We start from the raw sequence: 288,358 nt of genomic DNA, 5'->3' as shown, positions 1-288,358 counted from the left end.
GTACTGGGTGGAGCCCGGCTAGTGATGGCTATTTAACAGTCTGATTGACATAAAAGCCGTTTTTAAGTCTCTCAGTCCCAGCTTTGATGCACCTGTACCGACCTCAACTTCTGGATGATAGCGGGGTGAACAGGCCGGAGCTCGGGTGGTTGATGTCCTTGATGATCTTTTTGGCCTTCCTGTGACATCGGGTGCTGTAGGTGTCCTGGAGGGCAGGCAGTGTGCCCCTGGTGAAGCGTTGTGCAGACCGCACCACAATCTGGAGAGCATTGCGGTTGCGGGCGGTGCAGTTGCCGTACCAGGCGGTGATACAGCCCAACACGATACTCTCAATGGTGCATCTGTAAAAGTTTGTGAGGGTCTTAGTGGCCAAGTCAAATTTCTTCACCCTCCTGAGGTTGAAGAGGCGCTGTTGCGCCTTCTTCATTACACTGTCTGTGTGGGTGGACCATTTCAGATTGTCAGTGATGTGTACGCCGAGGAACTTGAAGCTTTCCACCTTCTCCATTGCGGCCCCGTCGATGTGGATAGAGGGATGCTCCCTCTGCTGTCTCCTGAAGTCCACGATCAGCTCCTTTGTTTTGTTGACGTTGAGGGAGAGGTTATTTTCCTGGCACCACTCTGCCATGGCCTTAACCTCCTCCCTGTCGGCTGTCTCGTCATTGTTGGTAATCAGGCCTACTACTGTTGTGTCGTCTGCAAACTTGATGATTGAGTTGGAGGCGTGCGTGGCCACACAGTCATGGGTGAACAGGGAGTACAGGAGGGGGCTGAGTATGCACCCTTGCGGGGCCGCTGTGTTGAGGATCAGCATAGTGGAGGGGATGTTTCCTATCTTCACCACCTGGGGGCAGCCCATCAGGAAGTCCAGGACCCAGTTGCACAGGGTGGGGTTCAGACCCAGGGCCCTGAACTTAATGATGAGCTTGGAAGGTACTATGGTGTTGAAGGCTGAGCTGTAGTCAATGAACAGCATTCTTACATAGGTATTCTTCTTGTTCAGATGGGATAGGGCAGTGGGCAGTGCGATGCCGATTGCATCGTCTGTGGATCTATTGGGGCAGTATGCAAATTTAAGTGGGTCTAGGGGATCCGGTAAGTTGGAGGTGATATGATCCTTAACTAGCCTCTCACTTCATGATGACAGAAGTGAGTGCTATGGGGCAATTTAGTTCAGTTACCTTTGCTTTCTTGGGTACAGGAACAATGGTGGACATCTTGAAGCAAGTGGGTACAGCAGACTGGGATAGGGAGAGATTGAATATGTCCGTAAACACTCCAGCCAGCTGGACTGCGCATGCTCTGAGGACGCGGCTAGGGATGCTGTCTGGGCTGGCAGCCTTGCGAGGGTTAACACGCTTAAATGTCTTACTCACGTTAGCCACGGAGAACGAGAGCCCACAATCCTCGGGAGCGGCCTGCGTCGGTGGCACAGTGTTATCCTCAAAGCGGGCGAAGAAGGTGTTTAGCTTGTCCAGTAGCAAGATGTCGGTGTCCGCAACATGACAGGTTTTACCTTTGTAGTCACTGATTTCTGGAGTCCCTGCTACATACGTCTCGTGTCTGAGCCGTTGAATTGCAACTCCACTTCTGTACTGACGTTTTGCCTGTTTGATTGCCTTATGGAGGGCATAACTGCATTGTTTGTATTCAACCATATTAAATGCGATGGTTCACGCTTTTAGCTTTGTGCAAATGCTGCCATCGACCCACATTTGGTCTGGGTAGGTTTTAATAGTCAGTGGGAACAATATCCCCTATACACTCCCTGATGAACTCAGTCAGATCATTGCAATTCCCCTGACACACACAGTGAATTGACTGCAAATGTATCTTTCAGTATTGTGCTCAAAGGTGAACAAGGTTCAGCTATATCACCAATGCGGTTTAGTTCTTTTACAACCAGACTCAGAAGGTTAACTCTCTACCAGTGAAAGGTCTCAATATAAAGAAATATATAATTTTTTTAATAAAATGTTTCGGTCAGTCTTTCTACAGAGGATGAACAGAAAAAGTCTGTGCCCGAACTCAGATACGCTGTTTGTTTGACAGCATGGCACATAACACGATGACCAGTAGACAATAAAACCCATAGAAAAACAATAATGATTAGTTCCAAATAATCATAGGAAATGTGAAGAGCATCGAGCATCAGGTTAGTGAATGTACATGTTATAGCAACATTATCTACACAACATATACTGTGGATTCACAAAAAGTATCATACCACCATAATTCTCATCATAGAACATACTGGAAAATAAGGTTGTATGTGGTATTGTGAGATGCGGATGCTGAGCTTTTCATTGACTACCTTCAATTTGAACTGACTTTAAAACTATCACATCTGAAACGAAGCGGACATATAGTGCATTCAGAAAGTATTCAGGCCCTTTGACTTTTTCCACATTATGTTACCTTACGCCGTATTCTAAAATGTATTAAATTGTTTTTTTCACCATCAATCAACACACAATACCCCATAATGTCAAAGCAAAAACTGTTTTTTAGGAGAAAATGGAAATATCACATTTACATAAGTATTCAGAACCTATACACAGTACTTTGTTGAAGCATCTTTGGTAGTGATTACAGCCTTGATTCTTCTTGGGTTTGTGGCTGCAAGCTTGGCACACCTGTATTTGGGGAGTTTCTCCCATTCTTCTCTGCAGATCTTCTCAAGGTCTGTCAGGTTGGATGGGGAGCATCGCTGCACAGCTATTTTCAGGTCTCTACAGAGATGTTAGATCGGGTTCAAATCCGGCCTCCGGCTGGGCCACTCAAGGATATTCAGAGACTTGTCCCTAAGCCACTCTTGTGTTGTCTTGGTTGTGTGCTTAGGGTCGTTGTCCTGTTGAAAGGTAACCGTCGCCCCAGTCTGAGGTCCTGAGCGCTCTGGAACAGGTTTTCATCAAGGATCTCTCTGTACTTTGCTCCGATCATCTTTCACTCGATCCTGAATAGTCTCCCAGTCCCTGCCGCGTAAAAACATCCCCACAGCATGATGCTGCCACCACCATGCTTCACCGTAGGGATCGTGCCAGGTTTCCTCCAGACGTGATGCTTGGCATTCAGGCCAAAGTGTTCAATATCGGTTTAATCAGACCAGAGAGTCTTGTTTTTCATGGTCTGAGTCCTTTAGGTACCTTTTGGCAAACTCCAAATGGGCGTTCATGTGCCTTTTACTGAGAATTGGCGTCCGTCTGGCCACTCTACCATAAAGGCCGTATTGGTGGAGTGCTGCAGAGATGGTTGTCCATCTGGAAGGTTCTCCCATCTTCACAGAGGAACTCTGGAGCTCTGTCAGATTGACAATCGGGTTCTTGGTCACCTCCTTGACCAAGGCCCTTCTTCCATGATTGCTCAGTTTGGCTGGGCAGCCAGCTCTAGGAAGAGTCTTGGTGGTTCCAAACTTCTTCCATTTAAGAATGATGGAGGCCACTGTGTTCTTGGGGACCTTCAATGGTGCGCTGCAGAAATGTTTTGGGAGCCTTCCCCAGATCTGTGCCTTGACACAATCTTGTCTCGGAGCTCTACGGACAATTCCTTCAACCTCATTGCTTGGTTTTTGCTCTGACATCCACTGTCAACTGTGGGACCTTATATAGACAGGTGTGTGCCTTTCCAAATCATGTCCATTCAATAGAATTTACCACAGGTGGACTCTAATCAAGTTGTAGAAACATCTCAAGGATGATCAATGGAAAGAGGATGCACCTGAACTAAATTTCGAGTCTCATAGCAAAGGGTCTGAATACTTATGTAAATAAGGTATTTCTGTTTTGAAATTTGGAAACATTTCTAAAAACCTGTTTTCACTTTGACATTATGGGATATTGTATGTAGATTGATTAGTAAAAAATATAATTTAATACATTTTGGAATAAGACTGTAACGTAACAAAATGTGGAAGAAGGCAATGGGTCTGAATAATTTCCGAATGCACTGTATACACACCCGGTTTCTTATAACACCATGACAAATCACGTTACAGGACCAGTAGGTCCTGATGCAATCAAACCTTCAATAAAACACAAGCTCTTTCTGTCTAGGAGTTCTCACACTAAGGTCAGATGTCTTGCTTTACTACTCTAAGGCAAAAAATACTCAAATGAATAAGTACTCAATTGGATTTCTGATTTATGTTTTACACCCCTAATCCCACATCTGTCAGGGTTCACACATATGGATGGCGACACAGTGAAAATGTCAGTTAGCTTAGCCATGGGGAGTGGTGAAGGGAGGAGCCATGGGGAGTGGTGAAGGGAGGAGCCATGGGGAGTGGTGAAGGGAGGAGCCATGGGGAGGCTCTTATTATATAAAAATGGCGACTGTGAACTGGCTAAGCTACATAATCAGGCAAACACGAGCCAAAAGCAGCATGCTGTGCTTGTAAAATAAGTCATTTTTCAGTATTGCTTCGGGGATAGAAGAGAGAAGAACTGTATCAATGAAATACTGTCTGTAAACATATCTGTTTGTCAAATGTCTTCCACTAAGAAATGCATAGGTCACATTTTTGAGAAATGGCCTACTAAAGTACACTCTTGAATAAAAACAGCCTAATCTAATAAAGTAGAATGTTATAACTTGAATGAAAGAGGGCAATTGTTTATACTTTTTGACTGGAGACTGTGCTTAGGTTTGTCCTTGGATTGAAGGGACCATGGAAATGGCCTCTGAAAAATCCATCTGTCTGATCTCACAAACTTTGTTTAGCAACATAACTGGTAGGGTGAAAACACATTGCTCAACTTCCGGATGTCTTCTCTCATCACAAGTGACTTTAATTTGCACATTTAGAGATTCTGATTATCACCAAGACAACATAATAATCAAATCCAATAATCACAAAGTGCGATATTCTCATTGTTGTCAATGTGAAGACATTGGTCTTCTGTTCTCCTTCCTAAATGCATTAGAATTAAGTTGTTTACACTTGACTCTTACCTACGACTTCTGCAATCAGAATACGAAGATAGCATTGAAAAGTTGCTTTCTGGTCTGATTGTGTTCAGATCTGGCTGACCAATTCAGGAGGTGGTCAGGGATGCATTGTGTGTGTGAGGATTTCTCCCCAGTCTGGACTCAATCAGGCTACCGAAAGTGCATACAATGGGCAATGTCATCAGCGCTCTAGAAAACTTGTGTTTTGGGACCGACATGCAACTTTTCATTATAACGTTGGAGGAAATACGTTCCTAGCGTGTGAGGAACGTGTTTGCTGGCCTCATAAATGCTAGCCAGCTAGCTAATATTTTGAAAAACTATTTTTTGTTTGGCTAGAGTTATGCTAACCAGTTTGCGATCCCTTTAGCGTTGCTTGCTAGCTTGATGGCTAGCTACAGAGCAGGGGCGGAAATCCCGGGGGGGACACGACCCCCCCATCCTGGGAAAAATATGATTTGTCCCCCCCAATATATCACTGAAACATAACTATGTAATTTAAATAATATTAATAATACGCAATGAAAGCAATTGTGCTGATTATAGACACTTAATAGCGCGTTTTTAAGTTTCAAAAGATTGCGACCCCCCCACCCTTTTCCTCACAATGGTTTGATCCACCGGCAAGGTAACAGAGGGGTCGTAGCCACCGTTTGTAGAATGCATACTGGCATTTGAATACAGTGCGGAAAAGGGAATCTGGACCCACTGTGGATACGGTAGACGCGTGGCGCGTTCGTCAATCCCATGATCAAAACTTGAATACTAAAGCTGCATGAACTGTCAAATCTAGACACGGCCTTAAACACCTAAGAGCAGTCTATTTTATTTAATCTTGCAACAATCAGGAGAAGTGGAAGGTTTGACCCCAGGTTCAGAAGAGAGGGCTGTGCAGTGATGAAGCTTACTCAATAAGCACACTGAGCCTAAAGGACTGTCATCTTCCATCCAAACACAAATTATTCTAGCTGCTGCTTTGCTGTCAATCTCAGCAGACCTCAAAGTAAACATGCTATAGCTAAAATTCTGAATTTAATTACCACATCACTACACACATATCATATTTTGAAACGGATAATGCAAAGTCTGAATAATGTCTACGACAGTGACTTAAAAAAAAAAAAATGGCCTGCACTCTATTGGATTTTCAGTGCTTTAGATGGGACTTTATAAAGTTATTAGATTGAGTTATTAGAAGTCCTAGCTCATTTCATTGTATTGTCTTTAAAGGATTTATCCTCCTCTGTCTAGCTGTGGTAATCATTGCTTTTACTCACCTCTCTTATTGTGTTGGAATGGTTCTCTTCCCACACTCTGGCATTTACGATTATCTAGTCTGTGCCTCCTTCGTTATGAAGACTATTGAATTCATATGGGTAAAGCCTGGGTTAATGCACTCATCATGAAACACTCTACTCACTGAAACATGAAGTCCTTTGAAAAGCATGACCAAAACAAAGTACCTTTAAAAACACAGACAGTTACATAAGCACTTGGCCATGTTTGGAACCTTACTAAAATAGGTTGTACTTTTGAGAGCACCCAAGCTGGACTGGACAGTGGAGCTAGTACAAGGCCATTTCTACATAATAACTTCAGAACCTGAAGAAGCACTAGGTGCAAAGTGAAGTGAATGGAAGCAGGTGACTCACTGCTCATTGGATTCAGACAGGATTCTTCCACTGTCCAATCTTATCTCAACTACCCTCCATTCTCTCCCTTGCCTAAAATACAAGCAAACCGATCTGTAATGATGCATAACTTCAAACTTTAAAAATAGGGATAAAGAGTGGTTATGTTGATTCTTGTCTCCTCCTATAACTGTGGTTGTTCCATGTTTCATGAGCTAAAATATAAGATCCCAGAAATGTTCCATATATGCACAAAAAAAACATTATTTAAGGTTATTTCTCTCAAATTTTGTGCACAAATGTGTTTACATCCCTGTGAGTGAACATTTCCCATTTGCCAAGATAATCCATCCATCCACCTGACAGGTGTGGCATATGAATAAGCTGATTAAACTGACTGATCATTACATAGGTGCAACTTGTGCTGGGGACAATTAAAGGCCACTCTAAATGTGCAGTTTTGTCACTCAACACAATTCCACAGATGTCTCACGTTTTGAGGGAGCGTGCAATTGGCATGCTGACTGCAGGAATGTCCACCAGAGCTGTTGCCAGAGAGTTGAATGTTAATTTCCCAAACATAAGCCACCTCCAACATAATTTTAGAGAATTTGGCAGGATGTCCAACTGGCCTCACAACCAGACCGCGTGTATGGGGTCGTGTGGGGGAACGGTTTGCTGATGTCAACGTTGTGAACAGAGGGCCCTATGGTGGCGGTATAGGGCGGTGGGTTATGATATGGGCAGGAATAAGCTACGGACAACGAACACAATTGCATTTTATCGATGACAATTTGAATGCACAGATATAATGTGACGAGATCCTGAGGCCCATTGTCGTGCCATTCATCTGCTGTCATCACCTCATGTTTTAACATGATAATGCATGGCCCCATGTCGCAAGGATCTGTACACAATCCCTGGAGGCTGAAAATGTCCCAGTTCTTCCATGGCCTTCATACTCACAAGACATGTCACCCATTGAGCATGTTTGGGATGCTCTGGATCGACATGTACGACAGCGCATTCCAGTTCCCGACAATATCCAGCAACTTCACACAGACATTGAACAGGAGTGGGACAACATTCCACAAGACACAATCAACAGCCTCATCAACTCTATGCGAAGGAGATGTGTTGTGTTGCATGAGGCAAATGGTGGTTACACTAGACACAGACTGGTTTTCTGATACACTAGACACTGACTGGTTTTCTAATGCACACCCCAACATTCTTTTAAAGATATCTGTGACCAACAGATGCACATCTCTATTCCCAGTCATGTGAAATCCATAGATTAGGGTCTACTGTGTTTATTTCAATAGACTGATTTCCTTATATGAACTGTAACTCAGTAAAATCTTTGAAATTGTTGCGTTTATATTTTGGTTCAGTTCATGATCAGGTCATGTGCAGCTGCACTCCAAATTGATGATTACTTGTGTGCAGCCAGCTGTGGGCAGAATTTAAACTAACCCAAGCTTAATTTATGTTGTGATGCAATCACAACCACAAGTCTCACAAAATAACCTATTTATAATTTGCAGTAAATTTTGACAGTGGAATAAATGTTTCTTACTGATATCGATGCTGTTTTCTAAATGAGAAGTTGGTTTTTAGGGGCAATTTCTGTTTAACATAAAGTTTACACTTGTTCATGTGAGGTCTTAGTTGAGTTTGGAGTGGGCTGACTGTACCTCCGACTACACTTACTTGATACTTGTTAAAATGTCCATTCTTTAATGATTTCCTTGTACCTATGTTTGTCCTGTGTAACTGCGAGATTTTATTTGGGTGCGGTACAGTCTTCTGGGCTCATCGCGCTAGAACCCCGTATGGAACATATCCATGTGACCACATATTACAGGGATCTAAACTAAAGCTAGTGAGATGACGTCCATGAAGGGAATGGGAGGGTAGCCAACAATTTGGCAGATCCATAGAGGTGTAGCCCAGATGTTTATATTGCGCTTGCCGCCAATACGTAATCAGGCGCAGTTATTTATTGGATGCATCTCATGACATGTAGTTTGTCCAATCCATTAGAGGCCAAAAATGCCCCAATATACCCCGGCAAAGACTTACAATTGCAAACCTCATACAATGTTATTAGAATGTCTAGTGGTTGCCAACCAAAAGCATTACACAATTCCCTCTGGCAACACATCAAGCCCTGAAACCTCACCGAAGTGATACAGCCAGGGCTATTCAATTTTGATTGTAAACTAAGAAATTAAATATGAATCCATGAAAAACGTGCCTGGACTCATCCTTTTAGCCGACTGTCTACGCAACGCAAAAGTTGTCTGTTTAGACTCTCCATTATAAAAACGTATATTTCCTATGCTTTCAGATGGGGAAAAATGCACAAAGCTACAAATATTTTATGACTTCCGAAAACAGCTGTGAAATTGGCAGTCGATAGAGCTACAAGTACAACATTCGAACAGGTTATTTGCCTTCCCATTCATTCTAACTGAAAAGACAGTTTTGAAAGAAACAATTATAATACAATTTTACCTAATGATAATGGCTGTCTCTCCATTTTTTCTTCGATTCCTTAAAAAACAAAGTGTTCTTTGGTAACGTTCATGTTCATCGAATAATTTCCTTGTTGTGATTGAGAGGAGGTGGAAAGAGAGCCTGGCGGATATACTGTATGAGAGATTGACTGTCTGCTGAGTTTCACGGAGTCATTCAGGTTTGTTCACCACAAGGGGACCACAAGAGTCAGTGTATTTGGCAATTTAAGCATATGAATAATTTACTGCCAACACATTGTTCATATAACCAAATGTAATAGGCATACAATAGTGCCCATGGACAAGTTATTAATTATTATATTTAAACATTATTTGTAATTCAAGATTCAATATAATTCACTTTTTGTAATTGTCTTGTGTGCATTAGACCTTCCCTATGAACAAGCAACGGAGTGTAGCCTATAGAAAATGCAGGTAAAAACATAAGCTTCCCACTGGGCACAGACGTCAGTTCAACGTCTAGTTTTGATTTACATTTGGTTGAGTTAACAATTAACGTGAATTCAAGGTGAAATCATAAAAAAATGTCACCATGTCATTGTATTTAGGTAAAATAAAAATAAAACTATTAAATGCCCTTATGTTGATGACTTTTTGCAAATTCAATCAGTTTTCCATGTTGATTCAACGTCATCATATAGATGTTTTTTTGTTGTTGGTTGAAATGACGTGAACAACTTTGATTCAACCTGTTTTGCCCAGTTGTTTCTGATTTTAAAAGGAGCTTATAATTCTTAGTCATTAGTTTATATGTTCAATTCATGACTCCCCTGTGAGCAATCTCTCTCATGTTTAAACAATTTCTCATATTTTCTCAGTCTGCACTCCAATGCCATTGGGACCAAAGAGTGAAATGAACACATGTCACGTAATACCAGACATTTAGCAGTAGGCTATACTGGTATGGAAAGACGTTTTAACATATATTCATTGAATTTTGTAAATAAATAATTGTATTTTGTATATCAATAATAGAAACATGTATATCAAGAATTTGAATTGCTGATATACATTTTTATTATCGATATCAATATTTAGAATTTTGATATGATCATTACATTTTTGATATAAAAAATGTATGATAATGACCTTCATGGGGTCGGGATTGCATTTGCATGTTCCTTCATACAGTTACTAGTGAAAGTTCAAACACCCCTTTAATTAACAGTCTTCACATTTTGCTGCCTTAAAATGAAATGAAAAAAGGGATAAAATAAGATTTTTACCTATAGATCTACACAACTTCCTCCTCTTTTTCAAAAAGAAAGAAAAATTATAGAAATGTGTTCTAATTAATAAGAAAATGTATTAATTGCGTAAGTCTTCACACCCCAGAGTTAATACTTGGTGGAAGCACCTTTGGCAGCCATTACAGCTGTGAATCATTTTGAATAAGATTATACTAACCTTGCACAACTCTTAGGGAAACATATCCATTGTTTTGTCAAAATTACTCAAGCTCAATACATTTGTTTTGGAATAATTGATGGACTACAGTATTCAATGCTTGTCACTGATTTTCAAGCAGATTTAGGTCAGGACTGAGACTATTAGACCATTCAGGAACACTCAAAACCTCTTGGAAAGCCATTCTGGAGTAACTTTGGCTTTACAATTTGTGTAATTGTTCCGCTGAAAAATAAAACAAACAGAGCTAGGTTTTCAGAATACTTTTAACCTGACCTTTGCTCCTTTCATATTTATTTTGATCCTAACATACTCCTCAGTCCCTGCCGGTAACAGTCATATCCATAACATGAGGCTGCCACCATAATACTCATCTTATTCAAAATTATTCACACCTGTAATGGCTGCCAATGCTGCTTCCACCTAGTTCCCCTATCCTCTTCATGCTGTATACAAATGACTGCATCTGCAGGCACCCCAACAACTACGTGGTTACGTTTTTGGACAAGGTTCTGACACCAACGGTTACAAGGCAGAGATTGAAGGATTCGTCAGATGGTGTGATGAACTGTATAAACTGTATAAACATTATCATTTACCCCTGTCAATAAAACTGCTTAACATCAGGGCAGACATAGCGACGGCAATAATGGACTGGAGCCTGGCCTGTGGGACTTCATCATGTGGATCTGCCACTTAGTCACAGCCTTGCCTGAAATGTTTACATTTTAGGAGACACTTTTATCTAGAGTGACTTACAGGAGCAATTAGGGTTAAGTGCCTTGCTCAAGGGCACATTCACAGATCTTTTTACCTAGCCGTCTCTGGGATTTGAACCATCAACTTTTCAGTTATTTGCCCAACACTCTTAACCGCTGGGTTACCTGCCGCCTGACGTGAACTTATTGACCTTTTGTGTGGATAGGGAGGGGGGTGCATGATGGGGTATTATTCTTAATTGACTCTATGTATTTATGAATTTGTGCAGAAGCAGCAGCACTCTTTATTGTCCATGTCAAATTTCTCTTCCGGCACAATAGAGTACAGTGCATTCGGAAAGTACTCAGACCCCTTGACTTTTTCCCCATTTTGTTACATTACAGCCTTACTCTAAAATGAATTCAATAGTTTTTTCCCCCTCATCATTTCACACACCTTACCCCATAATGACATAGCAAAATCAGGTCTTTAGAATCTCATTTACACAAGTATTCACACCATTTACTCAAAACTTTATTGAAGCAACTTTGGCAGCGATTACAGCCTCAATTCTTCTTGGGTATGACGCTACAAGCATGGCACACCTGTATTTGGGGAGTTTCTCCCATTCTTCTCTTCAGATCCTCTCAAGCTCTGTCAGGTTGGATGGAGGGCTATTTTCAGGTCTCTCCAGAGATGTTAGATCAGATTCAAGTCTGGACTCTGGCTGTGCCACTCAATGACATTCAGAGACTTATCCCGAAGCCACTCCTGCATTGTTTTGGTTGTGTGCTTGGGATCATTGTCCTGTTGGAAGGTGAACCTTCGACTCAGTCTGAGGTCCTGAGTGCTCTGGAGCAGGTTTTCATCAAGGATCTCTCTGTACTTTGCGCCGTTCATCTTTCCTTCGATCCTGACTAGTCTCCCAGTCTCTGCCGCTGAAAAACTGATGCTGCCACTACCATGCTTCACAGTAGGGATGGTGCCAGGTTTCCTCCAGACGTGACACTTGGCATTCAGGCCAAAGAGTTCAATCTTGGTTTTATCAGACCAGAGAATCTTTTTTCTCATGGTCGGAGAGTCCTTTAGGGGCCTTTTGGCAAACTCCAAGCAGACTATCATGTGCCTTTTACTGACGGGGGGCTTCCCTCTGACCACTTTACCATAAAGACCTAATTGGTGAAGTGCTGCAGAGATGGTTGTCCTTCTGGAAGGTTCTCCCATCTCCACAGAGGAACGTTGGAGCTCTGTCAGAGTGACCATCGGGTTATTGGTTACCTCCCTGACCAAGACCCTTCTCCTTCGATTGCTCAGTTTGGCTGGGCAGCCAGCTCTAGGAAGAGTCTTGGTGGTTCCAAACATCTTCCATTTAAGAATGATGGAGGCCACTGCGTTCTTGGAGTCCTTCAATGCTGCAGAAATGTTTTGGGAGCCTTCCCCAGATCTGTGCCTCGACACAATCCTGTCTTGGAATTCTACGGACAATTCCTTCGACCTCATTGCTTGGTTTTTGTTCTGACATGCACTGTCAACTGTGGGACCTTATATGGACTGGTGTGTGCCTTTCATGTCCAATCAATTGAATTTACCACAGGTGGACTCCAATGAAGTTGTAGAAACATCAAGGATGATCAATGGAAACAGGATGCACCTGAGCTCAATTTCGAGTCTCATAGCTAAATACTTATGTAAATAAGGTATCTGTCAACTGTGGGACCTTATATAGACAGGTGTGTTCCTTTCCAAATAATGTCTAATCAATTGGAACTTGGCCACAGGAAAATGTTTGGTAAGCAACTCCAGTGTAGATTTGGCCTTGTTTAAGTTCATTGTCCTGCTGAAAGGTGAATTAATCTCCCAGAGTATGGTGGAAAGCAGACTGAACCAGGTTTTCCTCTAGGATTTTGCCTGTGCTTAGCTCAATTTCGTTTCTTTTTATCCTGAAAAACTCCCCAGTCCTTAACGATTACAAGCATACCCATAACATGATGCAGCCACCACTATGCTTGAAGATATGGAGAGTGTTACTCAGTAATGTGTTGCATTGGTTTTGCCCCAAACATAACATTTTGTATTCAGGACATTTACTGAATTGCTTTGCCACATGTTTTGCAGTATTACTTTAGTGCATTGTTGCAAACAGGATGCATGTTTTGGAATATTTGTATTCTGTACAGGCTTCCTTCTTTTCACTCTGTCAATTAGGTTAGTATTGTGGAGTAACTACAATGTTGTTATCCATCCTCAGTTTTCTCCTATCACAGCAATTAAACTCTGTAAATGTTTTAAAGTCACCATTGGCCTCATGGTGTAATCCCTGAGCGGTTTCCTTCCTCTCTGGCAAAATAATTGGTAACGATGCCTGTATCTTTGTTGTGACTGGGTGTATTGATACACCATCTGTCACGTCCTGACCCTTGTAAGAGGTCATTTTCCATAGTAGAGTGGTCAGGGCGTGACAGGTGTTTTTTTTGGGTGGTTTTGGAGTTTCTATGTGGGGGTTTTCTAGATTTCTATGTTTTTGTTTTCTATGTTTTGGCCAGGTATGGTTTCCAATCAGAGGCAGCTGTCTATCGTTGTCTCTGATTGGAAGCCATACTTAGGCAGCCTGTTTTTCATGTGTGGGTGTGGGTAGTTGTTTTCCGTTTTGGCATGTGTCCTGACGGAACTGTTGTCGGTTGTTTGGTTGAAGTGTATTCATTAAAGAGTTAATATGAGCACCATACACGCTGCACCTTGGTCTCCTTTAGACAGCCCTTGTGACACCATCCAAAGTGTAATTAATAACTTCACCATGCTCAAAGGGATATTCAATGTCTGCTTATTTTTTTTAATCATTTACCAATAGGAGCCCTGCTTTGTGAGGCATTGGTCTTTGTGGTTGAATCCCAAGGATGAACCAGACTTGTGGATGTCTACAATTTTTTTTCCTGAGGTCTTGGCTGATTTCTTTTGATTTTCCCATGATGTCAAGCAAAGAGGCACTGAGTTTGAAGGCAGGCCTTGAAATACATCCACAGATACACCTCCAATTGACTCAAATGATATCAATTAGCCTATCAGAAGCTTCTAAAGCCATGACATCATTTTCTGGAATTTTCCAAGCTGTTTAAAGGCACAGTCAACTTAGTGTATGTAAACTTCTGACCCACTGGAATTGTGATACAGTGAGTTATAAGTGAAATAATCTGTCTGTAAACAATTGTTGGAAAAATTACTTGTGTCATGTATAAGGTAGATGTCCTAACCGACTTGCCAAAACTATAGTTTGTTAACAAGAAATTTGTGGAGTGGTTGAAAAACGAGTTTCAATGACTCCAACCTAAGTGTATGTAAACTTCCGACTTCAACTGTACGTATCAGTCATTGCATGCACTAATTTCAACCTGATTTGGTTCTTTTTAAATGACATCGGTCTAGACTAACCCAGTAATATGTTAACATTCAATCAGGAGATTAAGAGTTGAATCCCTTGGTGGGTTGCGCTCAGCCCTCTCTCTTTCTTTTCCCTGGATAAACACACAGTTTCGTTTTTCAAGACCAATTAATCCGGGTCACAGCACCAAGTGTTAGCAGTTGATGTTATTCTTAAATAATACAGACCCCAAAGCAAATCAGGGGGAGGTAAATAGGTTTATTCAAAGAGGACAAATCATAGATGTTATGCTGAAAGGTAGATGGTCCATCTCCCCTGTCCTCAGTGATTCTCTCCTCATTGATTCTCTCCACAGAACAAAGGACAGGATGTAGTTTTGTAACCCAACCCTAGCCTGTGCGTGACCAATTAGAATTTCTTGCAATAAAACTGGGCCAATTGCCAAATAACAGGTATCCTATTTCAGGCTCACTATATAAACAATTTGGACCAATGAGAACTTGCCATGTACAGTTGAAGTCGGATGTTTACATACACCTTAGCCAAATACATTTCAACTCAGTTTTCACAATTCCTGACATTTAATCCTGGTAAAGATTCCCTGTTTTAGGTCAGTTCGGATCACCACTTAATTTTAAGAATGTGAAATGTCAGAATAAAAGTACAGAGAATGATTTATTTCAGCTTGTATTTCTTTCATCACATTCCCAGTGGGTCAGAAGTTAATATGCACTCAATTAGTATTTGGTAGCATTGCCTTTAAATTGATTACCTTGGGTCAAACGTTTCGGGTAGCCTTCTACAAGCTTCCCACAATAAGTTGGGTGAATTATGGCCCATTCCTCCTGACAGAGCTGGTGTAACTGAGTCAGGTTGCTCACACACGCTTTTTCAGTTCTGCCCACAAATTTTCTAAAGGATTGAGGTCAGGGCTTTGTGATGGCCAAGGATGAACCAGACTTGTGGATGTCTACAATTTTGTTTTCTGAGGTCTTGGCTGATTTATTTAGATTTTCCCATGATGTCAAGCAAAGAGGCATTGAGTTTGAAGGTAGGTCTTGAAATACATTCACAGGTACACCTCCAATTGACTCAAATGATGTCAATTAGCCTATCAGAAGCTTGTAAAGGCATGACATCATTTTCTGGAATTTTCCAAGCACAGTCAACTTAGTGTATGTAAACTTCTGACCCACTGGAATTGTGATACATTGAATTATAAGGGAAATAATCTGTCTGTAAACAATTGTTGGAAAAATTACTTGTGTCATGCACAAAGTAGATGTCCTAACCGACTTGCCAAAATTATAGTTTGTTAACAAGAAATTTGTGGAGTGGTTGAAAAACGAGTTTTAATGACTCCAACCTAAGTGTATGTAAACTTCCGACTTCAACTGTAGCTATGAGTCCCGGACTGAACACCTGCATTGACTCTCCGGACCTTAGCGCACATGCACTCACTCACGCACGCACACACCCACACAGACATTCACTCATCCACACACACACACATCACAACTGCTGCTACCAGACTCTTATTTTTATTGCTAAATACTGCACAATTTAAACAATTATCGTTGTTGCCTGACATTGCTCGTCCATATATTTATATATTCTTACTTCCATTCCTTTACTTAGATTTGTGTGTATTGGGTATATGTTATGAAATTGTTAGATATTACTTATTAGATATTACTGCAGTGTTGGAGCTAGAAACACAAGCATTTCACTACACCCGCAATAACATCTGCTAGACACGTGTATGTGACCAATACAATTTGATTTGATTTTTCGAGAAGGAACCTGTAAGTAAGCATTTCGTTGGATGGTGTATACTATTTGTATCCTGTACGTACGACTAATAAAATGTGAAACTAATTTAAACTAAAACTAAATACAACGATAAGTTTATAACATTAGTGTGCACCAGTTATGTTTGCTTATATTATCCTTTAAACTACTAATACTACTTTGAATGTTGTAACTATCAACTGTCCCATTAACAATCACCCATATTAACAAACATATTTGATTTCAAATGTCACAATGCTCTAGAAGTGCCCTATAGGATTAAACTACTGTTACCTACTCTGTTCATCCTTTTTTGCTGATCTGGCATAAGGTTTTATCTATACAACATGAATAATTTCCTTGTTTGAAGAAAGGAAGGGTGGGTGGGATGATGGATGTTCGAGGACACCATCCAGCAGAGGGTGCTATAACTCTTTCTTTAAAATTGCCGAACTACTGTAGTTGGACTTTTCTCAAATGAAATCTTAGTATATACAAAGATGATCTATATATAGATAATATTTTGCCTTTCCTCTCTGATATATGTCAGTACCTAACCACTGTATCTAACCATTCTGTCGTTTGTGTGTCTGTTCTAAATGTGTGCCGTTTCCCTTATTTTCTCAGAGTGACCTGAGATAGGAGATTGCAGAGGCAGAGCCTTGTAGATATGTCTCTGGGCCAGAGCCCTCGTCTATGTACTTAGTTTGAGGAGTTAGCAAGGTAACTTTGGTCAGCTCTGAGTCAGTGGCATAGGCGGAAATCTTTTGATGGCAGGGCCAGCTAAAATGTAGGTGGGCCAAAATTGTTCTATCTGTGATACTACTCTAGAAATTAGGAAATTCATAACACTCTGCGCTTGAGATTCTTGACCAATCATGTTCACGTTATCATGCTGCATCACACGGTTGGCAAGGTGGCTGTTTGCGATATCACACCCACATCAAACCACACCCCCAAAACAGCTCTCAGTCATGGGTTCTTTACATTTCTTAATGAGCAAGCTAAAAAGCCAGGCCAAATCAGTGAGTTCTTTAACCTGTTAGTGATCCCTTCCCGCACCAATCCCGTTAGCGGGATCGATTTGACAACATCCAGTGAAATTGCAGAGCGCCAAATTCAAACTACAGAAATTTCAATATTCAAGATTCACTAAAATATAAGTGTAATACATTAAAATAAAGCTTAACTTCTTGTTAATCCAGCCGCAGTGTCAGATTTCAAAAAGGCTTTACGGCGAAAGCAGACCATGCGATTATCTGAGGACAGCACACCGCATACAAACACATGAAAATAATTTTCAACCAGGCAGGTGGCGACACAAAAGTCAGAAATAACGATATAATAAATGCCTTACCTTTGAAGATCTTCTTCTGTTGGCACACCAAAATGTCCCAGAAACATCACAAATGGTCCTTTTGTTCGGTAATGTCCTTCTTTATATTCCCAAAATGTCCATTTATTTGGCGCATTTGATTCAGAAATACACCGGTTCCAACTCGCCCAACGTGACTACAAAGTATCTAATAAGTTACCTGTAAACTTGGTCCAAACATTTCAAACAACGTTCCTAATCCAACCTCAGGTATCCTAAAATGTAAATAATTGATCAAATTTAAGACGGGATAAACTGTTTTCAATACCGGATAAAAACAACGTGAAGCGCGTTCCAGTTCACGCCACCAAACAGTAGAATCCATCTGGAGTGACACTTACAAAGAACAGCCGTACTTCTTCATTTCTCAAAAGAAAAACATCAACCAATTTCTAAAGACTGTTGACATCTAGTGGAAGCCATAGGAACTGCAACCAGGTTCCTATTAAATAGGGCTTTCAATAGAAAACCAATTGAAATACTATGACCTCAATTTCCTTCCCCCTGGATGGTTTGTCCTTGGGGTTTCGCCTGCCAAATCAGTTCTGTTATACTCACAGACATTATTTTAACAGTTTTATAAATGTTAGTGTGTTTTCTATCCAAATCTACCAATTATATGTATATCTTAGCTTCTGGGCCTGAGTAACAGGCAGTTTACTTTGGGCACGCTTTTCATCCGGACATGAAAATACTGCCCCCTATCCCTAAGAACTAGTCAACTGGGTGGGGATTCCTATGGGTTGGGGGTGATCAGCCAATGATCAGAGCATTGTCTTCTTCTTCAAGCATTTTACTGACCTTGTGGATGTGACAAATAAAACTTGAAATAAGGTGCTATGGTTTGTAAATGGCTTTAAGCTATATCACCACTATCTTGTGGCTACAATAAATTAATGACACACAATATTTGGTTCAAGACTCCAGCACTGCAGGTGGCACTAAACCACCAATATTCACTTTACACTTTTTTAAAACACAAAATAATAAGAAAATTGACTACTTTAAAGTTCAGATAGCCTCAATGGCGCTGCCACTGAAGTTTATATGAACTATAGACAGCATCCAAGATGGACGCCCGTTGTTTTCAACGTAATCTACTCACGTTAACATACACCGTTTCGTGGTTGTGCCATCTTTCTATATTCGGTTTTACTGGGATACCTACGCCTACGCATTGGCACTCAGTGCACACTGGACAGACAGCAGTATTGCGTGAACATGCTCCTGGAACTCTGCCAAGCATGTGGACAGCTAAACAAACCAACGGGGACTTACCCTGGCTAGAAGGGCTCATGACATCAGAGCATGCTAACAAAATGCTTACTTACTGTCCTCCCGAGTGGTGCAGCGGTCTCAGACACTGCATCACAGTGTTAGAGGCGTTACTACAGACCCGAGTTCATTCCCGGGCTGTGCCACAACCAGCCGTGGCTGGCAGTTCCATAGGAAGGTGCACAGTTGTCCGGGTTAGGGGAGGGTTTGACCAGTGGGGCTTTACTTGACTTATCGTGTTCTCGCGACTCCTTGTGGCGGGCCGGGTGCATGCAGGCTGACCACAGTCGCCAGTTGAATGGTGTTTCCTCCGACACATTGGTGCGGCTGGCTTCCGGGTTAAGCTGACGGGTGTTAAGGAAGACGCATGACTCCACCTTCGCCTCTCCCGAGCCCGTTGCAGCGATGAGACAAGATTGAAAAAATTGGAGAGAAAATAATTACATTTTAAAAATGCTTAGTTGAAGATATAATTTAAAGAAATAAGAAGAAAATGGAAATAGTGAAACAGTGAATAACGAATAACAATAAAGAGTAAAAATAACATGGCTATTTATAAGGAGTAGAAAATAACATGGCTATATATAGTACCAGTACTGAGTCGATGTGCAGGGTTACGAGGTAATTGAGGTAGCTATGTACTGTACATATAGGTAGGGGTAAAGTGACTAGCAGTAGTGTGTGTGTGTGTGTGTGTTGGGGTGTCATTGTAAGTATGTTTGAGTGTGCAGAGTCAGTGCAAGAGAGTTAGTCCAAAAAAGGGTCATTGCAGGTATTCCGGGTAGCCATTTGATTATCTATCTAGCAGTCTTGTTTAGAAGTCATATGGCTTGGGGGTAGAAGTTGTTCAGGGTCCTGTTGGTTCCAGAGTTGGTGCATTGGTACCGCTTGCCATGTGGTAGCAGAGAGAACAGTCTGTGGCTTGGGTGGCTGGAGTCTTTGAAAAAATGTTGGTCCTTTCTCTGACACCGCCTGGTATAGAGGTCCTGGATGGTAGGAAGCTCAGCCCAGTACATACGCACTATATTCTGTAGCGCCTTGCAGTTCGATGCCAAGCAGTTCCATACCAAGCGGGGATGCAGCCAGTCAAGATGCTCTTGATGGTGCAGCTGAATAACTTTTTGAGGATCTGAGGGCCCATGCCAAATCTTTTCAGCCTGCAACGTTGTTTTAGAGAATTTGGCAGTGCGTCCAACCGGCCTCACAAGCGCAGACCACGTGTAACCACGCCAGCCCAAGGCTTCCACATCCGGGACAGCTGAGGAAACTGAGGAGTATTTCTGTCTGTAATAAAGCCCATTTGTGGGGAAAAACTCATTCTGATTTGCTAGGCCTGCTCCCTAGTGGGTGGGAATGGCTCCCAAGTGGGTGGGTCTATGCCCTCCCAGGCCCACCTATGGCTGCGCCCCTTCCCAGTCATGTGAAATCCATAGATTAGGGCCTTCATTAGGGCCTAATGAATTCATTTTAATTGACTGATTTCCTTATATGAATTGTAACTCAGTAAAATTGTAGAAATTGTTGTGTTTATATTTTTGCTAAGTATAAATGAAACCACTGATGGAAGTGATCACCTCCTGCACTGTAATTGTTCTCCACCACCTAGCTCATGCAGCAATACTGCTCAGTGAACAAAGGAATGTTTGTGGAGGGAAAGAGGGGTCAAGCAGTTATGCTAATTTTCACCATCTACATGGGAGGTGTGAATTGCAGGTTATTACCATGTGCCATGTGCTCAGGTAGAAGCCATTAGCCTAGCCATTAACCCAAACAAAGTAAACCATGTTTCAAAGTTGATGCCGCATTTATGTCATGTAGGAGTGTTCACATGCTCGGGGCTCGGAAGAAATGCAAGAACCATTCTCACCATTAACAGCCAAAATCGCGACATTGTTTTTTGCCCTTTTCAGTGGTGCGTGACGTCAGATTTCCGCATGTGGGAAAGATCAGGGTCCAGAGATCATACCCGAGTTTCCTGGTTGTAATTACGAGTTGGAGGGGCATTCACATGCATTTTTCCTAATAGGAAGGTCATACTTGATGTGAACATGATGTGAACGTGGCATGATGCATGTGCATTAGGTATACTTATGTAGATGAGTCAACTTATTTGAATTACATTTTCATATGATTTAATACATGTTATTAACAAAGTGTGCTCCATTTGAGGTAGAAATTGAAAGTAAACATTATTACAAGGAAAAAAACTTTCAGGCCTAATCATTTTGAGACTACAGGAAATAGGTTGACTGCTATGTTAATTTAACAACTGCAGTCATGGCTGCTTGGATTGTCAACAGCCTTGTGGCTATTGTAGTCTTTTGACTGTGGGCCGGCTAAGAAGTATTGGTGTCTCTGAGGGGTCTTTGGCCTGGTTTGCTAACTACTTCTCTCAAAGAGTGCAGTGTATAAAGTCAGAACATCTGCTGTCTAAGCCACTGCCTGTCACCAAGGGTGTACCCCAAGGCTCGATCCTAGGCCCCACTCTCTTCTCAAGTTACATCAACAACATAGCCCAGGCAATTGGATGCTCTCTCATCCATTTATATGCAGATGATACAGTCTTATACTCAACTGGCCCCTCCCCGGATTTTGTGTTAAACGCTCTCCAACAAAGCTTTCTTAGTGTCCAACAAGCTTTCTCTGCACTTAACCTTGTTCGGAACACCTCCAAAACAAAGGTCATGTGGTTTGGTAAGAAGAATGCCCCTCTCCCCACAGGTGTGATTACTACCTCTGAGGGTTTAGAGCTTGAGGTAGTCACCTCATACAAGTACTTGGGTGTATGGCTAGACGGTACATTGGGCTTCTCTCAGCACATATCAAAGCTACAGGCTAAAGTTAAATCTAGACTTGGTTTCCTCTATCGTAATCGTTCCTCTTTCACCCCAGCTGCCAAACTAACCCTGATTCAGATGACCTTGCTAGATTATGGAGATGTAATTTATAGATCGGCAGGTAAGAATGCTCTCGAGTGGCTAGATGTTCTTTACCATTCAGCCACAGATTTGCCACCAATGCTCCTTATAGGACACATCACTGCACTCTATACTCTTCTGTAAACTGGTCATCTCTGTATACCCGTCGCAAGACCCACTGGTTGTTGCTTATTTATAAAACCCTCTTAGGCCTCACTCCCCCCCATCTGAGATATCTACTGCAGCCCTCATCCTCCACACACAACACCTGTTCTGCCAGTCACATTCTGTTAAAGGTCCCCAAAGCACACACACCCCTGGGTCACTCGTCTTTTCAGTTCGCTGCAGCTAGCAACTGGAACGAGCTGAAAAAAACACTCAAACTGGACAGTTTTATCTCAATCTCTTCATTCAAAGACTCAATCATGGACGCTCTTACTGACAGTTGTGGCTGTTTCGCGTGATGTATTGTTGTCTCTACCTTCTTTCCCTTTGTGCTGTTGTCTGTGCCCAATAATGTTTGTACCATGTTGTGTTGCTGCCATGTTGTGTTGCTACCATGTTATTGTCATGTTGTGTTGCTACCATGCTATGTTGTCGTCTCACGTCTCTCTTTATGTAGTGTTGTGCTGAATCTGTTGTCATGATGTGTGTTTTGTCCTATATTTTTATTTAATTTATTTTTATTTTTAATCCCAGCCCCCATCCCCGCAGAAGGTATTTTTCCTTTTGGTGGGCCGTCATTGTAAATAATAATTTGTTCTTAAGTGACTTGCCTAATGAAATAATGGTTGAATAAAAAAATACAAAATAAAACACTATAAACGGCGACCATTTCTGAAGTTTCCAGACTGGGAATGCAAAGGAACACGGCCATTAATCGTCACTAGTTATCACAGCCACACATTCATAAATGGCTAAACTCCGCCTGTTTCTACAATTTATTTTCTTAAACTCTGATTTTAAACCTACTCCGTACCTTAATAACACTGCTAACCTTTGCCTAATCCTAACCTTACTTTAAGACTAAAAAGCGAAATAAATTATATATTGCCAATTTCTATTTTGTGTTTGCAGTAACTAGTGACGCAACCCCTCTGGACTCCACCCACTGAGGACGGCTCCAGCAAAGATTTGTAAAACTAAACCTGTGGCTCCAGTCTTGTTTTGTGAAGTCACGTTTTCACCTCCCGCGAGTTTACACGTCACCTGTTTCCTGTTGTTATTTTGTCAATGGTGGACAGTCTAACTTACTCGTAAATGTCGGGGAATATCAACACTGTAACCAGGAAAAGACAACCTGGAAGGAGGTTAGCTACTTATTAATAGAAGCTAAAACCAAACTCTCCAAGCCTGTGGCATTGACAAGAGGCGGCAGCTAATTAGCTTAATAGCTGGCAAAAATCTGACAGTAGGCTAGCTACTGTAGCAGCGGCCTTTTTGGTCGGTTTTGGAAAAGTTGCCTGATTTTATGTCCATCATCATGAAATTACCATCATCACGAGCTATGGACATCTAGTTTGGCGTCACCCGGACCGGTATGTAGCCACGATTGGCATATTTTAGAAGTTGTACAAAATTACCTCTAAACGAAGCCCTAAACTATCGTTAGCGTTCTAACTACAACGTTAACTAATATTACGCCACTTCCTAGCGAACATTGCGTTAGTAAAGTTTGATAGTTAGCTAACTGTGTTAGCTTGGTGTCACTGTTTTAGCTTGGTGTCACTGTTTTAGCTTGGTGTCACTGTTTTAGCTTGGTGTCACTGTTTTAGCTTGGTGACACTGTTTTAGCTTGGTGTCACTGTTTTAGCTAGTAACGGGGGTTGTTGGCTTGCTAATGTTATTCAGCCCATAGCCCACAGCACAATCATCCCCATAGTTACCGAAGAGTTATGATTACATATAAAATGTTCTATACTATATGTGATGTAAATCCCCGATTGGCAAATAATTAGTTAGGTAACGTTAACTAGTTAGCAATCTTACAAAATAGTTAACGTTAACTTACGTTAGTTAGCTACAATTAGTAAACTAGCTAGGCTAACTAACAATTCACTTAGATGACTAATAATGTGATGTAGTTGTTGAGCGGCTTCATTGCAAGTATATTGTATGTTTTTAATATTCAATAAAAAACTGGATAGTAAGCTTTTCTAGATTAGTTAAAAATTCTCACCTCTCCTTTGCAGTGACAATGAGAACGACTTGCAGCCGACCGATGTTGTGCTTCAAACTGTAATACGCGACAGTTTCTGTGAATAATTATTCGCCAAATGTATCGTGGAGTTGGGTTTAATCGCCTACTAGCTAACTAACCAAGTTGCTTTAACTTTGTTGGGCGCCACACCTCAGCTGTTCTGCCTTTGTTGAAAAATATTTGGAAGATTTATACTAGTAACTGTTTATGACTATGTATTTTATAATGTAACGTTAATAACACTGAAGCTGTAGATTGTAGCTGTCATTTTACACTTAGTTTTGACAAATTGATACATTTCAAGCCTTTATTTTTGCCTGCACTATCTGATAATTTGCTATGTCTGTAGTGAACATTGATCTCCAGTGGGACATATTTTCCAGTACATGTTGTTTTAGACCTCATGTTTTATTGAACACACTGATTTGTGGCTATCACTGGGTTTGCAGCCAGACTGTCAAAAGTGGTTGCTGTGAGTAGATGGGCTGTAGGCTGGATCTTGAATATTAAAACACCATTTGAAATAGTCATCCATGTCAGCCTGAGCTGTTGTTTATCACATAGAGAGCCTATTAAACCTAATTATGTCGTTTGTTATGGGTAAACTGCAGTGACATGAGAGGAATGCATGGAGTGTGAAATATGAGATTCCAGAAGGCCCTGTTTTTTTCAAAGAACGCATAGCTAGATACATGGACATCAGAAATCCCGATATGCCCTCAGATGAACCATCACAGGCAAAGCGTCAATAAAGGACTAAGATTGAATCCTAGTACACCGGCTCTGACGCTCGTCGGATGTGACAGGGCTTGCAAAGTATTACGGACTACAAAGGGAAAACCTGCCGCAAAGTGCCCAGTGACGCGAGACTACCAGACAAGCTAAATGCCTTTTTGCTCACTTCGTGGCAAGCAACACTGCAGCATGCATGAGAGCACCACAGTTCCGGACTACTGTGTGATCATACTTTCCGTAGCCGATGTGAGTAAGACCTTTTAAACAGATTCAACATTCACAAAGCTGCAGAGCCAGACGGATTACCAGGACGTGTACTCAAATCATGCGCGGACCAACTGGCAAGTGTTTTCACTGACATTTTCAACCTCTCCCAAATCGAGTCTGTAATACCTACATGTTTCAAGCAGACCACCATAGTCCCTGTGCCCAAGAAAGCGAAGGTAACCTGCCTCAATAACTACCGCCCTGTAGCATTCACATCGGTAGCCATGAAGTGCTTCGAGGCTGGTCGTGGCTCACATCAACACCATCCCGGAAACCCTGGACCCACTCCAATTCGCATACCGTCCCAACAGATCCACAGATGACATAATCTCAATCTCATTCCACACTGCCCTTTTCCACCTGGACAAAATGAACCCCTATGTGAGAATGCTGTTCATTGACTACAGCTCAGCGTTCAACACCATTGTGCCCACAAAGCTCATCACTAAGCTAAGGACCCTGGGACTAAACACCTCCCTCTGCAACTGGATCCTGGACTTCTTGACAGGCCGCCCCCAGGTGGTAAGGGTACGCAACATCTGCCATGCTGATCCTCAACACTGGGGCCCCTCAGGTGTGCGTGCTTAGTCCCCTCCTGTACTCCCTGTTCACCCACGACTGCGTGGCCAAGCACGACTCCAACATCATCAAGTTTGCTGACGACACAAGTGTTAGGCTTAACTGAGCCTTGTGGCTCAGTTGGTAGAGCATGGTTTTGCAACGCCAGGGTTGTGGGTTCGATTCCCACGGGGGACCAGTACGGAGAAAAAAATGTATGAAATGTATGCATTCACTACTGTAAGTCGCTCTGGATAAGAGCGTCTGCTAAATGACTAAAATGTCATGTAAAAAATGAGACGGCCTACAGGGAGGAGGACGCAGGACAACAACCTCTCCCTCAACGTGAGCAAGTCAAAGGAGAGGGGGCTGAACAGGCCCCCATTAACATTGACGTGGCTGTAGTGGAGCGGGTCGAGAGCTTCAAGTTCCTTGGTGTCCACATCACCAACAAACTAACATGGTCCAAGCACACCAAGACAGTCGTGAAGAGGGCACGACAACACCTTTTCCCCTTCAGGAGACTGAAAAGTTTTAGCATAGGTCCCTAGATACTCAAAAAGTTCTACAGCTGCATCATCGAGAGCATCCTGACCGGTTACATCACTGCCTGGTATGGCAACTGTTCGGGTTTCGACCGTGAGGCGCTACAGAGGGTAGTGCATACGACCCAGTACATCACTGGGGCCAAGCTTCCTGCCATACAGGACATATATACTATACGGCGTCAGAAGGCTTAAAAAATTGTCAGACTCCAGTCACCCAAGTCATAGACTGTTCTCTCTGCTACCACATGGCAAGCAGTAACGGAGCGCCAAGTCTAGTTCCAAAAAGCTCCTTAACAGCTTCTACCCCCAAGCCATAAGACTGCTGAACAATTAATCAAATGGCCACTTGTACTATTTACATTGACACCCCCTCCTTTGTTTTAACTCTGCTGCTACTCGCAGTTTATGTGCATAGTCACTTTATCCCTACCTAGATGTACTAATGACCTCGACTAACCTGTACCACCACACATTGACTCGTTACTGGTCTTCCCTGTATATACCCTCGTTATTGTTATTTTATTTGTTACTTTTTAATTACATTTTTTACTTCTTGAATTGCGTTGTTAGTTAAGGGCTTGTAAGTAAGCATTTCACAGTAAGGTCTGCACCTGTTGTATTCAGCGCATGTGACATACAATTGTGATTTGATTCATTTAAGCACATTTCAACATTGGAGGGAAATGCGTTGGTTCTACTGTCACCCTACTTGAAGAGTTTTTTATTTTATTTTTTTCACCAAAAATGTGAAATAATACACCCAAAGCCAAGTCATCTTCTTTCTTATGTTCCTATCTCGTCATAAGGAAACCTTGTTAGGTATTTGCTGTAGAACCGGTTGGAATGGAAATAGAACAGCTCTTTAAATGGAAGTGCAACAGCTCTTGAGTCAGCAGTCTGTCATTAATGATACATTGGCTATTTATTTCCTTCATACATCCATACGTATATATAATCAATCCTGTTTTGAACCTCTGCAGATGCTGGGTAAGAGGTTCTTGTCCCAGACACTTAGATGTTTTTGCCTGCCTGCAAGTAGCATTAATGCAGTGTTTGCCTTCAATGTGTGTCTGCTCAGGTGGTTCGTACTCTGTTTTCCTGGATAGATGGCAGCATAAAAGTACTGCTGCTGACCTTAGATTCCTATTTCTCACATACAGTGCCTTCGGAAAGTATTCAGACCCCTTGACTTTTTCCACATTTTGTTACAGCCTTACTCTAAAATGTATTTAAATTATTTTCCCCCTCAATTTACACCCAATACCCCATAATGACAAAGCAAAAACATTTTTTTTTTATATGTGCAATTATTATATTTACATAAGTATTCAGACCCTTTACTCAGTACTTTGTTGAAGTACCTTTGGCAGCGATTACAGCCTTGAGTCTTGGATATGACGCTACAAGCTTGGCACACCTGTACTTGGGGAGTTTCTCCCATTTGTTCTCTGCAGATCCTCTCAAGCTCTGTCAGGTTGGATGGGGAGTGTTGCTGCACAGCTATTTTCAGGTCTCTCCAGAGATGTACGATCGGGTTCAAGTCCGGGATCTGGCTGGGCCACTCAAGGACATTCAGAGACTTGTCCCAAAGCCACTCCTGCTTTGTCTTGGCTGTGTGCTTAGGGTCGTTGTCCTGTTGGAAGGTGAACCTTCTCCCCAGTCTGTGGTCTTGAGTGCTCTGGAGCATGTTTTCATCAAGGATCTTTCTGTACTTTGCTCCGTTCATCTTTCCCTCAAGCCTGACTAGTCTCCCAGTCCCTGCCACTGAAAAACATCCCCACAGCATGATGCTGCCACCACCATGCTTCACCGTAGGTATGGTGCCAAGTTTCCTCCAGACGTGATGCTTGGCATTCAGGCCAGAGAGTTCAATTTTGGTTTCATCAGACCAGAGAATCTTGTTTCTCATGGTTGGAGAGGCCTTTAGGTGCCTTTTGGCAAACTCCAAGCAGGCTGTTGGGCTTTTTTCTGAAGAGTGGCTTCAGTCTGGCCAATTTACCATAAAGGCCTGATTGGTGGAGTGCTGCAGAGATGGTTGTCCTTCTGGAAGGTTCTCCCATCTCCACAGAGGAACTCTGGAGCTCTGTCAGAGTAACCATCGGGTTCTTGGTCACCTCCCTGACCAAGACCCTTCTCCTCCGATTGCTCAGTTTGGCTGGGCGGCCAGCTCTAGGAAGAGTCTTGGTGGTTCCAAACATCTTCCATTTAAGAATGATGGTGGCCACTGTGTTCTTGGGGACCTTCAATGCTGCAGACATTTTCTTTGGTCCCCTTCTCCAGATCTGTGCCTCGACCCAATCCTGTCTTGAAATTCTACGGACAATTCCTTCGACCTCATGGCTTGGTTTTTGCTCTGACATGCACTGTCAACTCTACAACGTTTATATAGACAGGTGTGTGACTTTCCAAATCATGTCCAATCAATTGAATTTACCACAGGTGGACTCCAATCAAGTTTTAGTTGCATCTCAAGGATGATCAATGGGAACAGGATGCACCTGAGCTCAATTTTGAGGCTCATTGCAAAGGTTCTGAATACTTATGTAAATAAGGTATTTCTCTTTTAGATTGCTATTTTTTTTTTAATTTAGTCAATTTTAGGATAAGGCTGTAACGTGGTCTGAATACTTTCCCAAAGGTACTGTACAGTCACTCTGAACTTTAGCAATTTTTCTTTTTTCTAACTTCATTATGTCTTCTATTATTCTAATGGAAGGTGAACAGGAGTGATGTGGAGCTCCAAGCGGAATGAGCCATCCCTGACTGCCTCGGCGCAGACTACTGGGCAGGACAACAGGAGAGGTCAGCTTCTTAATGTCTCTGATGCAATTTTTTTTCATTGAACCTTTATTTAACTAGGCAAGTAAAGTTAAGAACAAATTCTTATTTACAATGACGACCTACACCGGCCAAACCCGGACGACGCTGGGCCAATTGTGCGCTGCCCTATGGGACTCCCAATCACGGCCAGTTGTGATACAGCCTGGATTTGAACCAGGGTGTCTGTAGTGACGCCTCAAGCACTGAGATGCAGTGCCTTAGACCGGCTGCGCCACTCGGGAGCCCATTCTTCTATTAGCATTCTTCTATCAGTGGCAACATTCTGTCTGTCACACTGAAGGAAGAAGGACGTGGGAAAGCTCTTCATGTTACCTCAAATGTGTCTATGGGGCTGCAAAGGCTTTGTTTACCTTTTTGTTTTTGGTGGGGGTTTTTCTTTTTTTTTTCTTTTTTTAATGCCTTTCTCCCCTCAGAGCTGTCAGCTGCATGGAAAAGTCTGAATCAGACCAAAGCTGCTGTAAGTAAACCCATATTAACAATGTTGTCTCATGGTTTCACAGTTTTTCTATTTTTGTAGACTCACCACTTAATGCAATGACACATGGGCTGTGGTATTTGAAGTGTCTGTCTGGGCTCTTCCTTGAGTTTTTGTTCTGCATTCTTTGTCTGAGTCAGGCGCTTTTGTTTTCCTTGCAATTGCAGCACATTGAGAACCGCCAGGAGGTTTCTCCTGGCTCTGGAGTTCTGCCGGATTCCGTCATGGATACAAAGAAAAGCTCTGGGGGCGCCACCAGGAAAGTGAGCCGCAGAGGTGAGGCGCACAATGGTATATCTCATCCTTGTAAGCCATGGTTACTATTTACAGAACAAGGTTCTCAAACTGGACTTAGCAGCAGGCATCGTCATTACTTTGCGTTGTTTTGCATTGCAAGGTTACAAGGAATTCTAACCATATCTCCTGACTCAGATGGGCGGCGCACAGAGGACTGCTCTCAGGCAGGCGGAACCTCCAAGTCCAGAAGGAGGAGTCATCGGAGCCCAGACAAGAGTTCCCGCAGCCCCCTGAGGAACACCACACAGGACAGCAACGTCTACAGGAACAACTGTGTTGAGTTTAAAGAGCCTCTGACCTCTTATCGGTATGCACTGTTAATGAGATGTAAAAACATTTGAAGTGTATTTCTACCATGTTTACTAATGTATGCTGAGGTTGTGTGACGATACAGTGCAAAAGGTTGTGTTTTTAGTCCCTGACTGTAATCCTATAAGTCCTGCAGTCAGAGATGATTGTTAAGTTGCTACTTTTACAGCCACATGTACATGTGTAGGTCTTTGCACATAAGGCTGCCATTCAAAGCCATGTGATCTTGACACATCCCATTCAAATAGCCTGAATGCTTAAGTGACCCCCCCCCCCCCCCCCCCCCCCCCCCCAGGGAAGCAACCCCAACACCCCCCCTGACCTCCTCCCAGCTGGAGGCCCACAGTCTGCAGTCGGAGGTTGCCACCCCCCCTCCCCCGGACTCCTGTCTCAGCCAGCTGGTCTACCAGAGCGACACGCGAGACCAGCAGACTCGTGGAGACCTGGACAGCACACACTCGTCTGCTCTGGACAGCACTGTGGTGCGCTACCTCAACCACCGTCCCATGCTGGAAGCCCTGCGGCCGCGAGGCCATGCTGCTACAGCCAGAAACGCTAACAAGGAGGGGGGCCCGGAGGACAGGCCCAAAGCACACACCCTGGAGGGCCTGGCCCCACCCCCAGCAGAGACTGTTTCCTCAAGCCCTGGTTCGGCCTCCCAGAGGCTGGAGAACCTGAGGCGGAGGAAGCCTGACGACAAGCTGGAGAAGCTGAAGGAGACGATCCGCAGACAGAGAGAGCACCTGGAGGCTGCTGACAGAGATGGGCTGCTGGAGCAGCCTGTGGGCATCAGTGGAGCTGTGGAGACCACCACCATATCCACGGCTAAGATACGCAAAGTGGCAGCCGCACCTCCGGCACCTATATACAAAGGTAAAGCCCACTGGATAGAGAAAGTTGGTCTCCAGTTGCACTGGATGTAAAAATCAGATTTACATCATTCCTTCAAACCAAATCTTATGTAACACAGTCATTTGTTCTTATCAGGTTTCAACAGGAGTGAGACCAAGATCTGCACTCCTGATGGTAAAGTGTGGCGAGAGATCTACAGAGACCTGTCTCGCCAGCTGTCAGGTGAGCACTGAGTGGTAGATGACCAATCAAAGGACACACCCTATGCTATTAGCTATGCTTACATAATGGCCCCTGTAGTTAACAGGTGTTATTGATAGTTGTGGAGAGTGACTAAAAGGACTGTGGAGATGAACTGCCAGCTCATCACCGCTCAATAGAATCAATGGGCTGTTGTCGTCTCAGTGGATGTACAATGGAAAAGGGCATCAGGTGGACATTGTAGTCCAGGGCTGCTCAAGTACTATTTGAGAACATCTGATCACACACATTTCATGGTGGCACAGGTCTGAATGGTTCTTGTCGTTTATTGGCATAATAACAAACCCCCACCTCGCAACCCATGCGATCCCTTGTTCACACCTTTTGTTGGCGGAGAATTTTTAGCAGTTTTAATGCTCATTTCCTGCAATTGTACACATTTTCCCATTCATTACGTGTTTCTATGATACAGGGTCAAAGCTTCCCCAAAATAACTTGGTCGCTGTAGTAGAACATTTATTTTGATTGGCGATAGCCTGATTTTAAATGTGTCATGTAAACAAGATTATTAGGGAAATCGTGAACATTTAAATCAAGCTATTATATTAATCTGCTATTCACAATAATAGTATTATTGTGTGCATACTCAGTGCTGGCCATGTTCCACTTGGTCAGTCACCGGGGTCGTCTCGTAAACACCAGCCACACTACACTATAATGGCAACAGAAATTCTGAATTCTACTTAACGTAGTGGTACTTAATCGTCAGACCTAGACCCTGTCACGCTGAATGACCCAAGACGTCCTGACAATCGTTTACGACCTAAGGATTTGCCTACAACGTGAACATTTTGTCTGGTACGACAAAATCGTGGCAAAAGATGGCTAAAATCGTAGTCTGCAAAGTCTTTAAGTGTTTTTCTTTTCGAGCCACCTGTCCAATCTTTGGGATGGAAAAAAGCTTTGTTTTACTTGAATGACTAAAACCGGATATAAAGTATGTAGAAAAGATGATGGACCTATATAATTTTTGAGAACTAACAATTCTGAGAACTGAATTCGAGAGGATTTATTTGGTTTGAGCATAAGAACACCGCATTAGCCATGGCAAAATGCATACGATTGCAGGAAATTAACTTTAAAACTGCAAAATCTTCTCAGCTCTAATGCACAATATGTGGAATCACAGGAAATTTGCTTTAAAATTGCTACATTTTCTCTCAGCTCCATGGAGAAATCTGTGGAATTGTAAGAAATTGGCAAAAAAAGAAAAAATTCTCTACATCGCCAAGATGGAGGGCTCTAAAATATTATTGTCCAGGGCCATTCAGATTAGCTGACCAGACCTATTGCCACGCCCAATACCTAAGCTCCCAGTTTGATCCGGGAATTATTTTTTTTATCAATCAATCTATCTATCAATTAATCTAATCTAATCCGTTTTCAAGCTCCTGTGCTTAAATGCTGCTCTGCCATTCAAACTGCCCTGGAAAAGAGATGGCATAAAATACGCTCCAGTATTTTCAGAAAGACTAAGAGCTATTTTACCTATCCCAGTCAACTGGTTCCTTTAAGAAATAAAGCAACTGTCCTATTTCGGACAAGAATGATTTTGAAAGAAAACATTTCCACCAAAGAAATGAGTGTCCTCTAAATGTAGGTTAACTTGATGAATGCGGTGAGGTTTTTGCTGCAGCAGATTTTCCAGGCATTTTGCCACAACCGCAGCACTGCTCGCTTCCCTACCGTTTTGTACGACTGTTTGAAGAAAAAAAAGAAGTATTTTCTTTGTCCTCCCTGGCTCTCTGCTGATTCCTGGGCTTCCTCACAGGTTTTGATGCCAAAGTTCTATGCTTCCTCCTCTTACACTGATACAGTCCACCAGCTTCATATTCAATTGCTTTGTTTTGCATTCAGATGTTTTTCAGGAAGCTACAAACTTTTTAGAAATTTGATAGTTCTGTTATTTTTCCCTCTTGTGTTCAAACTGTCATATCCTTTATCCCCGTCTTAGAGAGCACCAAGCCCCAGCAGCGGCCCACAGAGAAGGCTAAGGAAAGGAAGCCGTCCAAGCCTGTGAGGAAAATCCATAAATCAGCTTCTGTTCCCGACCCGGAAACCAAGCTAGGTTGGATCTCTTTTCATTTCTCCCCGTCTCTCGCTTTTGATTTGTCTCTCGTGCTTACTTATCCTGGGTCTATGCGTTCAATAGAAGATGTGAAAGCTCCTCCAATATTGTGTGTGTAGGTGATAATTCATCACAAAGCCAAGGGGTCTTTCACAAACAGGGGGAATCTCCTCATTTGTTATGGTTCATCAGTTACAGTACAGCATGCACACTGAACCTGAGCAGGTGTATCACAGTGAATACATCTGGCAGGCCTGTACCACATAAGGCCTTAACTGTGTGCAATTAAACAGGCCTGTTTGTCAGTGGCACCATTTAAGTCACTTATCCACAAAGAAATGTCCAGAATGTATCGCATGCTGATTGCAAGCAAGCCGCAGTGTAGATGCACACTGTAGTTGGAATGCAGATGCGGCGCAGTTCTGCTGGGCTGGGCATACCAGCTCTCTGACAGCCACCCTGTACTGGGCCCATACCAGCTCTCTGACAGCCACCCTGTACTGGGCCCATACCAGCTCTCTGACAGCCACCCTGTACTGGGCCCATACCAGCCTCCCTCCCTCTTTCTTTGCCCCTCTCTCACTCGCTCTCGCTGTTCTTCCCAGTGCAGTGGAAAGTGAGATGAGTGTGGTATAGCGTAGTCTTACCCTGTCATCCCGCTGCTGGACTTCTGCTCCCAGCCCGCTCACCAAAAATAGCCCCCTGAAATCTATGATCAAGTTCAGCTCCTTTACCAAACAGGAACAGCTGCTTTCCTAACGTCAGCCCCTGCTTTGTAGAGCAAATCAGTAGGCTATATTGTTCAAAGTAATGGAAGAATTGAGAAATGGTAATGTTCCATTTGTTCAAAATGAATCCAGCAACTCTGTGCTTTGTGTTAGATCCCTTGAGTTCACTGCAGTGCTGACATCTTTTTATGAAGAAAGTTGTATTATTTTCAGCGTTGGTTTAGCAGATGGTGCATAATTGACCCATACTCATTACATTTGCATAATGCAGCTCTAAAATAATTTCTCTCCAAAGACTTCATAGTAGAGCGAGACGACATCATTATGTCTCTTTTGTGCACATGAGTATCACTTCAGTAAAACAGCATTAGGTTTTATTTGATACATTTTCAAGGGGCAATAAGCTGTTGCAACATCAATTTTTGCACTTAGAAATGAATTATATGTACCAATTAAATCTTGAAGGATATAACTTAGAAATGCCTCATGAGTTCAACTGTTGTACCCCATCATAACCAAAATAGAAGCTAGTTTTACTCCAATGTTTGTAACTATGTAAATGTAAACAAACACTGTATAGCCTCAAAACATAGTTAACTGTAATTTTGATATCATGGATGGTCAGTCCTTGTATCCATAGCTCTGTCTATTACTGAGTGGCAAAAATGTCAGGTATATCCCTCCAGCTTTTTACCAAAACCGAGGCGGGTTGACCACTTTGTTTCAATTAAGGATTCTAAGTTGTAAGTCTTTGCTTTCTGATAAACAATCCTGCCATAAGTCATTACTGCTGAACTCTACACCGATCATGACCTTTCTGTGTGTTTTTGTGGTGTGCTCCCTGTTGCTGCAGTGATCAGCACCACGTCATGGCGGGAGGGCCAGAAGCTGGTGAAGATGGTACTGGGCCCCGCTCCACGTCTGCCTCAAGAGCAAAGGCCAGAGCCCACAGACAGACTGGCCAGGACAGGTGGGTTGGGAAACATACAGTGCCTTCGGAAAGTATTCAGACCCCTTGACTTTTTCTACATTTTGTTAAGTTACAGCCTTATTCTAAAATGGATTAAAAAAATAATCCTCAGCAATCTACACATTATCCCATAATGACAAAGCGAAAACAGGTTTTTAGAAATTATTGCATATTTATTAAACATAAACGGATACCTTATTTACGTAAGTATTCAGACCCTTTGCTATGAGATTCAAAATTAAGCTCAGGTGCATCCTGTTTCCATTGATCATCCTTGAGATGTTTCTACAAAGTACTGAGTAATGGGTCTGAATACTTAGGTAAATGTGATAGTTCAGTTTATTTTTAAATGTGCAAAATTGTCTAAACCTGTTTTTGCTTTGTCATTATGGGGTATTGTGTGTAGATTGATGGGGAAACCCCCCCCCCCCTAATTTAATCAGTTTTAGAGTAAGGCTGTAACGTAACAAAGTGGAAAAGGTCAAGGGGTCTGAATACTTTCTGAAGGCACTATCTACTACCCTCACCCATCTCTGCTCTACTTGGCCTTCTCTCCTCTATCCCTCTCACCCCCTCCACTAAATCACACAGTAATGTGTACGGCTACATGCACACAATAATGAGATTCTTGTGGATAGTCAGATTCATATAATAGTTTGATTAAAACGTTTACATGCTATGCAAGAAGAACGATTCCCCTAATAATCATGTTTACATGGACACCTAATTGCACTCTCATAAATGCAGAAAATTGCATTCATGTTACGGTATATGTGGTGTTCGTGTTTTTTTTGTTTATTGCATGTTAAAAGGCGTACAGTGCACGGCTAAAGGAATATCAATAAATAAAGAGTTTGTCGTCTCTTCTAGCACAGGCAGTCTCCCTACATTAGCCAACTTTGGCTGTCAGTGACCGGAATGAATTAAGATTGACTAGCTGTTTCTGACTGACTGCGCAATTCAGCATGGTCTGGTTTCCATGGGTTGTGCTGGTGGTAGACTCGTATCTGGGGGGTGAAGCATGAAGCTGCTTAAAGGGCTGTACTGCCAGTCTGTCTTTTTTTACTGATATATTCATTTCTGCATTGTTGGGATTAGACTTTGCAAGAAAGGCATTTCACTGTACTTCTGCAAGTGACATTAAAACTTGAACTCCAGACAGAACGTTTACTTAAATAATTGTAGATGTCTTATCTGGATATAGCTACTAGGGCTGTCAAACCATTACAAACATTTATCAATTTAATCGCATGGTTTTCTGTTGTTGACTGCGATTAATCTCAAATTTATTGAAGATGTTTCAATTAAAACACACAACATTGGGTTGTAGGAATAATATATTTTGATTATAGGGGACGAAAATGCAAAATAAACTATTTAAGACGATTGAATAATAACAGATCAGTCAAGTCTTGAGTTGATGTAAAATATCATACAGCTATTAGATCTAGCCTACTTCTTATCCATGTTCTTCAACATGAACTAGTTACAAGCTGCTACTACAACAATTGGGATAATTCTTTTGACCTGAGGACTATTAACAAAAAACATAGCTAAATGGAATGGCTGTCCTGTTCTGTTTTTAAAATCGGAGTTTAATCTAGAGGCATTCTGCCATTACATTCTAAACATTCTCGTTTGGCTAACTAGCTAACGTTAGCATAACAAGCTAGCTACTTCTGTGCAAATTAAGTGTCTGTTGTTATTTAAAGAAACGCCTGAGAAAGTGTACGGTTGAACTTTTTTTCTTTCAGAATTGTTGCTCAAAGCTGCGCGTATAGTTGTTTTAGCACTACAAGAGAGGCAGACCGCTCTGCTGCTGCTGTTGGTAGCAGCTGTTAGTAGACCAACAGCACAGAGTGTTGCGCTTAAAGGGTCTGTGAGGAAACGGACTTGGCTGACAAAAATGAAATGCGTAGCAAAGATTGCCGTTTAATTGTAACGCTTTAACTCTGACAGCCCTAATAGCTACCACGATTGTTCCCCTAATCATGCACACAAAACACATGTTCCTTTCAATTCACAATAACATTTAGTCACAAATCAATACAATACCCCTTGTGTCTTTTATACATCTTTTCCAGCATCCCATCCTCGGTCAAATTCGGACCCCTGTCCGGAGCTGAATTGTCGGTCCAGACCCAGCAGCTCAGAGAGACCCTGCAGCCGGGACAGGACCACCCAGCCCACCCCAGACACTTTCTCTGCAGGCCCAGCTGAGGACAGGGCCCTCAACTCAGACGTCCTGTCTGTAGACATCCAGGGCATCCTGGACGACCTGCAGCTGGAGCACAGAGCAGAGGAGCGAGCTCCAGTGGAGCCCAGGACAAGTTCAGTGTCCGGGGCCAGAACCACAGCATGGACGGCTGGTTGCTCATCCTTACGGGGCTCCCGCAGTGCCAGCCCCGCCAAGCGCAACAAGCCAGAGCCATCAGAACCAGGGCCCAAAAAGAGGCACTATGACGCCGACTCAGTGCGCCAGTACATCACCCGGCAACAAGAGGAGCGTAAGAGACGTCTAGTGGAGGAGCGAAGGGCCCAGAGGGAGGAGGCGGAGAGCAGGAGCCAACGTCTTCAGGAGCTATACAGGAAACAGAGAGCGGGGGTAGCCAATAAGGGCCCTGCGGTACTGGAGAGTCCAGTACAGAAACGCCTGCAGGAGACCTACACCAAACTACTACTGGAACAGGCTGAGTTAGAACAGGAGCCTCTGCCTGACCAGACTCAGCCAGCCTCTACCACAGTCATCCACCAGGTAAAGGCATCTTTAGTTGTAATGGGGATGAAGCCCTCACTGTCCCCTTACTCACATGACAAGCTTTAGTGAAAATGTGGGTATAGAGCATGGTATGTATGACGTGTCAAATGCATATTTATAGCTGCCCTTGTTACATTAAGAGCCAATATGTGAAATGATGACATGTAGAATTACGCTCAGTATAACTCTGGACATATAATGCTATTGCTCATATTTCATGTAGTCAAGTGGCCTGTAGGAAATGACTCATCCTGTGGTGAGTTAAACTAGCTGTGAGTTATTTGTGGTGTGTGTTCTCCTTTAGCAGAGGTCCTTGTACCAGCCATCCGGGGAGTCGGACAAGGAGAACAAGAGGCAGGAGAGACCCCAGAGTGCCTCCTCTAGCAGTGACCTGTCTCTATCTGAGCTACAGCCTCCTCCACTCTCCAGGTCAGCACACACCTCACTCAAACACTAATCACAGCTTATACAGTGCCTTCAGAAAGTATTCAGACCCCTGGACTTTTTCCACATTTTGTTAGGTTACAGCCTTATTCTAAAATGTATTTAAATTGTTTTTTTCCTCATCAATCTACACACAATACCTCACCATGACAAAGCAAAAACAGGTTTAGCAAATTTATTACGAATATAAAACTGAAATCACATTTACGTAAGTATTCAGACCCTTTACTCAGTACTTTGTTGAAGCACCTTTGGCAGCGAATACAGCCTTGAGTCTTCTTGGGTATGATGCTACAAGCTTGGCACACCTGTATTTGTGGAGTTTCTCCCATTGTTCTCTGCATATCCTCTCAAGCTCTGTCAGGTTGGATTGGGTTCAAGTCCGGGCTCTGGCTGGGCCACTCCTGCGTTGTCTTTGCTGTGTGCTTAGGGTTTTTGTCCTAGAAGGTGAACCTTCATCCCAGTCTGAGGTCCTGAGCTCTATGGAGCAGGTTTTCATCAAGGATCTCTCTGTACTTTGCTCTGTTCATCTTTTCCTTGATCCTGAGAAGTCTCTCAGTCCCTGCTGCTGAAAAACATCCCCACAGCATGATGCTGCCACCACAATTCATCACCGTAGGTATGGTGCCAGGTTTCCTCCAGGCCAAATAGTTCAATCTTGGTTTCGTCAGACCAGAGATTCTTCTTTCTCATGGTCTGAGAGTCCTTTAGGTTCCTTTTGGCAAACTCCAAACGGGTTCTTGGTCACCTCCCTGACCAAGGCCTTTCTCCCCGATTGCTCAGTTTGCCCGGGCGGCCAGCTCTAGGAAGAGTCTTGGTGGTTCCAAACTTCTTCCATATATGAATGATGGAGGCCATTGTGTTCTTGAGGACCTTCAATGCTGCAGACATTTTTGGTACCCTTACCCATATCTGTACCTCTACATAATCCTGTCTCTGAGCTCTACAGACAATTCCTTCGACCTCATGGCTTGGTTTTTGCTCTGACATGCACTGTCAACTGTGGGACCTTATATAGACAGGTGTGTGCCTTTCCAAATCATGTCCAATCAATTGAATTTACCACAGGTGGACTCCAATCAAGTTTTAGTTGCATCTCAAGGATGATCAATGGGAACCTAATGCACCTGACCTCAATTTCGTGTCTCAAAGCAAAGGGTCTGAATACTTACATAAATAAGGTATTTCTGTTTTTTCTGTTTAATAAATATTCAAACGTTTCTAAAAACCTGTTTTCGTTTTGTCGTTATGGGGTATTATGTGTGGATTGCTGAGGATTTTGTTTTATTTAATCAATTTTAGAATAAGCCTGTAACGTAACAAAATGTGGAAAGAGTCAAGGGTCTGAATACTTTCCGAAGGCACTGTATGTTACCTTTTTCATTAGCACTGGCTAGTGTAGAGGACCAAAGCATAGAGCCATATTGCCTCCTCATAGCGAAGGAACAGAGCCAATAAGGATTCTTTAGTTTCTGAACGGTCTGTTTTCACGGGTTTCCATTGCAGCATTTCAGAACATAGTGCAGTATTTTATTTGTTTGTTTAACCTTTATTTTATCAGGGAGTCCTACTGAGACCAAGGTCTCTTTTACAGATGAGCCCTGAATTACAGAAAATACACACATCTAAATATACATTCGGAAAGAAAAACATGGCCATTAAAAACTAACACATTCATCAAGTTCCTCAATCAACTTTCTGAATTACCCTAGAGGCACCAGAACATCAAATTTTAAGAACATTTTGAAGATCGTTCCGCAAATAAGGTGCAAGAGAACTAATTTCCCTAGTATGCTCGGTGAACCATAAAATAGGGTACTTCTAGTGATAGTTTAGATGCAACAGTAACTTCAGATACTGTAAATATCTGTCTGGTCCTCACATAGGGTAAACATTATGGTATGTAACTGTCATCTGCATATGTTCATAAACTCATGCGTTGCTATGCAGTTCTTGGAATCTTGTTGAGTTGATCCTCGGCCCTGAACAATTTTTGCTTATACAATGAACACAAAGGTGGTTCTCAGAAAGTCCTATTTAGACTGTACAAGTCACATATTTTAATGGCTTCATGCATATTTAGGTGTCTTAAACCTTTGGCATAGTATCCTATGCACAATGTTGCTCTGTACTAAAAGTATTTTATGGGTCCATAATACTAAAGAACTTTGTAAATCCCCAAAACAATATTTTGAGTGTTTCTGAGCCCTTTGTTTAAAAAATTGTGTATTTGAATACTAATCCTCCACTCTCTCTCCTTTAGGAATGAGCTGGGACTGGGAGTTCCATCGTGGCTGCAGCCAGACCGTCTGAGTCCTGCAGTCAGACCCTCCAGTGCTCTGGCTCCCCCCACAGACAAGCTTTTCTCCCTGGGCCTGGAAACGGGAGGGGGCTCTGGGGTGAGGGGAACCAGGCCTCAGCACTCCACTCTCACAGGAGCAGCTAACAAGACCAAGATGAACCGCATTGAGGTCATGAAAGCCACAGCCGCATCACTGTCTACCCACATAGAGAGTGAAGCGCGGAAACTGGCCGGCGCAGGGATCAACTATGGCTGTGCTAGGGACATGGATCTTACCGGTCTGACCCATCTTCAGCCTCAAGACGACGGCTGCTGGGCCAAGCCTGTGAGCCCATTGGTCAGAGAGAGCGCTGATGCTGCTGACGAGCTGTCCCTGAGAATCCAGAGGCTCCTGAGTGCTGGCCAGAGCACATACAACGGAGCTCTCCCAGGGGTGGGCAACCTGCACAGCTTCAGGGAACAGAGAGGCGGGGCCTCTGCTTCAGGCAGCAGGCCCCACACATCCCCAGGCCTCGGCTCCCATAAGATGCCGGAGGAGCACCCTGAGGTACCGGGGAAGACCAAGCGCCATGACTCCAGCGGTGACTCCATCAGTGAGGGCCCACTGCTGAGCGAGGGCAGCCTGTCGGAGGGCAACGAGAGCCCCCGCACGCCCATAAAGAGGGTCCCCAAACCAGCAGAGCGTCTCGGGTCACTGGACTTCTGTGCGGGCCAGAGGGAGGGCTTCCAGCCCATCTCTCACTTCCAGAGAGCGGCAGAGAAGTACCCAGCCCTCAGCACCCTCCCCTTCTCTCAGACACGGGACCGCAGCCGAGGCCCATGGGAGGAACTGACCAAGGGAAGTCCTCATAGCGTCATCAACATCTTCACGAAGAACCACCTGCACAACCACACCAAGGGTTAGCCAAAACATATACACACCCAACCCTATCCATAGAAGTGTTTTGAATGAAGAACGAATGTTTAACCCATCGTCTGTTCCTCTGGCTTCTCCCTGCAGTTGGAGGAGAGGAGCGAGCAGACAGGAGCTCCCCTGCTGTGCGTTGTGGCCTGTCTGCAGCCAGCTCGGCGGATGTGGCACCAGTGTATGAGGATGACTTTGTGTCGTCCCGTAGCAGCGGTGGCGGGAGCAGCCTGTCTAAGAAAGGATACAACGGATGCAGGTAAAGTGGTTTGTACACTGTTACATGACTGGGTGTTGCTTTCTGAATACCTCTCATGCAATTAAAACATTTGAAAATCCTGTAAAAATGACGGGAACCCGACCACAAGGTGGCACTGTCGTCACATGGCTGGCTAGGAGTTCACCTCAACAGATGTGAGTTGTTGTTTTAGTAGTCTGTGGTGGTATGATGCACATGATGTGGGTCTTAAACCATCTTTTATCTCGACGTCTCATTGCAGCATCACCAGTGGGAACAGTCAATATGACGAGTTGATGAGTCGCAGGTCCCCTTATGACACCCGGACTATAGACCTGCCATCCCATCACTCCTCAGGCTCCACTCCAGTATCGTCACCTCACTCAAAGGGCTCAGTGAAAAAGGGTGAGACTCTCCCCACAAAATAAAAGAACCACTTCCCCTGAAATCATGCAGCCAAGTGACAGTTTCTTACTAGTGTAAGTGTCTCCCATCTCTTTAGGCGCTGCTTCAGACAAGAGTGATGCCACTCTGGTGGAGGAGCAGAGGAGCCCCTGCTCTCCGGGGTCGGAGAGCCTGTCTAGAGACTCAAGACGAGGAGGCTCAGCCTCTGAGAGAAGCTCCATCCACAGCCTGGTGAAGAGCGTGTACACTGACAGTACACTAGGGGGCGCCTCGGGCTACTTACACTGCAGGTAAGGCATTCCAGCCCAGACCACTTCTGAGGGGCCCAGGGGAATTCCCAAGAGCTTGAATATCCTCCTTGACCTTCAGTGATTACTGGTATTTCCTTCCTTCCTGAGCTTCTTGGTTGTCTTACAATCTCTGAGCACATTTGTGTGGGGATATTATTGCAGGCATATGGGCACAATGCCTCTTTCAATTACATGAGTTTCTGGTCTATTTGTTTCACTGTACAGTCTCACTTCAGGTATGCGACACAATTTCCTTGTTAGCCAGCAGCATACCACCCTGCATCCACTGCTGGCTTGCCTCTGAAGCTAAGCAGGGGTGGTCCTGGGCGGTCCCTGGGTGGGAGACCAGATGCTGCTGGAGCGGTGTTTGCGGGCCAGTAGGAGGGCCTCTGGACAAAAAACAAATATCCCAATGCCCTAGAGCAGTGATTGGGGGCATTGCCCTGTGTAGGGTGCTGTCTTTCGGTTTGGACATTAAATGGATGTCCTGATTCTCTGTGGTCACGAAAGATCCCATGGCACTTATCATAAGAGTAGTGGTGTTAACCCCGGTGTCCTGGCTAAATTCCAAATCTGACCCCACCATCATAGCCACCTAATTATCCCCAGCCTCCAATTGGTTCATTCATCCCCCCTTTCCCCTGTAAATATTCCCCAGGTCGTTGCTGTTCTCAGTCAACTTGCCTGGTAAAATAAGGGTAAAATAAATACATTATTAAGTGGTCCCTGGCTTCCAAAGACCACCACTCATAATATTTACACATTTCAAGTGACTGGAGAGAATATTGGAGTAAACTTGGACACCACATCAGCCACAGTGTTCTCTCTACAGGGTCTCTTTGCCAACATTAAGATGCATCTCACTCTGTCAGGCCTGAGCAGCAAATTAATGGGGTCTTTTCAGTTCAGTTCCCAATATAATGGGGGGCCCATTATATACACTGAGTGTACAAAACATTATGAACACTTTCCATGACAGACTGACCAGGTGAAGGCAGTGATCCCTTATTGATGTCACTTGTTAAATCTACTTTAATCAGTGTCGATAAAGGGGAGTAGACAGGTTAAAGAGTTTTTTTTTTTAGCCTTGAGACAATTGAGATATGGATGGTATGTGTGCCATTCAGAGGGTGAATGGCCAAGACAAAAGAAATCCAACTGCCTTTGAACGGGTTATGGTAGTAGGTGCCAGACTCACTGGTTTGTCAAGAACTGCAACGCTTCTGGGTTTTTCTTACTCGACAGTTTCCCGCACATATCAAGAATGGCCCACCACCCAAAGGACATCAAGCCAACTTGACACAACTGTGGGAAGCATTGGAGACAACATGGGACAGCATCACTGTGGAACACATTCAACACCTTGTAGAGTCCATGTCTCAAATAATTGAGTCTGTTTTGAGGGCCAAAGGGGGGTGCAACTCAATATTAGGAAGGTGTTCCTAATGTTTTGTACACAATTATATTTATTTTTGTGAATGGATTTAGTCATACCCAATGCATTTTATCAAAATTCACTACATCACCAAAAGTATATGGACACACCCCTTCAAATTAATGGATTCGGCTATTTCAGCCAAACCCATTGCTGACAAGTGTGTAAAATCGAGCACACAGCCATGCAATCGCCATAGACAAACGTTGGCAGTAGAATGTCCTTACTGAAGAGCTCGGTGATTTTCAACGTGGCACCGTCATAGGATGCCACCTTTCCAACAAGTCCGTTCGGCGAATTACTGCCCTGCTAGAGCTGCCTCTGTCAACAAGTTTTTGGCTTCATGCTTCTTCTTCGCCATCAAATACATACATTTTTTTATTCAGTCGGAAACACGTATACAATATAATATGGCTGTGGTTTTCATGACTGATAATGCAAATTTGAGGCTCATTCTTAGCCTACATAAGAAGGAATCCTGAAGTAAAATTGACGCGCCAATTGCACATCGTATGGCCCTAGCTAACTCAACACTCTAGAATGCTTATTTTGCTGTGGCTATAGATCTGGGCATCGAGGCTAAGAGCTAATGATTCAAATGTGTTTAGGAAGTCTAGTGCAGAGTGCCAGGGAAAAATAGTATTTTGGCTGTTGCTCTGGTTGTGGCTGAAGGGTCTACAGCAGCCTGCCTCATAGCAGCCTGCCTCATGGCAGCCTAACACTGACTCTTTTGTTTGGGCAGCGAGGTTGTTAAATCTCCTCACTGCAAAATGGGCATGTTGCCAGAGAGTTTTTTTCCTCCTTCTCCTGGGACATTTGAGCCTCCCCAATGGTGTTTATTGTTTTTTTTTTTTGCCCAGGTGGTAGATTCTCTCCATACCTTTCTGTCTGCTTGATGTGATAGCGATTACATTCAGGATCACATCCTTAATGCTGCAGTTGTTCTCTGGTAAGGTAAAACCCTGTGTACAATGGCAGTTGGAGCAGGAGAGATGCACTGCTGTCTACCATACTGTTTCTAGATGGGAAGCAGAAGCACATTATACTGTATCATCATGATTAGATGACTTTGCCCATTTTTGTTTGGCTCAAAGCAGCACAATATGTTAATTGAAAGTTATTTTCTTCACCTACTGTAGGTCTTAGGATTGCTTTCCTGGGGCCCCCTTTTCTTAATTCTGTTAGTTCCTGGTTCTCCATTTCACCTTGTTAATTTAGTGTTCTGGCAGTATAGCACACATACCTGAACTGAATCAAAGTTGTTAATGTTCCATGTGTTATGTTTAACGTATACTATACGGCCCGGGCCCATTCAATCCGGTCCGCAGTGGGTTTGAGTGTTAAAAAAAAAAAGATATATATCACACACACACACACACACACACACACACACACACACACACACACACACACACACACACACACACACACTGAGTATATAAAACATTAGGAACACCTGCTCTTTCCATTACAGACAGACCAGGTGAAAGCTATGATCCCTTATTGACGTCACTTGTTTAAAAACGATGTCAACTGACATTGAAATGACCAAAACCTAATCAAAACTGTGTAGGAATGATAATGAACTTATATTTTATAGTCTCGTCACTCTGTCCAGCTTGTTAAGTCTTCGAATGCCAGACAGTCAGGGAGCATCGGAAATTCTAAAAGCGATGGATGTGGGACTATATTTAGCAAATTTTGACGGCGACGAAATAATATAGGACATTTTAAGCTCGGCCCTCCGGACCTTGGTTAAGACTGAATGAAACCCGCGGGGTAAAATATGTTTGACACCCTTGGTTTAAAGTATAATCCCAAACCCCTCCCCCACCACTTTTTCAAACGATAATCCAGCCTTCTTTAAATTGACAGTTACAAATGGGAGTTTGTACGTTTTCAGAAAGCATGCATATGAATCAATTGTTTATTTTTCCTTCCCTTGGTTCCAGTTTGGGCTTGGACAGTAAGAAGTACCCCAGAAGCCCTAGCCCGTCTCCAGCTGGCTCTCCGACAGACTCTAGTTCTCCTCGTGTGTCTCCAGGCAGCGCCTCCCTAGCCGGGGCAGACATCCTTGGACTTGGGTCCGGCTGCCCTCACTCCTCAGCCCGCCCCAGCTCCTCCTCATCCCTGTCCGCTACACTGGGGGGCAGAGCAGAGCCCACGGCTGCAGGTATACCACCTAGAAACACCCGCTCAGTCGTTTTGATACATACTCTATTGCATATCTACAACTTCCTTTGTTTCTATCCGTCTCTCTGTTGTCCAGGTGAGCTCCACTACACCCCAGGGGTGTTGCAGCAGCATATGTCTGCAGAGCTCCACTACCTGGAGTCTATAGAGGAGTCTGTGCGCCAGCTGGGCGACGTGGAGCAGTTAAGGGGCGTGTCTCTGGCGCAGCAGGAAAGTGTCTCGCTTGCCCAGATACTCAAGGTGAGGGAGGCCCAACCCACCAGTCAGAGCACCTGAGAGTGCTCACTTATATATATGAATGCTTAGTATAGGCACTACTCCACTCTTGAAATGTTAGCTATTGGCATGTAGTCATGTTCTGGTGGTTTTCATTCACCTTTTTCCATAGGTCCTGACCTTTGACCTCTAACCTTTTCAGGCGCAGCAGCAGCGGCACGAGCGTGACCTTCATGAGTTGAAGGTGAAGGCAGAGCAGGAGGCGCTGGAGACCCAATGGCAGCTGGAGGAGACAAGGCAAAAAGCAGCCAGGGTACTGCACACAGCACTGGCATTTAGAACGGGCTACTCTGCAGAATCCACATACTTCTCACCTAGAGTTAGAACCATGCACCAACTTGGTAGATTGTTGATCCTCTCGAGGGTGGCTTCATATTTGCCAACCCCTTGAATATTTATAGAACTCAGTCTAACTTCACTGCATGTGGTGTGAGAAAGGTATTTTACTAGACGTGTGTAGGCTGTAGTGTGGTTCAGTAACAGAACTGTGTGTGTGTCGTTGCAGGCTCACGTGGAGCTGCAGGAGGACATGGCTCAGACCCAGCAGCAGTCTCTGGGAGGCATGCAGGAGGCCACCGCTAAGATGATCAGCCAACCGGCCGAGTCTGTACGCTACACGGCCGTAGCTGCCCACCAGTTCAAAGAGGTCCGAACACTCTCGCTCTCCCTCTCCACTCTTGTCCCTACAGCCAGTCACTGAGCTTGGTTTGTTTCCTCACTGTTGCATGTATTTGCAAATGTCAGACTCTTGCTTCTCGACACAGTTTCTTTCAGTTGATATATTGCTGACTTAGTTGCTCTCTCCTCAGATGACGGAGCTGGCCTGTTCTCAGATCGGTGACCCTGCTGCTGCTCCCATCAGCACCCTGTTTGACCAGCAGAGGCAGCATCACCAGAGCTTCATGGGTGAGATGTCTGCTGCCAAGAACAGGACCGAGGAGCCCTTCTCCCTGGACAGCCGCTCCGACTCCACCCCCTCCAGGAGACCCAACATCAGGTACTGGAATTCACACAGTGGCGTGCCGCACAGACCCCGGGAGATGTTTCTCCTTGTCAGCATAATTGGTTTGGTCAGGTTAAACTTTATAGGCATTGCTAGATAAGCAATTTGTTTTCTCCCTCCCCTGTCCTCTCTGCGTTGTACCCCCCCAGTGGTGGAGAAAGCAGCCACCGGAGTCCCTCCCTGGCCTCCTCTGAGAAGAGACAGAGGAGGAAGGTGGAGACGGGTAACAGCTCAGTGGTGGAGGCAGTGGCCCATACAGCAGTTGAAGACTCCATCCCCAGTGACAGTGTTCAGTCCCTACTGGATGAGAAAGGTGAGGCCAGGGGTTCATAGCACTCATTGTGGGATTGGAAGGGAGCCGTTATCACAAACAGGCAATGCATAATAATCGTTTACGATGCATAAATAGCCTGAAGTTTCTTAGAAAGAGAAAACAATGTTCCTCTCCCCAACAATCTGTCCCCATACAGACAGCGCCTCAGTGGCTACAGAGTACTCTCTGAAGTTTGACGAGTCCATGACGGAGGATGAAATTGAGGAGCGTTCGTTCCGCTCGCTGCTGCCCTCCGAGTCTCACCGGCGTGGAGTGTTGGAGAAGAAGAGAGTTCCTCACGAGGAGTCAGATGAGGATCCCAGTCAGGAGAACCCCACAGCACAGGACAGCTCCAAGGTTAGTTTGCCACCTCATCTCAATAACTGTAATGCTGGCAAAGTAGCAAGACTACTCAAATATATAATGACTGGCTGAAATCTTAGCACTTATCCAAAAGCTTAAATGTACTAGTTTACTTTGGGAGGTTTCTCCTTAAAGTAACCAGCGCATAATGCTTATCCACATTTAGCCCGATTTTGACCGCAGTAATGGTGAAATTATAGCTTCTCTCTAATATGTTGGCAGCAGCATCTGTCTTAGCTCTTAATGTCAAGCCACAGTGGTAGCCCCCTGCCTCTCTGAAGGGTTCAGTATGCGGGATTGTGCCTAGCCATACTGACGCCTGGAAAGGGCTCCACTGGCCATGGCATCAGAAAGACTGGGAAAGCCTGCTCAATTCATTACTACCCTGGGCACAATAAACGTTCTGTGTGCCCCGGCCCCACTTAACTGGGTTCTGGGTGATTCCCTGCCTGGCTGTATCGTTCCCTCCTCGACCCATACCTGGTCCCTTCAAACACAACAGGTGGAGGAGAGGTTAAGGTTGTGGCGCGGCTAGGAGAGGTTGTGGCGCGGCTAGGAGGGGTTGTGGCGCGGCTAGGAGGGGTTGTGGCGCGGCTAGGAGGGGTTGTGGCGCGGCTAGGAGGGGTTGTGGTGCGGCTAGGAGGGGTTGTGGCGCGGCTAGGAGGGGTTGTGGCGCGGCTAGGAGAGGTTGTGGTCACACCTGGCTGCCACATGTAGGGATGATCTTGTACATACCTTGGCCTTCATTGGCCCCAGGTGTTTTGACAGCGCTTTGGATAGACTTTGGCATTTACAACACTGATTCTATATCGCAACCACCAAGGCCAGCAGCCTCTCCCTCGCCTCAATTTGTTTGCCAGCTGGAGGGAGCATGTAACCAGTGGCCAGAGTGATCTTCCATCTACCACTGTTTGCTCTCTGTGTGTGCCTGGTTTCCTGACTGATAAGGCTTTGTGATGTGTTAGTGACTCTTTGTCCCCGCTCCGCTCCCGGCAGCAGGACGGCAGCATGCCCTTCTCCAGCGGACAGGACAGCTTCTCCAGGTTCACCATGGACATGGTGCGTCAGTACATGAAGGAGGAGGAGGTGCGCGCCCACCACCAGAGCTCCCTGCTGCGCCTGCGACAGAAGGCCCTTAAGGAGAAGACCAAGGCCGAGCTCGCTTGGCTGGAGCATCAGAAAAGGCACTTGTTTACTTTTATTAGGATCCATGTTTTCTGAATTAATATTGTCTCATTCCCCGCTAATGCCAAAGTTCTTTTGGTTTTCCATCATACGAAAACGTGCGATTGATATTCATGCAGAACACATTGACCAAAACTATGAATCTAGTTTTGGTTAATGTGTTCTGTTGAATTTCTTTCGCATGAGGCACTTCTGTCCTCATTTTGCATTCGTGTTCTCACTGATTCTCCTTTCTGATGTCATAGGCGCCTCAGAGACAAGGGTGAGGATGACAGGATGCCACCCATCAGAAAGAAGCAGAGAGGCCTACTGATGAAACTCCAACAGGAACAGGTAACTAACCAACAAAATCTCTGCCCATCTCACCTGCTCCCATCACTGCCCATCTGTAATGCTGAGTGACCATGACCTTTGACCCTGTCGGTGTCTGTGTGTGTGTTTGTCCAGGCGGAGATCAAGCGTCTGCAGGAGGCCAACAGGGCAGCCAGGAAGGAGAGGCAGCTGCTGCTCAAACAGCAGGAGGAGATAGAGAGGATGAGATACACCACCCTCAAGCTGAAGGAGCGCCTCAAGTGTGCCGGCACCGGTGACACCCCACCGGTCAGTACTACCACCTTCTTACGTCATATTCATATCTGGGAATGTCTTATTTATGGACATATTGAGCTAATCCTCAGAAAGAGAGGCTTTGTGTTATGCATATGTCTAAAATAATACTGCATGGTTCCATTAAGATTTAAAATGGTCTTGCGCTCTTCTTCATTTCTGGTGTGTGTGTGTGTGTGTGTGTGTGTGACCATCTATGTCCTACAGGAGACTCCAGTGTCGGAGCACGTCGAAGGGGCAACATCCCCCAGTGCTGCGATGACTGACGGGGACGTGCGCAGCGCCTCTCCCCTCTCAGTGTCTGGCAGTGAGACCAGCAGCATCATGCAGAAGCTCAAGAAGATGCGCTCTCACATGGATAAGAAGTAATTTAAACTTCAATTAACCTATTAACTATACTGTCCAAATTTCTAATGACAACTAAAATGTCTTATTGGAAGTTTTTGTCATGGGCTCTTTTTTCTCTACTTCAGGGCTTATAACAGGATTCACTAAGATGGACACAATTTATACCAACTTTTAAACAGCTGAAATTACCATATTTGATAGCTTTATCTTTATGGGTGTGATTGTTAACTTGTCTTGGACTGACGATCTAACAAAACCATATTGGGCATATCAATCATTAAGACTGTTTGCTTTGTTAATCACAATGAATTATGTACCAGCTTCAGAGCTTCTGTTATTGAAAATCATTTGATAGAAGTTGCTGTTGCCTTGTGAAAGTGAGGGATTGGCATGACTAGAAACCGTCATTCTTCTGTGGTGTGGATATGAATATAAGCATGATCCACGTCCTCTATAGATCAGGGATCATCAACTAGATTCAGCCGCGGGCAGATTGTTTTCGTTTGCGCAGAATTTTTTTTTTTGGGGGGGGGGGGGGGGGGCATATAAAACCACCTCGTGAACCGCCAGTTGGGGAAGCCTGCTATACATGCATGTTAGTTGTTCAGACTGCATCTTCTCCGATCTCTGTACTCATTCCAAAATGTACGATATGAACCAGAGCAAATATGTAGTGTAAAATGCCTGTCTGGTGTCTCATACAAGCAGCGAGGGCAGGTTTTAGTCTTTTAACAATGTGGTCATGTGACTAGAGGGGGACTCTCACGATGGTTGAACAGCCAGACCTGCACACCGACTGACCTCATTCTTATGCTTGTACATTCTGCAGTACAGGTCCTAACAAACGTTCAGTTGTTGTGGTGTTTAAGGATTTGTAACTTTCGTTCAGTAGCAACGTGATCAGTACTAATTGTAGGCCGAGAGCGAATGATTCTTTAAATTGAATAATCTACCAAAAAAACATCAATTGAATGTACCCAATATCACAGCTTAAAGTGGGAGGTCACTGTCAATTTGAGCCTAGACTTTATTTTTTGTAGGGAACTAACAAGCTCCTTGGAGCTACGCCTCTGTCTGCTTGCTTGCATTGGTCTTCTAACAACCTGCCATTTCAAAATGTTAACACTGTCTCTTTTAATAATGCTCTAGTGTTGTTGTTGTGGATCATAGTGAAGGTTAATGTGTGATTTAGCCAGTGTTTTAGTTTAGTAAAGCCTAAATCAAGTTTTAGTTACCAGTACTTAAACACGAACAATTATCACCCACCACTACATTTGCAACTCTTTGCTAAAATAATCTAATCTCGCAAATTCCTCCACCCAGTGCATTTAATTAAGGAGAAGCATTATGTCTTCTGAGGTGCAACATGAGACAAAGGCCTCCCTCTTAACCTTTTAGGATTATAATTTATCAGTCACGCCTAGCTCTTCTCTGGCACCGCCGCACACATTCACACATGGCTGCACATTCCTACACACCTGCTCTTTATTGGAGTCCAGCTCCAAAGACGAACATGCACATCTTGCCATGCCCTGGCTAACTCCTGATGAAAAGGGCTGAATTTTAATACCCCTTTAAGCTCTGCCACCAACACAAAACCCTGGCAGATTAACTACATCACTTCTCTTTGAATGAACCCATGAAACATCCAGTGCAATAAAGCACATGCTTAATCACTATTCTCTCTCTATGTGGCTGTTTTGTCATTCTCCAACTCATATTTTGTGGGTTTTTTCCTGTGTCGTGTCATTGCTTTGTTTGGTTGTAAACACTGCTCTCCTGTTCACTACTGCTTCTCTCCGTTTATGGCCCACCACTGGGCATCTTGCAGTTTCTGCTTCCCCTACCTCCAGCTGTTTATCTACATCCAGTTGGTCAGGTACAGTGCTGCTCTCGCCTCTCACTGCTGCCTATCCTTCTCTGCCCTCTGTCCCAAGGGCCATGCTTATGTTCAGCTCCCGCCTCCCCATTTCCTTATTTTTCCAGGAAGTGTGATCTGAAAGCTTGAATAACACCCAATGCCATCCTGTTGGCAACACAAACCAGTCATCAGGCATTGCATGTACGTTCACTACCGTATGCATGAAGGGGCACAGAAATTCAACAACAAGTGAAAAAACTAGGCATTTTTGCCAGTAATGATATGACCTCACTTTGGTCTGCTAAGGTCAAAGGTCATATTCCTTTTAATACAGTTGGCCTGATTTGAACGAGACTCTCATTGAACAGCGAGAGCTCTCCGATCTCTGTGGTGTTGCTTTGAGGTGCTCATTTAACTCTCATTCAGAGTGACTGAATCAGGATCTGCATGACTTTCTCATATTCATGCCACTCACTACTTTTGTTGAAGAAAAGTCCATAAGAGTAAATTATAAGATATTAGGCTACACACCGTCCATGAAAAAGAGGCAGTGCCTTTGGCCGGTGCTTTAGCTGTGATACAGGGTTTTAAATCTGTTCAATGAGCCCAGTAAATCTTCACTGACGTTCCTGATTGGGTAACTGTTGCTTGTGATGGGCTAATGAGTATGTATTGCAAGTGGGCTTAATAGAATTGGGAGCACAGTCTAACCCAAAGCCGTACTAGTGCGCGAAAGAGAGACAAGCAAACACAGTACTGTCTGGCACTTCTACTAATTATAGTCAACATGCAAAATAGCTGATTAACTTGCAGTGCATAAGGAACCAGTTCTTTTCAATGTACATTATAAATCAAAGCAATGGAGAAACAATTTTGAAAGTATTTTCTCTCAGCAGTATACATGGGAAATGCATTTTGACTCTTGTGTTGTGTAGAATTCATGTCGAAGTTACACCCATAGACATTTTGACCTATATTCTGCAATGTGGTTTTTTTTTAACCCTTGGTGGTCTTTGACTGATGTTTTGAGGGGTGTCCTACAGTGATGTTAAGCCCTGGGGTCAAACCAACTGATTGAACCTGACTACTACACTTTGTGCCTGTTTTATCCATTTTGATCAAATGTTTGTACTCTGTTGTTGGGGGAAGAGTTTGGATGACTTGTGCACTATGGTGTCAAAATGAAACCATGTCTGTTGAGGTAAGCATGGTTCGGATGGTTTGTGTGTGTGGACCATCCCGGAGGTTTTGCGTTTGCAGGGAAGATGGGCAGGGGGTGGTTGGGTTGACTGGTTGGACTGCTGATGACTCCACTAGCTTCTGCGACGTTGCAATCATTTCACTGCTTCTCACACCAACAGCACCTACCATTCTTTGTGCTTTCTCTCCCTTCCTCCTGTCCTCCCCACCACCAGGTTCCTGACCAAGCGGGAGCAGGGTCTGATGCATCGGCGGAGGCACGCGGAGGAGCTGCTGGAGTGGAAGCAGAGGCTGGATGCTGAGGAGGCTGAGGTGAGGCGGATGGAGAAGCAGGCCCTGGCTGCCTGGGACAGAGAGCGTCCTAGAGACGGAGACCAGAGGTCAGATCACAGAGACTGCTCCAACGCCGGCCCCAATGCCAGCTCCGGTCAGCACGACCCTGAGGGAAAAACTGACAGAGGTGAGAGACCACTGTTGACAGACACTGAGCTATAGGCCTATTGTATGAGATGAAATAAGCACATGCTGTAGTATGCAGTAGTTTCTGTTTATTGCCTGTTATCAGGTATGAGTTTGCTTGCCTTGTGTCGTATACTTTTTATGAGTGAGAGAACATCGTACAGCTAGCTGTATATCCATGTTTGAGGCTGCAGGTGTATTCATCTGCTCTTGCCCCTTGACCTTTGTGTATGTCTCTCCTCAGACTCTCTGAGTGAGGGTGACTGCTCCCCAGTAGTGACTGGCTCCAGCGTGCACACAGAGCTGTCTGGGTCCCAGCAGCCAGACATCCCCTCCACTGATCAGCCTGGCTCTGTCTCTGAGCTGCCCTCCACCCAGCACAGCCCCTCCATCTACACCCAGGACTTAGACTCCCCCTCTGCGAGCAAGAGAGTAAGGCCCTGTGCATGTTGTGATGTCATGTTATCTTTTACTACAGTAGAAATACATTGATTACATTTGTTTATGAACCCTTCAATAAGAATAGATCATTTTATTGTCGTCTCCCCCCCCCTTGCTCACAGAGGGGGAGTCTAAGTCCTGAGTGTAGATGGAGGGGCTGTGCAGGGATTTTTATGAGTTAACAGAATCTGTCAACGAGCATGCTCCAAGTATTATCCCTCCTGAGAACAAAGTGAGACTTGGTTAGCGCTCTTCCCATCAAATTTAATTTGTGACGTGCGCCGAATACAACAAGTGTACACTTTACCGTGAAGTGCTTACTTACGATGCCCTTTCCCAACAATGCAGTAAGAAAATTAACAAATAGATAAAAAGAAAATAGTAACACAATAAAATATAAGCCGTATCGGTAATGAATCAGTGTGCTGGAGTACGAGGTAATTGGAGTGATAGATTGAGGGGAATTGTAGGTTTGGTTAGGTGATTGAAGTACTATGTACATGTGGGTAGGGGGTGAAAAGGAAAAAATCCCTGTCGCCATTTAATGAACTGTTGAGCAGTCTTATGGCTCGGGGGTAGAAGCTGTTCAGGAGCCTTTTGGTCCCAGATTTGGCGCTGTGGTAACACTTGTCGTGCAGTAACAGAGAGAACAGACTGACTTGGTTGGCTGGAGTCTGATTATTTTTAGGGCTTTCGTCTGACCGCCTGGTTAAGAGGTCCTAGATGACAGAGAGCTCGGCTTCAGTGATGTACTGGGCCGCACGTACTACCCTCTGTAGCGCAATACGGTCGGATGCCGAGCACTTGACATAACAAGCGGTAACGCAGCCAGTCAAGATGCTCTCAATAGTGCAGCTGTAGAACTTTTTGAGGATCTGGGGGCTCGTGCCAAATCTTTTCAGCCTCCAGAGGGGGACGAGGCTTTACGCAGCTCAGTGAATGTAGGCCTTTGTCCAGGGTCCAGACTCAGTTGCTTCTTTCAGGGAATTGTCACTTTCCTTGTGCAAAGTTCATGTGTTTCTTGATTGTTATTTGAGTGTGACATTGAGTATTATTAATTAACTGCCCTATTGGGTAAAGAAGAAAACACTTTAAAAAATCACTTCTTTCATTCACTCCTGTGAGCTCATTTTATGGAGCTAGATGTCACTATAGTTATTTGGGGTTATTTAAATCGTCTCAGGAATTTAGAAGCCACATGCAAATGGGATGTAAGCAGAAACACTCAAGTCTAAATGTCATAGAAAGGCATCTGTGCATGTACCATTAGAGACACTTCCCGTTTGAGTGTGTTTGTTTTTGTGTGTGTGTGTGAGTTTTGGTGTGTCTTGGTTAGTTAGTTAGTTAGTTTGTGGCATGCTGTTGTGGTGAATGTGAGACTGTCCTGAATTCCCCTTGGGCCCTATCCTTTTCCTCTGTTGTACAGTCTCCTTCACCAAAAGCCAGCCTCAGCATTAACACACACCCAGAGGGCAGCAGCAGCAAGATGCAGCTCTGCTCCTCCTCCAGGACCTCCAGCCACAACCCCAAGGCCGCTGACACTCCCTCTAGCACACACACAGGTGAGTTGGTCCCCTCTCTGGAGCAGTAGGGCCTCCAAAACGGGACATCATTTTTATTTCCTGTTAGAGCTGTTGAAAAGCAGAGTCGAAAGAGGACTGACTGCAGGCATAATGTGATGCCGTAAGAAAAGGATTATGCGTGCAGTTCCCTGACACTCAACCTGCTTAGTTGTGTTATGGGAGTATGGAAGCTTCCCAGCCGTCACTGAGCTACAGTCATAGTCTTTAAACTGTCGTTGCTGGTTCTGTTGTGCTATTATAGTGGACATTTCAATCATCAGATTTTATCACTAACATGTGCATGCATTTTTGGAGTAGCCTATGAATGTCCGTATGGACAAACCGCAAATAAATAAATATTTACTCCCCTTTCTGAGAATTTGAGTACAGTAGTTCTAAGTTGGATTACTTTATACTAATCAGTCTGGCATGGATTTAGCATTCTAACCATACTTATTGTGTCACACAGAGCCGATGTCGGATCAGAGCGACATCGAGAGCCGTATCCGTGCCCTCAAAGAGGAGCTGCGCAAACGCAAGTCTGTGGTGTACCAGCTGAAGAAGGAGCAGAAGAAGAGGCACAAAGAGCGTCTGAAAGCCCAGGAGGCCAGCCTACTGAAGCAGCTGGAGGTCAGTGTATGTCAGAATCCTCGCCTGCCCTGCTCCATTCAATGAGCAATAACAAGAACAGTGACTTACTTTGGGCTTTGTTTCTTTCCTTATGTCTAGTCCTACAATGACTTCATTGAGAAGACCGAGACTGAGTTGAATAAGGAACCGGACTCAACACCTGCTGCCAAGCCTCAGATCAAGGCCCCCACCTCAGCCACAGAGAAGCCCAAGATTAAACCGCCACCTCCTTACAGGTACACTAGCGCACTAACTATGTGTATGTTGCACAAACTGATGAATTGGTCCATCTTCATCTAAACATGTTTTTTTCCTCTCCAGACCTGAAACCGGCATAAACTGGAAGGTTGTCTCTGACTCAGAGAAAGCTGAGAAGACACTTCCACATTCTCCAGTTGAACGAGGTGGGTTGTGCATGTCAAGAAGTGTATATTTCTCCACGTTGACATTTGTGCCCATACTGTGATGATAACACAAGTTGTTCCATGTTTTGTTGTCAGATGACCTCACAACATCTGGGCTCAGTAAATATTCAGCATGGTATGAGGAGTCCTCAGACGAGGACCCCCCTACTGTCACCCCAACTCCAGTGTATGGGAGTCCAGAGCACACCAACGGTCTGAGGGGCCTGCTGTCCCCCGAGCCTCTCCCCAGGCAGCCCTCTGAGGGGGCACTCCCCCTGAGGGAGCCAGCCAGGCCACAGGCTACTGACTCTGGGGATGAGCGTGTCGTCTCTAGCCACCGGTCAGAGGTCATGGAGGAGCTGGACTCTGTGAAGTCTGAAGGATCTGAGCACACTCAGTCACGCTCTGAAGACCGTCACTTTGACCATCTACTCAAACTTGACCTAGGGCACAGCCCAGCTTCCCAGCAGCACCATTCTCTGTCAGAACATGTTTCCTCAGAGAAAGGAGAACAAGGGATTTCCCTGATAAGCAGTCTTGATGTTGATGAGAAATCTGCTAAGTCACCATCCCCCATCAAAGAGCGATCCTACACCCCTGAGTCTGATGTCTTGTCATCAAAGGGTGACTTTTCAGCCAAGGGTAAGGATGCCTCTCCTCCTTCAGCTGATGGTTATCATGAAGACTTTGAATTCTCAGTGGAGTCGTCACTCAGGGAGGACAACCAAGGCTCCAAACCTACCTCACCATCCCACCAAGAGACCAGAGAGGCTTCCCACAGCAGGTCACCCTTCTGCAGTAGTGAGGAGGAGATCGGTAAGGAGCTGAGTGGAAGATCTGGAGCTACTGGTGGCAGTCCTCGCTCTGAAAGACTTCTTGACCTGCAGAGCCAAACCAAGGATTCCCAGGTCATTAGTTCAAACCGCTCCCCAACTATCTCCCCTTCCCAGACCCCACCTTCACCAGCACTGGATGAAATGCCTAACTTCACCATTGGAGACAGGGTTTTAGTGAGCAACGTCCAGCCTGGTACGCTTAGATTCAAGGGCCACGCCAGCTTTGCCAACGGCTTCTGGGCTGGAGTGGAGCTGGACAAGTCTGAAGGAAGCAACAATGGCACCTACGATGGGGTGGTGTACTTTGAGTGTGAGGACGACCATGGCATCTTCGCTCCTCCGGACAAGATCTCCCGTATGCCAGAGAAGTTTGAGATCGACGTGGACACCACAGAGGACGAGGACTCGTTCCTTGACGACCAATCTGAAAACGAGCCAAAGAAATGCAACTTTGAGGAGAAAATGCATGAAAGCAGTCTGCAAAATAAAAGAGGGGGTGTATCTCAGAGTTATCGTTCTGGAGACAACGGACCTACTGATGTGAATGATGATTCAGCTGAACACCAGACAAACTTGATAAACTTACATGAGTTCAAAGAGGGAGAATATTCAATGTCCAATGAAAGAACCAAGACCATCATTCTGGACTTTGAAGATGTACCTACCAGTCTCTTCATCACTGACATAGACCGTAAGATAACTCTTGATGAGACCTCTACCATCATTGAGAGCAATGGCCTAGATGCCCATCAGAAATCTACTCCAGAGCAGACCGTGGGGAAAGACACCCTCAGTGCTTTTGCAGATAAGCTCCTCAACAACTTCATGAAAGACGCTGTGAAGCAATTCGCACAGATCAAAAAGGCCAAAGAAGAGAAGATATCAGCTCTTAATCAAATGAAAGATGACCTTTTTAATGAAGAGGGTAGGGAAACGGTCTCCCAAGCTCACGTTGTGGCACAGAGAGATGGTCTGCCCTTCTTCCTAGATGGAGACCAAGAGGAGCAAGTGTCGTCTCCAGAACTCTGTAACCGGCCGGTGAGTTTTGATCCCATTTTAAGACCGTTATAGAGTAAATGTTCGAAGTGTTTAAACATACAGTATTTTCTTCAGATAATGTGATAACCTGCAATCACATCATGTGTAATGCATTTCATTTATAAATGATGATATTTTCAGCTAAAGTACTTCAAAGAGCTGATTTGTCTTAGTAAATGATTAAACAGAACTGATGACATTGCTGTAGGGGAATGGAGCAATAATTGAGCTTAGCAGCACTGCTGATAACCATCCAGAGTTGATTTGACCTCAAAATACCCTTTTTGTGGATTTGTTTGAGTCCAAAGGTCAAACAACAACTTTGACCAACATGCAACTACGCTGAGTGTATAAAACATTATGAAAACCTGTACTTTCCATGACAGACTGACCAGGTGAATCCTGGTGAATGCTATAATCCATTGTTGATGTCACTTGTTAAATGTAGATGAAGGGGAGGATATGGGTTAAAGAAGTATTTTTATGCCTTTAGATAATTGAGACATGGATTGTGTATGTGTGCCATTCAGAGGGTGGCTGGGCAAGATAAAATATTGAAGTGCCTTTGAAAGGGGGTATGATAGTAGGTAGCAGGCGCACTGGTTTGTATCAAGAACTGCAACCCTGCTGGGTTTTTCGCGCTCAACAGTTTCCCGTGTGTATCAAGAATGGTCCACCACCCAAAGGACATCCAGCCAACTTGACACAACTGTGGGAAGCATTGGAGTCGACATGGGCCAGTATCCCTGTGGGACACATTGTAGAGTCCATGCCCTGATGAATTGAGGCTGTTCTGAAGGCAAAAGGTTGTGCAACTCAGTATTAGGAAGGTGTTCTTAATGTTTTGTACACTCTGTGTATATCCAATTGAATTTGGTGCTCTGTTTTCTTCTGTTCTGTAAATATTTATGTCAGTAGAATTAAAAACTTTCTTAGATTTTCTTAGGGTTTTCACTTAGTGACTCTTGTCCTTACTCTGTATCCATAGGAGAGTCCAGTGTTGGGGGCTAGTGGTCAGGAAGAGTTGACCAAGCGTCTGGCTGAGCTGGAGTTGAACCGGGAGCTGCTGGATGAACTAGGGGATGAGCAGGACTGGTTCGATGAGGACTATGGCCTCAGCTCCCGTAGAGAGCAGCAAAAACGGAAACAACAGCAGGAGGAGGGGCTGTCAGTAAGCTTGGCTGACCAGGTGAAGACCCCACCCAGACCAGAGCTGCCCCGGCAGCCCAAGCTCCCTGAGCAGCCTGCCATGGTGGTGCCCCACTCCGCCCCGAAGGTGGAGAAGCTGGTCGACACTGCCACCCAGGAGATCTGGAACCAATGTAAACTGGGCCAGGGCACACAGACCCTCACTGGGCTTCCAGTCCCTAAGCCTTCAGAGGAGTTCCTGGGATGCGATGGCAAGGGCAAGGATCGAGAAAGTCAATGTGTTCGCAGCTACAGACAGGTAAGGACACATTGAAAAGAGATGACCCATTTCATGTATTGAAATGTATCCACTGACATTTGCTTACTATCTGCAGGCTGTATATGACTTAACATGGGAGATCATCCAGGAGATCTTTGCGGAGGATCCTAACGCCCATCAGCCTCAGTGGGTCAAGCCTCGACGCATGAACTCCTCCTACTTCCATAGAGTAAAGAGCCCTGGCGACATCACCAGAGTTCAGGTGTGTATGTGAAACCGACGTCAGTGTGCTGCTAACAGTATAGCTTCCTCCACTGTCCCTGTTCCATACCAGGCTCAAACGAGTGATGTTCTGCTCGCAACACACATGTGACCGCCCTCCTTGACAACATACCAAGCAATTGAGCTATAGGAAAAGCTCTATATCGATGGCTCCATTGGCAACATTTCAAGCTAGCTGTGGAGTGAGCTTACGCCACATTCTTAACTCTTGTTACATATGCCATGCTTATGGTGCCATCTAAAGTAAATTCTCGTCTTCCAGGCGTTCATCACCACAGAGGTGTTGAAACTGTATAGCCTGAAGAAAGACCTGAACCAGAAAAGAGATTGGCAGAAGATGCTGAAATTCGGAAGGAAAAAACGGGATCGAGTAGATCATATTCTGGTAAGAGCATTAAACAGTGAAGCTTTAGGAGTGACTCGTTCTGAATTCAAGAGGTCCTTTTATTTTATGAATTACCCAACTAATGTAAATTGTATTTTCTAGTAGTGAGATGTCTTGTGTGCATTTTCAGGTCCAGGAGCTTCATGAGGAAGAGTCTCAGTGGGTGAACTATGATGAGGATGAGCTCTATGTCAAGATGCAGTTGGCTGACGGTATCTTTGATGCGTTGATAAAAGACACAGCAGAAGTTCTCACACAAATTCAGGAGAAGAGATTGAAAAGAGCCCTTTCCTGAGCTTTTAAGCCTCCATTGTAAACCCATCTTCCACCAGACAGTCCCTCCCACAGCCAACGTGCCAATGATCTCCAGATGCCTTCATTTCAGTCAAACTGGTACCCCTTTGCAACACAGCTTTGGACTAGCTAATTGTGGATCTACCACGTCTTACACCAAACATCTTTGATCCAGCCTTCAACCAACACGTAAAGCCTCCCATGCTGGCTCCCCTGTTCATGTCCAGTCAAAGATGGAGTGGATCTCGTTTCCCATTAAATCCATCAATGCTGCTAAATTGACTGTTCCATGGCTCATGAACTCAAGACAGTATTGAGGAGCATTCTGGGTCATCTAATAACAGGTGAAGATGAGAAGATTATATATAAAGTGTGGAAGTCATTGGGGTTATCAGATTGTATAAAAATGAAATATTTTGCCTTTTGTATTGTGCTATTTATTGTATGGAAATTATTTGATTATGGTTTTGTTGTTGAAAGCAAACTTGCTGTTAACAGGTTTCAAAACAAAGATTATTTGAGCATTTTGTAAAAGAATGATGAAATAACAAAGCACAAAAAGAAATGTGAATGTAGAAATGGCAATACATTGTATAGGGAGTGAGTGAAAAATAAATTAAAATCTACCTTTTTGTATTTAATATTTAAGAATCCAAATATTAGTAATTGATGGGTTTAAACACTGTCCTTTTTCTTCCATATTTTTGCCTAGTAACTAGTGTATTGGCAATGAAAACAGATGCCTAGAGGTTCTACCTGGTTAGATTGGAAACCAGCCTGTCACGCTGGATTCAAGCCTTAAAATTAGCCTTTTACCTGATTCGGTTAAAGTGCCTCTTTTTGTTCTGTATGATTATGAATTGCCGCACTCAAAAGCAACAACACAATTTACAGGCCTTAGTTGATGTCTCTACTCTTATGTACCTCCTTTCTTTGAATGATATTTACATATACAGTACATACCTTTTCATAAATACCTAAAGGAAAAGTATATTTCCAACTGGGTTAAACTTCAGTCTCTGCCTTGTTCAGTGTCTACCTAAGTATAGTTCTAACCAGAGAACACCTTTTTGAAATCCCCCATTTGCCTTTTGCTCACAGACTGTCAGTATTGCATTTCTAATGGTTCTAAGGTAGCATGACTCAAATGCCATTTATAGTAGGTAAATATAGTATGTCACTGATGATGCACTTCTGATTTACTGCAATGGAACCTAGTGTTCTCTCCATTCGTCACGTACACAATGGCTTTAGCAGCATGGTAGCAAGTGTGAGTCATTGATTAATTTGTGTGGGTGCAAGCATTCAACAACAATGTCCAAGGGCTTATTCTGTCCTCTCATCAGTAGATACTTTAGTCCAAGAATGCTGGGATGTACAAATGAATTTACCATGCACAGCGATGCTTGTCAATTGTAATTTTGGTTAGACAAGTGACCTTAATGGTGGGAATGAAAGTAGTTTCCATGCCAATTTGCATTTTACAACCACTGTTATTTTACCAGAAGGAGTGAATAAACTGTTAACCGTCTATTATGAATTTGCATTTTACCACCGCTGTTATTTTACCAGAAGGAGTAGATAAACTGTCTATTGTGAGACGTTGGATTTTACATTACCCTTTGATACCCAGTTCTCCATGATATGCCTAATTTTGTGTGGAATGAGAAAATAGTGATGTGATTTAATACCTAGTAAATTAATTTCCACAAGGCTGTATTGCAACACCTTCCCCTAGAATGGTGAGACAAATCTGAATTGATTGTACCTGTGGAGAAATATGAATTGATTGTAGCTGGTGGATGTAATGTCCCATTTATAAATATGCAGTATTTGTTGGTTGGGTACATTGTTTTATGTTTGGATCATACAAGCCAGCTTCGTAGTCTTGTGGAAAAACATTGAGTTGCAATGTAACCAATACGCCTCCAGACAGTTTTCAGACTGCTATCTGTAGTAGGTTTGTGTTGGCCCTTGCTGTAAAGATGGGTATTTTAACTCCAAAGCAAAAATGTATATTATGCAACAATGGTTTGATAATGAAATTGAGTACACTAGAGATCTTTTTGCATCTTTTAAAGTGAATATTTAGAATGTACTACTGTCAGGGATGCAGGTACACTAGACTTGTAAATTGTTTTATGGGGTGTAAATATACTAGAACAGTTCCCTGTTGGATCTGACTCACTGAACCTGGAAGATTTTTGTAAAATAAACATTGTTCACATTGCAGATATGTATATAGTATACATATATTTTAACTAAATTGAACTTTGAAATTGTAAATAAAGCTTTATTTCCAAATATTAAATGTCTGCTATAACCTGCAAAAATCATGCCCAGCACAGTGCCTCAAGTATGTTTGGCCAAATGTGGTTTTCCTTTTCATTTTTTTTGCCTTATTATTTTTCCCAATTTGAGTGATTTGCATAAGTGTATTATTATAAACAAAACTGCAGGACATCCTCACTGTGTCCTGTTACACCCTGAGTTATACCCCACACGTTATCACAATGCTGACTCTTCACCTCAGCCTTTGATTGTCATTATTTTGTGGAAGTAGAATATGACAAGCATTAATATACAGGAAAGCTCATACATTGAAAATGTAACCCATACAATTTACTTTTATAAAACTGTTCAGAACCAAAATATAACTCAATATTACTGAGTTACAGTGTATATAAGGAGATCAGTCAATTGAAATAAATTCATGTTAAATCTAATCTATAGATTTAACATGATTGGGCAGGGGTGTGGGCCTGGGAGGGCTTAGACCCACCCACGGGGAGCCAGGCCCAGCCAATTAGAATGAGTTTTTTTTCCCCCACAAATGGGCTTTGTTACAGACAGAAATACTCCTCAGCATCCCCTCCCCCCAGACGATCCCGCAGGTGAAGAAGCCAGATGTGGAAGTCCTGGGCTGGTGTGGTTACACGTGGTCTGCTGTTGTACGGGCGGTTGGACGTACTACAAAATTATCTAAAATGCCGTTGGAGGTGGCTTATGGTAGAGAAATGAACATTACATTCTCTGGCAACTACTATGGTGAACATTCCTGCAGTCAGCATGCCAATTGCACGCTCCCTCAAAACTTGAGACATCTGTGGCATTGGGTTGTGTGACAAAACGGCAAGTTTAAGTGGCCTTTTATTATCCCCAGCACAAGGTGCACCTGTGTAATGATCATGCTGTTTAATCAGCTTCTTGAAATGCCAAACCTGTCCGGTGGATATTGGCAAAGGAGAAATGCTCACCAACAGGGATGTAAACAAATTTGTGCACAACATTTGAGAGAAATAAACTTTTTGTGCGAATGGAACATTTCTGTGATCTTGGGTTACAAATTGGTTTGTTCAAATCCTGGATTGGAAAAAACTGCCTGATATGTCAAGTCACGTGATAAAGACAGATGCAGCTGGTAGTGGTTGATTGGCCAGACAGTATGGAATAGCCACAAAGTAAATATTTAACAAGAGGGTTATTCTTGATAGAAAACAGAACTAGCAAGTCAGGCTGTATCAGCTATCTGAACATGATGTGGGAGGTTACAAATGAATACATTGTATCAAATATAGGCCAATGGATGTACTTTGGACGCCACAATTCTTGGGGACGTTACAATGTATATCTACTGTCTGTTGGCATCCTCCAAAATCAGGATGCTGATTAAAATAAATTGCGTTCCATAATCGAGGTTCAAGAACAACTATAGTCAATGGAATTACTCTGTCTTACTTTATGAATTTAGCAAAATGACTATGATTTAGCCCTGCTTCGGCTGGCGGCGAGAGGTTGGGGGAGGGAGTTGGACGAGTGACAAAAGTGAAAAGTTTATCACTTTCTTATACAGTGGTTGCCTTTGAGTTGCTGGCTGTCAGAAAGAAAACACTCGAAGATGGCGCGGCGCTGCTGCCGTGCCACGTCTCGGTTTACAGGGGAAATACATACACATTTGAGAGAGTCATTCATATCGACGATTGTCATATTTGTGTGTTTAACTTTTCCTTTTACCACCGAAGCTGGCTTGTACACCGCTTCTGATCAGATAGTAATCTTATCCCCGGATAATGTGGACAGCGTTTTGGTCAATTCCACCGCCGCACTGGTGGTTGAGTTTTATGCCTCTTGGTGCGGGCATTGTATTGCATTTTCTCCCGAATGGAAACGTCTCGCAAGAGATATTAAAGGTTGGTATGCATTTTAACGTAATAAACATTTTCAATGTAAATTTAACGGGTTGTTAGTAAACCAATCATAATTGACTGGTCGTGGTGTGCATGGGTTAAAACAATACATATGTTCTTGCCATGTGTATCCCTAAATTTGTCTTCATTTTGCATGTTTTGTTGTATGCCCATCGAACTTCAGTGCAAATTGAGGCAGTGTGCAGTAACCAGTTCAAAAATAGAATAATTGATTAGTAGACTTAAAATTAATTATATACTTTTTTAAAAATAAAGTAATTGTTTTAATTTACTCCTGTATTCCACTTTAACATGTAAAAAAGCTATGTGATTCTGACTGGTGAATTGAGAACACACCTTGTTGTTTCCCACAGTACAGACAGTTTCTCAGCCCCCCCTTCCCCCTTCCAGAAAGCAACCTCTACATGTGATTATTGGAGCATATGATGTGATTTAGGAGTTCACATTCTGTCCATGTTTCATTGCTACTCTTGTTCAAACACCATCCTTTGGAATCTCAAATGAGAATACGATCTGACATTTCAGGCCTCGGTCTATAAGCAGGATCCAGTTAACTATAACAGGAAAAGAATTCCATACAATTAGTTTGAAATTGACATAGTTTCCTATTGGCAGCAGGCCCGAACACAGAAAGGTTTTAAGGCCTCAGATCTAGAGAGGGCATGACCCACCAGCCTCAGGCCTGCTTTCAAACTGACTGTACAGAATACTTGTAAATGCTTAAGAGCAGTAATAATAAGAGGGATATTTGCTACAAAGATCAAAAGCTGTTTTGACTTTTGAATTCCTGCATATAACCCTTACTGTGTAGAGTAATGCACTTTTGGTGCATTGACTTTGACACTAATTATCTCTCTCCCCAGAGTGGAAACCTGCTGTGGATTTAGCTGCCATAGACTGTGCTAATGAAGATAATAGGCCGATTTGTTCCCGTTTTGGTGTCAAGGGGTACCCAACACTGAAGGTACTTCAACTGTAATATTCCACAAGCCTTGTGGATTTTCAGTCTTACCTCACCGGAACATGTATCCAATGTTTAGAAATGAACCGTATCTCACAATGACCGTGAGTCATTATCAGCTATTTTTACTCTGAAACTTTTCCATATATAAACTCATAACCCCTAACAGTGTTACATTTCAGTCGTGTTACATTTCAGTCAGCAATGCACTCACTTTAGATTAGTCAGCAATAAGTCTGTTATTTTTCTCCATTTCTGTCATCCGGTGAAAGTCAAATGAAAGAGATCATTTGTCTGAATGAATGAGAGAGCTGCAACATCTGCAGTTGATTTAAAGTATGAAGGGGTTGTGGGGGAAGGGGTGTCCCCAGTTCCTCCCAGTGGTCAACATGCGGCCACCTGTCATCTGATCCTCTCTCTCTCTCCCTCTGACAGTTCTTCCACGCTTACTCCAAACCTGACTCCAAGGGACAAGGTTTCAGAGGTAATGCAAATGTTCCGATAATTCCTAGGGCAGATGGTGATGATATGAATGGTTAGTATGAGAAGTTAAAACAAACAATGTTCCGATAATTCCTAGGGCAGATGGTGATGATATGAATGGTTAGTATGAGAAGTTAAAACAAACAATGTTCCGATAATTCCTAGGGCAGATGGTGATGATATGAATGGTTAGTATGAGAAGTTAAAACAAACAATGTGATCCATATCCTCTTATTAATCCTGTGTACCTGAATGCTCCCAGAGGGTCCTCGTGATGTGAGGGGCTTACGCCATAAGATCATTGAGAAGATGGAGACCCATGAGGAGCCTTGGCCCCCTGCCTGCCCCCCTCTGGAGACCGCTAGGTGAGGCAGCCTCTTCTGATCATGTCAAACACCCCCGGAGCTCACACATACAGACAGTACCGGTCTCCAGCAGCTGAATCGCGAGATCCAAGTAGCTAGCAGACCACCTATGAGTAGCTCGCCAAACAATTCTAAAAGTAGATGCACATGTTCCACTGCACGCTGTCATAAATATATCTCACAAGTATCAGACACAGTAAACTCCCAGCTACTACCTAATCCACGCAACACTGGCATTATATGCCAATTTATGCCACCCAAAATGCGTACCGGCATCTATTTCAATCGGCACAGTCAAGCACTGACTACTGGTTACACACAAAGTGATAGACAAATGCCCACACCACACAGCACAAAATGGGCAACATTGCTGGAAATGTATTGGCAGTTATTGTGTTAGATTTGGTAGTGTATTGGCTTAAAAAGCCAAATCTAACACAATAACTGCCAATACATTTCCAGCAATATTGCCCATTTTGTGCTGTGTGGTGTGGGCGTTTGTCTATCACTTTGTGTGTAACCAGTAGTCAGTGCTTGACTGTGCCGATTGAAATAGATGCCGGTACCCATTTTGGGTGCAGGTAGTGTTTATATTCAGGTGCAGGAGCTCCACAATACTTCTTAGCTAATATTCTATAAGAGGAACAGGAGCTCAAGCAGTAGAACATTTGAGGTGCCGGTACTCAGCTCCCAAGAGGTCCTGCCCAAGTCAAGCACTTATCGTGAAATGTGAGTTTAAACGATGGTTTGGAGCAAATCTGTGCCATAAATCCTAAAAGGTTAGCGTTTGAAACAATGGCCAGGTAAACAAAACCAAAGCATAGATACCTTGTCCATAGACTGCTTACAGGGTAAGGAAACCAACATGTCATTTGGGAGAAATATCCCTTTAAGGGCCTATCCCATGTGTCATTTGTGTTACGTGTCAATGCCCAGATTGTGCTGCTGTTCACTTCATAGTCTTAATAGAAATGTACTCGATGTTTCAAACGTCAGCTTTTATGGAAATGTTGTGGTCACTCTGTAGAATGTGTTATTCTCTTCTCTCAACAGCAAAGCAGAGATTGACAACTTCTTTGAGACTAACGGTGTGGAACACCTGGCCTTGATCTTTGAGACCTCTAACTCATATGTGGGCAGAGAGGTAAGAATTTATTATCATCAGTCAAGCTACATGAGGGAAATGGATTAGAAAAAATCCTGGGGGTGATCAAATAGAAAATGTTTTTAATAGACATGTTTACCATGTATAAAGCTACACAGTGGAGGTGTCATAATACCCATAAAGCCTAGCGGTCAAACAGGGAAATGGTTCCAATCATTTTTCCCATAGGGGATTTTAGAAACACTTAAAATAAGGGCTGTGTTTGGTAACACTTTACACTTTACTTTACATAACTTGTCATAACCTGTTATAATATGATCATAACACTGTCATGACATATATTTAGACCTGTTGTGACATATTACCTTATTTTATGGCTGGTGATGACACCTACGTAAGGGTGAAATGCCACAAAACCTAGCACACAAGGCAAAACATTCCATTACACTATAGCCTACGTGTCAACAGTATGTTTGTTATATCATTTTTTTTATTAACCATGTTATCATTGTAACATGAAATGGTTAATCCAGAGGATTTTTACCTTTGCCTCGATTCGGCAGTCCCGTCCAGATCATCATGGCATTTCTTGACCTTTATAATAGCCACATTAGCAGCTAATTAGCATTTCATTTTTGTGGGGTAAATACAGACAAATATATTGCTAAAAGTCACCGTGTCCTAGAGAGATTTACATGGTTATCAAAACGTCACTCCAGGGTAAGCCTACACGAAGCACAGCCCTTATTTTAAGTGCTTCTAAAATCCCCTATGGGATAAATGAATAGTGGAAAACAATTGGAACCATTTCCCTCTTTGACCGCTAGGGTTTATGTGTGTTATGACTCATACTGTGGTGCTCTATAGTACCATGCAAACAATATGTTGAATGTGGGACTGTATCAACAAGAGTGTGTCACTATGTCAACAGTGTACTGGCATGTTTAGTACAACCAGTTGTAAACAACATACAGACAGTGGATCATTACTGTGTTGGTTTGTTCTTCCTCAACAGGTGACTCTGGACCTACTGCAGTATGAGAACATAGCCGTGCGGAGGGTCCTGAGGACTGAGGAAGCCCTGGTGGCTAAACTGTGTGTGACTGACTTCCCATCCTGTTACCTGTACTATCCTAGTGGGAACTTCACCAGGCTCCATGTGTGAGTGGCTGTTTGAATACCATCACAATATATGACAGAACTGCAGATCACTTTAGCCATCTTCAGTCTGGATACTAATGTACCAACTCGTCAAGTGTTTTTCTTCTTCTTCAGTTTTCACGGTTCAATAGGCAACAATCTTGTTGCGAAAGGCTTTATTTCAGTTGTGTTATCCACAGCTACGATAGGATGTCTTTTAACATCTGGCCTCTTAATGGGATCATGGAATTAAAATAAGTCATTATTCAATATCATAGTACTTTGTATGATGATTGCTCACCCCGTGAATTAATCTGCGTTTTCTTTCGCTTTGTTTTGCTTATTTCAATAACTTGGCACGCAAGAGGAGTCTTTTTAGTTGACAAATGCAAAAAGGAAATTATTTATTGCTAATTTATTTATTCCCCCTCCTCTTCCCGAGCATACAGAGGGGTTTTTAATTTCTTGCATGAAAACAATGGCGTTCTTTTCCTGCGGTTCACCTGCCAAGCCACCCCAGCCTCGCCTCTCGCTGCGACAGATGGTCGCCCATCACAGCTGAATGCGCGATTGATCCAGGAGGGGTGGGGAAATGCAGTCGCACATCCGTCATGCGTGTGCCTCTCCCAGGTGAACGCAGCCCCTCCTCTCTTCGACGCGCCTCTGTGCTCTGGGGAACCCACTCTGTGCTCTGGGGTGGGCTGGACGAGCTCAGGCCTGGAGCAGCATCTTCCTCCTGCTCTCATGTGCTCTGGGGGGTTGGCTGGCTGATGGGGACAGTGGGAGGGGTAGCAGTGTTTTTGTTCCATTGCCAGGGTTAGTGGAGAGGGAAATTATCAGCTATGGTATCTCAGCACCATCTGTTCAGCAGAGGAGAGAGGAGGCCATAAGGACTTAGTGAGGGGACCAGGGGCCCACCTGTGGCTCCAGTTCCACACTCTACTGTGGTCTGATGAGGGCAGGCCCTGGCAGAGGCAACCACTTGTATCCTATTCCTAGACAGAGAAGCTAAAAAAGCGTATTCTTCCACTGTAGCTAGAATATACTGTGAGGTTTGTGTTCTAGTGGGAAGATTTTTCACCTGTTTCCATGGTTAAAATCATCCTGTTGCTGAATGCCAGTTCAATGGAAATGCATCAGTCCTAGATGTGAAACTATCTGCTTGGCTGTCTTCCAGACAAAATGAGGCCCGGACCTTCTACACCTACGCCCTGCAGAGGCTTCCTGGGGTACTGCGGGCCGGAAATCCACCACCAGTGACCTCTGACCTCTTGAAAAACACAACAGAGGACCAATGGAGACCGTTCAACAGGTAAACCACTTTAACTCAACAAAGCTGTAAAAAAGTTCCTATTTTGGAGGGGGGGGGGGGGGGGGGTATAAGCCTTACCAATGTAACCCCAGTGATTCCATGACAAAAATGTTAAATTCTGTGTGTCAGGTCTGGTGTGTATATGGCAGACCTGGAGTCTACTCTGCACTACTCTCTGCGCTTGGAGCTGGCAGCTCACCCTGTCATCAAAGGAGAGGCTCTGAGTGCTCTACAGCGTTACATCTCAGTACTGGCCAAGGTGATTGGGCAGGTCTACTCACCCCCTGAGACAAACCCTACCCATACTGAACACTAACCTCACATACATTCATCCTCTGTTCGTATCGAACACCCTGAGGAAAGGGCTGTGTAGTAAGGGTGACACGCCACTAGAGGGAGAGTGAGACAGTGTCGGATATCAGTTGGGAAATGCACATTTTTCTGCATGATTTAGCTGTACAGTTCTAAAATGTAACTTCGCTTTGAAAAATATAGCTGAAAATATGGTCCCTAATGCATCATGATAATTAACAATTGCTCTCTTAGTACTTAGATATATACAATATTAATAATGGTACAACTATGTAAAAACTACAATGTTACATATTTATTACAGAAGAAGACGTTCACAATTATTTGGGCACAGTAGGAATGACACCTTCAATGTCAAACCCATATTTGGAGGCCATTGACTTGACAGGACCCAAAAGGCTGTCTTGGGTATCATTTAAATACTTAATTTGCTTCCCTGGTGACTAGAGCGTGCCAATACCCCCTACTCATTTTTTTTGTATGCAGACGTACCGTGATTAGGATTTCTTTGGACTGTGTCCCCTCCTCTCCTCCCATCTCTTCCTTTCCCGGCGCGTAGCCTACCCAGAAGTGTGCCAGGGATCCTTTTGATTAGGCCCAGGATGATGGTATGTCACAACAAACTAAGATCCTTAACTTCTAGAGTGACTGTAATTGGATCATCCTGAGAATGAGTAACTGTGTACAGAACCTACAGCTGGTGTCACACCGATGACACACCTTGACACACTCCGTTGTCAATAGAATCTGTGGTGTGCTGTGCAGTGCTGCACCCACATCAGTGCATCTCCGTCCCAGACAGGATGTAAACAAGTTATATTTTCCTGCACCGTTATATTACTAGATTTACTGTCTTATCAACCAGAATCCGGATTTATGAATCCTTATATGTATATGAGGATAAAAAAAAAGTGGATCTGGGACGCATGAGAGCATTACAAAGAGGTTCTCGGATTACCGTTTCTATCCTGCTTTCTTGAAAGAAGCCTCCAGCAGTGATGGAGGGAGGGCCAGGGAATTAGGGGAACTTGAGCCCAAATCTTGCTGTCCTCCATCCCAAATCCAGCTGTCCTCCATCGCTCTCCTGTGGTGCCTGCCTCAGTGTGCCCATGCAAAGATTAGCAGTTATCGGAGGTGCATGGTGGTGGAATGTGGCTGTGGCAGCTGCTTGACATCAATGATACTGTATAGGTAGCCCACCAACTCCACAGTAGAACACAGGTCTTTGTTTGTCAGGCTTTGGCTGGGCTGTGGGTATGACACTTAGGTCCACTCGGCTGCTGCCACAGTGGGAGCAGGGGAGCAGTTAGGCAGATTTTACTCAGTGGCATGTATATTGGTCCCGGAGGTCAAATGAGGCAGGATTAAAAGGGCTTCCCCGGGCCAGGCCGACAGATGCATTCTCTTTTGAACGTCTCTCAGAGGAGACTGCGGTTTCTCAAGTGCTGATACTAATCGGATTTAAGATGACATATTGCCGTGGTGAAGTGAATTGTCATGGTCCTCCGAGAGACGGGGGAGGGGGTGTGTAAGGTGGGGGCTCTGATAGTGGTTGGGGGTACACTACCAGAGAAATCCTTCATAATGGGGATACTGTATACTGTAGCGTTGGTTCATCACACTTGATATGTTCATGAAACTTCTGCCCATCAGTGACCTCTGCCAATACATCAGACAATGTACTACTGATTTCCAAGCCAAATATGTTGGCCTTTGCTTATGATTCGGGAAATAGACACACAGGTGGAAAGCCAAACATGCTAAACGTTTAGCTCTGGTGAGCAAAGCGCATTAGTATCTCCATCCCCAATTTCCTCCCTCTTAGATTCAAATGTGTGTTAATGAGCTTTTCACCCTGGTTAATGCCCAGTAGTCCCCAGACCTGGGCGTCTGTGCCGGATGGTCGCTAAACCAATTGTCGTCCTCAGTAGCAGCAGCAGCCGGGGGACCTCCTTTTGAATCTTGTTAAAACCCCACCTGTAGTACGTGATTGGGTATCTGTGTCTGTGAATACCCAAACACCATATTTTTGGTTGAATGTCTAAGATTAAGGGGAGCAAATCAAAGCCTGTGTGGGGCGCAGGGGTTAAGTACATCTCCAGGAGCCTTTTTAAGTGGGCCTGGTGTAATGGAGATCCAGTTAGAGTGATGAATAGAATCCTGCGCCAGGCACCCAAACGCTGCTGAACAGATGGCCAGGGCAAATTGAAAAGACTCTGCAGCACAAATCAAAAAAGGTGCACTTCTGGGATGCTGGCACCCCGGCCGGGCTGGGCCGGGCCCCTGCCTCTGTGTCTCACTGATGGGTTTATGCCCCTGTGCCGCCCAAGGAAGCAAAAGGTCAGCACTGGCCCACTTTCAGGTCCACCATATTAACACTGCTGGATGTTACTACACTGACTGTTTCTTTCCTCGTGTGCTTTATGCAACTGTGGGCGTGTGTGTACATGTGATTTCATTGTTATATACTGTCTCCTCATAAGTAGTCACTTTTTCATGACTCAATGCCAGAAAATGCTAATGAACTTAAATGGTCCTTCGTGACTGAGACATCTTACCTCTGTTTTGAATGGGATGAGGTTGCCATGACCACCTGCTGTTTATTTGGTCGTAACTCAGCCGTTAGGGTGAAATCCAGCCCAACCTGTAGGATCTAGTCTTCACAGTATAATAGTGTGTCCTCCAGGGTGGCCGTTTTAGGAGTTCTTTAAGGATAGGAAGTGACTTTACACCTCCATTCAGCTGACAGTCTTCTGTCACCACCGTCTGAAACACAAGGCACTGGGATTTCCTCCCTGCCTTCCATAGTGGCCCACTGTTGGTTGCAGTGTCATTTCTACACACGCCATGTTGTCTTGACAACTTCAGAGGTTAGAGAATGGAAACGAACAGTACGAGAGACAATCCTGAAAAATTCAACAGTGACTTTATTACACGTTAAGAACTGCAAAAGCAGTTTTAGGTTCAACTTCGACCCTCAGACAGATGACATAACAGATGGATTTGGAACTCCTAGTGATAATAACCTATTACCACATGGTCAAAAATATGCTGTTGAAGAGTCTATTGTATTAAATGTGAGGAGAGTTAATGATGATGTTTAACTGTAATGTTGTCTTGGGCAGTACTTCCCTGGTCGACCTGTGGTGAGGAACCTGCTGAAGTCAGTGGACACGTGGCTGAAGGGTCAGAACGACACAGAGCTCTCTTACAGCTCTCTGAGGGACGCCCTGGACAACACAGCAGAGGTGAGGGGTCAACCCAAAGCCACCAGCCAATCAGACAAGCTTGAGGCAGAACCACCCACCATATTGTCAATGAGCCAGAGTTTTTATAATAATTACTGAAATATTACAGGCATACTGCACACAGGGAATTAGGTTTATGTAATGCTGTATATTCAGATATGTTTTGATATGAATCTTTGCTCACAGTCTTAACTGGAAAATGTATGTGAAGTTGTCTTTGGATGAAAGCTTGCATGCCTATAGGTTCACAAATTGGACCAGTCACTTAGTGGCATCATTAGCTTTTAGCAGCCAAATCAATGAATCAATGAGGAGGTATGAACCAGCTCCCCTAAGGAAATGGACTGATGTCTAACAGTATATGCACACTGAATCTTTACTATTGACTTCAGAGTAATTCTGTCAATCATAGACTCAGCAATCCTGGCCAGTGGCAGGGACTATGTCAGGAGAAATATGCTGTTGGAACAAACCACGTTTAACCAGTGTTTCCTCCTTCTGACCTGAATACACTCTCTCCATTGAAGCAATCCATTACCTGGAATTGACATGATATGGAATGAGAATAGTAAGGCACAGAATGCTCTACCACTTAACATGGTCCCGTGGTCCCGTGTGGCTCAGTTGGTAGAGCATGGTGTTTGCAACGCCAGGGTTGTGGGTTTGATTCCCACGGGGGACCAGTACGGAGAAAAAATTATGAAATGTACGCATTCACTACTGTAAGTCGCTCTGGATAAGAGCGTCTGCTAAATAACTAAAATGTAAAAATGTAACATGAAATGTTGCAGTAAAGTAGATTGCAGATGAATTCTCCTCCATGTACATGCTAATCTTGTTGTTTACATGAATGTAACCAACCTCTAAGAATCCTCAGATACATCTGTTTTCCATGTAACCTGCTCTGTGAGAAGAGTGATCAATGGGGCCATATCTTGAGCAGTGTTTTAAGTGTCAATACATGTTTGTGTGTGATCAGGTCCCCGATGCTGCTCTGCCTGATGGGGTGAGGTGGGTAGGCTGCCAGGGCTCTAAGCCCCACTTCAGAAGGTATCCCTGTGGCATGTGGATCCTTTTCCATGTCCTCACTGTACAGGCCGAGGAAGCTGCTGGCAAAGGTAGAAAGAAACTCACTAAGCAACGGCTGTTTATGTCTTTATCATCACACTATCAGTAAACTGTTAATTCAGTATGAATGTTCCTGGGACAATGGTAATAAGTGAGAAAGTGTTGCTAGATTCTAAAACAAACCCTCCTGCCTTGTTAGCCCGTTGCTTTGGCCTGTAGAGCCCATCGTCGGGTAGGAAATTGGCCAGAAGTCAGCAGCCATCCAGTCTTGGAGGAGTGGGTGTGCCCAGGCGATGAACCATGACACAAGTGTTTCCAGTCTGTTAGAACTCCTATGGCTCTCTGGGGACAAATCCTCATAGTGCATTGAGCCAGTCAGAAGCGTGTGCAGCATTTACACAGAGGCTGCTGCTTTCAATGCAGGGATATGGGGCAGCTAGCGGATGGTAGCAGGGAGGGGGGGGCGACTGGGGACAAGTGCTTTGTAAACAAATTTGCCTGGAATGTTTAGTGGAATGTTTTGCATTCACCTGATGTGACCTCACACACTTGCACAAGGACAACATTTAGACTCACACACACACACACAAGTACGTTCAGTGTTAAATTCCATTAGTAGCCTATACAAAGCATTGTTATTTTTTTGGTTTTGTTATTAGGTTTGTTTTCTTGACACACCACCAGCTGAAACAGTCCCTAATTATGGGTGGGTAAAAAGGGATTTCTTTAGATTAGTGGTTAGAAAAAGAGGCAGCTGACCAGCACTCCTCTCCTGGAGGGGTTAATCCCAGGGCTTATGGGTAGGGGAGGAGGGTTCACATAACCTGCAGATGGGCCACCAGGGGACCAGGGGTGTCCATCTGGCCCCCCGCGGATGGACCTCTGGATTAGAGCTCCACCACGGCTCATCTTTGAGCAAAATAAGGCTTTACTTTAGCAGGGCATGAAACACAACAACCTGCATCAACAATATCTGCACTGGTACTGTGCTGTTACTGACAGTGACATCTGCAGACTTGGTTGTTCTCACAGCATGTTGACTAAATACTGTTATTCATGGTACATCACAGCACCGTAAGAATGCAAAGGAGACTGTTTGTATGGCCTTGTTGCCCTGTTATTAACCACCCATGGTTTAATACTGGAAAAGCCCTCACTCCATTGTAAAAAATGTTTTTACCTTTAAGCCTACACCTTTAATAACAACGGGCAACAAAATGTAAGGGAGCGTTGCAACTTTTTTAGTGTGCCAAACCAATAGCCCATACTAAATGTATATGAAAAAAACTATATACAGACATTGGTTGCTGCGATTTTATAATGTACAATATTAGACTACTTTTCAATAGTACACATCATGCTGAAGTGCATAACAAGTATGGTTTATCTTGTTGATGACGTCATCGTTCTTCTCCCCAGATCCCCAGGAGGTGCTACAGGCAATGAGGTCCTACGTCCACAGTTTTTTTGGATGTCGGCCGTGTGCCACCCACTTTGAGAACATGGTCAAGGATAGCATGTCCCATGTGGGGACGCTGTCCACAGCCATGCTGTGGCTCTGGTCCAGCCATAACCACGTCAACAACAGACTGGCAGGTAAGGACACATGACAAATGTTACTGTTACTTCCATAGAGGATGATTGATCAGCTGTCTATAAGACTGAACCTCCAACACATACATCATATGCTAATTATAATCAGTATAGAATATGCATATAATATCATATTAATATATGAAATATCTAGAAGAAAAATAGAAACGTCTCCCTTAGTGGTCACCATTGTCCATACAGGAGATAAATGTGGCCCTCACAGGCCAGTAGGCCCTCTCCTACTTTCCCCCCTAGAGGATCTCTTTCAGCCTCTCACTCCTTTACACAGGTCTCTCCTTTACAGAAGGACCACACCTTACTTTTTTGGTGGATTCCTCCCCCAAGTGTCCCGACCCTGCTCCTTGCCCCTAAATCCCTATAATACCCCCGGAGATCCTCTGGGCAGACACCAGCTGTCCCCCCTCGCTTCTCTCCCCTGTCTCTTCCTCCACTGAGATTAGCCCTCCTTCCAGGAGACTGAGATTCCCTGCCCCAGCCTGTCTTCAGCTCATTACAGGTCAGCCGTAAATACTCAATCTGTGCGCTTAACAGTAGTGCTAAAGACTACAGTCTTGTTTGTTCAATTTTGGCAATTATTTGTTTCTATCCTTTGGCAATGTTTTAATGTCAAATGTTTTATCCATTCATATTTTGTGAAGATGGTCAAGCCCATCTGTGGTACTTAACGTTTTGACGTCTGTGTCATTTTAATGAGGGCTATATGGCTGCTGCGTTGGCCTCCCTCTGTTTGGGCCATCATTTGAGTTTATTAGGCACAAGCCTGTCATTACCACCTCACTTTGTTTAGTCACTTTTCTCTATGGTGGTGGGGGTGGCTCCCCCATCCTCAATCTCCTGGACAGCCTGTGTCCTGAATAACAGGGTGCATCCCCTTCTGGGCCTGTCCCTGGTCCCCAGACACTCCTCCCTATTAGGACTAACTGTCTGTCCCTCCCCAGAGAGTCATATCCTCCGCTTGACAACTGATATGGCAACAATCTCCCAGAACGGGGACCACCAGCCCAGGAGGAGCCCAGAGGCCCCGCCTCAATTCCCAAGATGCTTGTGACAGCTGGTGGCACACGCCATGTCACCGGCATCACGCCTCCCTCTGTTTTGTAATCCCTCACCAGGGTGGTTCAAGTTGTGGGGTTTTGGGGGCAAGTACCTTAGGGTGTGGGGTGGGCTGAGCTGTGGGGGGAGGGGAGGGGGCAGGACTGTTGGTAGCAATGTGTAGCAGTACCTCTGTCGGCCCACCCCCCTCAGTGACCCCTCACGCCTCTGCTTCGCATCCCAGTCTTCCCCAGGGGGAACATCCTCCCCTCCTCCTCCCTAAAGTGGGGCTCTTTAGCAGCTCCCCCCATCGTCCTTTCAGAGGCAGCCATGCATGAAGTAGGCCCAATTTGTAAAGCAGCAACACAATTAATTTAGCTGGCACAAAAGGTCCCCGAGCCAAGCCCGGCGCAACCGCAGACCTGTCCTGTTGTCAACAGGGTGAGATAGAGACTCATGTCTAAAGACGACAGAGCCACGGGCCTGCCAGGGCTCGGAGATGCTGTATGGAGGATATCACAGTAGTGCTGCTGGAGACTGGAGCAGCTCTATAGGGCGGCAGGTAGCCTAGTGGTTAAGAGCGTTGGGCCAGTAACCGAAAGATTGCTGGTTCGAATCTCGGAGCCGACTAGGTGAAAAATCAAAAGTCCTGTTAGTTACTCTGGATAAGAGCGTGTGCTGAATGACTCACTACTGTAAGTTACTCTGGATAAGAGCGTGTGCTGAATGACTCACTACTGTAAGTTACTCTGGATAAGAGCGTGTGCTGAATGACTCACTACTGTACGTTACTCTGGATAAGAGCGTGTGCTGAATGACTCACTACTGTACGTTACTCTGGATAAGAGCGTGTGCTGAATGACTCATTACTGTACATTACTCTGGATAAGAGTGTGTGCTAAATGACTCACTACTGTACATTACTCTGGATAAGAGTGTGTGCTAAATGACTCACTACTGTACATTACTCTGGATAAGAGTGTGTGCTAAATGCTTGAAATGTACTGTGTGCTTCAGAGCATCACTATGCTGATCTACCAGTCCGTCTACACTGCCACTGCTCCTTTATGTCCTGTAGTGTAGATCTCCACATTCACAATTAGTGGCGAAGAAGCTAGTTTAAACAGTATTTATTTATACTCTTGAGTATTTATTCAGCGCTATGAATGACATTTCCTAACAAGCCTTTGTTACAGTATCAGTATTGGTACTATTGCTAAAGTCACCTCTGAAAATGATAGGCAAGGTGATGAGAGTAGACACATCAGAGGCATGTCATCACAAGGGGACGGGATATGAAAGCTGTCACGCTGGTAGAATGTATAGAAAGGGGCCCAATCCCAGCAGGACAGGGTAAAATTGATGTATCTTTTATGTAAAGTGCTGTATGCAGATTACATGCACACATGCATATGACTGAGATGAATCTGGGGGAGAGACGATAGATGTAAATTGACCGCCCTGTAAAATGACAGAACTGCTGCAGCTTTGACTTTCCTTCCGCATGGGCGTCGCCAAGCAATTTATTAGCAGATGCCTCCATTTGGGGGGCTAAAGAAAACATGTAAAGCAAAACAATTGTAATTCATTAAAAGGAGAGCTCCCCTCTGGAGGTGCCCGCTTTCATATTCAATTTAGCGATTGGGCCATCTTCAAAGGGGTGTGGAGGTAAGGGGTTGGGGGTCTGGGAGAGGTTCGGGGGGAGGGGGAGCTGTCCGCATGGACCACATCTATTATCTGGCCTCTGGGACATCCCAGAAGCCCATTGATCATTGTTAGACCGTGTCACACTGTCACATACTCACACACCTAGACATCACACACACACTGCACTTACTGCTTATTATGAGCCATGTGGGGGAATGGATCTAATGTATTCAAGCAGCAACACAGATTCTGCATACAAAAATATGTATTGGTATCAGTTTGGTTTTATTGTGGGCGATCCAGTATGTCATCATTGTGTCCTTATATGGAACCAATCTGTTTTACCTAATACATTTCAATTTCCACCGAAACAGTTTGCCCTCTCTACATGACTGGGTTATCTGTAATATCATCTCAGATGAGTAATCACACACACCCATCCTAACTGTCATATTCCTTCTGACCAGGTGCTCTGAGTGAGGATCCCCATTTCCCTAAGATCCAGTGGCCGTCCCCAGAGCTGTGTCCCAGCTGCCATGGGGTTAAGAATGGAGAACACACCTGGAACCAGGAAGAGCTGCTCACCTTTCTCCGATCCCACTTCTCCTCTGAACACCTCCTCTCTGACTACCTGGAGAAGGAGGCCCAGCTCTTCAGCAGGCAGAAGGAGAGCCTGGTTGCCAGGCAGCAGGAGCAGGAGGCCAAGAGAGGAGTAGAGAGGAAGGCCAGGGAGGCCTTGGTCGAACCACCTCCAGGCCAGGAAGAGGAGGAGGAGGAGGAGGAAGAAGATGAGGAAGAGGCTCAAGAAGAGCCAGCAGCAGCAGCAGAAGAGGAGATGGATCAGAGGGCAAGAGGAGAGCAGCAGGGGGGTAAGACCTCTGAACCCCCCACCTGGGTAAAGCCCGAGGCAGACGTGTTCCACCAGTCCCAGCGCAGGCCCAGCATTGTGGGGCTGAAGCTCAGGCCACCCCAGGAGGAGATTGTGGACCTGGACTCCTTCGTCAACCAGCACTACAAAGCCAAGGCCCTCCGCGCTGCAGCCGCAGGGTCCTCCCGCGTCAAACGCAGGACCCTGCAGAGGCAGGAGGAGCTGCAGCCTGGAGCCGGTCTGGAAAAGGGGCCAGGGCTGGGGCTGGGGGTGCAGCCCGTGGAGCCGGAGGACTTGTTGGGGCAGCGCAACACTCTGCAGAAGAGAATCCTGACGGGCCAGTACACTGGGTCAGAAGAGGAGGGGGCTCTGGAGATGTACCCCCACCCTAACAAGAGGCGCTGGATGTCCTTCCTGAGCGTGGGCTTCTCCAGACTGGACATCAGCCTGTGTGTGCTCCTCTACTTCTTGTCCTCCATGTGTCTGCTGGCCATGTACCTCTTCTTCAAGAACCGTCTGCGGCTGCGCCGGGCCAAGGTGGCTCTGCCCTGAGTTAATTCTGCCTGTGGCTGCACCGGGCCAAGGTGGCTCTGCCCTGAGTTAACTCTGCCTTGCTGTGCTACTGTAGATTTACCCATACATGTGACAGTGATGCTGTGGTCAGTTCTTAAACCATCCAAGTGAAGGATCCGTAATGTTCCGCATTAATGGATCACTTTGTGGTGCATGCTTCCGGGATAATAATTTATGACGATTTATGCATTTTATTTGTGCCTTTTTTGACCACTTGTAAAGGATTAATTAAAACTCGAGGAAATTAATGTGATTTTGATGATTTTGTTTTTAATATTTATTGTAATTTTTAGGCTATGTCTAAAGCCATATTATAAATGAATTCATGTGAAAAGGAATCACTATATAGTTTTAATATAAAAGACAAAGCTCTTTCTCTTACTGTTACTTCCAGCTGTGTACTCTAACAACTATAGAGAACCATTTTATATTCTTAGAATGAAATCAATCTTCTATTCAAAAATGTGATTTTTACAATGAGAAATGTGCCTCGAATGAAATTTTGGATTAACAGTGCCTGAAAGATGATTATCCATATTAATTTTAGCATTAAGCAAGTGAATGTTTCCAAATAAACAAAGATGCCATATGATAACAAATACATAGTCTGTGGTCAGAATTGTAGTGCTCAGTGTTCACACTATAGAATTAGAGCTAATTCTATGGTTCACACACATTCCGTTCCACAGTGGTCTATGTTGACTGACTATGCTATGCTATTGTCTGATTGGCTAGGACATCTTACATGTCCCAATTAGCTTTACACAATAGAGTTTAGACATTAATTAAATGTTTTGGAGCAGCACCAGTTAACAGGATACAAAATAAGGAGGATAGAGGGCTTTGGCTGGTGCCCATTACATAAAACTTACTGGTCTCAATCAACTGGAGATAGTGTTTTGTTTTGCTTATCTCAATCAATAAAATTATTTTTGTTAAAATTGTGCATTGTCACGATTGGTCACTTGTTGACTTTGATAGTTTTCCTTGGGGCAGGGGACACTGTTACAGTGTATATTCTAACTGCTGTTCTGGGGTTCTACATCTATAGATGAATGGAAACCACATGTACATTTATCATCAATATCCAAAGTACCTGAGATGTCAGATTATGCTTTCTCTGTCCCTCTACATTTTACCACTTGATGTTTTGCATCAGTTCAAATGAATAACATTGAGATGTTTTGTTTTTCGTAAGGTGGCGGGGTAAGGAGTGGTGGTTGTGGGGGTGGCTGTAGGTTAAAGGAAAAAGCCTGTTGCCATCTGGTCTGTTGCTCTAGCTAAATCCTAACAATTTCATTGGGATTATAGCAAGTGAGTAATCCAGCTTTCCTTTGGACTGTAGGAGATTACCGTGAGGATTAGCTCCCACCCGATAATAAACTTTATTAAAACGCAATCGGCTTTCAGGGTCTCTTCCTTCACACTTGGAAGTGAGCTCCGTTGGGGGTGTTTTTTCAATCGTGGGGGGGGGGGTGGATGTGGAGGCCGGATGGGTACCTTGGGGGATAGGACAGTTTTGATGTGGTCCAGGTTACAAGCTCATTTGAAGGACACTAACGCTTGATCTTGAGCTTTGTGTTTTCCTGGAACATTGAACTAAATCGATCCCATGTCGCTGCCCCCTCTACACCAAGCCCTCCCTGTCTCCTGGCTTTCACATTGGCAGAACAGGGCATGGTGGCAGCAGTAACAGTAGCCAGCAGTATGGTGGTGGAGCTCTCAATTCTCCACAAAAACACAACATGATTAATGGCCCTACATTAAAGGAGTGGAGCACCAAGCCTGAGCAGCTGTGATCTCGGACTAAATCAAACCTTTCAGAATTGTGAATTAAGCCAAATGACAGTTTATGATCTGTAGAATGGACTGAGGAAAGCATAGTTTGTCATGGTGAAATTACTGCAAGGTTTAGACGTTTTACTGATTGCCTCCGATGTATCATCTATAAAACTCATTCCGGAGAGGTTTATCTCTCTGATCGAGTGCTCTTTCTTTGGCTCGTCAAACTGTAATAAGAACGATGACATACACAAACTTGTAAACAGTACTTATTTACTTGCTTTGGTCCAACTTACCTACTTATCCTTCTCAATTGACTTGTTTATTTGTTTACATGCATTGCTATTGGATTGTGAGCAGTAAAGGTGCTTTTGACCCATTCCCTGCTGCTCATGGCAACCCTCCGGTGCTCTAAGCCCTGAAGCCCAGGGTATTATGTGGGTTGAGACTAATGCAAGTTAATGAGGAAGTTGGCTGCAGTGCAATATACGTCTTTGGCTTTGCCAATATGGGAGGTGAAAAGTGTGCACTGAGGACAAGGGTTTCTAATCCAATCGTAGACTCTCAGTCATCCACTTGATATCCCTGCTCATGAATTGAGATGACACAGGGACACTCTTCTACAACTTTAACATCTTTTAGAAACTGAGAAATCCTTGCTCATTGCACTGATCCTAAAATGTGGAGAGACTCAGGCAGGGAGGTCTGTGTCTGTAGTTGCCTGGCTACCCAAACTTGGTCTGGCCAAATGCCACGCCACTCCCACGGACGTTAGATTTCTTCTCCGCAATGTAGCCTCTGCCGAGTCCCCAACTACCGGATGGTCCAGTTTTTAGAGGAAATGGAAAAATAATGACTTCTGCTTAACTCCATCTTAACTCCTCCTCCACATTTACTGGATTGGTTGAACAGTGCAGAAGAGAACCTCCCCCTGAAAAAAATGTTATTCTCATGAAGACCAATATGTAGGGGATCTAGTTTCAGGAGTTTATTTTGCGCCTGCTGCGATAGGTAACCACAATGAGTCTGAATCTGAGTGCCTCCCTGACAATTTCTAGAACTCAAACACCTTCTAACCATTCTGATTGGCCCCAGAGACAGATGAGTTGGGCCAGAGCCAGTACACACGTGGTGGGTAAAGCGGCTTTACATTTTTTGGGGGCATTGGCTTTGATACTCTGATTGGTTAGAGATCATCCAATCGCCGATGACTTTGCTTTGTACAACACCCATCATTATGACGTCACCACAAACGACTTCAATGATGGCAGTTTCAGACTGACGTATGTAGTGAACGATAGAGCAGTGGAAGAATTCCGTTTGAGTCGTCAGGCAATGACTATAGCGCTATACTAGAATTTAATATGTAATGTTATGGAAGCTCGAAACTCAAGGGCAAAAAAAAATCACCTTGCTGCTCTGTATGGTGTCTTCCATAAATTGGACAATGCACAGTTTTATTGTCAGCCTTTCCTGTATTCACAGCCTGCATGTTTACTACCAATGTGTTGATATTAAAATGAAGGACAGGTTTGATGCATTTTCTGTCATCTCTATCTGACCTTAACAATACTATGAGGCTGTTCCCCTATAGTGCTCCAGCATGTGGAAATAGTGAATCATTTAAAATGGAGAGAAAAAAAGAGGTTCGTACAGTTGAAGTGGGAAGTTTACATACACTTAGGTTGGAGTCATTAAAACTCATTTTTCAACCACTCCACACATTTCTTGTTAACAAACTATAGTTTTGGCAAGTCGGTTAGGACATCTACTTTGTGCATGACAAGTAATTTTTCCAACAATTGTTTACAGACAGATTATTTCACTTATAATTCACTGTATCACAATTCCAGTGGGTCAGAAGTTTACATATACTAAGTTGACTGTGCATTTAAACAGCTTGGAAAATTCCAGAAAATGATGTCATGGCTTTAGAAGCTTCTGATAGGCTAATTGACATCATTTGAGTCAATTGGAGGTGTACCTGTGGATGTATTTCAAGGCCTACCTTCAAACTCAGTGTCTCTTTGTATGACATCATGGGAAAATCAGCCAAGAGCTCAGAAAAAAAATTGTAGACATCCACAAATCTGGTTCATCCTTGGGAGCAATTTCCAAACGCCTGAAGGTACCTCATTCATCTATACAAACAATATTACGCAAGTATAAACACCATGGGACCACGCAGCCGTCATACCGCTCAGGAAGGAGACATGTTCTGTCTCCTAGAGATGAACGTACTTTGGTGCGAAAAGTGCAAATCAATCCCAGAACAACAGCAAAGGACCTTGTGAAGATGCTGGAGGAAACAGGTACAAAAGTATCTATATCCACAGTAAAACGAGTCATATATCAACATAACCTGAAAGGCCGCTCAGCAAGGAAGAAGCCACTGCTCCAAAACCTCCATAAAAAAGCCAGACTACGGTTTGCAACTGCACATGGGGACAAATATTGTACTTTTTGGAGAAATGTCCCCTGGTCGGATGAAACAAAAATATAACTTTTTGGCCATAATGACCATTTTTATGTTTGGAGGAAAAAGGGGGATGCTTGCAAGATGAAGAACACCATCCCAACCGTGAAGCACGGGGGTGGCAGCATCATGTTGTGGGGGTGCTTCACAAAATAGATGGCACCACGAGGTAGGAAATTATGTTGATATATTGAAGCAACATCTCAAGACATCAGTCAGGAAGTTAAAGCGTGGTGGCAAATGGGATCTTCCAAATGGACAATGACCCCAAGCATACTTCCAACGTTGTGGCAAAATGGCTTAAGTACAACCATGTCAAGGTATTGGAGTGGCCATCACAAAGCCCTGACCTCAATCCCATAGAAAATGTGTGGGCAGAACTCAAATAGTGTGTGCGAGCAAGGAGGCCTTCAAACTTGACTCAGTTACACCAGCTCTGTCAGGAGGAATGGGCCAAAATTCACCCAACTTATTGCGGGATGCTTGTGGAAGGCTACCCGAAACGTTTGACCCAAGTTAAACAATTTAAAGGCAATGCTAGCAAATACTAGTTGAGTGTCTGTAAACTTCTGACCCACTGGGAATGTGATGAAAGAAATAAAAGCTGAAATAAATCATTCTCTCTACTATTATTCTGACATTTCACATTCTTAAAATAAAGTGGTGATCCTAACTGACCTTGGACAGGGAATTTTTACTAGGATTAAATGTCAGTAATTGTTAAAAAACTGAGTTTAAATCTATTTGGCTAAGGTGTATGTAAACTTCTGACTTCAATTGTATATGATACCCTCATCACATCTCATTCACCCCGTTTTTACATTTGCCCCTAAAATAGGAGTCAAACAGGGTCAGATTCATCTACTTTTACTGCTGTGGCGCCACCCCCTCCTCTTGGACCCATCTCTCATCTCATCTTCACCATCCCATCCCCACCATGGCCACCAGATCATCCCAGGAGCAGGCATAGCAGAGGATACATACCTCCATGAGAGTACAGAAGATATCACAGATATCGCTATAGCAGTCAAAATAGTGTACCCATGCATACTTGGGAGGATGGACTATACATACACAGCAGAATCCATTTGACAATAATTCCACTTGTTCTTCACGTGAATATTATTGAGTGTAATTATTCAGTCATGCATGATAGTTGTTTGAAGATGTGTAGATAGATACTTTATACCTGCATGCCTATATCTCAGTCCACAGCCCTCTGACTGCAGTTCTACTGTTTGCACTCAGACCTTCAACTCTCCCGTGACTGTTATTTATGGGGCTGCTGGTCGGTGTGTCGTTTTTCTTAACCCAGGGGAGCAGGTTGATTGGCAGAATAGAAGCAGGGAATATGTTTTTTTTGCTGTACAGGTCTACTTGTGTTTAGCCAGAGAAGACAATGTTAGGTGCTGTTGCTTTATATTTCTCAGTCCATCTCCAGTGTACCTTTGTGTGCTGCTGTTTGATAAAGGAGTGGGCTGGGTTGGGGGGAGTGGAGTGGAGTGGAGTGGAGTGGAGGAACAATTGATCAATACATTTCAGAATCTAATCAGGCCCTGATACTGTTCTCTACTTTTTGGAGTTTAAATAGGGACCATGCCAACTTCAAAGAACAGAAAGTTTCGTAACCCTCAGTGTCTGCCTAACATTGGGTACATGGATGATAAACCTGGACAAATTCCCGGATGTGTCAATCACATCGGTTTAATAATGCACTCAAACACCCATGCCTTGTCACTCATCAGGGAATATTTTCTGTTTCCCAAGTATTCCCGCGTTTATTACAAGGTGTACTGTAGATCATCAGTGTCAAGGCTACGTGTTCTCATTTGTCAACAAGGAAATTCTGATTATCCTATAGCATTTAAACAAAATATAAGCCTTTTTAATGTTTTCAAATTAAACGTCATATTACATTTTTAAAACGCGTCATCAGACATTACAACACAGATGATCAGTTATTGTATGAGGACTTCTTGTTATGCATAGAACCATACATAGCCTACCTCTTGTTGTGGTCTAATAATAACGACTAAACTAGTTGATTACATTAGCCTACAGATAACGAAATCAAATGGAAAATATAACTTACTAAGCAACAGAATAGTAGTCAATCAGATCGCTGTGGAATACAGCTCGTTTGTTCGAACAATCTCTTCTACTAATTACCTAAATGGACAGGACCTGTCAGGAGACAACTATTCCCTAATAGAATTTGCTCACAAGTGCAATTAAATGTTCTCCCTGCCCTCGCCTGAGGTCCCCTATCTTTCTCTGTGTCTTTTTCTGACAAAGAAATGGAGAGCGCGTTCTGACATGATGCCTCGGCCATGGTGGTTCTCTATTTATGTTTCTATTTTTAGTGAAACGGAAGAAAAAAAAGATTGGAGCAAAATGCTACTGCTTTCTCCTCGTGCTTACAGAAGAACCTAGCTGGAGTAAACAAGAAGAGAGAAAGCCCCACCCTGCCCCGCTTCCGCCAGGTTGAGCGCTGATCAGAAGGAGTGGTGCTGAAATGAACATGACGCCTGAAATCCACCTGAGTAGGTATGTTTGAATGACGTTGTACGTGTTTTGTCAAAACGATGGGCAGTAGTGATGCTCCTTGTAGTTATTATGCCTATTAATTAAAGGGAAAATCCACTCCAAAACGATATTTTTTCATTAGGCCACAGTTGAAACTGCCCCAAAATGTTTTGCATGTCACAGCAGTCAAGTTTTCAAGATATTGGACTTTCAAGAAGCAAAGTGTCACCCGCCACATCATTTCCGCTTTAAATGTAGGAAGTTCATTCATTAAATGTGATGTTCAAACCTGTACCTATAGTCAGTGTTGTATGTGTCTCGGTCCACATATTGAGTGTATCGGTCTTGTCTCGGATACATTTGTACTCGGTCTTGACTAGGTCTCAGACAGTGAGGCTTCGTAATTTCTTCCCGAGACCAGCCGAGACCAGCGGAGTAAAACTCGAATAATTATCAGCTTCCATTCAGTCAGCGCAAAAGAAAAACGATTCGCCAAGCCAAATATATACGCTCCTTTCTTGAAAAAAATTCTTAACAGCCTTTATATCTGGTATAGACATGTTTGCGCAGTGGCGAATTTATAGGCCTTCAGTGTCACAGATTTGTGATTCTGAAAGGACAGCAACCACTCATGTAGGAGAGTGCACTTTTTGTAAAACACAAAGGGCCAGTGGTGTAGTGTATACGCAGGTATAAATCGTATACCCACTTTTTTTTTCTTCAGTAGGCATTGCGTATACTCACTTCTTAATCCCTACGGATGCGTATCAAAGTAGTGTAGTGGGGGTATAGGATTCAACAATTATGTAGTACAATAGAGAAATCATGAAAAGTAGCCTACACAATCGCAAAGCAAATTAAATATATTCGCATGTGCTCTGAACACAGCCTAGTTTCAGCGGAATATCACCTGCAGGCAGCAAGAGTGTGCGGCTCTCAACTGGTTTTGGCATGGAGCAGCTCACAGATGAATGACTTCAGCAGCGGTAGGGTAGGAAAGACGTTTCAATTTATGATATCTACCAGTAAATGTTATATAAGGCAACAATGGGTATGCAAACCAGGTGTTGAAAAGGTTTAGTCCAAAGTGTTGGTTAATAGGCTATTTGTGATATGCAATTGTCATCATGTGCTGTTTCCCTCAGGGGTGTAGACATGGATGGGCCTGGGTGGACAAAGGCCCACCCACTGGGGAGCCAGGCCCTGACAGCCAACCCAGTCAGATTGATGTGGTTTAAGCATTGTTGTGGACTTAGACCATCAAATCTTTGTATTTTTCTATATCAACAAAAAGTGTGGGCCTCCCGAGTGGCGCAGTGGTCTAAGGCACTGCATCGCTACAGATCCGGGCTCGATCCCGGGCTGTGTTGCAGCTGACCCCAACAGGGAGACTCATGAAGTGGCGCACAATTGGCCCAGTGTCGTCCGGGTTAGGGGAGGGTTTGGCCGGCCGGGTTGTCCTTCTCCCATTGCTCTCTAGCGACTCCTGTGGCGGGCCGGGCACATGCACGCTGACACGATCGCCAGTTGTACAGTGTTTCCTCCAACACATTGGTGCAGCAGGCTTCCGGTTTAAGCGAGCAATATGTCAAGAAACAGTGCAGGGTTGTGTTTTGGGGAGGACGCATGGCTCTCGACCTTCACCTCTCCCGAGTCCGTATGGGAGTTGCAGCGATGGTACAAGACTGTAACTACCAATTGGACATTGGGGAGAAAAAGGGGTAAAAAGTTTTAAAAAATAATAATAATGTGGCTTTGAGAGTGAAAATCTAAAAAATCCAGTGGGACAGATACCCCAAAGTAAAAATACTTGAAAGTACTACTTAATGGGTATACTCTATTTTTGCCATAAAGTTCCCAAATGGCCCACCCAGTTCCCAAAGGGCCCACCCAGTGAAGGAAAGGCACCCTGTGAAATACTTTCAAGTAATTTTACTTAAGTACTTTACACCACTGAAAAAATCTATCTCTACTTAAGTAGTACTTTCAAGTATTTTTACTTAAGTACTTTACACCACTGAAAAAATCTATTGGAAAATGTAGGATTTTTCACACAGGGTGCCTTTCCTTCACTGGGTGGGCCATTTGGGAACTTTATGGCAAAAATAGAGTATACCCATTAAGTAGTACTTTCAAGTATTTTTACTTAAGTACTTTACACCACTGAAAAAATCTATTGGAAAATATAGGATTTTTCACACAGGGTGCCTTTCCTTCACTGGGTGGGCCATTTGGGAACTTTATGGCAAAAATAGAGTATACCCATTTCTCCAGGCACTACTACACCACTGCATTGGGCTGATGGAAAGACAGCAGTCACACAGCATGATGTTAAAGGATATGCAGTCCATAAACTCAGACATAATACGCCAGTAGGTCACAATCATAAGAATACAAAAACAAAACCATTAAACATTTCCCAATCGAAATTTACAAGTATTACTTCCCATTGCAAAAAACCTTTAACGTTTAGCACACAAAGTAACCAGTGACCTAAAGTTTAAAGTGGAACTGACAGCATTTTAAACTACTTTGCAGATATGAAGGAAACAGACAATCATAATATCCGTCAAATGCAGTTCAATGCATGATGAATTTAATTTACCAATACATTTCCTGGTAGTCCCAACAATATTACTATCAGGTTGTAAATCACAGCTGTCCTGGTACATTGTTTGCTGCCTCCATTCGAGATGCACTGTTTCAGTTTCAATGACTCAATATTCTGGACAAAAACAGACAAACGTAACTAAGGCTGGGAATGTCAATACAATCAAACTAGCAAGGGGCAATGATCATAAGTCTGTCATAATGTGGATAATAGGCTAGCGTATCTATTTATGTAGCAAGCTAAAAACACGGAGCCTAACATTAGCTAGATAGCTAGCTAGTTAGCTGCTAGGAGGATGTCATGTCATGCCATTGGAGGAGTGGGTGAGTGACTGACTTTTCTCCTCATATTGTTTTTCTGCGGCTATACACAGTTAGAGATGCAGGTGTCATTTGGTTGGCTAGCAAGAACCTGAACAACTGTTATCCAGTCAGCATATCTCTTGCGTTCGAAAATTCCCTCTGGCTATCTTTGATTTCAGAGCACTCTCGACCGAGTGTGCCTGAGCGCAGAACAACTGATGAATGTACAAATGCGCAACACCCGCTGAATATGACTGGTATTAGTAAACGTAGGCAAAAAAAACAATCGTTAGTCAAGAATGCTCTAGATAACATGTAAACAGCCTAACAAGCTCTGCTACGGTAAGTAAAATGCTCAGAATGAGATGTTCTGTCATTTGTTTGTGTCTGGAAGTAGCTAGCTAGCAATCTAGCCAACTTTAGCTAGTTAGCGTGGGTGCTTGGTTGGGACAAGCATGCTTTGGCAGGCAAGCTGCAGAAGGACGAGGAGGCTACAATTCCTCATCGTTTATCAGTGTCGTTTATCAGTGTAATTTTGAACGCCAACTAGCTAAAAAAGTTTGAGAGGATTTATCTAATGTTCCTTCGTTAGATTTTAGCTCATCTTGCTCTGGCTAGTATTAGTTGTTGATCTTGTTGTTGTTGATGTGCATAACTGAGGAAGAGAGAGCCTACCTTTTCATGGTTGTTTAATCAATAGGACTGTAAAGTTCCCGAATGTAAGAGAACTTCCGTGGTGTTTCCATGTTTGCAGAAATCCATTCCAGTGTATTTTGTCGCTTTTGGCGAATATGTTCTAATGATCTAATGTCACGCTATTGCAACTGCCTGTAAACACACAGTAAGGTTCAAAGTGAATGACAGGCCTGTGTGGCAAATGGCTTGTTTGTAAAAAGGTCTGCTGTAGCTCTGACTGGCTATAGCGCACCGGTCTGTGTAGACTCTGGTCCTGGACAAGACAGATGTTTTTATTCGGTTTTATTTACTGCATTGTCTATTAATTGTCCAAATGCACAGCGGCTTTATCATTCTATATTGCTTAGGATTTTCGCAAATACCTTAGTATACGTAATTCCCAAACATTCTTAGAATCTATGAAAACGTGAAAATGACCATATTTAAGTGGTCGCTTGTCAGATATTTTTTTTCCATAAGTGTCATATTCTATCTGGGGGTGTATATGAACAGATTTGAATATGATTTCATGTTGCTAAAATGCTGTCAGTTCCCCTTTAAATGCAACAATGTTTCACACACATAAGTTATCTGAGATGGCTAACAACAGCAAGCATTCTGCAATAAATAACACAGTTCCACTCACCAGATGATGATAATTTGAAACTTAACTACTTGTTGAAAGTTATTATTGAAAACGGAGACGCTAAAAAAATGTGCAAATACAGCCTCTTTGATAACACCTCCTGCATGCAGCTGCTGCAAACTAGCCAACAACAAAAGCTAGCTAGCTAGACCTTGGGAAACTACTGCTCGCTATTGCTCAATGATCTGTTGGCCTTCAATAAGGCAGGAGTTTCAGTTAGTTATTGTAAAAACGGTCTCGCCCATTGAGTTAAAATGTGATTGGTCGATTCCACTGTCACTCCAGAAGTGTGCCCTAATAAGGTTGAATGGCAGATGTCTTCATCTGGCTTCTGATGGCCTAGCCAATGGCTGATTTAGCCAGCCAGAGACCAGCATATATATATTTTTTCGCTTCAGTTTTAACCCTTTCCTTTCCAACAAAAACAGAAGAGATTAAATCAGAACATCTTTTAAAATAATAATATAATATAATAATCATTATCATTATATTATTATAATCATTCTTTTTTAAATCCTTAGCCCTTCTCTGAAGGTATAGAAGCCCCATTTTTCCCTACTGTGTTTGGGTTAGTAATAATTTGTAGAGTGGCTCTATTTTCCCTCAGCATGCATTTATTCACTCTTCTGAATGTCTAAAGAATCCATATGTTGTTCTGAAATATGAACACAGAAATACTGGATATTTAGAACTCTTATTATGGTGGTGATTTGACCAAATTACAATCAAATCAAATCAAATTGTATTTGTCACATGCACCGAATACCACAGGTGTAGACCTTACAGTGAAATGCTTACTTACAAGCCCTCAACCAACAATGCAGTTTAAAAATACAAATAAGAATAAGAAATAAAAGGAACAAGTAATTAAAGAGCAGCAGTAAAATAACAATAGCAGGACTATATACAGGGGGTCCCGTGTGGCTCAGTTGGTAGAGCATGGTGTTTGCAACGCCAGGGTTGTGGGTTTGATTCCCACGGGGGACCAGTACGGAAAAAAAAATGTAATATAAATCCTCTCAAACTTTTTTAGCTACTTGGCGTTCAAAATTACACTGATAAACGACACTGATAAACGATGAGGAATTGTAGCCTCCTCGTCCTTCTGCAGCTTGCCTGCCAAAGCATCCTTGTCCCAACCAAGCACTACTGTAAGTCGCTCTGGATAAGAGCGTCTGCTAAATTACTAAAATGTAAATGTAAATGTACCGGTACAGAGTCTCCGGTTAGTCGAGGTAATTGAGGTAATATGTACATGTAGGTAGAGTTATTAAAGTGTCTATGCATAGATAATAACAGAGCAGTGGTGTAAAAGAGGTGAGGTAGGTGGGGGGGGGGCAATGCAAATAGTCTGGGATAGTACATTTTTTTTAATGACTTGGGGGTAGAAGCTGTTTAGAAGCCTCTTGGACCTAGACTTGGCGCTCCGGTACCGCTTAGCAGAGAGAACAGTCTATGAAAAGGGTGGCTGGAGTCTTTGACAATTTTTAGGGCCTTCCTCTGACACCTCCTGGTATAGAGGTCCTGGATGGCAGGAAACTTGGCCCCAGTGATGTACTGGGCCGTACGCACTACCCTCTGTAGTCCCTTGCAGTCGGAGGCCGAGCAGTTGCCGTACCAGGCAGTGATGCAACCCGTCAGGATGTTCTTGATGGTGCTGCTGTAGAACCTTTTGAAGATCTGAGGACCCATGCCAAATGTTTTCAGTCTCCTGAGGGGGAATAGGTTTTGTCATGCCCTCTTCACGACTGTCTTGGTGTGCTTGGACCATGTTAGTTTGTTGGTGATGTGGACACCAAGGAACTTGAAGCTCTCAACCTGCTCCACTACAGCCCCGTCGATGAGAATGGGGGCGTGCTCGGTCCTCCTTTTCCTATTGTCCACAATCATCTCCTTTGTCTTGATCACATTGAGGGAGAGGTTGTTGGTCTTGAATAGGACTTGCATTTTTCTGGTCTCAGGCTTGACTTGGTCCATTCATTGCGATTTCCGTGTCTGTGTCAAGTAGGCTACGTAGGCTTATCGAAAGTGACTCGATAAGTAGAAGAGAGCGATTTTGAGATTTCTCCTAGACACAATGCTCTGTTCCAGGTTCGATACGAGTGACGTGTATCGCTAAAATAGACTAAATTCCAGAATCACAAATGGCATAAAAGTATAAATTCATCACAATTTCCAACCGATTAAATATTATTACTCCTTGAATTTGGATTATTCATTATTTACCAGGATATTATTGCTATCTTATGATGAAGATACAATAGAGAGCATAAATTGACCATTGAATTTTCTATTTATATTTTGAATCATGTTTTTCCCAATCACAATTTACTGTTTTCGTCTGCATATTGGCTGCCTATAGGGATGGTTATAGTGATGGTATAGCCTACACTGTACAGTTCTGCTCTCTCAACCGTTTGTGCATGAGTGTGTTTAGTTACTGATCTACTGGCTTACTGGAAAACCTATGTGTATTTCAATGATGTGTATAACCCCTGGATGACAAACAGGGGGAGCAGTAATTAAGACATCACGCAGCCATCTTGGTACTCCTCCTCCCAAAATATGTTTCAATCAATAGAAATGCATTTATAAATGTCTACATCTACGTTTTGACACGTTTATTATATTACAGACACCTTAATGCATGCTTTTAAATTATATTATGTGAGCTAAACATAAAACAAATTCTATTAAATAATATAGTAAAACATTATTTTTTAGAGAGTACTAATGTTACTGTCCCCACTACAACAACAAAAATACTTAAAGATAGGTTATTTTTTCTTTGAAACATTTAATTGAAATACTGTATAATTCCATTCGTTCCTATGGAGGGCTGCTCCTACTCGGGAGTCCCAATATGGCCGACCGCTGGCTTCAATGCCTCTCAATGGTCAATATATAGTAAACGCAATCCAGGGTTTATATACATTTACGGTGTATTTAGGTTAGGTTCAGCCTGTTCTTGTTTTATGCGTCAGGTAATTCATCCGCGTGAAATGGTTGGATGGAAACCTGGTTAATGACCCACAACTATCAACTGTATTTCAAGTAAGATAATAACCTAGATCCTCAAGTTATTTGTTCTTCTTGTAAATCACCAAACCACTTCCCTTAGTGTGTCTTGGTTTTAATAATAAGCATCGATTAAGCTTAATTTCGTTAAAGGTAATCATGATGGCTAGCTAGCCTTTTGTGGCAAACGTTTAACATCCACACGAAGGTATTGGGGAAGGCCTGGTTAGCCTATGAACAATAGCGGTCCAGTGGTGAGAATTAATAGTTGTATTCTGAGATCTCTTGGTCCTTGTGCTTTACCTATAAGATGGATTTGTGAATCGCAGATGTCAATGAACTCGTACACTGAAATATTATATCTAATTAGAGGTGACTGGGTCAACAGCGGTGGCAGAAAAATCGCCATTTACTTGAGTTATAGCTTCCTGCTTACTCATTTTATTTGTAGACTACGTTCTAGCAGGGGATCAACCACTCGTTTACGCAAATTCCACAGTTTATAGTATTTCATTAGTTATACTTCACTTGAGATATTTTGATCTGCTTTATTATATATTTTTTCTGGATATTTTTACTTTCGTTACTAGGCAATGTATATGAATAAAAATAAATAACATCCTAATTGTGTCCCTCAGTTTCTATCAAATGTGCATTAATCCACTGTAGGCCTACATCCATCAATTCATCTAATTGTATGACCTAATGTTGACAGTCTAAGTAAAAACATTTTCTCCACACTGAATTTAAAATTCAAATGTATGTTTTCGATGCACTCGACAATCAGAGTAATTGAATAATCTTGGGGGGAAAAGTGTAATGAAAATGAAAGTGTTTGACGGGATGAGTCCCTTGCCACACCGGCCTGGGTGAGAGGATGGATGGAGGGATGAAAGGGGTGGGTATAACTGGGACACCTGGCATAAAGACGGGTTTAGCGCTTGTGGGGCTGGTGTGGGGTGTAGCCTATTCCCAGAATATCCCTGCTGCTCCCATTTAATCAATTTGATGAGTGTTTTCATTTGACTAAACTACATTTCAAACGTTAAACACTCAACGGCGAATGTGGTTTGTAGGCCATATAGCAATACAATGTGAAACAACGGAATCATCCGCTACATTATAAATATCCTATAGCTTTAGCTGAACTAACATGTCACCATTATGCAAATTTAACAGAATATATCCTCTTTTTTAGACATTGGTTCACCTATAACCTAGTAGGCCTATATTGTCAGTCTGCAAGTGATAGATAGGCCAACTGGGTTGAGTCATGTGGGTAGTAGGCTAGTATTTTTTTTACAGCTGCGAAAACGAGTTTGTAGTTGTACAAAAACAGAAAACCAAAGAAAATATCCTAGACAGGTGTGTAGAAACACGTGACTGTTCGTGTACCTTTGGGGCAGGATAGTGTTAAGTTTAGCAACAATAGCTGTATAAGCCTCCTTGGCGGTCGACACAATACCCTTTGGAATTGACTCCTTTTATATCCAGAAATTGTAAGTGTGTTTAAATCCAATAAAGATGGATGTTTTAGTTGATTTTAGATAAACCCCAAAGGTGGTTAATGGTTAAAGCATGTTTTTGAGAGGGGTATCTTAGTCCATTTGAAGTGAATATCCACCAAGTAACGAGATAACGATGGCAGTAATTTAGTTGTAATTAGATATAACGTTTTGTCAGTTTCATTCCGATTCACTTGAAATGACACAGGCTATGGTGGACGCAAGGTGAATAGAAAAAAAACATATATTCCTTATGCCCCAAATGTCTGTTATAATTTTATGTAATTGTTGTATCGGGACAAAATATTCTACCGTTATTGTGTTCATTATCAAAATTATGTTGATTTTATATGTTCTTATTATTATTCATATTCATATTATTGTTGTTATTATTATTGTAATTGCCTAATTCTATTATGATTAATAGGCTAAATATATTATTTTAATGTTAGAAATGATCATGATCATTATTGTAAACACTTGTTGTTAGCAATGGTGGTACGGGTTAGGGTAATAGCAGACATAAGCCTGCCTACATGCTAGGTATTTTGTATTCAGATATTCCGAGATTCAGATGGTCGGCTGCTTGTACAATTTCGTTCAACCTGAGTGAAATAGGACTGCAGGCTATTGTTTATCTGAACGCGTGGGACGCAGACCGAGCAAACTGTGCATTTCATTTTATGCTTGAAGAAAATTGGAAGCGAAGATTGAGTTCATCTAGCTTGAACTACGAACTCTCCGGAGGGAATATTTTATCCGAGAGCAGTCTCTCAAACGCGGAATTGAAATGAACACTGTCAGAAGGATTGTGCCTGGACTTCTAATACCTGTCAAGGCTCTCTGACAACAGGTCTTCATTACAGTCAGGTTACATCCTATTCATAGAGATCAGACACAAATATTGTGATTTTGTCCAATCAACAAAATGTAATTCAAATGCTGTTTTAGCCTACACACCAACGATGTTTTTTTGTATGCTATCGGCAACCAGATTCAATAACTCGTATCATTTACGTTTTAGTCATTTAGCAGACGCTCTTATCCAGAGCGACTTACAGTAGTGAATGCATCCATTTCAAACATGTTTTTTCTCCGTACTGGTCCCCCGTGGGAATCGAACCCACAACCCTGGCGTTGCAAACACCATGCTCTACCAACTGAGCCACACGGGACCTAAGAAATAGAACTTACTTTGCCTGAAGGTTTAGAGCAGAAAAAAGCATTTACCCACATGCAATTTACAGATAGCCTAATTGTGAAATCGTTGACAATATGAGGAAACTGATTAATTTCACATCTCTTTCATATCAGAGCAGGTAGGCTTTGGATTCGGCTGTATAGACTAGTTAGCCTATAGGCTAACGGTTGCTCAATGTCACATTCCACGTCTCTGAAGAGTGATTTGGCATACCAGACTAGAGCAAAGTCTATCAAAGCATATTGTCATTTTCAATTGACCAACGTTTTACCCTTTCAGTTATACTGACAGAGAGACAATGCTACGAGCAAAGCAAGCCTGTATTTATTGATACTATCCTAAAGAAGGTCCCGCCTTTCTGGTGGCATTCTGTCTCGTCACTAGTTCTTCCTTCTTCTCACCTGTTCTCACAAGCAGAATTCTTCCGCCCATTTGAGGCCAGTCCGAGAATCCCATTGGTCCCGGGCGGTGTCCATGCTAGGGTGACGTCACGGGTGCCCCTGCAGTGTGAATGAATCAAGCAGCCTGTATGATCACACCAAAAGAGCACAGCGAAATCCGGCACGCACAGGACAATATTCCAGAATAATAAAACAAACCGGACTTTAACGGGACAGCTAGATCTACAGAAGGGTCCATACCCAGTTTCTATTTGATATATTCTACCCCTTTCACTAAATAGACGGGAGCTTCAGCCCACCGTGTATATGTGTGTGTTCATTCCCGGTTTTGGATCACAATGATGCAAAGTGCGGCTGTTCTACCAACAGAGAGTCCTGTGAAGGGTCTACCGGAGATACTCGGAGTGCCAATGCAACGTAAGGCTTTTCCATTTCCTTTTCTATTGATTATATCATAAGGATATTGGCAGGTGAGCTCTGAAATGCTGCAGGGTACTGCCGTAGAAAAGATGTAGCGGTTAATTACACTGGGTTGAGGGACAGACAGGCTAATGAAGAAAGTGATATTATTCTACTGGCTGATATGTATTCATATTATTATGACTCTTACTCCACTGACTCATATGACTTGTGTTTCATATTATTCTTTGAAGTGAGGATATTAGTTGCATCTCATTTTGATCTTCTGGTCCTCATATGGAATTTAGTGGAATGCTGTATAGATAGAGATTCTTTATCACAAGTATGTATTGTTTAAACTGCTCACAGTGTTGTTTCCAAACTCCAGCCCTTTGCACGAGTTGTACGTGCAGGTTTTACTCTATTTTAGAAGCACCATGTGCATGGGCCTAGGTTTTGACGTGCATAATAGTTTACTCATCAAGACATAGACACACTTTAAGTTTTTTAAATTTATTAGCACAGGAATATTTATATTTTCTACCTCCTGCGCTTTTTGTATTCTATTCCCTCGAACTGTATGAGAGGTTTGCCTCTGGTTTACAATCAGAGACATGCTAGACAGCTGTTTATTTGCAAACGAGTCTGGCCACGTACGAGAGATCAGACGTCATCACCTACTCTCCATACCCAGCTGGTTTGACTGACAGCTATTACTGAGTCATATCTGAATGATTCAGGCTATATATGTTAATGTATGCTTTAATGTTTCTGTTCTAGCTGTGTTTTTGCACTATTGTAGGCTACATAATTGTACAATTATGTCTGTTTTATTATTGTTTGACACATATATGCTATCATAGCCTACTAAAACAGGTGGTTTTGTCGTCATTTCTATTAAAACATGAAAAACATGAAATATTTCACTGCATTGTGTGTGCAATAACTAGCCTGCCTCAGCATCAAAGCAAAGAATTGCGTATCTTCGCATCTGCTCTTTATCGTCGTCATGTTAATCTCCAGGCCTATATAATCTGATCATGCTATCAAGAAAGAACTGGAATTGGATAAATTCCTGACCTAATTATTCATGTGCGAGCCACTGAAATGTACAGATGGACCTATTATGGTTTTACCTCTAATGTTGCTCTTAATCCACAATTAAATACTTCTTTATATCGCAGATCCAAACGAGCCGTTGCTTCTTTCAGCGCTGGAGAGTATAAACAAAGAAATATAGATATATCATGATTATTTTTGTTCAAAATCTAGACTAATTTCTTACGATTTAGTACATGATTGTATTCCGTTTTTTTATAGCGTGCACAACAGTTAACCCATTTAACTCATTTAAAAGAGAGACCGTCAAAAACTGTATCTTGTATTAGTTAATGCGACCTTCATTTAGGCTAGCCTACATTATTGATAAAGGTAGTGAAACATAATGCATAATGCACAAAGTGAAACATAACGCAGAATTGTGAAATATAATTTGTTTAACCTGTACAAATAGCCTATATATTGGCGGCGTATGCTCTTTAATTTTGTAAATCGAGGGAGATTAAAAGATTGGGTAAAGATCTTGCCACTCAACCCCCCTTGGTGCATACATGCAGGATTTAATACCGGATTACTCTACGAATAAAAACATTTTAGTATTATGTATCTAAACATTATTATCATGATGAATATGGCTGTTAGCATGCTCTTACGAATAAGGGTAATTATTCTTAAACCGTTTTTGGCACAAGGCCCCAAGAAGAAGAAGATTACTTCCTGAATAGAGTTTACAGTCTGCTTGCTTTGAAGTGTAGGTCATGCAATCTACAAAACATATCAACTATAGGCCTATGAGCTCCATAGGCTATGAGCTCGTTCCCTAATACCTTAGGCTTCGTATAAAGGTGTTACAGTACAGTCATTCCGATGCTGTAGCTAATAAGCACATGCCTTGGTTGATATGAAACACTTTTTAAGTCCTGTTAAAAAACAAAATCAGTATCCCTGTCAGACTGGTGAGAAATTAGCAGCTATCAAAATACAGCCGCCTAAAAGAGGAAAGGAAGCGTACAGGATCACATTTTCTTAGATTTGAGGACCCCTCTTGAGGCACACAAGAGATCTTAAGTGGTATAATCGTGTGATTTATAAGTCAAGCAGAGAGGGGGGGGGGGGGAGTGTAGAGGCTATTAGACATCGAGCGTGAATAGGCCTACTGCCAAGATTGGCTGCATGCTGGAGGCCCTTGAGCTATCCTTTCAGCACCACCACTGCCGCCAAAATCTAATGAACAAAAGCACCACAAATCAGAGGAATTATTTCATATTTTGTGGATGTAAAATACACCTATCTTTAATTTCAGTTTTGTATTAACTCGTATTGAAAATACATGTACTCCATAGTTATCGTATTTGATTGTGAAGTTGATTGGGAAATACCTGTTATGCAAATGACTGTAGGCATAATGCCACATCACAATAGTGAAATACAAGATATTGAGCTTTGCAGCATCTTTTCATTTACTTAGGCCTACACCTTTATAAGTGTACTGTAAAATGTATCCCTCTATTCTATGCGGCTTATGTATGAAGGTTGTTGATTGAGCAGCCTTCCAGAAATAAATAAATAAATATACATATTAAAATTGTACTCCTCCAAAATGTCTCCCAACGTACAGAATGAAGAAGCACAGGTAGGATTACTTATCGTGACCTCTAAAGCGCACGTTTAAACAGCTTGGTATGGGTGTGATTAGATTCATGATTAGACTGTGTGATTTAATGTGTCATTTATTTAAAACAACAACTAGTTTGGGATAGGCGAATTGCAGACCTTAGATACGTTCTAATGTCGATCTCCTTATGTTCTTGCCACTATTCTAAGATATTAAAAATACTGTTTTTTATGAGATGCTTCTTCACCTGGCCATTGTTCACATGGTAAACATAAGCTACCAATGCAGGGGAATTACTTCCCGAGGTTTCATATTCTCAAATGAAAAAAATAAGGCTGTATAATAATAATAATAATAATAATAATAATAATGTGTATTGTTATATCGCATTGTAATATTTATCTCTATATATTTTTATAAATCTAATAATACATCAGATTATTTGGTTTTGCATAGCCTAATCTTATCACAGCAATAGTGACGCTGTTCTGGTGTTAGGCCTACTGGTAATGTTGATGGTGATAATTAAATGTGTATTGTGGTGATAATGGTGTATGGTTTTTAACACTATTAATGCTCCTACTTATAGCCTAGTTTTCTTCATTCATGCCATTATTACTCGGTTTAAGATAATACAAATCGAATCAGTGGGGTCCAATCAAGTCCACTTCAAGGCTAAATATTGTGTCACTTGCACAGGCACTTGATTTACAAAAGCAGAGTAAAGGAATGGGATCAATCTCAACCTAAGTCGAGTGAATGTCATGATGACACCATTTACTCTGTCAGGCTATGTTTTTATCGAGGTCGAATATAATGATTACGTTACTGGTTTTTTTTGTTTTTTAACATAATTTTACCCGGCTCTGATCTTGTAAACCGTTCTCGGCAATGTTCTGCTCACCTGTCTCCTTGCAGTATTCCAGGGCCAGGATATTATTGTCTTAACGCATGCTGTGTATTCTGTCTCTCTCTCCCTCCAGAAATCCCCCAGTGTGCGGGCTGTAGTCAACACATCCTCGACAAGTTCATCCTGAAGGTGCTGGACCGCCACTGGCACTCCAAGTGCCTCAAGTGCGCCGATTGTCAAGCGTTGCTGGCAGACAAGTGTTTCTCGCGGGCGGGAAATGTGTACTGCAAAGAGGACTTTTTCAAGTGAGTTTAACTTCTTCATTTATAAACGTATTGAATGGGAATTAGGAACATTTGATTATAGCAAGCTTAATGGAATTATATGTAAAGGTTATGTACTTTTAAGCAAAGCTAGCATTATATTTAATTGCCTATATTCAAGTGAGCTAAAAAATGCCAACATGATTGCACTGGCTTTGACTTGTGAAATCTTGTGAAATCACTCAAATCATCATACAATTATCAAAATTAGCCTATCCTATACCCAACTGTAATTGATCGCTCAAAACAAACCATCTTACGTGATTTGGCATTACAAACCAAATTGTCTTGTAGGCCTACGTAAATCCATGACTCTTGCATTTAACATGCGACTCACATAGACCTACACATAATAAACCATAGGCCTATAATTAATATACTATGAGACTAGAACATAATGCCCTGATATAACAGTAATATTCACAATGGGCATCCATAGCTTATAGAGGTCTCCAACCTTTCTTAGTCGAGATCACTTTATGATTAACAATGCAAGCCGAATGCAATTCTCTGCTCGGAACGAGAGATCAAGTGCTCCTACATTATATTGTGTGATATCAACTACATTATCAATAGCATATAGGGCCTAACTATAGTGCATGGGCGGGGAACACAGGGTAAAGTTATATTTCCAATTCAATTAAATTCCTAAAAAGGACTGGAAATAACTATTGTTTCATTAATTTGCCTATTTTCATATATAATAAGAGAGGTCTGATTTTCTCCATGTAGGCCTTCCCCTTATTATAAATGACGTAGTGTCCCTTATATTTCAAAACTCGAGTCTCAAGCTAGGCTACATGATAACACTGGTAATGGGTCAGTTGTTGTAGCCAACTACTTGCGAGGTACGTCGGAGCATAAATTGAAATAACTTGTTTTTTTATTTCACTGGACTGATGGTGACGTCTCATCGGAGGGTGGGAGAGAGTGCGAGTCGAAGTGGTGAAGCGTTTTTCGTGATTTCTAAAAGTGTTGAATAAAAACAGCGTTGTAGTGTTGATCATTGTCTCTGAATGTACTGGAACTGTCTTTAAGGCCCTCGGTTAGATCAATGCAATCAATGACTGATATAGAGAGGGACTGGAGGCCCTTCATGGCGAAAACACTGATATCAAATAACTTGCCAAATGCTTCAACATCCTCTTCTATACACGGTCTCTTGAAAAAATGTTAGCTTTGTTTGGCCATTTTACTTGAGTCTTAGCTAGCAAGGTAACGGTGAGTAGCCTGCGGTGAGTAGTCTACACAGCGATAGCTACTGTTTACTTCACATGGTATCAGTGCGAAATGACACGTGCCAGAACCCCCCCATTATTTTGAATTATTATTTGTTTTGTTGGTTTTTTTATTCGTTTTTTTTTTCAGGTAAAAAATCAAGCATAATTCAAATTAATTACATAGGTCTAAATAAAATGTATTTTACGCATAGCACTAGATTTTATGTAAGATGTCCTTGAGTGTCCTGAAGGCATCTGCCAAACTAAAATGTATTATTATTATTGTCTATATATCCTTTTCATTTTCCCACCCCGTACTGCGTACTATGAATTTCATCTGATGGTGTATGTATGTTTAGGCCAGTGCTTGACCTGGATTGAAATAGGTGCCGGTACTCATTTTGGGTCCCAGTACCATTTATATTTAGGTGCAGGAACTCCTCAATTCTTTTGAGCTAATATTCTATAGGAGGTGCAGGAACTCTAGCAGAAGAAAAATTGAGGTGCCAGTATTCAGTTCCAGTGAGCTCCTGCCGAAGTCAAGTACTGTGCTTAGGTAAAAATACAAATAATGTCCTGTTTGGAACACTGACAATCGGATTGGGTGGGCTTGGCTCCACAGTGGGTGGCGTGCGCCCACCCAGGCACACCTGTGCCTGTGCCCCTGGTCAGTGAGGAATTTCCTCTTTACATTGTTAACTTTCATAATGTTAGAGAAAAGGCTTGTGTCAAGACTTAGTGACATGACCAACACAATGAGGTAAATCAAGCTCAGCGTCCTACAACATCCTCCTACCTTTCTGTCCATAAGACAGAACACATAACACTCAAACTTTCAACTCCAAAGACACTCTATACAAATTCAATTTATTACTGCTCTACCAGCCCTAGCTGCACACACAAAACAGCAACTTTGAATTTCTTCTCTTCCCTCTTTCTCCCCCTTTTGCTTCCATCTTTTTACGATTGAATTTCTGAGGCATTAAAGAAGAAAATTAAGTTTGACTTTTATCCAAAACAGGATCCGTACAGGCTTTTACTAAATCATGTTTGAGAGGTTTTAATGTCAGAAGCTTCAATGAGACCTAAAAAGCGTGCAAGTCAGAGAGTGGAGGCTAACTTTATTAGGCGGCCCTGGGGACAATAGGGGGGATTTTTAAAATGTTAAAACTGCAGTGGTGCTGTGCACTAGAGGGACCGGAGAGAGGAAGAGGAGAGGGAGGATGAGGATGGGGATGGGGATGGGGCTGAGGCGGGGGCTTGGAACTGGAGTATAGTGCTGGATTCCCAGCAGTGATGAAGAAACTTCACCTTGGTCTGAAGGAAGGGTTTATTTCTCTGTATAGGCTGTGTGATTTACAGCCCCTCCTGAGTCAGTGCTTTATTGGTTCTCTTCAGTGTGTTTACTCAGAGCTCTCTCTATTGGATCTCTCAGCCCCCACTATACCACTACATTGATCCAGGCCATTTGTCAACCTAAGGACCAGCCTACCACCAACACAAATGCATTCCACCACTGATGCTTTCCCCCTCTACAACTTATACAGCTATTAATACTATTATTAGTGTAAATAGAGGCAAAAACTATGCATGCTATGTTATAACTATGTTATAGACCTTCTTTGTTATCATCCGGCTCTGTCTGAACTGACTAGGGCTGGATCTACCTGTTCTGGGTGGGGTTTGAGTATCTGACGGCAGGTGTGTATGTGTGTGTGTTTACTTGCAGGCGGTTTGGAACAAAGTGTGCGTCATGCCAACAGGGGATACCGCCGACCCAGGTGGTGCGGAAGGCCCAGGACTTTGTGTACCACCTGCACTGCTTCGCCTGTGTCATGTGCAGCCGGCAGCTGGCCACTGGGGATGAGTTTTACCTCATGGAAGATGGCAGGCTGGTGTGCAAGGAGGACTATGAGACGGCCAAACAGAATGGTAGGTGTCTGACTGGGTCATCCTCCTATTGCGTTGGCCATTGTTTTGTGTGAGTAATATTTTGTGTGAATAATTCAGTCTTGTCTCCTTGGTAACCTGTTATATTTAGAACATTCTCACCAAATAGACTTGAGACTAGCAGCCTCAAGCTGGTTCACCTGTGTGGCACGGTGCTCTAAATCTTTGCTGGCTTCTGCAGGGGAGCTGTGGAGAAAGGTGCAGGAATTAGGAGACAGTTAGTTCAGCAGACAGCAAGGTGCAGTTAACCAACCTGGATTCATGGGTAGATGTAACATAATCAACAAAAATCCGTGAGACTCAAATTAGTATGATATGTTATCTTTGGTATGGTATGCATTTATATGTAGATTTTCATCATCCATTTCGAATGATACGTTCCGAATTACAATTCGTATGATATGTTACATATTGCAATTCGTAAAATATGTTATGCAGTTGCCATACCTTTGATATGTTATGAATTCCAATTTGTTGTGGCTAACATTAGCTAGGTGGCTAATGCTAATGTTAGCTAGGTGGCTAACGTTAGCTATGCTAGGTGTAGCTAAAAAGTAGTAAGAAGTTGCAAAGTTGTCTGTGATAAGATTTGAAAACGCATCCTTTGGGTTGCTAGACGTTCGCGTCATATGCCTACCCATTCACCTTGAACGAACAATCACCCTCCTTTCATTTTTGCCTTAAGTAACCTTCTGTCTTATGTAACCATACCAAACATAACATATCATACTAATTGTAGTGTCCCGGATTTACATTTACTATGTTACGTCAAGTCTATGAGACCAGCCTGCATTAACTCCTTTATGTACAATAATACTGAAGAATTGAGAGATCACGAGAGACAAGGGGATAGTGAAGAGACAGAATCATCATAAACCCAGCCGGATGGGGTCCCAGTGTCTCTCAGTGTCCTGCCTGGGCATTACATCTCCAGTTTCTGTGACCTTTTCTGGATCTGATTTTGAAAGCTCTGCCTGTGTATATATGGAGATTTACATGGCACACTGATTGTTTATCTTAAGTGATGCAATGCACTTTTATGGTGGGCCCCCAATAACTCCCTTCTTCTGGAATTCTCCTGGGAGATTTATGTCCCCTACAGCTAGAGTGGGACAGTTTCAGAAGGGTATCAACTTGCCATACATGGCACCTCAGTTCATTCAAGCAAGTTCTTCACCTGTATTTACTAGTCGATATACAAAATCGAAAACCCACAGGTTAATTACAATAAAAAATGTTAGTCACAAATATAGCTAAATATCTAAAGGGTACTCTATAATCCTTGCATGTCTTTCTCAGATGATTCAGAGGCAGGTGCAAAGCGACCACGAACCACCATCACAGCCAAACAGCTGGAGACCCTTAAAATCGCCTACAAGAACTCTCCCAAGCCAGCGCGCCACGTCCGCGAGCAGCTCTCCTCAGAGACGGGGCTGGACATGAGAGTAGTGCAGGTGTGTGCCTCACAACAGGAGCTCTATTACCAAGTGGAGCAGTTTTCTAGTTTGGACTAGTTTAAGAGAACATCCTAGTGATAATATGTAGATATGAACACAAATTAGAAGAGTAAAACCTCTCTTCTGTATTTACTGAGAAATGTCTCTCATCCCCCAATGGCAGGTGTGGTTCCAGAATCGTCGTGCAAAAGAGAAGCGTCTGAAGAAGGACGCAGGGCGGCACCGTTGGGGTCAGTTTTACAAAAGCGTCAAACGTAACCGAGGGGGCAACAAAGTGGAGAAGGAGAGTTCAGCAGACGATGCGGGACTGAGTGACAGTGAGCTCAGCTTCAGAGGTCAGTATGGCTAACCCAACCCCAAACCTCCTTCATCTCTCTCTCTCTCGCTTCCTCAACTCCTCCTCCTTTTCTTGTCTTCCTTTTCTCATATCTCCATGGAACCTACATGAAAAGAGAAGCTTTGGCCATGCAAATGACATTTTACACATCCCCATGTTTTTATGGTTATTTGATGTTTGTGAGACGTTTTGGGGACTCATAAAAGTCTCAAGCCACTTTTAAAAGGAGGCCGTTTTTACGAGAAATGAAAACACTGTAGCAGAAACTCTATAAAGTAGGTGAAGCTTTTAGTCAATTAGAGGGAAAGTGCTCTGGGGCATTGTTGTTATTGAAACAGCACTGGAGGGACTGTTGGAGACAAATATTTTGTATTGCACGAACAGACCCCCTTTGTTTGAGCTTAAGGTACATCATGACTCTTTCGTCTCTTACTAAGCGCTGGGGGAACACTATTAAGTACTACACACCTATGCCATTTACCTAGATGAAATCCACATTATGTTGCCTCAATAAAATGGTTTCATAAAGGCACTTCATTCTATTTAAAGATAACAGCTGTATAATGTTGATATAGTTGATGACAACTCCATAGAAGTGTTAAAACACCACTGTGTGGCTAATTGATAGTAGCTAACGCCCTCCTCTCTTCCACCAGACGACCAGATCCTGTCAGACCTGGGCCACACCAACGGTCTGTATGGGAGTGTCGGCGACGTGGCCAACGGAGGCTTGTTGAACGGAGGCTTCTCTCTGGACGCTGCTGGACAACCCTATCATGACATTCGGCCGGGCAGTCCCTACGGCCTCCCCCAGTCGCCCTCGTCCATCGCCTCGCTGTCCGGCCACACCCCGCTGCTCAACAACCTGGGCTTCACCATGGACAGCATCATGATCCAGGGGGGGCAGGGTGGCGTGGGACAGGCTCTCAGGGCCATGGCAGGAGGCCCCACCTCTGACCTCTCCACAGGGAGCAGCACGGGCTACCCAGACTTCCCCACCAGCCCTGCCTCATGGCTGGACGAGATGGACCACTCCCAGTTCTGAGCTCCACCATGAACACAGCAGACTGACTGGGGAACAGAGACAGACGAAGCAGGCTTTTTACATTTCTATTTCCCTGAAACTGATATAGTTTGTTGTCCAATAATGGATGTGGAAGTGGTAGACATGCTACACGTCAGCTACCCTCCCACCACAACAGAGTAAATGATGTGTGGAGACCCACCACTGACCAGAGCAGAGCAGTGGCGCCACACAGAACAGAACGGAAGGACGAAACACTACTGAATGTTGAACTTACACTGTATTCTACTTTTTCTATGGATGGATTTTTTTTCATTCTTTGAAAAAACTGGATTTGAAATTTCCAGCATGAGTTTGTGCATTGGGATGGTGTTTGTCATTAAACCTTGAGGCAAGCCCAAACAGCTATCAGAAATGTACAGTGGTTAGCTAGCTTAGAGGAAGTATTTAGTGTTGTGCGCATTGCGTCTATGCACTTAGCTAGCTACTGTCCCATAGCTTACATTGCATATGAAGTGTGACTGGCTCATCCGTGGATGTACGGAGAAAGTTACCTATTTATTCTTTTTTTGGGGGGGGGACTCCCCCACACGTGTTTCGTGCACTCTGATTGGCTCAAAGTCAAGTTATTGGCCATTGACGAGCATTGCGATTCTACAAGTAGAAACGGTAGGTTATTCACTACCGGGTCAGCACGCAGCAGGTGCCGCTTTTGTTCTAGCAAGAGAAGGAACGGCCTCCCACTCCTATCAACAGTGAGATTCTCTGTGAGTTTCATGCTTTAGGGCCACAATCTAAATGGAATCCCTAAAAAAGAAGCTTCCTGCATGCTTCTGAATGAGGAGGATCACTGTTGAAAAACATTTTACATTGGCAATGCACTTTACACTTCTCTTTGTACATGGACAGCAACAAACAGAAGCGAGATGAATGCACAATACAACCCAGCAGTGTTTCCATATTAGGTACTTTTTTTCAAACAGTATCACAATTCCCATGCTAAGTTTTTTGATGAAATTCTGAAACTAACAGCACTGGGTATTTAGGAATTACTCCATGTTGGTCCAGCTGTCTGTACAGTCTGGGAGCCACAGATTCTTCTGTGTGCAAAATGGGGATGTTGCGAGGGGGAAGTTGCTTGCTAAAAACCCATTCTCTTCTGTAATGTAGGTGCTTGACTTGTTCTCGTCTGTGAATGATCTCTAGTCCTGGGGATTTTGTCAGTATTTATTTCTCTGTTGTCCATTCTCCCAGGATATGCTCTCTGCTAATAGTGGATAGGCTCTCTGCTAGAAGTCATTGTCATTAAATGACAGTAGGGTAGAGAGAAGTGCAAAGTCAATTCAACAAGAATGTGGGAATTCACATTTGATATCCTCTTTTATTGGTGCAGCTGACAACATGGGGATTCCTATCTCATTATGACAGATACAGGAACAGAATAATGGTTTTACTAAATGTTTCATTAATACAGTATATTTATTTATCTAAAAAAAAACACACACACCAACCTAATCTTGACTGAGGATCATTCACTGTTAATGCTGAAAAGCCAGTACTGATCCTGCTTAGAAGCTGCTCTTCTCTGTCAACAGCTGTAGCATCACTCCTCAAAGTAAACACAAGCAAAAGGGATTATCAAACGTAATACTTAGAGCCACTGTAAAGCAGCTGATGGCCTGATTGCCATGGTATCGGAATATGCTGTCGTGTTGTGCATCTCACATGACCCCCACTGGGTGAGAGGAGAGTTTTTCTTTTTACAAAATCTGTCTTGTCTGATGGTGTTGGTTTCAAGGCTTTCATGTAGTGTCTAAAGACCATTAGAGTAACTGTACAAGGAGGCACTTCTTTGAGAAAAAAGAAATGATCTAAGATACCATGAAATAAACTGAGGTAACAAAATGAGATGCTGACGGAACAATTCCTGTAAAAATATCTCGATGTCTGTTCATTTATATTTATTTTTGTGTCAATTGCCAAATGTGGAACCAGCTGAAAAGAGCATACATTATGCCAACCAGAAAGCAAATCAACAAACAGTAAAACAACACATGTAAATGTACACACACGCTAATATCATTTTTGTTCAATCTATGTTGCCTCAGAACTTTGCTTCTTAATTGTTGAACATTTTGTACAGTTTCAAAAGGTGTTGACAGTCTTATTTCATGAGCTCTATTTATTTCCATGTGTCTTTGAAAAAGATGAAACAGAGAGCACTGAATCTATTCATATAAGCCTTCTGTGCGATGGTATGAACTGTGTACAGTAAAAACTATACGAGGAAATAAAGCTGAATTGTCTTTGGATTAAAGTGCTGTATTTCTCTTTAATGTTTACATGAACTTTCTCATTATAAAGCAAATAGCAGATACAGTTAGAGGAGACATGTCTTCTGACCGAAGAATAAAGACGAGCAACAACTCAGCAGTAGGAAGGCGGTACAGTAGCTATGGCTCACCACTTAGGAGCCAGGAGAGAAGAGGAGGGACCATGATCAGTGTTTCCTTCACACAGGGAAAGGTGCATCAGACAGGCAAAGCAATGCCCTAGGGATTGTTCACACAAATTCCATCATTTGTCAATCTTGTTCTTACCTTGGAAGTACTATATGGGCCAGGAGTGACTGCCATCTATGATTCATCTGTTATTTCTTAGCTATGGCCATGCAGCCTGGTGGCAAACCATTCATGCAAGCTTGCGAGAACAGGCTGGCTCGTGAAGCTAATGGCCATGCACCACTGGATAAGAATAGCATCAATTACTAAATATCACTCACTTCAGTATAGTAATCCCATAGGATTGTAGCTATGTGTTTATTGAAAATGTAGAGAATAATATTTTCACTATAATCTTACTTTGAATGAACTATCCCTTTAAGGATGAACTGATACAAATATTACACACTCAATTATGGAGATCCAGTCAGTCAATCAAACAGACTGTAGTAACCATGGGTGGGTGTTGGTTTTCTGTATCTTTATTCATAAACCAATACACTAACCCCCGTCCCGCCCATAGGAGAGAAAAAAACAGGACGAAGCAGCACATCTGCTCAGCTGCTGCGAACACTGATCCCTCTGCTACTAAAGACTGCACCAGATTGCAGTTTTGCACAGTCAAATCTTTCCTTAATCCCCACACTGTTAACTAATTGTAAACTGCCTTGTGAAATATGGATAAATATGATTTGTGGTCAGGCAAGACAGCATAGCAGCGTTAATACAGGAGTGTTTACAACCACAAATCATAGTAAATGAACCAAATACGACCAGGCTCTATCTGAAGTTCCTTACAATTCAGCATCACTATAACCCATGCGCTAAAGGAGTGTTGTTGGATAGACATCTGAAACAGGCCTAGACTGGCTACATAATCATAGTAAAATGAAAACAAATGTAAAACTCAATAATATACAACACAACCGTTATCCAGCCCTTTTCGGAGTCTTACCAGGTCCGTCCTAAACTTAAGTATTATCGATTTGGTTGTGTTTTAGCTCCTGTTGTGTAACAAGAAGAAAAGATCAGTCTAGCAGAACAAGCACGTTTGCATAAAACGCCACAAAACAAGCTGATTTTATTCAGCCGATGACAAGCCATGACCATTAATGGATACCCTTTAATAGTGCTGCCTTACAAAGATAAACAGCAACAAAGACAGTTCGGATAATTTACACGGCACTTACAGCACTAGTATACAAATAAATCTGGGAAATTCCTGCACTGTTGCTTTTGCAAAGATGACAAACACAAGCACAAATGCCATTATCATCGATCTGAGGCTTCTATTACAAACTTCCCGAAGGCAACAATTTTATTAACATGTAAATAGATATTTGGTTCAGATTGAACTTCATCTTGGACATCAAGACAGGATATTTTCCTCAAATTATGGCTTATTTTAATAATGAGCAATGGCTGCCATGACAGTGTAGCTTTAAAGGGGTTTGAGTCACAGAGAGGCTTCTCAATGACAACTTCAAGGTTGTTCTTCTGTTTTAAGTCAAATTAGGTAATTTTCACTGGGTCATCATAGCAGAAATTAGACAGTTCACATATATTTAAAGCGAGAGAGGGTCGTTAACAGGATATTGGCTTCAGTGCCTGGTGAGGTGTTGCTTATTAGAACATTCTGGTGAGAAGAACCATATAGACACTTGTCTATGGAGCAGCTTGGATCACTATCGCCTCGAGTAGCAGCAGACGGCAACGCTTGTTTATCATGCACTAAACACACAGCTTTGCAACAGAGACTTATCGAGTTCTGGTGAAGATATTAGAGGGATGCTTTTCAACAGCAGAGACAGCAGAGCTGGGATTTTGCTTACTGTTGAATTCCAAGCAATACTGTTCTGGGGACTAGCGAGCAGATTGCATTAAGAGTTAGCCAGTACAACAACATGCCATTGCTTTTAGCCCCCAGACTGGGGAGAGTAAGAGAGGGAGAGGAAAGTGCTCCAGCTCATCCCGTAACAAACCTTGGCCATCTGTCACTAATGGTGTTAGAGAGGCGACTTGTAAAAATGCATAAACGTTAAGTAAAGAAGGTTTGAGAGGAGGCACTGTCAAAAGTGAAAAGCTCAGAGAAAATTGAAGGCCATAATGGAAACATAATGGGCTTAGTGTCACAGTTGTGCAGACATGCCCGGGGAGTATGACGTCATCGACTCCTAACCCAACCCAATCCAGATTCAGGAAATTACTGGTACACGGGCGAAACAGCTTTTTCAAATATACCAACAGCATAATTCCTGGTTGTGTAGGGATGCATTCTGTAACAAGCTGAGGGTCATAAGAGCTCTCCCTCTCAGTGATACCGTAAGAGAGCAGACTGTCTGGGCTGGGCCGTCTCTGTTCTGTATACTGGGGCCATGGTGACTGACAGACAGACAGCAGTCAGCCGCAGCAGGACTCTTTTTGGTGACTGTTATTTAATGCCTCGTGTTCAGGGAGATTGAGAGAAAGAGGGATTACAGCTTGTCCCCATTGTTTGTTCAAATGTGCATTAGCTTCTTTATCAAGCGGTGGTTAAGAGCCGAGATTCCAGATTTAGTATTCTCATCTGGTGGGAGGGAGGGGGTGCCAGAGAGACTGCTCTGATCAGAAGGGCTTACAAAAAACTAAAGCAGATTTGGAGGCAGCCCATGTGTTGGCTATTTGGAGAACATCCAAATATATTTTAAGTGACATAACAGAGGGTGTGGGTATGTGGGGTGGGCCAAGGGAGACAGAATGTGCTAGGTGAACAGTTCACTTAAATGAAGAGGCCTAGCCAGGCGGTGTGTGTGTTATATAGTTGTTAGTCATCATGGGATAAGGTTGAACATTTAGTTCTCCATGCTCCATCTGAATATAAAATTGCATATTAGATGTTTATTTTTAGGATACATTTAAATACACAGTTACATTGTCTTCTGCTTGTCAAGAATGATGCCAACAAAAATGCTTAAAAACATTATTCTGAATAATAAGTTTGACTTACTATTAGGGTAAAATGTCCATACGCTGTCCAAATGTATTTGAAAGATTTTTAATCAGCAAACACAAGACAACCAAAGGTAACACACAATATCTGAAACAGAAGGAACCTCTTTTTGGTTGACATTACTTTTTTTTTTTGTTAAATAGCAATGATGACGAATGGATTCCTTGGAATGTGACATGAGAGATGATGAAGTGGTGGCAGGTTGCACTGCCAGAGTGGGATGACCATTGCACCTATCCGGTGTATGTGACAATAAAAAACATCATCATCATTACTGAGAGGGCTGGATGCTAGGTCTGGGGTGGGCACAGGCTGGAGGGGAGGAGAGGGAGAGGAGGGGATGGCGAGGCTGGGCCTAGCCCTTGGAGGCGGTGTACTGGCGCAGCAGTGAGGAGATGGAGCTGGATTCAGTGACCTCCTCGGGCAGAGAGCCCTCCTGGTCCTTAATGGACGGGTCTGCCCCAGCCTGTAGGAGCAGCTCCACTATGTCAGCAAACTCACACGCAGACGCTGCAGGACAGAGAGGGTGAGGGGAGGAGGGAGCAGAGTAACACAGTAGGGTAAGAGAGAATGAGAGAGAGAGAGGAAAGAGATATAATTGTGATGCACTTCAGAGGTAAAAGGATCCAGGGTTGACTACAGGTGACATGCCATGAAAGCAGCCATTTCCATATATCATTTTGGGTGGTATGACAAGAATATACACTTATCTGTATATCTAACAGTACCCAAATCACAAATTGAAAAGGATAGGATCACCTTCAAAAGGCTTCAAGGTCACTGGAGACATGATGCACACAGCTACGTCTGAACACAGCCTCTAAGCACAGCTCATTGGTGTTAATATTCCTTACGTTTTTAACCTGAGTGCAGGAGTCAATGAAAAGGTCATATGGATGCCCATTGACATTGCCCTGAACCTGTGGTTGGCTGAAACACTGAATTTGTGCCGATTTGCAATTGGTTTCCCACTAAAAGGACTTGCAAGCTAGGCTAAGATATGAGGAGAGTGCTTGCATTTTCTTAAACCAGTTAGCGAGTCACAGCGCTGATGCACTGAGATTCCTCCGCGCTCTGAGTGTTTTCAATCACTCTCTCCTCTTAAAAAGAGAGCTATCCTGCTCCTGTGTGATAGGCTGATGTCAGCGGGAATGGCTGATTGACAGCAGGCCCTTTTAAACCTCCAGCCCAGAGGTTGCTAAAGTGCCACCCGTTCTTAGCAGGGAGAAAATAAGAGGCTTGGTTATGTCAGGTTCGAGATTTTTCTTCTCCTTCTAAATGTTATTTTATTTTCCGGGCTGCGTGCGCCGTGCGGGGCCTTGGGCTGTAAAAACCCTCATCCCCCCCCGGGAGTCGTTGAGAAGGAGAACAATTTATAGTGTGCAGTAAACCCTCAATTAATCATTTGCCAGCCACTGTGGCCCAGTGTAAATAGAGGTGGAAATGAATTTTCATTCTCTGCTATTTGTCTCCTGGAGTTCATCGCTTATGTTTATTAGTCATTTTTTTATGCCCCATCCTCCTGTCCCTGCCTGGTTTGGTGGCAGTGGTGGTGGTCTACTGTACGCCAGCCACGTGACCAGTCCCCACACTGCAGCCGCCAAGCGCCCACTCAGCCCAGGGCCAGATGGTGTCCCCCCCCACACACACACACACCAAGGGCTCAGAGGACATGGGGACCGCCCATGGGAGGGGGTCTTGAGAGTCCGAGGAGCACTGTTGATTTCCTTGGGGAGACCTGGTGATTATTACACACAGCACCTCCATACGTACAGATACACACAAACACACACCCTCTCACACTGACAGAGAGAGAGATGGCAAGGAGGAGGGATGAAAGAGACGCTGATGGATGAAAGGCACCTGAGATAGCAACAGCAGTAAAAGAGGGATAAGAGAGGGGGATGAGAAAGAGGGAGACGAGAGGCAGAGGGGGACATATGCAGGGCCAAGAGAGCAGATGGTTCATGGTTTCCCATCCATCCCCATACAACTGTTCACACTCATAAACAGATTCAATTTACATTACATGTACATACATACAAACATTCACACTCAAACACAGCCTAGAGACACATATTCACCCAGAATTCCAAATTAAAATCTGTGATATCCGGAAGATTACCATAATGCAGTGCTGTCTGGCCCTCGTCATCCTGTGAAAGGAGAGAGAAATGTTAAGAAACCTGAGAAGAGTTCCAGACAAACAGGTCTAACTTGCAGACACTTAACACAGTAATAGGGCATATAAAACAAGCTTAATCATAGAGACAACCATTGCTCATAGAACAATGAAAGAACCGTAGCCTTGTCAGTTGTAAAGTTGTGGCTTGCAAACTTTGCAGTTGAGAAAACTGCTTTTACCTCTCGACTAAATCAAAAACCCTATGATTTCCCCATAAAGGGGATTATGTGAAAATATTAAATATTGATCTCAACCTGAGCGAACAATTAAACCTTTCAACTTGAGACTCTATAGCAGCCTGAACCAGGGGAAGCAATGGCATCAGCCCAGTATCTACCCCTGAGCCCTAGCTGAGCCCTCTCTGAGCCCTCTGCCACAGGTTAACACACTGTGGCCAATGGGCCAGGCAGACCTCCGTGCTCAAAAGGCTCAGAGGGAGGGAACAAAGCCTAGGCGTCTCTCATAATTGTCCTGGGGTGAGAAGGTGCTAAACGCATTACCCATGGAGGCCGTCCCATCACACAATGGTCTTGGTACAAAGGAGCAGTCTGCCCTGAGCACCGCCACCGTTTGGGACAAATTGAAGTGGTGTCTATGGTCTGTGACCGGAGCTGAGCTGAAGAAAGACAATATTTAGGACAGAGGTCAGCGGGGGTGTAAATCCTGTGGGCTGTGTATGCAGGCGGCATGAGGCCAGGAGTGAGGAGGTCAGTGTAAATACAGTAAACATAAAACTCTGGAGTATAGTCTGATTACAGTGGGAATATGCAATTTAATTGTGAATAATGATGAGTGAGAAAGTTAGACGCACAAATATCATAACCCCCCAAAAATACTAACCTCCCCTGTTATTGTAATGGTGAGAGGTTAGCATGTCTTGGCGGTATGATAATTGTGTCTAACTTTCTCACTCATCATTATTCATGATTCATTCAGGACTATCCGTAATCATGGTAGTGTCGACATTAAGGTCTTCAGAAACATATCCTATTCTTATTTACAATAAAAGTGACTCCAGAATGACACAATACATTATTTACCAATACTTTCTATTGGGCACAAAATATTCTGAAACACAAACAGCGAATGCATCAAACAAGTTTGTAGAGTCACAAGCTTGATGTAATCATTGTATGCTAGAAATATGGGACCAAGTACTAAACTTTTATCCCAATAGTCACTGAATCACTTATGAAAAGTCACTTCATCAACTGTTCAGGTGACGGGCGGTTTTCATCATGATGACCTGAACTGTCTGCCAGAGTAGAATCTTTTAAATATAAGAGCGGGCGATGGTCTTACCTGCACGCTTCCTTGTCCTGAAGGCGTGCAGGTCCTTGACAGCCGATGACCTTCTCCACAGACCGGACGATGCGCTGCAGTTTGCCCTTGCAGAGGGCAGACGCAGACCCAAACGGTGATAGAAGAGGTGAGGATGGACCCAATGAAGACGTGTAGAACCCAACCAGAATTGTCCAAGTGAGTTTGAGTTTCCACAGCTGGCGCAGATAGTACATCATCCTCTGTTGAGCCTCCTTGGTCCCCACTGTGATGTTGTCCTCCCACTTGAGGTTGTTGCATATGATGGTTCCCAGGAATTTGATTGACTTGGCCGTGCTGACGGCTGAGCCATCAATCTCGAGGGGGAGAGATGGCGGGGGGCATTTCCTGAAGTCAACCACCATCTCCACGGTGTTTACTGTGTTGAGTTCCAGGTTGTTGCGAGATAAGGTCTAAGGCTGTCAAAACCTGACTATCAGCATCCAGCATTCAATAGTTGGGACACACCTACTCATTCCAGGATTATTAATAAATTTTTTACTATTTTCTACATTGTAGAATAATAGTGAAGATAGTGAAGCGAAATAACACATATGGAATCATGTAGTAACCAAAAAAGTGTTAAACAAATTAAAATATACACTGCTCAAAAAAATAAAGGGAACACTTAAACACAATGTAACTCCAAGTCAATCCCACTTCTGTGAAATCAAACTGTCCACTTAGGAAGCAACACTGATTGACAATAAATTTCACATGCTGTTGTGCAAATGGAATAGACAACAGGTGGAAAATATAGGCAATTAGCAAGACACCCCCAATAAAGGAGTGGTTCTGCAGGTGGGGACCACAGACCACTTCTCAGTTCCTAGCTGATGTTTTGGCCACTTTTGAATGCTGGCGGTGCTTTCACTCTAGTGGTAGCATGAGACGGAGTCTACAACCCACACAAGTGGCTCAGGTAGTGCAGCTCATCCAGGATGGCACATCAATGCGAGCTGTGGCAAGAAGGTTTGCTGTGTCTGTCAGCGTAGTGTCCAGAGCATGGAGGCACTACCAGGAGACAGGCCAGTACATCAGGAGACGTGGAGGAGGCCGTAGGAGGGCAACAACGAAGCAGCAGCAGGACCACTACCTCTGCCTTTGTGCAAGGAGGAGCAGGAGAAGCACTGCCAGAGCCCTGCAAAATGACCTCCAGCAGGCCACAAATGTGCATGTGTCTGATCAAACGGTCAGAAACAGACTCCATGAGGGTGGTATGAGGGCCCGACATCCACAGGTGGGGGTTGTGCTTACAGCCCAACACCGTGCAGTGTTGAAACCGTTTGGAAATGGATTCTTCCAACAATGTCTGCTGGGAACTATTGGGTTTCTAAAACCAAGACCTGTCTGTGTTTTGGTATTCAGATTGAGGTTGATTAAAACTATAGTCTGGGGTTGATTTTTAAAGGAACACAACCACAGTATGCACCCTGCAAGAACGTAGCCACACATGTATGTTTACCATGCTTTAGTGTAAAAGGATCAATATATTATAGCACATTGTTCTCCACCGGTTCTGTGATTTTGGAGGATGGGAAAGGAGAACTCTCCCCCTTCTTCTTTTCCTCCTCGTGTATACTGTACTGTACACCGTGCACGTTTGGCATTTGCCAGAGAACACCAAGATTGGCAAATTCGCCACTGGCACCCTGTGCTCTTCACAAATGAAAGCAGGTTCACACTGAGCACGTGACAGACGTGACAGAGTCTGGAGACGCCGTGGAGAACGTTCTGCTGCCTGCAACATCCTCCAGCATGACCGGTTTGGCGGTGGGTCAGTCATGGTGTGGGGTGGCATTTCTTTGGGGGGCCGCACAGCCCTCCATGTGCTTGCCAGAGGTAGCCTGACTGCCATAAGGTACCGAGATGAGATCCTCAGACCCCTTGTGAGACCATATGCTGGTGCGGTTGGCCCTGGGTTCCTCCTAATGCAAGACAATGCTAGACCTCATGTGGCTGGAGTGTGTCAGCAGTTCCTGCAAGAGGAAGGCATTGATGCTATGGACCGGTCCGCCCGTTCCCCAGACCTGAATCCAATTGAGCACATCTGGGACATCATGTCTCGCTCCATCCACCAACACCACGTTGCACCACAGACTGTCCAGGAGTTGGCGGATGCTTTAGTCCAGGTCTGGGAGGAGATCCCTCAGGAGATCATCCGCCACCTCATCAGGAGCATGCCCAGGCGTTGTAGGGAGGTCATACAGGCATGTGGAGGCCACACACACTACTGAGCCTCATTTTGACTTGTTTTAAGGACATTACATCAAAGTTGGATCAGCCTGTAGTGTGGTTTTCCACTTTAATTTTGAGTGTGACTCCAAATCCAGACCTTCATGGGTTGATAAATTGGATTTCCATTGATTATTTTTGTGTGATTATGTTGTCAGCACATTCAACTATGTAAAGAAAAAAGTATTTAATAAGATTATTTCTTTCATTCAGATCTAGGATGTGTTGTTTAAGTGTTCCCTTTATTTTTTGAGCAGTACATTTTATATTTGAGATTCTTCAAAGTAGCCACCCATTGCCTTGATGACAGCATTGCACACCCTTTGCCCTTGAATGAGTAGGTGTGTCCAAGCCACTCCTACGTTGTCTTGGCTGTGTGCTTAGGGTTGTGCTCCTGTTGGAAGGTGAACCTTCGCCCCAGTCTAAGGTCCTAAGCGCTCTGGAGCAGGTTTTCATCAAGGATCTCTCTGTACTTTGCTTGATCCTGACTAACCTCCCAGACCCTGCCACTGAAAAACATCCCCACAGCATCATGGTGCCACCACCATGCTTCACTGTATCTTGTTTCTCATGGTCGGAGAGTCTTTAGGTGCCTTTGGCAAACTCAAAGGAGTGGCTTCCATCTGGCCACACTACCATAAAGGCCTGATTGGTGGAGTGCTGCAGAGATGGTTGTCCTTCTGGAAGGTTCTCCCATCTCCACAGAGGAACTATAGAGTTCTGTCAGAGTGACCATCGGGTTCTTGGTCACCTCCCTGACCAAGGCCCTTCTCCCCCGATTTCTCAGCTTGGCCAGGCGGCCAGCTCTAGGGAGAGTCTTGGTGGTTCCAAACTTCTTCCATTTAAGAATGATAGAGACATTTTTTTGGTAGATCTGTGCCTCGACACAATCCTGTCTCGGAGCTCTATTCCTTCGACTTCATGGCTTGGTTTTGCTCTGACATACACTGTCAACTGTGGGACCTTATATAGACAGGTGTGTGCCTTTCCAAATCATGTCCAATCAATTGAATTTACCACAGGTGGACTCCAATAGGGTTGTAGAAACATCTCAAGGATGATCAATGGAAACAGGATGCACCTGAGATCAATTTCGAGTCTCATAGCAAAGTGTCTGATTACTTATGTAAATAAGGTCTGTTTTTTATTATTAACAAAATTAGCAAAAATGTCTAAACACCTGTTATCGTTTCGTCATTGTGGGATATTGTGTGCAGACTGCTAAGGATTTTTATTTATTTAATCCATTTTAGAATAAGGCTGTAATGTAACAAAATGTGGAAAAAGTCGAGGGGTCTGAATACTTTCCGAATCAACTGTATGTACCTAGTAGGTTCCTCAGGTCCTCCGGCACTGGACTTTTAACTATCCCTAAGCCTAGGATCAAGAGGTATCGAGAGAAGCCTTTAGTTATTATGCCCCCAGCCTATGGAATAGCCTGTTTTTTCTTCTTCTGTGAAGCACATTGTTGCATTCCATGTCGGAAACGTGCTGTATGAATAAAGCATGACTTGATTTGAACATCAGTAAAGCCTCTTTTTCTTAGCCTTTGGCCCTAGCCTATTAACCAGTGAAGACAACCATTAGTGGAACCAACCCAGTGTCAGACAAAGACTGTCAAATCATCCCAGAGCACGAGGGGGAGGGAGATCACCTACGCTGCTTGATAAAGGCTCTCTCCAACGATCCCAGAGTGAGATCCTATTGTTTACCCTGAGCAGCACCACTTCAGGGGCCTGCTGATTCCATTAGAGAGTTCAATTCCCCCAAGATGGATAGAATACTGATGCAAATGTCCTCAACCATAAATGGATCGGGAGAGACACAGTATTTTCCTGTGGTCTGCCTCTACGGTAATGTTGAGTATTCAGGACAATGTTAGTGTTAGGTTTAATCCCACTTGATGTACAAAGTATAAATATCAAATACACACAAAAGTACAAATCTGGACAATAAAAGCATGTCAGTGGGCAGACGCTCTCACACACACACACACACACACACACACTATAGTTGGTCTATTGCCCTATGCGATAGAGGCAGAGTGGCAGATGTTTAGTGCAGAGGCAGCGAGTGGGACCTTGATGCACACAAATACATACAGGAATAATTAAACTGTAAGGGGTTTAGGTCTTAATCTGCTCCCTCCAACTGATGTGGTGTTAGTGCCGGACGGCTGTGACAGCACGGTGTGTGCAGGAACACTACCAGGGTATGACACACGCAAAAGTTGCCTCATACAGTACTTGACACAACACACACACAATTAACACAGATTAAAAGTGTATAAAATAAGTGGGCAACCCGAAGTAACTAATGCCAAACCAAACATGTAAACATAAGTTTGTATTCAAAATATATTAACTTAAAACAGACAAAAAGCATGTTTGTACATCTTAGTAAAATTATGAAACCAAAAGCACCAGGTTTCCTTTAAAGGCATATATTGTATATAGCCTATGTGGCAGCAGAATCCAGAAGTAGGACCCTGCAGGTTGGTGCACTACTGTGACTGACTAAAGGGTCCATATATGTTAGTGGAGGTGAGGGCTCTGCCCTTTACTGGGCTCTTTAAAGTGCTGCAGTGTGGAAGCTGGCTGGTCCTGTTTGTCTGGGAGCCGGGGGGGGGGGGGTCCTCTCGCCTCTCCTCTCAGCATTTACTAACGCTCCAAGAGGGGCTTGATGGAATCAGGAGAAATTGGATTGTCTCCCATTTGCTTTTGGAAAAAGGAGGAGACTTCCTAGCTGGAGGTAGCAGTTTTCTATGTAGCTCTCCATCCCATTACAGAAGCACATCACTGCAAAGCTCTTTTTTTAAATGTCACCAAAGTTTTCCTTGCGTTGCAAAAATGCCTCGATGGATGTCAGCATACAGCTTAATGAAGCAGGTTCCATACAACAGATGAGAGGAATGAGAAGTAGGGGGACTGGATCTAATGGCACAGAGGACAATATGGTTTGGAGAGTTACACCATGGAAATTGATTGGTCTGTGTGTGTGGTGGCAGTACTGCAAAAAGACTACTTACACAAATCTATCATTCCGTTTTTTCAGATTGAGAATGTCTGCACAAGCGAGTCAAACTATATATTTTTGTCTGGTTGCCTTTTTTTCTGTGTGTACAGATATAGGATCCTAATTTGATCACTCTTTTGTTGCTGAGAATTTCCCTGCGACGCAGGAAATGCGGATGAGCTTCATGATTTACATAAATTCACTGAAAACCTGCACTAACACACTGTTATATTAACAGTATTCCACTTTTCATATAGCCTAACCAACGATCAAGCAACATTATGGACTAAACATTCAAATCCTGTTGCCCTAGGATTATTTTACTGAGACAATATAGGTCAAATTTAAATCTTACATCTGTATGTTTGTGACAGTCTATCAATATGTCCATCCCTGTTTCTCTATTTGTTTGTAGAAGCCAACACCCTTGGAGGGGAGTGGTGGAATTTGCCTTCCTAGTAGCATGGGAGGAAAGAGGCTGCAGACAGAGAGAGAGAGTGAAATAACATTGATAGACATGAAGAAAGTAAAAGGGACCATAAAACAAGAGATAAAGATGGATAGAGAGAAAGAAACATGAAAAAAAGTGAGAGAGAAAGAGATAGGGGACAAAACGGTTACAGAACAAGGTCTTTCCAGTACACCACAGAAAAAGTAGGTTTGTCTACATGAGCCAGACATATTCCGTAGAGAAATATGCCCTCTCAAATCCATTTCCATCTGTAGAACCTGCTGCAGCATGAGGCAACAGGCAGGGCTTGGGTTTGTGCTCTTCATGGCCAGCAATTAAAAGCTTTCTTGTTTTCATACCACAGCAATCCGACAACTGCCCATGTCATATGGTAGGTGTGCTGAAAGCCATTGTGGGATTTTTATCCTTTAACACCATTCTCTATTCCAGCTACATCTTATTCTCTAACCGACGCCCCCATTCTCTCTCCCTCCCTCCCCCTCTCTCTCTCTACCCCCTGCACCTCTCTATCTCTCTCGCTCCACTGTCCCTGACAGCCACATTAAACAAGTGGGAAAAATTGACAAGCAATTATGATTTATGATCAATGCATGCAGCTGCAGCTGACTTGTATAATGACAATGGCGCTGGGGAGAAGGGAGAGAGAGAGGGGAGAAAGGCTCGGCAGTCTCCAGGGCTTGCAGTGGGACTTGTAAAGGGAGCATGGATAGAACCCTCCACCATTCATATGCAGATACCATTACGATGAGCAGGTGCCATTAATCAGAGTCTCAGAAAGACAGAGGAGAACAGGCTGATCCCGGGTTATTCCAGGTCTCTGAAGACCTGCTGCTGGGTACTCTATGGTACTGCCTGTGGTCTCTATGTTACTGTGTTCCATTAAAGTAGACCACAGGACACACACAGCACACTGACAGGCTGAACAGATGTCTCCAGATCAAATACAGACACTCTACTGTTCACGTCTGTTTGAAGTTCATCACAGGAGTGGAGTTCTATACTGCCAGTGATCTTTATATGTTACGGAGCACATGAACTGGAAATGTAAAAAATTATTATCCGAATATCCGTGATTTTCTTGTAAAGAGACAGCAGCTTTTGTTTATCTGGTTGTGTGCATCTGTGACTCTGTGTGTGTGTGTGTGTGAGGGAGCTGGGTATCCAGAGGTAAAGGGATCAGAAGACAGTGGCACCCCTAATTGAATCTGTGCAGTGAGTGTTAACCTTGCCATTCAGCGTGTGAGCTCTGCCATGCTGGTGCAAATTAGCACTTCCCCAAAGTGTCCTTGAGGTGCCTGGGCTGCCCCTCGCCTGCCTCCGGGCTCCACAGCAGGTCACCCCGTGTGCCAATAAACCGCCTCACATGCTCTCTAAAGCACACTAATATTTTATATAATTCCTGGAGAAGAGGAACCAGAGAGCTCAGGGGCCTGAAGCAAATGGCCAAGACCACTCCAAGAGGTCTGACGCTCTTCTCAACGTCCTAATCAACTGAAAACGTTTGGAAATGGATTCTTCCAACAATGTCTGCTGGGAACTATTGGGTTTCTGAAACCAAGACCTGTCTGTGTTTTGGTATTCAGATTGAGGTTGATTAAAACTATAGTCTGGGGTTGATTTTTAAAGGAACACAACCACAGTATGCACCCTGCAAGAACGTAGCCACATGTATGTTTACCATGCTTTAGTGTAAAAGGATCAATATATTATAGCACATTGTTCTCCACCGGTTCTGTGATTTTGGAGGATGGGAAAGGAGAACTCTCCACCTTCTTCTTTTCCTCCTCGTGTATACTGTACTTCTCTTCCTCCCCCGGCACCTCTCTTCCGCTTTCTCGTCTCTCTCCCTCCCCCTCCTCTCCCACCGCTCTTGCTTGCTCCCGAGGGACTCCGCAGAATCCATTAGCATGGGGGAGAGTGGCAGGGAATTAACATTGGTGTGCTCCAAGTCGAGTGGATCATCAATGATGTTTAAAAAGAAATATAGAAAATAAATAAATACATAAGAGTGTAATATGAAAATCAATGGCCAGGCAGCATGCATTTGGGAGAGAGGCCCATAAAGTGGGGTTGAGAACTAACTGGACCCCGAAGAGGAAAACAGTCACTTTGTTCTCTCGCTCTCCATCAGTAAGCAGCTGAGGACAGCTTTAATGCTCAGCGCAATTTATGTGGATTAAATAAATTGTTGAGTGTACAAATTGTGAGAAGCCAATAAGAAAGGTAGTTACAACACTAACTGCAAAGAGGGACTTTTCTTCTTACCTGCAGCAGGAATATGAGTCACGTAGCTACTTCTTTACATGGTGCTTCATACAATAAATCCACATCTGTGCATGATCCTATTGGGACTTTTAAAAATGGTCGTGCGGCCGTTTTACTTTCATTTAAACATGTGCCATATAACCTCTGCCAGCAGGTATAAATGTCAAATGTACTGTATGAGCGGTGTAATTTCACCACTCGTCTGTGTGGCTGAGCAGAGACGTTCTGTAGAAGGGTTGCTAATGCATAAGTCATATTAGAAATAACATTGTAATACCCTATCAAAAGTAAACGGTTGCTTATTAAAACTCCTATGATTCCCTTCTGTCAAACTGACTTTCTGTAGACCTCTCCTCTTTTACTAAAAAAAAGCACACACACACAAAAACATGTGCTTCCACAAAACAGGGCAATTACCTTTCGCCAAGGTAAAGAAAACATACCCACCCCCAGCCACTAAAAAAGGCGTGAGTGAGTACTCAGCAGTGGCTTGGGAGCGGGTGCAGATTGGAAACGCTGGGGCGATTCATTACAGTTTGTCAATGGCCCTATTAAAAGAGAGGAAGCAGGGCTGGCTTTCTGAAATATCTGTATTAATGTGTGCACTGAGCCGTGGGTGTGTGACCTGTGTGCTGTAGCTGGGCAGTGCAGACGAGATTTATTCCTGCCTATGCGGGAACACTGCCATTCTCACACAGCAGGCAACGGGCCTCCCCTCCCTCCCTCCCTCCCCCCCACACACACACACCGTTAAACTTATGACGAATTCCGTTAGATATTTGTTATGACTCCGATGACTGAGCCATTTGTTACGGGAGGCCGTGCTGGGAAGGGGGAGGGATACAAACCTGTAATAATGCTCCTGCCGTAGAATTTCAATCAGCTGCTGTTGTTCCTGTGTGTGTGTGTGTGAGATAGTGTGTGCACGCGCGTTTACTAGTTTAATAACCAAGGCAGTCGACACGGAGGTGGAGGACAGAGATGAGAATGTGCAGTACACTGGCCTGTATTGCTCTGATAAAACAGACCCTGGCTTTGGACAGACCAGGAACACAGCTCCAATCTCACGTCGATACTCTACAGTTCAGCCAAACACAGCTAAGGGTACAAAGCTGTGATATTTCTATTCGCAACACATTAAAATATCAAATCCACACAGGATGGCATTGCCACTAACTAGGACGATGCAGCAAACATTTAATAAGCCAAATAGTAAAACACAGTTGACTTAGTGGGAGAGAAGACTTGTTCACAATAAGACACTAGGAGAATGTCAATATTGCCATCATACAGTACTTAAAGCCACTGCCTGAGGCTTCTGTGCAAGACATAATCCCTTGTCTTAGAGCCTTGAATTAAACTGGATTTAGTCTATACTGTAAAGAGACCACTGACATCAGGAACCTACAAAGGATAGCCATATACAGTGCCTTCAGAAAAGTATTCACAGCACTTTTCCACATTTTGTTATGTTACAGTTAGAATTTAAAATGGATTAAATTCAGACTTTGTGTCACTGGCCTACATTTAATACCCCATTATGCCAAAGTGGAATTATGTTTAAAAATAATAAAAAGTTGAAATGTCTTGAGTCAATAAGTATTCAACCCCTTTGTTATAAAAAGCCAAAATAATTTCAGGAGTACAAATGTGCTTAACAAGTCACATAATAAGTTGCATAGACTCGCTCTGTGTGCAATAATAGTGTTTAGCATTTTTGAATGACTACCTCATCTCTGTACCCCAGACATACAATTATCTGTGAGATCCCTCGAGCAGTGAATTTCAAACACAGATTCAACCACAAAGACCAGGGAGGTTATCCAATGCCTCGCAAAGAAGGCCACCTATTGGTAGATGGGTAAAACTAAAAAGACACTGAACATCCCTTTGAGCATGGCGGTTCTTAATTAATTAGACTTTGGATGGTGTATCAATAAACCTAGCCACTAAAGATACAGGTGTCCTTCCTAACTCAGTTGCCAGAGAGGAAGGAAACCACTCAGGCATTTCACCATGAAAGCCGACGGTGACTTTAAAAATAGTTACAGAGTTTAATGGCTGTGATAGGAGAAAACTGAGGATGGATTAACAATATTGAAGTTACTCCACTATACTAACCTAATTGACAGAGTAAAGAAGGAAGCCTGTACAGAAAATAAATATTTCAAAAACATACATCCTGTTTGCAACAAGGCACTAAAGTAAAACTGCAAAAAATGTGGCAAAGAAATTAACTTTATGTCCTGAATACAAAGCGTTATGTTTGGGGCAAATCCAACACAACACATCACTGAGTACCACTCTTCATATTTTCAAGCATGGTGGTGGCTGCATCATGTTATAGGTATGTTTGTCATCGGCAAGGACTATGGAGTTTTTTAGGATAAAAAGAAACGGAATGGAGCTAAGCACAGGCAAAATTCTAGAGGAAAACCTGGTTCAGTCTGCTTTCCAACAGACAAGGGAGGCAAATTCACCTGGTAGCAGGACAATAACCTAAAACACAAGGCCAAATATACACTGAGTGAACAAAACATTAGAAACACCTTCCTAATATTGAGTTGCTCCCTTTTTTGCTCTCAGAAGAGCCCCAATTTGTCGGGGCATGGACTCTACAAGGTGTCAAAAGCATTCTACAGGGATGCTGTCCCATGTTGACTCCAATGCTTCCCACAGTTGTGTCAAGTTGACTGGATGTCTTGATACACATGGGAAACGGTTGAGCGTGAAAAACCCAGCAGTGTTGCAGTTCTTGACACAGTCAAACCGGTGCGCCTGGAACCTACTATCATACGCTGTTCAAAGGCACTTAAATCTTTTGTCTTGCCCATTCACCCTCTGAATGGCACATATACACAACCCATATATCAATTGTCTTTAACACGTCTCCTCCCCTTCAGCTACACTGATTGAAGTGGATTTAACAAGTGACATCAATAAGGGATCAAAGCTTTCACCTGGTCAGTCTGTTATGGAAAGAACAGGTGTCTAATGTTTCGTACAGTTGCTTACCAAAACATCATTAAATGTTCCTTAGTGGCCTATTCACAGTTTTGACTTAAATAGTCTTGAAAATCTATGGCAAGAACTGAAAATTACTGTCTAGCAATGATTAACAACCAACTTGACAGAGCTTGAAGATTATTAAAAATAATGTGCAAATATTGTACAATCCAGATGTGCAAAGCTCTTAGAGACTTACCCAAGAAAGACTCACAGCTCCAAATCGCTGCCAAAGATTATTCTTATGTATTAGGTCAGGGGTGTGAATGAGATATCTGTAATTCATGTTCAATACATTTGCTAAAATTTCTAAAAATATGTTTTCACTGTCATTATGGGGTATTGTGTGTAAATGGGTGAGAAAAAAATATTGAATCATTTTTAATTTAGGAAAAATATGGAATAAGTCAAGGGGTGTGAATACTTTCTGAAGGCACTGTAGATAACACTGCATCTCACAACAGCTATAGCATAACATGTCTGTGTCCCGATATTGTCTGAGAAGGTTTTTCTTGTCTTCACACAACCCAACAAACTGCCATGGTCCCCATTTAAACATAGAAACAATCACCCACATAGACACTAAACAGCCAGGCCATGGGGGCACTTAAGCACTTAGCAAAGATGTCATTTCTCCTCACATCAATATCAAATCAATGTGTTTATTTTCTAAGAGGTTGTTCATAAAAAAAAATATATATATATACTTATGGTATCACAAATCAAAACACACGGCCCTTGTTGTCGACGTTCACGCTAACCTGCCACTCAGCAGTCAATACAAAATCAAATAGAGAGTTTTAGTAGAGTAGTCTAATGTGAATGTCTATATTTCACAGTAACAACTACCTAAACTAGTTCCATAGTCTCTCCCAGGCAGTTGCAGTCAACAGTGGAGAAACCCCCCCCCCTAAGAGACAGGACACCAACATGGAGTCGCCCCGCCGTTCCTCGGTCCCCTCTGCCCTGTGATGCCTGTCTGTCTGTCCCACATAATGCGTGGCCATGAACTAGTTGTAGCCCAGCCAGATATTTATTACTATTGATCTACCTGGTCCCAGCCAGAGACTTCTGTTCTCTCGGCTCTCGGCTCTGACCTCAATTAAGTTATGAATTTCTATCTGATAGACTGCAAGCGTTTTAGCCCGGCGTGGTCGAGGCCGGGAGTGGATTAATTAGAATCAGCGGTGCTGAGAGTCACCCTCTGCGCCTCATGGATCATGTTGTTTTAATACAAAGTAAAGAGCCACACACACAGGCATATAGTGACAGGGACAGCCACTGTCACAAAGCACATGCCGAGGACACGACAGGAGGAGATTCTGACTGGAGATTATTTAACAAACACAAACTGAATTTACTCCCTGCCAATATCAACTGCAGCTTCGTCCGCTTCATCGCACTGTGCTCTTCCTCCTGCCTCTTCTCCACCTCCCTCTACCTTTTTGGCTCTTTCTCTTCAAGTTGTTTCTTTCTGTGATTGTCTTTTGCTTTACCTGCACCTTCGCACCCTTTCTCTGAGATTACATCCACCCAATTGCGAACCTCCCACATTGTTTACATGTTTCCGCTCTGCAATCAGCCTAACCTAAGTCTTAAATTGTGTTTTTGTTGCTACCTGCAAATCCCATCACAGCCCATTCCCCAGCCGGCCAGCCCCCAGCCAGATTGCTGCTTGTTTGTTTGACACAAATTCCCAACAAGGAGGCCAGGATGTCTGAGATTTCACCAATGAAAAGTCCTCTCAGGGTCTTATTTACTGTGCACTTAGCGGTGGGTGTAATTGTGGATTATTGGGTCTGGACTCTGGACACACATAGTGTCCATGGGGAGGGAGAGGGAGGCAGGGACTGGGAAGTGTGAGGAGCCCGAGGCAGGGTCATGACCTCAGGGTGGTAGGGGATTGCGTAGGTCACAGCCAGGGGGGGGGGGGGGGGGCTGCAGGTGAAACTGGTGCTCTTGTCTGGACAAAGGCCTTGGTCACAGTCTTATGGTGGAAACACTGACTCAATAACACACACACACACACACACCTGTGAATGGATTTGAAATAAAATTCCTTTGTAAATGGATTAAGCAGTGCCCCATATAATATCTGAATAATAATCATCATGTTTATCTCTCCTCACATAAATGTAATTTTGAGGATATGTTCCTTTATTACAATGCTGTGCACTGTCAGCTCACATGAAATAACTGAGTGATGCTTCTGACTACAAACATGGCCCTACTTCACACAAAGCTCCAGGTTTCCCATCCGGCCCAGTTTCTGGGGTTCATTTGATAAAGAGCAGTAGAGAAGCAGTGAAATGGTGGTTATGGGCCAGTGTCTGGCATGCCATTCTGCAGTTGACAGGTGGTATATCGTTGATCTGGGTATTCATGGCCAGAGCTACCTATTGTAGTCTATTCTGATCCTGGATTAGAATCAAACAACCCATAATGCAGGTTACCGGGTTTGGACATCCACTGAAACAATCAGTTGATTAATTTCCAACAATTTTCACTGAGCAAATAATATATATATTTTTTTCATCAACAAATTAAACATAAATCATTTTTATCTTTATTTAAACGGCAGTTGGCAGAGGTCAAGGCAGATTACCGGGACATCAAATACACAACAAACCCCAAACCCCTCCTCATACACAGACAAAAGAAATGTGAGGAGGTAAAATGGAGAGTTTTCACATTCATGTGACCATTTACAATTTCCATTCTGTAGCCCTTTCCACTCACAGCCCCTGTCATCCTGTACACTGTTTGAAAATGGCAGATTTGGACACTGATAAACTCCTTAATTGTAATGCAGTGGCTGTATAGTAACATGCTACATATGACGTTAGACCTCAGGCTCTGAGCTTCACAGTGCTGCATTGGTTTTGACTACCAGCCGTTCTGAACTTGAGCACCGTACGCGACAGGAAGTTGCCTGAGTGACAATCCGTTTTTGTTTAAGTGAGTCAGGGAAATGCTGTAAATTAATAGGACTATGTATTTTGAAGGATGAGACGTTGAGGATTATAATAAAATATATTTTTGATGTCATACAAGCAAGCCAAACACCCATGAGTCCAAATGTGCACTTTACATTTCCATATCATAAAACTGATGTAATATACAGTGTCAACGTTTATGATCACTATGTTTGATGTAGTTACAAGATGACATGGCATCATACCTTGTGTTATTCTGAACAGAATGAGCTCGTTTGTCTACTGTAGAGAAAGCGCAGTGCAGCAGAACACCTGAATGCCCCCATGACTCCTTTCTATGTGCACCAAAAACCAACAATCTGTTTCAGGGGTTGGAATCGGTTCAGGGAACAGAACCAAAAACCGTAAAATAACATTTTTCAGGGAACAGAAACAAAAGTGATCTATACTGTTGCAGAACATAACCATTATTTTAAAAGCATGGTTAATAGTCATTTACATTACAGGCATTTATTTGTAGTCCAACAACAAAACGCAACATAGCGCCTATACCAAGCCCTCTGTCACTCAGAAACTTTTTCCACTGTCTGCCTGCAAGCTGAAAATCTTTGCCTGTGCAGGCTACCTGTCCCTCCCCCTAGGATACTTGATTGGGAGAGAGATTTTGGATTAACTTTTTCAATGCTAGTTAAGGATACTTTAGGCCTAGTTATCACGTTTCATGTTGGATTTATTAAGTACAAAGACGTGTTTTTAATTCTGGTGCCACTGTGCACACCCACAAGCTTGTTAGCTAGCTCAAACGTGTTAGCTAGCTAGCTCAAAGGACATTCAAAGTTCCTCCATAGATGCCGCTCCTCCTAGTTATAATTCTGTGGACCTAACTTAGATCCTGCATGTCATAACAAGATGCCCATGCTTCAAGCCTCTCCCCACCGACACAATTTCAGTCGCATCTTGCACCATGGGCTACACTTATCTGTCCATCACGCATGTAAACAACTAGCTTGCCTGCTCTATCCACACGGACTGGTAAAGTCATTAAAATGAGCTCAAGGTAAAAAAAACAGTTGATTTTACAGGCAAAAAAAAAGGAACAATATAAACCGGTAATTTTGGGGGGTTGGAACTGGTAAAGAACTTTCTTTTGGTGGTCGGAACAGTGGAACGAAACAAAACATTGTTCTGTTCAGAACGAAACGATTGGGAAATTATTTTGGTTACAACCCCTGATCGGTTTACCTAAATTGCATTTTGAAAGCGTAACACTAATATCGTATTTACTAACCTAGCTAGTCATGTTGGCTATAGAACAAGCTTCCAAATGATTCCCACCTGACCCCGAATGTGATTTATAATGGACTGTTTTTGGATTGCGTAATGAACAACAGTAATTGTGTGAAGGCGGGGATACAGGGTTGTCTTCCAAACAAAACAGTGTCCTTGCTCTAGTTCCTCAACGGCACATCTAGGATACACTGTTACAAAAGCACCTTACAGTTGAATACTTCTTTGAGCCATAAAAGCGGATTGAAATTTGTGCACACTTTGGAGTGGTGTGGCCACTTGGAGAGACCAGTTAGACCTCTCAATCAAACCTTAGTACCTTTTTGGGGTTTTATGTTGCACCTACAATACATTTTCCAGGAATATTCTTATCATGTTACTGAATATATCCAGAGTATTTTCAGATGTTGTATCCAGTCTTGTGTCAGGTGAACTGTTGTGTCCTCACCTTTGGTCTAATAATTCTGCATAGACATTTTTGTCATTCAGCCGACAGTCTTCATCAGAGCGACTTAAGCCATGTTCACATTGGCAGTTTGAAATGACTCAAATCCAATTTTTGGCATATCCGATTTGAATCTGTTATTTTTCCTGCAGTATGAACAGCCAAAAGTCATATTTCAAGCCACATTCCAAACCACCTACGAAGGTGGTTTGAAATCAGATACAAATCTAATTCCTGGCCATGCGACTTGTGTCATAACAGTCAAATCTGATTGATTGTGGTGGTTTTTGGACTATTATTGGGCATATCTTGTTGCTTAGTCCCTTTAACCATATCTACATGTACATACTACCTCAATCAGCCTGACTAACCAGTGTCTGTATGTAGCCTCGCTACTGTTATTTATCACTGTCTTTTTACTGTTGTTTTATTTCTTTACTTACCTATTGTTCACCTAATACTTTTTTTGCACTTTTGGTTAGAGCCTGTAAGTAAGCATTTCACTGTAACACCTGTTGTATTCGGCGCACGTGACAAATAAACTTTGATTTGCTAGATACTCTGTTGACAGTTTGACAATAACATCTGGTAGCTAACGATCTTGTTAGTTTACAAACAAATTAGCGAATGTGCTAGAAAGCCAAATAGCTACCTAGCTAGCTAGTTAGTTGACTGCTGTGGCTAGCCCAAAAAAATCACTTATTTTGAAAGTTGCATCATCTTATCCTTTGAGGTATTAAAAGTGTTATTACACTATGATTTTGAACATCAAAGCAACTGGGAAACTTCAATGGCAGCCATTGTTGTCACCTCAGCTTGCTACATAACTTCTGAGTGATAGGAAGCACGAGCACCACCAGCAATCAGCCTACACCATTGTGCAAACACCCGTCGTTACTATGACAACTAGCGTAGCTATGTCAGCAAATGACTGCTGTCTGAACACGCACCAATCCAATTTGGTCACTTATAACTTGCTGTTTGGACAGTCAGTAGTACAAAACTGATTTTAGCATTAAAACCTGCAGTTTGAACAAGGCTTTACAGGAGCAATTAGGGTTAAGCTTGTTCATGGGCATATTTCAGTTACTGGCCCAATGCTCTAACAGCTAGGCTACCTGCTGCCCATTTTCCAATACTGTTAAAACTGTTCCCTTTCAATTGCTACCATAGTTATGCATATGCTTTTCCTATTTTATCTGTAAAAAACATTTCAATTTTACTCTATCCTTATACAGTAGGCCAATTCCTATGTCTAAAAGGTTAAAAAGCATAGCATCTAAGGCATTTAGTCTAGTTCAGCATGGCCAGAAAGTGACTGAAAACAGCAAACTAATAGAATCTAATGAGAAGTAGCAGGCTTCTTATCTCTATCAATTCCCAGTTCTGTGGGGTTTACATTGTATAATAATTATGCAGAGACTGTTGCATGATTTAGCTAGCCGTATTTCCTTTCGGACACCCATGCCATCTCGTAAATCTGTTCTCAATAATTATTGTGCAAAAGTCCAGTTATTTTTACCCTCCCTCAGGCAGCTGACTGGGTACCGCAAAACATAGGCAGAGAAGGAGATGGGCTGTAGGGGTTTCCGATGACCTGAGAGGGACTGCCGAGTGACCTCTCACACTTGGCCTTAACGAGAACTGTCTGCCATTCAACTGCAGTTACTGGTACCTACGCTCAGAAATAGTACATGGATGTGAATAGCTATATTGTACACACTCTCCTGGAGCAAGTATCTGAAATGAATCTGAGATGCCAGAGATGTACCGGGATTAGATTTGACCACCTTCAACCACTTATTACAATTTTATTTTTGACATCCGTGTGCTGTTACTGTAACTACTGTTACGGTTCATAAATGTAGGCTAAATACAGTACATGGGGGCTTTAGAGAGAGGCTTCACTTCTCTGTAATTACAACGCAGCATTTAACACGCCTCCATATAAGTAGTCATTTTGTCTTGTTAAACCATGACCATAGCCACCGCTAGACAGACCAAGATTATTATTTTAAGCCAGCGCTCTGGTTTTCATCCACACCAAAAATGTTCAGGGCCACAAAAAGAAAGTCATTTGCAAGTGTTCTGATTATATGGGTTGTATAATGCAAACAATTTGCCTGATTACTCCCAATTGATTCGTTTTACTGTGGGGTGGTAAAGCCCCTGGCTCCACAACTGTATGCACAACAGCATTCATTTCCCGATGCATCACTCAGCCAGCTTAAGACAAAGCCAAAGCTGCCTGCCTGCCTCTAAAGCGGAATGGTGTTCAGGGTTTTTCTCCACAGCCAGGTCACTAAACAAAGTATACCTGCTTACTGTGTCGGATAAACCCAATGGGATTTGTCGATATCACAAAACGAATTAAAGTAGACCTGCTCAGAGGGATCGAGGGATAGGAAGTGTGTCACTGGGCCTATAGCCTACTCTCATCAGCCACAGGTACTGAGCCCCCACGGATACAGAAGGATTGGCTATGTGGTGTGTTAGCGATGTAGACTGTAGGTGTGTTTAGGATGTGTGCTTGGCTGTTGAAGGCTAGTGAGTGACAGAGAATTCTGTGTCATGCGCCTTTTAACACAATTGTGAATCTCACAGAAATCTTTAAATCCCCTAAAATATCTGTCCCTGTGACATCTGCGTCGAGCACCACTTGACCCCTAACCCCAGTTTTTTGGTGTGTGTGCAGGGCTCAACATTAACGCTTGTCCTCTTCTCCGGGACAAGTATTAAAAAAATAGTAGGACAAGAAGAATATAGATTTAAGTTGTCTGAACGGACAAGATAAAATAAAAAATAATAATTCACAATATCATAGAAATACTCTGATCAGAGGCCAACATTGGAATAATATTCAAATCTATTTTTCGTTTAAATCAATAAAAAAGTTTACATGTCAAAGTGTAGGTGAAATGCATATTGGCTACAGCCTCATGTCCAAACCGACGCTAACAGTAGCCAAACTTTGAGAATTTTAATTAGTTACATAAATATAGGCTAAAAGGCAGTCATGTTTGACAAATATAATGAAGGATCATTAACATTAACGTCTAAAGGCTTGATTCTGTCAACATACTCGAGGCACGTTCAGATCAAATGGTCACAACATCAGAGAGTGAAGGACAGTGCCTTGCGTATCACCCACCTTGAATCTGAGTGGAGGCGGTCAGCATTTTGAAACTATTTAACGACAAACTTAATTGTTTAAAACCTGGACGTTTTATGTAATTTTATGAAGCATGTCTTTGTCTTACCTTGTTTCAAAGTACCCTTGCTAAAATACAACTTCAGAAATGTTGAGGGAATTATTTTATAGAAACACCTAATGCCATTGAAACTAGCATTTTTTCAAAACAGCTTTACTTTAAATTGTCCAGCAGCCAAAGGCACAAGCCTAGTCATGATTAACTCATGCCAGTTGATGCATCTTTAGATCTCCCCTCTTTCTAAATTTCTAACAGATATTTTCATCTGTCATATAAAACACGCGTGCAATTATTTGGTTGTAATTGTAATGTTGCAATATTTTATTATAGGCTATCAAGGATGGCCAACCATCCTCCAGGACAGCCTTAAAGGGGCAGTGTTGTATTTAGAGACATGCTTGAGATATGCAAAGAAGCCAATAGGCAGAATGTTGCCTACATTTTTGTCTGATTCTCTATGGTAAAGAAGATGGTAATGCATTTTATTTTGTAAAGTGGTTCCTTGCACCATATAATGAAGTAAAATAAATGGGGGGAGGGGGTGACTTGAACTTTTGGAAAAGTAAAAATATTTTTATATATATAAACAGCGTGTGTATGTGTGTGTAATAATATATATATACACACACACACACACACACTTTAAAAAACTGTCCTACTTGGACTGTGGCTAAAAAAGTGAATGTCAAGCCCTGGTATGTGTGTGACTCACCTGGCTGTTTATGTCAGCGCTGTTCTGCAGTAACACAGACACCAGGTATTTGTGTCCTCTGTCACAGGCCCAGTGTAGCAAATTCCTGCCCTGAAACACATAAAAGATGTGCCTCTTTACTCCTGCATAAACAGACTCTACCATACATGATCAGGTAATCCAAGGAACAATAGGCATTGATTGCCATCATTGCAGTAGCAGCTAATGAGTTGGAGTCAAGATACTGAATCAAATATGTGAATCTTTTTTTTAGGTAAAACCCTCAAAGTATATGTCAGTACTTGTTTACACACCGAAACACTATCTATTATAAATCAGATCTCTTGATCAACAATACTTTTTCTCGCGAGGCAAACAAAAATCTGGCGCTACCGGTAGGTACTTAGTAAGGTTGCCTAGTCTAGTGAGTGGACTATAGCTGTTATGGATAGTGACAGTGTGTGTGCGGCTGTCTGACCACACACATATATGAAAATGCGGTGAGGGGACCTGCTGGAGCGTTCAGTAACATGGATGGAGGCCCCAACCCCTCCTCACCTCTAACAGAACCATCTATTCTCTTCTGTTATGCACCGGCTCCACAAAGTTAACTCCCCAATAGACTTCTCCCCTTAAGAAAAAATTAATTATGCAGTACAATTTATAACTCAAGAGCCTTCAGATCCCAACTATAAAACGAGGTGGTGACAGGATGAGCTCTGCCCTGTCTCCTTGCCAGCAGGAGGGGTGTGTATGTGTGTAAAGGGTTGGGTCAGGGCTCATCCAGGAGCTCAGGGACAAATTGCAGAGGGCCGGCAGAGTCCTTAAGAGTTGATAGATGGGATGCTGCGGACAAAACGAGAGCACCCCCTTGATCAGTCATCACCCCCCCCCCCTTAGTTCCAATCACCTTGTTCTGATAAAACCGCCACAGTGAGCTCATTTTTCAGTTTGGCCAATTAGATCAAGCAAACTCCCTAAGTCCTATTCTATTGCTCAAATTCTATTGATCACCACGGCTGTATGTTAAAATTGATATTTATGAGAGAGGCCGCAGCCTAAATACTGATGTGCTTTCTCTCGGTTTTTGATGCGCCCCTTTGATTGTTTGTCACATTTCCATCACTACATTGTCGCTGCCCTTTTCTTCTAATACGTTAATTCCACTTTGGAACGTTCTGTATATACTCTCAAGAGAACTATGTTTTGGGAACTAGTGAAGTTCACTATAACCTCTCAACTGAATTGGTCTTCTCAGACTAAGACAGCACACTCATAAATACTCCATTGGGATGTCTGGTTGGATAAAAAACAACATTTTCACAAGGGGAAAAAAATACTTTGAAATAACCATTCATCGTAAGGAGGAACATAACTTCACAGTAGCACTCTCGTTTGTCTGAGATGACAACAAAAGGAAACGCTACTGGAAATCATCCATCAGGAAGCAGCGCTGGCGGCACTTTCTGTCATAGAAGGTTAAGCTACCTCCCTGTCAGAGTGTTGTGGGGGATTAGCCAATGACAGGCTCTTTGACTCGCACCCACGGTAACACACAACAGACGCGTCTAAAAGGGGCTGAAAGGGCACTCTCCTCAGCCGCTGCCTGCTCCTCAGTCTCAGTGGGAGGGGACCTGTCAGCTCAATTGGCTCTAATTGAATGGGGTGGGACTTTGTTCCAGAAAGAGAGAGAGAAAAGAGGAGTTCCTTGGGTGGTATTACAACATGAAATCCCGCCCTCCATTGTTGGGGTACATGGTGGTTAGTGGTGGTTGTGTGGTCTCTCAGTGGCATGTGGGGACCTGTGTGAACACTTCACCCATAGAGCGTCTACTGGGACAGACGCTCGTACACTATACAACCGCATAGCAGGAATAGGCAAAAACACAAAATCTCATGATTATTCAGAGATTGAAAGAGACAACTTCATGAGGGCTGAGGGGGATTCGATTAGTGAACTCTGACTAGACTCTATTCATACTCTCCAGTATATTAGTCACAGTATTGTCTAGAATCAGTGCCTTGACTTCAGCTCTGGGTAGTGTAATAGAGATAGGGTATAGTCTCTCAGTGCAGCATAACAGCACTATCCAAACAGACCTCCCAACTGACTAAGAATAGTGAGAAGCAGCTAAAGTACTGTAAAACACCAGTCGGTTCCTGTGTGTGTGAAGTGAACACACACACACACACACACCCATAAACCACCGTTTGTCAAGCTTCTGCATGGGCCATGACTCACAGCATGTGTGATTGATCCCATGCTCATGGCTGGTGTGTGTGGATGATGTATACCTGCAGTGTGGCCCCCAGGCCCCCGTCTCCCCAACAGTAATGAGGCAGCCTCAATGAGTCATAAAGACTGAGGCAGGCGGCTGGACACCCTGATCTATTCTCACCATCATTAGGATTATTTCCCCATTCGCCCCACGCCTGCACTGTACATTACAGCTAATGCCTTTGGCCTCTGAAGGGGAGTCAAGGGACCAGCCACCCCAGGGGTCAGAGGCCACCACCCAGCTCATATCACCCTGAATTAAAGTGCCAATATCCCCAACTGGTGAAAACATCAGGTAGAACATTCTGCAGAAGAACAGTCTGAGTCATTAATACTGAAGGCTTTGGTTATCAGTGGAAACAAGAGTAATTTATACAGTCTCTTGATTACTAGCGGGACATTCAATTGTAGGCACATTCCAATTAGTGGGATAGTCGCTACTGCAAGTGGCGAACACAGGCTCCTTGGTAGATCAAAACCTGAATGATTTAAATAGCAAAATATTAATCTATACTTCAAAGAACAGTCAGTCAGTGGCTGTTACTGTTGACTCCAGAATGTAGTTTACCCATTCAAACTGACCATGTCGCTGCTCTATAGTTTCACCCAGTGAGATATACGTCCATTTCACTCATCCACACTCACCAAATCTTCCAAAAACATCTGCAAAGAGGGAACATGGTGGGATATGTTCATCTATTTAATCAGACACGGCTGTCTGTCTCTCTATGAATGGATACCAGAGACATTCCCTTCCCATCTCTCTCAGCTGGGGGCCTATCTGAGATGGACCCATAAAGATAAATAGAGGACTCTAGTGCCCAGAAGCCAGTTTTAGCATGGGCAGCTATCTTGAAGAAGTCAACTGGGTGGGACTTCCTATGGGTTAAGGAAGGATCACATGATTCCATCTGGGTCATCAGGAGGGTTCAGCCAATTAATTATACTCGAGAGGAAACATTCCATATCTGCAGGTGACAGTAAATCGCCAACCTTGACTTTATACCTGTTCAAACACACTCCAGGTGGCAGTGTGCACCCTTTCAGTTTGTTTATCAACTCATAGAAGTAGTAGAAGAAAATGTACTACTTCAAAATGGAGATGGCCTCAATGGTGCTGCCCCTGCTCTCACAGACAACATCTATCTAAGTCTATGGATGGACCACATCAGGGGCTGTGGATGGAACTTCACTACTGCCCTCTGCTGGTCAGACCGGAGACCTGCAGTACACTGGTAAACAACACTGGAGTGACCACACACAGACCTCCACCATCTGGCCTGGCTAGTCATACAGCAACGGGTTCCTTATTTGAAGAATTGCTGTGATGAGAGGGACTAAGCCATTTTCCTTCTGTGATAAGCGAATAAAGCAGATGAATAGATTTGAGGTCAAAGTGAAAAACATCTAATGACCTTAACGCCTTAAGCTTCTCTCTTAGATCGGAGATATATTAGAGTGAAGTGTTCCCATAGACTAAAAGTCAATTTGAGGCCAAACACAATGGAGTTACGGGGGGAATAATGAACGATATTGCAAATGAGCTGATTTTACCGTTGGAATTAATAACATGTATTGTTTAACAAGAGGGCTCTTTGAACATAGGATGCCACTTACCTCTTCATCTTTTGCGTTGACATCCACTTCCTTGGAACTGATAGCTGTGGTAATGTGTTCTATGTTGTTCTCTCTGCAGTAGTCAAAGATGTTCTTGTCTTCTTCCCTGTGAGGGGATAGGAAGGAGGAAGCATCAGTCAATGTACCTGTGCATGGAAGTGAAGGAACCGTCTGGCATCAGATGAGAAGAGACATCTGTTCTTCTGGGAATTCTCCATCTCAGCAAAAACAATCAACACCAATAACAACACCACCATACACACCTCATACATATCTAGATCGGAATAAAATTAGATTGATTAATAATCATAGTGAAATTATACATTTATTTCTGTCATTAACAAATCTTAATATGAATACACATCCCAATATATTCTATAGGTGTGGATGAGGTTAACACCACTGGAAATAGTTACACACCCCCCCCCCACCCACCCACACACACACACCCCCCCCACCCACACACACACACACACGCTATGACAGGGTGGGTGGGATAAACATAACATACCCTCCTACTCATCCCTGGTGAGTCATCCCTGGGGAAGCAGCAAGGTACGCCACACTAGCTCTAATTATTCCCCCCCCCTTAATCACCTCCTGGCATTAGGGCCACGCCAGGCAGGGCTGTTGGGGTGGGGGACGCACGGGGACAGAGGGGAAGGGGCCATATCTCATTTAGGGCTTTACGCCTTCCCTCTCTTACCCAGGGCTCCTGATTAATTGCATTTAGTGGGCCATTGTCTGACAGAGAGCAACCCAGTCCCAGCCCCAGCGGAGGACAGGCCAGGCTGGCAGGGCCCCTCACCACCAAGTTGGGGAGGGTAGCATTACAGTATTCGTGGTTAGCGGGGCTAAGAGCTACCTAACTGGAGGGGAAATGAGAAATGATTAGGATACAGTGCAGCAGTGGTTCTGCTTAGTGTTCGGCAGTATCTGAATAAGAGGTACCCTCGGTTAGGATCTACGTATCCGCAAAGAACCGAGGGAACCTCAAAATGGAGCCCAAAATAGCAACAGTGTTAAACAGAGCACTGTGGAGCCCTCTCTCCCTTTGTTCCTGATGCTTGCCTTGTGCCTCAATCACCAGTTGATTTATAAACAGCTCATTCCAGGTGAACAGAATAAGGTTACATGTGAGGGTACATTCATTTACATGCTCATGAGAATCATGTTTATTCATAAGTGGGGGGCTGGCCCCTCCCCCTCTGGTGATCGCCACGCTGACCCCGAGTGTCCCTGCCACGTGGGCACCATCCGTCTCCCACGGCAACTAATCAATGGCGGAGCTCATCAGTCAGGCTGCGCTGGCCGGCGAGGGTTTGGCCTCACGGCGGCCGGCCGCCTGACAGCACGCACGCGATTAATGGCGCCCTGATAAATGACCCGCCGCACGGCATGCTGGGAAGGTCACAGGCTACTCTGTCATCCCCACCGCCTGGTTAACCACAACTGACTACGAGTGAGGGGGGGAGGGAGGGAGGGGGTAGGAGAGAGAGAGACCCTGATGTGTGTGAGTGGCCTAAGTGTATGGCAGTGTACGGGCAACTGTGATATCATTTGCATGTTGTAACTACTGTGTAACTAATCAGTAAATGTGGATTTGGTGTCATGACCCATGAACACCACCCTGCATCCAGAACACCACCCTGCGTCCAGAACACCACCCTGCGTCCAGAACACCACCCTGCGTCCAGAACACCACCCTGCGTCCAGAACACCACCCTGCGTCCAGAACACCACCCTGCATCCAGAACACCACCCTGCATCCAGAACACCACCCTGCATCCAGAACACCACCCTGCAAGAGTAAAACCCACATCACCCTCATACCTAGCCCAGTTCACCGACACACACACACCAGCCTCATAAAACACACAGTTCTGCTCCGCAACCCAGTCCAGCATACTGACAGATATCCCCCTCATCCATCAGCCTGCATGCCAGCCCTTCAGGAGAACACTCATCTCCCAACACAGCCAGGCGGCTACTGATGACTTCAACAGCTCCACCATCAATCACACACATTCGTATAGGGAGGTCACCCACACACACACACAACAACAACAAAGAGCTATGAGTGGCAATGAGAGAACTCACACTTGCTGTGACTTTCCAGCCAAGTGGTCTAGAACATCAGCTAACCATAAGTCTGATGTTCATCAGAGCCTTTTACAAAAGTGTAGCTCACACAAATCTATTCCATCACAAACAGCAGACATCTGAGGGGTATCGCCAATCAATCCTGCATTTGTCAATACACATTCCACACATAGCTAACCGAACCGGAGCAGAAAATGAGCAAAGAGGATGCAATTAACTCAGTAACAAGCCCTTGCTTGAAGAGGCAGACTATGTAATATGGAGTGGGGCTTCCTGTACTGAGAGGGGAAAATTGGATATTCAGCGAACCAGTGAGTGTAACAGTTTGGAGCGGGACACGCCCGAGGTAGACCTCGCCGAAGGGGAATGTTAATGACTTTCTGTCCCCACGGGGCATCCCCATTGGCTATCACCAAGAGGGTCGTCGCCAGGGGAGCCCGTGCCACGTGGCAGCGTTCTATACCCAACGCTCTCTCATTTCAACACGTTATCGAAAAAGTAATTAAAGGCGGGCATTTTCAGGCCACCTCTCCTCAGCGCATGCATACTAATGAGGATAATTTAGGGGAAAACCTGCCTGATTCAGCTGTCATTTTAATTTCCAAAAGAGCCTTTTTTCCCAGAAACGAGGTGGTGTGTACGCTTGATCAAGCTTCTGAGGGTTCCCATAAGGAGAGTGAATATAATTAACATAAAATCAGGACTGTCTCATGTTCCCAAAACAGTTTTCAGCAGCGTTTCACAAACTCGGTCCTCGGGACCTCAAGGGGTGCACGTTTTGGTTTTTGCCCTAACACTACACAGCTGATTCAAATGATCAAAGCTTGCTAATTAGTTTATTTGAATCAACTGTGTAGTGCTAGGGCAAAAACCCAAGGACCGAGTTCGGGAAACCCTGGTTTACAATCTGCAGAAGAACTTCTGACACTCAGAGCTCAGTGCAGAGGAAGTTTGTCTCTGATATAAGACAGACAGAAACTGTGAGGTACCTGATCATTTCTTCTTGGTAGAGGGAACTGACTGTTGGGCCTCCAAATCCTGTCCTACGCTCTCTTCTCTCCTGGAACAAGAAGCAAAACATTATACCCTGACATTCATTCAAAAGCATAATTTTGGTTCCATAACGCTCCCCTCACCTCTTGTAATAACAGTGAGTCTGTAGTGGTGTGTGCCACACTATTGTGATCTAAGGACAGTTCAGTATTCCCCTAACTAGTTATCCAGTGAACACTGTTCTCCCCACCTAAAACAAGCCAACTGTGCCATACAATGAAAAACAAGAGCCACTGAGAGAATTAGTTTCCTTATTCACAGACAGCAATAGGTTCACCTCGTCACGATTCTCTCACACATTGTTTAGAGGCGACTCCAAAACATAGGTAAAAAAGTGACATGCATAAAGTCTGTTTTGAGGAGTATATTTTAACTGTTCAAATAAAATTGCTGAAATCATTTTGTTTTGCATTTTCTGAACCGCTAATACATGCTGTAATGATAAACATGTATACAACTGTTTTTTAGGTCCTCAGTCTAGCCTATGTTCTATAATCTCTTTCACAATGACTCACACAAGACAACAAGCAAATTAGATTTAATTTCCGAGGGGGTCATGGGCAAAAAACTAAAAATAACAGCACATGCACTTTTAGGAGTGCAATTCCCTTCTAAACTCAGAATATTCGCTAATGCATTTCCTTTTCTAATGTAAAGATAGTGCAACCAACAATACAAATAGGAGAGAGGTCAAGAACTGACTATTGTTTCTGCTGCCTTTATCCCCATCCAGCCTCTCCTAAATCTGTTTGTCTGGACCCTGGTAAGAATAGACTCCCTGTGCTTTGTTAACACTAATACAATCACATCCTTTTCAGAGGGGCATTTGTGCATTTGCCTTCCCCTGGCATTGTGCCAAGCTAGGGGCCATGTCAGCATGTATTGGCCCCGATGGCAGAGCCAGAGAAAGGGATGTGTCAGGCTGGTCTGCAGGCCACTGATGCCTGCTGACACTCATATTGTGGAGGGGACAGAAGGGAAAGGAGAGAGAGGCGGGTGGAAGGCACTAACTCAAACAGGACCGGTGACAGGCTTTTATGTCACACCGCTAAACATCACTCTAAATCTCTCCTTTGGGGATGGAGGTTAGCGAAGGGGACATTTCTTTGTGCTGAATTTTCATTCGGGAAGAAAAGTGCATTTGGGTTTGTCTCATGTTGGTACTTTCCTCAGCAATGTTGAATAGAGGTCAGAATGGAACAAACATACATTTTTCCCTGCATCCATTTTATCAAACCATACCCATGCTGGAAAGGACACAATGAGGGACTGGTCTATTGAGAGTACTGTATCCAAAAATGTTGTGTTTCATTCAGCCTCTTTGCAGCCCCCTGCCCATCGTTTCACTCCAGGCAGGGTGTCTTTGTCAGCTGTGACACTGTGCTTGGCCTGTTACTGTAATGGGGTAGAACTTAGTGAGTGAATGATTCCATTGCCCTACTCCCTGAGAAAACAGGCCCATGTCTGCATAACAACACTAGCCTTCTGATGCAGGCAGGCAGGCACACCACACCAGATAAACAATTTGAGCACAGTAAACATATTTATTTAGGCTAGATCAAAAACCCTCTCAATAATGTAAAAAAAAGTCCTAAGAGCATGAAAACTAAATAATTTCTTGGAGTTGGTTTGAGTGTAATCTGTAAACATTAAAGAGATGACGGCATACAAAGCTAAAACAGTCTCAGGTAATGTTACATCTGCTGTCTCAGCCACTGCCTGTCACCAAGGGTGTACCCCAAGGCTCGATCCTAAGTCCCACGCTCTTCTCAATTTACATCACCAACATAGCTCAGGCAGTAGGAAGCTCTCTCATCCATTTATATGCAGATGCAGTCTTATACTCAGCTGCCCCCCCCCCCCGGATTTTATGTTAAATACTCTACAACAAAGATTTCGTAGTCTCTAACAAGCTTTCTCTGCTTGTAACCTTGTTCTGAACACCTCCAAAACAAAGGTCATGTGGTTTGGTAAGAAGAATGCCCCTCTCCCCACAGGTGTGATTACTACCTCTGAGGGTTTAGAACTTGAGGTAGTCATCTCATACAAGATGACTAGATGGTACACTGTCCTTCTCTCAGCATATATCAAAGCTGCAGGCTAAAGGTAAATCTAGACTTGGTTCCCTCTATCATAATCGCTCCTCTTTCACCCCAGCAGCCAAACTAAACCTGATTCAGATGACCATCCTACCCATGCTAGATTACGGAGATGTAATTTATAGATCGGCAGGTAAGGGTGCTCTCAAGCGGCTAGATGTCCTTTACCATTCAGCCATCAGATTTGCCACCAATGCTCCTTATAGGACGCATCACTGCACTCTATACTCCTCTGTAAACTGGTCATCTCTGTATATCCATCACAAGACCCACTGGTTGATGCTTATTTATAAAACCCTCTTAGGCCTCACTCCCCCCTATCTGAGATATCTACCGCAGCCCTCATCCTCCACATACTACACCCGTTCTGCCAGTCACATTCTGTAAAGGTCCCTAAAGCACACACATCCCTGGGTCGCTCGTCTTTTCAGTTCGCTGCAGCTAGCGACTGGAACGAGCTGCAACAAACACTCAAACTGGACAGTTTTATCTCAATCTCTTCATTCAAAGACTCAATCATGGACACTCCTACTGACAGTTGTGGCTGCTTTGTGTGATGTATTGTTGTCTCTACCTTCTTGCCCTTTGTGCTGTTGTCTGCGCCCAATAATGTTTGTACGTTTTGTGCTGCTACCATGTTGTGCTGCTACCATGCTGTGTTGTCATGTGTTGCTTCCATGCTATATTGTTGTCTTAGGTCTCTCTTTATGTAGTGTTGTCTCACTTGTCGTCATGTGTGTTTTGTCCTATATTTTTTTATTTAATTTATTTTTAATCCCAGTCCCCGTAGGAGTCCTTTTTCCTTTTGGTAGGCTGTCATTGTAAATAAGAACTTGTTCTTAACTGACTTGTCTAGTTAAATAAAGGTTAAATAAATAAATAAATCAATAAATGGCAGAAATACTAAGCATTTGTCTAACAAGTTGCATAGTCAGTCAGTGTCCCCTGCTGGTCAATGCCCCATACTGCATTCTTAGGTGCAGGTGGATCTGTCAACGTTAGTTATCTTTTTTTAGAACGGTTCAAACATGAGAAAGACATTTGTTTCAGTTCCCACATTGCAGAGTTTCCTGCATGTGGAGATTGTATTATGTACATTTGTGAGATCAAATGTAGTGTAGTATTGGATTTGTGAGGGCTTTTTACCTTCTGACTGCTGTCTGGGTCTAGTGAAGTTACACACGAAACATACTCCTGCATGGCCTGTTCTGCGCTCATGTCCTCAAGCTGCTTCCATGCCGTCCTGTATCAAAACATAACAAAAACATTCAGCAGGTAGTTTCTCTCCCTCACAAAAGCATTAAAGAGGACAGGACCATACAGTAGGTGAGTTTCAGTTTGGAACAAGAAAAAATGTCATGTAGATCTCGAAACACCACTTACTCCAGGGCATAGTCTGATTCACCCACGCAAATCCATTCCAGGAATTGAATACACACATAATATCAGCACAATGATTAACAAATTCCAAACATACCATTTTCTTTGACCTTCAAAATCGAAAAACCCAGGCTTTGCTGTATTGCACTTCCCAACCTTGACCTGTGAACATATGAAATACAGGTGACTCAGGAATGGAATAAATAGCCTAAACACCTGTTTGACAGCTCTCAGCAGAACCATCACTAGCAATTCAATGGCAAACAATAGATTGACATCGATTCTACACCTGTTTGCAATTTGCGTACATACCTGTGGTAAAACTCCCACCCCACCACAAGTCAACAAAATAGCGTAACAATTATATTATTATGGATGCAAGGGCATGATGAACAACATTTAGTGGCACCAATAGCTAGAACATAACAGACGTGAATGTAGACTGAATATTTATGCCATTTGCTAGCTACACTACATGACCAAAAGTATGCGGACACCTGTTTGTTGAACATCTCATTCCAAAATCATGGGCATTAATATGGAGTTGGTCCCCTCTTTGCTGCTATAACAGCCTCCACTCTTCTGGGAAGGCTTTCCACTAGATGTTGGAACATTGCTGCGGGGACTTGCTTCCATTCAGCCACGGGCATTAGTGAGGTTGGGCACTGATGTTGGGTGATAAGGCCTGGCTCGGAGTTGGCGTTCCAATTCATCCTGAAGGTGTTCGATGGGGTTGAGGTCAGGGCTCTGTGCAGGCCAGTCAAGTTCTTCCACACCGATCTTAACAAACCACTTCTGTATGGACCTCGCTTTGTGCACGGGGGCATTGTCATGCTGAAACAGGAAAGAGCCTTCCCCAAACTGCTCCAAGCACAGAATCATCTAGAATGTAATTGTATGCTGTAGCGTTAACATTTCCCTTTACTGGAACTAAGGGGCCTAGCCCGAACCATGAAAATCAGCCGCAGACCATTATTCCACCTCCACATAACTTTACAGTTTGCACTATGCATTGAGGCAGGTAGCGCTCTCCTGATATCCGCCAAACCCTGATTCGTCCATCGGACTGCCAGATGGTGAAGTGTGATTCATCACTCCAGAGAATGCTTTCCACTGCTCCAGAGTCCAATGGTGGCGTGCTTTACCACTCGAGCTAACGCTTGACATTGCACATGGTGATCTTTGGCTTGTGTGCAGCTGCTCGGCCATGGAAACCTATTTCATGAAGCTCCCCACTAACAGTTCTTGTGCTGACATTGCTTCCAGAAAAAGTTTGGAACTCGCTAGTGAGTGTTGCAACTGAGGACAGACGATTTTTATGCGCTTCAGCCCTCCGAGCTCCCATTCGGTGAGCTTGTGTGGCCTACCACTTCGCGGCTGAGCCGTTGTTATAACAACACTTACAGTTAGTTGTTATAACAACGTGGCACCTCTAGCAGGGCAGAAATTTTACAAACTGACTTGTTGGAATGGCGGCATCCTATGACGGTGCCACGTTGAAAGTCACTGAGCTCTTCAGTAAGGCCATTCTACGGCCAATGTTTGTCTATGGAGATCGCATGGCTGTGTGATGATTTTATATAAAATGTCAGCAACGGGTGGGGCTGAAATAGTCAAATCCACTAATTTGAAGGGGTCTCCACATACAGTATATATACACAAAAGTATCTAAATAACAAATGGGACCATTGGGATGTGCTGCTATCTGATAGTCACCTGTTTATACCTAGCATACAGGTACAACAGTTGTTCCCTGCTGGCCGTCTGAAGTAGATCTCGAAGACGGTCTGCTGCTGCCTCAAATTCGTGTTCCAATTCCTCCCCTTCCAGTCGATGACCAGGGTCACCTGCACCACAGTCGAATTTCCCTAATCCTAGATCTGAGTCGGAGTCCGATCCTCCGCCGAGAGGATCTCCTGTATCAGGCCGAGCTGGATCGGTACCTGAGCCTGTGGCAGAATCAGGGGAAGACGATGGCGTGCGTGAAGCCATTGTCGAAAATAAAGACGGTTAAAAAAAAATCTGTGACAACCTTATATTGTCGCTTTCAGTAGTTCATACAGGCTATGATTTAATCCGTTATCGCTGAGACGGACTTGTTTGGACTTTGCACGAATGGTCCGTCTGTAGTACACCCCACTAAAAGCCTCGGGTAGAACTTAGACTAGGAACAAAGATTTTAACCTAAAATCCGGACAGAAATCCATGCTTCTAGTGGTACAGACAGGTACTGTCTATGACAAGTACAGAGTACAGATTTTTTTTTAAAGACACAAAAATAACCGTGGTGTACTATATATGTGGATACTATATAAGTATCATAAAAAGCCCTGATAAAGGCCTGTACCAAGCAGGAAAGCGTTGGCGTTCCTTAGTTCTTTAACCTCTGTTTTAAAATATGTTCTACCGAAATGCCAATATAGAAAAAGTGCCTTGGTTGGGAAAGTCAGTCACATGATACATTTTTGTAAAATCTATTTAATATATTTTTCGTTTAGCCTATAATGCGCACCATCATTTGTTTTTCTGCCTCAAAACTGTAGCATCCTTTGTCGAGAAAGTGACCACGCACGGCGCCAGGCTACCCAATATAAATGATTCTAGTCTACTTGTTGCTCTGACAAAAGCAGCTTTATTTTCATTATCTGGTTAAATGAAACAGAAAAGACAGAATCAAAAATAACCAAACTGCAATTTCAAACTATGTAACAGTAGCCTGCTATATTAGCAAATGTTGTCCAGCAGGTGGTAGTATTTACAATATGTTGATCCGTTATTGCAGGTAGCAACAATAAACCGCACGCACCAACACCGCTGTTGGCCGAAAATCTCCCCCTGCCAGAATCCCCCCCACCCCTTCTAATTTCCTTAATTTTGTGGCTAGAGTCAAATACTTGATGTGGCACACATCAGAGTCAAATACTTTATATAGAACAAACTTCACGTCAGGATAGGCAACCGAAATTAATAATGAATGTACGTGTGTTATATTAAACATAGAGGAGGGAGTAAAATGTTGGCAAGCAATAAACATTTCAGAACAACTATGGCTGAATTATTATCCTTACACTTTCAAAAATACAAGTCGAATAAGACAAGGGAGCGATGACAAATTTTAGCAAAGAGATTTATTTAGTAACTAATAAAAATCAGTAGCGGATTTAGGTTCAGGCGACATGGGCGACATGGGCATCTTGCCGGGGGCGGCTCCCGGAGCCCCCGGGGGCTGGCGGGCGGGCACGGGCGCTGAAGGGGGGGTTCGCCCAGGGCGCCATACAAGCTAGAACCGCCACATACACTTGTAACAAATAGCCAAACCGAAAACTGCAGACAAAAATGCTTTCTGCTACTAAGATCAGTGAAATGTAGGCTAAACTGACAACGGAGTGAAGAGCAGAAATCTCAACTAGCAAGCAAGTCTCAGCGATGAAGAACGCGAAGAACGCGAATGTGTAATCAGCATGATGGAATGGAACTCCAAGAGTGTGCAAAGCTGTCATCAAGGCAAAGAGTGGCTACTTTGAAGAATCTAAAATCTATAATATTTGATTTGTTTAACACTTTTTGGGCTACTACATGATTCCATATGTGTTATTTCATAGTTGTAATGTCTTCACTATTATTCTACAATGTAGAAAATATTAAAAATAAAGAAAACCCCTTGAATGAGTAGGTGTGTCCAAAACTTTTGACTGGTACTGTATACATATTTTTTCTCTCATTATACGATAGGGTATGGAATTTGAGTAGCCAATTCATGTGATTATGTGGCCTTGTAAAAGTTGGGAAGCATATTCCCAGAAAGTCTGTCAACAGATGATCTCACACCTCTAATGCATGCAGAACATAGGCTGTAGCCTACATGTGGATAGCTTTTCTACAAATAATCTACCAATAATTTTCTATATTTTAACAGCCTAATAAAGACAAAGGAAGCGCAGTACAGTACAGCCGTCAGATCACAGACATTAAAACCATCTTCAGATAGGATACACACCGCGCCGGCTGTCACTGAGGAGTGACGCAACCACGTTGTTGGCTGAATGCGATGGCGGACTGCTATGTCCCCAGACCCTACCAGAGATCGAAGGGAGAAAGTCATTGAATTTGCACCGGAACCGTTATATCGTAATCAAACCACCTGTTATAGGGCGGGAGGATTCTGTTCCGCCATCCCTCTTAAGAATAGTATGGGACAGAGTTTATTTGGAGTACGTTATTTTGGACAAGACAGAGTGCGCTAGTGCAGGCTGCCGCATGCGAGCCAGGAAGTTGACAGATATAGCAAAACTCGAGTCAACAGGGGACAGTCCTAAAAGGAATTGCGAGGTTGAAGATATAGCTGCTCCGACAAAATGAAATTCGCGGAGCACCTTTCCTCTCATATTACTCCGGAATGGAGGAAACAGTACCTTCAATATGAGGTAATGTCACACGATTGTTTTTAGAAGTAATGCTTTCTGATTTAAAGTGAGAAAAGTCCCTCGACTCCATAGTTTAATGAATACCTACTGAATTAATAGCATAATATGGTCTTGCTATTAGTCTTGGTACATTTTATTAATCTTGATTTGTGTTTTTGTTACAGCTGTCACTTTAACTTTTAGCCTACTTCTTGAATTGTGTAACAAAAGATTGCTTGGATAGGCTACTAGATAAGAATAGTCTATAGTTTATAGTTGGCTGTTGCGTAACTTTCCTTTTGGTAAACCGTGCTGTCTCAGTCTTTTTTGTTTGTGTTTAATTTAGTGTTGTTTTGTCATCTTAGGTCATGATTTTATGCATCCTAGTTATCTTTGTGCAACCATTCCTGAAGCTGTCACTTTAATTGTAGAAGCCTTTTGTTCATAGATAAGATACTTGCTATTCATAGACCCTAAGCATTTATTCATTTTGTTAATTGTTATTTTATTTACAAGGTTAGTGATGATATTTACGGGATACATTATGATCTTTCTCTATATTTGATGATGTTGACATATATATGTCACCTGCTCAGGTCGCCATCGCGTGCGCTACATCCTACATTACATTGGGACGCTGAACAATTAGGATGGTATTTGTGTGGCTTAGTCCGTTATTGTTTTCCAGTGTTGGAAACCATACCTCCCAATATTTTTTAGAATGAGAAATGTCACTCTTTTAAATATTATTTTAAAACATATAACTATATATATATACATGATTATGCATAGGATATTCTCTGTGAATGGGTAAAATCTCAATACAATGTTTTCATTATAATTCATAAAATGTAACTGTCCTGAAACATTTTGCCTTGTGACACAACATATTTGATTGAATAATGCTATTATGTAAGTTATTTTGTTAATTGCAATTTTTGTAAATGAGATATTATGCCTGGCTTTGTTTGACAAGCATTAATTGAACCGACCAAAATCACAAAGTCTAAAACTGGCCATGTTTGGTTGTATCTATGGTCTGGAGAAATCAGAGAAAGGGTACATCCAGGACAGGGTCTTTGTTGGGATATGTATGAGCATTTTCAAGGTCACACCCCACATCTTCTTGGTTCACATTAAGAGCCTGAGTGAGGACAGGCTCTGACAAGGCTGCCCCATTCCATTTTGTTCTATGAATTATAGACAAAGATGCTGATGCAAGCCTCTGGAAGAGTCTGAGTCTGCATTCCAGTATCAAACTTGCATGCCTCACTATGTGGCCATATACCATACTATAGAAAATACAAGTTTATATACATCTTATAAATACCTTTATTGATCTACCTAACTCGTTAAGTAGGTACAGGAAGCTCTATGCGTTCACTTGGATGTGGTGAAGGTAAAACACCATAATAGTCTTTGTCTATACTTGCAGCCTGACGCATGTAGTACAAGGACAAATACATGGCCATATCAGCCATTTTACACCTCAGTCAGCTCTGAGATGGATGACCTGAGATGGATGACGGATTCTCTGGCATAGATTGGCATACCATCAATTGCTATGCCATGGATAAATAATCAGTATTACTAACTAAATCACTTTGCTTTGTGAAGTAGTGGTTGATGAGTGGACTTTGTCTTTTTTCTCTGAGTGTGAGGGAGGTATTGTTTGGTCTTGCATTAAATTAGGCTTGTGTGCTGGATTGATGGGAACTGGTCAGAAATATTCTGATAAAAAAATATAGCACTTTACATTAAGTTAAGAGCCTCTGAATCTTAGAGAAGATGGATAACTTAATTTTATCCCCTGGAAATATTAAGGGAATAAGGTTATGGCAATTCGAGGGTAATGGAATTGCGCTGAGACTTAAAAAATAAAAAAACACATACAACTCTATGCACAAGGATTACTTTTAACAATTTACACTGAACATTTTACAAAATCAAATTCACTGGAAGAACTGTGTAGATGCAAAGTTTGGTAACAGTTTTTACGTTTTTATATGTGACCACGTTTTTCAAAAACCAAAAACGATGTCTGTGGACGTTGAAATCAAGGCCAGGACGGGCTGACCAAATTTGAACTACTTTTCAACGTCCATGGACGTCCGGTGTCGGTGCTCAGTGGGTAAGGATGCTGGTTACAGTAAATGGAAAGAGAGGGGGCTCATGGGTAGGGTTCAGTAAGAGTCGGGACAGGTGACATTAACTAGAGAGAAAAGACAGAAAAGCAGAGCGAGAGAGGGATTGAGAGAGAGAGAGGGAGGGGTTGTCCAGACTGTTTTCACACTTGCTTTGACCACCAGACGACAGAAAGAGAAAGAAAATGGTAATGAGTTGAACATAACAGTATTCCGTTGGAAGAGAGGACAGTAGCAGGTGACCCATCTGTGGTCTGTGACTACTATGATTTCACATTGTATCCAATTCAATTGCATTAATTCCGTTAAAGATTATTTTGGAAATTTCGTTAACAATTTGGTAACAACATTTCAAGTTTGAATCAGTTAATAATTCATAAATCAAATAGGTATCAGTAAAAACACTAACTAACTGGTAGATCTAGATTTACTTGTTACTTCTGTGAACTTTCATTATCCTCCCTCTTCATGAGGGAGAGAAATTAGAAAACATAATGTGGATTTTTGGTAACAGAATTTCAAGACACAGGGCAATGTTTCTTAAACTTACGTAAGGAACATCATTAATCCAAACTAAATATAAGTGTTGATATTAGTTGTCAGGGGTCTTCAACATTGTTATGTGTTGATGTATTTCTAATACCTTTTTAAGACTTTAACTGGTAGATGTTTTTTAAGACCCCTTTTTCCATCTGTTTGACCACTGATCAAAGCCTTCGCTTAATCCTAGTATTTAGGATAGAAAATGGTTGGAAATGTTATAAATGCCTTCATTTCCCAATAATACTCTTAGCTTTCATTTGACACCAGATTTGACATGCTTCTATGAACTTCAAGTTGGAGCTCATGGTCGTTTTACATGTACATGTCTGTTTATTGCCAAAACAGAGTAGAGATCACTCTGTCCTTGAGACATTTCTTCAACAAGGCTTTGTGGAGGAAACATCAGCAACAACTATTCTCCCTGTTATCCCCACCCTTTAGTTTGGTCTTTCAAGCATTATTACCATCCATCAATGACCTTACTCTTTCTTTGATTTTTCCAAAGCAACATTGTCTGGATTCTTCTAAATGCCTTTGGCTACAACAGGACAGCTGGGTAGGCTGCTTGGGAGAAAAGATGCCTCTAATCACTAAAACGCTTGCATGGGAATTGAGGAATTGACAAGGTGATAAAGTAATGAGGTCTGCTCATCCTATGAGACTGTCCATTTTAAACACCTGTTTAGCGTTGCGGTCCGCTGCGGGTCATTAGGAAAGCTGAGCTCATTCCTGTGTGAAAGGCTGGCATTATTACAGAGTAATCTCACTCTTCTAGATAATATGAAAACAAACAACATTAAACTGCTCCCTTTATCCTTTGTCCTTTTTGTTTTATCTCATGGATATTTTCCTTTTGGCTAGTGCAGTTGGTACATGGTCTTGGTTCTTGGTTCCATCTAGTCTGGCCCTTGGTCTGGTTCCTGGTCTGTTCTGTGTGAGTGTGGTAAAGCAACAGAAGCTGTAACATGAGCAAGGTGGAGAGGGTAATGAGGCAGCGTGGGTGGGCGACAGAAGGAAGCCTCTTGTGCTTTTACCTCTGCAATCGAACCACTTGCGTGGGTTTATATGTTCAGGAGAATGCTTGTGTAAACGACGTTCCTATTCCTAAGGGACATGAAATTATTATCATAAGCAGGTACACATGTTAATTACATGCAGTGGTTACTGTGCGGGGCTCATTTCCCACTCTAGCCTCTCTGTGCAGTGTTTCAACTGTCAGGTAGGCCTATATGCAGGTTTCTGAGCGCTGCCAGTGGCACACATTGCAAGATGACTCACTGCATAAACTGGATAATGTGAACCATAAATACAAATGATTGGTTCATATAAACGTTTTCACTATTCCAGCCACTGACATTAACAAAAGATGCATGGTTAAAATGAGAACAGAAATCATTGCACATGACATGATGAATATGATCATGCTAGCCTATAGCCAACACAAAACGACACACTTCTGGTGTAATGTATGCATCTTACTTAGACAACAGAGATGGCATGGCGAGCTTCCCACACCTCATCCTCTATCCCCTACTGAGAAGGCATCTGGTCTCGGTCAGTCCTGCACTCAGAGATCCACTCCGTTAAAGTGATGATGAGAATCATCGGCGTTTCAGATCTCAGACCACCCAGCACCTGCAGTATTGTAGTTGATATAGTTATTTTTTACTACTGTACATCTCAACAGAAGACTATCAGCCCAATTAGGTTTTGGGAGACCTGCAGGTTGATCTCTGTAAGCTGGTGTACTATGCTACAGTCGGAGCATGCTAAAAAGAGCCGCCCTGCCCCTTTTACCATCGGTGCTATTGCCATGGCAATATGCCTACATCTTGATGAATGCGTCCCCTCTGCCTCTTCCAACTATTAGTCTGGACGGTAAAGTCCTGCTACACAGGTGGTCTCCTGTGAAGAATGTTAACTACAAAGGAAGTGTTCGATATGAGCATAGAGTAATATCTGACTGCAGTGTTGGTGTTCAGGTTGGAAAATGAGCAAACAGAGTTTCTAAGTAGGTTCCTCCGACATTGTATGATTAATCATCATCCTTTCCTCTCATATATCCACGTTATCCAAACATCGAATAAACGGTTCCAGAGAATGGGGGAACGGAACATAAACTACACATATGGTTGTCAAGAAGACACTTTTCTCTTCATTATGCGTCATTATTTAAATTATTCTTTGTCACATCTAAGCTTTGAATCAAAGCAGTATTGGTTGTACACTGTTGCACAAGACACAAAGTTGATCATGCGGGTATGTGTCTATCCCACTGAAGGCCCGAGCCTCATTTTTTGGACGTCCAAGAAACGTGTTCACAATTACTGCTATTGCCCCAGAGTTAGATTGGTAGGGAGGAATAGTGATATATTCAGGTCCAGGCCTCACAGAATAAAGTCATGTTAAGACGTATCTTGTAATTATCTGTCCGTATCCATTATCTGCAAGGTCAGAGTGATCGAAGAAAATACCCACATTCTGTAGAAAGAGGTGTTTGTAGTATAGGCTACACTGCAAAAATGTAAATCTAAGTAAGATTAAATATCTTAAATCAAGGCAATATATGCTTGTTTTTTGTCTGACAAGATATTTCTTCTTGCCAGGCAGTTTTTATGTTAGAGCATTTCACTTGTTTCAAGCTTTTTTGTCCTTAATGATCTTAATAAGATAATATAACTTGTTACTAAGACTGTATTACTGGTTCTGAGTAACTTAATGCTTGAAACTAGAATTACCAGAATTATAAAGCTGTTTGATCAACACTGACAAGTACAAAACTGCTTTGTCAAAGTCCGAATGTCTTATTTCAAGCATCCTATCCTTTTCATCTCTTCACATATTAAGAACAGATAATGACCAAATGGAATTCACTGTTTTATTGTCAGTCTTACACACAGCACAGCAATCATTATGGGGCAGCAGGTAGCCTAGTGGTTAGAGTGTTGGACTAGTAACCGGAAGGTTGCAAGATCAAATCCCCGAGCTGACAAGGTAAAAATCTGTCGTTCTGCCCCTGAACAAGGCAGTTAACCCACTGTTCCCTGGTAGGCCGTCCTTGAAAATAAGAATTTGTTCTTAACTGACTTGCTTAGTTAAATAAAGGTTCAATAAAAATACATGTAAAGACAGTACACTTTTCATATCTTGGGAACACACTATGAGTCATTTGAACTGTTGTACAATTCTATTACATCCCCAAGATGGTATTTGACTTATACATACGTTTGGCTCTTGTTGCTAATTGTGTAATAAGCTTTTCAGCATCCACTAACTCAGTGGCCTGTGCAAGGTGTGGTACCTCAACTTGATAAGCCATGATGTTTCTATGAAAGCATATAGTTTGAAGTGGTTGATATTCTAAACAATAAAGCCTAGAATCAACAACAAATATGTTTTTGACCAGTCCAAATTCTGGCATATTACCATTCAGCACTTTGGCAAAGATCATGGACTTCTGAGTTATGTATTTAATACAGTTGATTTGGTTTACTTCATTGAACCCTAGGAAGTCCCTCAATTTTCCACGTAAATATTGTTGATCTTTAACCTCTGATGCAGGTCCCATCTACTTTTCATTTGAAAGAATTGGATGCATTGAACTGTCAACATTTTGGCAGCTTTCATATATTTGGTTCTGATTGAGCTTGGAAGCCCATTGTTTAAAGAAACAATGTTTAGACTCAAACCGCATATACATATGTCTAACCATTGGACCCAATGACTTTATCTGTGATGGCAAATGTATCATATAATGCTGTTTAGGTGTAACATTGCGGTCTGGAAAAAGCTCCTTCCAATGCTTCAAATGATTTTCAATGAGTAACTTCAACCTAGACACAATCACAATGGAAAGAACAGGTGCAAATACCATCTGTCCAATCTCTATTAGCTCAATTATCAGTTGTATATATGCACTGACTTCCAAACTCTCCAAAACAAATGGCAATATCCTTAGCAGGACAAGCATTTGCCCAGATGACTGTTTTAGTTTACCATCACTTGACGTTAATGTACAAACAGAAATTGGGGATGGCCGATCTCTAACATCTAGAGGGGAATAAGGGAATCAATCAATCTGTCCTGACACAACAAGATGATTCAAAACACATTTGATTTCCAATGGGGCTACGCCCTCCAGAATTACATGCATGTCTTGCGGAGTTTGTTGTATGATATCAAAGGCTGGGAATTCAACTAACTTGCTCCTTCTATTGATCCCATATGTTGTTCTCAGGCTGTTACGAAGCAAGTCCGTCTGTGCCTTTTCTATTTCATCACACTGTCTGACATGCTTCTCCAATGTCCTTTTAGTATATGCGTCCTCGTTGAAGTGTCACTGCATGTCCTCAAAAGAACACTCACTGTGTCAGCACTTACTGTAGGCAAAGCCCACACCCTCTTTGAACCCTGCCAGTTTATGTTGTGCCAGGGTGTCTCCACAGAGAGAGACCATGGCACCATATATCGTTAATAGTTTGCATTTTAACTCCACTGTACAATGCATCCATGTCTTCCTTGATTCTATTCAATTTTACATCTACACCAGATTGACGGAGGTCTGCTGATCTAGCCATGGCAGGTAGCCTGATAGCAGCCAGTTTAGACCTGTATTTTGGATTTATATTTCCTAGGGTGTAGTACACCATTAACAACTTGTTTTTTGATGCAAACGATCCTAGTGGATTACAGAACTCTATTTCATCCGTGTACAGAACAATCTGCAATGCATTTGGTTTCTCTGAAAATAAGGGATGTGATTTTAGAAGAGCACCATCAACAATGTCATGAAAAAAAACTTTCCCTGCACATCTGTGGTCCCTTTTCAACCATAGACAAAATCTTTGGGTGTGATAAGAACTGTAAGAACTGATAAGAACTAGCCTCTATCTCTGTTTCATTTGAGAGATGTGAAATGTGACAGGGAAATTGTGTCCATCAGACATCATGGTTAAATACAGCGGCTTTGATGTCCTATAACTTCGCCTGGAATCATTATCTTCACACATCTTGCGGATTGTTGCCGAAGGATGGTTATTTTTCCCTGTAGACATTATGTGAACTTGTTCTCAACTAGCCTACCTGGTTAAATAAAGGTGAAATAAAATGTACTGAGTTTGGACATTTCAGATATACTATAATATACTACATAGTTTTCTTTGTCTTCTTTCTTCGTTTGTGTGAAGTAATTGACTTATCAAAATATTCATGAGAATGGCTATGTAAGTAGATTACTTGAATTTATCAATCAATGATATCGTGTTCATTACGATCACCCCACTAATTATTGCAATCATTTACTCATATGAAAAGGCGTTGATGGATTTGATTAAACATCAACAGGTCATTGCTTGTACAGTAGAGAAACTGATGAGTGATTATCGCTCTGTTTTTTCCTTTTCCAGGCGTTCAAGAACATGCTGTATGCAGCCCAGGACCAGGCCCCATCCATAGAAGGTAAGTCAACTCCTGGTCCACGGGCAGAATGAGCTCGCCGCCGCACCCGTACTGACAACCCAAAATAACAGGCCCTGCTAAAAATAGAGACAATTCCAGTGATCATCCAGCCACCCCTCACACGACCCAGCAGCCACTGGGTGCAGTGACTTCCCCGCCGCTGTGCAGTGCTGAGATAAGGCCTTTGGCTATAATTAATATACAACGTCAGGCTGCTAGCGAGGCGTGACAGGGACCAGCGTAATGGTTTGTTTTTAGATGCAGAGGGATGGGAGTTAAGAGTTCTTCAGTTGCAGTGCAGTTAGTCACTGGATGACCACAACAGAGTTCATTGTGAGTGGAAAGAGTCCTCTTATAGAAGTCCTCTAAATACAATGGTTGCATAATACACGCTCAACATCCAACAACAATATTTAGATGAATGCCTGAGTTGTCATGCTAGAATTGGTTTACATGGCAGAATGCATATCCTACTTACATCATACACAGAAGTGCTGCTCTGTGTGGAGGACTGCGTGAGGACTCTCCCCAGATGTGATGGTTGAACGGTCTGCCACTGATCTGTGAACAGTGTCTAGTTCTAGTTCACTGGGGAGCTGCATCTCTCTGAAGGTTCTACTTCCAGGAGACTGGGCCGACGGGCCGGGCCTTTCTGTTAAGGTGTGAGAGAGACATTATTTCCAGTCAGTGGTTCTGTGTGTGTGTGTGTGTGTGTGTGTGTGTGTGTGTGTGTGTGTGTGTGTGTCCAAGCCTCCTCTGGTCTGACTTTTATGTTTCCAAAACCAAAGTTCTGGTGGAATGGAAAAGAGGAAGTTGGCAGGTGCGGTTGACAGGCTAGGAGATGAACAGGGCTGGAACGAGCATGCAGGAAAAAGAAGCAAAACTGAGAATTTGCTCAATGCTGCCCGGGACCCACTCTGACTGTGTCCATGTTGACAAGTTGAAGGTATGGTCGGTTTGCGCTATACGACTCCAAAAGAAGACTCACTCACCACTCATGAAGCATGGAATAATCTGACAAAGACCACACTGTCAGCCTGTGTTTATAGTCTCTAGTACAGTAGTCTCTAGTCACATCGTGGTGAGAGGAGAAAAGCCTAGTGAACGGCCGTTGACAGTACGATTAATCAGCCAAACTTTCACCTCATATTTCAACCAATGATGGCATGTGAAGCCTAAATGACAGAGTTGTCTGTGTGTCTAGTTTGGTGATAACATATGAGCTGTCTCCTTTAAACATTCTCCTGGGGGTGTGAGGTTGGCCTTATCCCCAAGATGGCTGATGAATCACATCCTGTCTGCCCCCTGTCAGAGCTGCCATATGTAGGTCACTCCTGAAGCCACCATGAAGAGTAAAATAATGGAAAAACAGAGAAATAGGAGAAGGAATACATGGGACCAGCTACTGTACTGAAACACATATTGAAGGTTGTTGAATTGTTAGACACTAATGCACTGTTGGAGCTAGGAACACCAGCATTTCGCTACACCCACTGTAACATCTGCTAAATGTGTAGAGGCGAAGGTCGAGAGACCTTGTGAGAGGCGAAGGTCGAGAGCTGTGAACTTCTTCCAAAACACGACCCAACCAAGTCGCACTGCTTCTGGACACACTGCCCACTTAACCTGGAAGCCACCTGCACCAATGTGTCGGAGGAAACACTGTACAACTGGCGACCGTGTCAGCTGGCATGTGCCCGGCCCACCACAGGAGTCGCTAGAGCGCAATGGGACAAGGACAACCCGGCCGGCCAAACCCTCTCCTAACCCGGACGACGCTGGGCTAATTGTGCGCCGCCTCATGGGTCTCCCGGTCGCGGCCAGCTGTGACACAGCCTGGGTTCAAACCAGGATCTGTGGTGACACAGCTAGCACTGTGATGCAGCGCCTTAGACCGCTGCGCCACTCGGAAGGCCCTGTGACCAATACAGTTTGATTTGATTTTGAACCCCTGTACTTCAGCGCCAGACACTTTACTTTTCATATGAGGAACGAGATTAACAGGCTTCCCGTGAAATACACGCTTAGCACAGCATTTCTCGTCACACAGACCCTGTTTCAAATCGGATTGAGTTAAAAAAGGGATGATTTTATTATATCACCCCTCAAAGAAAGAGTAATTACGGGAATGTGATTTCTGAGAAGTTTTTCTCTCTCTCGACGGCGAGGCCTGCCGTGTCTGAGTCAGGTTTGGTATTCTGTGAGAGTACTGGTGCCTCCGGGAGACAATTTACTGGGTTATTACCGCTCCCTCGAGCTGACCCCGCTACCTGAAATAGTTATAGTAGAGATTCAACATGAAGGAATACAGCACTTCAAAAGCCACTGTAAGGGCCTTCTCTTCATCCAGGCTTCTATCAGATACCCCAGAAGTGCATGTTACTCGAACCAACAAGGAAATTGGGCAGTTGTAGTCCCTTAGGGTTTGAGATTCTTTCTATGTTTTATACATGCCTTTTCAATGATTAAGGTAGGATATGCCCTACAGTATGTGTATGATGAGCACTGTGAACAGGGCATTGGAAGCCTAAGGGGATATGAAGTTCAGCTCCACAAGTTGAGCTCCACAAAGAGTGTTGTCAACAAGCACCCCAAGACATTGATGGGTAGCGGCAGGGGTAGCAGCACAGTGGGTTGTGTGTCCACTGTTCTCAACACCGTAGCCTTTCCTGTGGTCAGGCTGAGGACATGGTTTGGATGGTTTGGATGTGAGAGACATTTTACAAAGATATGAATGATACAACTCCTGACTCAATACTGTATTGTCCATACAATACTACCTGTTGTGTTGATGAAGGTTTTAGTCTGTAATCAATTCCCAAACAATTGCTACACTGTGACCTTCTCTATAAAGGAGTAAACATAAACCTGTTTTCAGGACTGATGAGGAAAGTCATTTTTAATTTGGACAGAAATGCATTGATCAGCGCTACCTACCTGACTCGGATAAATGTTCAGTAATTAGGAGAGCTTGTTCTAGTTCCATACAGCACCAGAGTGCTTGTAGTGTCTTCTATGGCATTTAACCTCTTGGGAGATCCTTTGTTCTTGCTCCTTAGTTTTAATTAGAACAGCGTTTGCACTGCAGCTCAGTCCAGGAGAATGAACTGAGGAGCATCTGGCCTGAGCTCAGGCTCCTCCTCTCTGTCTCTCTCCAGTAAGATTGAATTAGATCAGGGATGGGCAACTTTGATGGGGGTTGGGGGCCGCAAAGAATCTGAACTCATCATGAGGGGCTGAAGTGGCTCGCGGGTCTGCTAACCCACATTCATACACACACATGCAGTCAACTGATTTGTGCAAACAATCTACTACTTAACTCTCTTATACTAAATGCATTGTACCAGATTTGGTTAATTTCCTGCAATAACAATTTCAATGGGGGCCACCTGGAGGTGCCCAGCGTGCCCGGGCGGTATTCGTTCATGGTTATTACAAGTTTAGATAGCTGGCTAGACTAATTTATCAATAAAAACAGTGAGTGACATAACAAGAGGAAAGCTGCTGATGCACAACCAAGTTTCGAAACGGCACCTTGTGTTTTCTACTCTTCTAACTGTCAACAATGAGACCCTGACTGAGTTCAAAAGAAAAAGGCCCCGTTTTTGGAAATTGATCCGCGGGCCTACAAACGGGGGTCTCCCTAAATTAGATCAAGTCCAATTCAATTAGCCTGCCGATTATGAGATTTTAAAACGATAACTGCAGATAAACACAGCAATGGGAGGAATTAGTGTGCCTCCGGAACTATTTCTCAGTATTGTTACATGCCTTAGTGGCCTAGTCTATTGGCAGAGTTACATCAGGGGGGTTCTAGGATGATTCACATGGGGAAGGGCGGGGTCCACCCCCCTCCCCCCACAGCTTGACCAAGGTAGAGGGGGAATGTGGGGGAAAGGTTGTGCTGTTGACTGCTCACAGGAGGACACCATAAAGATGATTTCCCACAGCCAAGCACGTACACTAAGTTAGCTGTCTTTATCACAAACTGGCAGTAAAATGTTTTATAGTCTCTCTAGGTTGCTCTATAATACGTAGCTTGGAGGACTGAAAGCCAGGCGTGAAACGGCAGTTTGAATGGAATGAGGGGAGTCTTTACGTGTCTTCCCCTGAGTACAGTCGTTGTTGATGTTTGATGCATGATGCCTCTGTATCTGTAGTGGTTCAGTGTTATTACTGTATGGAGCAGCAGCAGTTTGAGACGGACTGTAAAAGGATAAAGCACCATAATAAAGAATGATGGTTCAGTTGAGCAGAAGAGCAGCCTTCTGGACAGGCTGAGCCCTCCCCCCTCTCTCCTCACAGCAGTCCCACTGACCACTGTTTCTGACCCAGCAGGCAACATGGCCCTCAGTGCAGCCTGATTACACTGTTATTGCAGTGGAATATTATATGACTGTTCCAGAGGAGGCTGGTGGGATGAGCTATAGGAGGAAGGGCTCATTGTAATGGCTGGAATGGAAAATATGGAACGGTCTCAAACACATGGAAACCATGTTTGACTACATTCCGTTTATTCCATTACAACCATTACAATGTGCCCGTCCTCCTATAGCTCCTCCCACCAGCCTCCTCTGGACTGTTCATACCTTGATTACACAGCTAGCCTTTGTGTTTTGTATGGAATACAATAGATGTTATAAAGTATGTGTTTATACTATACTGCTAGCTATTGGCTCAGCCAACCATCTTCAGCCCCTTTGTCATGTGGAGTTTTTCTTCCTGTGTAGCTCCTCATAGAAATCCAGGGGTGAAACCTCAAAACCGTTTAATGTTTTATGCAGCTGAATCAATAACAGCAGAAAAGCAATTGTGTCTCAACTTCAGCCCTCAGGTTCAATACCAGCAGATGGGCTCCAGCATACTTCAGGTAACTCAGACCAAAGAGCCCACCAATCAGATTATTATGTAGGAAACTTGACATGGAGGGAGACAATATTAGAAGTTATCTTGCTGGTTGTAAAATGTGTGAGATAGTTGTGTGTGTGTGTGTGTGTGTGTGGGTGGGTGGGTTTGGCTGCAGCCACAGACAGACTCCCCAGTCTGCATTGGTGAAGGTCGTCCAGAGTGGAGCAGTAAGCAGAGCTGTTATCACAAAGGAGAGGGGGACAAGCTTGTTGCCTGCTGAGAGAGCAGGCACTAGCAATTAGCCTGCCTGCTTTTCTCTGGTCAAAGACCACTGAACAACACTATGCTCGATCTCTTTCATCCTCAATATGGCAGTCTTTTGTTCACGCACCTCAACTGAACACATTTACTATTGCACTTCAAAACCACCATTGCATTAATTAAGGAAAATAAACACGGTAGTAAAAACGTCGTCACAATGGCTCCTGTTGCCTCATCGCTGCCACTCCCCTTTTAGTGCCAATTAATTCGTACGAGGAGGAATATTAATGTGAGATAAGTACGTAATCCACTTAATGAAAGCGCTAACATGAATCACACTCCCAGAGACCTCCACCTTCCAGGCTGCTTTCCACTCGCAGCTCTCCGCCTTCTGCGATGGGCGGCCTTCCATTTTGTCTGTTGCTGTTGGTTGCTAAAGGACATGGCTGGCTATTTGAAGCCTGGTGGTGGTATTATTTTAGTGATTGTTATTCCACTCACGTGTGTCTAGGTCTAGCAGCTGTTATTACAGTGGGCCCGGCAATAGGAGAGGCCCCTGTGTGGATCTAAGCAGGAGCTCTGAGCAGGAGCCTTCCCCAGTCTCAGTAGCCCAAGGACACAGCCCTGTACGTTCTGGGGGCCAGTAGCCTAGCAGCCAGGGTCTCCCACCAGCCTGCATTATTGATGGGCTGCTTCACAAGCTGCCTCTCTGATTTGGATGAAAATGCTAATTGCTCAGTGTTTGTGGGTTTATTCCTCCTTAGCAGCGCTAGCTGCCTGGTGCCACCCGTATCTCCGTTTTCTGGCCGTGCATCTGTAGAAAAAGCCTTGCGTGCTACTGCTTTTACAGGAGGAGGAGGAAGAAGCCTGGGGGCATTTATCAAAGTGGAGATTGTTAAAGATATCAAGGAGTTGAGGGAAGTCTACTAGGATAATCAACATACTGACTGGTGCTCCAGAGAGGGAGATGGGAGGATGGGGAGGGTCAATAAAGAGCTGAGAGGAAACTCAAGGTTATAGATTAATCGAATCAGGGTAATGAACAATGAAAAAGCAGGGGACTAATTGGATGAAGGAGTGGGGAGATGTGGCCTTTTCACTCCCTCTCCTTACAAGTTGCCCTTTATTGGGATGAATCTTGTCCTGGGGTAGAGCTAAGGTTTCCACTATATGGGCCAGCTGCAAAGTCAAAATGGGCTTTTATTTTAGGGTTAGGCATAAGGTTAGCAGTGTGGTTAAGGTTACAGTTAAGGTTAGGGTTAAGTTTAAAATAGTACTTAATTTGAACAGTATCCGGCACCTCTCCGTTTTGTACCGGAACATATTTGGCTGGATCCTGTACCTCTCACCTCATGAGGTGTACCTGGATCCTGTACATCTCACCTCATGAGGTGTACCTGGATCTTGTACCTCTCACCTCATGAGGTGTACCTGGATCCTGTACATCTCACCTCATGAGGTGTACCTGGATCCTGTACCTCTCACCTCATGAGGTGTACCTGGATCCTGTACATCTCACCTCATGAGGTGTACCTGGATCTTGTACCTCTCACCTCATGAGGTGTACCTGGATCCTGTACCTCTCACCTCATGAGGTGTACCTGGATCCTGTACCTCTCACCTCATGAGGTGTACCTGGATCCTGTACCTCTCACCTCATGAGGTGTACCTGGATCCTGTACCTCTCATCCTCTACTTTTTGCAATGTAAACATTTTAACAAAAGCGATCAAAGTTCTTTCGAGTTGCCTCCACTAATTCTCCTGCCCCGACAAAAAACATATAGAATTACTGCTGTCTGTTCATAAATAAATGAAGTCATTCAGAATAGCCTACTACACCATGAGAAGGTCTATCATTTAGCCACAGAGGATCCATAGCTTCTTTTGAAAAATAGCCTAGCTGTGGATTGTAGCCCAATAATTAAGCAATAAGGCCCGAGGGGGGTGTGGCATATGGCCAATATACCACGTCCAAGGGCTGTTCTGATACACGACGCAACGTGGAATGCTAGGATACAGACATTAGTCATGGTATATTGGCCATATATCACAAACCCCGAGGTGCCTTATTGCTATTATAAACTGGTTACCAACATAATTAGAGCAGTAAAAATAAATGTTTTGTCATACCCATGTTATACGGTCTGATATACCACGGATTTCAGCCAATCAGCATTCAGGGTTTGAACCACCCAGTATATAACAAGGAATAGCCTACAGTTGGGAACGCGTGGCAAATCTGTCAGTGAAAAAACAGCATGCTGACAAAACAGGCCTTTTGAAATATTTACAGTACAATCGTCTCCAATAGTCTCCAGTCATGTAAAATTACTTAGAGTTGCATGAAATGCATTTGTAAAAGGCCACATTTTTCCCAGACCCTAGGCTACTAAAAAGGTTCCTCATGTGTGTGAGAGAGAGAGAGAGAGGAGAGAGAGAGAGAGAGGAGAGAGAGAGAGAGAGAGAGAGAGAGAGAGAGAGAGAGAGAGAGAGAGAGAGAGAGAGAGAGAGAGAGAGAGAGAGAGAGAGAGAGGGAGAGGGAGAGGGAGAGGGAGAGAGAGAAGAGAGAGAGAGAGAGAGAGGAGAGAGAGAGAGAGAGGAGAGAGAGAGAGAGAGAGAGAGGAGAGAGAGAGAGAGAGGAGAGAGAGAGAAAGAAAGAGAAATAAAGAGAAAGAGAGAGAGAGAGAGAGAGAGAGAGAGAAAGAGAGAGAGAGAGAGAGAGGAATCTTTTGGTTATCACTACGGCAACCGCTTCCAGGAACGACACAATATTTACATCTTACAGTTATTCAGAAAATAGGCAAAAGGAATAAAACGACAATATGTACATAAGAGAGAGCACATTATCTCTGCAGCTATAGTGCAAGAGAAGAGGGGGAAAAAAACCTTGATAGATGAAAGTCTTTCCATCCATTATTCATCTGTGAATTTGATCTCGCGTGAATGGGTGTTGAGAATGGGATGGGACAGGGGAGCGCACCAGGTTATTGGTGCTCGCAGTAGTCCAGGTCTTTCCGGAGAACTGGCACTTAGCCTTTTAAGGTATATGAGCAGTAGGTCTGTCAGTAGGTTAGCGCCATCTCTCTCGTACAAAGGAAGTATGGATGGAGACCAGCATGTTAGTGTGCTGTGTGTTGGCAGTAATCTGGGTATCATATGGATGGGCTGATAGCCAACAGACAGACTGAGATGAGAATGAGATGATGCAGGTCTCAGGAGTGAGTGTTTGTTCACGATTAAAAGACTCTCAGACGTAGTCTCTGCTCGGTTGGCTTGTTCTGTTCACCGTGACAGGTTACTGTAGCATTTTTAGTCAGGCCAAAGCCGAATCAGTTAGCTTGGCGGCTGCCATCTGTCATGTTATGGCAAACGTAACCTTTTTTTGGGATTCATGGACATGATCAATCTTGCATGGGTTGTGGCGTATTGCATCCTCTTCAAGATTATCAACTTTGATCATGGTTATGGTATTTAAAAAAAATCGATTGAATTATTGTGTATTATTCAATCCATATCCATTAAGATTATGACAGCACAATATGTCATGAGTGTGGAGCCCAAAAAGCCAAATACTGTCTGAGAAAAACAGAGACATAGGCTACTATGCCCTTGTCTGTCCTATGAGTTTATCGCATCTCTCTCTCACAGAGTGCACAAAGACCCAGGCGTGGATGGGGGTGAACTATAGACGATGGTGGCAGTACCATCCGCTGAGCTATTTCAAGTCCCTTTTATTTGTGTTGAGGCAAATGAAATGCATTCATTACATGCTCTTCTAATCTTTCAGGTAAACAATTTGTCTTCCAAAGCTGCTGAGCTGGGGAAATGAGAAACTGTTTATTATCTACAAGCACAATTAGTTTAATTGGGAAACGATGTTCGACTCGCACAAAGCTATTTCTTAATCACGTTTTTTCCCTCATTGACTTCTTTCGGCTCAAACAAATCACTTCACTTTGAAACTATCGCAGTACTGTATGTATAAACACACAATACGAAGCGTTGTGCCCCTGTGTGTGTTTGTGTTTGTGCATGGGCACACGTGCCAGCAGTGTGTAGGAGAGACGGTGTCCTTCAGCGCTCAAATCTGCCCGTCTGTCCATTGTCCCTCTGGAGAGATGGCTGGAGACTGTTAGCTGATTGGCTGCTGGTATCCTCCTGGGTAACCTGCTGTCAGGTGGCTGTTGCTTGAGGTCTGTGTCGGCCCCTCCCTCCCTCCATCTCCCACTGTCTCGCACACTGACTCTCTTTAATCTATATTCTAATGCTCAGCAGGGGGAGCAGGTGATGACAGGAACCACAGAGGTTGGAGACAGAAAATAGCTCAGAAATTCTCAAACTAGATGGAAGATTATGGTAAAGCTTCTTCCCTATCTGCTATTGACAGATTCATTGTATACAACGGCAGGACTAGATGCTCTATTTTACTCTGTCTACCTGGCAGCAATCAAAGAGGGATCTATTTCAAATGGCCAGTAGGAACTAGGAATGTATCCAAGTGCTTCTGTTACAGAGCCATGTTGGTTTAAATTGAGTGTCTTCCCATGGGGTTAGTGTGGGTGTGTGAGAGAGAGCGAGAGAGAGAGCGGGAGTGATAGAGAGGGAGAAATTGGCCATTTCTGCAATGAGATGGAGCTCCCCCTGCTCAGTTGTGCCTCTGGGATAAACTAGGAGAGGAAGAGAGACTGGTGACAGTGAATGGAAGACAGTACAGTGGTGAGCTGGTGAGCTGGAGCCTTGGGGACCAACTTTTCTCTCCTCTGTTAAGTGCTCTCATTACAGGGATGGACAATGAAGTGTATTTACATAATGTTGCAAAATGTCACTGAGAATAGAAATGGGTCACCTCTCCACTTTGTTTTTACTTCAAGAGGATGGCCATATGAAGCACATTTGAGGGCAGGGGGTCAAAGCATTGAGGAAGTAATATGGTTTTCTGATTCTTTAAAATGTGATTCATATCCAGTGGCATGGGAGGAGAGTGCAGTGAATCAATTATTCAATGATATTGTTCCTTGACAACTTGTTATTTTATATTAAATGTTGAATTATTAACTGTGTGTTAGATTGGAAATATGGCCTCTGTTCACGATTCTCGTAATTTATCCCAGTTACGGAAAGCCACTGTTAAGTTAGACATACAGTGTATTTAGAGGATTGAATAGATATACAGTATAGTGTGTGTTTGTGGTTTACACAGCTAGAAAGTACAAACCATAAATTATGTGGAAAGGAAAATGTTTGTGCTACAGCAATATTTCACAAAGCTGAGTATGTTCATTATCAGTAAAGTAATGCTGTTGTGACTCAAGTGGATATGGCAGTTATCCTGAAATAGACCATATTATGCCATTATCAAAGATCCAAGTTTCTGATATGTTTCTGGTGTAGCAGTAGAACTGAATGGGCCAATTGCAATCATTGAAAGGCGCCAGATTATCGCCAGTTGATCTCACGTTAAACCATCAATACGTGCTAAAATCACCCGCACAGCTGATCTCAATTGCAGCCAACATTGGCCAGCGAATTACCACTCTAATGCGGATGTCGAGGTTATCTTTCAGTCTTGATTGCAGCCAACATTTTTCAAGACCATTTCGATCTCTGGTTGGTATTATCATTGGAAAAACTCAGTCCTTATCTATTTGACAATCATTCTGTACAACTGAAACAAAGTATTTCCTTCTTTACCGGGGCAAATCTACTGGGGCAATTTACCTGACACATTGTATGAATGTGAAAATTACTGAGGATAATAGCAGACGATATAGCCACTCCTATTTGCCACATCTTCAATTTAAGCTTACTAGAGAGTGTATGCTCTCAGGCCTGGAGGGAAGCTAAAGTCATTCCGCTACCCAAGAATAGTAAAGCCCGCTTTACTGGCTCAAATAGCCGACCAATCAGCCTGTTACCAACCCTTAGTAAACTTCTGGAAAAAATTGTGTTTGACCAGATACAATGCTATTTCACAGTAAACAAATTGACAGCAGAATTTCAGCATGCTTATAGGGAAGGACACTCAACAAGCACAGCACTTACACAAATGACTGATGATTTCGCTGAGAGAAATTGATGATAAAATGATTGTGGGGGCTGTCTTGTTAGACTTCAGTGCAGCTTTTGACATTATCGATCATAGTCTGCTGCTGGAAAAAAGTATGTGTTATGTCTTTACACCCCCTGCTATAATGCGGATAAAGAGACTTGTCTAACAGAACACAGAGGGTTTTCTTAAATGGAAGCCTCTCAAATATAATCCAGTTAGAATCAGGAATTCCCCAGGGTAGCTGTTTAGGCCCCTTGATTTTTTAAATTTTTACTAACGACATGCCACTGACTTTGAGTAAATCCAGTGTCTATGTATGTGGATAACTCAACACTATACATGTCAGCTACTACAGCGACTGAAATGACTGCAACACTCAACAAAGAGCTGCAATTAGTTTCAGAGTGGGTGGCAAGGAATAAGTTAGCCCTAAATATTTCTAAAACTAAAAGCATTGTATTTGGAACAAAACACTCACTAAACCCTAAACCTCAACTAAATCTTGTAATAAATAATGTGGAAAATGAGCAAGTTAAGATGACTAAACTGCTTGGAGTAACCCTAGATTGTAAACTGTCATGGTCAAAACATATTGATGTAGTAGTAGCTAAGATGGGGAGAAGTCTGTCTATAATAAAGCGATGTTCTACCTTCTTAACAACAATATCAACAAGGCAGGTCCCACAGGCGCCCTGTTTTGTCGCACCTTGACTACTGTTCAGTCGTGTGGTCAGGTGCCACAAAAAAGGACTTAGGAAAATTTAAATTGGCTCAGAACAGAGCAGCACGGCTGGTCCTTGGATGTACACAGAGAGCTAATATTAATAATATGCATGTCAATCTCTCCTGGCTGAAAGTGGAGGAGAGATTGACTTCATCCCTACTTTTATTTATGGGAGGTATTGACATGTTGAATGCACTGAGCTGTCTGTCTAAACTACTGGCACACAGCTCGGACACCCATGCATACCCCACAAGACATGCCACAAGAGGTCTCTTCACAGTCCCCAAGTCCAGAACAGACTATGGGAGGCACACAGCACTACATAGAGCCATGACTACATGGAACTCTATTCCACATCAAGTAACTAACGCAAGCAGTAAAATTTGATTTCAAACACAGATTAAAAAACACCTTATCGTACAGCGGGGACTGTGAAGCAACACAAACATTGGCACACACACACACACACACACACACACACACACACACACACACACACACACACACACACACACACACACACACACACACACACACACACACACACACACACACACACACAATAACATACGCACTATACATACAATAGGATTTAGTACTGTAGATATGTGGTAGTGGTGGAGTAGGGGCCTGAGGTCACACAGTGTGTTGTGAAATCTGTGAATGCATTGTAATGTTTTTAAAATTGTATAAACTGCCTTACTTTTGCTGGATCCCAGGAAGAGTAGCTGCTGCCAAAGCAGCAGCTAATGAGAATCCATAATAAATACAAATACAAATGAACTGATGTTGATGGTGTAGCATGCTCTAATTATTTTATTCATTTCCAATTCATGTAATCCATTGAATACAGCTGTCTTTAAAATAAATAGTCTGATATGGTCATTTCTTATCAATATTGGGGGTATAAAATCCCTGGAGAGTCCATACTTGAAATCTGTAACTAAATCAAGTAAATTGTGATTTGAGTTATATAATCTATGTTTTTTGATCAAAGGAAAATGTAGTCTATAAAGTTTTTTTGAATGGTAAATATTATATTATTTTGTCAATTAAGGTGAAACGTTTGAAACAAATATAGGCCAACTACTTCTATGTTCTTATACTCATTCATCAGCCTTACGGTTTCTGATGAGAGGCCAATGAGAAAGATCAACTAATCTGCTGGTTTTCCCTTGTTGGTTTTTCATTGCAATCAAGCTTAGTTTAGCCAGCAGGTGCATGTAATCTCCCGTTAAGTAATGTTTTAGGAAATCCAGTGGTAACCTGCACGAGCGTGTTAAGTTCTGCCTGTTCGTTGCAATCAAGCCACCGACTTTAAAGATGTGGCTAACAGTTGAAAGTTTTCCTTTAAAATATATATTTTTTTATTTGTAATATTCTCTTTGTGGAGACTGGAGAGATGGACCAGCATTCCTTTCTTTCATCTTTGACCAGCCAGCTTATTCCTGGAGACACTGGACTGCCACACATTCACACACGCATGCTTGCTGGCACGCCATACACAGGGTTACAGTTTCTAGTGCCTCGCTTGTGCAGCTGTTGGAAAACCATCCAAGAATTTCTGCCGTTGAGCTAGTAGATCTAGGACAAGAATGTCAGCGTCTTTAATTGGTAACACTTCGTGGCCTCAGGAAAATTGCATATTTCATATCATCCGCAGCTTGTGGATAATGTATTCGTGATGAGTGTTAATAATCACCAATTACAGTGGTATGGTGAGTCTAATCCTGCATCAGAGTTTTCACACATGGCCTCTGTGTCCTGGGGACGACTGGGTGGCGCCAGGAAGAGAAGCATCATACCACCGGTGGAGAAGAGCCCTAATGTACTAACTCTGATTGAGGAGAGTCACCCCTATCCGCCCTCTGTCTTTCACCATCACCACCAAAACTAACCAGCCCCCCCACCTGCCCAGTGTGGTTAACATTTTCCCTATCTGTTTATATGCTATACAACTGACCTGCCCTATTGTTACCTTCAACTATTTTATTGTGGCTTAAGAAACGACAATTTGTCTATGATTAGCATTTCTTTCCCCACAGGCAAAATGCATGTTGTCCTGACAGTCAACATCTTATAATTAGACTCTGTGATTACCCAATTAGTATGCAGTTCAATTGAGCATGGATAACCTATTGTTCCCTTGGCATGAAAGTGCCATTTGCTATAAGCGCTCGTTTTAATTTCCTCATAGGCATTTTAATGACTTGAGATGTGTGTCTAGTTATGTGATTCAGTGACTGTTTATGTAAGTGTTTTTTCTTCAAAAACAGGAGAGCTGAACAGAGCAAAACCTTGCAGCCAAAGGTAACCATGGCACCCAGGAGGGGAGCAGAATCATATTTTTTTTAATGTTTTCTTTGACATTCAAGGTGAAAAACCTTCTGTTTTCATTTGGCTGTTGATAGCTGACAAAATTTCTAGGCCATGAAAATAGATCAAAGATTGAAGACCTCATGTTATACTTGTGATCTCTTAACAGGGATAAAGATAATGCTTTTTAAAGAATCGTCCATTGACATAGGCCTAGCCTTACTGATTTCCAGATCTGTTATTTAGCTACTGTAGCAGCTTGTCTGCTTTGCATAACCTTAGATCAGAGCTAGCCTTTGTCTCCGTTCTGGCAGCAGTTCTACGTGACAGGAAGTACTTAGTCAGGGCTGTGCATTACTTGTGCATTAGCGAGTCTGAGCTTTCTGAAGGACAAGTTCATACCAGGCTTGAATTAACAGGGTCAGACACACTGACCCATTTTTAACAGACAACCTCTGACAACCTGGCCAATCTCTCCTTTTCCTGCCACACACAGACTCAAGGCCTAGACACCCTCTCATATCCGGGATCTAGAACCTTTGTTTTTGTCCAACACACTTCAAGTTCACACCTCTCTCTCTCTTTGAACCTCAATCCCCATATATGCTTACCGTATATGTTTACACCATTCTCCCGGTCTAATTGGACTGAGCCTAGATGAATCAAATCAAAGGTTATTGGTGGCGCACAGAGTTTTGCGGATGTTATCACAGGTGCAGCGAAATGCTTATGTTTCTAGCTCCAACAATTCAGCAATATCTAGCAATACACACATTATCTTCCTCCACTCCCCCCCCCCCCCCCCCCCCAAAAAAAGACGGATCAGAATGAGCAATGTCAGAGTCCGGAATGTAAATAAATATACAATGCCATTTAGAAAGTATTCATACCCCATGATTTATTCCACATGTTGTTGTGTTGCAGCCTGAATTAAAAATGGATTAAATAGATTTATTTAATGACAAAGTGAAAATAAACTATACAGGGCACAATTTACATAAGTATTCACACACCTGAGTCAATACTTTGTAGAAGCACCTTTAGCTGCGATTATAGCTTTGAGCCGTCTTGGGTATGTCTATCAGCTTTGCACATCTGGATTTGGGGATTCTTCCTTGCAGATTTTCTCAAGCTCTGTTAAGTTAGATAGGGAGTGGCGGATTTTCAATGGAATTCAAGTCTGACTTTCACATTTTTGTTCTGGAGCCATTCCAGCGTTGCTTTGGCTGTATGCTTGGGGTCATTGTCCTGTTGGAATGTAAATCTTTGCCCCAGTCTAAGGTAGAGGTCGACCGATTAATCGGAATGGTCGATTAATTAGGGCCGATTCAAGTTTTCATAACAATCGGACATCGGTATTTTTGGACACCGATTTGGCCGATTTATTATTATTATTTTTTTACACCTTTATTTAACTAGGCAAATCAGTTAAGAACACATTCTTATTTTCAATTACGGCCTAGGAACGGTGGGTTAACTGCCTTGTTCAGGGTCAGAACGACAGATTTTTACCTTGTCAGCTCGGGGATTCAATCTTGCAACCTTACGGTTAACTAGTCCAACGCTCTAACCACCTGCCTTACATTGCACTCCACGAGAAGCCTGCCTGTTACGCGAATGCAGTAAGAAGCCAAGGTAAGTTGCTAGCTAGCATTAAACTTATCTTATAAAAAACAATCAATCAATCATAATCACTAGTTAACTACACATGGTTGATGATATTACTAGTTTATCTAGCGTGTCCTGCGTTGCATATAATCGATGCGGTGCGCATTCGCAAAAAAGGACTGTCGTTGCTCCAACGTGTACCTAACCATAAACATCAATGCCTTTCTTAAAATCAATACACAAGTATATATTTTTAAACCTGCATATTTAGTTAATATTGCCTGCTAACATGAATTTCTTTTAACTAGGAAAATTGTGTCACTTCTCTTGCAACAGAGTCAGGGTATATGCAGCAGTCTGGGCCGCCTGGCTCGTTGCGAACTGTATGAAGACTATTTCTTCCTAACAAAGACAGCCAACTTCGCCAAACGGGGGATGATTTAACAAAAGTGCATTTGCGAAAAAAGCACAATCGTTGCACGACTGAACCTAACCATAAACATCAATGCCTTTCTTAAAATCAATACACAGAAGTATATATTTTTAAACATGCATATTTAGCTAAAAGAAATCCAGGTTAGTTGGCAATATTAACCAGGTGAAATTGTGTCACTTCTCTTGCGTTCATTGCACGCAGAGTCAGGGTATATGCAACAGTTTGGGCCGCCTGGCTCGTTGCGAACTAATTTGCCAGAATTTTATGTAATTATGACATAACATTGAAGGTTGTGCAATGTAACAGGAATATTTACACTTAGGGATGCCACCCGTTAGATAAAATACGGAACGGTTCCGTATTTCACTGAAAGAATAAATGTTTTGTTTTCGAGATGATAGTTTCCGGATTCGACCATATTAATGACCTAAGGCTCATATTTCTGTGTGTTATTATGTTATAATTAAGTCTATGATTTGATAGAGCAGTCTGACTGAGCAATGGTAGGCACCAGCAGGCTCGTAAGCATTCATTCAAACAGCACTTTCGTGCTTTTTGCCAGCTCTTCGCAATGCTTCAAGCATTGCGCTGTTTATGACTTCAAGCCTATCAACTCCCGAGATTAGGCTGGTGTAACCAATGTGAAATGGCTAGCTAGTTAGCGGGGTGCGCGCTAATAGCGTTTCAAACATCACTCGCTCTGAGACTTGGAGTAGTTGTTCCCCTTGCTCTGCATGGGTAACACTGCTTTGAGGGTGGCTGTTGTCGATGTGTTCCTGGTTCGAGCCCAGGTAGGAGCGAGGAGAGGGACGGAAGCTATTCTGTTACACTGGCAATAAATACTAAAGTGCCTATAAGAACATCCAATAGTCAAAGGTATATGAAAAACAAATTGTATAGAGAGAAATAGTCCTATAATTTCTATAATAACTTCAACCTAAAACTTCTTACCTGGGAATATTGAAGACTCATGTTAAAAGGAACCACCAGCTTTCATATGTTCTCATGTTCTGAGCAAGGAACTTAAACGTTAGCTTTCTTACATGGCACATATTGCACTTTTACTTTCTTCTCCAACACTTTGTTTTTGCATTATTTATACCAAATTGAACATTTCATTATTTAATTGAGGCTAAATTGATTTTATTGAAGTATTATGTTAAAATAAGTGTTCATTCAGTATTGTTGTAATTGTCATTATTACAAATAAAATAAAAAAAATTGGCCGATTAATCGGTACCGGGGTTTTGGGCCCTCCAATAATCGGTATCGGTATCGGCGGTGAAAAATCATATTCGGTCGACCTCTAGTCTAAGGTCAGTTGCACTCTGAAGCAGGTTCTCATCAAGGATTTGCCTGTATTTGGACCCATTCATTGTTCCCTTTATCCTTACCAGTCTCCCAGTTCCTGCTGCTGAAAAGCATGATGCTGTCACGGTGGGGATGGTGTTAGACGGGTGATGAGCTGTGTCTGGTTTTGTCCAGACATAGCGCTTTACATTCAGGCCAAATAGTTACGTTTTTGTCTCATCGGACCACAGTCATTTGCCTTATGATCTGAGTCTTTCATGTGCCTTTTTGCAAACATCTTTTTTTGAGGAGTGGCTTCCGTCTGGCCACTCTCCCATTAAGCCCAGATTGGTGAAGTGCTGTAGAGACTGTTGTCCTTCTGTCAGGTTCTCCCATCTCAGCAAAGGAACTCTGTAATTGGTCATTGGATTCTTGGTCACCTCCCTGACCAAGGTCTTTCTTGCCTGGTTACTCAGTTTGGTCAGAGGGCCAGCTCTAGGCAGAGTCTGGGTAGTTCCATTTTTTTTTTCAATTTCCCATGATGGAGACCACTGTGCTCTTGGAAACTTTCAACATTCTAGAAATTGTTTTATACCATTCCCCAGATATATGCCTCATCACAATCTCAGAGATCGACAGACAGTTCTTTGGACTTCATTGTGTTGTTTCTGCTCTGACATGGAGACTGTGGGACCTTATCTACTGTAGGCGGGTGTCTTTCTTTCTAAACCCTGTCCAAACAATTCAGTTGGGCAGAGGTGGACTCCAATCAAGTTGTAGTGACATCTCAAGGATAATCGAAGGAAATTGGATACACCTGAACACAATTTGGAGTGTCGTAGCAAAGGGGTGTATTTCATTTGCAAAAAATGTCTATAGGGTATTGTGTGTAGATGGGTGAGAGAAAAAACATCTATTGAATCCATTTTGACTACAGACGGTAACACAGCAAAATGTGGAATAAGTCCAGGGTTATGAATACTTTCTGAAGGCATTGCATATGTATGTGAATGGTGTGTACAGCAGTAATTATATAGGCTGAGCCATGACTTGAATACAGTATTTACATATTAAGTGGGTAAACATAATGTAAACATTATTAAAGTGACCAGTGTTCAATGACTATGTATATCAGGCAGCATTCTCTAATGTGTAGGGTAGAGTGCTGGGTGGTAACCAGCTTGTGACTGTCTAAGGTTCAGGGCAGGGTACTGGGCGGAGGCCAGCTAGTGATTTACTGTTTAACAGTCTGATAGCCTGGAGATAAACAGTTTCTATCAGTCTCTCGGTCCAAGCTTTGATGCACCTGTACTGTCTCCGCCTTCTAGATGGTAGCAGGGTGAACAGGCCTTGGCTCGGATTGCTGAGGTCCTTGATCTTCTTGGCCTTCCTGTGACACTGGGTGCTGTAGATGTCCTGGAGGGCAGGCAGTGTGACCCCGATGATGCGTTGAGCTGTCCTCACCACCCTCTTGAGAGCCCTGCGACTGTGGGTGATACAGCCTGACAGGATGCTCTCAATGGTGCATCTGTAGAAGTTTGTGAGGGTCTACCATCCTGCACCCCACTGCTGGCTTGGCTCTGAAGCTAAACAGGGTTGGTCCTGGTAGGTCCCTGGATGGGAGACCAGATGCTGCTGGTAGTTATGTTGGTGGGCCAGTAGAAGGCACCCACTCCTCTGAAGGGGATATTCCCCTGTGTAGGGGGCTGTCTTTCAGATGTGAAGTTAAAATTGGTGTCCTGACTCTGTGGTCACTAAAGATCCCATGGAACATATCATAAGAGTAGGGGTGTTAACCCTGGTGTCCTGGATACATTCCTAATCTGGCCCTCATACCATCATGGCCACCTAATTGTCCCCAGCTTCCAATTGGCTCATTCATCACCTCTCATCCCCCTGTAACTCTTCCCCAGGTCATTGCTGTAAAAGATAATATGTTCTCAGTCATCTAGTCTGGTAAAATAAGGGTCAATAAATAAAAAGCTGAATTTCTTCAGCCTCCTGAATGAATGACATTACGGAGTGGCACTGCTCTCTGTACTGAGAGACAAAGCCCCCCTGCCCTCGCCGAGCTCTTTGAGCTCCCCTGCCCCATGCTGCTCCACTGACAGTGTGCCACCCCCCCCCCCTCTCCAGCTCCCAAACCAGCCTCCCTCTCTCCCTCCTTTCCCACTGTTAGCCTAAATGCTCGCCCATGGCTATGGATTTGTTTCAGATGTTTCTGGGAAGCCATATCGATCGAATGACTCATGAACATTAGAAAACATAAGTAAATGCTTTGCGGTTGGATGAAATCACCTGCAATTTGGGGTGGTTTCATTTAAACCTCCCGTCGGATTTATACTGTTCCCTAAAATAGAAAATGTTCTGGTTATTTGTGATATCTGTTGGGATCTCAGGTACTTTGTATTGTGTGAACCATAATGGTTTATTCTTCACTGTAATCAGATTATGATGAAACATGAGTCACTACAAGAGGCAAGGTCAATACCTCCTGATTTAATTGAATCAGGAAATAGCAGCTAATCTAATAATATCAAGTTTGGATGCCACATTCCCTCTGTATATGATGCATATCCTGTAAAGCAGTTCATTACCATGGTTACGACCTCTGGATTGGCCTTTTTATAGGTAACATTTTATAGGTGTAATGCATTGCATTGGAAAGTGATACCAAAATCAAAACAGCCGGTTATCACTTAGGTGGCCGTAATAACATAACATAATAGCATAGATTAACTTTCTTCAATGGTCCATTATTTTCAGAGTTTGTTTTTGTCTTATTTTTTCATGACTCCCTGGTGACTTGATTTCCTGTATACAGCCCACACAACCAGGCCAGATGGCCTGAGAGCTGTTGGTACTCTAACTCCAGATTATGGCTAGCAGCTCAAATAGGAATGGCCTGCAGGACGTATGTGTTAATTTACGCTTTCAAATGCAATTCTCAAAATCAGCTCTCACCAGGGAGCCTAGTATTACTACTGCAGTAAGAAATACAAAAATGCCTCAAGACAGTCCCAGTTAACATTGGTGTGTAGGTCATCCATGACAGATTTAGAAATTGTGATATGACAGTAACAGTGGCGTTCGGAGCCGTTTAAGATGAGGGAGGGGGATTATCTTTTTAATGAGCATGGCCTTATTTCTATTACAGCATAATGGATGACTGTCATTCATATTCTATTCACCCAGTTCAATGTAACATCAATAGGTTTAAGCTACTACATGATACTCAAATTTTCCCTATACCCATCAGGCGGTTGTTACAACCTAGCCTGTGAATGAAAGTTTACAACGTAGGTGCACAGGTCGAGAGAATTTTGAGTAATCTAGGTGACAGTGACACATTCAGTACCGCCTTGCACACTCTTGCCTGCATCTAGCTGATCTAGGGTGTAATCATTAGTCCAACAGTTGTGAGATCCACTAGCCTCCTAGGTTTTGTATTGAAGTCAATGTACCCGGAGGAGGACGGAAGCTAGCTGTCCTCCGGCTACACCATGGTGCTACCCTACAGAGTGCCGTTGAGGCTACTGTAGACCTTCATTGCTAAACAGTGTGTTTAAATTAATTATTTGGTGACGTAGAATAGTTTTATCTAAAAAGGACAATTTTTTTACGTTTCACTATTTCTATTTTTATGAAATTCACTGAGGAGGATGATCCTCCCCTTCCTCCTCTGAGAAACCTCCACTGGACAGTAAATAATTGATAGCCAAGGTTTTGTTTCTAGTGCTCGGTCTGGTTTGGGTTGAGTGCTAGAGCAGTAGAACAACCTCGGTGGAGTCTGTGTGTACTGTGGAACCCTAAACAGATGGGGCATCCAGCCTAGCCTGCCCTGCTCTCTCTCTCTCTCTCACACACACACACACACACACACACACACACACACACACACACACAGACACACACACACACACACACACACACACACACACACACACACACACACACACACACACACACACACACACACACACACACACACACACACACACAAACACACACACACTCAGTCACTCATAGTGACAGGGAGCAGGCATGAAGCCCTGGACTGTAACATGAATATTCCATGTCCTGGTCCCGCCCTTGCCTGATGTAAATTTGATTATGTTCACATTAACATTTTGTCTGATCCCCGTGGCGATGTTAGCCTTTTGTCTTGAGAGGTGTGCTCCTCTTCAGATTGATCATTGCCACACATAGGGTCTCCATCCAAAATTGTTGCTTTGATTTTGTGCACGCTATGTGGAGCGTTACATCTATAGTAGACTAGTTTCATCAGCGAGAGACATAAGAAAGTTAAGAAGCGGTTTCTTGGAGTCAGACCTGAGGGGAATGAGGTGTGTAGGTGTTTATATTCCTTAATTGCTGAAAGTCTTACTGCAATAAAATGTCACTAATAGTTTCCATGACCATCACAAAGTTAGCTGTTGCTGTCAGTGAAAATATTTGTTGGGACAGCTTCCTGCTAGCAGCCTGCTTCACAATGAGTGTGTTTATGTTGGCAATTCACCTCATTATTATCCTCAAAGAGAGGCTTTATGGCGTGGTTCTTATCGAGAGGCTGCAGGCTGCTGCAGTTAGAATGCCAGGCAGGTCTGAAGGGAGAGGTTTACACACCTCTGAGAGGACTGACTGATTGGCTGGCTGACTGTAGCCTGCTGCTGACTGAGGTACTCCTGACCAAGTTCCCATCTGAATTGATTACTTTGCCCTCCAAACTTCCCCAGGCTTCCACACAGTAAGACAGTACAAAACGCACTGTAGGTGATGATAATTACACTGAACAAAAATAAAAAAGCAACAAAGTGCTGGTCCCATGTTTCATGAGCTGAAATAAAAGATCCCAGAAATGTTCCATATGCACAAAAAGCTTATTTCTTACATATCCCTGTAAGTGAGCATTTCTCCTTTGCCAAGATAATCCATCCAACTGACAGGTGTGGCATATCAAGAAGCTGATTAAACAGCATGATCATTACACAGATGCACCATGTGCTGGGGACAATATAAGGCCACTCTAGAATGTACAGTTTTGTCACAGAACACGTCACAGATGTCTCAAGTTTTGAGGGAGCGTGTGATTGGCAAGCTGACTGCAGGTATATCCACCAGAGCTGTTGCCAGATCATTTAATGTTAATTTCTCTACCATAAGCCACCTCCAATGTCGTTTTAGAGATCTTGGCAGAACGTCCAACCGGCCTCACAACCACAGACCACATGTAACCACGCCAGCCCAGGACCTCCACATCCGGCTTCTTCACCTGTGGGATCATCTGGGACCAGCCAGCTGGTGAAACTGTGGGTTTGCACAACAAAATAATTTCTGCACAAACTGTCAGAAGCTCATCTGGGTGCTCGTCGTCCTTACCAGGGTCTTGAACTGATTGCAGTTCGGAGTCGTAACCGACTTCAGTGGGTAAATGCTCACCTTTGATGGCCACTGGCACACTGGAGAAGTGTGGAGCTCTTCACTGATGAATCCCGGTTTCAACTGTACCGGGCAGATGGCAGACAGCATGTATGGCATTGTGTGGGCAAGCGGTTTGCTGATGTCAACGTTGTGAATAGAGGGCTCCATGGTTGAGATGGGGTTATGGTATAGGCAGGCATAAGCTACATACATTTTATCGCAATTCCAGGAAGCTGAAAATGTCCCAGTTCTTCCATGGCCTGCATACGCACCAGACATGTCACTCATTGAGCTGTTTGGGATGCTCTGGATTGACGTGTTCCAGTTCCTGACAATATCCAGCAACTTTGCACAGCGATTGAAGAGGAGTGGGACAACATTCCACAGGCCACAATCAACAGCCTGATCAACTCTATGTGAAGGAGATGCGCCGTGCTGCATGAGGCAAATGGTGGTATTCCATATCTATATTCCATAGATTAGGGCCTAATGAATTTATTTCAATTGACAGATTTCCTTATATGAACTGTAACTCAGTAAAATCTTTGAAATTGTTGCATGTTGCGTTTCTATTTTTGTTCAGTGTAACTCAAAAAATACTGCTATATTCTGAGTGTATTCTAAGGTCTCTGAGAACATGGCCATAAAACAAACGTGATAACCTCAGCTTCCGGAAGGCTAGTCTTAACCCCTGTGCACTCTGTTAATTGAAAGGCCACATTAGGTTAATGCACACAGCAGCAACCTCCAGTCTCACTAGCTGTGCTTACCCCACATCTTCCATCCCAACAGTAGCCAAGATTCTCTTTCCCTCAAGATTAATGGGTCCAGCTTTGACTATTGGCACAACAGTTATCTGAGCGTTTATGAGCCCACTGTTGCGTGGGGTCCTCATATTTCCTCATAAAGACCTAGAGTCACATCAGACACTGACTTGGTTTAGCCCTGCAAGGTCTCTGCTTCACCTAGCGCTGTGATCCCGACAACTTTAATGTCCCCTCTGCAGCTTTATGGCTGTTTTCCACTGGCTGTTAATGGTTCTGAATCACTAACAAACTAGCCCTGTTTTCTGTCCCCTGACGCGCCTGCTGTTATGTGACTTCACAGCAACAGTTAGAGGAGGATCCCCCTGTGGGCTTTGATTCCCCTCTACCTGAAGGATCAAACACACGCTGAAGAGAACAGCACAGGGCCTGTCACTGGCAGTTATGTTAACAGATTGCCTAAACTTGTGTCTGCCACTGAGCGAGTAGGCGGCCTGTGTGCGTGTATGTGAGTGCGTGTATGTGCGTCTGTGTGCGTGTGCGTGTGCGTGTGTGTGTGTGTCTCTTTGCAGTCTGTGCTGATGTGCTGTCTGTTGCCAGGTGTCTGCAGCCTGTCTGCCCTCCTGCCCTCCGGTGCTTGCTGTTTGGTGTGTGCCTGACCGGGGGATTGAAAATGTAAGAACTGGAGCATGTGCCATAATAGAGCTGTGTTTTGAACCAGAATATCACAGATTGCTTTTGACACACTTCACCGAACCTTTCAAGTCCCTTCGGATTGAAGCAGAATATTTTGATATTGTACCGTGTATCCGTAAATATATATTTTGATAGTTCTCTCTACGTGTAGTTGAGGCTGTTTGTAAGTGATTGAATGATTGAAAAAGTTTTCTTCCATCCTGAGACCTGTTGGCAGTTGAGTCTAAACTACAGGTGAAGTACAGACTAGTGTACGAAAACAAAAATCACAATAGCAATGTTCTTTAGGTGTGGACTAGAGCCTGTTATAAGACTAGAGGAGTGACAGCTGGATAAAGACAGACACTGTAGAGTCACATAAGACGCACACACATAGAGATGGTTCGGCGAGCATACTGGATCCCTGTGGAATAGCAGATGTATGAATTGATGTGTGATTGGCTGATGGCCGGTAGATGCAGAGCGCGGTAGCCCTACACGTTGCCTGGATACAGCCGGCCCCTTATTGTATGTGAGGCCTTGAGAATGACTGAAAGGCTAAGTGTTCTGCAGAGGCATCCATCCACTCTCTGTTCCTCCTACTGATATTCTCAGTACTGTTTCCCTGCTATTTACAATCCGCATGAATGCCCCGGTAATTACAACACACATTTACTCACTTATGTGTCTCCCATTTTATAGTTTAATTACTGGATATATCTGCTAAGCCCCTAAACTCTGTATCTGTGCTGAAACCTGATTGTCTAATTATTATTTAGATGAACATACTGTACTGTCCGATCACCGTCCACACATTCATTCTGCTATGTTTATTTAGTACAGTGAGTCTTATTATAGTAATTGGAAAGGTAGCTAAGAAGCATTGTGAGAAGTGGAGAGGCGATGCCCGCTGTATTGCGTCAGGCTGGCTGTTTGGATGTTACAGGCTGTCCGAGTAGAGGGCTGTGTGTTTGTACTGTATGTGGTACCGCTGTAAGATCCTAATTAGATCACTCTTTTGTTGCTGAGAATTTTCCTGATAAGCCGGATATTAAAACGTATTGTGTATTTAAGGTTTAAAAAGGCTGCTAAAGAGTAATTTCCACTTTTAAATTGTCAGACTTGATTCGCCACGACGAAAAATGTATCAATCCCTACAAAAATTGTCCATTCATTATAATCCACATAATAATTCACATTTCCTGTTGCTGCAGGATTATTTTCCTGGTGTAGAAAACGGGCTCAAATTAAGATCCTACATCTGTATTAAACAGAGTGGTATCTAAAGCGTCTGTGCCTGGCCTGGTGTTTATGATTACGTCTTTGTTCTAAAGTGGTCTGTTGGTAGAACGTAACCTGTGGCATTCTGCCTACACATTTTTTCCCCCGACAAACATTTTGTTAATGTGCTGTGATTTTCAGGTTGGTAGGTAAATACACTTGTGAAATGTGTTATCAGCTGACTAAAAATAAACCTCACTGATGATAATTCAGACTCTTTTTTTCTCTTTTGTAGTGGTTGTTTTTTGTCACTTATCTACCATTCAGTTTTTACCGCAGTGACATCATGCAGCGAGTCCAGACATAGAACAGAGCTGTCTCTGATGGAACACAGACATGCATACCAACAGGGGCACCAAGAATGGCCGGTGAAGCAAGGCCATACCCAGTTCATGATGGCTAAACTCTGGTTTAAGACCTTTGGTGGTCACTACGCCGAGCTCAGGTTGTGTTTCAAACTAGGATTCAAAATCTGCCTGCTAATGTATCCCTGCTAGTGTGTGTAATGCCTACTTCCCAGACGTGGATTATCCTAATTTAGGATTGTATATTCTCCAGGCCCACTCAGACGTGTGTCTGTAGCAGTCCTGACTCAGAGGCTCAGACGGTGACTCAGTAAGCGGCTGCTTGGCTTGTCTCTCTCTCTTTGGGAACTCGTCCACAGATACTGTCATCCCGTTAAAGTCTTCTGCTACTGGCCCACGCGTTGCTCCAAGCACTGTGAAAGACACACGGCACCCTAACACTGTTCAGTGCAGCTACAGATGGCCCAGCAACCCTATTTCACCCTCCTGACAATGTCTTTATGCTTGTTTATAAACACTTTGGAAATGTACTGTATGTCTCTAAATCATAAGATAACTGAAGACTGCAATGACTGCATGACTCTTGCCTTCTCTATTACCCTCTCCATCTGATTCCACCCCTCTTTCTCCCTGGGACAAATAAAACACAGGAGACAGAGAGAAAGGGGGGGAGTGGCAGGGTTCCACACTCATTTATCCAAGCCATCTAAAACCAGATTAAGTCGTAAAGTGAATCTCCTGCAAGGTCACTGTAACGGTCAGTGCACAATAAACACTGACTGATGCTTTTTCACCACTGTTGTCAAACCATAACATAAAATACCCCATATAACAGCTTTTTACCCTGCAGGTGATCTGCAGAGGTTTGAGGACTCTACTCTATAAATTGCCCTATCCTGATTTGTGCTAACAAAGGAGGCGATTTATCCTATAGATTTGTAATTCCATAATTGGAGATTAGTCTCTGCTTGTTTACATGCTTTTAACTTTATCATAGTGACACACCTTATTGGCTTACTGTCCCTGTCCACTTAGTATGTCATATCTCTCTCCTGCTCTCTCCACTCCCCTCTCCTCCCTCCCAAGGCCCATGACATGCTCTTGGTGAACTCTTGTCGCTGTTGCCATGACAACTACTCTCGCTCTGCAAAACTATTCACGTTTCTGTGATGGTGTGATAAGTGCTGCAATTATGTCAATTCTGCCCAGGCAAAGTGTTGTTGTAAATCACCGATCACTGTCACTACGGCTAGCTGCGTTATGGTTGCAGATGAAGTGTGTGCTCTCATCTATCGCTGTTCATCTTTGTTATTCATCCTCTAGCCCTCGTTCATCGCTCTTTCTCTCACATCCTCTTACACTAAATCATTATACATACTTAGGAAAGTATGTATAATGATTTACATTTACAGAGCCGAACCATTACATACTGTATCTGGTTCTCTATATCAAGCCTAGTTTCAGTTGGTTTCAAAGCAAAGTTCAGTTAATTTGACATGATGGGTTATGTGTATGCCTTGGACCTTTATCCAGAACATTCTCCCTATTGTCTCTGCGACATTTTACCTCTTGGTTGTCTCAAGGCATGGATTTGCACAAGTTTAAGCTTTGTTTTGTCAGCTTACGGTTGATATAGTTTCAGTGCTTGCCTTACACTGAGACTTTTTGTAAGTATCTAACTCAATCTGCTTATTAATTTATGCATTTTATTCACATTTCCTTGCACGTCCCTTCAGGATTTTGTTTACAGCAAAAAAGGTTGATTACGTGTTTTAGTCACAGCGTGTGTACGTGTTGCCTGTGTGAATATTCATCACCTCTCCCTCTCTCTGAACAATAACCAATGCCGTGGAGGCAGGCTCTCTGGGGCTGCTTGAGTTAGCACTGCAGCCTCTCCACTCCCTTCCAATGGGATTAAAGGCGTCCGCATGCTTCCCAGCCGAAACAGTTCAGAAGAGTTTGCATATATTATGACTACATTTTGTGAGAAAACAAAATCCTTTTGGACTTCGGTACAGGTTTTTTTCCGGCTGTTCGGGCACACACATTTTTTGATCGTTTCTCGAGGAAAGCAGACGTCGGTAGCCAAAGTCTATGCCCCTTTGTCGTTGATTGGTCAATAGTAGGGATTCTCCAATAGACTTTGTTGTCATTCAATGAGAGACGACTTGTTTTCATGCACATTTTTTTTCATTGAGAAATACTGCACCAAACATCTTGTAATGTAAAATCACACAACCAAGATCTCCTCTGCAAAAACGTCAACATTTCTGGAATTTTCTTAGATTAATTAGACACTTTTTTAGGAAGTGTATACTGGCTACGGCATCTCAAAATGGACAAACAGTCCAGTTGCTGTTTTTCAAGCGAAGGTCTTTTTAAGGGAGTACGCAAGCATACTCGTGGTTCGCCTACTATGCGCCAGCCAAACTGAAGCATGCTCATGCCTTTAGGAGGATGGAGATTTTAGCTATGGAGGAGAGAGAGTAAGGATATAGCTCCCATCAACAATCACTCAGACCTTAGGCTCTGTTTGTTGAGTCTAAGACAAATACCTGGGGTGTCTGTCTAGACTCTTTGGTGGTGCAGGGATAACATTTAGAATATTGTTCTGCACACAGGGAGCAAGGACTTAAGATCACAAAGCACATAGCACCTTTAAAGTCCTGTCACTCTGGAAAATTAACCCAGATTTATTTTTGATTTGATGTCAATTCTATATTGACCACATTTTTCCCAATTCGTTTCTCATCCAATGGATATGTGTCATTTTTGGTTTATAATTGAATCCATAAAAAAATGTTTGAGGTCATTTAATTGCGTTTTAGAATAGTGACAAACCATGGCTGTATGCATGCATAGTGATACAGAATAAGAGACAAAGGTTGGAGATTAAATTCTTCAGGAATAGAGAGACTGAGATTAAGACTGGAGTAATGGAGATTAACGCTATGGGAACCTGGGTATATGACCTATAATCTACAGGCCTAATGTTTAACCTTGTAAGTGCATGAGGAGTCTCAGACGGCTAAAGAGGACACACCATTTGTAAGTGTTTGTACTGCATGTGCTCGAGGAGAGCCCTTGGAAACAAAGAGCATCATTGAGTGCTAGTGTATGAAACAGCAGTCAGTCAGTCTGTTGGGCGTGTGCCTCACACATAGTCCACTCATTATCAGAGGAAGGATAGAACCAGTGTTGTAGAGGTGCCTGTAGAAGTGGGTATACTGTAATTTTGCCCCCCAAAAATCCGGACGGCCTGCCCGGCGAAAGACAGAAGCCCAGTGTGAACAATTATATGTCAAACAGTGACATACACTCTGAATGACCTAAAATCATGAATCCCATATTGGTCTTTCACAGTCAGGCCGGCCCAAGCTGTACTGTGCAGTAGGCTAATAGTAGGCCTACTATTGAAACAGATCAATTAGGTTGTCAACTAAGTCAGACATTCAAAGGTTTCAGATTTTCACAACAAAATGTTATGTTCTAAGTCCATAACAATGCTTGAACCACATCAGGAGACCACTTTTGAGGTATGGGAAAAAAATCTAAGATATATTTCGATTTTTGAGTGTAGTTACCCTTTTAATTAAAGTGTGCAGGCACCTAGCACTGTTATAGCTAGTTAATATTTAATAGAGAAGGTTTTTGGGAAACCTTTCCAAATTACTAGAAGATGGTTAGGCCTATCATTAACATTGCTATATTTTTCCTGTTCCTTAATTGTTTGACACCTGGACGTTTTACTTCATATTATGAGGCATGTCTTACCTTGCTTCAAAGTAGTGTAACAGTGTAGGTTCCGTCCCTCTCTTCGCCCCAACCTGGGCTCGAACCAGGGACCCTTGCACACATCAACAACTGACACCCACCGAAGCATCGTTACCCATCGCGCCACAAAAGCCGCGGCCCTTGCAACGCAAGGGGAAACCCTACTTCAAGTCTCAGAGCGAGTGACGTCACTGATTGAAATGCTATTAGCGCGCACCACCGCTAACTAACTAGCCATTTCACATCGGTTACAGTAGCCTATAGCCAAAATCCCACCATAGAAACGTGGAGGCAATTATTTTCATAAAGACTTACTCATATGCGTTCTCCTGTCTTTAATTCTTTAATTAAACTTCCTTTCATTGTCTAGCAGCGAAAGGAATTATCCTAGTCAAATTAGCAACCCATGATAGTTGTTGCATCTTTAGATCTTCCCTCTTTCTAAGTTACTAATGGATATTTCCATCTCTGTCCATGAAACCGCTTGCATGTGCGATGCGAATTTTAGAACTGTGTTTTCCCGCAATTACATTTTGGAATGTTCACACGTAGGCCCACCGCCGTGTCTTCATTGTTGTGCCTAAAATGTGAACAAATAATAGTTTATCAACATTTAAAACTTAACATTCTAATCTGTTCCATTAGCCTTATTAATTGATATGGCATGTACTTTCACCACACTACTTTGATATGTGTCAGTGGGGATTGAGAAGTGAGTATACACAATGCCCACTTAAAAAATAAGTGGGTATACGGCGTATACCTGCGAATACCCTCCACTACACCACTGGATAGAACTAAACACACATATTACTCTAAATGATTACAACAAACTAACCATAGACAGTATTACTGGATATTTACATGTTCCCAGGGCTTTTGCATTATACATAGGATATTTGTACATCATTAAAGGGAATTATGTGTGTGAAATACATGTTATAGTAAACATGGAATTAAACTTTGTGTGTTTGTGCATTAGTGTGTGTACATCGATTAGATGTGTGATTGAAAGGGGTCTTTTGAACTTCACTGGTCTGTCTGTCTGTCTGTCTGTCTGTCTGTCTGTCTGTCTGTCTGTCTGTCTGTCTGTCTGTCTGGATGCCTTCCCTTTGCATCCTCATCCACAGCCTGACTGACTTTCATCTAGTATTCTCTTCAATGGGCTTGTGTGTGTGTGTGTGTGTGTGTGTGTGTTTAAAAGATTGTTTTTGGTGAATATGTGCCTTGTGAGGCTGGCTCAGCTGTGGGTGAAATCATAAACAGGACCATGGCTGAGTTGACATTTAACCTATTGTCTTAATGTCATTCATGGGCCGGCCAGCACATCATGTGTGCATTAGCTTTCTACTCACTGAAGATGACTAGTCCCCCCCCGGGGAGACACACACAGCCTGCTAACAGTATTGATGTTCTACAGTGATGTGGTGACCCATATTCACCACGTTAACCCTGCTCTTAGTGACTGACATTAGAATAGTAATAACCACAAAATGAAATGTATGCAAACAACGTGATGAAGGTCACCACAAAGCTTTGGTGGTTCTACATAGGTGGGGGGGTCAACCACTGATACAAAATTACACACACTGCATCTCTGAAAGGACAACTTTGTGAACATGATGCAATTGTTGTCAAATCTCATGAGAGAAAAATCATGAATCTCAATACTGTAGCAGTTCTTCTCAGAATGACAGAAAATACAGAGAAATGGGATTTCTTTCTTTGTCAGCTGCTCATTTATCTAATTAACCGTTAAATTGGCTCCAGGATTTCCTTATTAAGGTGAGTCCAGCGGGAAAAACACAAATAATTGAATTCTAGAGATTGACAGCCAGATGTATGCACCATAATCCCCAGCCTACTCGGCGCTTGCTGGGCCGCTACTTACACTGTCCTCCTGTGCTTTCGCTAAAAGCCAGAAAATCAAGCTGATCTCCAGTATGTGCCTCATTCAGACAGCAGGCAGCCTTCAGTCAGAACAGAGCTAGACCAATCAGAGGGGAGAGAGCGGGGAGGGCTAGCCCTGTAATGAGGAGGGTGTGGGAGGCACAGAGTAGAGCAGGCCAAATCAATAAAGGCCTCCGCTGCATTACCGTTGTGTGATAGCATTTAGGAAGACACATGTTCATTTCCATGGCTCTATAAAGCGATTTTTGCCTCCGTCTGTGGTCTCTCTCATAACTGGATGGTTCCACAGGGATCTCTTGGGGAGAATGAAGCTGGTGCTATTTAAGGGCATCGCTGCTTTGTTATGTATGAGTGGTGTGCCAGATGTGGGATAACCAGCAGCGTTCTCTGTTAAGGCTGACCCTTCGTATCTCAGCCTCGTCACTGTTGTTTTCTGCAGGCCTGTCTATCCCGACAGAGAGGCAAGAGGCCAGAGGCTGAAGGCTACGTTTAGCCTCTGAGCAGACAGAGGACGTTTAGCCAGCACGGTGCTGCTGCTGAGAGTGCCTGGGGTCGCCTCAGTTTGTGGTAGAGTGATAGCGTGGTAGTGTCTAGGCTTGCTGACATCCACCCCAGCTCTACTCTGAGTATTGATCGCTGGAGACAGGGGGGGATGGGGAACTAGCCCAAATGAACCACGCCAGCACCTCCGGTAAACAGGAATCTGACACCCTGATCACAAAGTAGGTCCTTACTGGAAAAACGCAAATCACAGGATTTCATGTGAAAACATGGGGTTTTTGGAACACTTCACATCATGTTATCACATGTGTAGTTTCATGTTATCACATATTGCTTTACATGTTGTCACATGTTTTCATAAATATTTTTTGTTAAGGGGGTAGATTGGCTTTAATATTGCAGATAGATTGTAGCTTCCATCAATGTAATTGTCTGCATCACATATTAACTTCACAAAAGATCATGTGTTTTTGGAACACTTCACATGTGATCACGTGAAATTCATGTGGCTTTTCCGTAAGGGGGAACACACACACACACACACACACACACACACACACACACACACACACACACACACACACACACACACACACACACACACACACACACACACACACACACACACACACGCACACACACGCACACACACACACACAATAAATAATTGCTACTACCACGGGGCAGAAACACATCACTGTCAGTGTTCACCTTGTATGCCGTCAGATTGGCTCCCATCTAATCCTTCTGTAGGTCAGGGAATCCTACATACTTAGCCTCATTGTCTAAAATTAGTCGGCTATTAGTTTCACTGCCCTACAATAACATCCAGCTTTGTTATGTAGAGCATGTGACCTGCATAGGGGGGCCTTTTCTGTGTGGTTTTGACAGGATTCAGAGTTACAGGATTGATGTGCACTGGAGCATAGAGCCTCAGCTTCAAATGGACCCCTCCATTAACACTAAACCGCCTGGCCTTTCAGCCTATAAGTACCCACTAGAGAACGTTGCCGGGCATCAACTTTAGCATATGCATCAGATGCATATCAACCTGCAAGGTGCAGCAAACATAAGCATCAACGCTTGATAAATAGTGCATAAACTGTTATAAAGGATAAATTGCATGAATACATATTTGTGGAAATGTATATAACAATAACAACAATAGTCAAGCATGTGTTTTGTATAATTCTAAGACCTAGAAAAAATGTAGGCCTGTAGCCTATTTTAGTTTCCCTTACAATAAAAACATTACAGTGTAATCCATTTGATCAACTATATTTATAGGTTTGATTAGTAATGGATTTATAGTAAATAATACAGACCAGTTACAGCCTCTGTTGACAAAGTAGAAAAGAAAAAGATTATAATAATATAACCAGCCAGGTGCACGGCTGAAATGATTTGCTGTATTTCTAAACCACCAGTGCAATTCTAAAGGATCAATTGCATAAATGTCACGTCCTGGCCAGTATAAGGGTTAATTAGTATTGTAGTTTGGTCAGGACGTGACAGAGGGTATTTGTTTTATGTGGTTCAGGGTGGTGTGTTTGGTTAAAGGGTGTTTGATTTAGTATTTCCGGGGTTTTGGTTTATAGTCTATGTTTATGTATTTCTATGTCTAGTCTGGTGAGTGTGTTTCTATGTTGTGTTGATTGGGGTTGGGACTCTCAGTTGAAGGCAGGTGTTGTCTATCTGCCTTTGATTGAGAGTCCCATATATTAGGGTGTGTTTGTGGTTGTTATTTGTGGGTGATTGTTCTTTTTAAGCCTATGCTTGGCCAGACTGTTAGTTGTTGTTAGTTTGTTCATTTTTCTTGGTTTGTTATTTTGGTGTTCATTTTGTACTTATTAAATTCTCAAGATGAGCATACACGTACCTGCTGCGTTTTGGTCCTCTTTCACCGACGACATCCGTGACAATAAATAAATAGCATATTTACATTTTATTATGTTAATAGATTTTGCTTAGTAGCGAGAGCAATGTTGCCGTGCGAGTGGTCATGTAATAAATGCTGCCGTGAGAGTGGTCATGTAATAAATGCTGCCGTGAGAGTGGTCATGTAATAAATGCTGCCGTGAGAGTGGTCATGTGATAAATGCTGCCGTGAGAGTGGTCATGTGATAAATGCTGCCGTGAGAGTGGTCATGTGATAAATGCTGCCGTGAGAGTGGTCATGTGATAAATGCTGCCGTGAGAGTGGTCATGTGATAAATGCTGCCGTGAGAGTGGTCATGTGATAAATGCTGCCGTGAGAGTGGTCATGTAATAAATGCTGCCGTGAGAGTGGTCATGTGATAAATGCTGCCGTGAGAGTGGTCATGTGATAAATGCTGCCGTGAGAGTGGTCATGTGATAAATGCTGCCGTGAGAGTGGTCATGTGATAAATGCTGCCGTGAGAGTGGTCATGTGATAAATGCTGCCGTGAGAGTGGTCATGTGATAAATGCTGCCGTGAGAGTGGTCATGTGATAAATGCTGCCGTGAGAGTGGTCATGTAATAAATGCTGCCGTGAGAGTGGTCATGTGATAAATGCTGCCGTGAGAGTGGTCATGTGATAAATGCTGCCGTGAGAGTGGTCATGTAATAAATGCTGCCGTGAGAGTGGTCATGTGATAAATGCTGCCGTGAGAGTGGTCATGTGATAAATGCTGCCGTGAGAGTGGTCATGTGATAAATGCTGCCGTGAGAGTGGTCATGTGATAAATGCTGCCGTGAGAGTGGTCATGTGATAAATGCTGCCGTGAGAGTGGTCATGTGATAAATGCTGCCGTGAGAGTGGTCATGTGATAAATGCATGGACTGCACAGATATTCTTGGAAAAAGGGATATTTGGAAATAGAGCTGCACCTCTTGAATTATGAATTATTTGACAAAGTGTCATAGAAACTGCAGAATATGCTCTTGATGATACTACATTGAAATGAAAATGTTTTACCTGCAAGTGACTGAAGGAGGATTTGATAAAGTGATGCTCCTTTCCCTGCATCTGTCAATTACAAGATGAGCCCATCTCTTCATGTACAATTTGACAACTGATAATCCTAATATTGTCACTCATCAGATTATTGTAAATGTAATTTTGTCTATAGTCTAACTGTTATTATGTGTGAAATTAGTTTTGGGAAAGTTTAGGTGTAGTTTTGATGGGCCGACTGTGCAGGCTTTGTTTCCCGCTCATCAAGCTGGATAGAGTCCAGGATAAGTTGTGCATTATTCTAAAGGCCCATTGCAACACATAGCATGTTTTCGTTTCTCTTACAATACATTTGATTAGTAATAGAGTTACAGTCAATAAACCAGTCCTGTAGCAGCGTATGTTTACAAAGTAAAACGTAAAAGGGAATGGTATCAACCAGCAAGGTGCGCAGTCAAATTATTAACAATGCTGATAAATAGGCATAAATCATTACACTATTGTCTTTCTAAATTAAATCAACCTCTTCTTCCTCCTTATCATTCAGTTAGGCCTAATTAAAATGCAATTGTGAAGAAAGGTGCAAAAACATTCTGACATGAGCAGTGTAAAATACAAACATTTAGGAAAAGTCAGGGAAGGAGCAGGACATTTTTGGGGGCTGATTTACAAAATCAAAAGTCAGTGGCCGTTGGCCTATGGCAGTTCTACTGTTAAGGTTTGGAGTTAGGGTTCGTTTTTTGGGGTTAGGTTTAGGGTTCGTTTTTTGGGGTTAGGTTTAGGGTTCGTTTTTTGGGGTTAGGTTTAGGGTTCGTTTTTTGGGGTTAGGTTTAGGGTTCGTTTTTGGGGGTTAGGTTTAGGGTTAGTTTTTTGGGGTTAGGTTTAGGGTTAGGGAACATTTGGAATGGGAACAAATATTGACTTCCCAAAAAGTCCTGAAAATGAATGAAAAGAAAGCGGAGTGTGTGTATGTGCTTTAGTCCTGGAGTGTGTGTGTGTGAGTTTGTAATAGACTGACAGCACACTGGGGAACTCTTGTAGTGAGTGAGTTTGATGAAGAAGGTACAATAGAAGAAAACATGAAATCATACTGTACTGTATCAAACTGACAGATAGCCTATACCTCCACACCTTCCACAAACCACCATGGATTCTGAGTGCTGTGTGTTAGTAATGTGTTAGTAATGTGTTAGTAATGTGTTAGTAATGTGGTGAATGTAATCCCAACTGACACTGATGAAAGGTTTGGACAAGCAATTCATCCAAAACAACGAGAAACCATTTTGGATATGTTATAGTAGCTTGGATATGTTCATTTTTATCCAAATCCACCCTATGTGATGAAAATAGGTTAGAACCTCAGTTCCTATAATTTAATCCACAGAGGGCACATGTTGAGCGGGTCAATGTCATGAAATCACTGAAATGAGGTTATGGATGGTAGAAGATTATACCTGTAAATAAAATCCATGCAGCAGCAATACAGTATCCATCATGATAAACATGTTTTTCTTGGTCCCGTTTTCTCCATGCAGGCGTTTTAGGGTCCCACCAGGACTGTTAGAACTGTTTAAATGAATACGCGATCAGATGTGATTGTGCTCCCAGCCTCCAATGGAAGGGCTGTGTCTGTCACATCAATCAGCGGGTATAGCAGGGAGGCTGATCTCCCAGGACCTGGCTGAGGAGAGGAGAGGAGTGGAGAGGGCAGCTTGCTGATCCCCCTGGCTGGGGAGATTGAGGTTCACAAAGAGCCGGCTACCTCAGGGGGATTCCTTCTTCCATCAGCTCTCTGTGTTTTTATTACTGCCATGATTAATGCAATAATGCAGACCCTATTAACCTCCCCCTCTCTTCTGTATACACACGAACCCGCCCCCACACACCCCCCAAGGGAATTTACAGATTCACATAGGCACGCCCATGCGGTGTCACAGGATTCTACCTCTCCCGGTGGAAACAAAGACAAACAGCTCAGAGATTAGAGATCAGTTAACCCATAGACAGAGTCATTAGGAAATGGTCCTGTATTATACTGCATCAACAATTTCCTTCTATAAGCTGTCTGATTGAGCACAATGGCAGTCTTATCTTTAGCTCTCCTAGCTACTCCACCCAGGGTTCTCAGTTTGCTTGAAATCCCCAATTGATCCGGGAAAAGTATGTTGTTGTTTTTTTACACATGATTCCCCAGTAGAAGGCTCAGTCTAAAAGGATTTTCATGTAACAGTGCCAACATGTAGTCCTGCTGTACCTACACACTCTGCCTGAAGAAAAGGGAACGGTCACTGGTGGACCCCTTTGTCTGTCAGTCTGTCTATCCTATGAATGCTGTATTTGTCATGTTTTAGGGTGTTCTCAATCTCATTTTACGGCAATCATTTGTAATGCTCTTTTCACCCCTCAGTGAGATGAGCTATTCCAGCCATAATAGGAGTGTGTTGTATTGATGGTGAGGCATACTGAGAGGGGTGTTGCTTGCCATACAATACAAGGTACCTGACTCGCCTAATCAATGCCCATTGACTATTTTCTGCTGACTGCTTGCAGTGTGCAGATTACTTTTCAATGGAGTTCCTGTGAAAGTAGAGGGATTTTTTGTTGTTGTTGTCTCCTTTCTGTCAAGATACGTAGTTATTATGGATGTATGCCTTATCTCAGATCAAAATGGGTACTTTTTGTTATACTGAAACAGAAACGCATCATATACAATCTGAAACAATCCCCCAGACCCTCTCAATCATGTTCCTTCAGCCCTACCCACCCACACACCGACACGCAGGTGCACACACACACAGGATCCTGGATCGGCCCCCCTCCCTAGATAGCATATGAACACGTCATAAGCCATGGCAAATAGTTTTAGAATTACAGGAAATTCATTTTAAAATGCAAAATTCTCTCAGCCTCATTGCAAAATGTGTAGAATTGCAGGAAATTAGCTTTAAAATGTGCAACATTTTCTCTCTGCCACATGGCAAAATGTGTAGAATTGTACGAAGTTAGCTGTTTCCCCTTAAAACTATATAGGAAAAAAATCGGGCAGAGGGTCCCACGCCACACTGCAGTGCGCCACTGACACACAAACACACCACGGACACCTGCTCATTCGCATGCATGTGCACACATTCATGTGAAAGCAATTGGCTGCATCGGTGGAAAAGCCTCACTCCTGTAGGTGGTTGCTAATGGCTACACCATCCGAGGGAGCACACGGAGCAAGATGATGATGATAATGTCAGACCCAGTGAACCCACTAAAATGGAACAGCTATTTCCTGGCAGGCAGCCAGGTGACGGCTGTATTATTATTTCCATCAAAAACGGTTTCTCAGAAAGGGGAAAAGAATATTATAGTTCTACTCAATGTAATCAACATATTCTTTCAGCACATTCACATGAAATTCAAGGACAAAGTAGACTGTGCATGTATTTCTTTTTAAAAACTTTGAGATTTGTTCCATGCATTTGTATTCAAAGTTTGTACTGATGTGGTGTTCATATTCTTAGACACAGTTGATGTGGGAAGTTTACGTACACTTAGGTTGGAGTCATTAAAACTCGTTTTTTAAGCACTCCACAAATTTCTTGTTAACAAACAATAGTTTTGGCAAGTCGGTTAGGACATCTACTTTGTGCATGACACAAGTCATTTTTCCAACAATTGTTTACAAACAGATTATTTCACTTATAATTCACTGTATCACAATTCCAGCAGGTCAGAAGTTTACATACACCAAGACTACAGAAACATAATTGTAGACCTCCACAAGTCTGGTTCATCCTTGGGAGCAATTTCCAAATGCCTGAAGGTACCACGTTCATCTGTACAAACTATAGTACGCAAGTATCAACACCATGGGACCACGCAGCCGTCATACCTCTCAGGAAGGAGATGCGTTCTGTCTCCTAAAGATGAACGTACTTTAACATTTTAACATTTACATTTTAGTAATTTAGCAGACACTCTTATCCAGAGCAATTTACAGTAGAATGCATACATTCCATACATTTATTTTTTAAATTTTTTTCGTACTGGTCCCCCGTGGGAATCAAACCCACAACCCTGGCGTTGCAAACACCATGCTCTACCAACTGAGCCACACGGGACCTTTGGTGTGAAAAGTGCAAATCAATCCCAGAACAACCGCAAAGGACCTTGTGAAGATGCTGGAGGAAACCGGTACAAAAGTATCTATATCCACAGTAAAACGAGTCCTATATCGACATAACCTGAAATGCCGCTCAGCAAGGAAGAAGCCACTGCTCCAAAACCGCCATAAAGAAGCCAGACTACGGTTTACAACTGCACATGGGGACAAAGATTGTACTTTTTGGAGAAGTGTCCTCTGGTCTGATGAAACAAAAATAGAACTATTTGGCCATAATGACCATCGTTATGTTTGGAGGATGGGGGATGCTTGCAAGCCGAAGAACACCATCACAACCGTGAAGCACCGGGGTGGCAGCATCATGTTGTGGGGGTGCTTTGCTGCAGGAGGGACTGGTGCACTTCACAAAATAGATGGCATCATGAGGAAGGAACATTTTGAAGAAAAATGTCAAGACATCAGTCAGGAAGTTAAACCTTGGTCTTAAATGGGTCTTTCAAATGGACAATGACCCCAAGCATACTTCCAATGTTGTGGCAAAATGGCTTAAGGACAACAAAGTCAAGGTATTGGAGTGGCCATCACAAAGCCCTGACCTCAATCCTATAGATAATTTGTGGGCAGAACTGAAAAAGCGTGTGCGAGCAAGGAGGCCTACAAACCTGATTCAGTTACACCAGCTCTGTCAGGAGGAATGGGCCAAAATTCACCTAACGTATTGTGGAAGCTTGTGGAAGGCTACCCGAAACGTTTGACCCAAGTTAACCAATTTAAAGGCAATGATACCAAATACAAATTGAGTGTATGTAAACTTCTGACCCACTGGGAATGTGATGAAAGAAATAAAATCTGAAATAAATAATTCTCTCTGCTATTATTCTGACATTTCACATTCTTAAAATAAAGTGGTGATCCTAACTGACCTAAGACAGGGAACTTTTACTAGGATTAAATGTCAGGAATTGTGAAAAACTGAGTTTAAATGTAATTGGCTAAGGTGTATGTAAACTTTCGACTTCAACTGTATGTGCCAAACTGCTTACTGACTGTAACATTACTGCATGATTGTAGCGGGTTTACCTACGAGTTAGTTCTATTAGCTATGTTGACTGGGACGTTACTTTAGCTAATATGGTGACAACGATGTAGGCTGTGTGTATTGGTTAAAGTATGTTTTTTTGCCTGGTCAGATAGTGATGTGTTGTGCATTGAAGACCACAAGTGAAGGGGTGAGAGGAGGAGAGTGCATAGATGCAAGAAGGAATACAATGGGGCTGATATGAAAGTGAACTGTGTTTATGCGTGATCAGGGGTGTATTCAGTCCGCTGATTCTGTTGAAAAGGTTTCTTAAATGGAAGCAAACGGAACGAAACGGGGATAAACATACCTGGATTTGTCCAATAGAAACTCTCATTTGCAACTGTTGGACTAATGATTACACCCTAGATCAGCTAGATGCAGGCAAGAGTGTGCAAGGCTGTCTGTCACCTCAAATGTTTCTCTCTACCTGTGTGCACTTACGTTGTAAACTTTCATTCATAGGCTAGGTTGTAGCAACCTCATGATGGATATAGAGAAAATGTAAGTATCATGTAGTAGCCTAGACTACGATGTTACATTGAACTGAGTGAATGGAATATGAATGACAGTCATCCAATATGCTGTAATAGAAATAAGGCCATGTTCATAAAACATTATTTTTTTAAGTCTATCCTCATCTTAAATGGCGCTGACCGCTGCTGCTCTAGACATATGAAATATGTTAGTGAAATGAATCACCAGCCTTGTGATGTGGCTTAATGCACTGTGTCCACTGTGTTGACTCTGCATCGCAGCAGCATCGGCAGTAGCAGCGATGCTTTCCATTCAATGCAGAGCTGTGTGAACACCGCCCTTATCCCTTACACCTGAGTGCACAGTACAGGGGAGAAGCAGAGCATAGGAGAGAGGGAAGACAGCCTTCTCTCAGTCTAACATCCATCAGGGCAGTAAATGAGACATCAAGAGGACAGCCAGCCAGCCGGTTCTGATCCTCACTGCGTGTCTTAAAAAAGGGTTGGTTATTAATATCAATCTGTCTGATGAGATGAGAATATAAAATGTTTTGTGTTAGTCAGCCTGGCGGGCGGTCCCTAATGAGGCATGAACAAATAGACCTGCCCCCCTAATGCAGTTGTTTATGGGAGAAATCCTCCATTCAGGAGGGATCTGAACACAGAGGAAATGCGGGTGAGACATTGCATTATTGAGAGGGAATGAGGTTTTGGGGCTGTCCTATCAGTCTAGTCCCAGACCTCCACGCGCTGGTCCTCTCTCTGCTCCAAGGTAATGATTACCCCCTCATGATCCACACAGTAATAGAATGTAATGGGGACATTTTAATTAATGACACACTACTAAATGGACCTTTAAATAGGAGATAAAAACATGACAGCTTTACAACTGAATATTAGAAAAAAATCCCGAGATATTTAGGAGCTAAAGTAATGAGATTGATCCATAAGGGATTGGCAGCACGGTCAGCGTCAGCAGAGCTTCTGTGTTCCGTTGAATAACTGCTCTCTAACTGGACTCTGATCTCATTACAGACTGGGGCTAATCTCATATGTCAATCCATCACTTGCAGGAAAGATATTTCCAAGTGTGCACACTACACATCCAAACGATTATCTTGCCCAGTTCAAAGTTTAGCTTTATTTTTTGCTAGAGTTCAAGTTATTAGACTTTGCTCTCAGTCATCGGCCAGTGGAAATGTTTACTTTTTATTTTTAATTATTGACAAGATTATCAGACATTATTCCCTGCATTTGATATATAATTAAATGTCCTCAGACCTGATGATAGATGCAGTTTCTCCACATATGGAAATGTGTTGTTATCAGTAAGAGCTAGCTGTCCTATCTGGGCGGATAGAGGACAGAACAGGCTTTCTCTCCAGTCTCTGTTGCTCTGCTGGTGTCTGTTGAGAGTTGGCAAACACTGCCAGACTCTGGACATCTGCTGGGAGAGAACACTTTTCTGATGAGTCTTGGCATCTCCCCGCTACTTCCCCTCCATTTCCCAGGCCCCAGCCTGCTCCTGCATCCTCTTACGGTGACACGTGGGGTCAGAGAGCTGTGCCGTAGGGCATGTGGAGCCATATTGTCTGGGGTCTGTGCTGGTGTCTGTGCCGGCCGGTGCAGCATGGTACAGTTTATGGGTCAGCTCCAGCTCTCCTGAAGAGAGCAGCACGTGCCTCGCTGCCTCATCCCTCAGCTCTTTATACCATGACATTTCAAAAGGGATGAGACTGTTTCCAAAGGCAGACCAGGCCACCTGATTTCATGCTGGCAGTGCAGTGCAGTGTTGTGCAGTGCTATATGCTGATGTATGCAGTGACAGTCCTGTTAATTCACAGGCTTCGGTGCAGTGCTCCACGGGGGAGGAGAGGGAAAGTGTTCATTGTCTTATTATCATGCCAGCATATACCTCTGTCTAAAATAATTGAAAGCACAGTCCTGCCTGTTCTAGCCACCTGGCTGAGACTTAGTTCTGTAGCAACCCAGAGTGGACTTAGCTTATTCAGCAGGGTAGTGTTTTTTCTTTAAAATATTATTCTGTAATACTTAATCTTTTTGATTAGATTTGGTCCTATTTGTTTTGAGTGAAAGAGCTCTGCTATCCATGACTGTGTCACAAGTGTTGATGAAGGGGGACCAAAACGCAGCGGGTAAAGTGCTCATCTTCTTTTATTATTTAAATAAAGTGAACACTTAAACAAACATAACAAACCGACAAAAACAGTTCCGTAAGGCACATAGGCTATACCGAAAACAACCACCCACTAAAACACAGGAAAAACAGGCTGCCTAAGTATGGCTTCCAATCAGAGACAACGAAAGACACCTGCCTCTGATTGGAAGCCATACTTGGCCACACATAGAAAAAGAAACATAGAAATGGAAAACTAGAACCAAAAACCCCTAGAACCAAAAAAAAACAAAACACACAACCCCCTGCCACGCCCTGACCAACTACAATTACAAATGACCCCTTTTACTGGTCAGGACGTGACAGACTGTGCATGCTGAGACAATAATATTTATCTTCTTTCTTCATTGGCGCAGTACCATACTAATAAAAGCTGATATTATCTGAAATAGTTAACATGATAAAGGGAACTGTGCCAAATGAAATGCATTTACATTTTAATTCCATATTGTAGCTAAACTACAACACATGCTAGGATACAAAACCTGTTGTGGTTCAGGTTTGATTATTACCCCTCCGGGATCTGTGTTGTTGAATCATTTCCCCAGTCTTTTCATCATTCTGCTTTCACTGTCACAGTCAGACACTTGTGGGAATCTCTGACATTTGTTTCAGTATATATTCCCTTAGTAGATGATTCCCTGTAATATATTTACATTCACGCAATAATCACTGGACACTCAGTACTTCTATTTCGTATGTGTACAACAGTTCTAATATTCTATTTCAATGAGTGTGTTGCAGAATTGACGTTTAGAGGGACTTACACACTTTAAAATATTAAATCGTAAACAAATCCCAGAAGACTTAACAAACTTTGTGAAAAGTCCAGGCAGGTAAACATTTCATTCTCCTTCATAAGTTCCATTCCTTTGCTTGACAGAGAACAGAGTGACAGACAGTAGCCAGTGGGCCCTTCAATCAACTCTTATCAGCCTGATGTTTCCTTGTGCCTTTACCTAGGGAGGTGTGGGGGAGAGGAATAAAGGAGGGCCCTAATCTTCAAGGAGCCGCTGTATGTGGAGCTGTGAGCAAGCAGGGTGAGGTCTGGGCCAAACTTCCTCTGGCTGTCAGCACAGGAGATAACACTTAACAGCAGCAGCAGATCAACACTGCCAGCCTCTACAGGGCTCTGAACCACAGAGAGAGGGAGGAAGAGATACAGACAGGGAAATAGGAGACATACAAAACCCTGATATGTTTGATGTGCTCTAAAAAGTCTCTGTGATAACGAAGGATCACGATACGGTGACAACTTTAGCATGATCTTATCAAGGCTAAGATAGATGTAAGGACTTCTACTAAGTCAGTGAGGGGAGAGAACAACTGGTGTAGACTTTACTGTGAAATGCTTGCTTACGAGCCCATTCCAATGAATAATAATACAAATATATTATACAGTGCCTTCGGAAAGTATTCAGACCACTTTACTTTTTCCACATTTTGTTACGTTACAGCCTTATTCTAAAATGGATTGAATAACAACATTTCCTCAGCAATCTACACACAATACCCCATAAGGAGAAAGTGAAAACAGATTTTTTTTTTAATTAGCAAAAAAATAAACAATAACTGAAATTACCTTATTTACATAAGTATTCAGACCCTTTGCTATGAGACTCAAAATTGATCTCAGGTGCATCCTGTTTCCATTGATCATCCTTGAGATGTTTCTACAACTTGATTGGAGTCCACCTGTGGTAAATTCAATTGATTGGACATGATTTGGAAAGGCACACACCTGTCTTTATAAGGTCCCACAGTTGACAGTGCATGTCAGAGCAAAATCCAAGCCATGAGGTTGAAGGAATTGTCTGTAGAGCTCCGAGACAGGATTGTGTCGAGGCACAGATCTGGGGAAGGGTACCAAAACATTTCTGCACCATTGAAGTTCCCCAAGAACACAGTGGCCTCTATCATTCTTAAATGGAAGAAGTTTGGAACCACCAAGGCTCTTCCTAGAGCTGGCCGCCTGGTCAAACTGAGCAATCGGGGGAGAAGGGCCTTGATCAGGGAGGTGACCAAGAACCCAATGGTCACTCAGACAGAGCTCAAGTGTTCCTCTGTGGAGATGGGAGAACCTTCCAGAAGGAGAACCATCTCTGCAGCACTCCACCAATCAGGCCTTTATGGTAGAGTGGCCAGACGGAAGCCTCTCTTCAGTAAAAGGTACATGACAGCCCGCTTGGAGTTTGCCAAAAGGCACCTAAAGACTCTCAGACCATGAGAAACAAGATTCTCTGGTCTGATGAAACCAAGATTAAACTCTTTGGCCTGAATGCCAAGCTTCACGTCTGGAGGAAACTTGGCACCATCCCTATGGTGAAGCATGGGGGTGGCAGCATCATGCTGTGGGGATGTTTTTCAGTGGCAGGGACTGGGAGACTAGTCAGGATTGAGGCAAAGATGAATGGAGCAAAGTACAGAGAGATCCTTGATGAAAACCTGCTCCAAAGCCCTCAGGACCTCAGACTGGGGCGAAGGTTCACCTTCCAACAGGACAAAGACCCTAAGCACACAGCCAAGACAACGCAGGAGTGGCTTTGGGACAAGTCTCTGAATGTCCTTGAGTGACCCAGCCAGATCCCGGACTTGAAACCGACCGAGCATCTCTGGAGAGACCCTGAAAATAGCTGTGCAGCGACGCTCCCCATCCAACCTGACAGATCATGAGAGGATCTGCAGAGAAGAATGGGAGAAACTCCTCAAATACAGGTGTGCCAAGCTTGTAGCGTCATACCCAAGAAGACTCGAGGCTGTAATCGCTGCCAAAGGTGCTTCAACAAACTACTGTGTAAAGGGTCTGAATGCTTACGTAAATGTTTATTTCTGTGTTTTATTTTGAGTAAATTAGCAAAAATAAAAATGTATTGTTTTTGCTTTGTCATTATGGGGTATTGTGTGTAAATTGATGAAGAGAATATACAATTTTATCAATTTTAGAATAAGGCTGTAAAGTAACAAAATGTGGAAAAAGTCAAAGGATCTGAATACTTTCCGAAGGCACTGTTTATACAGGGAGTACCAGTTAGCCTAGTTGTGTTTAGTTGTAGTGTTCAGTTCTAGTCTACCACTCTTTTTGCCTCTGACCCTTGTAGCCCTATGATTATTAAATTTCCCAGCAGCCCATAGTCAACATGCTCCTGTGCTGTGGGTTTCTTTGTTTGGCTGGAGAATTGTGTGGTCTACTTCCTCTGTGGCCTCACTGTAGCTCCGTCTCCCTCCTCCCTCCGTCTCCCTCAGTCTCCATCCTTCTCCCTCACCTCAACTTTTAAATGAGCCCCTTGGTCTAAACTACTTAGTCTCTACTGGGACTGCCTAAAAACACGCCATTTCGCCCAAAGGGATTTTCGTAGCAGGTTAGGAAAGCATTTTCCCTAACCCCTTTCCTAACCTTAACCTAAATATCCTAACCTGCTGCATAAGTTCTCCTAACCTGGTAGGAAAAAGTCACTAGCTGTATTGAAGTGGCGTGTTTTTAGGCTGTCCCAGTCTCTTCTGCAGTGCCTTAAATGCTGTTACTGTCCGGCCTTATCACAGTGATGGTGGAAACAATGCAGGGCAATGCAGAGCAAAGCAGAGTAGGGCAGTGGGGAATAGAGCCGCAGACCTACACACTCAGAATTAGATGGTGGTGCAATGTTTCCACTTCAGGAGTCCCCCAAACAATTACAGTAGTAACATGGTACTGATAAATGTGGAATAAATTACCCACATTGTAAGAAAAATCTTGTTGTCAGACTCTGATTAGCCATTGTCTTGACTTATAGAAGCTATAAGAGGCTATATACTCTCTAAGGTAATTGGTTCAAAGCTATTGTGAAAGTTTTACTATGGTAAAAGATTGAAGAAGTTATAATCAAAGTTTGACCAACTTCCCTTTAGGTTTAGTATCGTAGCTTGAATGTGGTTTGAGGAAGGTAGACTTCATTAAAGGGATACATTCAAGGATCCTTCTATGCCTGAGAGGAGATAAGCCAATTTGTCTCTAATTCATTGTTTTGATGTTCATTCCTATTATGGTGCAGAAATTGCCTGAAAGTACATCAGAGGCAACTTATTCTGTACAGTATGTCAGGCTTGTTTCTTATCCGAAATGCAGAAGGTTTCAGAACCTTGGACAGCGCTTCCAAACTACAGTACTGTAGCAAAAGGGATCGCCTGATTTTGTCTGACATTCTCACTACATTCAATTCAAAGGAAGGGATTCTTTTCAGCACAATCAACAACTGCTAGGACTGTTTGTGAAATATTCCCTCTTCACTTCTCTAAAGACATGGCAATAAATAGACATTCGTCCCCTCCAGCATAATCTAGTTTGTGGCAGTGGGTTTTATTAGGTAGTGAACTGGTGAATGTTTCATGATTCATTCTCCCTGTGTCTCTCTCTGTCTCACTGAGCTGGTGTAGTATATCATGATATAATCCTCTTGGTCCCTCAGATCATTTCATATCCCATCTGGTCTTGGCTCCTTCCTGCCACTAATGTATTCAACTGGTGCAATACCTGCAGGTTGCCGGCAATCCACCTCAACACACACAGACACACACACGCATGCGCAATCACGCTTACACACACACTTATCGATGCACTGGATAAACAAACACCTTTCTCAAAGTGGTGAGCCTCTTACGACTACAACTGTGTTTGATTCAGTTTGTGTTGCTTACTTAGCAATCTGTTTTATTTATACTCCTCCTTATTCGGGCTGATACTCCACTCTGGGCCTGGCAGGCTAGCCTAGTTAATGTGGATTCTTAATGGTCTCTTGGCACCACAGCTGCATGATTGGTGGAATTAATTGTGGCTGGAGGGGGAATGGGAAGAGGAAGGAAGTAGAGTGGGAGGTGTTGGGTTGGTGTTGGGACACTGTCTGCCAGGTTTTGTTTCATGTTCTTTTTATCCTGTATGCCTGGAACAAGAGGATGTAGGTAGAATGGAAGAACTGCTCTGTGTGAGTGCTCTCTCTCGCTCTCCTTTTCTCGCTCTCGCTGCCCATCCCTCCATCATCTTGCCTCCAGGATGAGATTCATCCCAAATAAACGTCAACTTGCAAGGAAGAACTGCTCTATGGCAGTGCTCTCTTTCTTTCTTTTCTCTTTCTTTTCTCTTTCTTTTCTCTTCTATTTCTTTCTTTCTCCCTAAAAACAAGGCTTCCTAACTCCTCAGACAGGGTGAAAGCTTAGAATAATGCCAGCTGAGGCAGCACAGGAGAACACCCACCCACTCCCTCAGTTCAATACAATTAGGTGATAAGATATGAAAAGGATCCTGTCTAATTTGGGTAGGTCGAAGAGTCCTCACAGCACCCATAAGAATAGAGCTTTTCTTGTATTTTATAGCTACCTCTGGTACACTTCCATGCCATTAAAATGATTGAAGTCAGGTTGAAGGGAACGAGATGAGAGAAAATAATATAGTGTCAGTAACTGCACTTTCAGCTAAGGTAATAATGATGCCAGAAGGACATGGGTGATAAAACAACAATGAGGCGTCATTACATGGCTTAACTGAAGTGGAAAATGACTGGGGCTCTTATAGCTGTGTGTGTCTGTGAGGCTCAGAGAGGAATCCATGTCATGCTGTATCCCCTGACTACACCTTCTGGACAATAAGAGATGATATCACTGGTCCGAACTAGAGGTCGACCGATTAATCGGCATGGCCGATTAATTAGGGCCGATTTCAAGTTTTGATAACAATCGATAATCGGCATTTTTGGACGGTGATTATGGCCGATTACATTGCACTCCACGAGGAGACTGCGTGGCAGGCTGACCACCTGTTACGCGAGTGCAGTAAGGAACCAAGGTAAGTTGCTAGCTAGCGTTAAACTTATCTTATAAAATACTATCAATCTTCACATAATCACTGGTTAACTACACATGGTTGATGAAAGAATAAACGTTTTGTTTTCAAAATGATAGTTTCCGGATTTGACCATATTAATGACCTAAGGCTCGTATTTCTGTGTGTTTATTATATTATAATTAAGTCTATGATTTGATATTTGATAGAGTAGAGAGCGGTGGTAGGCAGCAGCAAGCTCGTAAGCATTCATTCAAACAGCACTTTCCTGCGTTTTCCAGCAGCTCTTCGCATTGCTTGAAGCACAGCACTGTTTATGATTTATCAACTCCCGAGATTAGGCTGGCAATACTATAGTGCCTATAAGAACATCCAATAGTCAAAGGTATATGAAATACAAATGGTATAGAGAGAAATAGTCTTATAAATTCCTATAATAACTACAACCTAAAACTTCTTACCTGGGAATATTGTAGACTCATGGCAAAAGGAACCACCAGCTTTCATATGTTCTCATAAACGTTAGCTTTTTTACATGGGATATATTGCACTTTTACTTTCTTCTCCAACAATGTTTTTGCATTATTTAAACCAAATTGAACATGTTTCATTATTTATTTGAGACTAAATCGATTTTATTTATGTTTTATATTAAGTTAAAATAAAAGTGTTCATTCAGTATTGTTGTAATTGTCATTATTACAAATATATGTTCGGACTAGAGGTCGGCCGATTATGATTTTTAAACGCCGATACCGATACTGATTATTGGAGGACCAAAAAAAGCCGATTAATCGGCCATTATATATATATATATATATATATATATATATACATCGGCCGAGATATATATATATAAATTGGCCGATTTATCGGTATCGGCTTTTTTTGGTCCTCCAATAATCAGTATCAGTATCGGTATCGGCGTTGAAAAATCATAATCGGTCGACCTCTAGTCCGAACACATCACCCACAGTTCCTCTGGGCCAGTCATACTCCATGTTCCTGTCACAATCCCTGTGATAATCAGGAAACTAGGAAGATGTTCAGTAAAAATGGAGAGAAAAGTGGACTTGGACATAAAATGTAACACAGATACATCCATTTTCAACTAGAAAACAAAGGCTTCCAGTTGATTACGCTATATGATTTTTGTAAACAACACTCTCCTTTATTATTACCTGTGACCCACAACACCTCATGTTTCTTTCTGTGTGTGTGTACAGCTCAGGGAGGGTTAGAGCCTCTGACATGGTGGAGAGCTCATGTTTGCTCATCTCCACATGGGGGTTAACATGAAGGATTTATGTGGAGGTTTAATGGGGTGGGTTCTGGACCACCCATCTAAGGAGGGGGGGAATTGAGTGAGGTTTAGAGAAGCTGCTAGTGGCCCTCATTATGTATTTAAACCAGAAAAGGGGAAGCGCTGCTCGCCCGTTATGCAACCTGCAAGGGAATACACCACGACTTGTTTTTCTCAGAGAATGTATTGTTAAAGCCCAGATTGTTTTTCTTTGTGAAGGTATGGAATAAACACAACAGGCAGTAAGTCTAGTCATGTTGTCTTCAGATATAGAACATTTTGTTCAGGTCCCCTTATTTCTTTCACTTCTGACCTCCATAAAGGTCAACAGGATATCAAGCGCTTTAGAGTGGATTTATGGTTGCTTGCGTATTGTTGTATTGGTTTCTCATGAGGTAGACTAATATGGTACTGCTTCCTCCAATAACAACCAATGAGGTGTTCCCAACCGAACTGAGTCTTACCCAGGGGCGTCATGCACCCCAAAAATCTGAGGGGGCACAAAGTACGTGAGGATGGCCTTGGGGCGGTTGTTCATAAATTGGAGAATTTAGCATTTTTCAAACACCTGAAACAACTTTTTGCTGCAATCTGTAACCATAATCATTATGCTTAATTCTATGTAAAAAAAAATCTCAGGGGGAACATGCCCCTGCCCTGTGCCCAATATGAGCATAACGCCTCTGGTCATACCAACAGCAGCTTAGCTGGAGCAGGAGCTGTCCATAGTGCTGAACCTCGTCCTACAGTAAAATATACTGTAGAATTCATCACGGCTATGTAAATGTGGCTGCTAATGGTTTGTGTAGGTTTAGATGCTATCACACACTCGCAAACACTCAGAGTCTACTCACCCATCCCTCCACTACAGAATAATTGTGTTTTTCTTTTCCTGACTGCTCTAAAGCACTTACATTTTTCTCACTTCCCTCCTGTGACTGCCTTGGGCGTCAGTTGAAACATGTTGGTAATGGCTGTATGCAGGCTGGGAAGCCCCGTGTACTGGGACTATGGTGCATAATATACCCCATCCCCATCAGGCACTTACAGGAAATGTCCATGATATGCAGCGTTTGTTAACACGTCTTAATTAAACTGAACTCGTACTTTTTAGAAATGCTATATCCAGTATCCACTGAAACAAAGAGAGCTAAGAAACCATGAAGATAAACGGGGGAAAAAACAACAACTTACCCAGCCTGTCCTCCATGAGACACTCTGTCATGACTAAAAGGGTACAAACCTCACAGCTCCATCATGTCATATAGACAAAACAAGGAGCTCACCTCAAAAGAAAGAGTAGAACCCTGCTCTGTGCTGACAGAGAGGTGAAACGCAGATGTAAAACCAAAACAATCAAACACTATAGGAGTCAGCCAGAACATCCATCTTCACACTGAGCCCACAGGGACAGAACTATTAGTCTCCTAGGAGGAATTCCATCATCGTCTCACTGCTTGCGCTACACACACACACACACACACACACACACCACCGATCCACCTAAGCGCTCCCTCATTCCTGTAATGTCAGGGCCGATACTGCTGCAGGATACCATTTTCTGACAGCCGGTGGAGCCAGCTTTGGTGTGACCCAGCTTGTTTACTCTCTGTGGCTCTGGGTTTTTGTAGCAGAATGCTGTTTGGGGGCAGCAGTGGGCTGCCTGGAGGGGTTACCCTGAGGGCTGTTGGCTGTGCCACAGTACCACTCAGAGGGTAATGAGCTCAGGGGAAGCCCTCCAGAATTGGCCGTCAGAGGGACACTGGGGAGGACGATACATTTTGGAGTATGAGTGGACTGGGCTGTCTCCTCACCAGCCAGTGGTGCAATAACGAGGCCCCATACGGTGAGAGAGAAGGGCTTGGATTCAAACAAATACAGACATCTTTGATTAATGAGAATAAATGCTCTATATCATTATTATTTCACACCCGTTTTAGTCTTTTTTTATCTGCAATTAAGCTGTCCATTTATATCCGTCCTTTTAGTTGAAAATATATTAGCATGGAGTCATAGACAGCTTGCACTTTCCTCTAACTCCGGGTGCCTAATTATGTTAATTCATGCAGATTTGAGTCTTTGGAAAAGGTTGCGGTGAAGAAAATTAGGCTGGAATGTTGGTTATAGAGACATTTTTGCATTGGACGCCTGGTGAATAATGTGTAGCTACAGGGCTGTTTCAGAGCAGAGCTGCCTCTCACTCCTTTGTTCTAACACATCACACACACACACACTCACGGTCTCCTGGGGTCCAGCAGGGCTCCTCAGTAGAGCGTCAGTGAGGGGAGAGAGGGGGGCGAGGGGTCACTCCACAGCCCTCTCCCTATCCTTCTGTCTAGGCTTTCATCTCCTCCATTTCTTCTCATAACATCCTCTAGGCTCATTTCATCAGAAGTCCACATGCGTCTTATTTCTCTGTCTTATTTGTCATCTGCCTCCCCTTTATGTAGACCGGTTCCCAGTGTTCTATGACCCCTTCTTTTGGGATCTTGTTTTTTACCTTGTTTTGCAGTAGTACTGCAGTTCCCTATTCTCACAGGATTTTTCTCTACACTTGAGTCTTACCCCAGTCTGTGCTGGGAGGAGCGATAGCTTGCCAGCCAGCCGACGTAAAATGGCTGAACTCTCCCTTGATTGTTTCCTGGCCCAACGTGTATTGTGACTGCAGTGTCATTGGGAAGTGAGTCATGAAATGCTCTGAGGCTTGGGCAGAGCATACATCCATCCCTCAGATAGGTAGCTGTGTCCTCTCATCCTCCTCTCCTCCAGACGGGATGGGAGGTGCAGTGTGGATACACACTGTAGGGCACTCACACGCCCTCCTGACCTCCTCAACTCAACACTGGCTATTTCCCACTGATCGCAGCTGTTTTACAGCACTCTGTCTGTCTGTCTGTCTGTCTGTCTGTCTGTCTGTCTGTCTGTCTGTCTGTCTGTCTGTCTGTCTGTCTGTCTGTCTGTCTGTCTGTCTGTCTCACTCCTCTCTCTCTTTCTGACCCAGCTAAGATAAGTTAAAGGGTATCTCAGTCCATCTCAGTCCTTATGTTCAGGCTCAGTTCAGAAAGTTAAAAGTTATTTTTCTTTGTTCAAGTCATTATGTTGGTTATGTTGTTTTTATGCATAATCAGGACTGCAAGATGCCTCTCATGGGGATAGGCTGAACTTCAATAAAGAGGACATATTTAGTATGCCAGCACCTTGGGACTATTTCAGTTCATAAAATGAATTATGAAGCATTTCCAACCACTGAGTATGATTAACATCGAAATGTATTATACAGAGCATTTGGAAAGTATTCAGACCCCTTGACTTTTTCCACACATGTTACATTACAGCCTTATTCTAAAATTGATTCAATTAATTGTTTTCCTTATCAATCTACACACAATACTCCATAATGACAAAGAAAAAAATGGATTTAAGAATGTTTTGCAAATGTATATAAAAAAATACAAATAAAAAATACTTACATAAGTATTCAGACCCTTTCCTGTGAGTCTCGAAAATTGAGCTCAGGTGCATCCTGTTTCCATTGATCATCCTTGAGATGTTTCTACAACTTGATTGAAGTCCACCTGTGGTCAATTCAATTGATTGGACATGATTTGGAAAGGCATACACCTGTCTAAGGTTCCACAGTTGACGGTGCATGTCAGAGCAAAAACCAAGCCATGAGGTTGAAGGAATTGTCTGTAGAGCTCCGAGACAGGATTGTCAAGGCACAGATCTGGGGAAGGGTACCAAAAAATGTATGCAGCATTGAAGGTCACCAAGAAGACAGTGGCACCCATCATTCTTAAATGGAAGAAGTTTGGAACCACCAGAGCTGGTCGCCCGACCAAACTGAGCAATCGGGGGAGAAGGGCCTTTGTCAGGGAGGTAACCAAGAACCCGATGGTCACTTTGACAGAGCTCCAGAGTTCCTCTGTGGAGATGGGAGAACCTTCCAGAAAGCCACCATCTCTGCAGCACTCCACCAATCAGGCCTTTATGGTAGAGTGGCCAGATGGAAGCCACTCCTCAGTAAAAGGGACATGACAGCCAGCTTGGAGTGCCAAAAGCCACCTAAAGACTCTCAGACCATGAGAAACAAGAGTCTCTGGTCTGATGAAATCAAGACTGAACTCTTTGGCCTGAATGCCAAGCTTCACGTCTGGAGGAAACCTGTCACCATCCCTATGGTGAATCGTGGTGGTAGCAACATCATGCTGTGGAGATGTTTTTCAGCGGCAGGGACTGGGAGACTAGTCAGGATCAAGGCAAAGTACAGAGAGATCCTTGATGAAAACATGCTCCAGAGCGCTCAGGACCTCAGACTGGGGCGAAGGTTCACCTTCCAACAGGACAATGACCCTAAGCACACAGCCAAGACAATGCAGGAGTGGCTTTGGGACAAGTCTCTGAATGTCCTTGAGTGGCCCAGCCAGAGCCCGGACTTGAACCCAATCGAACATCTCTGGAGAAACCTGAAAATAGCTGTGCAGTGATGCTCCCCATCCAACCTGACAGACCTTGAGAGAATCTGCAGAGAAGAAATGGGAGAAACACCTCAAATACAGGTGGTCCAAGCTTGTAGCATCATACCAAAGAAGAATGGAGGCTGTAATCGCTGCCAAAGGTGCTTCAGCAAAGGACTGAGTAAAGGGTCTGAATACTTATGTAAATGTGATATTTACGTTTTTTATTTTTAATATATGTGGGGGAAAAAATCTAAACCTATTTTTGCTTTGTCATATGGGGTATTGTGTGTAGATTGATGACGGGAAAAAAACAATTTTAGAATACGGCTGTGATGTAACAAAATGTGGAGAAAGTCAAGGAGTCTGAATGCACTGTATTTTTAAATAGACAGATATTTTTCTCATTTTTCCTGTAAAGCTGTAAATCGTTGACTTCCTTGCTGGCTCTAAGGAACATTTTCACCGCCTTTTACCGAACACAATCAGTCTCTCCCTGCATTCTCGCTCTCCTTGCTGGTGAATAGAGCAGGGATATCGACAGCCTACAGCCTTGGGCATCTTTTTCTTATTACCGAGAAAATAATTGAATGGCTCTCCATCTAAAGGCTTCAACTTGCATCAAAGGGTCAATTCATATGATAGGCCAGCTAACATTTCTATTCTAACCCTACTGATGGATGGTGTGATGTATCCCTCGCTGGGACATTTAGATAGAACATCAATGATGCATCAGTACTGGTGTCAACTTGCAAGTCTGGACAGGCTAACATTGATAAGAGAGTGATCGGGATGAATAATCATTGAAAACGAATAAGGGTTTTAGTAGCAGAGAGAGGATATAGAGAAGCACATTCTCTCAGTGTGCAGATCCTCTTTGTCTCTGTCTTTCTCAGTCCCAGCAGGCGAGGCCTGTCTCTTACACTGTGACTCTCTACTCTCAGGATCACTGTCAGATATTGCCAGCTGTTATAGACTGATGGGATGTGGTTACTATGAAGCATTAGAACTATAGCCTGTTAATCCTGTGGTGTAGACCTGTGGCTTGGGACAGCGCCCTGTGGCCCTGGTCCTCTTGGCTGCCATTGGGGAGGGGAAGGGGGTGGGGGAGCGGGGGATGCAGACAGAGGAAGGAATCCCCCGGGCAACTCACAGGGGTGTTGGGTTACTCTGTGTGGCGGATGACTGTGAGATTAAAACAACATAACACAGGAGGAGAGGTTACTGAACAGACTCCTGACCCAGCCTGGTTCAGCCAGAATCCTTAACCTAATCAAAGGTGCCCTTATTTAGAGCTGAGCCAGTGGGAAAGGAAAGATACCTAGTCAGTTGTACAACTCAATGCATCTTCCACATTTAACCCAACCCCTCTGAATCAGAGAGGTGCAGGGTCTGCCATAACTGACATCCATGGCACCCAGGTAACAGTGCCTTGCTCAGGGGTAGAACTGCCTTGCTCAGGGGTAGAACAACAGATTTTTACCTTGTCAGCTCAGGGATTCGATCCAGCAACCTTTCAGATACTGGCCCAACGCTCTAACCACTAGGCTACCTGCCGCCCTGTGCTTGTCCCTAACATTTTAATTATTTATACGCCGTGAATTACTGCCTTTGGAAAACAAGCACTTGTGTACCATCAGAGGAACGAGAGAGGCAGGGGCGTGTTGGTGACCTTTGTGGGCTGAATAGAAACACTCTGTCAATTGTGGAGGTGACTAGTGCGGGCCGCCTCCCAGACGGTCCTACTAGGTTCACCGCGCGTCCTAGCCTTAGATTATTCCGCGGTATGAGTCTCATTCCCGGTGAGGGGGCCTCCCTGTCTCCCTACCCTAGGCTAAGTTAGCAGAGGAGGCTTGGGCTCCACTTTATCAACCCGGGTCACCCCTCTTGATCTATCTCTGCCTGCCAGAGGTTAGCTCACTCCTTCCTACTTCATGGGTAGTTTGTGACAAGGTCTACTATGTTCTTCTTCATCTTCCTTGTCTCAGTGTTATCATGCTGATTCACAACACCATCAAGGCCTTTTGAACTAATTTGTCTCTCTTGGTTTGATCTACCCTGATCTGAATGAGAAAGAGCATTGTTTAAGATAGTGCATTGATCATAATTTGCTCACACACACATAATATGCACATACATTTATACTGAATCTACACACACCGACTCACAAACAATCATCATATATGCTGCTGCTACTCTGTTTATCATATATCCTAATGTCTAGTCGCCTAACCCCTATACATATCTACCTCTATCAATCCAGTATCCCTTCATATTGTAAATACTGGAACTTCTTATTTCTTATGTTTATATCTTGTGTGTTTTTGTTCTACCTTGATATTTTCAGTATTACATTGACATTGATGACTGCATTGTTGGGGTTAGAGCTCGCAAGAAAGGCATTTCACTGTACTTGTGCAAGTGACATTAAACCTTAAAACGGATTGTTGTCTAAGGAGAATCAGCCTGAAGGATGTGGATGAGTCCAACAGATACCAGTATTTCTCCAAAATATGCTCACATTCCTCTCCGTCTACAATTACCATATTCATGAACTGTTGCACAAAATGCTGGTTTCAATAGTGGTTTGTGTTCATGAATTGTTTCTCATATCTAAAAGCCTATCCAACTGACAATCTCTTAGAAAAAATATATATTGGAACCAAGATTTAAAAAGACCGGATATTGGCACAATATGGAGGGAATGGTGGAACATAAGTAACGAAATTACAGTTAACAATAATGTATGCTTAATCCAGTGTAAACTAATGTATAGAATTTATTATACAAGACAAAATTCACAAATTCTACAGCACAATGGCAGAGTCATGTCTTAAGTATAAAACTAACAATGACTCAATAGTCCATGCCTTCTGGTAATGTTATAAAGTCCATAAGTTATGGGCGAAGTTAGAAAGTTGGCTGTCAGAAGTAGTATTACAATGTAAATGTACTTTTAACCCGTCTGTCTGCATATTTCAAGACATGGCATATGAGGATGCAGTGAGATACTCATCTTACCTTAACGTATACTTAAAAACTGAATACCAACCAATCTTCTGTTGTTAACACAATTGGAATGTCAAATGCTTTATTAACTAAATGTTGATAGTGCGTGGGCAACGGAGAGAAACAAAATGGTGCAGTTTGAGGCCATGTGGCGGAGACTGATGTGGGTGCTGGAGATGAGGGTGTGAGCATGTGGGTCTGGGCAGGTCTGATGTATTTGATGTTTGTGAATGTTCTGTATTGTTTCTTTTTTGTATCTCACCAAAAAAATAGAATTGTTTCTCATTGGTTACATAATGTGTTTTTGTTGAATATTGTTATGATAAGCAGCTAATGTACCTCTTCTCTGAAAACTGACCTGTCTCTCTCTCTCTCTCTCTCTCTCTCTCTCTCTCTCTCTCTCTCTCTCTCTCTCTCTCTCTCTCTCTCTCTCTCTCTCTCTCTCTCTCTCTCTCTGTCTCTATTTTCCCTCTCCAGTCACAGATGAAGACACTGTCAAGAGATACTATGCCAAGTTTGAGGAGAAGTTTTTCCAGAATTGTGAGAAAGAGCTTTTGAAGATCAACACATTCTATTCAGGTAGGCCTATTTGATGGAGCAGTGCTGCTATATGAGTTATTCTCTCTAAGACCCTCCTGTTGATTGGCCCTGAGCATCTGCAGTTTGCCCACTCACAGCAGGCTAACTTCTAATGCCATAACTGTCAGCCTCCAGTGCATTGGGAGTAGTTAGTAATTGCCTTGACGTCTTGCACATGTATACAGTTGTACATTGTGTGTCATGTAGAGTGATGAGCTTTACTTGTGTGCCAACTAAGTGATGTTTTGTCTAATGCGGGGAACTTTGATTTAAGCATGGCTGATCAAATTAGCAAAGGAGGCCTGGTTCATTTCAGGGAGGGAGTATATATGCCTCATGTAACATGAGATGTCATATACAGTACTGCTGATTATTTTCTCTGAGGTATAAGGAAACATTGCTGCCTCTAGAGGCTGTTTGTAGAACTGCATTTAATGGGCTGGTGCTGTACCAAAGCACATACTTTATTGGTAATAATACGAGTTAGATGGGAAGCCAACAAAGTATTCAAAAGGTGCATTTATTAGTGTCCACTTTAATTAACCTTTCCTTAAAGCCTTTCCTTGTTTTTCTTCTCCAATAAAGATTCCCTCCCATCCCCTCCCATTGAAGCTTTGCATGAAGCTGAAATAAACTCAGGCCAGGTTGGACTGCCAAAGAGAACTGGGACTCTGACCAAAATTATGTTGCTCCTCGTTTTTATTTCCTCTGAAAAACAATGATTTCCCATCACTGTTGCTCAATAAGGGACGGTTCTAAAATTACTTAGGGAGAGGGGGGGTCCAAAATGGGGGAGGAGGGAGTAACTTTTTCCTTTGCTTTGGGGAGGGTTGTGTACTTTTTTTATTGGTTACAGGGGAGGGTATAGTGTGTTGTTTCCTGGATTACATTCACCATTTTGCAGTTTTTCCTATTTTTCCCATCTTAGCCAAATTTCCCATTTGCCTCCCCTATCGAACCTAGGGTTCGACCAATGGAACACATGTTCTACAAAAGACAGGTTTGTTATGTGAATGAATTAATGGATTTCCCTCTGTCTCTACTGTGTAGGCTACGTTTATATACTGCATCAGTGCTGCAATGTAACAATTTATCACCACCAGCCTATGTGATCACCTCACATCCGAGCTACACGTAGCCTGCACTCTTGTCATTCATACTTCACCGCCAGTTTATTGCCAACGGTGTAGCCAATGTTATATTCAGTAAGCAAGAGTGATTCTTCTCCTATTTTTTTTTAAATTGCTCAACCAAATATTGCTATTGGGACTCACATTGGGCTAGGCTAGTTCAAGAGAAATAAGGAGAGCGAGAGGCTACTCGGGCCATTTATTCTGTGATGCCAGTGGAGAATTGTGAAAGAAGGGAACAGTGAAGACAGAAAGAGATGTAGGCTAATTTAGAAGTTAGGCAAATTTATGAAGCCCTATTAATCCATAATTCGTATGCTAGCCTGTATATTTGGCCAGAGTTTGACCATATCAATAACTGGTTACACAGATCTACATATAGGCCTACACTCACTGGAGTTAAAATGTAGTGTCAGCCACCCATTGCTCAACTAAAATGATCCTATGGACAGTTTGCATGTTATTTCCATTTTTCTAATGTTTGTTAATATCCTCATAGGCTAGGCTACCATATTGCATAGATACAGTTGAAGTCGGAAATGTACACACACCTTAGCCAAATACATTTAAACTCAGTTTTTCACAATTCCTGACATTTAATCCTAGTAAAAATTCCCTGTCTTAGGTCAGTTAGGATCACCACTTTATTTTAAGAATGTGAAATGTCAGAATAATAGTAGAGAGAATGATATATTTCAGCTTTTATTTCTTTCATCACATTCCCAGTGGGTCAGAAGTTTACATACACTCAATTAGTATTTGGTATCATTGCCTTTAAATTGCTTAACTTGGGTCAAACATTTCAGGTAGCCTTCCACAAGCTTCCCCCATGACAGGGCTCGTGTAACTGAGTCAGGTTTGTAGGCCTCCTTGCTCGCACACGCTTTTTCAGTTCTGCCCACAAATGTTCTATAGGATTGAGGTCAAGGCTTTGTGATGGCCACTCCAATACCTTGACTTTGTTGTCCTTAAAGTATGCTTGAGGTCATTGTCCATTTGGAAGACCCATTTTCGACCAAGCTATAGCTTCCTGATTGATGTCTTGAGATGTTGCTTAAATATATCCACATAATTTTCCTTCCTCGTGATGCCATCTATTTTGTGAAGTGCACCAGTCCCTCCTGCAGCAAAGCACCCCCACAACCTGATGCTGCCACCCCCGTGCTTCACGGTTGGGATGGGGTTCTTCGGCTTGCAAGCATCCCCCTTTTTCCTCCAAACATAGCGATGGTCATCGTGGCCAAACAGTTCTATTTTTGTTTCATCAGACAAGGACATTTCTCCAAAAAGTACGATCTTTGTCCCCATGTGTAGTTGCAAACCGTAGTCTGGCTTTTTTATGCCGGTTTTGGAGTAGTGGCTTCTTCCTTGCTGAGCGGCCTTTCAGGTTATGTCGATATAGGACTCGTTTTACTGTGGATAGAGATACTTTTGTAACTGTTTCCTCCAGCATCTTCACAAGGTTGATTTGCACTTTTTGCACCAAAGTACGTTCATCTCTAGGAGACAGAATGCGTCTTCTTCCTGAGTGGTATGACAGTCCCATGGTGTTTATACTGGTGTACTATTGTTTGTACAGATGAACGTGGTACCTTCAGGCGTTTGGAAATTGCTCCCAAGGATGAACCAGACTTGTGGAGGTCTACAATTATTTTTCTGAGGTCTTGGCTGATTTATTTAGATTTTCCCATGATGTCAAGCAAAGAGGCACTGAGTTTGAAGGTAGGCCTTGAAATACATCCACAGATACACCTCCAATTGACTCAAATGACGTCAATTAGCTTATCAGAAGCTTCTAAAGCCATGACATCATTTTCAGGAATTTTCCAAGCTGTTTAAAGGCACAGTCAACTTAGTGTATGTAAACTTCTGATCCACTGGAATTGTGATACAGGGAATTATAAGTGAAACAATCTGTCTGTAAACAATTGTTGGAAAAATTACTTGTGTCATGCACAAAGTAGATGTCCTAACCGACTTGCCAAAACGATAGTTTGTTAACAAGAAATTTGTGGAGTTGTTGAAGAACGAGTTTTAATGACTCCAACCTAAGTGTATGTAAACTTCTGACTTCAACCTAATATTTCTCTCTCCTAATCCCTTTAAACTTGCTGTCACGTCCTGACCAGCAGATGGAGCTGTTGTAGTAGTTTGGGGGCCAGGACGTGGCAGTCTTGTGTGTGTCTTGTGATTCCTGATCAGGAACAGCAGGGAATCGTTGTTCCTGATTGGGAGTCATATATGTAGGAGTTGTTTGTCACTGGGGTTTGTGGGTGGTTGTTTTTACACTGCGTTTTGTATGCCTGTAAGACTGTCACTGTTGTATTTATTGTTTTTTCAGTGGATGCTCTACTCCTTTTTTGAAAATTAAAATATGAGTATCCATATACCTGCTGCGCCTTGGTCCATTTATGAAGACAGCCGTGACACTTTCCTTGTTTTAGCATTATCCTAATGTAGCCTACTTTCTGTTCAACAGTCAGGATGTGAAGCTAGGCCTAGGTTTTTAATGGCCTACATTTTTGGAAAGAAGAAATGTGATTAGCTTTTGTGTTTGAGATGCGCTGGCAGCTTTGATTGATAGATCCTTTTGATAGGTGTGTGTGTGTGTGTGAGTTTGCTAACTCTCTCTATGTCCATTCAGAAAGTTTCCTACAATAGCATAGGTCTATCTTGACTCCATCTCTTTAATGAGAGAGTAGGAACGATAACAACATAACAACAATTTTGGCAAATGTCATAATGATCAACGTATACTATGTGTTCAAGGAATGACGACAGGTGCCAGTTTTGCGTTTCCTCTCTTATTAAATGGGACGCAACTGAAGCAAATGCTCTTGTCATAATTTTAAAATTGTATTTATTATTTCTCTCTTACTAGCCTACGGCATCCTCTCTAGCCACTTTGAACAACATATTGTAATGACTCAAGCAGGAAGAGAGAGCTCGTCCATGGTGGTCGGCAAACCCTTAACCTTCTGGCTCGTAGCCCAGTGTAGCATCGACTGTGCATGCCACAAAAAGTGCCCACAGTAACTGTCGCAATTATTATTGAGGTAATTCAATGAAGGGGGAGGGTTATTTTTTTTGTAAAAATTGTGACAACTGGAATTGGACCCCCCTCCCCCCTTAGCACTGCTGAGCAATTAATACTTTTTGAGGTCGGTTTGGTTTCGGGTCGATTATAAATGTAAAAAAAAAATATATATATATATATATATATTTTTTTTTACATGAAATACACAATGCATTATGTGGGTTGAATGCTGTAACAACACAGAATAAATAATTAATAAAAGTCCCATGATGGTAGTGACTACCCATTACTACTTATCACTTATTAACCATCATTTATTCACATTACTTCACTTTAATAGAATATTTAAGTTGTGTATTATTACATTTGTTTTATTTGATGACCTTACTATGTCATTCCAGGTCATCATCTCATCTTTTTATTTAACTAGGCAAGTCAGTTAAGAACAAATTCTTAGTTACAATGATGGCCTTGGAACAGCAGGTTAACTGCCTTGTTCAGGGGCAAAACATCAGATTTTTACCTTGTCAGCTCGGGGATTCGATCCACCAACCTTTTGGTTACTGGCCCAATGCTCTAACCACTAGGCTACCTGCCTATGCCGTCTAAGTAAAACACAATTTTAGTAGTTCTTTAAAGTAAATAAGGCATATTTTATGACTGCTGAATACCCACTAGCAATCACTCATGAATTTTCAGTTAGAGATACCTCACGAAGCAACTGCTCTCCATCCTAGGGTGTCCATGGGTCCTTAAATTAATTTAAGACTTTTTAGGACTTTTTATCTAAATTAAAGGTGTTGATAAGTCTTAAATTGTCTTAAATTCTGTTTTCAAAGGTCTTAAAAAAATGTGACCGAAGATGTTGTTTCCGTTTTATTGTACCGCTGCTAAATTGTTGCCACCTCGGCAAAAAGTAAAACATAAAATGATACTCCTACCGAGGCGCACTTTCAAAATGCAAGCTCTAGAGAGCTACGGTATCTACATGTGCGTGGCTGTGTGCGTCGTGTACCAGTGTGAGTTGTGTCGTTGCCAGTGGAGGGAAGAGAGAATTTGATTTATACAATTTGATAGGCAACAACAACACTAACTAGATAGCCAATTGGAAACAGCTTGTTTGCTCACTAGTTAGTTTGCTAGCTAGCCATTAGTTTGCTCTCGGGGACACAAGGCATTAACAAAGGCATTCTGCCTTATCCCAAGGGCTCTCAGCTATAAGCACCGTTTACCAGTAAGACCATATTAACTACAATCCCTACACTCTGTTTTAATGTTTAGAAATGTCAGTAATCATCGCTTGTGAAACATTCTTCAAAACATATGGAACTTATCTTTCATATCAGAGAGAAAGAATCTTTAAACAAATATATACATTTACTGTAGCAGGTTTGCCCAGATCCATACGTCTGTGTGCCTCCAGCCTAGGAACTACACTTTCTCCAGTTATGCTTACACAGAGGGGTTTGAGCACGCTAGATAGCGAAGATAGCTAATTAGCACAGGTGGTTGTCTCTGTCTTCCATCTGTCTTCCATAAACAAGTGCTGTAACATGGCGATATGGCCTTGTGAGAACACTAACCTTATACAGTGGTTTGCGAAAGTATTCAGCCCCCCTTGGCATTTTTCCTATTTTGTTGTCTTACAACCTGGAATTAAAATACATTTTTGGGGGGGTTTGTATCATTTTATTTACACAACATGCCTACCAATTTGAAGATGCAAAATATTTTTTCTTGTGAAAAACAAAAAACTGAAAACTTGAGTGTGCATAATTATTCATCCCCCCAAAGTCAATACTTTGTAGAGACACCTTTTGCAGTATTTATAGCTGCAAGTCTCTTGGGGTATGCATGTCTCTATAAGCTTGGCACATCTAGCCACTGGGATTTTTGCCCATTCTTCAAGGCAAAACTGCTCCAGCTCCTTCAAGTTGGATGGGTTCCACTGGTGTACAGCAATCTTTAAGTCATACCACAGATTCTCAATTGGATTGAGGTCTGGGCTTTGACTAGGCCATTCCAAGACATTTAAATGTTTCCCCTTAAACCACTTGAGAGTTGCTTTAGCAGTATGCTTAGGGTCATTGTCCTGCTGGAAGGTGAACCTCCGTCCCAGTCTCAAATCTCTGGAAGATTGAAACAGGTTTCCCTCAAGATATTCCCTGTATTTAGCGCCATCCATCATTCCTTCAATTCCATCATTCCTTCAATTCTTCAATTCATTCCTTCAATTCAATTCAGTTTCCCAGTCACTGCCGATGAAAAACATCGGGGATCGTGTTCTCGGGGTGATGAGAGGTGTTGGGTTTACACCAGACATAGCGTTTTCCTTGATGACTGAAAAGCTCAATTTTAGTCTCATCTGACCATGCCTTTTGGCAAACACCAAACGTGTTTGCTTATTTTTTTCTTTAAGTAATGGCTTTTTTCTGGCCACTCTTTTGTAAAGCCCAGCTCTGTGGAGTGTACGGCTTAAAGTGGTCCTACAGACAGATTTTCCAATCTCCGCTGTGGAGCTTTGCAGCTCCTTCAGGGTTATCTTTGGTCTCTTTTTTGCCCTTCTGATTAATGCCCTCCTTGCCTGGTCCGTGAGTTTTGGTGGGCGGCCCTCTCTTGGCAGATTTGTTGTGGTGCCATATTCTTTCCATTTTTTAATAATGGATGTAATGTTGCTCCGTGGGATGTTCAAAGTTTCTGATCTTTTTTTATAACCCAACCCTGATCTGTACTTCTCCACAACTTTGTCCCTGACCTGTTTGGAGAGCTCCTTGGTCTTCATGGTGCCGCTTGCTTGGTGGTGCCCCTTGCTTAGTGGTGTTGCAGACTCTGGGGCCTTTCAGAACAGGTGTATATATACTGAGATCGTGTGACAGATCATGTGACACTTGCACACAGGTGGACTTAATTTAACTAATTATGTGACTTCTGAAGGTAATTGGTTGCATCAGATCTTATTTAGGGGCTTCATAGCAAAGGGGGTGAATACATACGCACGCACATCTTTTCCGTTTTTTTTGTTGTTTAATTTTTTTAAACAATTTGGACTATTTTGTGTATGTCCATTACATGAAGTCCAAATAAAAATCCATTTAATTTACAGGTTGTAATGCAACAATATAGGAAAAACGCCAAGGGGGTGAATACTTTTGCAAGGCACTGTAAAGGTGTGTAGTAATTTAACCTTTTGTTTTTTAATAATTATTTCTCGTTGATATAAAAGATATGTTCCTTATGTTTCCAAAACCGTACCGCAAGCGATGGGTGTTGACGTTCAGAACGAGCATCGGGGCTCTTAACAAAACTCCACCAGCCAGAAGATACCTTTATGAATACATGCTAAAGGTAGTTAGGGTGTAGGAATGGGCTAGCTATTATTACCATGTATTAATGTAATTGCCGTGTCCTAAAAAAATTCCAGTGGTACTCGCGAATAACCGCGAATAGCCATCACGCACTCATGAATGGGTGCGTTTTTAAACCATGATGTTTACTCTGTTTGTAACGGTTTCCTGATCTATCAATATTGGGATATGAGAAATAAATCTGGCACCGTTGGAAAGCTCAGATTTTCCTGTATTCAAATGTAGCCATGTCATTATGACAACCATATAAATACAGTTGAAGTCGGAAGTTTACATACACTTAGGTTGGAGTCATTAAAACTCGTTTTTCAACCACTCCACAAATTTCTTGTTAACAAACTATAGTTTTGGCAAGTCGGTTAGGACATCTACATTGTGCATGACACAAGTCATTTTTCCAACAATTGTTTACAGACAGATTATTTCACTTATAATTCACTGTATCACAATTCCAGTGGGTCAGAAGTTTACATACACTAAGTTGACTGTACCTTTAAACAGCTTGGAAAATTCCAGAAAATGATGCCATGGCTTTAGAAGCTTCTGATAAGCTAATTGACATCATTTGAGTCAATTGGAGGTGTACCTGTGGGTGTACTATTTCAAGGCCTACCTTCAAACTCAGTGCCTCTTTGCTTGACATCATGGGAAAATCAAAATAAATCAGCCAAGACCTCAGAAAAAGAATTGTAGACCTCCACAAGTCTGGTTCATCCTTGGGAGCAATTTCCAAACGCCTGAAGGTACCACGTTCATCTGTACAAACAATAGTACGCAAGTAGAAACACCATGGGACCACGCAGCCGTCATACCGCTCAGGAAGGAGACGCGTTCTGTCTCCTAGAGATGAACGTACTTTGGTGCGAAAAGTGCAAATCATTCCCAGAACAACAGCAAAGAACCTTGTGAAGATGCTGGAGGAAACAGGTACAAAAGTATCTATATCCAAAGTAAAACGAGTCCTATATCGACATAACCTGAAAGGCCGCTCAGCAAGGAAGAAGCCACTGCTCCAAAACTGCCATAAAAAAAGCCAGACTACGGTTTGCAACTGCACATGGGGACAAAGATCGTACTTTTTGGAGAAATGTCCTCTGGTCTGATGAAACAAAAATAGAACTGTTTGGCCATAATGACCATCGTTGTGTTTAGAGGAAAAAGGGGGATTCTTGCAAGCCGAAGAACACCATCCCAACCGTGAAGCACGGGGGTGGCAGCATCATGTTGTGTGGGTGCTTTGCTGCAGGAGGGACTGGTGCACTTCACAAAATAGATGGCATCATGAGGAAGGAACATTTTGAAGAAAAATGTCAAGACATCAGTCAGGAAGTTAAAGCTTGGTCGCAAATGGGTCTTCCAAATGGACAATGACCCCAAGCATTCTTTCAAAGTTGTGGCAAAATGGCTTAAGGACAACAAAGTCAAGGTATTGGAGTGGCCATGACAAATCCCTGACCTCAATCCCATAGAAAATTTGTGGGCAGAACTGAAAAAGTGTGTGCGAGCAAGGAGGCCTACAAACCTAACTCAGTTACACCAGCTCTGTCAGGAGGAATGGGCCAAAATTCACCCAACCTTTTCTGGGAAGCTTGTGGAAGGCTACCTGAAACATTTGACCAAAGATAAACAATTTAAAGGCAATGCTACCAAATACTAATTGAGTGCATGTAAACTTCAGACCCACTGGGAATGTTGTGAAAGAAATAAAAGCTGAAATAAATCATTTTCTCTACTATTATTCTGACATTTCACATTCTTAAAATAAAGTGGTGATCCTAACTGACCTAAGACAGGGAATTTTTACTAGGATTAAATGTCAGGAATTGTGAAAAACTGAGTTTAAATGTATTTGGCTAAGGTGTATGTAAACTTTCGACTTCAACTGTATTCATGTTAGTCAATAGATCTCACTTGCCCTGACCACTGAAATATTTTAGCAGGATCATAAATAAATAAACATGTTTTAGCTACCTTGCATGCATCTCGCTACACCCGCAATAACATCTGCTAAATATGTGTATGTGACCAATAAAATTATTTGGATTTGAAGTATAGCCATTATATACCTGATTCACTGAATAAGGGAATTTGTTTTTTTTTAATCAAATGTTTGGTTGTAGGGCTAATGTTCTAATGTTGGGCTATAGCATATAATATTTACATCCAAGAGAGCTATTGGGTGTGTACTACATACTTTTGTTCCAGCCTTCTCTAACAATCCATATTTTACAAATCAACTGCTCAACAGGACCTTGAAGCTGACTCAGGTGTGTTTGAGAGGGCTGGATCAAAAGCCTGCACCCAGTAGCCTAGCTCTCCAGATGGAGAGTTGACCGCATGTTTTTACAGTAACAGAGCTGTATATTTGACTTTGAGAAAGAAAATTCACAGTGGAATCGTATTGAGTATTGTTATATTAAGCTGGTATTTGTATCGAAGTCAAAATAATGTTATTGCCACAACACTTAGTTTGTGATCTAAGGTTAGCTATTGACTGGCCCATTGGGGTAGCCTTAGCAAATGCAGATAGATAGGCAACCCCATATTTCAGCCATCTATAGGCAAGCCACTATGCTACATCAGTTAGGCTACAGGAGAATGCTCATTGCTAAAATAGCACACCTGCCTGATGATACACTGTGAACCATGTATAGTCGTTGGTGAAAGAGACTGCCGTAAAAATACTTATTTTTGCTCAAATGTTTTTGTGCTTATTTCTGAAGGGGAACATTAGCAAGTGTGTGGCGCTCGCAGACCTCAAAATTGGTTTTAAATTGCATTCCAAGTTGCAATAAAACGCCTTAAAAAGTCCTAAATGTAACTTTCTGTTTCATACAGATACCCGGCTATCCCTCTTGATCGCGCGTACTCCTGTAGCAGGCATAAAAAATAAAAAATAAACGGACAAGTAGGTACGCAATGGATTATGGTCATTTTAGGTAATAACCACGTTTTCTGGCAAAAGTGGTGATGGGAAGCAAGGCTATTTTTGCTGACTCAGATCTTTTCGACTCGTTCAGTCAAAACAACAAATATTTTGACTAATTTCGTTCATTTGAGTCAGTAATGCACAGAGCACACAGGACCACCGACCGGCGAATGATGAACTGAAAACTCGAAAGTCTTGATTCTACGAGCCTCTCGTTCACCATAGGTGGCTTATTGGAGCTGTCATTTGTGACTGAGACTTGTAAACGTGTGCTTTAAACAATTTACATTTGCTGATTGTTAGGTATACAAATAACATTTGAAATGCGGTCTTGGCGTTTGAATGACTCTTGGCGGAATGCATTGCTTGACTGCCCTGAGGGTGATAAACACAGTCGTTCGCAAACTGCAGCCACCCAAACGATTCAAGTTTGTTGTTCTTCTCATTGCTCATGATCTATTTTCCTGCGCGCATATGACAGACAGTTGGTGGTCGGAGCATATCTGTGGAGCCGCGTGTATTAATCCTGCTGTAGGGCTCATTTCAACCAGCACTATCAGGTCAAACTAACGACTAAAGTGAATGAGTCACTCAGAAAAACAAATCATGACTCTCGAGTCAGTAAAAATAGTTGTTCAAAAAGAACTACACATCACTATGAATTATGTAGAATATTGGCCTGAACTACAACTCCCTACTACATCACACATTTCGGGCATGATATGATTTATCTATAGAGAAACTGTGCAATAAAAAAATATATATGTAATTCAAATGTAGGCCGTCATTGTAAATAAGAATTTGTTCCTAACTGACTTGCCCTGTTAAAATAAATAATTTAACCAATGTTGGTCCCAAAATGTTTTTATGGAAGATAACCAAATGTTCAGCTAATTGCTCAGCACTACCCCATAGTAATTTGCGAACAGTTCCTAAGCATATCCAGCAGACGTCTGGGTAAGTCAAGGCTAGACACCAGGCATTATTATAATTGAATGCAGTCTGGCTCGATGTAGGCTATAATGAAATCTTTAGGGAAGGTTGTTTTCAGCAGTGTTGGGTTTTATTAGCAGTCATGTAACCCAGCCATTCACTTCACACGTGACTCCAGATTGCAGCATCATAATCTCTCAATCCTCCTAGCCGGATGTTGGGATGAAACAAGCAATTACTGAATCTTGCTGGATAGACAGCGTTATCTCCCTCTTTTCATGTCGTGTTCAATGTGTGAGTTTTACATAAGAGACTCCTCTTCTCCGCAGAGAGCTGTGGCAAGCAGCTTCCCTTTTCTGAAATGGGTCATCGACCCCCTTAATTTCACTGCTCCAGGATGACTTAACTCTATTCCAGGGAGAAAAACCGAAGCTAAAAGCTGTCACTATATCTAAAATATTTGTATGTATCCTCAAATATCGACTCTAGAGACAATATTTTACCTGTGGCTTGTCCTGGCAAAACTCAGACATTAAAGCCTCTTTTAGTCTCTTCAACCTGCATACATATATGCCACCTTTGTTTGTACACACATCTAATCAGGCATCATTTCTTCCTACTTAGGTAAAGTATGTGAGTCTTGACTTTCTCACGCCTCATGTTATGTCATGACTTGATCCATGCAGAGCAGATAGGAGGCCCTCTGGACAGTGTAGACAGTGACATAATCTACTGTTATTCTGTGAGGGATTACTCTAATTTTAGCAATCAAAAGAACAGCTATTCAGGCATTCCTGTGAAATCCAGAGGCTGTGTGTGCAACTGAGCGGTAAAGTAACCATTGAACCCACTGCACCTAATGTAACACCCCTGTCCTCACTGACCGTGGGCAACATGAGACGGTGCTAGGCCACTTCCATCGCTTTGACCAGGTGGCCTAGTTGTGAATCAGGATTGAGGAGGTCTATTCCAACAGCATCTGTCTTCAGCCTTTGCCTATGAATAGGATGTGTGGTGGGCTGCAGAGTGCAGACCGAGGCTGAGGGGACAGTGGAGGATATGTGTCAGAGCTGGGCTCAAGGAGTCCAGTCCAGGAATGTGGTAGTGGGAACGGGACTGGGGTGCAGTGAGGCTGGGTGAGGCCAAGGCGAGGTGGGGAGAATGTGGGCCATGCTCCAGATCCACTCAGGTTCCTCCCTGCCCTGCTGTCTCGCTCTCTCAGGAGGGAAATTAACATTGTTCTGACCCTGGTAATGGGCTTGCTGAGGGCTGCATTTACATGTCTAAAGAACTTAATACTCTCCTTCCGCTTCCCCCGTAATAGAGAGGAGTGTTTACCTCTAGCTGGACTTCCTGCAGGGCTGTTGAGAGTTCTATCTTGGGCATACTGCAGCCATGACACTGTTGCTCACTCAGTTGTTTTCCATATTCATCCTCCTGCAGAGAAACTTGCTGAAGCACAGAGGCGTTTCGCCACCCTGCAGAATGAGCTGCAATCGTCTCTGGATGCGCAGCGTGAGAGCAATGCCCCAGGCCTCCGCAAACGCAAGACAGTGTTCCACCTGTCCCAGGAGGAACGCTGCAAACACCGTAACATCAAGGACCTGCAGCTGGCCTTCTCCGAGTTCTACCTCAGCCTCATCCTGCTGCAGAACTACCAAGTAAGTACCCTTAAACGTAAACCCTACACACTAACCCTAGATCAGGGGTAGACGACTAGATTCAGCCACGGGTTGATTTTTGCTGGAGCTTCGGGGGATTGTAAATAACTATAATACTTTGTACACTGCAAATTGACCACAACTAAGCCCAAAAAGAGATTGTATTTAAAAATAACAATAATTTCATTCCTTGATTACATTGAGACATAATCACATAATGTATGTCTATTTTTTTAATTAGTAGGAATACTTGGGAACAGATTTCCTAAATAAATAAATATATGAATTCCTGTTGATGGAAAGTATTTTTGACCAAAAACTAAAATTCTCCAAAAACTTTGGGGGGCTCCAAAAAAATGACTTGCGGGCCGTTTATGGCCCGCGGGCTGCCTGTTGCAAACACCTACCATAGATACTACCTCTGCCTCATCCTGCTACAGAACTACCAAGTTAGTACCCTTAACCCTAAACCTTGCACTCTACCCCTAGATACTAGCTCCGCCTCATCCTGCTGCATAACTACCAAGTGAGACCCAGTCAGCCTGTCTCCACACCCTCTCTTTCTGTTTGATGCTGCTATAAGCATAACATGTCTTTCTACAGCTCACTCTCTCTCTATCCATCTCTATCCATCTCTCTTTATTGGTGTCAATTTCATTCTCTGTTTCTCTCTTGATCTCAGCAGAATAACCTTTCAGTCATTGTCTCCTGTTGATGTTTCTCTGCAGCTCTTGCTCAATTCAATTCCCTAACCCTAACTCCAGGATTGGTCTTTCTCCCAGAATCTGAACTTCACAGGTTTCCGTAAAATCCTGAAGAAGCATGATAAGATCCTGGAGACCCCCCGCGGGGCTGACTGGCGTGTGGCCCATGTGGAGGTGGCCCCTTTCTACACCTGTAAGAAGATCACCCAGCTCATCTCTGAGACAGAGGTACGTATGGAACCGAAGCCCATGGCTGTGGAGGTCTAGGCATTGTTGAGGTTAACTATTTTCCAACTATGTTTACTCTGTCAGCTATTTTAGCTAGGTACAATCATGAAATTATGATTGGCCAAATTTCGCATTCTAGCGTTGTCTGATCCTGGTCTTTGACTCTCATTGAATATGTTGTGTTGCATTCTAACCATTTCATGACGGTTAGAATGCAACCAACCATGCTATTTTGTTATTTTTTTGCCGTTGTTTGTAACTTGTTTGTACATAATGTTGCTGCTTACCGTCTCTTATGACCGAAAAGAGCTTCTGGACATCAGAACTGCAATTACTCACCTCAGATTAGATGAAGAGTTGGTCTTCAATGAGTCGGACAGGAGGGATATTCTACAGACACCTGACCAGGCCCAGATCCTCGTCATTCGCTGGAGAAGGAAACTGAGATTTCGCGGAAAAAGGTCAGGGTGCCTTGTGAGGATCAGGAAACGAGTGGCTAATCTGCCTTTGCCTTCCGTCCTGCTAACTAACGTTCAATCGCTGGAAAATAAATGGGATGAACTGAAAGCACGTATATCCTACCAACGGGACATTAAAAACAGTAATATCTTATGTTTCACTGAGTCGTGGCTGAGCGACAACATTAAGAACATACAGTTGGCAGGTTATACACTCTATCGGCAGGATAGAACAGCAGCCACTGGTAAGACCCGGGGCAGGGGCCTATGCATATATACGTAAACAACAGCTGGTGCACGATATTTAAGGAAGTCTCAAGGTTTTGCTCACCTGAGGTAGAGAATCTCATGATAATCTGTAGACCACACAATCTACCTAGTGAGTTTTCATCTGTATTTTTCGTAGCTGTCTACATACCAACACAGACCGATGCTGGCACTAAAACCGCACTCAATGATCTGTATACCACCATAAGCAAACAGGAAAACGCTCATCCAGAGGCAGCGCTCCTAGTGGCCGGGGACTTTACTGCAGGGAAACTTAAATCAGTTTTACCTCATTTCTATCCGCATGTTAAATGTGCAACCAGAGGGAAAAAAATTCTAGACCACCTTTACTCCACACACAGAGACGCGTACAAAACTCTCCTCCGCACTCCTTTTGGTAAACCTGACCATAATTCTGTCCTCCTGATTCCTGCTTACAAGCAAAAATGTAAGCAGGAAGCACCAGTGACTCGGGCCAATAAAAAAGTGGTCAGATGAAGCAAATGCTAAACTACAGGACTGTTTTGCTAGCACAGACTGGAATATGTTCCGGGTTCTTCCGATGGCATTGAGGAGTACACCGCATCAGTCACTGGCTTTATCAGTAAGTGCATCGAGGACGTCGTCCCCACAGTGACTGTACGTACATACCCCAACCAGAAGCCATCGATTACAGGCAACATTCGTACTGAGAGCTGCCACTTTCAAGGAGTGGGACTCTAACCTGGAAGCTTATAAGAAATCCCACTATGCCCTCCAACGAAGCATCAAACAGGCAAAGCGCCAATACAGGACTAAGATCGAATCGTACTACACCGGATCCGACGCTCGTCGGATGTGGCAGGGCTTGCAAACTATTACAGACTACAAAGGGAAGCACAGCTGAGAGCTGCCCAGTGACACGAGCCTACCAGACGAGCTCAATAACTTCTATGCTCGCTTCGAGGCAAGTAACACTGAAACATGCGGGAGAGCATCAGCTGTTCTGGACGACTGTGTGATCACGCTCTCGGCAGCCGATGTGAGTAAGACCTTTAAACAGGTCAACATTCACAAGGCCGCAGGGCCAGACGGATTACCAGGACGTGTACTCCGAGCATGCACTGACCAACTGGCAAGTGTCTTCACTGACATTTTCAACCTCTCCCTGTCTGAGTCTGTAATGCCAACATGTTTTAAGCAGACCACCATAGTCCCTGTGCCCAAGAACACTAAGGTAACCTGCCTAAATGACTACCAACCCATAGCACTCACGTCTGTAGGCATGAAATGCTTTGAAAGGCTGGTCATGGCTTACATAAACACCATTATCCCAGTAACCTTAGGCCCACTCCAATTTGCATACTGCACCAACAGATCCACAGATGATGCAATCTCTATTGCACTCCACACTGCTCTTTCACACCTGGACAAAAGCAACACCTATGTGAGAATGCTATTCATTGACTACAGCTCAGCGTTCAACACCACAGTGCCCTCAAAGCTCATCACTAAGCTAAGGATCCTGGGACTAAACAGCTCCCTCTGCTACTGGATCCTAGACCTTCTGACGGGTCGCCCCCAGGTGGTAAGGGTAAGTAACAACACATCTGCCACGCTGATCCTCAACACGGGGGCCCCTCAGGGGTGCGTGCTCAGTCCCCTCCTGTACTCCCTGTTCACTCATGACTGCACAGCCAAGCACGACTCCAACACCATCATTAAGTTTGCTGATGACACAACAGTGGTAGGCCTGATCGCCAACAAAATGAGACAGCCTATAGGGAGGAGGTCAGACACCTGAACGTGTGGTGCAAGGACAACAAACTCTACCTCAACGTGATCAAGACAAAGGAGATGATTGTGGACTATAGGAAAAGGAGGACCGAGCACGCCCCCATTCTTATCGACGGGGCTGTAGTGGAGCAGGTTGAGAGCTTCAAGTTCCTTGGTGTACACATCACCAACAAACTAACATGGTCCAAGCACACCAAGACAGTCGTGAAGAGGGCATAACAAAACCTATTCCCCCTCAGGAGACTGACAAGATTTGGCATGTGTCCTCAGATCCTCAAAAGATTTTACAGCTGCACCATCGAGAGCATCCTGACGGGTTGCATCACAGCCTGGTATGGCAACTGCTCGGCCTCCGACCGCAAGGCACTACAGAGGGTAGTGCGTACGGCCCAGTTCATCACCGGGGCCAAGCTTCCTGCCATCCAGGACCTCTATACCAGGCGGTGTCAGAGGAAGGCCCTAAAAATGGTCAAAAGACTCCAGCCACCCTAGTCATAGACTGTTCTCTCTGCTACCACACGGCAAGCGGTACCGGAGTGCCAAGTCTAGGTCCAAGAGGCTTCTACCCCCAAGCCATAAGACTCCTGAACAGCTAATCAAATGGCTACCCAGACTATTTGCATTGCCCCCATCTTACATTTCACTGTAAGGTCTACTGCCCCTGTTGTATTCGGCGCGTGACAAATTCAATTTGAGTAATAGACCTCCCTTTGACATGTCTTTGTTGTGTGTTTGTCAGGCTCTGGTGACCACAGAGCTGGAGGGAGGGGACCGTCAGAAAGCCATGAAGAGGCTGAGAGTGCCTCCACTGGGGGCAGCACAGGTGAGAGTGACTGCACCATAGATTTATTAGAATGGGAAAGGGAAAGGGGGATACCTAGTCAGTATAGTGTGTATTTTAGTTAGTGGACCATTAACCAATCACTTTTAGATCTTTCCCGCCATAATTCCAGCTCGTGTCAGCATCTCATCAACATTAACGTTGTATGACAGTTCGACACACTTCCCACTCTTCATCTCTTTCGTGCTGTGTGTGTGTGTGTGTGTGAAACACACACTCTATTTATCCCCACAGTATTGATCCTGTAAGAGGCTCTCCAAACTAGGCCGGACAAATGACTTTTTCCACAGGGGATGAGAAAATGCATCCCCATCACATATCCCTCAGATTTATAGCTGTATTAATATCAATGTCATGCCCAGCCTGAATTGTGCTAGATCCAAATGGCTTGTCCAGATTCCCTGTGGGCACCTTTATATGACTTGTATTTTTAGCACACACCAAAGTACTTGATGATAAGACACTTTAATATACTCTTTCCATACCGTGCATTGAATTGACTGCAGCACAACCAGATAAAGGTTTCTGCTTCCCTGGATAAGTGTGTCTATCTGTCAAGCTAAATGAATTAGTAAATGCCTAGTGCGGTTCTCCAGCTGTGTGCCTGACATTACAGTGGAGCCTAGAAAACTTGCAGTCACGCAGGTGTAGTAACTGGCAATTGCTCATCTCTGTCATTCTCTGCTCCTTCCTGCAGCCTGCTCTAGCCTGGACTACCTTCCGCGTTGGCCTCTACTGTGGGGTCTTCATAGTCCTCGCTATCTCCTTCCTCCTCACTGGTATGTTCACACACAACCATGCTAATAAGGCCTTTTTACTGGGGGTTAGCTAACAGATAAAGAGGAAATGAGGCTTACATTTTAGACTTGGCATTAGGGGGAACTCAAGTTAGTTTTGCATACTGTATTGTAGCTTCAGATATTTGAAGGCGAATGACATGATCGAATTGCTATTATTCTTTTTCAGGTGCTGTACTCATCCGGTATGAGAACGTGTGGCCTCTGGTGCGTATCTACCGTGGTGGCTTCCTGCTGATTGAATTCCTCTTCCTGTTGGGCATTAACACCTACGGCTGGCGCCAGGCGGGGGTCAACCACGTGCTCATCTTCGAGTTGAACCCTCGCAGCAACCTCTCCCACCAGCACCTGTTTGAGGTAAGGGAGAACCAGGAGAGGCACAAGGACAATGAGAAAGAATCCAGTCAGACAGTAGTGAAAATAATGGAGAGAAGAAATCATCTTGTGTGACCACCAGAGCGAGAATGCGCTGAATAATGGAAATAGAAAATGGTCAATAATCAATACTAATCTGAAGACATACACTAGGGTTTTTTTCTGATCATATTTCCAAGGACAATGTGTATACTGCTTTATAAAGGTAATTTACTGAGAATTGGATAGTTTAATGCCTCTGTGTCTTCTGTAGATTGCTGGTTTCCTGGGGGTGCTGTGGTGTATGAGCATCCTGTCCTGTCTGTACTCTGAGTACACCATGCTGCCCATGCAGGTCAACCCTCTCATCCTCTACGGCTTCATGCTCCTCTTCCTCATCAACCCCTTCAAAACTGGCTACTACAAGTCCCGCTTCTGGCTGCTCAAACTTCTGGTGAGCTCCTTCTCCACTGGAACTACTGCATTATAATGATGATATTATATCAGTACAGTGGAACCTGACTCAACTGGTGTTTGTGTGTGTACAACACTGTATTTGATACCTATCTCACATTCTATATTGTGTTCCATGTATTAGGCTTATCTTTTCTTTGTCTGATGTTTACTGGCTTGGGTGATGGGGGGAAAGGAGGATTCTGTTTGTGTGCGAGAGAGAGGCCAGTGGGGTGAGGGATAATAAGATACAGGCGTGTCCCTGGGGATGTGGCGACTGTGACTGTGCAATCATTACAGGGATGGATCCATCAGTATGCTGCTCCTCCAATCTTCCCCATCTCCCAAGCATCCCCAGCCCTCTCCAGCTCTGATTGGGCCCCACTTGGGCCTGTGCACCATTCTAGAGATGCCCACACTGAACACAGGCACTAACCAAAATCAAGGAACAAATCAAGACAGATTGCCTGGTGTGTTAGTTTTATGCAATGAATACATTTAAAATAATTGTTATCCTCTGGATGTCTTTGTATGATTGGGATGTTGTGGAGATTAATAAGGACACAGATTGACAGGTAGAATTCCTTAATTAGCACACATACAGTGTATTCGGAAAGTATTGCGACCCCTTGATTTTTTCCACATTTTGTTACGTTACAGCCTTATTATAAAATGGATTAAATCGTTTTTTTGCCTCATCAATCTACACACAATACCCATAATGACAAAGCAAAAACAGGTTCATAGACATTTTTACAAATGTATGAAAAATAATACACTGAAATATTACATTTACATAAGTATTCAGACACTTTACTCAGTACTTTGTTTAAGCACCTTTGGCAGCGAATACAGCATCGAGTCTTCTTGGGTATGACGCTATAAGCTTGGCACACCTGTATTTGGGGAGTTTCTTCCATTCTTCTCTGCTGATCCTCTTAAGCTGTCAGGTTGGATGGGGAGCGTCGCTGCACAGCTATTTTTAGGTCTCTCCAATGATGTTCGATCGGGTTCAAGACCGAGCTCTGGCTGGGCCACTCAAGGACATTCAGAGACTTGTCCCAAAGCCACTCCTGCGTTGTCATGGCTGTGTGCTTAGGTTTGTTATCCTGTTGGAAGGTGAACCTTCACCCCAGGCTGAGGTCCTGGCACTCTGGAGCAGGTTTTCCTCAAGGATCTCTCTGTACTTTGCTGCGTTCATCTTTGCCTCGATCCTGACTAGTCTCTCAGTCTCTGCCTCTGAAAAACGTCCCCACAGCATGCTGCTGCCACCACCATGCTTCACCGTAGGGATGGTGCCAGGTTTCCTCCAGACATGACGCTTGGCATTCAAGCCAATGAGTTCAATCTTGGTTTCATCAGACCAGAGAATCATGTTTCTCATGGTCTGAGAGTCTTTTAGTTGCCTTTTGGCAAACTCCAAGCGTGCTATCATGTGCCTTTTTACTGAGAAGTAGCTTCCGTCTGGCCACTCTAAAGGCCTGATTGATGGAGTGCTGCAGCGATTGTTGTCCTTCTGGAAGGTTCTCCCATCTCCACAGATAAACTCTGGAGTTCTGTCAGAGTGACTATCGTGTTTTTGGTCTCCTCCCTGACCAAGGCCCTTCTCCCCTGATTGCTCAGTTTGGCCGGGCGGCCAGCTCTAGGAAGAGTCTTGGTGGTTCCAAACATCTTCCATTTAAGAATGATGGAGGCCACTGTGTTCTTGGGGACCTTCAATGCTGCAGACTGTGGGACCTTATATAGACAGTTGCCTTTTACAAATCATGTCCAATCAATTGAATTTACCACAGGTGGACTCCAATCAAGTTGTAGAAACATCTCAAGGATGATAAATGGAAACAGGATGCGCCTGAGCTCAATTTCGATTCTCTTAGCAAAGGGTCTGAATACTTATATAAATAAGGTATTTAATACGTTTGCAAAAAATTCAAAAAACATGTTATCGCTTTGTCATTATGGGGTATTGTATGTAGATTGATGAGGATTTTTTTGTATTTAATCCATTTTAGAATAACGTAACAAAATGTGGAAAAAGGGAAGTGGTCTTAATACTTTCCGAATGGTTTGGTACATAACAGGTTGAATCAATACTGCAGCTGAGACAATCTGGGGACTGGGTGAGGCTGCATAGTGAGGCTGCAGAGCATACAGAGAGATGGGCTGGTGAAATGTCAGGCTAGACCTGGAGGCAAGAGGGTGAGAGGATCATTCCCATTCACCCACAGTCTCATTCACAGACCCCAGATAACATAATCCAGTCCCAACAAAAACCATACCTAAAACACTAGTTAACCCAGTCTTATTAGACTATATTAAATCAAACCGCTACAGAGGCACTGCTCTTCAGCTGACCCGGTGCTGATCCCAGACTGTCATGTTTAGGGCACGTGTGGTGTGTCAGGTTGGATACTGTGTGTGTCAGCGATACTATTGCTGGTGTGGCAACAGCCCTGTTGAATGAGATTGACACACTCCAGCTAGAGCCTCGTTAGGCTTTTCCATATGTATCCACCAGTTCATTTACTGTAGGGAGACGCAAGGACTGCTGGTTGCTTCAGGGCTCATGCCCTCAACACGTTCCAGCTCATTTTGCTCTGCCTTCTCCCCTTCCACTGCTCTAATACCCTGTACATGACAGCCTCATTAGCTGCATGACAATGAGCTTCCTCCATGTTCAAGTCTTGTGTACACGGTTGGAGCCGAGGTCTCTGCGTTTGTCCCTTCTCTTTTGTTAATGTCTGTTTTGCCTTCATGTGAGACAAGCATGGGAGTTCTAGTAGTATTAGTATGCAGAGGTATACTTTAGACAGAAGAGCTGTCAATGTTTTCCTAACCTCAGACTATTTCAATAAGCATTGCACCCCCCCTCCCCCCTTTCAGTGTTAGCATTTGTATTTAATCCTGTGTCTTGTATGGGACTAATAAATCTGTCTGTCTCCCCAGTTCCGCGTGTTCACGGCGCCGTTCCACCGCGTGGAGTTTGCAGACTTCTGGCTGGCCGACCAGCTCAACTCTCTGGTGATTGTACTGATGGACCTGGAGTATCTCATCTGCTTCTACAGCTTCGAGCTCAAATGGAGCGACCGCAAAGGCCTCCTGCCCATGTTCAACGGTGAGTTGGAGCACTGGCTCCCTTTAGGTAGGTACAAGTTAAGGTCTAAGTACAGGACTGGGGTGAGATAATAGCTGAATGTATGTTACCTATATATTATACTGGTTCATCAGCTCTGTTTCAACTCATTTATAACAGTGTTTTGTTTGGGAGATATGTTCTGAGTCCAAATGGTTTAGCTCGATCTGACTCCGGTCAATAGACACCGTTGTCCATGTTCAGTGGGGTCTGTCTGTTCTGTCTGTCTGTGAAATGAGTCATTAATGGTTCTCCTCAGTAGTCTGCAGCCTGACAAATCAGCAGGCAGGTAATTGATTGGAAACGTTTGGGTCCAGCTAGCCTCTGCCGAGTCCCCAACAACTGGACGTTCCGGTTTTCAGGCGACACTCCATCTTAACTCCTCCTCCACATTTACTGGATTGGTTGAACAGTGCAGAAGAGAACCTCCCCCGACAGTTTTTCCCCTCTCGTCAAGACCAGTGTCTAGGGCAGCGGTTCCCAAACTGGTGATGCATGTATGAAAATGGGGTCACGGGAGAATTTCCAAAATTCTGAAAAAATACAAAGCATTTACGGGTCATTACGGAGAGGATTTGGTTCCTGACAGAAAGGGAATACCCTGCCGTCTCCCTCAGAGCATTAAAACTCATGGTACCCTTCGCCAGCTCATATCTGTGTGAAGCTGGATTCAGCAGTGCTCTCGTCTACATTAAAACCAGATATTGATCCAGGTTGGATGTGACAGCAGAGAGGTGTGCACTGTTGACCACGCCCCCTGACTTTGAGAAGCTCCGACGCGACATGCATCAAGCACACCCATCTCATTAGTGGTGGTGAGACGAGACATTATGTCAGACTTATTTGTAATTGACTGTCTTAGCCCCAAATTAAAAGTATGTGATCGTGAGTTGAGAAGACAATCAAAAATACTGTTCGAATGTTTTGCAATTGACTGCCATAACCCCAATTAAAAAAAGTTAACATTGTCTGTTAATTACATCATTTTTTGGTTGGGGTCATGAGAATTTTCAGATATCAAAATGAGGTCATGGACGAAAAAAGGTTGGGAACCTCTGATGTAGGGGATTTAGTTTCAGGTGTTTCTTTTATAGCTGCTACATTAGGGTCCAGCAATGTGACTTTCATGCTTATTAGCTGTCCACTCAGAGAGGGCTGCTACTGCTCTGTGTTTGGGAGGGATGAAGAGAGAATGACAATGAGTCTGGGACTACAGACATATATATATATATATATATATATATATATATATATATATATATATGAGTCTGGGACTACAGACATATATATATATATATATATATATATATATATATATATATATATATACTGCTCAAAAAAATAAAGGGAACACTTAAACAACACAATGTAACTCCAAGTCAATCACACTTCTGTGAAATCAAACTGTCCACTTAGGAAGCAACACTGATTGACAATACATTTCACATGCTGTTGTGCAAATGGAATAGACAACAGGTGGAAATTATAGGCAATTAGCAAGACACCCCCAATAAAGGAGTGGTTCTGCAGGTGGGGACCACAGACCACTTCTCAGTTCCTATGCTTCCTGGCTGATGTTTTGGTCACTTTTGAATGCTGGCGGTGCTTTCACTCTAGTGGTAGCATGAGACGAAGTCTACAACCCACACAAGTGGCTCAGGTAGTGCAGCTCATCCAGGATGGCACATCAATGCGAGCTGTGGCAAGAAGGTTTGCTGTGTCTGTCAGCGTAGTGTCCAGAGCATGGAGGCGCTACCAGGAGACAGGCCAGTACATCAGGAGACGTGGAGGAGGCCGTAGGAGGGCAACAACCCAGCAGCAGGACCGCTACCTCCGCCTTTGTGCAAGGAGGAGCAGGAGGAGCACTGCCAGAGCCCTGACACATGCAAATGCTCAAACGGTCAGAAACAGACTCCATGAGGGTGGTATGAGGGCCCGACGTCCACAGGTGGGGGTTGTGCTTACAGCCCAACACCGTGCAGGACGTTTGGCATTTGCCAGAGAACACCAAGATTGGCAAATTCGCCACTGGTGCCCTGTGCTCTTCACAGATGAAAGCAGGTTCACACTGAGCACGTGACAGACGTGACAGAGTCTGGAGACGCCGTGGAGAACGTTCTGCTGCCTGCAACATCCTCCAGCATGACCGGTTTGGCGGTGGGTCAGTCATGGTGTGGGGTGGCATTTCTTTGGGGGGCCGCACAGCCCTCCATGTGCTAGCCAGAGGTAGCCTGACTGCCATTAGGTACCGAGATGAGATCCTCAGACCCCTTGTGAGACCATATGCTGGTGCGGTTGGCCCTGGGTTCCTCCTAATGCAAGACAATGCTAGACCTCATGTGGCTGGAGTGTGTCAGCAGTTCCTGCAAGAGGAAGGCATTGATGCTATGGACTGGCCCGCCCGTTCCCCAGACCTGAATCCAATTGAGCACATCTGGGACATCATGTCTCGCTCCATCCACCAACACCACGTTGCACCACAGACTGTCCAGGAGTTGGCAGATGCTTTAGTCCAGGTCTGGGAGGAGATCCCTCAGGAGACCATCCGCCACCTCATCAGGAGCATGCCCAGGCGTTGTAGGGAGGTCATACAGGCACGTGGAGGCCACACACACTACTGAGCCTCATTTTGACTTGTTTTAAGGACATTACATCAAAGTTGGATCAGCCTGTAGTGTGGTTTTCCATTTTAATTTTGAGTGTGACTCCAAATCCAGACCTCCATGGGTTGATAACTCGGATTTCCATTGATTATTTTTGTGTGATTTTGTTGTCAGCACATTCAACTATGTAAAGAAAAAAGTATTTAATAAGATTACTTCATTCATTCAGATCTAGGATGTGTTATTTTAGTGTTCCCTTTATTTTTTTGAGCAGTGTATATATATATTTGTTTTTAAGTAGTCATTTAGCAGACACTCTTATCCAGAGCAACTCACAGTAGTGAGTGCATACATTTTTGTTCATACTTTTTTGTACTCGTCCCACATGGGAATAGAACCCACAAGCCTGGTGTTGTAAGTGCCATGCTCTACCAACAGAGCCACACGGGAGAAACCTGTGTGAGTCCAACAAATCCATTAATGTCCATCCTGGCATCCTCCCATTCCAACAGAACAGTACAACAGTTCTAGCTGTAAGAATGGTTGATACCAGAACCATATACACAATGTAAATATTGATATGTTTGAATGTTTATGTTCTTGTTAATTTTCTCCCCTGTTCCGACCAGGTAATTACACGTGCCATAGTTACTCCTACGGTCTCCGTGCCATCATCCAGTGTCTGCCCGCTTGGTTCCGTTTCGTACAGTGCCTCCGTCGGTACCGAGACACCAAGCGAGCTTTCCCTCACCTGGTCAACGCTGGCAAATACTCCACCACCTTCTTTGTGGTCACCTTCGCCGCACTCTACAGCACCCACAAAGGTAAGGAGACAACCAACTCTCTGAGCCAGTTGGACAGTCAGAGGAGGATCATTGGAAGTGGAGTTTTAGCAGATGTGTTATTGCGCTGTGGACTACAGACAGGGGTTTTGCTGTGATGGGAGGGGAATGTCAGGCTGAATGCTGAGGCTCAGACCATCACAAGCTGTATGAAGAAACAGAAATGTATTTTCTGTTAGTCGATGCCTCATTATAATACAAATGGGAAAGTACAAAGTTCAACATTTCAGTCGAGAGAGAGGGAGGATAACATTTAGTATCAAGGAAGTTAAAGCTTGTCATTAGAATTCAAGGCACTATTCTCCAGCTCCACAATTAGCCGCTGATTATTCTGATTCAGAAACGTTGTCACAAAAGAGGAAATGTACAAAGACAACCCTTCAACATTCAGCCTTTCTGCTATCTCATCTTGGCTGCATAGATCTTTGTCCAAGTCGATAATCTCAAAGCAGTTTACTAAGTGGTTTTTTTCATTATTTATATATATGTTCATCAACGGTCAATATATTAATTTGTGCAAATGCCAGCTTTTAAACCTCAGCTCAACCTTTGAAAATGGTAAATGTTACGTCACAGCATGATTTTTGCTTCATTTTTCAATATAAATTTAAATCAATATTTGTGTTTCTTCTGTAACCTGACTCTTGGTTTGGCTGTGGGTTTGGCGGCAGAGAGGAGGCAGAGAGGAGGCAGAGAGGACGCAGAGAGGAGGCAGAGAGGAGGCAGAGAGGAGGTTTTAGGTTGTTAGGAAATGAGACCATTAAGGGCTTTTCCTCCTCTAGTCACTCCGTCCGTTCCTCTAGTCTTCAGCCCTGTGGACCCTGGACTAATGGGCACTCTTCATTTCATATGCTGTGTGAAGACCTCTTTCTGAATGAAGAGGTAGAGTCCGGGTCGTTAAATGAGAAGGGATGGAGGGAATATCCAGACTACAATGCCCAGTTAACCTGCTGTCTTTCAACTGCGTTGGCATGGCTACTAAATCTAGAATTTACAGAAAGTGAATGCACAGGGAGGCCATAGATATTTTAACCTCTCTAGGGTAGGTGGCACCAAATCGTCCCACCTACGTAACAGCCAGTGGAATCCTGTGGCGCGATATTCAAATACCTTAGAAATGCTATTACTTCAATTTCTCAAACATATGACTATTTTACAGCATTTTAAAGACAAGACTCTCGTTAATCTAACCACACTGTCCGATTTCAAAAATGCTTTACAACGAAAGCAAAACATTAGATTATGTCAGCAGAGTACCCAGCCAGAAATAATCAGACACCCATTTTTCAAGCTAGCATATAATGTCACAAAAACCCAGAAGACAGCTAAATGCAGCACTAACCTTTGATGATCTTCATCAGATGACAACCCTAGGACATTATGTTATACAATACATGCATGTTTTGTTCAATCAAGTTCATATTTATATCAAAAAACAGCTTTTTACATTAGCATGTGACGTTCAGAACTAGCATACCCCCCGCAAACTTCCGGCGAATTTACTAACAATTTACTAAATTACTCACGATAAACGTTCACAAAAAGCATAACAATTATTTTAAGAATTATAGATACAGAACTCCTCTATGCACTCGATATGTCCGATTTTAAAATAGCTTTTCGGTGAAAGCACATTTTGCAATATTCTAAGTAGATAGCCCGGCATCACAGGGCTAGTTATTTAGACACCCAGCAAGTTTAGCCTTCACCAAACTCCGATTTACTATTAGAAAAGTTTGATTACCTTTGGTGTTCTTCGTCAGAATGCACTCCCAGGACTTCTACTTCAATAACAAATGTTGGTTTGGTCCCAAATAATCCATAGTTATGTTCCAACAGCGGCGTTTTGTTCGTGCGTTCAAGACACTATCCGAATGGTAAATAAGGGTCATGCGCACGGCGTATTTCGTGACAAAAGATTTCTAAATATTTCATTACCGTACTTCGAAGCATGTCAACCGCTGTTTAAAATGATTTTTTATGCCATTTTTCTCGTAAAAAAGCGATAATATTCCGACCGGGAATCTGCAATTAGGTAAACAGACGAAAGAAAATAAAGCATGGGGTCGACTCGGGCACACGCCTAAGCCCTTTGCCCTCTGATCGGCCACTTGTCAAAGGCGATAATGTGCTTCAGCCAGAGGCTGCCTCAATATCGTTCAGCTTTTTCCCGGGCTCTGAGAGCCTATGGGAGCCGTAGGAAGTGTCACGTTACAGCTAAGATCCTCAGTCTTCAATAAACAGAGGCAAGAACAACAACACCTTGTCAGACAGGCCACTTCCTGCATGAAATCTTCTCAGGTTTTTGCCTGCCATATGAGTTCTGTTATACTCACAGACACCATTCAAACAGTTTTAGAAACTTTAGGGTATTTTCTATCCAAAGCCAATAATTATATGCATATTCTAGTTACTGGGCAGGAGTAGTAACCAGATTAAATCGGGTACGTTTTTTATCCGGCCGTGTAAATACTGCCCCCTAGCCCTAACAGGTTTTAAGCATGTTCTCCATGGTCATTTGAATCTAAAGAGATAAAGAAAATTTTAAAAAACGATGTAAAAACTTATTAAATTGTTCAGTCCAGTGCTTTTTACTGTTGCTAGACTGGTAGTGTCGCAGTCTACAATATACTGTACATTTTACATTTTTTTACATTTTAGTCATTTAGCAGACGCTCTTATCCAGAGCAACTTACAGTAGTGAATGCATACATTTCATACATTTTCCATACATTTCATACCTTTTTTTCCCCCCGTACTGGTCCCCCGTGGGAATCGAACCCACAACCCTGGCGTTGCAAACACCATGCTCTACCAACTGAGCCACACGGGACCACTGTATGCTGTTATGTCTGCTGTATAGGCCTACCGCCTGAAGTCTAGCCAGATGTGGAGGTGTGGTGCATCTTGGCCCCTGAGTTTGACAGTTCTGCTGTGACATACAGTAAATGGGATACATAGAGTTAGGCCTGGACCGGAGCACCCAAATTACACAGCATCTGTTTCACCAGCAGAACAGAACGCATAATGATCATCGGCCAGTATTGAATCATGTTCATGCCGTGCACAGCGGTAGTAAATCAGCATAGGAAATGCTGGCAGGGCTACCAGGATGTGTATAGATATGTCACTTCCATTGTACATCCACAAAGTAGTTTTCTGTTGTTGTTTATGACCTCATTGAAACCAGTATTATACCACTACCACAGATAATTGTTCTCTACTCACGTTGCAATAAATGTATAAGGTGAATCGATGCAGAGGGTAAAATGTACCCTCCTGCTATTTAGGTATTATGATATAGTAAAGGAGTTGGATTCATGTAAATTAATACAGGTTAAAGACTGAATTAGTGCAGAGAAGTATTTGGCAATCCTGTGAACAGATCAGTAAAGTAATAATAATCTATAAATACATCAAAGAACAATGGTGTTTATGCTGTCCCACTTGATGTTCCAGGGTATGTAGAAATGGGGGATTTCCTGATTTAGACTTTAGAATTTATAGTCCCCAGCACTACAGGATATTAAGCCTGACAGTAAGGCCAAAGACTTTATTCAGGATCAATATGGGATCTGCTCTTGTACAGTAGTAGCTTCACTAAATGCTGTTTTAGATGCAGGAGAGCTGAGCAGTCATGCAAATGTAAGCCCTTAGGAATGCTTTCATGAACTGCCCAGGCTGTGGGGAGAGTAATACTGCAAGGTTAGCTGGGACGAGTAGCATCATTCTGGTGGAAGGACACTCACTGACTGATAGAGTGTGGGAGGGACAATGGATCGGGTAGATTACATGGTCTAGGTGAGACTGAGACAGACAAAGAGGAATAATAGACCTTTTGAGGAAGTGAGAGTCGAGCAATAATGAAGATACAAGAAAAAGTAGAACTAGTGTGAAGGATCAGCGAAAAATCTGATATGAGAGGAGATTGAGAGAGGACGAAGGAGAGCAGAGAGGGAGGGGTGGAGAGAGGGGTGGAGGCAGGGGGAAGAGGATAGACTAGCTGGAGGAGAGTGAGCTGTAATAACTTGCCTGCGGCGAAACAAATCTCTGGCGGATGCTGCTGGAATGGAGATGAGACCCAGGGCCAGGCTGGCTGACGGAATAGGATTTTATCACTCACATAGACACACACATTGTCTATGTACACACAGCGGTAGCTGCCTGAACCACTGCATATGAAAGACTTCGATTTAAGTCAAATTGTTCTCACACTCCCCCTGTCGGGGTCATGATACCCACTGAACTCTGCCTCAACCCTGTTACAACCACACTGTCTCTGGGACATACTGCCTATTATGATCAGCGTCATATTAAGTTGTAGGTTGAGTTCAGATCTAACTACCAGTATCTGCAATAGAAATTCATATCAATGTAAATGATACTCCAACCACACAGGTAGTAATATCAGTCTACACAGACTCACTACCAATCTGCCATGTGAAATCAACATGTCACCTTCCCTGACTCAATAACCTTTATTTGTCTTGCTAGGAGTCCGTGTCTGATAGGCTCTGTGAGGAGAGGGGGGTGGAGATAGTGATGAGGCAGGCAGGTAATAGATTCTTTATCACCTGAACAGCAGTACCAGGCAGGCGGCACCGTGGCAGATAACAACCCAAAGACAGATGATTGCTGTTCCCGTGTGCTTATTAACACCTTCAGTGGGAGGTCTGCCCTGGCCCTCTGGCCTTATGAAGTGTGCCTGTCACTGCCACATCCCAGTCTCAAATGGCTTTTAACTGCTTAGGTGGTGGCTAGACACAAGTTACTAGTTACTAGTTACCCTCTATTGAGCTCCAGATGAACGACTAGCCACCCACACTAGAGCCTCTGAGGACGTCAGATGGACATCAGTTCTACCGAGCCCTGGAGACCAACCAGAAGGCTTAGTGATGGAGGAGCGGTATCTTATATGCTCATTATTATAGCGTTTTGATTTCACATCTATTTGTAATTGTTTGTTGATGCAGTAGTTTGATGTTGTAAAGATGCTCCAGTTTTCCTTCATATTTCTGGATTGATGTGTTAACTATATTCGACGGCCTTGAACTTGTATTTGCGTAAGTCTTCCATTTACACGTTTTTTGACACAGGTTTGTTCTACAAACTTCAATGAGTGTTTGCAATCCCAATTGCTGATTGTGTACACATCAGAAGTACTTTTTGAAAGGGGTGTCGTGGAAATTCTTACACAGGGACACTCAAAGTCAATCTTAATATGAATTATTGTTTATTGTCAGCTCACTGGAGAGGTTCCAACCAACTCAATGCACTATAGTACACATGTCAATCAGGAGCTCTCCCTGGGCAGACTCAGCAGTTGTCTTATACACAGACAAGTTATATTTGCATGATTTAACATAATTAATGAATCATTACCGTTTTGTTTCATTCATGTGACTGACCAATACTGTCTCATAACGTGACAGACCAACACCTCACGAGGCTTCTTCTCTCTAAGTTGAGACCTTGAAACTGAGATATCTTTCTTTCGTTCTCAAAATAAGGTCTGGGCGTACTGCCAAATTGTAGCTACTGATTGTGAGGATTTGTTCAGTCAGCCACTTGCATGAACACAGTTTATATATATATGGTTTATAGAACAGCACATGAATAGAACACAGAAATGAGTTATAATAAAAGCACAAACACGACATGGACGTTTTTAGGATGAATCTCAGCAGGGAATGTTGGGGTAATGTGGGGACACGCTACTGGGTGAGGTAGTCTGATTCAGAGCCCACTGTCTGGGTGAGAGCAGGGCTGGAGGGACCAGTGTAATTCTCTGTGAAAAATGTCCCCTGTTCATTTCCTGGCGCCCTGGTGGCAGTAAGTGGGAGGCATTGACCATGACGGATGACACTGTCCCTGTCTGTGTGGTCAGGTCAGACTGTGAATCTAACCAGTTTGTCAGTGAGCGCACACACACACACACACACACACACACACACACACACACACACACACACACACACACACACACACACACACACACACACACACACACACACACTGTCACTTTATGACCAAGGTCCAAAGTCTCAGCTCTTGTGAATCTTGATTACTTGTCACTTTCCTTAGTTAATGGGAACAGTAACCTACACCAGCCTATTCGAAGATGCACAGTAGACTTACCCAGTGGATTTACCATAGTCATTTTCAGTTCAGTCAGTCAGAAATGTACACCTGGGTAAAGCTGGCTGGTGTGAATAGTTGTGATAAGAGGGGTTACGTAACATAGCGTGGTGATGTGTCTCCCCAGACCTAGGTGTCCTGTTGCTGGTGTCGGTGTGTGAGTCTTGTCACACAGTGTTAGGCCGTACTCTCGTTTATGTCACAGCGGGAGAGAGCTCTCTGTGAACGCTGGGTTCAGCCCAGAGCCTGGGCAGATCAGACTAGAATACCTCAGTCATCAATAATCCCCCAGGCATTTCAGGCTGTCAGTGGAGCAGCATGGGAGTGTGGCCTAGTCAAAACACATAGCTATGACACAGGGAAATGAACATGACACTGCAGCACAGTTGGTCACCGTTACCTTTGTTACTGGCATGAGCTCAATGTTCAAAAAGAAATTAGAACTTAATAAATCATTAAATAAATATAAACACACTTGTATATTTAATAAGTATTTAATGTATATATATATTTTTTTACAAATATTTTTATTTGTAGTGAATTGCCAGACTGAAGGACACAACAACATATATTTTCAAGAGCCTCTGAATAGTTTCCTAAGGATTAGCATGGTATTTTCCATCCATGGTAATCCGTCTCAGGAAATGTACTATTTATGGTACAAGTTCTCCCTCTAGTGGGGATAGTGAAGACCAGAGACACATTTATCAACAAGCTGCTGTCCAAGTCTGCAGTACCAAGCAGACAACTTAGCTATGTTTTCTTCTTAATTATCAAGTTATATTCAAAACATTAGGAATACCTTCCTAATATTTAGTTGCACCCTTTTCACCTCAGAACAGCGTCAATTTGTCGGGGCATGGACTCTACAAGGTGTCAAGTGTTCCACAGGGATCCTGGTCCATGTTGACTCCAATGCTTCCCACAGTTGTTGGGCTGGATGTCCTTTGGGTGGTGGACCATTCTTGATACACATGGGAAACTGTTGAGTGTGAAAAAAACAGCAGCGTTGCAGTTCTTGACACACTCAAACCAGTGTGCCTATCACCTACTGCCATACCCTGTTCACAGGAACTTAAATATTTTTTCTTGCCCATTCTCCCTCAGAATGGCATCCATATTGATTGAAGTGGATTTAACAAGTGATATGAAAAAGGGATCATAGCTTTCACCTGGTCAGTCTATGTCATGGAAAGATCTGGTGTTCCTAATGTTTTATACACTGTGTATGCAGAGCGATTGTTCAAAATACTACCGTTATACAGACTAATGATGGACAAATGTCTTGTTTGTGCTTCACAGAACAAAAGCATTCTGATGCAGACATGTTCTTCTACCTGCTGATCGTGTTCTCAGCCGTCAGCTCCCTGTACACTCTGATCTGGGACCTGAAGATGGACTGGGGCCTATTTGACCGTGGAGCAGGAGAGAACACCTTCCTCAGGGAGGAGATCGTCTACCCGCAGAAAGTGAGTATTACACACACACACACACACACACACACACACACACACACACGTCTTCCTCTGACCTGATGACTGTTCTATTTTCCAGGCATACTACTACTGTGCCATCATAGAGGACGTGATCCTGCGTTTCGCCTGGACCATCCAGATCTCCCTCACCACCATGACCAACATCCCCTCTGTGGGAGACATTGTGGGCACAGTGCTGGCTCCTCTAGAGGTGTTCAGGTGGGTTGGAGCATCACAGTCTCTCTCTCGTGCTCTCTTTCTGATCTCGCTCTCTCTCTTATAAACCTCACTCTGAATCCACACATAGGCGTTTTGTCTGGAACTTCTTCCGTCTGGAGAACGAGCATCTGAATAACTGTGGTGAGTTCCGTGCCGTGAGGGACATCTCAGTGGCTCCGCTGAACGCTGACGACCAGACACTGCTGGAGCAGATGATGGACCAGGAGGACGGAGTCAGGAACCGCCAGGGCAAGAAGAGCTGGAAGCGCAGCTACAGCCTGTCTCTACGACGCCCTCTGATGTCCTCTCAGTACGAACCTCCTCTCTCTCTCTCTCACACACACACACACACACACACACACACACACACACACACACACACACACACACACACACACACACACACACACACACACACACACACACACACACACACACACACACACACACACACACACACGGCTAAGGCTAGGAGAATTTCCTGAAACCTTGACCTAAGTTTTTCCCGCTCGGGTCAATTGGTCAGGGAACCCTCAGGGTCCTCTGGGTTATGGCCATTGCCAGGAGTCTGTATATGGTGGGCTTGTGTTTGTCTGACAGTATCCATGTGTGTGTTCCTTCTCGCGTCCAGATCATCCAAGAAGGACACCAAGGTGTTGATAGAAGATACGGATGATGAGGCCTTCAGCTGAGCCCAGGGCACCAGCTCAACGCCCCCAGTGATCTTATCACTTCATCACAGAGCTGCCTCACCACACACACACACACACACACACACACACACACTCACACTCACACTCACACACACACACACACACACACACACACACACACACACACACACACACACACACACACACCAATTAACTTACTCAAGCACAATCTCAGTATATGATATTGGTATAGATGAGGTGGAATTACACACACCCAGTTCTGAGTTGTGACCAAGAGGGATACACACAGGATACACTCCACATATTGGAGAAAAAACACCCAGACCTGGGATTTTCCAACGAGTACTTTTATTTTTTAACAGACTCTTTTAGTTTATTTTCTTTATGTTAATACTTTTTAGTTTGTATATTTGTTTTTGTAGTTCTTTGCCATTTTTAAAGATGTAATAATAGAGAATAAACAACTGTTTACATGCATTTAGTATATCAGGATCAACAGGGATAAGACGTATTAATGAAAAAGAGTAATAATAATAACCAACCTGAGCATGGACTCTGGAACATGAACCACAGCATATCAACATCAACTGGTTTCAACCTGTTGCTTCTTTTTCTACTCTGCGTTTTGGGTTGGTTTTGTTTATTGAGTTGTAATAATGAAGTCGGTGTAAAACCCTGGCGGCACTTGCAGGAAAAGTGCATTTCATACAAACAAACCAAAACAACTTGTTCAAAAATATCATTTGAACATATTTGAGTCTGTTAAAGTTGCTTTGTATATTTGTTCATGTGCGTTATTTGGATGTCAGAACTATTATGTACCCAATGTATTATTTAGAAGAATGACAATAGCTTGAGCATCTGTGCAATGATATTGATGTGTTTCTCAATGGTGGGAATGTTGTTAGACTTGTGCCATGCTTTCTAGAAGCCGTTGTTGTCGAAGAGTACAAACTCTTCAGGTGGCTCATTCTCCCTCTCATACAAGCTTGGCCCACAGATCAGGTAGTCAGCAACACGTTACAACGTCAAAGTTATCTAATTAGCTCACGGCAAGTGCCCTACACGTGCAAAACTGTACTTTGCCTTTCTGCCAAACGTGTTATTTTAATGAATGACGTTCGCTGGCGTAGCATCAACCATCTAGCTAGCCTGAGAAGAATGGTCTGTTCTGTGCGGCGGTGGAGTTGAGAAGACTGAGTGAGCGTTTTTTCCATTTCTCTGCCCTTTAGGAAAACTATCCCATTCTCTTTTGATCAGTCAACAACTGAAACGGCACTGTGACTGTTTTTCTATTGCAGTGTTTTCTACTGATTGTGTGGGGCACTTTGTGTCTGTTCTGTTGTTGTTTTGCTATCGGCCTTCTCAGAACAGTGGCGACAGAGACCAGCGTTTTCACTGGGGTTCCTCTGACTGCGATACTGCCCAAGTGGGTCATGTGGAATCTTCACAGGATACTGTTGACATCTGAAGAGGGCTTTTCCATGGGAGGAATGCCCTGGTTAAACACGAGATAATCATCTGTCATGTCTGCTAGCCCGCTCACTATCCAAATAACAGTCCTCACCCTAATCTCTGTCATCTCTCTGAAAGATCTACGACTTTTACAACATAGCTGCTGCATCACCACTTTTGAATATAGAATGCATGCGTCATGTACAGTATCATAGGCCCTGGGACTCTGCATGTGTTAGAGTTTACTAGTGGTAGTGTTTGTCAGGCTTATTGACTAGAACAGGGACCAAGTGAGTGAGTCGTATCTCTGCTGTGTCAGGTGATCTCTAATCCTGGAAAGACCTTCACAGTAGTTCTCAGATCAGATAGCCATGATTAAACGGCTTGTCCTCCTTGGGTTGTAGACCTGCAGTATTTACTGGGTTTTAAGGGTTAGCTCACAGTTTCAAGTCTCAGTGGCCAAACATTCTGTTGAAGGTGAGGGTGATTTCTGTTACCAGCTCATTCTACAGTACATGTCGGTTTTTCTTGCTTTTTTTTGGGCAATGCACTTATCAACAACGCTCATGATTTTGCTGTAATGTTTGCTTTAATGTACTTTTTATAACTTTTATAGTGAATTTTGGTTTTTCCTAGAAAAATAACACCATGGAAATTGTACAACTGTTAGCGCTCTTTTTGTTTGTCTATTTTGTCACATGCATGCTATACTTGTAGACAAATATTATTTGCGAGCACAATCTTTATCGGCTGTAAGGTTGAAAGTGGGTAAGCCCCTTTTTGTGGGCTTTCTGGCTTTTCAAAGGAAGGATAAGTGTATGTCACTGCCTGTTTCTCTCCTCTCCCAGTGTGTGACATCCTGTCTCTCTCACTCTGTGGCTAAGCTGTTTACATGATGCAGTAGCCATGAGGTGATCAGCATGAGCTTGTCTTTATTATTTAGACTGTTGACGTGTCTAATGATAAATTACGGTTGGGGACCCAGCACAAAATCTTTGTGTAAATTGCAAAGTTCATAGGCTACAAAATGTGTTGCAAATGCTTAAAAGTGCCATCAACAACCAGAATGACATACAATGGCTTGTGCCTTTGAGATATATTTCTTATATTGTGGTGAGGATTGTAGTCAGAAAGACATATGGCAGTTAGGGCTTGGCATGGCGTCTGGTACGTCATTAAAACCACTATCACAAAACACACAATTTAATTCAATGTATCTAACTACGGAGTGCGTCCTCTTGGTTGGAAGTATAGTTGCTCCCACTTTCTTCCCATACTCACTATAACTACAGAACAGGCCAGTCAACCAGTCTTTCCACCAAAAAAAACACTGCTGCAAGGATGCCTTTACATTCCTTGTAGTTTTAGCATTTCAGGCCTTTTAAAGCGATGGAGAGCTCTTCTACCCCCTCAAAACACAAATACACACTGTTTAATCTCATCTAAACCTCCCTCCAACACTGTCCTCTTTTGTCAGAGGGCAAAAACTTCTCCCTCCAACTTCATGATTGTTTTAGTATCATCGCTCTACCGATTGTCTTGCCTGCATGCTGGTTTTGTTTTCCACTGTACATGTCTTTATTTATTTTTCATTATATGAAGAACACTGATCATTCTTGATTACATACAGTGCATTCAGAAAGTATTCAAACCCCTCCCATTTTCCACTTTGTTACATTACAGCCTTATTCTAAAATGAAGTTATGTTTCCTCATCAATCTACACACATGACCCCATAAAGACAAAGCAAACAGGTTTTTATCAATTTTAGAAAATAGATTTTTTAAAATTCTACCTTAAAAATCCCATTTACATAAGTATTCAGACCCTTTAATCAGTACTTTGTTGAAGCACCTTTGGCAGCAATAACAGCCTCGAGTCTTCTTGGATATGACGCTACAAGCTTGGTACACCTGTATTTGGGGAGTTTCTCCTATTCTTCTCTGCAGATCCTCTCAAGCTCTGTCAGGTTGGATGGGGATCATCTCTGCACAGCTATTTTCAGGGTCTCTCCAGAGATGTTCGATCGGGTTCAAGTCCGGGCTCTGGCTGGGCCACAAGGACATTGAGACTTGTCCCGAAGCCACTCCTGCGTTGTCTTGGCTGTATGCTTAGGGTCGTTGTCCTGTTGGAAGGTGAACCATTGCCCCAGTCTGAGGTCCTGAGCAGGCTCTCATCAAGGATCTCTCTGTACTTTGCTCCATTCATCTTTGCCTCGATCCTGACGAGTCTCCTGGTCCATGCCGCTGAAAAACATCCCCACACTATGATGCTGCCACCACCATGCTTCACCGTAGGGATGGTGTCAGGTTTCCTCCAGACGTGACGCTTTCAGGGCAAAGAGTTCCATCTTGGTTTCATCAGACCAGAGAATATTGTTTCTCATGGTCAGAGTTCTTTAGGTGCCTTTTGTCTTTTACAAAGTGGCTTCCATCTGGCCACTCTACCATAAAGGCCTGATTGGCAGAGTGCTGCAGAGATGGCTGTCCTTCTGGAAGGTTCTCCCATCTCTACAGAGGAACTCTGGAGCTCTGTCAGAGTGACCATCGGGTTCTTGGTCACCTCCCGGACCAAGTCCCTTCTCCCAACGATTGCTCAGTTTGCTCGGGCAGCCAGCTCTAGGAAAAGTTGACAGTTCCAAACTTCTTCCATTTAAGAATGATGGAGGCCACTGTGTTTTTGGGGACCTTCAATGCTGCAGAAATGTTTTGGTAACCCTTCCCCAGATCTGTGCCGACAAGTGTGGGACCTTATATAGCAAGGTGTGCCATTCCATATCATATCCAATCAATTGAATTTACCACAGGTGGACTCCAATCAAGTTGTAGAAACATCAAGGATGATCAATGGAAACAGGATGCTTTACGTCATTATGGGGTATTGCATGTAGATTGAGAAAACAAAATAATACATTTTAGAACAAGGCTGAAACGTAATAAAATGTGGAAAAAGTGAAGGGGTCTGAATACTTTCCAAATGCACTGCATATTTTGTTTTCCATTTAGCTTTAAAACAAGCAGTATTCTAGGTGCTGAGGAGCATTTTGATTGTTCACAATCCTGCATTCAAATGTAAAACCTGTTGAATTGTGTTTGTAAAAAAAGAAACAGTAGAAGTTCATCTGGATTGTGATTGGTCGTATTTTGTTGGGTTTTCGATACTTTTTCCTGGCTCCCTCTTCCACAGGGTTCATTGGCATCCAGGGCTACTGGAGGGAGGGGACTAGGGGTTGGCACAACCCTCACTCCATAGAGTCAACACTAACAAGGTACTAATGGAGGACATTATCTTAGAAGCATTCTAATGCATATACAGTGGCTTTGGAAAGTATTCAGACCCCTTGACTTTTCCCACATTGTTACATTACAGCCTTATTCTAAAACCTATACACAATACCTAACAAAGCGAACATAGCTTTGTTGCAATTTTTGCAAATGTATTACATTTAAAACTGTAATACCTTATGTAAATAAGTATTCAGACCCTTTGCTATGAGACTCGAAAATTGAGCTCAGGTGCATCCTGTTTCCATTGATCATTCTTGAGCTGTTTCTACAACTTGATTGGAGTCCACCTGTGGTAAATTCAATTGATTGGACATGACTTGGAAAGGCACACACATGCCTATATAAAGGTCCCACAATTGACAGTGCATGTCAGAGCAAAAACCAAGCCATGAGGTCGAATTAGAGCTCCGAGACAGGATTGTGTCGAAGACACAGATCTGAGAAAGGGTACAAACAAATTTCTGCAGCATTGAAGGTCCCCAAGAACACAGTGGCCATCATTCTTAAATGGAAGAAGTTTGGAACCACCAAGTCTCTTTCTAGAGTTGCCCGGCCAAACTGAGCAATCAGGGGAGAAGGGCCTTGGTCAGGGAGGTGACCAAGAACCCGATGGTCACTCTGACAGAGCTCCTGTGTGGAGATGGGACAACCTTCCAGAAGGACAATCATTGCAGTACAAGACCAATCAGGCCTTCATGGTAGAGCGGCTAGACTGAAGCCACTCCTCAGTAAAAGGCACGACAGCCCGCTTGGAGTTTGCCAAAAGGCACCTAAAGATTATCAGACCATGAGAAACAAGATCCTCTGGTCTGATGAAATCAAGATTTAACTCTTTGGCCTGAATGCCAAGCATCACCATCCCTACGTTGAAGCATGGTGGTGGCAGCATCATGCTGTGGGGATGTTTTTCAGCAGCAGGGACTGGGAGACTAGTCAGGATTGAGGGAAAGATGAATGGAGCAAAGTACAGAGAGATCCTTCATGAAAACCAGCTCCAGAGCTCTCAGGACCTCAAACTGGAGGCGAAGGTTCACCTTCCAACAGGACAACAACCCGAAGCACACAGCCAAGACAACGCAGGAGTGGCTTCAGGACAAGTCTCAGAATGTCCTTGAGTGGGCCAGCCAGAGCCTGGTCTTGAACCCGATCGAACATCTCTGGAGACCTGAAAATAGCTTGAGAGGATCTGCAGAGAAGAAATTCCCCAAATACAGGTATGCCAAGCTTGTAGCATCTCTTACCCAAGAAGACTCAATGCTGTAATCGCTGCCAAAAGGTGCTTCAAAAGTACTGAGTAAATGGTCTTAATACTTATGTAAATGTGATTGCTAATACATATTTTTTTTAAAGTACATTTCTGTATTGTGTGTAGATTGAGGAAAAATAAAATGTTATCAATTTTAGAATAAAGCTGTAACGTAACAAAATGTGAAGTCAAGGGGTCTGAATATGTCCCGAAGGCACTGTATGACTGACTATAAACAACTGACCAATGTCTAATGACAAGAGATGGTCAAAAAGTGATAACCCTTTGACAGAGGGTTACTTTGTAACACATTAATGATAACCAAGCCCTGACATCACAATTTCCCACTCAATGATTTGCTGATTTCACTGCTTGCTAATCCCATGATTTTAAGTGTTTGATATCTCTGCATCTTTACTTCCTTCTTGATGTTGTACCCTTTCTTTCTAAAAGTGGAAGACTGTAACGTGTCTATAGTAACTAGATGTACTTTGATGACATTATGAAAAACGATAGATCAGATGTGCTTGTGTTTTAAAGAGACAAAGAAAACGTCTTACAATCCCCCTTTGACAGAGTAGTTTGTAAATGTTGTGTATAACGGTGTACTACGATGGTCTCATTTGTATTTCTGTATACACTTTGGTTATCCTGTTATATCTGGGTTTTATAAACCACGTTTATTTTTAAAACTGTCACCCTGGCTCTGGCTTTTTTATTTGTTCCATTCCATAATAATACAAAAAAAACGAGATCTCCTAATGTTGAACATAAACATACTCGGGTGAGGATTTTTTTTTGCAAGTTCTTTGGAAGGAAAGTACAGATGCAATGTTGCACTCCCATACCGTAGCTTCTTCAGCCCAACACAATCAAATGAAAGAAAAGACCAGGCTTTTCCAGGCTGTTTAAGAATTCACAACTAGGTTGTTTATTTTCATGATAACTGACAGGATAAATGTTATACATTCTTTTTTTAACACTGATTTTGTTTATTTTAGTATGCAAAATGATAAAGTCAAGATTTGGTGAAATCATGAATATGATACATAATTCCAAATGTTCCGTAAAATTAACACAATTGAATCAATCGTGCGCACTCGTCACCCTGGCAATCATCCATTTTTACATTAGTCACAAGACAAAAAGAAAATGACCCGAAAAAAAGAATGTCAAGAATTGGCTGCCAGCAAACACTTAGATCCATGTAAATGTTCAATTTCATTCATCATTTTCATGTAAATGCATATATAAAATGTGTACAGTTGTATATGCACATACAGTAATGCAATTACTTAAGTTGAGCTTACTGTACAAAAGACATGAGTATGACACTTTTTTCCTAATCATTTCTCCCAGTACTTCAGTATAAACATATACAAACAAACAAAGGCCCTCTGGCTTCAGAAGCTAAAAACTACAACGGACTTATAAAAAGAGACATTCACATTTCTGAAACAAACTCAATGATTTTAATCTCCCGTCCCTCTGCGTGCACTGCTGACTGTGTGAACAGAGAAGCAACATGGGTGAGTCAGGTGAAGATCTCCTGTGTTCCGTGCTGGATTCCCCCAGGATGCCCCTGTCTCTCAGTCTCTCTCCATGTGTGTGTAGTGAGTGTGTGTGGCCTCTACGGAGAAGGGGGTTTCCTACTGTAATGCACCTGGTATCTGTTGACAGGCAGCCCTTTGACCTGTGTGTTGAGGCAGGTGGTCTTGCACGGAATCATGTCCTCCTCCTCCTCGCCTATCAGCCAGTCGTGGACGGAGCGCTCGGCCGCCGGGGTCACGTGCTCCACCAGCCAGCCCTGGTGCCACTTGTCAAAGCGCTCGTGCTGGTTCACAGCAACCCTGTGCTGGGACTGGGGGAGTGAGACAGAGGGGAACAGTTAGTCACTGTCAGACCAACAGACAGTGCCTTAAAAGGGACAACATTCCACAGTGGAAGCACTGGATGACGAGTGCCATGACGATGTCTAACTGATGCCAAAACAAGACATAACACTTTAAACATGTTGGAAGCAGCTATAACTATAAATACCTTTATATCATCTTGGCCCTTCTCTAGTTCAATGCCCACCTTAACTTCAACTAAAAACACACATTCAATCCCAGACATAAATTGGTCGTAGCTACCTTCCTGGCTTTAACCAGCGCTCCCCGGCGGTACATGTAGTCCTCAGAGTTCATGACGAACACCATCTTGTGGGTGTTGAGTTTAAAGCGGCAGTCCAGGCTGCCAGCACTCTCCACTCCCAGCTGCCTGTGCCACTCCCGTCTGCAGCGCATCGCCTCCACCTGCCGCACCTGCCAGCGTCTGAAGTGCCTCAGGTTCCTACACACACACACACACACACACACACACACACGGGACAGTCAGAGTATATCAGAGGGAAAATACTGTGGTTCAGAAGGGACAGTAATATTCAAATCAGAGCCTGATATGCTAGGACTCATTTTGTGTTTGGCTGTTATGGCAAGCAGAAACGATCTATCTGCACTGCAGTGCTTTTGACAGCCATTAATTAAGACAGTGAAATTACAAAATGTGAAAACACTGGATTGCCGTGTAATGTCTCAGGAATTCATGTGGCATCATATGATGGTCAATATATGGACATCACAACCAAAGTTAATTACCTGGGCAAAAATACCGGTTTGAAAAAGTAGCCTTCGTTCTGCGAGCAAAGCGTTGACCCTGTCCCTACAAACTGTTCCATATAGCTGGACAGGCACTGGACAGGGAGAGAGATGTGTCAATATCAAAACAATGCCATTTCAAAGCACTAAACAGATTAAATTACAAAAGGCCATAAACTCAATCATAAGCAAAGCTTGATGAGTTGGTTATTTAAATCAGCTGTGTAGTTCTAGAGCAAAAACCAAAATGTGCACCCAGGGGGGAGTTTGAGAAACCCTGCTTTAGGGCAGTGGTATTTAAACTATTTAGCGGGGACCCCAATTTTTTCCACCAGATTTTCAGGGGACCCTACTTTTTTTGCAATAATTTCTCGCAACCCCACCAAAACAGAATGACATCCTTAAAACCTGTATATTTTTACATCAAAAAATAACCAATTTATTACATTTTAATCTCTCATCAAAATAAACCAATAAATGTACTTTATCACATTTTATTTTTTAAATGATCTTTCTGAAAAACATTTGTATATTGTCCCATACAATAATCTGTACTCTTAATTTTTGGTTCCAGCAACTGAAGACCTATTGAGACATCAAGTCAATTTTTGGGGGGGTGACCCCACTGCCGTTCCCAACCCCGACTTTGAATACCACTACTTTAGGGCACAGCAGGTTGCCATACAAGGCCAGTCTACGTTCATGCCCAAAGGGAATGCTATGACATTCTAAAAGGTGCTAACAGTGCGACTGTCCGTAGGATTCTTTACCTGTACATCCAATGGATCATCAGCCTGGGCCTCCTCTGTGTCCAGCAGCTCAATGGTCAAGGTCACCTGGCCTTGGTTCTGAATGAACATTACCTACAAAATAATTCACATCCCAGCAAGCCATTAAACATCAATGATCAACACAACGGTTTCAGAATGCACAAAATCTCTATTACAATAAGCAGCAGCTGAACTCCTACCGACTATGAGCAAAACCATCCTGTTTCAACCAAGTAAAATATACACCCCCCAAAAAGCACAGAATTCAATAGAAAATCTCTTCAAATATACAAGGCTCAGCATTTGTCCCCCAAGGGCAAGCCGTTACCTTAAAGCAGTTCTCCTCAGCCATGACCCTCTCCGACTTCCACTGGTAGCTGGTCTCCCAGGCCGTTCTCACACACTGGGACGACAGGTTAGCCCCCGCCGCGCCCCTCTTCCTCTCGGCCAGGTACAGCTCAGCCACCTGCAGACACACCTCATCACTCACCAGGTGCTGCAGCTGCAGGAAGAGAGAGAGAAATTACACGTCAATCTAGCGAAGGGAAAACCTACATGCATTCTGAGAACAGTCAAAACACCTCAGGATTGCTATATTCTTGAGGTAAAGACTGAATAGGTAGTTAACGGATATGCATCTGGTTCTGTAGATTATTAATGAAAACTGGCAACTAGAGAGACACCACTGACCTGTCTAATGAGGTTCTGGATGAGCTTGTCGATGGTGAAGCCAATGTAGGCGTGGATGGTGAACATCTCCCGCAATGTGTCCTCGTACTGTGTGGACTCCAGGTTCCCATCCAGAAGACTGCGCACCATATCCAGGAACGCTGGGTAGTACTCCTCCAGTTCTACCTCACCTGTAGAGCAAATTCACAGGTCATTGAACAGACACTAGCTAGCTACAAAAAAACATGGCAAACTTACATTTACATTTTAACATTTTAGTCATTTAGCAGACGCTCTTATCCAGAGCGACTTACAGTAGTGAATACATACATTTCATACTTTTTTTTTTGTACTATAAATTTGATTACAGCCTAATGTTCCCTCTCATGTACACAGATACACAAAAAAAATGTAGGCTACTAAATATGAAGGATGTTAGATCTCAGAGGTTCTTACTGGGCTGTTTGAGGCGGAGCTCCATGGCCAGGTCGCGGCCCTCGGCCATCAGAAGCCTCTCACGGTTCTGCTCTGCACGGTGCTCCAGCAGTTGCCTCTCCGCCTGCCGGTACACCCTCAGCAGCCGCTGGCACAGGGTCTGGTGCAGCCGCAGGAAGAAGTACCAGTTGTTGTTGACGAAGAACAGGTTGTAGACTCCGTCCAGCTCCTTCTGGTGCTCTGCCTCAGGGTCTCTCAGGTCCACCTTCTCCCCTCCCTCTGGAGCCAGGCTATGGGACGAGGCGACACCAAGCTCCGCTGTCTGAGGAGAGGTGCAGCGCCGCCGCCTCGACTCCCCGTTCAGCTGCTGATGCTGAGGTTGTTGCTGACTGCCTGATGTTGCTACGGCTCCTGGTATACCGCCACATCCTCCTCCCCGGTCTCCTCTCTCCTCCACCTCCTCGTCCGTCCACTCCTCCGTCTCGCTGAGCTCGCCGCGGCGGGAGAAGAAGAGGTCGGGGACAAAGTGCTGTATGATGCGCTTGATGTGGTCCTTGTCGTCCTTGTGGATGGTGGGCTGGCGTTTGACATGGTAGATGATGAGAGAGGCGGCGTCCTCCAGGATCTGCTTGTCCTCGTAGGTGAACACCATGTGGGGATCGCTGACCGCTGGCGCGCTGCTCCCGTCACGCCCCTGCTGGACCACGCCCCCCTCCTCTGTGCTCTGCTCCTGACGCTGAGGGGGACAAACGCACAGGTTAGACAACACAGGAGAACGTCTCCTTTCTAAAGAACCTTTGATGGATCGGTCGGGCGACTACAAAGGAAGTAGATTGAGTCGGAGTACTCACCTCATCATAAACACTTTCAATCTCATTGAGCAGGCTCTTGGATCGGAGGGCCTTCATGTCATTCTGCTTGAAGTTGACCCCCTGGTGGTCCAGGGACTTGAGGTAGGCCTTCTCATACTGCTCCCTCCAGATCTTGTTGAAGCCCTGCTGGGCTTCTCTCCACTCCTCCTCCTTCGCTTTCAATCTACAGACACAGCAGAGAGGACATCGAAGAATTAACACACACAGAGAGAGATTCACATTGGTCATTGGTCAAGTAATTTGGGTCAAATCTCTGCATGTGTACGTGTGTGTACCCTGACCTCTTGAGCACCACAGGCACGGCAGTAGCAGGGCTCCTCTTCAGCCCCTCTATAATCTCAGGGGCCTTGTCGCCGTAGATACGGTAGATGGCTCGGCGCTGGATGACCTCAGATGTGCCTCCCAGACAATCGTCCAGACGGAAGCGGTCCTGGTCCTCAGGCGACAGACGGGACAGCTTCTTCTGAACGCTCTCCAGGACCCGGATGGTGGCCAGGTTAGTCTCCAGGACCACATCCAACTGGAGGAAACAGGAAAATAACTGAGAAAATGTTTCTGGAACAAGGTCCTCAAAGGTGATTCTGCAGTGATGCTCTGGGTAATAAGGGAGAATAGTCTGTTTGCATGTAGTTGGTGGCTGTAGTAGTACTTCTGATATCTCGGCTTACTTACCTCAAACCTTTCGTCCTCACAGCGATGAAGCTGCTCCTCGTATGGGGTTTTCTTTGAGCTCACAAACGTAGAGTCCTCCGACCATGAGGGGAAAGAAACCCAGGTGTCATTCAGCACCTGGAAATACACGATTTTGGTTTTACTTTTAATTTTCCACACAACTGAGAACATTATCATTGATGCCAACCAGAAGTTGTTGATGGGCGAAAAACAAAAAAGGACACAAAATTCTGATTGATCTTCAATAATTACCCCATCATCAACCTTCTGATACAGATATCAAGATAAAAGCACTGAATAAGCGTTAGCTAAGTTTAACTCTGAATAAATGTGGAAGATCACAAGGCCCTGGCATGCAGCAGCTCAAACAAAACATGCATGGAAGTAGATTCACAACTATTGGAGAAATAGTTACAACTTTGTAGTGTCTCCTACTAGATTTAAAAAAGGGCTAAACACTTGAAATAGAAATCAGATGTGCTGGAATGGCAAACACACACACAAAACTCCTTTCATTTATGAGCACCTCTTTGCAGATAGCAGTGCGACCGCTGCACTTGGGCTGCTGGTAAGTCTTGGGTAGTGCTCTGTAGCTGGATCCCAGGCGCTTGCAAGAGGCATAGTCAACCTCCCTGCCCCCACCTCCTTCCATGTATCGGTCTGACAGGCCAGACACTGAATGAGAGAGCTCTTTGTCCCCCAGAAAAGACTTGAACTGGGTATATAGCTCTGGAAACTTCCTGGAGGAAATAATGAACATGTTCAAATTAATGAATGGCTCAAGAGGAGACTTGGCAAAACATACTGCCTTCCATACAGTACAATAATATCATTATGCATTTATTTACTGAGAAAGACATCAGTGATTGTTCTCTCTGAAACCTCCCATGGTCCAATGCAAGCTCCCACGATCCACTTACCCCAGAAAGGGAGTGACAAGCTGCAGCAGCTCTGCTCCCGAAACCACTTCCTGGTTAAACAAAGCAATACAGCGGAGGAAGTTCTCGTATACCTCCCGACTCTTGAAGAAACGGCGAAGCTGCAACAAATCAAAACATTATTATCGTCATTGGTGACCAAGGCTTTCATGATATTTGTCACAGCCAAAACACATTATGGAATAATTCCAACACAGACACCTGGGCATTACCTTGTCAAAAAATGTGAACTCCCGCAAGACTCCATGCTTCCCAACTGAGGCAAAGGACTGGTCTTTGGAGCATGAAAACTTCATCTTTTTCTAAAAACAAAAAAACATAACCAATCACATACAGTATAGGTCTTCTAGGAAAATGGTGACGTGTATAAATGTGTGATTAAGTCCAGACCTTGAGCAGTGGTGTCATGTGAGGCAGCAGCATGGGCCTGGGTCTCTTCTTGCTCTGTTTGCTCATGTCCTCGTCCTCTGCCCTCTTCAGATGGTCTTTCCCAGTCAGGGGGCTGCCAGTGAACTGAAAGGACACAATATAGAAACACAAATTGCACTGAAAGTGAACTGATCACAGAAAATGACCATGGGCAGGATGCTCTCAGAAAGGGGAAAATACTGACCAGTGATCTCTTAGCATCTGGTAAGAACTGTCCAAACTCAGCCAGTAAGTCCTCTTGGCCTTTGAAGAGGCTGGCCACTTTTGAGAAAACTTCATCCTCTGTCATTCCACTACTACCATGACCCCGGCTCTCCTTGACCTCAAGCTGCTCCTTCTGAAAATACAAAAACAGACAATTATTCCATCGGAGAAACCATGATATGATACACACTAATCTGCTACAATTTAAAGTAGCCTTGATGCTAGCAAACAACTTAACTTTAAGCAGACTTCACTTTATATCAAACTAATATATTGTTTTCAATTGACAGAAAAACAAATCAATTACCATATTGATGACACAGTGTACCTGGTAAGTGTGTAGTATCTCAAGGAAGGATCTGTAGATCTCTGGATGGTCTAGGAAGCGGTTTTTGATTTTGTTGACATAGCTGATAGCACTGTCAAATTCTACTGGGCTGGGCTCTGAGGCAGGGGGGGACACTGAGGAGGACTGTGGTTGGGATGGGCTCTCTCTGCTGGGGAGTGGCAAGGACAGTCTACTTGGAGGCTCTGGGGGCCCTGAGGATGAGTAGATGCTTTCAGGTGATGCCACAGCTTCACTTTGGGCAGATCCAACTTCAGCAACAGATGAGCCTGTGGCACTCACAGCAGGGCTTGCCATACTCTTCCCCTGACCTGGGGACACCTACCAAAGAAAAAGGGGCACTTATTAACATAAATTAACTTCACAACATCCATCATAAGAGCACCTTCATGTGTGACCATTTTAATCTGCTATGGTGGAAAGGTTGTGGCAAACTCCACTTATATATAGGCCTACTGCCAGTACTTGGTATAATGGTTGATTAATAAAATTGGGTTACAAATGTTGTGCATAGGCAGCCAGTATTCGAGTTTTTTGCAAACCAAATCAATACACATTTAGAGGGACCCACCTGGGCAGAGAATGGGGACTGAAGGAAAACTACACCATTCTTGGGAATCTCTATCCGATACCCTGGGGGCAGGAAGGCATTGAATCCTAAGACGAGGTCCGGGTGCCCGTGGAAGAGCTGAGACACACGATTTATAACACCCGGTGTGTCAATGCTATGAAGGAGAGAAAGATTTTAGGCAAATTTCATAGGGACAGAGGAAGTGACCTTAAATGAGATGGCATTAAGAAAATCTGCTTCCCAACTTAATTTAAGAGTAACTTCAACAGTATAAAAAAAATATGCATGAAAATCTGCTTCTCAACATAATTTAAAAGTAACTTCAATAGTATAAAAAAATATATGTAACAAGAAATGGCAAACGGAAATGCTATACCTTTGTGATTTGAATTCTTTCATTATGTCAAGAAATTTGTTGTATATTCCAGGGTCATTCCCAAATCGTATTTTCACTTGGTCCAGGTATGATAGGGCATCTTCAACCTTAAGGTAAAGACAATGGTGTGAAACCAAATGAAAACTCATTAGAAGATATAAAAATGTTTTTTTATTTCCAGAAGGTGCTAGATTTTAAGGGGTCCAGGTTAAAGACCGATCATCAACAAGAATGCTCGTGTGTGAGTGATTGTATCACTGTTATTACACATTCACAAACAGGGGCAAATGAGTTATGTTGCTCCTCAATGAAGTCATTAGCTGAATAACTCATTTAGCTATCCATCCAACTCCCTACCACTATTTGTAGTTACACTGCAAACAATAAGCAGTTAACTAGCCTGAGCAAGAGATTACATTTTTGGGGGGCTGTCTTAGCTATATCACATCCGAACACCTAGGACGCATTGTAACGTTAGCTAAAATCTGGTCAACAAGGAAAACGTAGTTAAACTGCATGGTTAACGTTAGCTAGCTAACAAAACCGATGGTTCTGTGCGGCATATGATCATCGATTTTAAAATCAGCAATACGAATAAACAATACAATAGCTAACGTTAGCATGGCGTATTGAGAAAACCCTACTCATAAACTAGCTGGCAAGTTATCAAACGAGTAACGTTACTGTATGTTGGCTAACGTTAGTAAGTTGTCGGATTACAAACTAGCTAGCAAGCAATAGCGCGTATTTAGACAGGTCTCCCATTTTGTGCCAACAAACACCATCCCATTCTAGACAACTTAAATGTGACTTTTTTTCTGGCATTGCGGGCAGAAAATGTGAACAAGGAACTTCAGATGCCCAAAGTTATCCGACAATGGAAAGTAGCTAACTAACCAGCCAAAGCAACTAACCTAGCTATATATGTTATACTGTGCTGTATCTGGATGACCCAATGAATGATTATTAAAATCGTGTCTAACGCAATTGAGGAATCCAAGTTATCTGGTGTGAGTTAACCTACACTAAAGTACTGTTCATGCGACATTCTATTCAGAACCCCTTTATGATTGATTATCTAGCTAACGTTAACTCCTGAGCATGAAGATAAAGACAATATCTGACGAACACAAAATGGTTCTGAGGAAGACTTTTCCCTTTTTGTTCCCGTCTCTTACCTTCAGTTTTTGAAAGTGCTGTTGTTGCACTTGCTTTTGTACAACATAGGCCTTGTCTTGAATTTGGTTTATTTGCTTCGTGTTGCTGTGTGCCTGAATTTTCGCCATGATCCCGGAGATAGTAACAGACATACAGCCACTACTACTTGGTTGATTATACGCTTTGGTATCTGGTTGTTGGCTAGCCGACAAAAATCTTGCCTTCGTCGGGAAGCTAGCTAGCAACGCTTAGTTGGCTAGCTAGCTAGTAGATAACGTTAGCCAGCAAGCAAAATAAGGAAAATCCAGCCAAGTAACAATGATGGGAATAAGCTACGACTCGATGCGACTTTGATTAAAAGCCATTATCGGTCCAACAAGTAACTACTGCTGTTACGCTGTCAGAGTGAAGCCTCTGAAAAAAGCTTTGAGACAATGGTTGCTGATTATGATATTTTAAATAAACTATTGCCTGTCTCTTTAAATTCGGCGGCAGCTGTGCAGCCAGTCTTGGCGTCCGGAAGCAGAGACGGAATAAGTAGCGAGACACCCCACTCCCTCATTTTTTCTGGATACATTACCGTCAAGGAACTAAACCGAGCAGACACAGCTGCTATTGCATTGTTGACTATGGAAGAACCACCCCGTTAAGGAGACCGGAACTGATCATTTTTTTCAAAGGCAAACGGCCTGAGTAAAAACTCTTTATTTATCCACCATCTTTGTCCGGAAACACAGTCGATCAGAGAAATTCCAATGCGCAGACGCATGGAGAAACGGGTGTAGCTTCACGAGCAAAGTAGGGATTTTTCTCCATCCTCCTTACAACAGTACAGTCCTTGTTCAATTTTCACACTGACTGGAGGAAACCTTTTTACAGAAGTGTATACACGCTGCAAGCAGAACTTGAATTTTTACGAATGTTAAAGCGTTTACTTGCATAGTTTAAGATGTGAGCACAGAATTTGACTGCCTGCCACTCACCAACAGAATCAACCGGGAGGGAAAGTAATGGGCGTGCCAACAATGCGCATCACACAGAAGACCAAGACCTGACTATAGCTAGTGGCCTACTACAATAATACACACAGGATATTTGTATTAGATACTTTATTTGTAAATACAGTCATACTTGGCATAGCACATTCATACTCAATACATATCAGCTATGGATACTCTTCTATTACGTGTTATTTTTTTATTGCACTGTGAAGATAAGGGAGGTAGCACACAAGCATTTCGCTGCACAAACTATACCTGTTGTGTGTACCTGATGAATACAATTTTATTTTAGATGTATTCATACAACTCCAACCATCCAGACTGAGCAAAACCATACTATGGACAAAGTGGTCCTATTTATGGAATAACAAGCTAATTTATTTAAATCTACTCTATTTACTTTTGTGTATGTATTGATGATATGGATAACTACTAACGTAACGGTCTTGTTCAAATAGGATTACATTTGTGATTGAGGTTAACCATCAAACTCGATTTAATGGCATGAAGACAACAGCAATTTACTTGTGATATACACGGCACAGCGAAAAGTATGTGGACACCTGCTCGTCAAACACCTCATTCCAAAATCATGGGCATTAATAGAGTTGGTCCCATCCTTTTTTCTAACAGCCTCCACTCTTCTGGGAAGGCTTTCCACTAGATATTGTAACATTGCTGCGGGGACTTGCTTCCATTCAGCCACAAGAGCATTAGTGAGGTCGGGCGCTGATGTTGGCCAATTAGGCCTGGCTCGCAGTCAGCGTTCAAATTCATCCCGATGGAGTTGAAGTCAGGGCTCTGTGCAGGCCAGTCAAGTTCTTCCACACCGATCTCAACAAACCACTTCTGTATGCACCTCTTTGTGCACGGGGGCATTGTCATGCTGAAACAGGAAAGGGCTTTCCCAAACTCTTGCCACAAAGTTGGAAGCACAGAATAATTTGCTGTAACGTTAAGATTTCCCTTCACTGGAACTATGGGGCCTAGTTCGAACCATGAAAAACAGCCCCAGACCATTATTCCTCCTCCACCAAACTTTACATTTGACACTATTCTTTCAGGCAGGTAGCGTTGTCCTGGCATCCGCCAAACCCAGATTCGTCCGTCGGACTGCCAGATGGTGAAGTGTGACTCATCACGCCAGAGAACGTGTTTCCAATGTTCCAGAGTCCAATGGTGGCGAGCTTTACAACACTCCAGCCGACGCTCTGCAATGCTCTTGGTGATCTTAGGGTTGTGTGCGGCTGCTCGGCCATGGAAACCCATTACATGAAGCTCCCGATGCTCAGTTATTGTGTTGACATTGCTTCCAGAGGCAGTTTGGAAATCGGTAGTGAGTGTTGCAACCTAGGGCAAAAAACTGACTTTTTGGAAAGTCACAGGGCTCTTCAGTACGAGCCATTCTACTGCCAATGTTTGACTATGGAGATTGCATGGCTGTGTGCTCGATTTCATACACATGTCAGCAACGAGTGTGCCTGAAATAACCGTATCCACTAATTTGAAAGGGTGTCCACATACTTTTGGCAATGTAGTGTACATTGAATGGCATGTTTGGCAAAAATGAGATGTGAAAATCTAACAATATAGTAAATTAACCTTAGTGGGAATAAAATTGTAGTTTTAGACAAGTATTGTTGTCCATCTATGCACTTGTCTATTTTCCATGCAACTCATTAAGAAGCCTTGGCTGCAAATTTCCACCTCTGTAGCCACTGCTGAAAAGTCAGTCCCCCCTTGCGTATGTCAGGCAGAGCAAACTGAGCAGGCTGATCCCACCTGCACAGACAGAACAAACAAATTAATTGTCAATAGTCTAGCTGGTGAATAATATTGAGGTTTAATACAAGGGAGCTCTATGTGAGAAAGAGTTGATGGGAACACTTACCAATAGGAAATGGCAGTCTTAACTTGATTCCCGTAAGAAAGGCCCTGTGAGCAGCACTGGGTGAGCTCCCAAACCCTGGGTAACAAAGACTGAAGCAGCTCCTTGTCTTCCTCCAGGACACGTAGCAGGAGGGCTAAGAAGAAATAAAGAAAAGGGAGATTAAAGGGAGACGAAGATATCAGTCAGACATGTAAAACTGAATAATCTGCCTTTGTTAACCAGGTAATGAGCAGTGATACAGTTTGATTGGAGTCTGATTGAACGGCATCTAGCTATCCCATTTGTTAGTTTGCAGCTTTGAACTCTATAGAAGACCTGTACCTTGTTGGTCAGGTGCAGGCAGCAGCGCTCCTTGCTTCTCTACATTTGCTAAAGAGGAGGAGTGAAATTGCCGCAAACGACGCAGAAAGCGAAGCTCCAAATGCTGGGATAGAGCTTGTGAGTACAGTTCCTCAGGGGCCTGGCAGAGAAACAGAGACAGAATATATAAATAAACAACAGGATAAGAGCAAAAAGCAAACCTCTAGGTGCATAAATGGTCATGGAATAATCTGTTAGGACTCACCCTGTACATTGGAAAAGCCATGCTTTGACACAGATTGTGGAAGGGTGAGGAATGCAAGCGATGGATAGACAACCACGCAGCTGGAATTCTCTGCTCGCTGAAATATATAGCAGATGACAGAACTTATCCATCTGAAAAATCACCCTCTGAGCATTTTTTCTCAGCCAGACAAATTAATAAAAACAATGTTTTATTTTAATTAAATAGGCAAGTCAGTTAAGAACAAATTTGTATTTACAATGACGGCCTACCAAAAGGCAAAAGGACTCCTGCGGAGATAGGATCTGGGATTAAAAACAAATTAAATAAAAATATAGGATAAAAACACACATCACGACAAGAGACAACACAACATTACATAAAGAGAGACCTAAGATGACAGTATAGCATGGCAGCAACACATGACAACACAGCATGGTAGCAACATGGCAGCAGCACAACATGGTAGCAGCACAAAACAGAGTACAAAACATTGTTGGGCACAGACAACAGACAAAGGGCAAGAAGGTAGAGACAACAATACATCACGCGAAACAGCCACAACTATCAGTAAGAGTGTCCATGATTGAGTCTTTGAATGAAGAGATTGAGATAAAACTGTCCAGTTTGAGTGTTTGTTGCAGGTCGTTCCAGTTGCTAGCTGCAGCGAACTGAAAAGACGAGCAACCTAGGGATGGGTGTGCTTTGGGGATCTTTAACAGAATGTGACTGGCAGAACGGGTGTTGTATGTGGAGGATGAGGGCTGCAGTAGATATCTCAGATGGGGGGGGAGTGAGGCTTAAGAGGGTTTTATAAATAAGCAACAACCAGTGGGTCTTGTGACGGGTATACAGAGATGACCAGTTTACAGAGGAGTATAGAGTGCAGTGATGCGTCCTATAAGGGCATTGGTGGCAAATCTCATGGCCGAATGGTAAAGAACATATAGCCGGACGAGAGCACCCTTACCTGCCGATCTATAAATTACGTCTCCGTAATATAGCATGGGTAGGATGGTCATCTGAACCAGGGTTAGTTAGGCAGCTGGGTTGAAAGAGGAGCGATTATGATAGAGGCAACCAAGTCTAGATTTAACTTTAGCCTGCAGCTTTGATATGTGTTGAGAGAAGGACAGTGTACCGTCTAGCCATACTCCCAAGTACGCATATGATGTGACTACCTTAATCACACCTGTGGGAAGAGGGTCATTCTTCTTACCAAACCACATGACCTTTGTTTTGGAGGTGTTCAGAACGAGGTTAAGGGCAGAGAAAGCTTGTTGGTCACTAAGAAAGCTTTGTCGGGGAGGGGCCAGCTGAGTATAAGACTATCATCTGCATATAAATGGATGAGAGAGCTTGAGCTATGTTATTGATGGAAATTGAGAAGAGTGTGGGGCCTAAGTTTGAGCCTTGGGGAACATCCTTGGTGACAGGCAGTGGCTGAGACAGCAGATTTTCTGACGTTATACACTGCACTCTTTGAGAGAGGTAGTTAGCAAACCAGGCCAAAGACCCCTCAGAGACACCAATACTCCTTAGCCAGCCCACAAGAATGGAATGGTCTACCGTATCAAAAGCTTTGGCCAAGTCAATAAAAATAGCAGCACAACATTGCATAGAATCAAGGGAAATGGTGACATCATTGAGGACCTTTAACTTCTTTGGGGTAGGTGGCAGTATTTTCACGGCCGGATAAAAAAACGTACCCTATTTAATCTGGTTACTACTCCTGCCCAGAAACTAGAATATGCATATAATTAGTAGATTTGGATAGAAAACACTAAAGTTTCTAAAACTGTTTGAATGGTGTCTGTGAGTATAACAAAACTCATATGGCAGGCCAAAACCTGAGAAGATTCCATACAGGAAGTGCCCTGTCTGACAATTTGTTGTCCTTCTGTTGCATCTCTATCGAAAATACAGCATCTGTGCTGTAACGTGACATTTTCTAAGGCTTCCATTGGCTCTCTAAAGCCGCCAAAAAGTGGAATGGGGTGTCTGCTGTCTGGGCAAAGAACAGCAGCAAAATTTGTAAGTGGTCAGCCTGGGGACAGTGAGACTGGAGATGCGCGGTCACGAGACTACTCCATTTTTTTCTTTCAGCCTTTGAATGAATACAACGCTGCCCGGTTGGAATATTATCGCTATTTTACGAGAAAAATAGCATCAAAATTGATTTTAAACAGCGTTTGACATGCTTATAAGTACGGTAATGGAATATTTTGATTTTTTTTGTCACGAAATGCGCTCGCGCGTCACCCTTCGGATAGTGACCTGAACGCACGAACAAAACGGAGCTATTTGAATATAACTATGGATTATTTGGAACCAAAACAACATTTGTTGTTGAAGTAGAAGTCCTGGGAGTGCATTCTGACGAAGAACAGCAAAGGTAATCCAATTTTTCTAATAGTAATTCTGAGTTTAGTGAGCCCCAAACTTGGTGGGTGTCAAAATAGCTAGCCGTGATGGCCGAGCTATGTACTCAGAATATTGTAAAATGTGCTTTCGCCGAAAAGCTATTTTAAAATCGGACATAGCGATTGCATAAAGGAGTTCTGTATCTATAATTTTAAGAATTATGTATTTTGTGAACATTTATCATGAGTAATTTAGTAAATTCACCGGAAGTGTTCGGTGGGTATGCTAGTTCTGAACATCACTAATGTAAAAAGCTGTTTTTTCATATAAATATGAACTTGATTGAACAAAACATGCATGTATTGTATAACATAATGTCCTAGGAGTGTCATCTGATGAAGATCAAAGGTTAGTGCTGCATTTAGCTGTGGTTTGGGTTTATGTGACATATATGATTGCTTGGAAAATGGCTGTGTGATTATTTGTGTCCATGTACTCTCCTAACATAATCTAATGTTTTGCTTTCGCTGTAAAGCCTTTTTGAAATCGGACAATGTGGTTAGATTAACGAGAGTCTTATCTTTAAAATGGTGTAAAATAGTTGATTGTTTGAGAACTGAATTATGGTAATTTAGTTGGTTTTGTATTTTGCGCCGTGCGATGCCATTGGCTGTTGGCTAGGGGTTCCGCTAGCGGAACGTCTGTCCTCAACAGGTTAAGGTTGCAGTAACATCCATAATCTGAGCGGAAACCAGATAGCATACCAGAGAGAATACTATAGACATCAAGAAAGCCCGTCAGTTGATTATTGACAAGTTTTTCCAACACTTTTGATAAACAGGGCAAAATAGAAATAGGCCTATAACAGTTAGGTTCAGCTTGATCTCCCCCTTTAAATAAAGAACTAACCGTGGCTGCCTTCCAAGCAATGGGAACCTCCCCAGAGAGGAGAGACAGGTTAAAAAGGTCAGAGATAGGCTTAGAGATTATAGGGGCAGCAACCTTAAAGAAGAAGGGGTCTAAACTATCTGACCCAGGTGTTTTTTGGGGGTCAAGTTTAAGGAGCTCCTTTAGCACCTCGGACTCAGTGACCACCTGCAGGGAGAAACTTTGTAGCTGTGCAGGGGAAAAAAGAGGGAGGAGCATCGGGGCTAGTTGCATTGGAAATGTTGGACAGGCAAGGAGGCTGAGTTAAATAGGAATCCTGACTTAATGAATGTGTTTCTTGTCAGTAACAACCACATCATCAACTTTAAGGGACATGGGCAGCTGAGGAGGAGGGTTTATTCTCCAGGTCTTTAACCATTTTCCAGAACTTCTTGGGGTTAGACCCACAGAGAGAGAACTGCTCCTTAAAATAACTAACTTTGGCCTTCCGGATAGCCTGAGTGTTTTCTCATTTGCCTGAACGAGAGCCAGTCAGCCTTATGATCAGAAGGAGATGTCAACTCACCCATCAAACACCAACAAATAGGAAGCTCTTACCCTTCAATGAGTCTGCGATCAAGTGTTACTAGTGACACGTTTCCAAACTGTCTGGCCTCCTGGGACACAGAGTTGCGAAGCCTATTGGCTGCTGAAAGAACTTCACCAAACTGGGGAGTCAGTTTTCCCTGGACAAACTGGCCAATCTGGGGTCAGACAAGAGAGAGGAACAGGTATAGTTAGATGGCCACTGTTTACACAGTATGCATTAGAGTACACAGAAGCATATAGAGGGCCTACCTCCTTGTGCACGCGAGTCAGTTCAGTCTTAGCTGTCGAATTCCCCTTGATCAGACCTCTAGTCTGTTCCTGCCTGACGTCCTATGAAGAAAAACATGACAAAAGTGTGTCACACTTATTTAGGTTAACATGTGGCAGGTGGTGAAATGCTGTGGTGTTGTGTGTGGAAGACAAAGGTAGAAATACAGACTGCAAAAAACAGTACATTTCCTCACCACAAGCCGTCTGAAGTCCGTGATGCTCTGCCATTGGCTCCGCAGGTTGCGAAGGGCCTGCTGTCTGTCCCTGGCATGTTGCTCCATTTCAACACACTGGTTTCTCACACCATCTCGCACTGCTGCCTGCATCACACACTGCATCTCCAGCTCAAACACTGACCTGGGCAGGAGGGAAACATGGGAGAAAAGAAACCAGAGTATTTTGATGAATTGACATGACCTCATTAGAGGCTGAGCATGTTTATTAATGACGAAACGTGAATGTTGTGGAAAAAGCCAATCTGTAGTGCAGACTTACTGTGCCAGGGCTTGGGTTTGAGATTCCCCGGCAAGCAGCTCCAACTCTGCCTCATTCTTTCGGGCATGAAGCTGGGTCTTCAGCTGTTGAATTTGTGAACGCGTTTGAGCCAGTTCCATCAGACTCTGTTCCACCTCCTCCCAGGCTGACTGCAAAAAGATCAGACACAGATATCAACAACAGCAACAGTGAACTACAGTACTGTTCAAGCCTATGCAGTGTCTTTACCCCATGTTGGTATTTTAGTGTAAACTGAAATGTGTGTAAAGCACCTGTAAAAGACTCTTAACGGGTGGTAACTCTTCCTCTTCTTTCGAGATGTCTAACAGGTGATTACTCTCGTAGCGAAACCTAAAACAGATACATTTGCCCTTTAATTCCAATCCATGCAGATTTTTGTCCAGCTACATTTTTTTTAAATACATTTTACCAATTTACCGTAATGCAGCAACATCACGAGCCACATCCAATGAGGCAAGCTTCTCCTCCAATGTAATTTCCTGTCCTAAGGCCAGGTACTGCAAGGCTGACAGCACTTGGTTTGGAGGATAGCATCGCAACAAGTCCTGATGAGATAAAAATTATAATAAAACCATTCTCACTCAACTGAAGCAAATATGAAACAGATCGTGATGTACAGTGTCTTCGGTAAAGAATTCAGACCCCTTGACTTTTTCCACATTTTAAAGCCTTATTATAAAATGGATTAAATAAAACATCTCAGCAATCTACACACAATACCCCATAATGACAGTGAAAATGGTTAACATTTTTTGCAAATTTATAAAAAACAAAACTGAAATACCTTATTTACATAAGTATTCAGACCCTTTGCTATGAGACTCTAAATTGATCTCAGGTGCATCCTGTTTCCATTGATCATCCTTGAGATGGTTCTACAAAGTGATTGGAGTCCACCTGTGGTAAATTCAATTGATTGGACATGATTTAGAAAGGCACACCTGTCTATATAAGGTCCCAGTTGACAGTGCATGTCAGAGCAAAAACCAAGCCGTGAGGTCAAAGTAATTGTCCGTAGAGCTCCGAGACACTATCAGAGCTCTAAAGTTCCTCTGGAAATGGGAGAACCTTCCAGAAGAACAACCATCTCTACAGCACTTCACCAACCAGGGCTTTATGGTAGAGTGGCCAGACAGAAGCCACTCCTCAGTAAAAAGGCACATGACAGCCCGCTTCGAGTTTGCCAAAATGCACCTAAAGACTCTCAGACCAGGAGAAACAAGATACTCCGGTCTGATGAAACCAAGATTGAACTCTTTGGCCTGAATGCCAAGCGTCAGATCTGAAGGAAACCTGGCATCATCCCTACGGTGAAGCATAATGGTGGCAGCATCATGCTGTGGGGATGTTTTTCAGCGGCATGGACTGGGAGACTAGTCAGGATTGAGGCAAAGATGAAAGATGCAAAGTACAGAGAGATCCTTGATGAAAAGCGCTCTGGAGAAGGTTAGGACCTCAGACTGGGGTTAAGGTTTACCTTCCAACAGGACAACAACCCTAAGCACACAGCCAAGACAACGCAGGAGTGGCTTCGAGACAAAGTACTGAGTAAAGGGTATAAATATTTATGTACATGTGATAGGTTTTTTAGGAGAAAAAAATGTTTTTGCTTTGTCATTATGGAGTATTGTGCGTCGATTGATGAGGGGGAAAAAATAATTTTATCAATTTTAGAATAAGGTTGTAACATAACAAAATGTGGAAAAAGTCTAGGGGTTTGAAAACTTTCCAAAGGCACTAACTAGATGCAAACAACAATACAACTTACCTCTACAGCACTTAACCAATGCTGAAATAATGCAGTTCTCTGTTCACGAGTCAAGCTGAAGATAGAGTAAATTTTGATTTAGCAATAGAAGAATCCCATGGATAACTCTGGTTCCTATATAAAACCATCTTATAATTCTTACTGTGTGGTAGTGGAGGACACCGTTTTCAGCTCACTCTCTTGTAAAGACTGGAAGAAGAGGAGTCTTTCATCACACAGCTCTCTCACATTACGCTAAGGAGGAAGAGAAATAAGATTAGTCCAATACAAAACCATCACAGATCATATAAAGCGCCAACAACAAACGATTAAGTAAAAGCACTTACCAGAACCTGAGGCTCTGCTCCTGTTGGGTTGAGATAGTCGCCACTGCTATTGGAGGCTTCATTTCCAAACACCACCTCCAGCTCTGCCTTCCTGCAAAACAGACCAAAAGTAAAGAATGGATTTGGGCTGGGTTTGCAGCATTAGAATGTATGTAGAAGTGTGTTAAGAAATGGTAAGGGTAAACAGAGGCTCTAGCAAGCACACCTAGACAGCTGCTCCAGAACCTGGGAGTGTCCACTGATTTTGCGGGTATCCTCTGAGAGAACGTGGCGCTCCTTCATGCAGCGTTGCTTAAAGGCCTGTAAAAGCAGCTCCCTGCATTGGTTCTCCTCCACCATTCCCCAGCTCCAGTTAATGGACTCTTCTACTCAATACAAAAGAAACGTTACAACACAACATGTCACAGCAAAAGGGGGCATCAACATATAGACCTAGAACAACTTAGGATGTGGTATGTGGAAAACCAAATTATACAGTGGGGTCCAAAAGTATTGACACCCTTGATAAAGATGATCAAAAATGACTAAAACAATTCAAATAGGCTCAGTAACATTATCTTCACAAGGTGAGGTTTTTAAAGGTATTGAAAACAGGGGTGTCAATTTTGACCCCTACCATTTTGAGAAAGAAAATAGGACTTGTTAGAAAATCTCTGAGCAATTGTATTAGTATAATTTCCCTTCTTTTTTTTTTAGAGCATACAATATAGCTCAGTACTTTAACATTTTTTTTACAGTACTTTGCCTATTTCAGACCCCACAGAGGCCTATTTGTTAAAAGGCTCACCTTCAGTAGCTAGCTGTGCTTCAGTCCCATTGATTTGAGAGTCCAGGTGGTTGAGTTCGGCTCTCAGCTCCTCTATCAGCTCCTGAAGCTCAAGCCGCTTAGCAGCATCACTCTGCCCCACTACGTTTTTTAACTGCACACAAATACATATAACGTAATGTAAAACACTGTTCACACAGAAAACATAATGCTAACTCTGACAGTCTTAAAATCTTGATACTGTAGCTACAGAGCATTAGGAAAGTATTCAGACCCCTTGACTTTTTCCACAGTTACGTTACAGCCTTACTCTAAAATGGATTAAATATTTATTTTGACACAACACTCCATAATGACAAAACAAAAACATTTACATTTTTGCAGATGCATAAAAAAACAAAACCCTAATACCTTATTTACATAAGTATTTCAGACCATTTGCTATGAGACTCAAACTTGAGCTCAGGTGCATCCTGTTTCCACTGATCATCCTTGAGATGTTTCTACAACTTGGAGTCAACATGTGGTAAATTCAATTGATTGGACATGATTTGGAAAGGCACACACCGGTCTATATAATGTCCCACATTTGCAGTGCAAGTCAGAGCAAATATCAAGCCATGAGGTCAAAGGAATTGTCCGTAGAGCTCCGAGACAGGATTGTGTTGAGGCACACATCTGGGGAAGGATAGGGGAGGCGTTGAAGGTTCCCAAGAACAGTGGCCTCCATCATTCTTAAATTACCGAATTTTGGAACCACCTGGACTCTTCCTAGAGCTGGCTGCCCGGCCAAACTGAGCAATCGGGGGAGAAGGGCGTTGGTCAGGGAGGTGACCAAGAACCTGATGGTCACTGTGAGAGCTCAAGTTCCTCTGTGGAGATGGAAGAAACTTCCAGAAGAACAACCATCTCTGCAGCACTCCACCAACAAGGCCTTTATGGTAGAGTGTCCAGAAAGATGCCACTCCTCAGTAAAAAGGCACATGACCGCCCGCTTGGAGTTTGCAAAAAGGTTCCTAAAGGACTCAGACCATGAGAAACAAGACTCTCTGGTCTAATGAAACCAATATTGAACACTTTGGCCTGAATGCCAAGCGTCACATCTGGAGGAAACCTGGCACCATCCCTACAGTGAAGCATGGTGGTTGCAGCATCATGCTGTGGGGATGTTTTTCAGCAGCAGGGACTGAGAGACTAGTCAGGATCGAGGGAAAGATGAACAGAGCAATGTACAGAGAGATCCTTCATGAAAACCTGCTCCAGAGTGCTCAGGACCTCAGAATGGGGCAATGGTTCACCTTCCAACAGGATAATGACCCGAAGCACACAGCCAAGACAATGCAAGAGTGGCTTCAGGACAAGTCCCTGAAAGCCCTTGATTGGCCCAGCCAGAGCCCGGACTTGAACCCGATTGAACATCTCTGGAGATACCGTAAAATAGCTGTGCAGCGACACTCCACATCCAACCTGACAGAGCTTGAATGGATCTGCAGAGAAGAATGGGAGACACTCCCCAAATACAGGCGTGCCAAGCTTGTAGCGTCTTACCCAAGAAGACTCGATGCTGTAATCGCTGCCAAAGGTGCTTAAACAAAGTACTGAGTAAAGGGTTTGAATACTTATGTAAATGTGATATTTCAGTTTTTGCTTTGTCATTATGGGGTATTGTGTGTAGATTGAGTAAAATAAGGCTGTAATGTACCAACATGTGGAAAGTCAACGGGTCTGAATACTTTCTGAAATCACTGTATATCAAATTATCTAGCGAATTGTTTCAAAATAATTGTTGTACCTCCTTATCTTGTAGAACTTTGTACCTGAGAGATCACAATGTCAAGGAAAGGCTTGTGGGCAATTCCATGATAACAGAATTACGCATCGACTCATTTGTATTAATTTTAAGATGTATGCAAAACAAAAACCATTGCTTTCAAAGTTGTTTGTATTTTACCCCCTTTTCAACCCCAATTTCATAGATAAAATTACAATCTTGTGTCATCGCTGCAACTCCCCAACTGGCTCGGGAGAGGCGAAGGTCGAGTCACGCGTCATCCGAAACATGACCCGCCAAACCATGCTCCTTAACACCTGCCAGCGTAACCCGGAAGCCAGCCGCACCAATGTGTTGGAGGAAACACTGTTCAACTGACGACCGAAATAAGCCTGCAGGTGCTCGGCCCGCCACAAGGAGTCACTAGAGTGCGCTGAGCCAAGTAAAGCCCCCCTCGGCCAAACCCTCCCCTAACCCAGACAACGCTGGGCCAAATGTGCGCCGCCCGGTTACGGCTGGTTGTGACACAGCCTGGGAACGAACCCGGTCTGTAGTGACGCCTCAAGTATTACGATGCAGTGCCTTAGACCATTGCGTCACTCTGGAGGCCTGATTTCAAAGTTAAACCAACCATGCAACCTTTAAACCCTTTCTATTGATTTTTTTTAAACCAAAATTATATTGTGATTGAACTGTAAAGATGGGGGGGTAAAAAATAAATAATTCGCTTTTGTTTAAACTACAGTAAGTGAAGTGGATTTACACCCGTTAACGGTAATGAAATTACATAATGACTCCCTGGTCTGTACTACACAGAAATGCATATTTCTAGATATGAATGTAATTTCTCATGTTTCACAAGTATGGACAGTGCTGCTCAGCACAGCACAGAGTACAGCAGACTAGGATTCTGTACGTGCAGTAGAGTTCAGTACAGTAGTTTAATATACTGTACTCTACTGTGCTCTACTCACTGTACTGTGCAATCCAAACTTGTGAAACATACGTCTATGATAGGTTCAGATTTCATCCAGTTCATCTGTGGATGTTAACATCAAGGCCAGCGTGGACTGACCAAATTTCGATGTCCATGGACGTCCGGTGTCAGTCAGTGCTCAGTGGGTGAGGATGCTGGTTACAGTAAATGGAAAGAGGGGGATCACGGGTAGGTGTCAGTAAGACATTAACTGGAGAGTGAGAGAAAGGTTGTCCAGACTTGGTTTAAATGCCAGACAACAGAAAGAAAAGTTATCAGCTGAACATAACAGTATGTCAGTGGAAGATGGGTCACCTGCCATTGTCCCATCTGTGATTTCTGACTATTATGGTTCCCCCATTGTAGCCAATTCAGTTGCATTCATTCCGTTACTGATTTTTGCATAATTCCAGGAAATACAAATTTGAATCACTTAATAATTCAAAGAAATATCAGCAAAATCACAAACTAATTGGCAGGTCTACCATTACTTGTGTGAACTTTCATTATCCTACCTCATAAGGGAAAGAAATTATAAAATTACTTTGACGCATGGGTTTTTGGTGACAGAATTACAAAGCACGAGGAAATATTTCTTCAACTTAAAGGTAAACAATTTCTCCAAAACTAAATATAAGTGTTGATATTAGCTGGCAGGGGTCTTTACTTCAACATTGTGTTTCTATGCATTTCTGATAAGTTTTGAGGCCATTTCTGGTGGATGTTTTGCAAGACCCATTTTCCATGTTTATCAAGAAATCAAAGTCTTTTGTGTAATTTTTAAGATGTAAAATTATTTTAAAATGTACCTATGCCTCCATTTCCCAAAAATATAGACCTTAGCTTTTCCTTTGACACCCAATTTGATATGCTCCTTTGAACTTAACATGTTGGAGCTCATGGGTCCTTTTCGATGGAAATGCCCTTGTACAAATGTCCATAGAACGAAACCTGTGAGTGTCATATTGGTGTCAGAAATTAGGCAGTTACCCTGACAATTGAGTCGGTTTCATCTCCAAGACAATGAAATGACCCGTTATACATAGCTCAAGAGAACAAAGCCAAAGGATACCACTGAAGATTTCCACGCATAACCCTGACATTCCTGCAAAGAGAAAGGAATTACATCAAGATATTGGAAAAGTAACATTATTACATAAAAGTCATCGTTGACCAACGAAGTATACACACACACACACGTTGTAAAAACCTGTCTGCATACCCACCTCTGATTGAAAATATGTTGTGTGACATATCTCCATATTGAGGCTCCTGGGCCAACACATAACCTGAATCAAAACAAACAATATACTTGTGTTAACTCACTGATGGTCCATATTAGTTAACGTACTCTGCCACGGTCGCTATGGAAAACTGTAGCTGTGAACTAGCTAACGCTAGCTAGCAATTAGTCGACCAATTAAACTTCACGATGGTAATGTGGCGACTAGTGTTGGCAGACGGGAACGCCGAAAAAACTACTGATTTCAGCACCCAAATAGGCCGCAATTACGCAGAACAATCGTAAATCGTTGAGTTTAATTGTCTAGACAACTATTTTAATTATTACCAACAAAAATCAATTAGAGGAATAGCTCAATAAGGCCAAAAAAGTTGCATAGCATAGGACATTGATGAATGACGTCGTTACCTACGTTTTAAAGTAGTTGTCGTTTGGGAGACTTTGGGGTGGTAGATTAAATTCTTCAGTCGCCCACCGCTTTAGTTCCCGCAGGAGGGTCCTGTCCCCCATCCTTACCTTAGTCGAAACCAGCGAGTGGTTATCTAGCTAACGACGTTAGAAGGGTAACCTATTTATTTATTCTAAATAAAATGGCTCTGGCTGCCTGTATCTACAAGAAAGCTCGCCAAAAACGAATACTATCACGTACATGTGTTAGCTTGCCATGTGCCTGTAATAAATAGTAAGCAGGCTAAGTACTTTGTTTTCAAGTGTATGACTGTCAAAAATATCATAAGAAAAGTTAGTCTTTGCTCTGTTGGTCATTTGTTACGATAAAATATTTTTCCTGCCAGTACTTGTAGTTCAACTTCCCGCTCGCTCTGTAGCATATCCGGTGACTTCTTCGATGAGGTTTAACGGCGGTTGGCATCCAATATGTTCCATTATCGCCACCTACTAGACTGGAGTACAACTCCCTTGTACTTTGCTTGAAAAAATAATGAATAAACAAATACCCTACAATCTAACACAACAATTACCCCCAAAAAACACATCTAAATGTTTTGAAATAAAAATAACACCACCCCACTACACTATTAAAGCAGGAAGCACCAGTGCCTCGGTCTATAAAAAAGTAGTCAGATGAAGCAGATGCTAAACTACAGGACTGTTTTACTAGCACAGACTGGAATATGTTCTGGGATTCTTCCGATGGCATTGAGGAGTACACCACATCGGTCACTGGCTTTATCAATAAGTGCATCGAGGACGTCATCCCCACAGTGACTGTACGTACATACCCCAACCAGAAGCCATGGATTACAGGCAACATTCGCACTGAGCTAAAGGGTAGAGCTGCCGCTTTCAAGGAGCGGGACTCTAACCCAGAAGCTTATAACAAATCCCGCTATGCCCTCCGACAAACCATCAAACAAGCAAAGCGTCAATACAGGACTAAGATCGAATTGTACTACACCGGGTACGAAGCTCGTCGGATGTGGCAGGGCTTGCAAACTATTACAGACTACAAAGGGAAACCGAGAGCTGCCTAGTGACACAAGCCTACCAGACGAGCTCAATAACTTCTATGCTTGCTTCGAGGCAAGTAACACTGAAACATGTATGAGAGCATCAACTGTTCCGGGCGACTGTGTGATCATGCTCTCCGCAGCCGATGTGAGTAAGACCTTTAAACAGGTCAACATTCACAAGGCCGCTGGGCCAGACGAATTACCAGAACGTGTACTCCGAGCATGCGCTGACCAAGTGTCATCACTGACATTTTCAACCTCTCCCTGTCTGAGTCTGTAATGCCAACATGTAACAAGCAGACCACCATAGCCCCTGTGCCCAAGAACACTCATGTAACCTGGCTAAATGACTACCAACACGTAGCACTCACGTCTGTAGGCATGAAATGCTTCGAAAGGCTGGTCATGGCTCACATCAACACCATTATCCCAGAAACCCTAGACCCACTCCAATTTGCATACCGCACCAACAGATCCACAGACGATGCAATCTCTATTGCACTCCACACTGCCCTTTCACACCTGGACAAAAGGAACACCTATGTGAGAATGCTATTCATTGACTATAGCTCAGCGTTCAACACCATAGTGCCCTCAAAGCTCATCACTAAGCTAAGGACCCTGGGACTAAACACCTCCCTCTGCAACTGGATCCTAGACTTCCTGACGGGCCGCCCCCAGGTGGTAAGGGTAAGTAACAACACATCCGCCACGCTGATCCTCAACACGGGGGCCTCTCAGGGGTGCGTGCTCAGTCCCCTCCTGTGCTACCTGTTCACTCATGACTGCACGGGCATGTACAACTCCAACACCATCATTAAGTTTGCTGATGACACAACAGTGGTAAGGCCTGATCACTGACAACAATGAGACAGCCTATAGGGAGGAGGTCAGAGACCTGACCATGTGGTGCAAGAACAACAACCTCTTCCTCAACGTGATCAAGACAAAGGCGATGATTGTGGACTACAGGAGAAAGAGGACCGAGCACGCCCCCATTCTCATCGACAGGGCTGTAGTGGAGCAGGTTGAGAGCTTCAAGTTCCTTGGCGTCCACATTAACAACAAACTAACATGGTCCAAGGAAACCCAGACGTGAAGAGGGCACGACAAAACCTATTCCCCCTCAGGAGACTGACAAGATTTGGCATGTGTCCTCAGATCCTCAAAAGATTTTACAGCTGCACCATCGAGAGCATCCTGACGGGTTGCATCACAGCCTGGTATGGCAACTGCTCGGCCTCCGACCGCAAGGCACTACAGAGGGTAGTGCGTACGGCACAGTACATCACCGGGGCCAAGCTTCCTGCCATCCAGGACCTCTATACCGGGCGGTGTCAGAGGAAGGCCCTAAAAATTGTCAAAGACTCCAGCCACCCTAGTCATAGACTGTTCTCTCTGCTACCGCACAGCAAGCGGTACAGGAGTGCCAAGTCTAGGTCCAAGAGGCTTCTAAACAGCTTCTATCCCCAAGACATAATACTCCTGAACAGCTAGTCAAATGGCTACCCAGACTATTTGCACCTCCCATGCCGCTACTACTCTCTGTTATTATCTATGCATAGCCACTTTAACAACCCTACCTGCATGTACATAATTATCTCAATTACCTCGATACCGGTGCCCCCGCACATTGACACATTGCCTCTGTGTCCGTACCCCCTGTTTATAGCCCCGCTATTGTTATTCACTGCTGCTCTTTAATTATTTTTGTTATCTCTTAATTTTTTCTTTTTTTTGATTTAAGTGGTGATTTATTTAAATTTATTTACTACTACCTCATGCCAACAACATAAAGGGATGGACACCACCACTTAACGCCCCCTGTAACTCTTCTGATGTCAAGTCTCACACAACCAAATACCTCTGCAGCTGCCACCACAACCTCAGTTTTCTGCAACTTTCATTCCATTCCTGCAGTACAGTTGATAACCATTGCTATAAATGCTAAATATCCAATCTTATTGAAACATATATCACTTGTTGGCCTATCCCTCTGTACTGGTAGAGATCTACTACTCACACCACTCCTCTCAGGATCCCTCACCCTTGACCCATCTTCCTCTACTTTCTTCACTGCCTCAGCATATGACAACTTCTGCACTACTCTAACCCTGGAAACCTCAACCTGCCTCTCTCGCACAGGACATTTCTGAGCCCCAGCCCCATGGGCGCCCCTACAATCAACACATACCACTACTTTCCCCAATGCTATACAGTCCTTTCTCATGTCCTTCTGCACACTTCTCAAACCTAGGAACATCCCTCCTACACACTGCTGCCACATGCCCATAAGCTTGACACCTGTAACAACGTAATGTATTTGGTACAAAAGCTCGTACAGGATAACTTATATATCCTAACATCACTTTGTCGGGCAAAGACTCAACATCAAAACTCAAAATAACAGACAATGACTTATTTCACCACTCTCGCCACCCTGTCTGCATCACACCAAACATCATAAACACCGGGAATCTTCCCCTTCAGTTGGCCCTTTTCTCATATCCGGTGACGTTTGCTATTTGTTCAGAAATAGGACAAATAGTACGTGCAACGATCTACAACAGAACTGTCAAAGCAAAAGGGATCATAGCCTGCATCCACTCCACTTCCTTATATAAAAAGGAAACCTTATACTAAGTGTCATATATTTAGATAAATCTGCTTATACCATTCCATATAAATATGTACATATTATGGCAAATAACCAATATCTATATAGGCCAAAACCAGATGGCTGTTGAGATTGGCCCATAAAGAAAGATGCAAATGACATTTACTTGAAATCACAGAATAAAAAAAATGATATGTATAAGCAGTTGTGTGTGGAAATGAAAACACCAGACATGTTTTGCCAATACTCTTATTTCTTATTCTTGAGTTGCATACATTTTCTGTTAATTCCCCACATTTTACTCAGTTTTGTTTTCTCCGCCATACTATATTCAATGTAGTGCTTTGACACGTTTACTAGCAATTTTTTCATTTGAAAAGTAAAGTAACTGGACTTCCATGATTGTCCCATTATATTATGCATCTTTCCCAAGTCTATACAACAATAAAATATACTGCTCAAAAAAATAAAGGGAACACTAAAATAACACATCCTAGATCTGAATGAATGAAATAATCTTATTAAATACTTTTTTCTTTATATAGTTGAATGTGCTGAGAACAAAATCACACAAAAATAATCAATGGAAATCCAATTTATCAACCCATGGAGGTCTGGATTTGGAGTCACACTCAAAATTAAAGTGGAAAACCACACTACAGGCTAATCCAACTTTGATGTAATGTCCTTCAAACAAGTCAAAATGAGGCTCAGTAGTGTGTGTGTGGCCTCCACGTGCCTGTATGACCTCCCTACAACGCCTGGGCATGCTCCTGATGAGGTGGCGGATGGTCTCCTGAGGGATCTCCTCCCAGACCTGGACTAAAGCATCCACCATCTCCTGGACAGTCTGTGGTGCAACGTGGCGTTGGTGGATGGAGCGAGACATGATGTCCCAGATGTGCTCAATTCGATTCAGGTCTGGGGAACGGGCGGGCCAGTCCATAGCATCAATGCCTTCCTCTTGCAGGAACTGCTGACACACTCCAGCCACATGAGGTCTAGCATTGTCTTGCATTAGGAGGAACCCAGGGCCAACCGCACCAGCATATGATCTGACAAGGGGTCTGAGGATCTCATCTCGGTACCTAATGGCAGTCAGGCTACCTCTGGCGAGCACATGGAGGGCTGTGCGGCCCCCCAAAGAAATGCCACCCCACACCATGACTGACCCACCGCCAAACCGGTCATGCTGGAGGATGTTGCAGGCAGCAGAACGTTCTCCACGGCGTCTCCAGACTCTGTCACGTCTGTCACGTGCTCAGTGTGAACCTGCCTTCATCTGTGA

General features: G+C 43.2%; 7 protein-coding genes across 19 annotated transcripts; 4 read left to right on the top strand and 3 right to left on the bottom strand.

Annotated features, from left to right (window-relative positions):
- The first annotated feature begins 23,157 nt into the window (after positions 1–23,157).
- On the top strand, positions 23,158–63,240 carry LOC115192488 (centrosome-associated protein 350). 5 transcript variants are annotated; one of them, XM_029751053.1, is made up of 37 exons: positions 23,158–23,272; positions 28,987–29,072; positions 29,525–29,568; positions 29,754–29,877; positions 30,019–30,190; positions 30,488–31,065; positions 31,180–31,266; positions 33,260–33,373; positions 34,955–35,071; positions 37,156–37,826; positions 38,134–38,258; positions 40,537–41,474; positions 41,576–41,738; positions 41,980–42,122; positions 42,220–42,412; positions 45,800–46,020; positions 46,117–46,280; positions 46,459–46,569; positions 46,822–46,962; positions 47,126–47,313; positions 47,469–47,632; positions 47,790–47,989; positions 48,992–49,179; positions 49,426–49,513; positions 49,628–49,780; positions 49,994–50,151; positions 53,411–53,655; positions 53,899–54,086; positions 55,522–55,657; positions 56,127–56,287; positions 56,387–56,523; positions 56,609–56,691; positions 56,788–58,565; positions 59,554–60,012; positions 60,089–60,235; positions 60,518–60,640; positions 60,771–63,240. In XM_029751053.1, exons 2-37 carry the CDS (start codon positions 29,000–29,002, stop codon positions 60,933–60,935), a joined length of 8,940 nt encoding a protein of 2,979 aa, XP_029606913.1. In that variant the 5' UTR covers positions 23,158–23,272; positions 28,987–28,999; the 3' UTR covers positions 60,936–63,240. The 5 variants fall into 5 exon arrangements, with proteins under 5 accessions (XP_029606913.1, XP_029606916.1, XP_029606914.1 ...); XM_029751056.1 differs by having other exon boundaries at positions 23,158–23,500; positions 29,754–29,862; XM_029751054.1 differs by having other exon boundaries at positions 23,158–23,500; positions 38,137–38,258.
- Positions 63,241–64,531: 1,291 nt separating this feature from the next.
- LOC115192487 (sulfhydryl oxidase 1) lies at positions 64,532–81,814 on the top strand. Its single transcript, XM_029751050.1, has 12 exons — positions 64,532–65,124; positions 66,006–66,106; positions 66,539–66,587; positions 66,849–66,951; positions 68,005–68,095; positions 69,072–69,217; positions 70,374–70,508; positions 70,638–70,767; positions 73,946–74,068; positions 75,048–75,186; positions 76,556–76,732; positions 79,897–81,814. Exons 1-12 carry the CDS (start codon positions 64,833–64,835, stop codon positions 80,847–80,849), a joined length of 2,439 nt encoding a protein of 812 aa, XP_029606910.1. The 5' UTR covers positions 64,532–64,832; the 3' UTR covers positions 80,850–81,814.
- A 16,196-nt stretch (positions 81,815–98,010) lies between these two features.
- Positions 98,011–110,583, top strand: LOC115192483 (LIM/homeobox protein Lhx4-like). Its single transcript, XM_029751046.1, has 6 exons — positions 98,011–98,430; positions 102,070–102,241; positions 105,209–105,411; positions 106,729–106,883; positions 107,050–107,221; positions 107,880–110,583. Exons 1-6 carry the CDS (start codon positions 98,352–98,354, stop codon positions 108,266–108,268), a joined length of 1,170 nt encoding a protein of 389 aa, XP_029606906.1. The 5' UTR covers positions 98,011–98,351; the 3' UTR covers positions 108,269–110,583.
- A 3,022-nt stretch (positions 110,584–113,605) lies between these two features.
- Positions 113,606–149,505, bottom strand: LOC115192486 (acyl-CoA-binding domain-containing protein 6). Of its 3 annotated transcripts, XM_029751047.1 has the most exons (8): positions 149,053–149,504; positions 147,434–147,498; positions 147,103–147,199; positions 143,794–143,864; positions 140,702–140,807; positions 136,828–136,917; positions 115,863–115,893; positions 113,606–114,247 (listed from the first exon to the last, which is right to left on the bottom strand). In XM_029751047.1, the coding sequence occupies exons 1-8, from the start codon at positions 149,326–149,328 to the stop codon at positions 114,093–114,095; spliced, it is 891 nt and encodes a 296-aa protein (XP_029606907.1). In that variant the 5' UTR covers positions 149,329–149,504; the 3' UTR covers positions 113,606–114,092. The 3 variants fall into 3 exon arrangements, with proteins under 3 accessions (XP_029606907.1, XP_029606908.1, XP_029606909.1); XM_029751048.1 differs by lacking the exon at positions 136,828–136,917; XM_029751049.1 differs by lacking the exons at positions 113,606–114,247; positions 115,863–115,893; positions 136,828–136,917; positions 140,702–140,807 and adding an exon at positions 141,165–142,502 and having other exon boundaries at positions 149,053–149,505.
- A 1,818-nt stretch (positions 149,506–151,323) lies between these two features.
- Positions 151,324–254,449, top strand: LOC115192482 (xenotropic and polytropic retrovirus receptor 1 homolog). Its single transcript, XM_029751045.1, has 15 exons — positions 151,324–151,760; positions 159,832–159,883; positions 217,884–217,985; positions 230,823–231,040; positions 231,823–231,972; positions 235,213–235,296; positions 236,012–236,093; positions 236,281–236,468; positions 236,740–236,919; positions 239,865–240,033; positions 243,284–243,478; positions 250,937–251,103; positions 251,189–251,328; positions 251,417–251,638; positions 251,960–254,449. The coding sequence occupies exons 1-15, from the start codon at positions 151,692–151,694 to the stop codon at positions 252,018–252,020; spliced, it is 2,079 nt and encodes a 692-aa protein (XP_029606905.1). The 5' UTR covers positions 151,324–151,691; the 3' UTR covers positions 252,021–254,449.
- A 4,446-nt stretch (positions 254,450–258,895) lies between these two features.
- On the bottom strand, positions 258,896–268,818 carry LOC115192481 (paired amphipathic helix protein Sin3b). Of its 2 annotated transcripts, none has more exons than XM_029751043.1 (19): positions 268,090–268,818; positions 266,912–267,018; positions 266,536–266,689; positions 265,926–266,285; positions 265,599–265,751; positions 265,376–265,498; positions 265,198–265,287; positions 264,968–265,086; positions 264,574–264,787; positions 264,048–264,164; positions 263,657–263,895; positions 263,355–263,538; positions 262,525–263,239; positions 262,090–262,259; positions 261,728–261,901; positions 261,400–261,492; positions 260,630–260,724; positions 260,126–260,324; positions 258,896–259,851 (listed from the first exon to the last, which is right to left on the bottom strand). In XM_029751043.1, exons 1-19 carry the CDS (start codon positions 268,219–268,221, stop codon positions 259,621–259,623), a joined length of 3,669 nt encoding a protein of 1,222 aa, XP_029606903.1. In that variant the 5' UTR covers positions 268,222–268,818; the 3' UTR covers positions 258,896–259,620. The 2 variants fall into 2 exon arrangements, with proteins under 2 accessions (XP_029606903.1, XP_029606904.1); XM_029751044.1 differs by having other exon boundaries at positions 265,947–266,285.
- A 1,620-nt stretch (positions 268,819–270,438) lies between these two features.
- On the bottom strand, positions 270,439–283,789 carry LOC115192479 (HAUS augmin-like complex subunit 5). Of its 6 annotated transcripts, none has more exons than XM_029751037.1 (20): positions 283,394–283,789; positions 282,965–283,027; positions 282,811–282,843; positions 280,784–280,808; positions 279,013–279,145; positions 278,431–278,590; positions 278,226–278,316; positions 278,042–278,133; positions 277,900–277,954; positions 276,549–276,676; positions 276,383–276,461; positions 276,111–276,259; positions 275,810–275,972; positions 275,595–275,675; positions 275,355–275,500; positions 271,778–271,810; positions 271,527–271,623; positions 271,283–271,421; positions 270,962–271,094; positions 270,439–270,852 (listed from the first exon to the last, which is right to left on the bottom strand). In XM_029751037.1, the coding sequence occupies exons 1-20, from the start codon at positions 283,489–283,491 to the stop codon at positions 270,750–270,752; spliced, it is 2,001 nt and encodes a 666-aa protein (XP_029606897.1). In that variant the 5' UTR covers positions 283,492–283,789; the 3' UTR covers positions 270,439–270,749. The 6 variants fall into 6 exon arrangements, with proteins under 6 accessions (XP_029606897.1, XP_029606898.1, XP_029606901.1 ...); XM_029751038.1 differs by having other exon boundaries at positions 271,778–271,795; XM_029751041.1 differs by having other exon boundaries at positions 283,390–283,466.
- Between the last annotated feature and the right edge of the window lie 4,569 nt (positions 283,790–288,358).

This window comes from Salmo trutta, chromosome 4 (assembly GCF_901001165.1).
Source record: "Salmo trutta chromosome 4, fSalTru1.1, whole genome shotgun sequence".
Lineage (NCBI taxonomy): Eukaryota > Metazoa > Chordata > Actinopteri > Salmoniformes > Salmonidae > Salmo > Salmo trutta.
The sequence above is the reverse complement of the archived record's forward strand: the minus strand, read 5'-3'. Positions and strand labels throughout refer to the sequence as shown.

Coding starts and splice junctions, on each gene's coding strand:
- LOC115192488 (XM_029751053.1), top strand. CDS start 29,000: ATGTGGAGCTCCAAGCGGAATGAGCCATCCCTGACTGCCTCGGCGCAG. Junction 47,314..47,468: donor TCCAGGAGACCCAACATCAG/GTACTGGAATTC, acceptor GTACCCCCCCAG/TGGTGGAGAAAGCAGCCACC. Junction 49,180..49,425: donor TGGCTGGAGCATCAGAAAAG/GCACTTGTTTAC, acceptor CTGATGTCATAG/GCGCCTCAGAGACAAGGGTG.
- LOC115192487 (XM_029751050.1), top strand. CDS start 64,833: ATGGCGCGGCGCTGCTGCCGTGCCACGTCTCGGTTTACAGGGGAAATA. Junction 70,768..73,945: donor ACATCTCAGTACTGGCCAAG/GTGATTGGGCAG, acceptor TGTCTTGGGCAG/TACTTCCCTGGTCGACCTGT. Junction 75,187..76,555: donor CGAGGAAGCTGCTGGCAAAG/GTAGAAAGAAAC, acceptor TCTTCTCCCCAG/ATCCCCAGGAGGTGCTACAG.
- LOC115192483 (XM_029751046.1), top strand. CDS start 98,352: ATGATGCAAAGTGCGGCTGTTCTACCAACAGAGAGTCCTGTGAAGGGT. Junction 98,431..102,069: donor ACTCGGAGTGCCAATGCAAC/GTAAGGCTTTTC, acceptor CTCTCCCTCCAG/AAATCCCCCAGTGTGCGGGC. Junction 107,222..107,879: donor CAGTGAGCTCAGCTTCAGAG/GTCAGTATGGCT, acceptor CTCTTCCACCAG/ACGACCAGATCCTGTCAGAC.
- LOC115192486 (XM_029751047.1), bottom strand. CDS start 149,328: ATGGCTTCACGCACGCCATCGTCTTCCCCTGATTCTGCCACAGGCTCA. Junction 147,200..147,433: donor TTTGAAGGTCAAAGAAAATG/GTATGTTTGGAA, acceptor GTTTTGATACAG/GACGGCATGGAAGCAGCTTG. Junction 140,808..143,793: donor TACCAAGAAGAAATGATCAG/GTACCTCACAGT, acceptor ATCCCCTCACAG/GGAAGAAGACAAGAACATCT.
- LOC115192482 (XM_029751045.1), top strand. CDS start 151,692: ATGAAATTCGCGGAGCACCTTTCCTCTCATATTACTCCGGAATGGAGG. Junction 236,469..236,739: donor CCCACCAGCACCTGTTTGAG/GTAAGGGAGAAC, acceptor TGTCTTCTGTAG/ATTGCTGGTTTCCTGGGGGT. Junction 236,920..239,864: donor TCTGGCTGCTCAAACTTCTG/GTGAGCTCCTTC, acceptor CTGTCTCCCCAG/TTCCGCGTGTTCACGGCGCC.
- LOC115192481 (XM_029751043.1), bottom strand. CDS start 268,221: ATGTCTGTTACTATCTCCGGGATCATGGCGAAAATTCAGGCACACAGC. Junction 265,499..265,598: donor CAGATGCTAAGAGATCACTG/GTCAGTATTTTC, acceptor GTGTCCTTTCAG/TTCACTGGCAGCCCCCTGAC. Junction 265,288..265,375: donor ACATGACACCACTGCTCAAG/GTCTGGACTTAA, acceptor TTTTGTTTTTAG/AAAAAGATGAAGTTTTCATG.
- LOC115192479 (XM_029751037.1), bottom strand. CDS start 283,491: ATGGGGGACAGGACCCTCCTGCGGGAACTAAAGCGGTGGGCGACTGAA. Junction 282,844..282,964: donor CAACATATTTTCAATCAGAG/GTGGGTATGCAG, acceptor TTCTCTTTGCAG/GAATGTCAGGGTTATGCGTG. Junction 275,501..275,594: donor TGACTCGCGTGCACAAGGAG/GTAGGCCCTCTA, acceptor GTCTGACCCCAG/ATTGGCCAGTTTGTCCAGGG.